Source organism: Equus przewalskii, chromosome 5 (genome assembly GCF_037783145.1).
Source record: "Equus przewalskii isolate Varuska chromosome 5, EquPr2, whole genome shotgun sequence".
Taxonomy (NCBI): domain Eukaryota; kingdom Metazoa; phylum Chordata; class Mammalia; order Perissodactyla; family Equidae; genus Equus; species Equus przewalskii.
Genome location: NC_091835.1, coordinates 71,766,915 through 72,044,582, shown reverse-complemented (window position 1 = coordinate 72,044,582; position 277,668 = coordinate 71,766,915). Strand labels below are relative to the sequence as shown.

At 52.2% G+C, this 277,668-nt stretch overlaps 10 protein-coding genes and 9 long non-coding RNA genes across 32 annotated transcripts; 9 read left to right on the top strand and 10 right to left on the bottom strand.

The window, feature by feature from the left end:
- The first annotated feature begins 6,043 nt into the window (after positions 1 to 6,043).
- On the top strand, positions 6,044 to 14,635 carry SMUG1 (single-strand-selective monofunctional uracil-DNA glycosylase 1). Of its 4 annotated transcripts, none has more exons than XM_070621541.1 (4): positions 6,044 to 6,158; positions 8,760 to 8,915; positions 10,657 to 10,958; positions 11,970 to 14,635. In XM_070621541.1, exons 3-4 carry the CDS (start codon positions 10,668 to 10,670, stop codon positions 12,495 to 12,497), a joined length of 819 nt encoding a protein of 272 aa, XP_070477642.1. In that variant the 5' UTR covers positions 6,044 to 6,158; positions 8,760 to 8,915; positions 10,657 to 10,667; the 3' UTR covers positions 12,498 to 14,635. The 4 variants fall into 4 exon arrangements, with proteins under 4 accessions (XP_070477642.1, XP_070477644.1, XP_008525909.1 ...); XM_070621543.1 differs by having other exon boundaries at positions 8,760 to 8,926; XM_008527687.2 differs by lacking the exon at positions 8,760 to 8,915.
- A 19,019-nt stretch (positions 14,636 to 33,654) lies between these two features.
- On the top strand, positions 33,655 to 35,887 carry LOC103555900 (uncharacterized). Its single transcript, XR_011540469.1, has 4 exons — positions 33,655 to 33,784; positions 33,891 to 34,115; positions 35,016 to 35,219; positions 35,535 to 35,887. It is a non-coding gene; the product is annotated as an uncharacterized lncRNA (long non-coding RNA).
- A 25,322-nt stretch (positions 35,888 to 61,209) lies between these two features.
- On the top strand, positions 61,210 to 65,872 carry LOC139083605 (uncharacterized). The gene is made up of 2 exons (XR_011540468.1): positions 61,210 to 61,423; positions 65,557 to 65,872. It is a non-coding gene; the product is annotated as an uncharacterized lncRNA (long non-coding RNA).
- Positions 65,873 to 87,117: 21,245 nt separating this feature from the next.
- Positions 87,118 to 101,804, bottom strand: LOC103555854 (uncharacterized). 2 transcript variants are annotated; one of them, XR_546063.2, is made up of 5 exons: positions 101,600 to 101,804; positions 89,667 to 89,722; positions 89,110 to 89,164; positions 87,989 to 88,055; positions 87,118 to 87,866 (listed from the first exon to the last, which is right to left on the bottom strand). It is a non-coding gene; the product is annotated as an uncharacterized lncRNA (long non-coding RNA). The 2 variants fall into 2 exon arrangements; XR_011540083.1 differs by lacking the exon at positions 89,110 to 89,164.
- On the top strand, positions 101,549 to 103,844 carry LOC139083398 (uncharacterized). The gene is made up of 2 exons (XR_011540084.1): positions 101,549 to 101,634; positions 103,423 to 103,844. It is a non-coding gene; the product is annotated as an uncharacterized lncRNA (long non-coding RNA).
- A 20,661-nt stretch (positions 103,845 to 124,505) lies between these two features.
- On the bottom strand, positions 124,506 to 184,770 carry HOXC4 (homeobox C4). Of its 6 annotated transcripts, none has more exons than XM_070619605.1 (4): positions 184,591 to 184,770; positions 127,260 to 127,378; positions 126,172 to 126,616; positions 124,506 to 125,678 (listed from the first exon to the last, which is right to left on the bottom strand). In XM_070619605.1, exons 3-4 carry the CDS (start codon positions 126,608 to 126,610, stop codon positions 125,323 to 125,325), a joined length of 795 nt encoding a protein of 264 aa, XP_070475706.1. In that variant the 5' UTR covers positions 126,611 to 126,616; positions 127,260 to 127,378; positions 184,591 to 184,770; the 3' UTR covers positions 124,506 to 125,322. The 6 variants fall into 6 exon arrangements, with proteins under 6 accessions (XP_070475706.1, XP_070475703.1, XP_070475704.1 ...); XM_070619602.1 differs by lacking the exon at positions 184,591 to 184,770 and adding an exon at positions 162,391 to 162,522 and having other exon boundaries at positions 126,172 to 127,115; XM_070619603.1 differs by lacking the exon at positions 184,591 to 184,770 and adding an exon at positions 162,391 to 162,522.
- On the bottom strand, positions 144,545 to 148,859 carry HOXC5 (homeobox C5). The gene is made up of 2 exons (XM_008527633.2): positions 146,349 to 148,859; positions 144,545 to 145,653 (listed from the first exon to the last, which is right to left on the bottom strand). The coding sequence occupies exons 1-2, from the start codon at positions 146,800 to 146,802 to the stop codon at positions 145,439 to 145,441; spliced, it is 669 nt and encodes a 222-aa protein (XP_008525855.1). The 5' UTR covers positions 146,803 to 148,859; the 3' UTR covers positions 144,545 to 145,438.
- On the bottom strand, positions 149,128 to 162,531 carry HOXC6 (homeobox C6). 2 transcript variants are annotated; one of them, XM_070619608.1, is made up of 3 exons: positions 162,391 to 162,531; positions 151,021 to 151,366; positions 149,128 to 150,287 (listed from the first exon to the last, which is right to left on the bottom strand). In XM_070619608.1, exons 2-3 carry the CDS (start codon positions 151,172 to 151,174, stop codon positions 149,980 to 149,982), a joined length of 462 nt encoding a protein of 153 aa, XP_070475709.1. In that variant the 5' UTR covers positions 151,175 to 151,366; positions 162,391 to 162,531; the 3' UTR covers positions 149,128 to 149,979. The 2 variants fall into 2 exon arrangements, with proteins under 2 accessions (XP_070475709.1, XP_008525879.1); XM_008527657.2 differs by lacking the exon at positions 162,391 to 162,531 and having other exon boundaries at positions 151,021 to 154,211.
- HOXC8 (homeobox C8) lies at positions 167,241 to 170,292 on the bottom strand. Its single transcript, XM_008527671.2, has 2 exons — positions 169,814 to 170,292; positions 167,241 to 168,450 (listed from the first exon to the last, which is right to left on the bottom strand). Exons 1-2 carry the CDS (start codon positions 170,247 to 170,249, stop codon positions 168,158 to 168,160), a joined length of 729 nt encoding a protein of 242 aa, XP_008525893.1. The 5' UTR covers positions 170,250 to 170,292; the 3' UTR covers positions 167,241 to 168,157.
- On the bottom strand, positions 176,255 to 180,357 carry HOXC9 (homeobox C9). The gene is made up of 2 exons (XM_070619607.1): positions 178,900 to 180,357; positions 176,255 to 177,165 (listed from the first exon to the last, which is right to left on the bottom strand). Exons 1-2 carry the CDS (start codon positions 179,435 to 179,437, stop codon positions 176,921 to 176,923), a joined length of 783 nt encoding a protein of 260 aa, XP_070475708.1. The 5' UTR covers positions 179,438 to 180,357; the 3' UTR covers positions 176,255 to 176,920.
- LOC139083395 (uncharacterized) lies at positions 179,783 to 180,594 on the top strand. The gene is made up of 2 exons (XR_011540081.1): positions 179,783 to 179,922; positions 180,353 to 180,594. It is a non-coding gene; the product is annotated as an uncharacterized lncRNA (long non-coding RNA).
- Positions 183,326 to 185,820, top strand: LOC139083396 (uncharacterized). The gene is made up of 2 exons (XR_011540082.1): positions 183,326 to 183,793; positions 184,607 to 185,820. It is a non-coding gene; the product is annotated as an uncharacterized lncRNA (long non-coding RNA).
- Positions 185,821 to 189,408: 3,588 nt separating this feature from the next.
- HOXC10 (homeobox C10) lies at positions 189,409 to 194,630 on the bottom strand. Its single transcript, XM_070619596.1, has 2 exons — positions 193,693 to 194,630; positions 189,409 to 190,530 (listed from the first exon to the last, which is right to left on the bottom strand). Exons 1-2 carry the CDS (start codon positions 194,441 to 194,443, stop codon positions 190,253 to 190,255), a joined length of 1,029 nt encoding a protein of 342 aa, XP_070475697.1. The 5' UTR covers positions 194,444 to 194,630; the 3' UTR covers positions 189,409 to 190,252.
- An 8,704-nt stretch (positions 194,631 to 203,334) lies between these two features.
- HOXC11 (homeobox C11) lies at positions 203,335 to 206,644 on the bottom strand. Its single transcript, XM_070619598.1, has 2 exons — positions 205,835 to 206,644; positions 203,335 to 204,583 (listed from the first exon to the last, which is right to left on the bottom strand). Exons 1-2 carry the CDS (start codon positions 206,520 to 206,522, stop codon positions 204,351 to 204,353), a joined length of 921 nt encoding a protein of 306 aa, XP_070475699.1. The 5' UTR covers positions 206,523 to 206,644; the 3' UTR covers positions 203,335 to 204,350.
- Positions 206,486 to 213,303, top strand: LOC139083391 (uncharacterized). 2 transcript variants are annotated; one of them, XR_011540078.1, is made up of 7 exons: positions 206,486 to 206,707; positions 207,077 to 207,226; positions 207,844 to 208,270; positions 210,942 to 211,086; positions 211,185 to 211,311; positions 212,305 to 212,437; positions 212,759 to 213,303. It is a non-coding gene; the product is annotated as an uncharacterized lncRNA (long non-coding RNA). The 2 variants fall into 2 exon arrangements; XR_011540077.1 differs by lacking the exon at positions 212,305 to 212,437.
- A 7,490-nt stretch (positions 213,304 to 220,793) lies between these two features.
- Positions 220,794 to 226,559, bottom strand: HOXC12 (homeobox C12). Of its 3 annotated transcripts, none has more exons than XR_546056.2 (3): positions 224,167 to 226,559; positions 222,496 to 223,393; positions 220,794 to 222,396 (listed from the first exon to the last, which is right to left on the bottom strand). XR_546056.2 is itself a non-coding variant. In XM_008527608.2 (3 exons), exons 1-3 carry the CDS (start codon positions 224,774 to 224,776, stop codon positions 222,322 to 222,324), a joined length of 846 nt encoding a protein of 281 aa, XP_008525830.1. In that variant the 5' UTR covers positions 224,777 to 224,883; the 3' UTR covers positions 220,794 to 222,321. The 3 variants fall into 3 exon arrangements, 2 of the variants coding, with proteins under 2 accessions (XP_008525830.1, XP_008525817.1); XM_008527608.2 differs by having other exon boundaries at positions 223,233 to 223,393; positions 224,167 to 224,883; XM_008527595.2 differs by having other exon boundaries at positions 220,794 to 223,393; positions 224,167 to 224,883.
- A 3,648-nt stretch (positions 226,560 to 230,207) lies between these two features.
- On the top strand, positions 230,208 to 232,431 carry LOC139083393 (uncharacterized). Its single transcript, XR_011540080.1, has 3 exons — positions 230,208 to 230,343; positions 231,376 to 231,481; positions 232,279 to 232,431. It is a non-coding gene; the product is annotated as an uncharacterized lncRNA (long non-coding RNA).
- Positions 232,432 to 232,883: 452 nt separating this feature from the next.
- On the bottom strand, positions 232,884 to 244,798 carry HOXC13 (homeobox C13). The gene is made up of 2 exons (XM_070619597.1): positions 240,294 to 244,798; positions 232,884 to 234,550 (listed from the first exon to the last, which is right to left on the bottom strand). Exons 1-2 carry the CDS (start codon positions 241,024 to 241,026, stop codon positions 234,294 to 234,296), a joined length of 990 nt encoding a protein of 329 aa, XP_070475698.1. The 5' UTR covers positions 241,027 to 244,798; the 3' UTR covers positions 232,884 to 234,293.
- LOC139083392 (uncharacterized) lies at positions 233,824 to 238,298 on the top strand. The gene is made up of 3 exons (XR_011540079.1): positions 233,824 to 234,735; positions 237,102 to 237,306; positions 237,955 to 238,298. It is a non-coding gene; the product is annotated as an uncharacterized lncRNA (long non-coding RNA).
- Positions 244,799 to 277,668: the final 32,870 nt, after the last annotated feature.

The window sequence follows — 277,668 nt, the reverse complement described above, 5'->3', positions numbered from 1 at the left end:
TCTATTCTGGGTGTTGGGCAAGTGGGTCCTTGCCGGTAGGGGAGGAAGTAGGGGGGCGGGCTGGGGACCCTGGCAGGAAGAAGGATGAGGATGAGGAGGGGTGGGGCAGGGGCTAGGGGAAGAGGGGCAGCCACTCCCTCGGGGGACCCTGGGGAGAAAAACTGCGGAGGGAGGACTGGGCATTTGAACATGAAATTGATCACATGTAAATATAATGCAAATGACATGCAAACGAGCAAGGATTCTCTGGGTCCACAGCTCAGGCATCTCTATTTTGGATTGAGAATTGGGGCCAATTTGCATCTGGTTGCATGTCCAATGCGTTGTTTCTTTATTATTAATATTTTTAGAGGAAGAACTCAAGGTCTCACTTGCTAAGGGGGTGAGGGAGCCAAGGTGGGGCTGGTCTTCTGGGCTCCCAGGGAAAGGGCAAGGCCACCCCTCCTCGCGAATGGTAGCTTCTGGAAAAATGACATGCCTGAGTGACAGTGAGGGAGCTGAGTGGCAGGACTCCTGAGCTACGTGCCTGAATTGATGGGGTGGAAGAGGCAGAGGCTTGGCAGTGAGGCAGAAAGATGGAGAGAGACAGACAGATCACCACAGCTTCGGGGGCAGACCCTGAGCAGGTCAGATGGGGATGCGTCTTATATCCTCCAAGGTAGGCATTGTCAGCGTGTCTTCCAGGTGAAGGATGAAATGATCAGGCCAAGGTCCAGAGAGGTCATGATCTTCCTAAGGTCACACCGCTGGTAAGTGCCAGACCCCCAACTCCAAGTTTCCTTGAGAGGCCAGTGTTCCTTTCAACCCACCACGAAAGCTTCTCTGAATGAGGTAAACCAAGATAGAGAGCAGATACTCATGTTTTCGACAAGTATTTGTTGAACACCTAATAGGTATAAGGCAGTGGGCCTGTGCTCAGGAGAGAGAGGACTGAGTGTTGACCTCTCAAAGCGCACAGTCTAGCAGGGGCCATATGGCATCTAGCCATAAGTGAAACCCTGAACAGTTGGTGACAAGGGGCACCAGGGAGGTACAAGCAAAGGGAGGGCCAGGGAGTGCTTCCAAGGGGAGGTGGCATTTGACACAGGCCTAGGGGAGTGGGTAGAATGTGTTCAGTGCTAAAGATGGGAGGGAAGAATGTTCTAGATGAGGGGGACAAGATGGGCTGTTGTGCAAAGGCAGGAGAGGAGGGTAAGTGGAGCTCTCCGATGTGTTGGAGCCAAGAGAGTGTGGGGAGGTGTGAGGGAGGTCACGCTGGGATGCTAAGTGGGGGTCAGGAAATGAGAGGGCTGGGAGGCCACGGCAGGGGTGTGCGTGTTACCTGGAGGCCCGCCGGCAGGAGAAAATAGGGTAAATCATTCATTCGGTCATTGATTCAGTGAACAGACATTTATTGTACACCACCATGCACCAGGGCTGCCGTGTAGCTCAGGATGCAAAGCTCAGAGGTGGTCCCTCCTTCAGGAAGTTCGGTCAGCAGCAGTGTCCTCATCAGTAAATGGGGATACAGTCTGTCACCCACAGTGTCAGTGTGAGGATTACATGGGAGCATCCACATAAAGTACTTGGGGCGGTGGCTGCTGTCGAAGGAGCACTCAGTCAAGGTTAGTTATTGTGGTGTCATCCTTATCACCGTCCTGAGAGGTGTGGGATGGAGGGCAGGGGCAGGGCGACTGGTCAGCAGTCTGCAGAAAAACTTGGGGAGAGACAGCGTGGGTAGGAAGGAGGGGACAGTTTCAAGAGGGCTGCAGGGACAAAAGAAGGCAAGTGACAGAGCCAGAGACAGGGGCAGGGAAAGTGCGGTCTGGGAGCACTGCCGCGGGAGGAGCAGGGCTGGGAAGACTCATCCTCAGCCCGTCAAGTCTCTGCTCTGTTGCTGGTTCACTGGGGGTGTGGGGAGAGGGCAGAGCCGGGCGGGGTGGGGTTGGGTAGGCTGGAAGCTGGGGTTCTTGGGTCCCCTTCCTACCTGGCTACTTGGCCCCTCTTCCAGACTCATCTTGACTCCTCTTCTCAGTTGCTTAATTCAGTTCAACCTGTGGGAGATGTTCCTCCCGCTCTGCCAAAAGTGTAACCTCTGTCCTCCCACTGCAGGACTTGGGGAGCAGTCCAGTCCCCTTGGCTGGCTGGCTGAAGTCTGGGTGGTCCCCTCAGGATAATTGCTCTGGACAACTCTAACACCACTCAGACAGATTGTCCAGCCTCCTGGCCCGACATCTCCCACCACTGCATCAAGCCAAATTACTCAGCCCCCCCCAGCCCCGGGCTCTGCTGAAATCCGATTAGCGAGGAGAGAGCTGCGCTGAGCTGACAGCTCCTCCGATAATTGCTTCCCAAGTAAGCGATGCAAATCAGCCCATGCGGCCTGTCCCTGCTCCTCTCCTGGGGACCCAGGCGTCCAGGCCCCAGGAGAGGGAGAACACCTGAGCTGGAGAGACTTGGAAGCTGTCACCAGCTTCCAGTTAAGTGGCCATCAATCCATAAAGCTGGTCTGTGCTGCCTGGGGACCGAGGTGGGGAGGCTGGACCAGGGACTCCACTGGCTGTGCATTTCTGACTTAACTGATAGGGTGTCATTCTGCCCCCTACTCTCACCCCTTGGAGAAGAATCCTATGTACCCATTTCCCAGGAAGGTAGATGAAGGCAGAGATACTGAAGACACAGAGGCAAAAAGATGGTTGAACCCGTTAGGAAACAAATAGATGAATTCACAGCCTCACTCTGTGGTTGTCCAGTTCTGGAGGGAGGAGGGAGTGGGACCTGAAGGACCTGCAGATGGTTTTCTCCATTGTGTGTCCCCACTCCACCAGGCTGGGGGAAGACATTGCGGGTTAAGTCCCCAAGGAGTGGGGATGGAGCTGCGATTTGATCTCTCTATGGAGGCTTGGGGAGCCTGGTCAAACCTTGAGACTTTTGTGCCTGTACCAAGGAGGGCTTGTCCGTGGGGTGCAGTGGCCCTTGCTCACCCCACACACCAGGGACCCCTCTCCACTTCCTTAAATCCAGTGCCTTCTAAGGGCCTGTTAATGCCTTTTCCTTAATGCCTTTCCTTCCTACATCTACCTCAAGTTCTTTCTTTCTCTGACCCCCTCATCCCCTCTCCTGCTGATCTTGGGGGCCTGAAAAGTACTTTCCTTGCAGGCCTCAACCTAGCCCCAAACCTAGCCCACATGGGTGCCTGCCTTCATGTAAATCTCCATGGATGAGTTGCCCAATCTTGTCCTCTGTGTTATGGGTCTGATATAGCTCTATGGCCTGAATCTTGGGTCCTCGGACTAGCATCTGCCTGACACCCTGGCACATGGTCATAACAATAACTAACCTTACAGAGCACCAATTCTGTGCTGGGCACCGTGCTAAGCACCTTAAGTAATTAAGTCATTTAATTATCACAAAAGAAGACATGGATTACAATGATTATCCCATTTTAAAGCTGAGCTAACTGAGGCACAGAGAAGTTAAGTAACTTGCCCAAAGGTCACCACTGGTAAGTAGTGGAGCTGGGATTCAAATTCAGGCAGCTGAGTCCAGAGCCCACATTCTACAGGCCTCTGCTATGTCGCATCTCCTCTCCAATGCCCTGTTAATGCTTATGATGCTGACTGAGAGAGGGCAACGCCCAGTGGCGTGGAGCTGGGGGACATGGCTACACTGAAGGTCAAACACCAGAAGCCCTTTGGGGTTCCCTAGAGGTGGGAGCTGACAAGGGTGACACCTATTACTTGGGGAGGGGAAACATGGCCCTTGCCTTCTCCAATCCCCAGTATCTATTTTCTGCGCTGGAGCTCTGCAGCTAGACAGTTCCCCTTCCCTAACTCTGGAGGCAGGGGAAGGGCTGAAAGATCCACCTAGAAGCCCAAGCTGAGAGTCAGAGTTAGGACCTCCAGAGGCCGATAGATGTCGCTCGTGGCCCAATACAGCCCCGGCAGCCCCCGGAAACCAAAGGAAAACAAGCCAGCAGGTTAACCCCTTCCCGCCTGGCTCTGGCCCCAGGAGCAGGCTGGTGGGTGGCAGAGGGCCCTGGCCCAGGCCTGCCTGGCCCCTAGAAAGTGACCCATTCCTAGGCTCTGTCCAGGCCACAGCCTGGGTCCACTTCTGCTGCTGCCCCACAAGTTCTCTCCATAAATCACAGCCAGCCAGCCCCTCGGAGCCTTCCCAGAGGGCCAGGAGACTAAGACATGGACGAGGCAGGGAGGGACGGCCCCACCCCAGCCCAAGTTTCATTTCTCGGGCTCTATTTCTTGAAAGTCTATGGGTGTCTGTTTCTAAGCACTCCCACTTCAGGAGAGCTCCTCATCTCCATCTTCCCTGAGGGGGACTCCCCAGGTGGAGAGGGGTAGCATGGACCAGACAGAGAGGAGGCCCCAGGCCCCTGTGGGTCAGCTACAGTGACTTACTGTGGGTTGCCCAAGACTCTGTTTCTTCCTATGTCTGCACTCCCTATCTCTGGGCTCCCTGGGGCGAATGGGCTTACAGTTACAGAAATAGTCATTCAACTCCTCCAGGAAGTTGAAATTGGGGGTAGGGGTCCTGGGGGATCTCTGCTTGCGTGTCAGTCATTTCACTCCTTACTGCCTTGCCAGAAGCCGACTTGGAGTGTGGAGGGGCTGCCATGATGATAAACTGGAAGTGCTTGGCAAGCAAGCGGGGAGGCGTGGGGTGGGCAGGAGGGCTGTCCAAGGGATGGTGAGGCTCCTAGAAGTCTTAACGATGAGATGACACCACAGTGTGGTTTCACCTCCTCTCTAATTTTTGTTCCGAGACACACAAATGAATAGATCCACGGAGAGAGAGGAGCCTGAGGTGGGAGTCGGTTCTAGAAGCTCAGGACACTCTTATTTCAGTCATTCCAGAGGAAGAAGCAGAGACATGGAGATAGATGTACACAGAGGGAGACAGAGACACAGAGAGAAAGTTCCACAAGAGATTAGGGATAGAGATACATTCACACAAGCAGAGAGAGGCAAAGACACAGAGAGGGAGAAAATCTGGCACAAATTAAACCTCAAGAAAGAATGGACATTGTGAGGTGGATGATTAATTCAGTTTCCAAAGTCTTGGAAGGGTGGAGGTAGTTTCTCACCTTTGGTGTCAGAAGGTCACTGTTCATAGTTCCCTGAAGCTCCTGGTGCCCCCATGAAGTTTTTGTCTGTTGGTAGGAGAGCATGGGAGGCTTGGGGACAGGGTAGCATCCTTGTTCTCTCACCTCTCCCTGTTCTGGGGTTCATTGGTCTCCTTCCTTACCACCTGCAGGGAGACCTTGCTTTTCTCTTATCTGAGTCATGGCTGTGCTGAGGTGTGCAGAGGGTGGGAGAAGCCAGAAGATAACTGGCCTTAGGGGGTTTCCAGTCTAACGAATATATTATAGCCAGGACATAGAAACAGACCTAGACAGAGGACAAGAACAAAACTAGGAGTGGACAGCTTTGGACATTGGTACTGGGATGAGGAAGAGGGAGGGAACAGACTGTTAGGTGCAGCCATGGGATTAGGATGGTCAGGAAAGGCTCCTGGGCAGAGTATTTGAGGGGATGGGAGAGTATAGGGCTGGGCAGAAAGCAAGGCAGAGAAGGGAGAGAAGTCAAATGGTAAAGCCATGGAGACAGGGGTTTGGACAGTAATCAGAGATGTATGAGTCTCAAAGCCATTAGTGAAGAGTTGTTAGGAGATGCCAGAAGTGCCTCCGTGGATGTTCTATATACAGCCCTTCCAGGGCTGCAAAGGAGAAGTCTCTTATACCAGGGGCAGCAGGAGGGCCAGAAATAGTCTCCATCCATTGTTAATACCCTCAGGTGGGTGAGAGATTGGGGATGGCTGAAGCTCCCTGATTAGCAATCACTCTGGGAAAAGTGTTGTGAATGAAATTTTGAAAGCGTGATGACCTTTAGAGCTAGAACCCAGCATCTTCGAGGTCCTCACAGAGCCTGGCCTCTCGCGTCCCAAGACTTCTCAATTTACCCCATGTAAACAATAAACTACAACCCCCAGCATCACTTAGTGCTTATTTGGCTCGCCTTCCGGGGATTTGAGCATTTCCGGCGGAAGTGGCCTCGGCTACGCCAATCTCCTTCCCTAAACAAAGTAGACTACGATTCCCACTGTCCTCCGCGCCAGGGGTGGGTGGGATAAGAAACCGGAAACCGCACGCGGACCTGGACCAGGTGAGGCAGTAGGGGGCTGGAGGCCTGGGTCTCCGGGGCAAGCTGAGGGCCCTCGGGGGTCCGGGGCGGCAGCAGGCCGGGAGCTGGAATGTCGGTGTTTTTGGGCCGCTCGCTCGGTCTGGGACTCGCCCTCGCGCAGGAGAGCCGAGCCCACGGAACTGCCCTGGAGTCTTGCGAGGACGCGGCTTTCCCGTCGGGCGGAGCCCGCGGGCGGGCGCGGTTTCTTAGGGAGCCTTAGTCCTCGGCCCCCTCGGAACCAGGAGGAGGGATGTAGTGGTCTCTTTGAGTCCACGCGCTGTTATTGTTATTCGCAGTGTATTATTTAGTCTTCGTTTAAGGATTTGCTGATTGTCCCTGTGGATCCCTGGAGTGCCCCCAAGGGACAGGGGTGTGGAGTGTTCTGGATTCCTTCTTCACTTCTGGGTTTAGTGTCAGAGAACCTAGGTGGCCAGACATAATCGCTGGATCACCCTCTGCTTCCTTTGCAGTTAGTGTAATATGACACTGTGATTTATAAAGTATCTACATTTCTTGAGTTTCTGGCTCTTGGTCACTCTAGGTAGGACTTCCAAGTGCCTCCTTTGGGCTCCCATAGTGTTTTGTTCAGGACATTAAAAGCTCGAATCACAGTATATGTACAGTTGTCCTTCTGTCGTCTCACAGTAGTCTCTGAGCCTGGCCTACCTTTTACTCATTTTGTATTTGTTTCTTACCAAGAGACTGCCACAGTGCCTGTCACGCAAAAGACTCATAAATATTAGAAAAAATAAATGAGTTAACAACTGGTTGTAGGTTGGATGGAATTTGTTATTTTCATTTCATAGAGAGGAGAGGTAAATGATTTGCTAAGAGATTCTTTTTAGAGATGAAAGTAGGATTAGACTTTGAGTCAATTGACACCTAACCTGTGGCTCTTGCAGTCAGGCTTTGAAACTCTGGAACACTGGAAATAAGGCCTTGTCATCTTGTGAACCACCAGCCTTGCTGTCTCCAGCATAGGTCTCTAATGATCAAATGTAGGCCCAACTTAAGACTTGAGAGAGATCCCAGAGCTGGAGCAGCCAATCCACTGATGTTGGCATGGCCTGGGCAAAGCAAAGCAAGGGCTCCTGAAACATCTGAGTTCTGCACATCTCCCTTCTCAGCTTGTTTGAGTCCAGTGGGCCCTGGATAATCACCTGGGCAGATCAGTTAAAGGCTTCACAGATCAGTCTGGGGAAGGAGTTCTTAAGTTTGGTCCCTGATTTTTTCTTTCTCACTTCCCCCAGGCCAGGGTCAGAGAACAGGTTGATAGATCGAGCTGTTGGGTCAGCCAGGAGTTCCTCCTGGGGGAAGAGGTTACTCTTGACCTGGGCAAGGGGTTGAGAGGAAAGAAGAACCATGGTCCTTGCCCTGTGGGGGGGGGGCCTAGACGTGATGGAAACATGCCCAGAGCCTGACAAGCCCTCAGAAGGAAGCAGGCAGAGTGCAAAGTGGGCAGCTGAGCCTTGAGTGAACTCAGGATATAGAAGTGGAGAGGAGGGGGCAGGTCCCGTGCCTGAGTGGTTGGGTTCGCGTGCTCCACTTCGGCGGCCCAGGGTTTCACCAGTTTGGATCCTGGGCACGGACATGGCACCGCTGGTCAGGCCATGCTGAGGCGGCGTCCCACATGCCTCAACTGGAAGGACCCGCAGCTAAAAATATACAACTATGTGCCGGGGGGCTTTGGAGAGAAAAAAGGAAAAATAAAATCTTAGGGGAAAAAAAAAAGAAATGGAGAGGAGTCCATCAGGAAGGGCTCCTTGGTAGAAGGTAGTTTTAAACAGGATTGAAAAAGAAGGGAATGGACAGAGCTGAGCAGGTGTTTGTTGACTAACAAGAGCTGGGACCTTGGAGATATGGAGGGAAATCGAACAGGGCCTGGCCTCTGATCTGCTCAAATCTAGTTGGGGAGGCAAGGTGTGAATTCATGAAGAAGCCACTAACCATGGTGACGCGATGGTTCTCAGCCTTCACCAACCATCAGAATCACATGGGGAAACTTGTTTAAAATCCTGATTCCCAGGCCTCACTAGACCTACTCGTGTGAGATGGGGTTGAGGAGCTGTGGCAAATGTGCAGTGTCCTGAGGAGGGAAGGCGTTACCAAAGGAGTGGTTTGAGCTGCATCTTGAAGGATGGGTACGATTTGGATGTGTGGAGCGGCTGGGGAGTCTGTCCTGGTTGACTTGAGGAGTAACTTTGCTTTGGGTTTGTAGAAATGGCATGTGCCAAGTTTCGGAAGTTGGGGTAGGAAAGGCATTTTGAAAGTGTGAGTGGAATGATCAGGCTGGAACACTGGGTTTGCGTGGGAGTGGTGAGAAGGAAGACTGGAAGGAACGGCCTTTGCAGGTGACAGAGGTCACTGGAGTGCTCCCTCTGCCCCCCGCCTCCTCCCCTTACTTCCCTCTTTGTCTTCCCCTTTTTCCTTCCTTCCTCCCTTCCCCCCTTCCCCTCTTTTGTTCTCCCCCCCTCACTTACACATAACATTTCTTTCCATCCTTTATATCAATCTTACGAAGTGGATATTATTCTTAGTATAGATGGTCCCTGACTTATGATGGTTCGACTTATGATTTTTCAGCTTTACGATGGATGGTGCAAAAGCGATAGGCATTCAGTAGATCCAGTACATCGCATTTTGATCTTTTCCTGGGCTAGCGATGTGAGGTAGGATACGCCTGTGACGCTGGGCAGCAGCAGCGATCTGCAGCTCCCAGCCAGCCACCTGATCATGAAGGTAAACAACCAGTACGCCTACAACCCTTCTGGACCCATCCAACCATTGTTTCACTGTCAGTACAGTAGTCAGTAAATTACATGAGATATTCACCACTTTATGATAAAATAGACTTTACGTTAGATGATTTCGCCCAAGTGTAGGCTGATGTAAGTGTTCTGAGCACGTGTAAAGTAAGCTAGGCTAAGCTATGTTTGGTAGGTTAGGTGTATTAAATGCGTTTTCCACTTACGATATTTTCAACTTAGGATGGGGGCCAGCCCCGTGGCCTAGTGGTTAAGTCAGGCGCACAATGGACTTATCAGGACATAACCCCGTCCTAAGTCGAGGAAGATCTGTATTTGGTTGAGGAAACCTGAGGCTCTGACCATGGTTACACAGCTTGTAAGAGTCTTCTCTTTTCTTTTTTCTTTTTTTTTTTTGAGGAAGATTAGCCCTGAGCTAACTACTGCCAGTCCTCCTCTTTTTGCTGAGGAAGGCTGGCCCTGAGCTAACATCCGTGCCCATCTTCCTCTACTTTCTATGTGGGACACCTACCACAGCATGGTGTGCCAAGTGGTGCCATGTCTGCATCTGGGATCCGAACCAGTGAACCCCGGGCCGCCGAGAAGCGGAACGTGCAAACTTAACCGCTGTGCCACCGGGCCGGCCCTGTAAGAGTCTTTTCTGTGTCTGGTGGTAATCTCACTCACCACTGAGGTGGGTTTTTTTGTTGTTTTTTTCTTTTGGTGAGGAGGATTGGTCCTGAGCTACATCCGTTGCCAATCTTCCTCTTTTTCCTTGAGGAAGATTGTCCCTGGGCTAACATCTTTGCCCATCTTCCTCTATTTTGTGTATGGGATACGGCCACAGCATGGTTTAATGAGTGGTCTGTAGATCCATGCCCAGGATCCGAACCTGCAAACCCCGGGCTGCCACAGCGGAGTGTGTAAACTTAACCACTACACCACCGGGCTGGCCCCCTACTGAGGATTTTTGAATGTGGGCAAGAAGCTGGGCTGGGGTTGTAGAATTAGCAGGGGGCTGATCGAAGTCTCTCAGGCAAGATGGTTTGGGTGGTTAAGAGCACAGCCTTGAGTCACATAGTTTGGGTTCAAATCCCAGCTTCATTACATGCTAACTGCGTGACTCTGGGCCAGTGGCTCGATCTTGCTAGGCCTCAGTCTTCTCACCTGTAACATGGGAGCAATAATCCCCACCTCCTGGGGTTGTTTCGAGGCTCAATGAGGTGTATCTGGCACAGAGCCGTTGCTCGCCACCTGGAAGCTGTTGTAATTAGCCCTCTAATTAGTCTCTGGGCTGTGGCTGTGCACCTGCCTCTCATTCCTCAGCATCCGTTTCCAGGACACGGGCCATCCTGGCTCGGCTCGTTTTATTAGGGATGATGTAAAGGTGCTGAGAGTTTGCCGCCCGTAAATATTTATTGAGAGCCTACCATGTGCTTGGCATGGCCTAGGAACTCGTGACTCAAGACCTGTGCCTGATGGAAAGTGGGGGATGGTTGCTGGTTATGGGCTATTCTCAGCAGGTGATAGAGGAAGAGGAAGGATACTTGAAGCGGGGAGAGGACAGGCCCTTCGTTACCAACAACTGAGATGAGCTCAGTCCTGTGTGGAGGTTGGGGGATGACTGACACAGTCTCTTCTGAGCTCAAGAAATAGTACTAGGGGCCCTGGCCAGCCTGGATCCCTCCCACTCTAGGGCTGAGGACTGATGGGGCTACTGTCCATCTCTTTTCCAGGTGACAGTGACATGGCTGTGCCCCAGGCTTTCCTGCTGGGGCCCCTCCATGAGCCTGCAGGTGGCCTGATGGAGCCCCAGCCCTGCCCTCGAAGCTTGGCTGAGGGCTTCCTGGAGGAGGAGCTTCGGCTTAATGCTGAGCTGAGCCAACTGCAGTTTTCAGAGCCTGTGGGCATCATCTACAATCCCGTGGAGTATGCGTGGGAGCCACATCGCAACTACGTGACCCGCTACTGCCAGGGTCCTAAGGAAGTGCTCTTCCTGGGCATGAACCCCGGACCTTTCGGCATGGCCCAGACTGGGGTAAAGGGCTTGGCTTCTCCTGGCGGGTGGGGTGGGAGGCCCCAAGGTGGATGCTTGCCTGCGTGTGCTGTGGAGGAGGAGCATGTGCATGGCTGCAGCCCCCATCCCCTCCCAACACACACACTGGCTCCTGTGTTCTCAGACAGTCTCCTGGCCTCGCTGCCGTAGTTAACCCAGCACATTAATGGTAGTTCCGTTTCCCCTGTGAGCTGTCCACTAATTGCCTCTGAGAGCCCTGTCTTCCGCCAGCCTCATCCTTACCTTGCCGGATCTCCCCTCTCCCTAGAGTGTGGTTGGGGTCAGGAGAGGGACCAGGGCTACCACGTCCTCAGGGGAGACTGCTTGACAGGGGTGGGTCTGGAAGAGATGCCAGGCGTTCAGGCATCCTGGGTTCTGTTTCTTAGCTGAGGAGAGGTTTGGAGCAGAGCCAGGTTCCAGGACCTACTTGCTTTCCTTTCAGACCTCGCTGTGAGTGACTGCCCCTCAGTTGGGCTGCTCGGCAGGTGGGGGAGGGGAAGAGGCTGCAGGGCAGGAGGCTCAATCGCTTTTATTGACCTCAACTGGGGGATGAAGGGTGATCAATGATGATCGATGGAAATGACAGCCTGAGGCTTGGGGCTGAGAGGGCACCCAGAGAGCAGTGGTCAGCCCTGTCCTTGTGCCTCCTCTGACCCTGGCTCCCTTTCTGTGTCAGACCATCTGTTTGTTCCCGGTACTACCCATCACGCCCTGGGTAGGGCCAGATATCCCTATGTACTTCCTGTACGTGGTCCCAAAGGCTAGTGGGGTAGAGGCAAATAGATTCTTCTGGACCACAGTCCACAATGAAAAATTGGAGAGACGGACAGGATCAAACCACAGGGCCAGGAATCCTTGTCTCAGGCCTTTGGTGGTGGTGGGGGGGTGTGTGTGTGTCTGCAGGCTAGATCCTCCTGGAAGGTGGAAAGGGGTCCAGAGCCCAGGCATCGGGTCTCCAGTGTGAAGTCCTCATGTCTCTCTCCTTCCCCACAGGTGCCCTTTGGGGAAGTGAATGTCGTGCGGGACTGGTTGGGCATTGGGGGCCCTGTGCTAACCCCTCCCCAAGAGCACCCTAAGCGACCAGTGCTGGGACTGGAGTGTCCACAGTCAGAGGTGAGCGGTGCCCGATTCTGGGGCTTTTTCCGGAACCTCTGTGGACAGCCTGAAGCCTTCTTCCGTCACTGCTTTGTCCACAATCTGTGTCCTCTGCTCTTCTTGGCTCCCAGTGGGCGCAACCTCACCCCTGCTGAGCTGCCTGCCAAGCAGCGAGAACAGCTTCTTGGGGTCTGTGACACGGCCCTCTGCCGGCAGGTGCAGCTGCTGGGGGTGCGGCTGGTGGTGGGAGTGGGGCGGGTGGCTGAGCAGCGGGCACGACGGGCTCTGGCAGGCCTGATGCCCGAGGTCCAGGTGGAGGGGCTCCTGCACCCCTCACCTCGTAGCCCACAGGCCAACAGGGGCTGGGAGACGGTGGCCAAGGAGAGACTGAATGAGTTGGGGCTGCTGCCACTGCTAACAAAATGAGTGCCCCTGGGGCACATAGGACACAGTCAAGGCCCCAAGTCATTCTTGGGCACGCAGATCTACACGCCTCCTGGACAAGCAACAAGGTCATCCTCAGCTCCCCGCTTCCTGGGAACCGCGTTCTTTGATCATTGGAGCTGTCTTCCGACCCGCTCGGGCAGTCTTGACACTGCTCCTGCTTGCCCTCTGATCCCTGCTTTCGTCACCTTCCTTTGAGCATTGCCTCTTTGGCTCTGTGGTACCTAGCTCCACAGAGAGTCAGCAGCTGCAAACTGCTCTACCTCACTGTTTCCTTGGGAGTCTCTCTTCAGCTGAGAGTCACCCACACAGTGACTTCTGAGGTCATATTTGCTGTTTTAGAGAAAAGATCCTGCCAGGATCCCCACCTGTCCTCATAGAACAGGTTGCTTCAGCTGACCCCTTTCCTCACAGGACAAAGCATGGGGCAAGGATGGTAAGAGTGAACTTCTTATGAGAGACTGAGGCTGGATCAGAGGGAGAAAGAATTCAGTGTGGCAGAGTGGGAAAGGCCCGAAGACTGGGATTTTCATCCCAGCTTTGAGACTTGTGAACTTTATGACTTGGGACCAGTTGATTAACCTCTCCAAGCCTTAGGACCCTCATCTCTAAAATAGGGATCCCTCCCCATGGGGTTGGTGTGAGGGTTAACTGAGACAACCCTTGAGAGTGCCTTGCATAGTGCCTGGCACAGGGGTACTCGTTACACCTCTTGCCTCCGGGCTGGGGAGTCACTGCACTACAAAGGAAGCCCCTCCACCCTGAAGACCCTGCTGGGGGGTCTGGGCCTCCTCCTTGGCCAGGGCGAGGGGCGGATTCTAGCCCTGCCAGCAGTGGACCAATGACTTTATGAAAAACCCAGCTTATGATTTTTCAGTCTTAAGCATTAAAAGCTCCTAAACCCTTTGTCTTGGTCCTTTTTTTCCCTCCTGCATGTCAGGGATGGAAGGTGGTCGTTTAGATGTTCCTCTCTCTTACCTCTTCACTGTTTGCAAAGGGTTCTCTTGGGTAGCTGAGGGCGTTGATGTAAACAGACCAGTTGCCTTACCAAAGCTGCAGGGTCTCTGTTAGAGGCCTGTCCCGCAGTTTGGGGACACTGCGGGGAGCAGGGGTGGGTGGATGGGAGCCTGGGATCTCCAGCCAGCTCGTCTCTTCTGTCTGCTGCATGACTGGTTGGCGGGCCCCTTTGGTAGGGGCCAGGAGAGTGCTTCGAGTTGGGAGCAGAGCAGGTCCTGAGACCACCTTCCCGAGGAACACACGGTCGAGCTCTATCTCTTGGGACAGGTGGTCTCCAGCTTTCAAAATTAAGATTTTTAGTACAAGTATCCCCCTCCTCCAGCCAAAGTGTATAATAAAGATTTTTTTTTAACAGATTGGCACTTGAGCTAACATCTGTTGCCAATCTTTTTTCTTCTTCTTCTCCCCAAAGCCCCTCAGTACATAGTTGTATATTCTACTTGTAGGCTCTTCTAGTTCTGCTATGTGAGATGCCGCCTCAGCGTGGCTTGATGAGCGGTGCCATGTCTGTGCCCAGGATCCAAACCAGTGAAACCCTGGGCCACCGAAGTGGAGTGCGTGAAGTTAACCACTCGGCCACAGGGCTGGCCCCATAATAAAGAATTTGACAGGCCTTTGTCCTTGGTTCCTGGGAGGGAGACTCTTAAGTCCTTGGAGTTTCCCAAGTGATAGAAGGATCTTTGTTACCACTGGTGGGCCCCTCAGACCATGCCTGAATTTATGCTAATATTTGACTCAGGCCGAGGGCTGACCATGCCAGTGAGACCAACCATGTGGTTAGAAGGTTGGGACTTTGAGCCAGGTGATATCAGCTTTACCTCTAGGGAGGGTAGGGGGGCTGGAGATTGAGTTCCACCACATGGTCAATGATTTCAATCAATTATGCCTACACAATGAAACCCTAATAAAAACTCTGGACACTGAGGCTTTGGTGGACTTCCTGGTTGGTGAACACATGGATGCGTCAGGAGGATGATGTCTCCTGACTGCACGGAGAAAAGACATGGAAGCTGTGTTTGGGGTCCTCCCAGACCTCACCCTGTGTCTCTTCATGTGGCTGCTCCTGATTTGTAAACTTTATAATAAAACTAATTGTAAGTAGAGTGCTTTTCTGAGTGCCGTGAGTCATCCTAGCAAATTATTGAACCTAAGGGGATCATGGGAACCTCCAGATTTGTAACCAGTAGGTCAGAAGTGCAGGGGACCCCTGTACTTGCCACTGGCATCTGAAGTGAGGGCAGTCTTGTTGGCGATTATGCCCTGACACCTGTGGAGTATGTGCTAACTCCAGGTCGTTAGCATCAGAATTGCTGACAGTTTCGCACCCCCACATGCCTCAGACTCCTTTCCTCTCTTTCTGCTGTCGCTGCTAGTCAGTGCCCCACATTGCAGAGCCCTGGATTAGGCCCTGTGGAATAATTGCACAGAGAGAGAAGCCGTTGTTCCCTTATGTATTTAGCTGAAGTAGTCAGGGAAAGCTCTCTGGAGGAGGTGGCGTTTCAGGTGGCCTTAGGGACTGGGAAAGTTTTGGAGAGCCTACAGAAGAGCATTGTTATGTTCAAGGGGTGGTGAGTAGATTAGAGTTGACTTGGCCCAATTGGGAGAAAAAGCTGGAGAGGGAGTGGGCCAGCTTGTGAAGGGTCTGGAATGCTAAACTAATCTTTGAGAATTTAAAGTCCAGTGGGGAAGTGAGATGCATAGAACACACACATTTGAAACGCCCAGATGGGGATGAAGGGGCAGGTGTACAGGAGGCGGAGCAGTGCCATGGGTCAGGAATGGGAAGGGAGGGGACTGGCGTATGGGGCAGATGTCCTGGCAGGTAGCAGAGGTGGGTGAAAGCCTAGAATTGGGTGAGAGTCATGAGAGGGTGGGGCTGGAGCTGGGCAGTGCATAAAGGCGCTTGAACAGTAGTGACCAGGGTGATGACTTGAAGGCAGAGGTGTGGCAGAGTCACTGCTGGGTCTGGCTTCTAGGGGGGCTCTTGTGCTCAATTCTTGGGTGCATCTTGTCAGGGAGAGGCTGATTAGGGTCCTGGGCCTGCATTTTCCCAAGGACACTGCATTAGTCTGCTAGGGCTGCCATAACAAAAATACCACAGAGTGGGTGGCTTAAATGACAAATTTATTGTCACACTTCTGGAGGCCGGAAGTCCCAGATGCAGATGTCAGCAGGGTTCGTTTCCTCTGAGGCCTGTCCTGAGCTTGCAGATGGCTGCCTTCTCGTGGTTGCCCCATGGCCTTTTCTCTGTGGGCACCCCTCCCTGGTATCTCTCTCTTATGAGGACCCTGATCATACTGGATTAGGGGCCCAGCTTTATGACCTCACTTAACCTTAATTACCTCTTTAAAGGCCGTCTCCAAATACAGTCACAATGGGGGTTAAAGCGTCAACATATGAATTTGAGGGGGCACAATTCAGTCCATAACAGGCACCTGAAGTCATGTCACTGCTTTTTCTGTCCCCCACCAATGTCAGCCTCTCACAGAATAGGGTCCTCAGGAGTGCCTTTTCTCCAGTCTAGGGGTCGGGATGGAGGCTGGTGTGGTGGGTTAGCTAGCTGACAGGACGAAATCCCGCCAGACTGCCCCCGCCCCCATTCTAGAGCAGGTTCTTCAGTGCCAGTAAGAGCGTCCTTGGGGAGAAGAGGCTCACCATTTCCCGAGTCAAAGGGAACGGAGACTTCAGTCGCTACAAAACAATATTGTGAGAGGGATTCTAACTGAACTGAAAGGATTTGGGATCTTCTAGAATTTTGCAGTCCAATATAGTAGCCACTTAAATGTAAATTAATTAAACTTAAGTAAAATAAATTTAATTCCTCAGTTACTAGCCATATGTCAAGTGCTCAGTAGCCACCCCTGGCTAGTGGCTACTGACTGGATGGTGCAGATTTGGAGCATTTCCCTCACTGCGGAAAGTTCTGTTGGACAGCACTGATCTAGACATCAGTGGCTTACAACCCTGCTGTGAATCAGAAGTCACCCGTGGAGGTTTTAAAAAAGGCAAGCATCCCAGCTCCACGAGAAGAGATTTTGATTTGGGAGGTTGGAACGGCAGCCTGGTGTCTATTTTTACAGGATCTCTTTGAGCCAGGATGTGCAGCCAGGTCAAGGCAGCACGGCACTGAGTGCCTTGAAGGCAAGGAGGGGTCTCGTCACTTCCTTTCCCCAGTGTGTAGCCCCACACCTGGCACAGAGTGGGGGTTCAGGATGAATGTGCGAGTGATGCATGAGCCAGGTTTTGGAGATCTACCCCAAGGTGCCCATCCAGTAACATGGGTGTCCCTGGCGTGTGCTGCTTTTGCCCAGGGGTGGTGACTCAAGTTCTGGTCCAGAGGAGTGATGAAGGCTTCCCAGTCCCACCCTGATGCCTGGGCATGCACACACACACTCTCACACACTCGGTAAGACACCAAGGCTGTCCTTGGGGTGGGGTGCTTCTGAGACACGGATGGAGTATGTTGGGGAGGAAGGAGACTCTTCCTACTCTTTTATTTTCTCCCTGCTGAAACGGGGTGGCTTAAAGAAAGATTGGGTCTTGAGTTCGACCACTATGTGGTCCTTCACCTACCTTTCTCAAGTCAACAAATGTTTACTGGTGTCAGCTGTGTGCTGTCACTGTGGGGAGTGACAGAGGTGAATTAGATGATTCTTTGCCCTCATTGTTGCTCACTGTCTGGTGCCAGGAGATACACGCATATAATTATAGTACAAATCAAAGGGAAAATGTGTTGTGAACAAGTTCTAAACACAGCGTTCTGGGCACATTGACCGAGGAGGCGATTAGCCCTCAGAGTGTAGGTGGGAAGTGTGGAGAGGACTTGAGCGGAGAGTTCTTCTCTCGACACTTGCTCAATCTTGCTGCCTCCAATGGAGTGGCTTTTCGAAAAGAGACCACAGTGACAGTTATCGCCAAAGATTTCTCAACCCCAACGGCAAGGGGATAGGACACAGGCTGAGGGGAGGGGCTTGGAGCCAGGAATGGCGGGAACCAAGGGTTGGGCGTGGCTCTATGGGGGATGGGAAGTGGGGCTTCCTCTTTGATCTCTTGTTCTGTGAGCCTCTGGGACGGAAAACCACAGCAGGTTGTGTCAGGGGGTGTCCAGGTGCTGGAGCAGAAAAGAGCAGAAACAGCATGGGCAGAGCTGGGCAGAGAAGACAAGTGGAAGGGAGGGAGGGAACAGAGATTGTGGCCCAGACCAGACTAAGTCTTGACTCCTCAGATGGTCTTGTGTAGGAGAATGTAGGCTTATTGTCTATTTTTTCCTAATGCTCCAAAGAAGGAAATAATTTCAACTGGAGCATGCAGCATTGAGGTTAGACACATGGATAAACTTCCCAGCTATGACCATCAAGTGATGCAGAAATAAATTGCTTTGGGGGAAGCTGAATTGCTTTCTTCTTCAGAGGCCTTAATGCCAGCCTGGCCCCAGCCCAAGCTTACCAGTCAAGGTTGAATTATAATGTATTTGGGAAAAATTTCTCTCCCTTTTTCTCTCGCTCCCTGTTTTGTTCCTCATTCTGTCAAAAACAAAACAAACAAAACTGCAGTAGTTTTCCTGCACGCCTCCTTGCCCATTCTTCTGCCCCTACCTTCCGCTCAAGGATGTCAGCCTGATGGCAGCCTCTAGGCCTGGTTCGCAAAGGGGGTGGCTGAGAGCCCAGAAAAGTCCTCCATGGTGGCCTGTGCCAAGCCGGGTTGCCATTTCCATTTTCATTAATTGAAGCAGCTTGACCCTGATCATTTCAGGCCAGCAATTTCCTGTCTGCTGGTTGGGAGTGTGTGGGAGACAGGCCTCAGCAGGTCATTCTGTCCTTCCATCTACCTTGACGGTGATAACTCCCAGTGCAGGCTGCAGAAAGAGGTCTCCCACTGCAGTTGACAGGGGAGAAGGCCAGCTTCCCACAGACACCCAGCCTCACCCCTCGGGATCACGAACTTTCTGTCTTCTTAGGAAGGCCTTCCTGGTGTCTACCCTCTAGCCTACCTGTTGTGATTTGGGTTCCGTTTTGTTTGTTTCTTTGTTCAGTTTTAAGGAACTTGATGACTGTTGCCTCTCAGAACCTCATCTGATGACACTTTCTGCTGTGGATGGGGAGAGGAACAAGGTGTCTTTGAAGGAAGGGTTTGCCCTCAAACTCTGGAAAGGCACACAGCTGCGCCATCGGAGTGTGATGGCTTTGCTCTGAGTGTGAGAGTGAATGTAGTTCTGCTCCTTACCTGGCTTTGAGGAAGGTCTCTGTGTCACCCATGAGGTCACTGAATTAGCATGATCTTGTTCCCATGTGTGGTAGCGTCCCTGTGTAAGAACCATTCAATGGGGAAGGCCATGTTCCCGCTGGAGTGTGGGTCTCCAGTGTATCACATGCATTTGGTTATTTTTGTGATCCATGGGTATCTTTTGTCTCTGCATTTTTTAAATCTTTCAGATGGACACGGGTAATTTAGGGTGACCCATTTTTGCTGCTGTTTTGTGTGTGTGTGTCTGTAGTATTTTCATGTAGCCTCTGCGTTTTCATACATCTTCAGGGGACTTGTGTCTTTCTGAGTGTCCTCTGGCTCCGTATGGGAGCGGGGAACAGAAGAAGGAGCCCCGACACGAAGGGGAGCCGTCGGGGTGGGGGGAGCGTGTTGGGAGGGGGTGCGCTGCATCTGTGACTTGGAAAACAGATTTGCGGAGGCGGCGAGCAGCCCGGGCGTGCGGAGCGTGCGGGGCGGGGGCGGGGGGCCGCTCTGGCCCCCAGCTCCTCCGCAATCCAATTAAATAACATTTAAATGCATAACCAGCCCGCGCGGCGATGAGGCTGGAGATTGGAGCGGGCGCGGCGGCGGCCGCGCGGGCGGCGTTTTGTGGAGCTCAGCGATTCTGGCGGCAATTTCCCCGCTCGGCGCGGCTTTTACGAGCCGGCTCCCGGCGCCCGCGCCCGCTCCGCCGCGCCCGCCCCGCGCCCCGCGCCCCGCGCCGCCTCCGCTCTGCTCTCCCTCGCCTTCTTTGCACTTTCTGGTCTGTCCCTGCGCGTGTCTCTCCCTCTGCGTCTCTGTCTCTGTCTCTCCATCTCTTTGGGTAGCCTCTGCTTCCCTCCCTCTCTGACTGGCTGCTCCTCCGTCTCTCTGTCTTTCTTTGGGCTTTCTCTGTCTCTCTCTCTCTCTAGGTGTCTGACTCTCTTGCACCTCCTGTCTCCGGCTCTTGCCATCTGTCAGCTTTTGCTTCTCTCCCGTTTCTGCCTCTGACTGTGACCCCTTTTGCTGGCTGGTGCCATCATGGCCATCTCATCAGAGCCTCTGTTTCTCTTTGCTTCAGTTTCCTTGTCTTTCTGCCCTTTGCATCCTCCCACCCCAAACTCTTCCCCTCAGATCTCCTGGCCTTTTCCCCAAGGCTCAGAGGCCTGTGGCTGGGCTGTTGGGGCCTCCGGGCTCCAGCATTCCCGCCTCAGCCTGACTGCTAGTGTGTGTAAACGGGGCCTGATGACTGGGAGCAGTCAGGAGGGGCAGAGGAAGGAGAGGAAGCGTGGGTTAAGAGGAGGGAGAGCAGTGGTGGACTTACTATGTACTCACAACTGGACGATGGTGGAAATAAGTGTGTCCTGAGTGAGTGGCTGGCGGAGACCCATCCCTCTCCGCATCCTTCAGGAGCAGAGCAGAGAGGATCGCCACACTCAGTGCCAGGGGAGTGAGCCGTTTCCTTTGCAGGAGGTCCAGGAGAGTCCCAGAGGGATGTGATGCCATCAGAGCTTGAGGCTCTTCTGAGGGTCCGGTGGAGAGTGGGGTCCTTCCTGAGGAACCAGGGTGGGGCAAGTCACCCATAAGGAGGAAGACAGAGAAAGCAAGATGAGCCATTTTGTTTCTTGCGCAGGGCCAAACTCCATTGTCTCCTCTTCCTCTTCCCTCCCTTTCTCATCCCTGCTCAGGCCCCTCAACATATGGAGCCTGCCATTTACCAGATGCTACGTGCCCATGCAGATTTCTGGGGAAGAGCATTCCCGACAAAGAGAACAGCCGGGGCAAAGGCCCTGATGTGGGCATGTCTGCCGTGTTGGAGGAACAGCAATGAGGCTGATGTGGCTGGAGCAGAGAGAATAAGTGGTGAGGTCTAAGAGGTGATGGGAAGCAGACCATGTAGGGACAATAAGTCACAGGGAGGCTTCAGCTTTCACTCCGAGGAAGACGGGAAGTCACTGGAGCAGGGGAGTGACTCGATCTGCCTTGTATTTTTACAGAAAATTCTTACTGCCATGTTGAGAATAGATTGAGAAAACCAGGGCAGAAGTGGGGAGACCAGTTAGGAGCCTATAGCAGTGGCAGGTAAGAGAAGATGGTGGCCCGGGTCAGGGAGGCGGCCGTCGAGGTGGTGACGAGTGGTCCAGTTCTGGACATACTTTGCAGAGAGACCCAAGGGATTTGCTGATGGGCAGATGGAGGGTGAGAATGAGTGGAGTCAGGCTGAGACCACGGTGCTGAGTGACCAGAACCATGGAGTCGTCATGAAGCGATTTGGGGAGTCCTGCAGGAGGAGTGACTTTGGGGAGAGTCAGTTTGGGACGTGTTAGGTTTGAGAAGCCTGATGAGCGTCCAGGTAGGGGTGTCTAGTAGGCAGATGGACACATGGGTCTGGAGTTTAGCAGTGAAGTCCAGGCTGGAGGTGAAAATTTGGGAGTCATCAGTGACACTGGATGAGATCGCCTAAGGAATGAACACAGATAGAAAATAAAGGACATCCAATGTCCGAGTCCAGGCATTTCAATATTTAGAAGTTGTGGAGTTGCAAAAAAAAAAAAAAAAAAAAAAAACCCAAAATGCTGAGACATCACAGTGAGGAAGATTTGGGGATGGGGTATTGGGGGCTCTTGGCTTGATCATTCTTTTTTGTTCTCAGCCACCCAGGTGAGCAGACCCTCATTGGGCAGTATCTAGATGGCCCCAACCCACTCACTAGGCCTCTGCTTCATTCTCCTCCAAACTCTGCATACCAGCCAAGCTGACCACCTTGTGCCATCCTTGCTCAAAGACCTCCAGGGGCTCCTGAAACTCTGCATTCTGGTATTAGAGCTGGGGAAAGAGAATTGTGGCGAGAAAGGGCCTGAAGATCTTGGTTTACCTTTACTGCTTTGCCAGTAGGGAAACTGAGGCCCTGAGACACAGTGACTTGCCCAAGGTCCCTCTACCAGAAGGTGGCCAGGGATCCTAAGACATAGTTGAGTGCTCTTTTTTTTTTTGAGGAACATTAGTACTGAGCTAACATCCACCGCCAACCCTCCTCTTTTTTTGCTGAGGAAGATTGGCCCTGAGCTAACATCTGCGCCCATCTTCCTCAACTTTATATGTGGGACGCCTACCACAGCATGGCTTAGATAAGTGGTGCGTAGGTCTGCACCCGGGATCCAAACCAGCGAACCCTGGGCCGCTGAAGCAGAACGTGTGAACTTAACTGCTGTGCCACCAGGCTGGCCCCAGCTGAGTGCCCTTTAGCCCCCCACCCCCACCCCACCACAGTGCCTTTTGGATCACTTCTCAATAAGAAGCAAATGTTTACTGAGTACCTGACTATATGCTGAACCTGACCACATCTCACAATGCCCCCTTATACAGTCGTAGCCAAGGCACCGTTTCTCCTGCCTGTGCTGCTGACCACAGCAGCCCCCGGACGAGTCTCCCCTGCTTGTCCCCTACCATCCGTTTTTCACACAGCAGTCACTTCCACCTGAAGCCCCTACACCATCTCCTGAATCTGTGCTTCTTGCTATTTGTATGTCCTCCATCCCAGAGCCCCTGCGCTGGCCCCCTTTCCCTCAGTGGTGACCTATTTTCTCCCCTCTCAGCCCCTAGGCTGGAGGGTGCTGGAGGGGCTGTGGCTGTCCTGCCTTCATGGGGGTGTTGTGGGAAGACCCCTGTTGTGGGAAGCCATCTGCCCGGGCGACACTGTGCTGTCCTGGAGGGGAGTGCTCAACAGGGAGGTCAAGAAGTAAGACTGAGTGTCTAGGAAGTGGCGGGGAGCATTCAGGGCGTCTGTCTCGGACCCACTTTTCCTCATTTCCATCTTCTCGTTTCTTCCTGTTCGGCATTCTCCCTTGTTCTCGGTGCTCCTTCCCTTCTGTCTCACTGACTGCCTCTTGTCTTTGAATTGGGGCCTGAGAGGGCTCCCTCGCCAGCCTCAGGGTCTTGAGAGATTCTCCAGTCGAATGTTCCCCCTGTTCCTGACCCAAGCCTTCCTGCCCCTCTGGGGCTGGGCTGAGGCAACCTGCTGGGGAACATTGCTCCCATCCTCTCCAGCCTGGGCATCCCGGCTGAGTCAGCACCGTTCTGTCCCTAGTGCCCAGCACAGCTCTTTGCACCAGTAGGTGCTTATTAAATATTTACTGAAAGTTTAAATGAATGGATGTCTTAGGCGTTCAGCTTCCCTGTGGGGCCCCTGGCCTGGCCTTTCTGGTTCTTTAAGCCAGTACTTTCTGACTTGAATGTGTACACGAGCCACCTGGGGATCCTGTAGACTGGAGCGTTGGATCGACTAGGTCTGGGCTGGGGCCTGAGAGACTGTGCGTTTCAGGGGTGCGGATGCTGCTGGTTCTCAGATGCCATTTTGCGTAGCAAGGCTTTAAGGGGAGGTGTCTTGCAGGCAGAAGGAACCCCAGCCTAAAATTGAAAAAGAGAATGATGAAGACTGGGAGAGACTAAGAGATAGTGAGAGAGAGAGGAGCCTCTCAGAGGAAGAGAGGAAGCCCACCTCCACTGGCTTAGCGTCCCCCAGAGCCCCTCAGAAGTACCGAGCCAGGGTCTCAGGAAGCCTAGAGGACCTGCGGCATCTACTGCAGCGGCCCCTGCTCCTCCAGGCGCCCCCTCTGACTCGGGCGAGTGGGGCTCTGGAGACGTCTGCCACCTCAGTGTTCTTGATTGGCCTCCTTCTGGAAATCCTATAAGTCACACGAGAAAAGCTTGGCAGAGAACAAGTTTGGAATTTTCCTTCAATTCCAGCAACATGACCCAGACCGCCTCTCAGCACCAGGCACGTAGGTGAACAAGGGCCAGGAGGCCCGTCCAGCGGGGAGAGAGATGACTGGCCTGAGTGGAACAGGTGTCGGCATTTGAACTGGGCCTTGGAGGATGGAGAGAGCTTCGGATAGCCTATGGGAGCCCCGAGAGCTCGTGGAGAGGGCGTTCCAGGAAGAGTGGGCTGGAAGCAGGATGGCTCAGGGCACGCTCCTTGAACCATAAGGGGACCAGAGGCCGGGGTGAGGGGGAGTGATGGAGGAAGGAGTGTATTCTCCATGCGTTAAGGAGCCATGGACGGGAGGTCCACGAGGAAATGTGGGTATTTGGAAGAGGTGCTTCCAGGAAACGCTTTGCCATCTAGCGGTTTAGCTGACCTATGGGGAAGGGACCCTTCTGAGTTGTCGCGTCAGTCTGTCTGTACTCACTGGAGGCCTGGTCAGGCTTTGACAGTCAGAGGGTGGTGCCTGGAGCTGGGAGGGGTGCTTTCCCCCAGTGTGGGATAGAGCTGATTTTGTTATGTGGGAAGTTTTATGAACTTCTGCCTTCACTCAGATTCTTTCACCCAGGGGCCCTGATGAAGTAAACCGCTTGAGGAAAGGGAGAGGGAGGGAAGAAATAAGGAGGTCAGTTTTTCCTGGTAGGTGAGCAGGTAGGAGCGTGACCGGTCCATGCTGGTGAACGCTTGGCCCCACCTACCTGCCCAGGATTGTATTTCAGTCCCCAGTCCCACCAACCACTCTAACTCCCCTCAAAGCGTTTCAAGACCTTGGGGTGGGTGCCCCTGGGCCTTTCACCAGTGCCGTGTCCTCGGAGGCTGTCCTGCTGAGATGGCTCCAGTGCTGGCCAGGCCAGGCGTCAGCCTTCCTGAGAACCACTTTTAAGTTTAATACGTACGTATTTCACACACAGGCATACATGGGTGTAGACCCTTTTTTGCTGGCTGCTGAGGAAGGGGCAGCATTTTTGTGATTGTGAGAGGGAGCCCCCCTTCAAATCTGAGATTTTTCCCTGACCAGGATCCACGTCCGTCCTTCCTGTATGTCCCTGTCCTCTGTCGCTCTTCCTTGTTCTCACTCCTCTTGTGGGCTGGAAATCGTGCCAACAGAGAGGGCAGGTTCTTTTTCTGTGGGGAAGTGTGGGATGTTATTTTCATCTGATTTATTTTGGTTCCTGATGATCCCCATGCTGATGTGCTAACGAGCGGAAGCAGCCAGGAGCAGTCGTCACCAGCTTTGCCTGGAAGGTGGATAGATGGATGGGCAAGGAGCAACCATCACCAGCCTTGCCTGGAAGGTGGATAGATGGATGGGCAAGCAGGGACTTTGTCCCAAATAGGCCATTCTGGAGTGGAACCGGGGCTGACAGGGCTTGGGGGCAGGAAACCGGTCTGGTCCGAGGGCTAACCCTGACACGCCGCAGCCTCCCTTTCTCAGCTCTGGGGCAACTTTGTGTGGGCCTTTCCTCTCCCCGGGCCCATGGCCTCCGACTTTTACATCCTCACCGCTCTTAAGCTCTTTCAGCCCAGGGCCCTTCAGTTCTTCTACAGCAAACGTGCCCAGCACATCTCAGGCAGATCTCCTCGAACTCGTGGGGTGAAGAGAAAAGTCTGTGTCCTTGGAGTTGCTTACGTCTTTGATACGTGGCACATGGTAGGTACTCAGTACACGGTTGATAACCAAGGAAGGAACTGGTGTGAGTGGGAAGCTTTTTTAGCTCCTCATGTATTAGCTCTCTTAACACATGAGAGAGTTTCATGTATTAACTCTGGTTAATGCTGAGTGTTAACCAGATCCGGTTTCGTTTATTTTCAGTGTTAGGAAGCTGAGGGTGGGGTTTGGGGTTCTCCCACAGTAACTATGCATTCTTAGGTTTCCTTTCCAGGCACACTTGCTCACCTCCACTTAGCTTTTCTCACTCTGTCTGTGCCTGATGTGGTACATCATCTCAGATCTTTTAGGGAGGAAAGTAGGGGAAAAACAGCATCTCTGGAGATACTGTCATGTTTCACTTCAGCCCCTGGATGATGCCTTTTCGGTTGCCACCGGCCAGTTGGCCCCCACATGAAGGGGCTGCCCATCACTTGTAGTCACACCAGGTGCTGCTGGTCACGTGGGCAGTGCCTGGAGGGCGAACAAAAGCCAGTTGGGAGTTTGGTGGGCGGCATGACTGGAAGAGGAGAATTAAGGGGCCAAGCGACGATGAAGATGAGAGACTAGAAAGCGGGTCAAGCAAAGATGAGAGAGCAGAGAAGAGGCGAAGGGGGAGGGGCATAGGATGTAGGCCTCAGCTTGTCATCTGTAAAATGGGGATAATAGGGTTGCTGTCAGGAGTAAGAGTGTTAACACGTGTGAAGTGCTTAGCAGGTAGTAAGCATTATATATAATTGCTTGATGGTAGTGATAATAATAAATGGGGGTAATATTGCCTACATCACAGGGTTGTCATGAGACTCAGAATGCGAATGTTTTAGCTGCTATTTATTATTCCACTCTTCCAGTTCTTTCAGCCACTGTCCTGTCTTCGTGCTGATGAAGGGGCAGCTGCCAGAACGAGGCGTGGACCCCTGGGTTCTGTTCTGCTTTGGGGACAGTTTCTCACTGCCGGGTGAGCAGAGTCCAAGCCCCTCACGTTCCCGCTGCCTTGTCTGCCCTGGGCCGCAGTGCTGAGAAGGTAGAGGCTGGCAGGAGGGGTGCAGGAGCGGAGCCAGGGGAAGCTGTGCTGAAAATGAAAGCCTGGGAGGGGGCGCCAGCAGTGCCTGTCTGGAATCGTTTGCGTGAGGAGCTGCCCCAGCCCTGGCTGTCTTTCCAGGGAGCCTCTTCCTCCTTTGTCTCTCAGCTGGTGGTTGGTGGTTCTGGTCTAGCCACTTCGCCTAGCCACTTCACCTAGCCACTTCGCCTCGTTTTCATTGCCCCTCACTCCTCCCCACAGCCCCCGGCTCCCCCTCCCCGCTACTTCCCTGACTCCTGCTCTGAGGCTCTGTTCATTTTTCCTCCCCATCTCCTGTTGTGTCCCCCACTCTGCCACCCATTCCTCTGCCTTTGGGGGGATCTCTTCCATCTCCCCGCAGTGCTCCCTTTGCCTCATCCCTGTGCCATTCTCTTTCCTCTCTTTCTGGCTCTCCGTCTCCCATCTTTTCTCTACCTGCCAGCTTCTATCTTCCTCCTCCATTTTCTGGCTCCTTTTCTCCTTGTTGACCCCTGTGCTCCTCTCCCACAACTTCACTCCCCTGCTCCCTCCCTTTCTCTGGCCCTCAGCAAGAGCACTCCCCTGTCAGCTTCTCTGCTTGGATTTAGGGTCCACTGCATAGCCCTTGTTTGCTCGATGAAATACTAGTAATAACGAGACTAAAATTTAATGAGCACTTACTATGGAGAAGGCTCCACTAACACTGCATTGACATATGATCTCCTGTAATCCTCTCAGCAGCCCTGTGAGGTCAGAGTATTATCGTCCCCATTCTGCAGATGAGGACAGTAGGTGTAGAGAAGTTAACCTGAGAAGGTCACAGTGAGTGACTGTTGGGACGTGGATGCAGACACTTAGCCTGTCTGACTAAGGAATCAACACTGGCCCTGGGAGACTGTCCCCACCTCCTCTCCCAGTGAGGTTAAGAGAGCCCTCTTTCTTTATACATGACCTTGGCGCCCCCAGAGCCCTCCCAGGTCACTTGGTGCCTTCTCCTTTCTCTGTACACAGATCTAACACAGCCTCATGAGCTTATTCTGTATGACAGTGCCACTAAGGGCACACTGCCAGGCCCTGACCTAAGCAATTCATGCACACCATCTCCTGTAACCATCACAATAACTGTGCGAACTAGCTAGTGTTCTCATCCCCATTTTACAGATGAAGAAGTAGAGGCACGGGGAGAACTGCCACAGTCGCACAGTTAATAAGTGGCAGAGCCAGGATTTGAGCCCGGGCCTTGTGGGTCTAGAGAACCTGCCCTCCTAACGGTGACGCTGCTTCATCCGGCTCCTGGGACCACAGGTTGGGGTCTCCCAACCATCGTTACTAGCCCACCTGCTTTGAGAAGTCCTCGTGGGCCATCCCATCCCTTTGCTGCAGCTTGTTTCTGTGGGCACTGCCCGCTGTGGTGTCATCTCTGCCACCAGCGCTGACAGCTCTCGAGGTCTGGTCAGGCTGCCAGCCCTAATCTGTGCCTGAGGGGATTTATTGGCTGCCACCCCCAGGGAGCAGGGACAAGTGTTTTCCTCTCCAGCCCTGCTGTGCCACCTCCAGCCCGACAGCTCCCGCGTTCCGGCCCATCGCGGCGGCTGATTTACCTCTGTGGCTGGGGGATTTAGCTGCTGTCCCGGCTCCTACTATAAATCCTGGGGCAAATAACTGAGCTCTGCATCAAAGTGGCCGACAGGGGTGCGAGCGGGAGCAGATGGCCGCTTTGGCCATGGGCTGTGGAGGGTAGGGGCAGCCAGGGAAGGCTCCACGGCTTTCTTGTCCACCCCTGGCCACGGGGCCAGGCTGCGCCTCGTTCAGGCCCACCGGGTCCCCCCTCAACTTTCAGAGGACTTAGCTGCCTGCCCCCTCCTGGCGTCTACGAACCCTCAGCACCAGCAGGTTCTGGGTGATGTTGAGTCCTATCCCGCTGCCCCATCTGAAGTCTATTTGCCTGGCGTCGCTGGAGAAGGAGAGTGCTGACTGCCACCCCTGGGTTTGATTATGCTTCAAAGAGTGGAGCATTGCTTGGTTTTCTGGGGCCCCGTACAGCACATAATGGACATAAGTTCTGCCCTCCGAGAGAGGCTCAAACTGAAGCAAGAGGTGGTAAGAACTTCCCAGCAGGAAGGGGTGAAAGACCCCAGAATGTAGGTAACCCCGAGTAGGGGCTGAGGGAAACCTCCAGAAAGCAGGCCAGAGTTGGCTTGGTTGAACCCCAAAGATTAGAGTTACTTCCTAAAAGTGAAGGAGGGAGGGTGGTTGTAGCCGTGGCCTGGACTCCAAAACCTTCCACGCTGTGGTCCAGACTCAGGAGCACAACATGGTGGCTTGGGGTCTACGCTGGCTCAGGGGACCAGTGTGGGTAGGGTCATCCTCTGTCAGTGCCCCTTGTCTTCCTGGCTCCCTTCTGCCATCCTTCCTCTGATCCCTCCAGCATCTTCTCTCTGCTGCCCTACCTCTTCCCCTCAGCCACTTTCCCCTGTTCACCTTATTCTTTCCCCTGGTCCTGTCTCTCTGTCTCTTTGTCCCCAAAAGGCTCTTCTCTCGCTCTGCTGACCAGTCAGCGCTGGTGGGGTTGGGCTGAAGCTCCGGGCTCTGGTTCCACTCCTCGGAACCTTGCTCAGCCTGGAGCCTGTCCCCGGTGTCCGTACATTTCGTGCACACTCCTCATCCATCTTCCCCGTCCCCCGCCCTACACCCGCCACGGCCGCCTCCGCCTGGGAGATTACAGACACTGAATCAGCAGCCGGCTCCCGCATTCTGCTGACGGGGGACTTTCTGCCTCTGAGGGCTCCTTGGTGGGATCAGGGACCCTCCTGGGGCCTGGGGATTCAGAGTGGGGGGAAGGAAGGGTGGGCGGAGAGCAGGTGGCTGGAGAGGGAGAGGGGAAGGGCAGAAGGTAAAGGAGAGAGGGAGGAGAATGGAGAGATGGAGGGAGGTGGAAAAGAGGAGAAATTTGGAAGAAGAAAATATAGGAAAGATGAAAGAACAGTGAGGGACAGGGAGCAAGCAGCAGAGGGTGGGCAGATGGGAAAGGGTGCGGGGGGGGGGGGGGGAGGGTGTGGAAATCGGGTGAGGGGCTGTTCACCAGCCTGTAAGCCGGGGCCCAGCTCTGCTCTCTCACCTCCCCCGGTGCCCAGGCAGGCCCTGGGGAGGCCCAAGTTCATTGGGACCAGGCTGCGAGGTGCAGGCTGGGCCCCTGGCCCCGGGTCCGGGGCTCTGCCTTGTGCCTCCCTCTCTCCCTCTCACGTGGTGGTTTGTACTTCATCTTGTTTGCGGGGCGGCTGGGCCTGCTCTCGGGGTTTAATGATCTGTGCCATTATTTATAGCTTTGCGCGCCGAGAAACACACTGAATTTATCGCTTGCTTCTATAAATAACCCTGGCAAACGGGTGCCCAGGGAGGAGGGTGGGAGGGGGAGGGAGAAGAGAAGAAAGGGGAGGTGGGGGCTAGGACAGGGGAGGTCTCTGTGGACTCTGTCCCAAAAATGGAGTGACGTGTGTGCTCGAGGACAGCAGAGGATGGCAGGACTGTTTAAGTGTGGATGTGTGTCTCAGGGCAAGTTAATACACACGGGACAGTGTGCCCCTGTGACGAGGGAGTGTTTGCCTGTATCCGAGGGTGTATGTGACTTGACTGTGTGTGTGTGTTTGTGTTTGTCTCTGGTGCCATGTTGGTGGCAGTGAGGTTGAAAAAGCATAAGGCAGCCGGCCCCAAGGAATGGCTGGCCTATAAATGGACGTCCAGTGGGGCTGAGAGGCAGCAGTGACTGGAATCAGGCTCTATTCCTCTATGGATGGGTTGACCGAAAAAGACTGCGAGACTGTTTTTCCTGGGTTCCATGGCAGAGGTGAAGGAGGAAGAAGTGAGGCTTAGGAAGCAGGCTGTGTGTAAGTCTGTCTCTGGGTCAGGCTGGGCCAGTGGGAGTGGGGAGGCTCCTAGCATCCTATGGAGCAGACGCCAGGGTCATCTGCTCCAAGATCCAGAGGGACTCTGACTTTTGGGGTTGGTGGATGGAGAGGTTGGGGAGCAGGGGAGTGTGTGCTTGGCTGCAACCCTCCTCAAAGGACCCTGCTGGCAAGGCCTGACCCAGGTTGGGGTGGGGGGCCGCTCCGGCCTACCTGCCCAGTCAAAGCCAAGAGTCAGAGCTGTGGCCTGCTGATTCTGCTGTGCCTGCCCTTCGCCCTACCATGGGCTCCACACCACCCCCAGGACAGCCCAGGACCAGTCTTGGGGAATAAGAGCCCTGGCAGTGCTCAGCCAGAGGGCAGTGGTCCTGCTTCCTCCCTCTCCCCCAGCCCCGTCTCCTTCTGCTCAGCACTTCCACACACAACCGGCTGCAGCTATTAGCTCTGCATCTCTGATGAGGACATTTGCATATATAACGAAGAACCTTCACAGGTGTTGGAGAAACAGCTCCTCCTCTCATTTCCCTCTCCTCTCCTGCCAGCTGCCACCCTGACCTGTGGCTTTGGGGGTGTGGGATCCCTGCCCACTCAGCTGGGAGATGTGCTGAGGAGTCCTGGGTGCAGGAAGTTGCGGTGGTTCCTGCCCCTGGGTCGGAAACAGGCAAGGTGAAAGCCCATTGTGTCAGTGTGCTGGGACAGACCCAACTATACGTGTACGTGTGTGAACATCAGCCTGTGCACAAGCACAGAAAGAAGGTCAAGGTCAACACGCCGTCCCTGCCCAAGTGCTCTGCAGCTCCTGGTAACGTACGCAGGTCAGTGTGAGTATGCAAAACACGTCCCAGGCTGCACCCACACTCTGTGCCATGCACGCACTGCCAGCACATGCTCCTTCACACTCACGTCCTGGCACCAGCGCAGGCAATTAGAGAAAAATGCACCTGCACCGACACTTCCTCTCTCCAAACAGAGCCCCTCCCTCCCTCCCTCCTCTCCTTTCTCCCATCAACCCTGACCACAGTGTTTCTCATGGAGTCACCAGTCCCTATTCAGGCTGGAAAATGACTCCCTCAGCCCCACACACTTATTCAGACCCATTAAGCACACAAGAGGCCATATTCTTTAAAAAAAAAAAAAAATGAGTAAGAGGAGCCCTTGTACCCTAGATAAGTGGCATTGAAGGGGGAGAGAAAATGCCACAGCCAGGGTGGCTGGTAGGGCTGCGGGCTGGGAACTAGGGGAAGGTGGAGGGTGTCTAGGGAGGAGCAGAGACAGGGCTAAAGTGTCTACAAGGTCCTTCTCAGGTTATCCCCTCCAGCCCTCTCCGACTCTCCCCGGCTGCAGACCAGCCAATGCCCAACCCCACGGCCTCCCCCCGCCCTCCTGTTGGTCCGGCTGAGTCACGTGACCCTCTCCCTCTCTGACAGCTGCCCCTGATGATGGATGCGGCGGCTCAGCTGTACCTGTTGGGGGACAGGGACTGCACAGATCCTAATTACCTCCTTCTCCAGCCGGGGCTGGGGGCTGGGCTGGACGATGGCTCCGGCCTTGCTCCACGGGGGCTGAGGCTGGCATCCTGAGCTGGGGCCAGGCCTAGAGGAAGGCATTCCTTGGACTCCTCTGGGGTGATGGGGATGTGGGGGCACCGGCCTGGGGTGTAGATGGGGGGAGCGCTTCTGGAAGGCTGGTAGAGGGAACGGAAGCACATCACAGCTACTACATCAGGGGCCTGGGGAGCTGGATAGGACCTTGAATAAATGACCTTTCTCCAAGTCCTTCCCACTGGGCGTGAGATTCAGGTTAAATGTGGAGGAGAGCTTCCTGGCAGCAGGGACGAGATACACTTGAGCAAAAGACAGCAGTGCGGAGGCAGAGGTTTGGAAGACTTCTCCGAAGCCGAATCGGATCATCCCTTTCCTGCCCGGTGGGAGGCTCACAGCAGACAGCCGCAGAAGAAGTAGGCTGGAGTTAGGGCAGCAGGACCTGAGGGAGGACTTGCAATGGCTTCTCGGAGGGGTGGCGCTGGGGGACCTGGACTGGATGTTCTAGTAGGTTGTCAGAGCTCAGCATGGGAGGCTCTACATCTGGGCTGGCTTGGGGAGGGACCGGAAGACCTCAGGACCGTTAAGATGTCAGAATCCTCCAGGCTTCTCCACAGGGGCCCCAGAGTCTTAGGGGGCAGACACACGCCTCAATGATTCGCCAGTGCAGTAGATGCCTGGTGGCTGAGTGCCCAGGCTGGAGGGGGGCAAATGGGGGCTATGGAGGGAATGGAACTCTACGAGATTTGTTCTGACTCCGAGGTCCTATAAATCCCCAAGTTAGGATTCTCCATGGGTTTCAAGAAGGGAAACCAGCGCGGAGTGAGCAGAGAGCTGGTGAATTGCCCCAGGACTCCTGGCCACCAGGCCCCTTTCCCTGGGTCGGTGGGTGTGATGGAGTGGCTGTGATAATTGCTAATCACTATTAATTGATACTGGAGGTCACAGTAATGACAGCCCCACCAGGATTCATAGTCACAGTCCCCCCATCTTTGAGGTTTCTCTGCTGAGGGAAGACAGGGAGGGGTGGCCTAAGCCCCTTGGCACCCCGGGTCCCAAAGGAGGACAAAATGAGACAGCGGTCCAGGTAAGGCAGGTCTCCCCTCACCTCGGGCAGTGCTGTGGTGAGCAGGAAGGCGAGGGGCAGGCGGGCTCCTAATGCCCCCAGTGCCCCCTCTTCTGAGTGGCTCCCCTCTCTCTACTTCTCTCTCTCCAGGGCATTTTCCCCTCCTCTCTGAGTTTACATGGGTCCCTGTTGGTTGAACTGTCCTCACCAGCAGCGTCACCCTGTCCTCCCAGCTGCCTCTCACTGCCCTTCTGAGCTCCTGGGCTGCTGGGTGGTCAGCCCTCTCCTTGCCCCGCTCCCCGTTTCATGACGCCTGAGTGTCCGTCACTGCTGGCATGAGATTTGGGGGAAGTGTCAGGTGAGGAGGTGCCCACTCTGCTCCCGGGTGAACATCTCTGCTTCTGGGAGAATGTCTTCATGTGCCTGCTGGGGTGCAGGCCCGCAGACTGTCTGGGGGAGGTGGCCACGCTCCTGCCCATTCTGGTTGGTAATAAGAGGGAGACAGAAGGGGTGGGCAGCTGGCCATCCATCATCCGCCCCTGGAGCAGACCAGGGTGGTTTTGTGAAACCAGGCTTTCCTGATCTTAGCATCACACTTATGTGTGCACACATGCACAAATGCACCCCCCCTAGAGACAGCACACTGAGACTCACACTGACATGCTTGGTACCGCGGGTTTTCTCCCAGACAGTCCGCCCTGGGAGCTGCTTCCAGGGTAAATTTCCTAATAGACCTTTTAGCACAGGTCCCCCTCCTACCCTGGGTGCAAACCTTCCATGAGTCCCCGGTGCCCGTGGGGTGGGGCTCAGACCCCCTAGCCTAGCATCCAAGGCCTTCTCTGACCTGGTCCCAATGTGACTTCCCAGCCTGGTCTCCTGTGATCCTCCCACAGGAGTGTCTTCCTAAAGAAGACAGATTGTGTGCACTGACATTTCCTTCCCAGCAGGGTCACTCGGGGATGTGCCCGCTCCCCCTCACATCTCTACTGAGTTAGGCCCGCCTCCTCCAGGAGGCCCTTTTGACTGCCTCAGCTTACAGCAACTTCCTCCTTAGCTCGGACCTCGACACGTGTAAGTCTTTCTACAGGTTGGGATGGGAAGGCCTATCCCCCCACTTCTGAGTCTCTCAAGGTGGGGCCCCTATTTATTCATCTTTGTTTTCCCTGTGCCAACACAGCATCGGTGTGTGTGAATAGCTGAGAATCTGGCTGTTCTCAGGGGAAGAGCATTCATCTGAATTGGATCAAGTCCCTCCTCTGGCTCTTCCTGGCTGTGTGACTCTGAGCAAGCAGCTCACCTTCTCTGGGCATCAGTTTCCCAATGCTATCGTGAGGAGTTTTGGCTTCACTACTCTAAGATTCTGTGTTTCTGTGGGGATGAGGATGGAGACAGACAGGCTCAGGTAGATCCACAGATAGCCTCTTTCAACATGGAGGGCAGGAAGGCTGGGGGCGGTCACTAGATCAACAGAAATTAAACTCAAGAGTTCTTGACCCAGGAGAAAGCAGACTGATGTCAGGTCGAGACAGATCCATGAGGTCTTGGACTACTTTTTCTTCTTGTGCTCTCGGTTTATTCATATGAAAAATAGGTCCGTGTTCCAGGCTCCTTTGGGGCATTAGAGGAGAGGAAGTAGGTGGAAGCTGAATTCATGCGCACAGTACGTATAGGACTCAGTTATTGGGGAGCTGTGTGTCTGGGTCCCCTTCCCTTCCCATTTCTCCTGGTGCAGGCTCTGTTCTGTTTTTGCTCTCCTTGATTATTGCCCGGGAGAACCCATACTCACCTCTCCTCTAGTCAGCCAGGGGCTTGGCATCAGGCCTTGGTGGGGTCCCTGGTCCGCGGCCTGCTGGGAGGGTCTGGGTTGCAGAACTCCCCAGTGAGCTTCCAGTTAGCGCCTCGGGTGGAGTCTCCTGTGCAAACGCTGCTATGCAGGCGTCCTGAGATTTCCCACCACTCTGGTTCCCATATCCCCAGCTCCCCTGCCTCCAGGACATCCTGCCCCCATCTGACCTCTGGGATCTCTCCCAGCCCGAGACATGTCCCCCTTGCCTCATCACCCTTCCCTGGGAATACTGAGGCTGGAATTGTCCGTAGCAGCCTGGAAGATTCCTCAGAAATGTGAGGGAGGGGAAGGGAGCTTGAGTGAGGGGAGCCCCATCCTATACATTCCGGCCCCTGGCTCCCCTTTGCTTCCCACGTCACCCCTGGGAGAGGGGTGGAAGCAGGCAGCAGAGTGCACCCCCAAATTCCTTTGCCTCAGCCTCCACAAGATCTTAGAGGCAGGGAACTTTCTTTGCAGGGAGCTGAGGGTACCCCAGGGTCCTGCTTCCCACTCTGATCTCCAAGGGCCATGGTGCATCCAGACTCCGGCGGAGTGGCCGCTCTGTTTACAGTGTGGGAGGTTTGTTCCAACTGACGCCTCTTAGCCCAGGGCTCTGGAGGGAAGGGGCGTCGGACCGTGGGAAAGTGGAAGGAGAGGAACCAAGCCCGGCTTTGGAAGGAGGTGGGTTGGTGACTTTCCCCTTGGAGCAGCTGGGAGGACCTGGTGAAGTCTAGCACTTTGCCTAGGGAAGAAGGACCCTAGAAAACAAGTCGAGGGGTCAAGAGGGGGAAACTGAGGACAGAGAAAGGAGCAGTTTGTGGGGGGCTGAAGTTGCTGGGTATGAGAGCTAGAGAGAGCTGAGAGCAGAGAAGGCTAGTTGGGACTCAGTGAGAGGGCTGTGGCTGTGAATACAAGTGTCGGAGTAGCCGGGTCATAGTAAGTGTGAGAGGGCCCTAGAGGCTGGGGCTGAGTCACAATGTTCCCTTTTTATAACAGGACCTGGCCTCTGCTTTCGGGAGGCCCAGAGACGGAGGAGGGCTCGGCGAAGTCACACAGCACTTGCCTCTCACCAGGGGCTGTCCTGGCCTGGCTTTCTCTTGCTCGTAGTTTCCCAGCCACTTTTGATCTGATTTTTAAAAATATACATTCTCTACTCTCCACCATCTCTCCTGCTTTCTCCAACCATTCTCCCCCCTAAATAATTATGTATGAACTTTGACCCCGGGAATCCGCTTGGGGGGAGCATTTTGGGAAAACATGATAGAGCCTCATAAAGAACTCCAACAGCTTGCAAACAGCCTGTGCTAAATTGCCCCTTCAAGTGAAAATTAAAGCAAATGTCTGTTTTATGGCCATGTTTTCTTGGGCTGCAGCTATGGCGGAAGTGCGGGCGGCTCAGAGCACGGACTGCGCAGAGGGTGGAGGCATTCTGGGTGGTGGATACGGGGGCAGGCAGTGGCCGCTAGTGCTGCATGGAGGCCCTCTGGTCCCCTCCCTGCATCCCCCCCCTTCCCCTTTTCTGGGCAGAAATGATGTGGAAACAACCCTGTCCCCAGAAAGCCCATCTGCAGGCCCTTCCTCCACTCCCGGTGGGGCTTTGGAGAGTTCTCGCTCTTTCCGGGGCTCCAGCCTGCGGGAGTGGCAGTGGTGGAAGCGTGGGGATCATCCCGGCCAGGGGCTTGGCCTGGGGTCTGTGACACCCCCGGTTTCTCTGGTCAGCCTCTGGGGTTGCTGCTAGGACAGAGTGAGGGAGCGCTGCTCAGCTCCAGACCAGCCCCCTTGCAGTATTTTCTCCAGAGCTGGTCCACCTGTATGTATTAGGATTCTGAGTGACGATGGTTTGAAAAGAGGTTTTAAGGCGATGACGCTGATGGTAGCAGGGACGATGAAGGAAATCACTGGTCTACTCTAATCCCTTACTGCACAAACGAAGAAACTGAGGAACATCCTTGGATTGGGTGAAAGGAAATCTGGGCTCTGATTCTGACCCAAGTCACTACCCCTCTCTGGGCCTCAGTTTCTTCATCTTTAAAACCAGATGATCAGATTCCACGAACTCCAAGGTCCTTTTCAGGCCTATGAAACTAGGTAACTAAGTACATAATAGTGACAACCACAGCCCATGTTTATGGACCCCTAGAATGTGCCACGTCCTAGGGGCTATGCATTTTCCATAAGTCATCCCTCTTTAAGACTCAATAACTTGATGAGGTATCATTAATTCCATGAGATCACTAAGGCACAGAGAGGTTAAACAACTTGGCCGAGGTCCTTCGATCGCAAAGGCAGAATCTGAACCCCGGCAGTCCCTCTCCAGGGCCTGGGCCCTCAGTCTCTCCCCACGTGAGGACTGGATCCAGATCAGCCAGGGGCGAGTGGGAGCCAGCTGCCTGACCTCCGGGCCAGTGCTCCTTCCACGGGCCCAGGCTGCCTGTTCGGCCAGGGCAGGGCAGGCCTCGGGCTGTCTGGAGGCTGCTGGGGTCCACTGGACTCAGAGCTGTCAGCATAATGATCAGCGCACACCTTGGAGAAGGGGGCTTCCAGGCAGAACAGGGCTTCTTAAAGGAGCCTTTGAAAGAGTGAGAGGAGCCTTTAGGTTTGTTATGAGGGACTCCGGGAAGCTATAGGGTTCTTGATCAGGGCAGCAACTATAGGATATTATGGAAAATCCCCTCCTTGCCCCTCACGCAGTGGCCTGCCCACCCAGGAGTTCCTGCAACAGGCAGCCAGACTGGCCTAGCCTGTAAGCCACTCAGCGCCCGCCCCTCCGTACACAGTGTCCCTTCCACCCATGATTCCAGTCTCTTCTCAGATGCTTCATCACTAGAACTGGATGTTAGATCTGGCTTCTTCTTTAGAAGACAATTTATGGCGACATGTCGGAGACTCTGTTTTAATGAAGTTGCAAAAGTAGGTTAATGGGCTGTGGGTGTTTTTCATTCCCCTCCCCCTGCCCCATCTCCACCCCTGGGCGGATGAATGATGCCTCTCCCAGCGCGAGGCAAAGTCGCACGTAGGCTCGCACATCTCTTCCTCGGCCTCCTGCTCCACGCCGCAGCACTCCTCCTCCCTCACGCTTGGAAGGCGCTCCGAATGTCTAGCCCCAGCCCTTCCTGCTGTAGCTGTGGCCCCAAAGATGCTCCAGTGTCTGCCCAGAGGGAAAGAGCATGGTATATTTGAGTGGTGGCGACAAGGGCTAGGGCTGGAGCAGGGGGGTAGGTCCCTGGGGAAGAAGGAAGCTGGAATTATGGATAATGGCCTTCTTTTGGATTGGAGAGGCATGGGGGTAGAAGCTTAGCTAGTGTGCACCTGAAGGACTTTGCAAGTTTTCGGGGAGGAACTGAGTTTCTGGGAGCCTCCCCAGTTGTCCCTGCCTCTCCGATTCATCTCCGTGTCTCCTGGTGCCAGGCCTGATCCATGGTTGCCCTCACAAACGTTTGCTGAGTGAATGATGGATACAAGAGTGAATGACTCTTCTTTCTCTACCTCAAGTCTCCAGGGCTAGAACTCATCCTCATCCTTGCTTCAGAAACAGTCCTCAGCCTGTTCCTGCTCAGGACCGCTCCCTTTGCCCCCTCTGCACAGTCCTCACCCCACACTCCCAGCTCTCTGGCAGTTTTCCATTGTTAAGCTGCAAGAACAATTCTCCATTTTTTTTCCTGGGTCCAAGATGAGGGTCTGTCATCCCTGGAAGACTGGGGTCTCCAGGGGGAAGCATCTATATCTTTTCCCTCCAGTTGGTCCGCTGCCTCAGCAACACCCAGGCGGGGCTCCAAGATTGACCTTGGATCTCAGAGCTTGGTTGTTGTTGGGGACACACACCTTGGAGGACCATCCTGTTGCCTGGGCCCTCTCTCTGGTCCTTCCTCTCTCCAGAAAGCTGGTGGCATGCGCAGTTTCTGGCCTGCAACCACTGCCAGGATCCTTCTCCACTCCCAGCCCTTTGCCATCAACAAACAAGGCTGTTGGCCAGGGATTGGGACCTGAATACCAAGATGGGGTGGAGCAGGGCCTTTCTGCCCTGCAGCCTCAGATTACCCCCACTTCTGGGCACCTGGGCCACCTCTGTCCTCCCCGCCCCCATGCTTTCTTTCACAGAAAGCTCCCTCCCCTCTCTGGGCACAGGCAGAAGCACAGGCCTGTGGTCTTAGAGTAACCCCATAAAGCCCAGAAAACCCCACCATGGTCTCCAGGGCCATGCCACAGTAATACCCCAAACCCTACATCAACGTCCCGAATCTACAGTAACACCCCAAAACCCTGTAGTGACACCCAGAACCACCCGGCTCAGGCAGTGCTACAGTGCCACCCCAGGCACGGCACAGGGGCCTCCTCAGGCTCCCTGCAGGAGCACCTGTGCCTTCCAAGCTGGCCTTCCTGCTCTGCCAGCAGCTTTCTTTCCTGGCCCGGGAAAAGTTTCTTCAGGACTCCAAGCCCTCCCTGGACCTTGCTCCCAGCTCAGTTTCGCCAAGGCGGAGGGAAGGGCGGTACACAGGGGAGGATGTGGGTTGGGTGGAGCATGGGTCAGTCAGGGTCCAGTAGAGGGACCCAGTTGTCTGCCACCTTGTCAGCATGTCCAAGGAGCTCAAGCAAAAGACCTAGAAGTTAGACCTTGGGAGGCCCTGCCTGAATCGGTTGGTCCAGTTTTATTCCGAGATGGGTAAGCTGAATGAGGATGTAGCTTTTTTCACTCGGTCCCAGCTGAAGTCCCCCCGTCACGTGAGATGCTGGGGAAGGGGTCTGAGAGGACAGCAGACATCATGTCCCCTAGAGAGCCAGGTAAACCCAGAGCCTTGAGAATTTACACCTGATGTGGGAATCCTGGGGCGTCGGTGGAAATTTCCACAGAAATGAAGAGGAGACAGGACTGCTGGGGTCCCAGGACCATGGAAACCGTATGCTGTAGGTACATACACACGTCTATGGTGCACCTCTGTTTTGGGCCTGCATCAGGGGTAGGTCTGGGAGGGGAAGATGATGGAGGGTTGGGAAATGGCCCCCCCAGAGGGAGGACACACAGGCCCGTTCTCTGGTCTCTGAGAGGGAAGAGACTCACACCCAGAAGCCCATTTAGGAATAGCTGGAGGGGGTCCTTCAGTGCAGGGAGAAACAGAGGAAGGAGGAATCAAGGGTTTCAACTCAGGAGGGCTTTGTGGAGGAGGAGAATGGGCAGCAGGATCAGAAAAGAAGGGAGGAACAGAGTTGGGGAGGGTTCTGGGGGGACTCTGGCCCTCGCGAGAGCTACTTCTAAGGCTGCGAGGCAGGTTTCCTTGCTAGACTGAGAGTCCAACCTGCAGCCACCAGAGGTCGGGTGTAAAATTCTGAGGAGAATGAAAGAGTGTAGAGTGTGCCGGTGGAGTCAGGAGACTTGGGGACTCCAGGCTCTGCCCTTAACCCTTGACCTTGAGCAATTCACATACTTGTAGTGTCTTCTTTCTCTAGTCTGTAAAGAGGGGATCAGAACATTGAGCTTTCTTGATTTTTTATAAAGCTTTTCTGGTGGGTGGAAAGACACCTGGGAGGAGGCTAGCTGGGCCCCCCCGGTTTAATAGGTTGAAACAGTGTCAGCCCCTCCCTCCATCTGATATTTGTTCCCTAATTTTCAAGGTCCTTACAAGAATCAAATGAGATCACGAATGCCGAGAAGCTTTGTCAGAATATAAAGCAGCTCATAGTGTGAGGAGTGGAGGGGCTGCCTGGGGAGGCAAAGGTGTGTTGAGCTGGGCCTTGGGCCGCACCTGGGCTGCGAGCCCTGCAGGGGAAATGCAGGGAGCCCGGCTCAGGTTCAGGCCCCCTCCCCACAGCCATGGGGACACCAGCCCTTCCCTCTTCCCAGCCCAGCCCCGGGCTCTGGGGACCAAGCCCTGCTCAGGATGGGGGTGGGGCTCCCAGGGGCCGGACAGAGGGGGCGGGAGCCTCCCTCCGAGTGGCTCCGAGCTGGAGCACAGCAATTACGCAGGAGGATTTATGTCCCTTTGCCTTTAATCGGAAACTCCGTGTCAAGAAGAAAAATCTGCTCTGTCCTCAGGCCCGGCTTCCTGCTTTATCATTATTATTGGAGGAAGGTTGATTTGGAAACTTAAAGAAAAGTGGGGTGGGGGGTGGGAGCCACCAGGGAAGGGGAGATGTGGGGCAGAAGGGTGGCCTTCCTACAATTTGTCCTGTTTTGTCACAAGAAGGAGACAAAGGGCAGGACTGGGGCTGGGGTCCTAGAGAGCAGGTGAGAAGAGACTAGAGGGACACTAGGGGAAGGGGAGGGCTGGGGGTCATGGAAGGAAGGGGCATCTGGGGCTGGGGAGACACCAGGAGGGAGGGAAGGGGTGGGCAACCACAGGAGACAACCAGGGGATGAAAGGTGTTGGGGAGAGAGGCAGAAGGGAATCAGAGCTCCTGGTGGAGGGAAGGGCAGCGAGGGGCTGGAGGGGGAGGGGAGGGAGGAATAGCCAGAAGGGGCGCCAGGGGCTCTCAGAGGGATGCTATGGGGTAACCAGAGGGGTCACAGGGTGGGAAGCAGGGGAAGCCGGGAGTCCTGGAGGCAGCCGGGGCTGGGAGAGGGCGGGGGATAGCCATAAGGGATAGCCAGGGGCTGGGGCTTGCGGCGGTTGGGCCAAGGACTCCAGGACTCTGGCTGTCTCAGTCTGTACCTGCTGACCTGCCCTCAGGAAGGCTTCTCCCTCCCAAGGCGCCTCCCGTCTCCGGGGTGAGGGTGCTGGCCTCTGGCAAAGGCCCAGGCTCTCCCCTTCCACTTCGGGAGCTGTTCCTCTGGGCAATGGGGTGTAGTGACCGCAGGAACCCCTTGACTCTCAGGCCCTTCAGGGACTGGAACAGAAGTGTCGCGGGGGAGAGGTCTGCCCTCTGGGGAAGGGAAGAGACCCAGAGAGAAGCTGCCTGCTCTAGTGCCCCCCCACATCTTTGACGGAAGTCCCTCTATTATCTTTCCTGTCATCCCTCCTGTTGCCAGGATTTCATTCTGTTGTGTGGAAATGGCACCAGGTCTGGAATCACTTCCTGGCACTGACCCCCTCTGTGCACCTCTGTGAACCTCAGGTTTTGCATCTGTAACACGGTGACATAATATCTGCATGGCAGGGGCTTGTCAGGATTAGCGATAATTAGGTAAAGTATCCAGCATGTAGCAGGCCTTCAGAAGACACCATGCCCATCTGAGGGTTTGGCCTGATACATGCAACCTGTTTTGTTTACAAAGCACTGATTGGTTCTCTGTGTGTTTCCTCACTGAGCCTGGGTGCGTGTCATATCCTCACTAGCCATGGGAACCGTGGTACAGAGCCTCTGAGTGACTTGCCGGAGGCCACACAGCACATCACTGGGGCAGGTAGGTGAGACAGCCCCATAATACCACCTGAGGGCTTGAAGAGCCTCCTGTGGGTCCCCTTCCTCCATCCTTCCCCTGAGGGCCCCTCACCCAGGCCCTCATCCCTGGGACCTGGGGACAGGTTTGGGGGCGCTCACTGGAATGGCTCAGCTTCCAATCCTCCTGCAGCCTGGGCCATGCCTACCTTCACGCGCCTCCTCCCCAGCTCAACTACGAGGTTTTATAGCCGTTTACGAGCAATTTCTGTCCATATATCACCGGAGATATATAGCCAGGCAAATATTAGGGACCCAAGCGGAGGTTTTAAGAGGCGAGTTTTACTGCTGCTGAAAGAAGGCGTGATAGACAGCCTGCCGAGACCCACCTCCCTCTTGCTCGGCGGCCGGGCGGTGGCAGCATGGACTGGGGTTCAGCCGGGAAAACCGCGTGTGAAGCCTGAGGATCATGCTGGCTCCCAGAGTGCCTGGTGGAGGGTGGTGATCACAGGATGGGGCTCTGTTCTTCAGAAAGCCGAGCAAGTGGGTGTGTGGGGTGCAAAGGAGACGAGAAGTCACAGGCTGACTTGCACAGAACACCCTCCTCAAACCTGAGCAGGAAGACACTGAGTTCCTGTGGATTTGGTCCAGAAACACGGATTGAAATGAGACACCAGGGAAGCACTGCCCCACACGGGGCCTGGAAGAGACTGCTGCATCACCTGTCACTGGAAGTCTTTAAAAATTGGCTCTGACAAAGGAGACCCCTGACCAGAGGCAGAGGGCTGGACATCATGGCCTCTTAGGCTCTTGGGCCCTGGCCCAGGCGATGCTGGTGGAATGCCTGCAGAGGAGGGCATCTTTGACCTCTCTGCCACTACACCCCAGGTCCCAGCCCACGTGGCCCATGTGGACGCTGGGTTTGGGTGAGCGTACAGGGGTGAGGAGAGCCTTCTCGGCTTGCGGCATATGGTGAGAAGATGTCCCGGGGAATCCTTGCTCCTGATTTAAGCAGCTCCGACAGCTTTATGGCACCTCCTCAAGTGAGCCCCCAACGTTGGCCGTTTAACTTTTTAGCGTCGTTTAACGCTTAGGCTCCAGCGGACAGGCAGGCCCCTCGGCCCCAGAGGCAGCAGCACTAAATCAGGACACTCTGAGGCCCCGATAAATAATTTTTACAGGGCACGCAGCCCATAGATCACCAGTGGGGGTGGGGGGAGAGCGGCTGTGATATTTCAACCCATTGTCATATATGACTACCCCGTGCTCTGATCCAGGGCGTCCACATGGCAGCCAGCTTCATAACCACAGTCAGGTCCAGGGCCTCTACACGGGGCATGGCAGGGGCAATGGGGAGATGGGGCCTCCCGTAACCCCACAGCCAGCAGATGACCCACTGCCTCCCGTGGCCTGGGAATGAACGGTCTGCTCAACCTGCCCAGTCCTCAGAGTGTGGGCATCCCCATCCCAGCTTCCTCTGGCACTGGTCTGAGGCCAGGGTGGGCAGAGAGGAAGAGAAAGAACTTTCTGTAGCCAAACAGTCACTTTTCAAACCACCTTCCTAGTTCCCCGAACAGCTCGAAAAATGAGGGCCTGTGAGAGAATAGACACGGTGCGTGCAGCCACAGGGAGGGCGTTGCTAAGGGCTGTGGGAAACAGGAACTGCGTGTCACTCTGTGCCAGTTACACCTCTAGGGAAAGAGACAGAAACAGGGGTGGGGGCAGTGTGGAAGGAGGGAGACAGGAACAATGCAGAGGGCAGGAGAGGGACAGAAAGGTGAAGATGGAAAGATACATGAAGACTCAGAGAGAAAAAGAGACAGAGGCAAGGGGAGACAGACAGAAACTTACCCAGAAAGGACACTCCAACAGACAGCGTCTTTTCCTCAAGCCTGGTACCAAGCCAGAGGGCCGGTGGTATGGACAGACTAAGAGAGGACGGCGTCTGTGCCCAGCTTGCCGGCCCTGTGCCCTCTGAGGGTGCCTCCAACTGGCTCCAGGCCTGCTTCCTGCACAGCTCCACACTGGTCCCCACCCCACCCCTCAGTGCCCTTGCCCCGTCCCCTCATCTGTAAGATCCTGGGATTTGCAGGGACACTTAATCCATATGGAGCTGATTCATTCCCATCTAAATCATCTCCGTGAGCTTCCCTAAGAGCCCTCTGAGGTGCCGGCCGCCATCCCTCTCTCCCGGCCATGGCGGCCTGGCGGCTGCCAGTAAGCAAACCTCAGCCGCCGTCCATCCATCCTGGCGTCGTCCATCAGTCTGGCTGAGATAATTCATCTCCAACCCTGCTCCCCAGCTCTTCCAGTCCCTCCATCCGTTTTGTCTATCTGTCTGTGTGTCCCCTTCTCACGTCCCTCTAGGAGAACCTCCCTCTCTCTGCCTTGTCCCGGGTAGGATCTTGAGGGATCATCTCAGCCACCCCCCTGCCTGCAGACAGGAGCCTCACCTCATGCCTGGCGCTGCAAGACGGGGCCCCTCCTGGTTCACCGCCTTCCAGGAAGAGAGGCCTTCTGATACTTTTACGGTACTGCATTGACAACCACACCCGGGGAAGTTCTTTCTTCTGTCTAGCTTGTAGGTCTGAGATCCACATATGGTCACATGTCTGAACAGGGTGAGAGTAAGACTATGGGGTTCTGTACAAGCATGAGGGTCTTCATGTTTTAATATGTACCTCTGTGTGTTAGTATGGTCTACGGAGAGCAAGGCTAGTAAAACGGCCCTTCCGGCCCTGTCTCCCCCAGCCGAGTCCAGCCAAGCACATAGTGGGTGTTCTGTGATGGTTGCTCACTGGCCATGATCTTATTTATCAGCTCCAATGAGTGCAGTGGCCTCACATCCATTCGGGGAGGTTTTTAGTGGAGTGACCAGTGGGTCTGCGACACGGCCCAGATCACGGCACCTCTAGCCAGGCAGGGTTTGCAGGAAACACTGAGGACACTAAACTCACTTCTGCCCTCCCACCAAACTTCTCAGCCCAGGCATGGGGAAGAGCTTGCCCACACAACTCTGTCTCAGCAATGATGGGGCTGCTGAGGAGGAGGGTGAGCAGCAGGGGCTGCGGGTCCTTCCATGGCCCCGCAGCAGAACCCGAACGTTTGGGGGAAGGCCTATGTTTATGGGCACTAATAAGGAGAGTGGGGGGTTTTGCTGCCCCTCTCAGGTCTTCCTCTCAGCCTGGGAGTGGCGGTCTGGGAAAGGACTGGGGTCTCCTTCTCTTAGTCCCATCTCAGTTTCTCCATCCACAACGCCAGTGGGAGCGGGGGGACAGGTCTGTCTCCAGAGCAGAGAGTTTCGGTCAGACTCTAGTAAGCCTGCAGGGGGGTGATTTGGGTGAAAAGGTTTAGGGTGGTAGAAGTGGAGTCACAAGGACCAATGAGGGCAGCACTTTTGTGACAGGCGTGTCCCCTCACTTGGACTCTGCAGTAATGGTGAGTGGGAGAGGCAGGGGAGAGGGAGGTAAGGAAGATGGGTCTTCAGATGCCCTGAGCAGCCTGGTGCCCCACCACTGCCAGCCCCTGCCCGAGATGCAGGACACATTGTTGAGCATCTGATCTCCCCCAGACCAGGTAGAGAATCCCACTGCATGAGCCCCAGCCTTCCCCTCATTCTCCCTACTCCCCGCACAATTTCCCAGGGCCTTTTCCCCTTGTCATTGGTCCCCTCCAGAGAGCCACTGTGAGTACATAGAACAGGTGGGGCTCTTCCAGCTGCTATCCAGCTGTGAGGATCCCTGACCATGACTCTCCCACCCCCTGCAGGAGAGAAGGCTCTAATGCTAGTCGGAAAGATGAGAAGGGTGGGTGGGTGAGGGAGAGGGGCCGGAGGGGCCCTGGGGAAGCTAACCACTTGCCCCAGTTGTGTGAACATATGTGTGGGAGGGGAGGGGCCCGCAGGTGGCAAGGCCCAGCTTAAGAATGATGGAGTGCTTCTTAGTTCTCTGAGCTAGAGACATATGGGGTATATAATACCAAGCAAAATGAGAAATTATTGCCTCAAAGAGAGAGGATGTGGGGGAATAAGAAAAAATTCCAAGCCAGGGAGACCCAACGCCACCATCCCATCACCATGGCAACCTGACCCATCTGTGCTTGACTGATTAAAGTCCAAGGGGAGGGGGAAGCCTGAGAACTGACCCTCAGGGCCTCCAGGGGAAAAGCTGATCCCCAAAACGTGCATTTCCCCCAAGTCACACGGAGCAAAGGGAGCTGGGAATGGCGCTCAAATTCTCCAGGTGGTACGGTGCTGTCTCATCTTCCTCCTTCCTTCCCTGACCCTGCCCTCTCTCCAGCCCTCCCCTCTCTCCAGCCCTCCCCTCTCTCCAACCCTCCCCTCTCTCTAGTCCAATGGGGAACCAGCGTGGTCTTCTCCCACTGGCCTGCCTCTCATGGTTCTCCCCAGCACTGGGCCCTCCTTGTCTGCTCAGTGGCTCCCACCCTCTCTTGCCTCCTCTGAAACTCACCTTCCTGCAAGAAGCCTCCAGGCTCTCCCCACGAGCGCCCCTCCCCCTAAAAAAGTCTGCTCACCCAAACTCACGGCTGATGCAAGTCCTTTAGGATCCACTCGTGGGCAGGTGCCTTGGTCCAGCGGGTTTGGAGTTTTTTTTGCTGTCCATCCTCTATCACTCAACATCCACATGTCCAATGTAGGCTGTGAACTCCACAATGCAGGCAAGGATCCAAGCGTTTACACGGTCACCAGCACAGCTCTAGGAGCAATCTGATTTCTGATAGATCTGACAGCCTTTCTTTTGATTCCGTGAGGCAGAAGTGTCTAGAAGGAGGCTGAGGGGACTTAGAGGGCTGCTGAGTGTGACTGATGCACTTCCCCCTGGGGGAGCCACCTCCTGCTACTGCAAGTAGTGACTGAGGCTGGACAACAGGAAGAACGTCTCAAGACTTTTAAGGTTGAAGGAGAGATTTCCAGGGTTTCAGTGAAGCCTTTGGAGAGGGATGACCTTAAACGTTTCAAGCTCTCTGGGAGCAGAGGGGCCTGTGAGTCTGGAAAGATTTACGTCCATCCTTATAGCAATGACCCAAAAGAGGGACTGCTACTTCCTCTTTCAAGAGCTTCCCCATTCTCTCTCAGTGCAACCCCATTCACAATTCCTTTGATAATCGTTTGTTCCTTGGCCAGAAATCTGGTTCTTGAACTCCCTCTCCTAGTCTCCCCCTGATCTGGGAACCATCTTTGGGAACTGACTCCAGCTCCATTTTATGGAGCCAGAAGCACAGAGAGGTAGAGCCATTTCTGGACAGGGACACAGCAAACCTACAAGGAGTTGGGAATGCCCCCTTAATGGGAATGTCTTCTCTTCTTTGGATCTGAAGGAAAAGGATGTGATCCTGGGGGAAAGGGCAGGGTTGGCGAGAGCAGGGTGTGGTATCAGCTAGAAGGGAGCCCCTGCCCAGCCGGCCTCGGTCCAAATGTGCACATGATGGAAATGTCTTCACAGCGAAGAGCCCCTCCCTCCCAGGGAGAAAATCCCACAAGTGGGGAACATCTGGATCAAACCACAGCCATGAAAGCTCAACATCAAACGAGGGCTTCCGAGCCACCCTCCCCACGGGCCCTGCTCCAGGAGAGACTGCAGATCTTCCCGCTCGAAGCTTTTAAGTGTCACAGAACCCCTCCAGCTGGGGATCGCTTCTTACTCACCAGAGACAGACGTCCTGCGTGAGCGCGGCTGGGTCCGCTGGCCCCCAGCGGGAGGGGGTGTGACCTGAGCCTGGCCATGTGCAGGTAGCCTGGCATTTAAAGTGGGACAAGGGGCTCCAGCAGTTCAGGCTGGGAGATGGGGAGCGAGAGGGGACAGGTGGCTCTTTGAAAACGTGCCTACATCAAAGGTTGAGTAGGCTCCCTTCTAGGCTTCTGCGCCTCCAGGGCAGGAAAGGGTGATTTCACCACATAACAGCACATAGGACTAGGACTGGATCCCAGTCTGAGAACTTCTGGGGAATGTGGAGAGGGGAGGGAGGGTGCTCTCCAGAGGAGAGGAAAGGGCAAGGGGGGTTTCTCGTTTCCAAAATAGCCTGCCCAGGCCCAGGAAAATGGGGCCATGTGCTGCCTCCCTCCCACTCGGGTGCCTGTGGAGGGAGAGCTTGAGGGAGCGGTGCATATTCTTCCAAGGTGGGGAGGAGGGAGCAGCTGCTGTGGGGGCAGGATGAGGGGGAAGCAGGGGCATCTTCCCCAAAGGCGGGAATGAGGATGGCTGCAGGGCAGGAAATTCTAGGAGACCGGAGCCCCTCCCTCCCTGCTCCCCAGGCTCCTCCAGTCCCAGGAGTCAGAGCAGTGGCCACGCTGGCATGGGATGGACTGTGGGGCAGATGGGTCAGGGAGGCACCCCCGAGTCAGCTGGAATCCCAGTTCGCACTTGAATCATCTGCCTGAAAGATGGGTGAGAGAGTGTGCTGGGACACCCCACTGTGACCTTGGTTTAAGAAGTCACTGGTTTATTCTTGGGGTGGAAGGTGACCTTCAGTTGGGAGGGATGTGGGGAGAAGGGGTACCACTGGCTTACAGTTTACATTTGCCCCCCTTTCAGGACGTCTTCCCTGTCCTCTCCTCTCCCCTTTCCCCAGAGAGGTTCAGGTGTGTGTGGTGCCCCATGATGCCTGGGTGTACCTCCACTGTTGGGCCTTCCCACGCTGGTTTATAAGGATCTCTGATGACTTTTTACCCATCTAGACTGTTGGAGCCTTGAGGGCCCAGCCTCCCGTCCTCTCTCTGTGTTCCTAGTGCTTGGCACAGTGCCTGGCAGACAGCAGGTGCTCAGTGATGCTCCCTGCTCCCGCTCCCAGCTAGAGCCCATTCCCCCATGGCCAAAGTTCTGGGGAAACAAGTACGACCCATGTGACGATTCTTCAGCCTCCTGGAGGCCTCTGAGGGGCTCCAAGGGCAGCTCCTATCTGACCTCCTCTGGGAGTCTTTTGGGAGGACCCTGGTTGACAGCGCTTTCTCCCACCTCTGAAATTTATTATCCATAAGGTTCACCTCCATGGTCAGGTTTATTATTATTATTTTAAAATTTGGGATGGCTGTGTCTTTTTTTGTCACCTGAGATCCAATTCTCTTTGGGACCAGACTCTCTTTTTTAATTTTATTTTTTTATTGAGGTATAATTGACGTATAATATTGTATTAGTTTCAGGTATACCACATAATGATTCAATATCTGTATATACTGTGAAGTGATAACCATAAGTCCAGTTAACATCCGTCACCACATAGTTGCAGATTTTTTTTTCTTGTGATGAGAACTTTAAAAATCTACCCTCTTAGCAACTTTCCAATATACAATTCAGTATTAACTACAGTCACCATGCTGTACATTACATCCCCATGACATTTATTTTATAACTGGAAGTTTGAACCTCTTGACCCCTCGCCCATTTCACCCACTCCCCCACCCCCCAAGACCAGATTTTGCCCCTGCTGGCAATGTGGCCCACAGCACTGGCGTGAAGGAGCTCAGTCAACGTAGCCACGCCGTTGACTGGCTGACCCTCTCCTCCAGGTGCTGGTGTCTCAGTCTTTGATGTGGTGGCTTGTCTGGGGGCTCTGATGGCTGAGCGTCTGGTGCTGCCGAGTGGGGGATGTCCCGGCGTAATGGGGTGAATAGGACCCATGAAGGAGCCCCTGTCCCCGTGGGGTGAGGACACGGGGCCTGGGTGACTCTGCAGGCTGAGAGAATACTTGAGGGGGATGTTGTGGAAATGACAGACGTCAGAGGGTTTTACCCAGAAAGACTCTTTGGGAGAGGAAAGTATGAAGAGGCTGAAAGGAGAGAAGGGAAGGGCTGGGCAGAGGATCAAAGAGGATACCCGGGTGGGAGAGGCTTACGGAGGATGAAGAGGCTAAAGCAGCTTGGCCTGCTGGTGAGGGCCCCGGGGTGAGCCTGGCAGGCCTTGGGTCTAAGAGGGGTCCGGGCAGTTGTAAACATTCACTCTGCACCCTGAGGATTGTTCCCACCCCTCCATTATCTATTCCCATCCCTCCCCAAACTCTAGGCCAGGTGGGATCTTAAATCTCACTGTGATTTCTAGGCGCGGCCTGACCCGTGCTTGGGCAACATCGCCCAACAGCAAGCTTGGGTCTGATCAGCTTTGTTCCATACCCTAGACGTCTTCCCTGAGGCTGCAGCTGCCTTTGAAGTTGATGGAGAGAAGATTGGTGAGCTGCATGCTGAGCCTGGATCTCCTAGCCGTGATGAGGAGGGGAGGAGCTCCACTTTGAGCCCTTTTTCGAGGGCTGAGGTGTTGACACTCGAGTTGTCAGAGCTTCGGTTTTTCATCCTTGAATGCTGGATGAGGCTGACTGAATTGCCAGGCATCTCTGGGCTACAGGGTCACAGCATTGCTCAGCTCCAGGGACCACTGTGCACTGCACTCCTGGAGCACAACTCTAGGTGGTGCCATTCACATAGAATTCAGTTGTGCATGGTGGGGTGTGTGGGGTGGAGCACTCCCCAAGTTGTGTGACCGTGGGCCACCACCATGCCCTTTTTGGGTCAGGGTTCTGTTTACCAGCCCAGCTGCTCAACCTATGAACCAGCAATATTCAAGTGAGGCTTTGTGTGGAGACAGCGAGACGGACAGAATGATCTCCACGGTTAACTCTTCATGGGCAGTGGGCACCAGGAAACCGGAGCTGTCTCCCGGAATGACAGGACCGTGGAGCAGTATGTGGTCATAGAGTGGGTAGCCAGGAAAAGAAATGATAACTTCCATCCATCAGGGAAGGAAAACTGCCTTAAATCCCCAGATTGAAAAGGACAACCCATGTGTGAGCACCCAGTGGGGCCCGGCTCTTAGTAGGTACGCAGTTAACAGGAAGCGAATCAGAACCAGTGTCTACATTCCAGGCTCTAGGTTTGGGGTTCTTGGAAGCAGAAGGGCCTCACCGCCCTGGTTATGCTTGTGTATGGGGATTTGCTGAAATCTGAAATGAATCCTGACCCAGATGGGGGCCAAGAATTTGTTTCCTTTCTTTTTTCTCCTTCTTAGGGAAAGCTTAGTTCACTGTTTAGGATGAAAAATAACAACCATATGAACGAAAGCAGGATCATCAGAAATGATAAATAATACTCTCCAGATGTGGTGATGGAGAACTCATCTGAGGGAGCGCCGCCTCCAGCTAGCCACCTTGCGGGGAGAGTCCCTTAGTCCAGCAGGGCCACGGTGACACACGCTCTTCCAGCTCCTCTTTTGGAATTGTCTTCAGAGAGTGTGACTCAGTTTTATGAATGTCCTTACTGGTGACAAATCTTTATCTTTTACTTTTTTGGGATTGGTCAAAAAATAACTTATGGTTAATAATGGTTGTATTGAGTATTTTGTAAAATGGCTATAAAGTCCATTTTTAAACAAGACTTTGCAGAAATGTTTTAATCAATAGAGGGACATATGAAATGAGTATATGTCCTCCTAAGGTGACTGTTTTGAAGGACAACCATAGTTTCTTCTCCCATGTTTGTTTAAAGAATCTACTCACAGTTATATCCATATTGTATTCTACATAATAAAATAATGTTACCATGTCACAGGCTGTATGCTGAGCACTTCGTCCTCCCCTGCTGTTATGTGTGAATGTCTCGCATCGTGTACAATGCATGTGCTTTTGCCAAGGAAGGAAGGAAATGGAGGCAGGGGACAGACCCAAGTAAAGAATTGGTACAATCATCCAGGGAGAAGGTTTGAATCCCCATCTACACCCGAGAGTTGCTTGACTCTGAGCTCCTCTTGACTGGCTCTGTGTTCATTCTTCCAGAGGATTTGGTCAACTGGGCCGAGGGTGCACAGCCTGTATTTAGGGGGAAGATTCATTTCTTAGCTTGGCTCCCTGCAAACATCAGCACTAAAGTCTGAGAGAGGGACGCTGTTGGTTTGTGGATTATGTTAAAATGTATTTTTCACAAAAATGGAGGGGGTGAGGTCAAAATGAACCTACACAGCAAAGCCGCTTATAACAATTATTAGTTAAAGTAAATGAAGAACCCTCCAGATGAAGAAGTTCCCAGGAAATTTCCTTTCCTGAGGAAAGACCAGGAAGCAACGGGGGAGCTGAGGGTCAGCCCCAGGAATGCTTGCCTACCTCCAGCAGTGGCTTCTCTGTTCATTTTGGAGAGACTCCTGTGTCTGGGCTGGAGGTGGGTGTGGGGGGGTGGGGGTGGGGGTGACGGCCTGGGCTGGGGGCAGAGCGGGGGATGGAATGACCTCCAGGACGCCTAGCCAGGCGGATAGCTCAGCTCTCCTTTGCTCATAGACCAAGCTGCAAATCAGGAATTTATTAGGAGCCGAGACTCATTTTCCCACCCTTTATAGCCCTGAAGACTCAGAGCCAAACTCTGGCAAGGGGCTTCCTCATGGTTTTAATTAGACAATTAATTTTTTATTGGGTCGTTTGATTTCCGGAGCCGATTCCACACTCCCTCTTGTCCCCACCTGCCTCCCAGCTGTGAACAGCCAAGGGGAGACACAGGGACTCAGCGAGGGTGCAGAAGAAAAAGCCCTGTCCGTCTTTGAGCTGATTTAGGAGTCGGTGAGCGGAGAGGGGGCAGGAATCCCTCGTCCACCCTCAGCTGGCATATCACCAGAGACGCTATCCAGAGCTGGACCTGGGCTCGCAGGGCCGCACAAAGGCATTCTCAGCTGCTCCTCCCAAGCTGTGGGGCTGATGAGTAACGCGGGATGGGAGTGGGGGCAGGGAGCAGCGCCGGAAATACATTAGCGGCATTTCTGTGGTTAATCCTGGCCGTGCTTGGAGGCTGTTTACCCTCTACCCAGAGATTAGGAACCTGTTTGAGTTAGAAGGGCAGAGAGAGGCCAGGGCTTGGCTCCGTCCCCCACCTGCTTTTAGGAGCTGGGGTGGAGGCACTGAGCCAGCAGAAAAAAGTGAGAGAAACCTGTCTCCAATCTATCTCCCTTATTGATCTCCCTGCCATCCAGCTGCGGCCTGCTTTTGAATCTCGATCCTCTCCACTCCTGCTTCACCCCTCACCACGGCCCTTGTGGTCAAATAGCAACCTGGCCCAGAAAGGTGAGGGGGAAGGACAGAGGGAGTGGATGCTCTGTTTCATCAGGGCGCACGGGCCCAGGTGCGGAAGGGTCCCAGATAGGTCATGTATGTTCTCTTGGAGGAGGGAGACGTCCTCTCCCAAGATTCCTGACCATTCCCATACTCCACCCTGGAAGAAAGAGAAGGCTAGACTTAAGGAAGAACTTATTTTCAGAAGGAGAAACAAGTAGCTCCTTCTTTAGAGTCTTATGATACAGTAAGGCCAATATTTTACGGAGAGCAATGCTGCTCAGAGACCTTAAAATGGAATTGTGGGGACAGGACTGTTTCCTCACGTGTCCTGTTGGTGGGGACATTGTCACTTGTTGTTATAGTACAAGGACTCCTGAAAGTATTTGATCACACACACGCAGCCACTCAGAACCAACTAACAAGTATCTGCAGACACAGGAGTGGGCTCTGAGGAGCCTCTGGGGACAGGGCTCTGAGGCCCTCAGAGGTAGAATAAGTCCCCCAAAAGAAGAAGCCAGAGTACCATTCAAAGAGAGGGGCTCTGGTGACCCTCCTTGCTGCCCGCGTTCTCCTCTGGTGGGAACGCAACACCAGCGTCGGTGACTGTGTGGAGCCACCCGGCACCATCCCCACTGGGAGGCCGGGGACAGCATCCACTTCTCTTGGGACCCAGGGCTGGAAGAAGTAGTAGCACATATTTATACTGGGCTGCAAGTGAAACAAAGATAAAAGGGCTCCAGAAGCTCAGTGTGCAGACCTCTGGATAGAGGATTTGTTCTGTAAACAGATTTTCTGCTCCTTCTGGGAGAACTCACAGTGAGTGACCCCTCTGCTAGGGCTTGAGGTGGTTCCATGATGGGAGCGAGGGGACAGCCCTGGGACGGGCCTTCTTGGGACACAGTCCTGCCTCCTGCCGGGGCACATCTCTGACAGCCTGTCTGCTGCCTCCCGAGGTGTGCAGAACGGCGTTCAGAAATCCAGAGAAGAGACAGACAGAGGGTGTTCGTACCGGGGGGCGGCTGAAAGGCAGAGCAAGCCCAAGATCATCCATTGACATTCGGGCTTCCATGTGGCTCCAAGGCGGAGAGAATTCAGACCTTCTAGGGCTCCAGGGGTGGGATGAGGGTGGTGGAGTGTGTGTGGGGGGGATCCTGCGCTGGGCACCTCATGGACAGGGAGAACAAAGGGGCCAGGAGCGCGGGCAAGCCTCCATCAGAGAGGTCGTGGGGGGGGGGGGGCCAGTGTCCAACTGTAGGGAGAGGGGAGAGGAAGGAAGAATAGAAGAAAGAGGAGAAATAAAAATGAAGGCGTTGAAACAGAGAGAACAAGCTGACAGAGACCCACACAAAGAGGCAGAGAAACACCACACGAGCTTGGGAGCGTGGGAGCGTGTGGTGGGCAGCAGGCGGCGGCACAGGGAGGGCCTCAGGAAGGTTGGCAACCGAAACAACCGCCAGGCTTCTGCCCTGGAAGGTGGGCAGGAAGGCAGGGAGGGGAAGGGGCTGCAGAGACAGCCCCCGCTTGCCGGGCAGAGAGAGGGGTAGGGATGGAACCTGCATCTCCTGACTCCCAAGCTCTCAGCCTTCTCCCCCTGCCCTCTCCTGGAGCCCCGACTGAGATTGACAGGCCTGCAGCTTCTCTGGGTCCTGGGTGGATTTGAATAATTAAGTCATCTGGATTCTTATGATTTACCATTTTCAATGATAAATAGACAGCGCCCAAGCCAGCCAGTTGGCAAAACTCTGGCTGCTAGTTATAATTTGTCAAGCTGCCAGCAGATTCATGTTTTATGCTAATGGAGAGAGACTCATTGACTAGGGGGAGGTGGTGACCCGGTCAGCTCTTTCCTCAGGCACCCCAGAGGTCGAGAGGTCGGGGGAGAGAGGCCGAGGCCAGTATGGATTTTCTGTAAGGGTCAGTGTAATTTTATAATAATTCAGCGAGTACACACACTCCTGCATACACAGAGGGTCATGTATGCAGATATGTGTTCAGATCCGCGTGAACAGCACCCCTCCAATACACACACACACACACCTGCTCCTGTGCAGGCGTCTGGGCCCAGTGCACACAAGCCTGGGGCAGGAACACTTGTCCACCCCCTTCAGCTCACTTACACACGCACACCCTTGCTGTCACCTTCAGGCATGCAATTACACCAAGGCAAACCTGCAGCCTGCTCAGAAACCCAGAGAAACATACCACCCCACACACAGACAATGCACACCTCAAAGATGAGGAGGTCCTTCCAAGGGCCCCTCTGCTGACCATCCCAAACCTTTTATCTCAGGGCTTTCACGTCTGCTGGTCCCAGTGCAGTCTCTTGTTCCCATTCTCATATTTTCCCTGGGCGGTGGGGAAACAAATGAGCCCCAGGACGGTCCTGGTTTTCAATTGATTGGGTCTGGGTAGCTGGAGCTTGGAAGACAGGGGCTCTGAGACTGGACACACGGAAGGCTGCAACCAAAATCAGCTGAATCCAAACTTTCTTTTCCATCAATCTGTTTATTTATATATTTGTCCACACGCGCCGAGGCTTCGCAGTGGCAAGAACTGTTTTTGACAGTCGTGACAAACTGAGGTAGAGCCAATGCTTTGCACATAGTAGGTAGTAAATAAATGTTAGCAGAATGAACAGCTGAAGCTACTGACTTCTAGAGGGAGCAAATTGCATGTTTCCCTTCTCTTCCTCCACCTCAACAAACCTTTATATCATCACGGGTTTGAGAGGCCAGAGAACGGGCGTGCGGGTGCACGAAGACCTCCTCTTCCTGGGTGCAAGAAGTCTGGATCTTTGGTGTGATGGGAAATGCTAATTTTATACCAGCTGAAGCAATCTGGTCTCAATTTTGACCCCCAAATGCCCTCAAAATGGATCAATTAGCAAAGGAGGACTGAGGAAGGAGCACCTGCCCTTCCTCCCACCCAGAGGAGAATTTGAATTTGCTTTGAGCAGCTTATGAGCAGGGCTGGAAGCTGCGGTTCATTACCATCAGCAGCTTTAAGGTTTGGCATGGGCAAGGGGGAGGATTAGGGGCTTGGGGAGAAACATTTCATTTCCCTGTGCCCCACCACCCCCAAATGAGGGAGAAAAACACAGCAGCAAACTGAACAGCAGGGGCCCAGGCAACAAGGAGAGTCCAAAGGCAGAAGCTGCTTCCAGCGTCAGGCTCCAGGATGCAGCTGTCGGCTCTGCCAGCTGAGAGTCCGGGTCCTGCGAAGTGGATTGGGTTCCCTCCTTCCCCGAGGGGCCAGGTTGGGGCAAGGAAGGCTGTTCTGGGAAGATAAGTCTGCATCCCTTCCATCAAGGCCTAGAATGAATGGCCTCCCTTCCCTGCTGAATAGAGATGGATGGCGGTGGGCCCAGCTAATCAGGGGTGTTCTTGGAGACAGCCGGGAGCCAGAATGGACAAGCTTCCCTATCCAAGGGAAAGAGGAGCCCTGAATGCACTGGGAATAGGGAAGTAGGCTGGGCTTCTTCAGTGGTCTGAGGCTCTTACCTGGCATCACTGACCTTGCCTCGCCTGCACCAAGGTGAGTTCCTGCAGGCCCCACTAACCCTAGGGAAGCAACGAGCCTCGGGGCTCCAGCAACGCCACCCCCAAGGAGGAGGCAGGGCTGCAGATGGGTGGAGGCGGGAAGGGTTTTCCCGGGTGAGCCACGGGGATGTGATGGCAATAATGACTGACACAGAAAACAAGTTGATTCATTCCACACCTGATTAGCAAAGCTTACTCCCATTTTGCCCCTCATCTTCCAATCTCAATATTTGCATCCACATAATGAACTCCCGAGAGCAGGTGCTTGTTAGCCGGCCTAAAGGTTTCTGAGGACAGCATCCGGGTTACAAAGACAGTACCAAGCCTCGGTGTGGACTGGATGAAAAGGCAAAGAGAGGAAAAACAGAAGGAAGAAGGAAGGCAGGGAGAGAGAAATGAAGGAAAGGAGAAGCTGAGAGAGAGGAGGAGGGCTGAGGTGGGAAGTGCGGGCCGAGGCCTCCCTAGGACACGGCTTTCCAGCTGGTGGTCTGAGGGTCCTCCAGCCCATCCTCAAGGCTTCCACTGCCCTTGGGAGACCTGGCTGACCTCAGTGGCCTGCCCCATCTCATTTTTGGGGAACAAAGGAGTTATCTAATTGGCTTTCACTGGGCAGCTGCCCAGCACGTGGACAGGGCGTGGGAGCGCAGGCCCAACAGGCTATAGACACACGCACCCCCACGCTGATCTCTCCAGGCTTAATCTAAAGCCATTTTGCCAATTAACCTCTTTGTGAGTATGAGTTCAGTGAAACACACTACAAAGCTGAAGTCCACTTGACCGAGGAGGGAACGTCCTCATTCTTGTTCAAGAATGAGATTCTTTCTCTGGCACCTCTGGTACTCGTAAACCTCACTCCAGGCTCTTTATGGATTAATCCTACCCTCTCTGCGTGGGGCAACTCCTGGCCCTGGGAGGTAGTTTACTGGGCAGGGATGGAGATAAGGATGGCAAAGGAGGAAGATTTTTCTTCTCACCAAGGAAGAAAATTAAGTGGCCCTCCCCAGAGGGGACCAGGCCTTATCTTCACTCCCCTCTCTCCTGCGCTTAGAGGCAGGCTCTCCAAAATTACAGAAGAGCCCTCCAGTGGAAAGGGCTCATTTGACCTATGACCAAACTGAGGTCCGAGGTCACAGAGCCAGAGCATTGCAGAACAAAGCGGCCCAGGCTCCAGACAGCCTTTGCCCGCAGGGTCAGAGTAGAGGCGCTGTGGCTGGGGGTGAGGAGCCTGAGCAAGGGCGAGTTCCCCACTGCCGCCTCTCTAAGCCACCTCTTCTGCTTCATGCGCTGGTTTTGGAACCCGATCTTGACCTGCGGAGCCTCGAGGCTGCCGCCCCAGGCAGGTGGGGCCGCGGGAGGAACTCCTTCTCCAGCGCCATCAGCTGCTTCTCGGAGAAGCTGGTTGCAGGAGGCCGGCCTCCGCCTGCACCTCCCTGGTGGCGCCGGCTGCAGACGCCTGGGTGGGCGCTGGGGCTGGGGCAGTGGTGGTGGCGGCGGGTCAGGAAGGCAACAGCCGGGGTACCTGGGAGACCCTGCACTCTCCGGCCTCTCCCTGCTCATCCTCCACCCTACTCGTTCCTCCCACCGCTCCTCCCCAATCCGACCCCGTTCTATTAACCCAAATTTTTTCTCTCTCCTTTTCTTTGTTTCCGCTTTCTCTCTATCTTTATTTCTCATTTTTCCTTCCTTATTTTGTGTTCTTTCTCCTCTCCCTTCACTTTTTTCTCTCTATAGTCTTCCTTCATATTCCCTTCCTTCTTTTTTTCCTATTCTTCCTCTTTCCTACCCAGCTCTCTTTCTCTTTCTCTCTTGCATTTCTTTTTTCTTTTCATTTCTAGCGCCCTCCTTTCATTCATTTGCTTTCTCTGTTTTCCCTATTTCGCTTTTCTCTATTTTTCTTTCTTTCTTTCTCTTTTCTTCCTTTCTGCTTTTTTCTCTCAGAAAACAAACTAATCCTGCTTCTTGGTTCTGTCCTTTATCAGTATTCCTCCACATTCATCTCTCTCCTCCTGCCCTGCTGGAGCTGCTGCCTCTGCCCCAAGCATTGGGGCTTTCTCAAATCTTTTCTTCATCAGTCTTTTCTCTTTGTGGTTCTCAACTTTTCCAGTCCTTTGTGCTGTTTCCTCGACCTTCTTTCTAGCTTCCTTTGTTTCTAAAGCCTCTCTCTGCAAAAGGCATGTGGCATAAGACTGCCCCCTCCCCAAGTGGGGACTTCTTTCCTGTGGCAGCACAGCTGTCCTCTCTCAACTGCCCTCAACTTGGGGGTCAATTTCAAGGACCCAGAAATGGGGCTGTTCCCCCAGCTTGAGAAGTCGGGGCTGGGTCCACAGCTCCCCCTACACGCTTAGGGGAGCCTTGCCAAGCTGCTGACTGTTAACTCCATCAATCCTAATAAAAAAGAGAGAGGAGGAAGAGAAAAAAGGAAAGAGTAAAAGAGAGACAGCCCCACAGATGTGGGGGGAGGAGTTTTGGGGAGCCAGGGGCAGAAAGGGCTGGATTCACCCAACAGGGAGGGGACAGAGCCCAGAACCAAGCACCTTCGCTCAGCGCACACAGAGCCTCGGCAAAGAAGCCCCAGTTGGCTCCCAGGTTAACTCCGGGATTGGGGTGGGGTGAGACCTTCTATCCAACTGCTCTGGGCTGGAGAGGTGGGCAAGGCCAAGGGATGCTAGTAGAGAAAAGGGCTTAAACTTGAGTATCAGTCGCCTTCACGTCCGCCTCTAGGCAGTGCGAGCCGCGGGCCTCCTAAACCTCTGAGCTCGGCGGCCCAATTCCGGCCTCCCGGAGGAGCAGGTGCGGGGGCAGTCGCTGGGTTACCGGCGGAGAACCCTCGGGCGCAGCGAAAACAAAGCCCTGGGCGGTTTTGCCGCTCCTGACCCAGCAGGGCCGAGAGGCCTCTGGAGGTGCGGGCCGGGTAGGGACCAGACACCACGCGCTCGGCGCGGGAATATTCTCTCCTGGGATCCACAGCCACACCGGGCCCTTTCCACAAGGCGGTCCAAACGCGCCGGCCGCGCCCGCCCGGCTCCGCGGGTCCGGACCGCAAACCTCAGGCGCAGCGGAGACCCTCGGCCCAGGCTCGACCTCCCCTTCCGGGGACCCCACGGGGCTCAAGAGTTCCCCCGGGCCCGCCAGTGCACCTGCAACGGCCTCCGCCCTCATCCTCTTCCCCAGGGCCCCCAGCACCCGCCCTGGCCTGCCCACTCTCTCCAGGGGCCTCCAAGTTCAGCCGCGCCCTGCCCTTGACTCCCCTTCAAGGAGGCTCCTCTAGCTGTTCCTCCCGGGACTCCTCTTGGGAGGGGACAATCTCAGCCCTGGGACGGGCTAGGGGGCTCTTTTCCTTGTCCTCCTGTAGGAGCTGGAGAAAGTAGGAAGGTCGTGCTGGGGCGGGGGAGGGCACTCCCCGATTCCATCGTAGAGTAATGGGTCTCTGAGTCAAATTTGATTTAAAAGAAGAAATTTGGGAGTTTTCCCTCTCTCCTGTCACTCCTAACTTAAAGTCAGCCAAAATCAGGCTTTCCCGGGCTGAGAGTCTGAGCCAGTACCCCGCCCCCCGCCCCTGGAGGAGTCGGAAACTGCCATTTTCGGCTAGCACTTCTCTCCCTTTCCGCAGCAACCCCTTTCGGGATCTCCAAGCGTCTCTAAGCGCTCGCTGGAGCGAGCAGGTTGGGGACAGGCGGGGTTTTCTCCTGGGTAATCAGCCCCGGTGGGAAATCAGCCTTCCTTCAGTGTAGCGAGCTGAGCGCCCCTCCCGCCGCTGAAACCTCAAAACCCAACTCTGAGTGCTCCCTTCTCCATCCTCCTTCCAACAACTTTTCTGAAGTTCCCGCAAGTTGCGTTTGGGGAAAGAAGTAATCACCCTTAGCCTCTCAGGGTCTCTAGGCCCCCCATTTCTCCTGTCCTCACAGTTTCAGAAGTAACGCTTCTCCTGACCCTGCCAGCTGCCACCGTAGTCCCCACACTCAGGGCAGGACAGCTGCTCTGGCCCCACGCCTCCGACAGACGGCCACCCCCAGTCAGATTCCCCCGAGGGTGGGCAGACCCGCGTCTGCCTGCGGGGGGAACTGGATGGAGTGAGAAGGAGAGCGAGAGACACAGAGACGGGCAGAGACATTATTTCCAGGCTCAAGCGCGCCCCTCCCGGGCCCCGCTCACCTGCTCTGGACGGGCTCCTCTTGATTTTGATCCACTTAAAAGTTTGTCCTTCTCTCAAGCGGTCCTAGGAGAGGCGCAAACTCCGCAGTCGGGGTGTGGGGGGCGCCCCCTGAGGGCGCAGGCGCCTGATCCAGAGCGAGCGCCCGGGAAGCAGGACTCGGGAGCACCCTCCCCAAAGTGCCGGCCGAAGCAGTGATCCGGAGAGAGGACTTCCAAGTGCCCGGGTCAAAGGGCCAGGCTGCTAGCCCAGGGACGCCCGGGGCAGAGTGGGCGCTATAGAGGGAGTGGCCAGCGGGGCCGCTGGGCCTGGGGAACTGGAAGGAGAGGGCCCTGGGTCCCCGGCGACGTCTGGCGCTTGCTCCAGTTTGTGACCTCCCCAGTGTGTCCCAGCCCACAACATTCCCTCGACCCCTTCTGGGGAGGCACTCAGGGCTCGGACAGTCAGAGAGGGAGGGGATGGGGCGAAGAGACCCCCCTTCTCTTTAGCCCCTCCCCAGCCCCCGCGCCACCGCTCCCCCTGTTCGCTGCCCAGAGCCAAGGGACAGACGGAGAATTGCAACTAGAAATTCGATCGATTGGTACGAGGGACCACGTGGTCTGGGGTTGGCCAATGACCAGGCCGCCCGGGATGAGCTAATAATGGAAGCAATTTGTAACTTTCAGTAGCTCTCTAGGCCTGGGTACAAGAGGGAAGGAGGCGGGCGGAGGTGGGGACATGGGTACCCCCAGTCCTTCCACCCTCCTCATTCGTCTAGGGGCACCCAGAACCCCAATCCTCTTTTCCCCAACACGCAGCCACTCGCAGGGTCTCTGGCCCACTTCTGTCCGGCGGCTGCCGCTCCGAGCAAGGTAAGCGGGTCCTCCACGCCTCAAACACCCTCTTTCAAACACCCGGGTCCTTTCTGGCACCTGCAAACAACATCCCCCTTCCTGCTCCATTAGACAATTTAAATCCGATTTTGTTTTTCACTTAGTTGAAAGGAAATCCTTTTGGATTTTTTTTTTTGTATAATTCATTTTGGATTTGGGGAAGGATTTGAATTCAGGTCAATATACTTTTCTTGGAGGGGGTGAGTGGTACTTTTCGATAAATTTTATATTTCTTTCTTTTGGAGAGGAGCAGTCCACTGACAGAGAGTTTACCTCTCTGTGTTGATGAGTTACACCTTATGGTTTTGCAAGTTTCACTTTTTTAATGATGTCAAGTTCACCTTTCTCCATCTCATCCTCCAATTTAAATATTTACAAATAATCACAACAGATTTCAAGTTTATTCATTTGTTTTTCTCCTCCCTCACTAGTTTTTCAGCTGTTGCTGAATCTCCGCGGATTTTTTTCTCGACGTGTGGACAGAGGGTTAGTTTTGTGTTGATTTCTCTTTTTGTTTTGTAAATGAATTTATTGTTTGGGAAACTCCATGGGGGCGTGAACAAGGTCTCTTTTGATTCGTTCCAACCCCTTTTCTTTGGAAGAACAATTTACTTGGAGTGTTTTTTGCATTGTCCTCATTTTGTTTATTGTGTCTCAATTTTGATGTATTTTACCTCCTTTTAAAACTTGACCTGTTCTTTAATCTTTTTATGTTAAACCATTTTAAAAGCTTTTCTTTTATAAACTTCACCATTTGGTACATTTCCTTAGCCTTCCCCAGCCCCCTTTGCACTCCTGTCTCCTCTATCTCAGAACCCCCACCCCCAACTTCCACAATTCCCAGCTTCAAATTTGCCTTACCCTCCCAGCCAAGGAGGGACACCTGGGAAGAAGAAAATGTTCTATTCAGGTCAGAGCCTGCACTCCAGGATGTAGTTCCGGGCACCTCCAGTCCAACCCCCCAAGTCTGCAAAATCAGGAAGAGCAGAATTTCTGTTCCACCTTTTAGTCTGGACTAAGCTCTTTCTCCTTGGCTCTATTCTGGGCAACTCTTTGGTATACAAAGTTGAATTTTAATTTGCATCTTTTCCCTAAATTCTAAGAAAAGTACAAGCAGATATTTTTTTTCTCCTCTAAATGTAAGCTGTTAGCTCAGGGTGAGCCCACTGGGTCTCTGACCTCCCGGGGGGAGGGTTCCCAGGAGAGACACACAAGGTTTAGTCTTCCCTTTACTTTCAGGTGGAGCTGGCAGAGATGGGGGACCCCATTTTGGTTTCTGGCTTTGGTTTTGCACGGACACAAAGGAAGAGAGAAAGCTGGCTGGGGACTCATCGCTTCTGGTCAGGGAGCTTTGGTTTAGGAGAGTTCGGGGTAAATCCTGGCTCTGAGGACATTCTTTTTAGCTTTATTGTGTGGTAAGCCATCAAAACGGTTTGATATGGTTTCAGCCTATTCAGATTCATTGCAGATAACAAAAATCAAATTAGGGGAGTAATGTGTTTCCTGAGGGTCTGCCTCCGGTGACTTTGTTCCTCTGGGGGAAACAGAACCCAACTCGGCACAAGTAAAACTGCCACTGCTCCTCCCTCCTCCGTTCTCCAGCTCTGTTGTCACATTGACATTCTGGGCGCATTCGGCGCAGCCCCCTGTCCCCGCTTCTCCCAAGTATGAATCTAAATTACTATTAATAAGGGGCCGCTCCAAGTTAATTGGCATTAAAAGAATTCATTTCAATTTGTTAATATTAAATGAACACTCTGCACTTTAACGCCCTTCTTCGCCCTGGAATCCCAGATGAGTGATGAGAAGTGGGGGCGGGGAGTAGCATGATGATCTTCTTTCGGACTCTCAGGCTTAGCTACCGCAGTGCCTCCCCTGGGGGCGTGAGATCGAGGCGCAGTGGGGGCTTGATGGGGGACCATCTGATGGTCTCTTTTGGTGAAATTCATCAGATTCAGCTGGAGCTGGGTGGGGAGGGCAGAGGGAACAGAGGGAGAGGGGCAGAAAGGTTTGAGGGGATGTCCTGCGGGACAGGAGGGACTGGGCAAAAGTGGGAAGGAACGAGACAAAAGTGAATGGGAGTAGCTGGAGAACAGGTTGTGGGAAGATTTGTGAAGGAAGGTGCTAGAAGTTCAAAAACCCACCTAGAGTAGAAGGAGCTGGGGGTGGGAGTGGGGGATGTGAGGCAAAGCTGTGAGGGGTGCTGAAGCTGTCCAGCTGTGTGACTTCAGAAGAGTTGCTTAACTTTTCTCTCTGCCTTAAGTTTCTTGACCCGAAAAACTGGGATAATAATAATAGTGTGTGTCTCAGGGGTTGTTTAGGATTAGGTGAAATATATGTGATGTGTTTTCCCTCGTGCTTGGCACACCAACTAGCAGTACGTGTTAGCTCCTAGGATAGCATAGTGGTTAAGAGCGTGGATTCTGGAGCCAGACTGCCAGGTTTTGGATCTCAGCCCAGCCGTATACTAGCTGAATGACATTGGGCAAGTTACTTAACCTCTCTGTACTTCAGTTTCCTGTCAGTAAAATGGAGTTAATAGAGCTAGCTCCTGGCTGTTGGGAGGATTAAATGAGTTAATGTATGTGAAGTGCCTAGAACAGCCAGAGTTGTGAAGGAAGCACTGTGTTAGCACTGGTTATTGGCAGTGTTGCTTTTCTGGTCCTGGAAGTTGGAGACAGGGGCATGGAGCCTCTCAGAGGTTACGAGTTTAGCAGACTCTCGAAGACTGATCAGATCAACCTCTCACCCTATCCCTGAGTCTGGTCTAACAACTGGGGTGCATGCGGCAAGGGCAGCTGGGACACCTGAGTTCTTCCCCAGCCTCTGTTCTGGCTCTTGGGTTGCTGGTCCCCTCCCAGTGCCCACAGACTTCAAGGGGCAGTCATTTCTTTTTCCCCTGGGAGGGCTGTGTTAGGGGAATTACTTTCCAGTCTGATATCTCCCTTTGGTAGAGTGTTGGTCCCCGGAGTGGGGGTGGGGATAGAGCAGAGGGGACTGCCGTTTATGAAATACCCTCTAACTCTATTCCAGCCCCCACATACCTGACCTCCTTCCAGAGGTGGGAGAAACAGAGATCCAAAGAGATGAAGTGACATGCCAGAATCATAAAGCTAGAAAGTGACGAAGCTGGGATTTGAACTCTGATCTGCCTGATAACAAACCTTAACCCCTTGCCCTACCCACTTTCTGAAAGGGGAGGTGGAACTTTCTGAGGGGAGAGAGGCAGGACACACATGTAAAGTTGGGACAAGGATGAGACCAGGACCATGGGGCAGCTGGAAGATGGGTGGGAGTGGGGGTGGGAAGAGGCCAGTTGGGAATGTTTCAGTCAGGGAAGACTTCCTGGAGGAGGAAAGTATAGATCAGGGTTCAGATGGGAAGGGAATGAGGATAGAAAGTAAAGAGGGCGGGAGTGATGCACTGGCCAGGAAAGAGAGAACAAGAGGTCCACGCAAGGCTGGGTCAGCCCAGGGGACATGAATCAGATTTGTCTTGCTGGCACCAAGTAAAATCAGTTACCATTTCTTGACGGCCTACTGTGTGCCAGGTATATAGGTTATCCCATTTAATGCTCACAACAGCTCTGACGAGTGGGTTTCTTGTTCCTATGTCCAAAAGAGCCAGTTGAGATTCAGAGAGCTTAATCTCCACTTAGGATCACACATTGGGTAGCTGGGTTTGCCTGGTACCAAAACCCATGCCTGTGCTCCCTGAAGAGCGTGGCCTCCGTGCCCTGGTCCCGTCTTCCATTCCTGGTTCAGGTCATCCTGTACCCCCACATTTGTAGTCATGTCTAGTGACTGGGAACAGAGTTTAGAGAGTGAGATGAGACTGAGAAAGGGAGTGGCAGGCAGGCAGTGGGGCCAGAAACTTTTCTCACATCCTCCTAAAAAAGATGAATAGAAGGGTATTCTCTCTGGAGCGAGGCGTCCAAGTCACTTCCTGGGGCTGCTGACCTTGGCATGGATGGTGGGACCTCACTGGGGATCACACTGTTTTCTGGGCTGTGGACTCTTTCTTCTCTGGGAGGGGAAGAGGAAGAGGGTGGCTTTGAGCCCTAGATTAAGACAGCCAACTGGCCACTAAAGTCCCTTCTCTCCTTGTTGCAGAGGGTAGAGAGCCACTCAGCTGGACGCTTCACTTCGCAGCTGCCCTTGCTGCCAGGTGTGGCGAGAAGGGAATATGCGCTGAGTAACGTCCATCATCAGAGCCTTAAGACATTGGGTAAGTTCTCCTCTTCGTGAGCTGGACCAGATGAGCCTGGCACTGAGTTCGACCCTGCAGTTAAGGAGAGATCCCCGAGAAGGCAAAGCAACAACACGCAAAGAGCCCGAGCCCCTGACGGCCCAGGTGAGGCGGAGCCGCCTGCTGTGCGGGACTGCTCCCTCCCAGCCTGTGCCAGGAGAAATAAACTTGTTTTCTGTATGTGACTGTGTTTGGGGTCCTTTTTGTTATAGTGGTTTTGCCATTGCCCTTCATAGTGTACCTCCCCACACCAGATTGTCAGTTCAAACCCACCTGCAGGATTCCATCTGATCATGGAATAATTATAATACTAACATTTATTGAGTACCAGAGACTATGCTCACTGTGTGATATAATCCTCATGACAGTCCTCTGAGATGGGCATTGCTGTTATTCTAGTTTACAGATAAGGAAACTGAGGCCCAAGGCGATAAGTGATGTCCCTACGGATGGATGGTAAGTTGAAGAGCTGGGATTCCTTCCCAGGGTGAGCAGAGCTTAAACTCTTCATATGGGCAAACGCCCTCCTGAGGCCAGAGATGAAGGGGACCATGGAGGTCACTCTGTGCTTGGCCAAGCCCCCTCACAATCCCCACAGGGGCCTGGGCATCTTGCACCCCCACCCTTCCTTCAGCCCGGGAAGCTTGGCCAGACACCCACATTAGAGAGTGGGTTGCTACATAATGTTTTATTTGAAGAAAGGAGCCCACAGCTGAAACCAGTTGGAAAACCCCTGATATGTTCAATCTCCCTCTGCCCGCTTTTTTTTTAGTTACAGATGAGACCCAGAGAGAGGAAGTGACTTGCTTAAGGTCATACACTTAGTTTTTCTGTCAATTTTCTGAATCCAAGACAAGTTCTCTTCCCACCATATCAGCTGCCTCAATAAGACACAAGGACAAAAATAACCCAGACCAGGCAGGGGGCCTGTGTCTCCTCTGATCATGATCTGGGATAGCCAAGCCATGTTTCCCTAAATCCCCCTGCGTGCCTCCTTTTGGACATCTGCCCGGAGACCCGCTTCCCCTGCCTCCCTGGGCCCCCGCCTCTTCTGCCGCCTCCTCACCCAGATGGTCAAACCCACAGAGGGAAGGGAGAGCCGGGGCCAGGGCTGAGATCCCTGACTCCCTCCAGTCTTTGCACATTTATATCCCGCCCCCCACCCCCCCACCCCCCCACCCCCACTGCTGGGCCCCTTCCTGGTAGCCCACCAGGGAGGAGAAGGGGGAAAACTATCATAAATTTCCCCTATTTATACAAGAAGACAGAGTGTTTCTTGTGCCAGAAAAAACACAGAGAGGGAGCTGTCAGGGGAGAAGGGACCCAGCCCTACACCTTCTGGGGCCAGTTTATCTTCCCGAGTCATGGCTCAGGGGCTCCCATAACACGGCCTGGGGGACGTGCAGGCTTTGCTTGGGGGACAGCCAGGACAGACAGCGCCTGCGCTTTGTGATCAGGGCCTTCCTGCACCATCTCAACTGCCTCCTTCCCTTTTCTCTCTCTTTTCTTTTAAACAAGTTTTTAAAGATAAAGTCACATACCATACAATTCACCATTAAAGTGTGTGATTCAGTGGCTTTAGTATATTCACACATGTGTGCAACTATCACCACAGTCAATTTTAGAATTTTCATCACCTCAACAAGAAACCTCGTATCCTTTAGTTATCACCCCCTCCTGCCCCCGTACCCCTTCCAGCCCTAAGCAACCACTGATCTGCTTTCTGTCCCGAGAATTTTCCGGTTCTGGACTTGCATATGAAGGGAATCGTAGAATGTGTGGTCTTTGGTGACAGGCTTCTTTCACTCAGCTTAATGTTTTCAAGGTTCACCCATGTTGAGCCTGTGTCAGTCCCTCATTCCTTTTCATGGCGGAATCATATTCTGCTGTGTGTACGTGCCGCATTTTGTGTGTCCATTCGTCAGTTGATGGATATTTGGGTTGTGTCCACCTTTGGGAGATTATGATTCTCCCTCTCCGCTTGTGTCTCTAGATAGCCTCAGTCACATCGAATGGGGTCTGGGGGCAGGAATGAGTGTGTCTTACATGTGGGGCACCCAGTATCCATGAAAGCACGGTCTTAGGTCAGGTCTTTTCCTGTGTTAGTTACATACCCTAAGCTGGAATTTTCCTCCCTCTGTTAAATTACTGAGGGCAGGCTACTCCTTCCATTCTCTATCGATTCTCTCTTTTTATCATTGTTATTTTGACCACTTGCTGTACTACTCAGACTCGGGGACCAGGCCCTTCTCCGGGGGGTTTCAGAGACACCCAAGTGGATGAATGGATGTCTTCCCACTAGGGAAGAAGTTCCCCAAGTCTGGTGTCCAGTGATCTTCCAGGATCTTACACTGAAGGAGGGTCTGTGGAGGCTCCAGGTCAAAGGAAAGTTTTGTTCTTGGAGGCGCAACCGAGCCCAGAATGCCGGCCCTGTCCCCACCTCCTTGCCTGACTCATTCCAGTCTTGCAGACGTGCTTGAGCTCCATCCATTCCTTCACCTACCAAGCATTTGTTAAGCATCTTGAGAACCCAACAGATACTGCCCCTCCCCTCATGAACCTGGCAGTTCCAGTGGTGAGAGTAAGACAATACAAGTGAGCAAAATAATAGCACATTGTATGTGCCATGTAAACATTGGTTGAATGAATGAATGAATGAACATATGAGTACTTACTATGTGCTCTGGAAAGAAAATGGGAGCAAATCTGAGTTATAAGTCATTTTCTGCTGCCACCACATTTTCTAGTTTGGGTGTCAGCATGCACTTCTCTGTCCCTCGGAGGGGATGGTATGCAGATAATGCAAAATATTAGCTAATAAAACTACCATTTATTGAACTAGTCATATACCAAGGGATTTATATATCTCACTGATTGTCACTCTTTTAATTAAGTATAATTATCCCCATTTTGAAGATGAGAAAAACTGAGACTCAAAGAGGTTGCGTACCTATTTGAAATCACAGAAGTAGCAGGACGTGGCAGCACATTTGTACTGGACTCTGGGATGTGTATTTGTTTTCATGCCCAGCTCTCCATGACAAAGACAAATACATCTCCTTCTGAGGCCCCAGCACAAACTGGCCACCCTCCCCTGTCCTACCCCTGCTCGACCCCTCCCCTCCCACCCAAAGGCAAAGCGGGCTGAGCGGGAGGTGCCAGCCCCTCTCTCGCAGCTTGTGGCCACCGGCTATACCTGCCTGTGGGTAGGAAGAGAAAGACCAGTTTTACTCTCAAAAGCCTTTTCCCTCCAGCCCTTCCTGTGTGGGAGGGACCATGAGAGGCCTGGATGTTGTCAACCAAAGACTTGAACGAGCCAAAGAGCTGATGATGTTGACAAGAAGGGGACCTCAACAAGGCAGATAATCAGAAGCTGACGATTGACAGCCCTTCAGCGTCCCGGCACCCCCCACCCCCGCCCCACCCTGCCTCGCTGATCAGACCTCTTACGTGGTCTTGATGACAAATCAAACTTAACACGTTGTAATTTGCAGATTCATTAGTTCATTTCTCACAGCAAACACAAGAGCTATCAAGGCTGGCCTTAGTACAGAAAAAGAAAGTTTGTGTGGCTAGAACCCAAGTGTTCTGCTCCATTTTACGTAAGGAAATATATGTAGAGCTTACTATGGACCATCTACTCCGTTAAATATTTCACAACTATTAATTCGTCTACTCTTTTCCACCACATGAAGTCATGTCAGTATTATCACATTTTTTTAAGATGAAGAAACCGAGGTATAGTAATGAAGCATCTTGCCCAAGGTCGTGCAGCCCACAAGTGGTGGAGCAGGGATCATGAAGCCCGCTGCCGGCCGCTGAGTCCACACGTGATCTCCACGCCAGGTGGGCTTGGCACCGTGACTACTCCTGGGAACTCTAGTTCGTTTTCCTGGTGAGCCCCCTCCCCTTCCCCCTGCCTCCCTCAGTCTTTATGGCCCATTGGAAAAAGCGAGCCAGAGCTGTGGCTCCCAGGGTGACGATCCTTCAGCTGCCTCCTTGGCACTGTCACTCTCGCCTCCCATCTCTTGCCAAAGGCTCCAGGCGGGAACACCACAGACGGTTTGCCACGGATCAAGATTTCTTCAGAGAAAGAGCTCACAGGAAGGCTGCTGTGAGAAATGAAGTAACTCGCTGTTTCGCCTGTTCCCTCATCCAGAGGAGCCAAATGAAGTCACTGCCCGTTTGAACGGGTGCTATCAAAGCGCAGCCTCTGGCCAGTTTGGAGACATACATGGGCTTGGGTGGCCAGTGACTGCACGGCGGCATGGAAAATCTGAGAAGGTGGGTGACTGAAATAAAACCCCCGTAGGAGCGCTGTGCGTTATTCATTCCCCAGTGCTCCCTGATGTGGGCCTAGAGTTGTGCACATGGGCTGCGAACAGACTTGTTCATTTATTCACTTGTTGTCCACTTATTCATTCAATACATTCTGATTGTGCACCTCAGAGGCGCCGAGCCAGGTGTCGAGGAGGAACAAGACAAAATCCCTGCCCCACAGGGCTCACAGTCTGGAGAGGGGAGGCGGGAGCAAGATCACCATGATTTGTACCAAATGCTGAGCTGGGAGGGTCATGTAGCATCGCCGTTTCCCATCACTACCCCCCAGTGCTGTCCTTCGCTTTCCTCTCCCCGGGCTCAGGTGTCCTTCACGGGTAGCCAGGGCAGCCCCCTTCCCTCCAGCTTCTTTCTGCCTGGGTCCCATGCTCCTTGTAAGCTGGACAGTTTATGTCAAAGAAGGCATCTTGACTCTCCTTCCCTGTCAGTCCCTGTTGGGCTGCAGGCAGCGACAGAGGTGGCCACAAGCAGCGGAGAGCAAGCTTCAGTGTCAGAAGGGGATCCTAGGTGCAATGGGTGGGGTTATTTTCTGTTTGTCTCCTGCATTCTCGGGGCTGCCCTGGGCCCTGGGGGACTGCCCTATGCAGGCTGCATCACCTGGCCCCTTGACCTCTGTTTCTAGTCAGGCTTGGCCAGCAGGGGTCCTGGCAGGGAAGGGGGAGAGGAGCAGGGCGTGGTTTCCCATCCCCTGCCACCTCCCTTGGGCCTGGCTGAAGTCCTGGCAGGGGGTGTGGCTCCCCCATGGCCACACCTTTGCCAGGTAGCTCTTCTCCCCTGACCCCAGCGCTCATCAGGCTTTGGTGGTACCATTTCATTTCTTTGGGGCTTCCTGGTGAGTCATCAGCCCAGAATTGTTCCCTCAATTCTGTCTATGCTTTGAAAACTGTCATGGCACTAAGCTCTCTTATGTGAAGCCCTTTTGAATGTGTCATTTGTCTCCTGTTGGAACCCTGACTGGCTCACTTTGGGGCACAGGAGGGGGGACGGGCAGTTGGGGGCTCCACATCAGCTTTATGACCCCTCTTCTCCAGGGGCTCCCCAGAGGAAGAGAGCAGGTTTGGACCAACGAATGGGGGACAACACTCTACTGAGGGTTTCCACTGAGGGACGAGGAACCACTGCCTCCAGCTCCCTGGAAGACAGAGTCCAGAGGTGGAGCAGGAGGATGCAGCAGGAAGGCTGTGTTTAGGCCACAGGGAGGGGACCGACCGCTGCCCGCAGCCCACCCAGCGCTGGCCACTCTGATGGAGATAGCTTTACCTCCTTCAGCCTTCCTAGCCCCTCGGTCCCTCCAGGTGCCTTATCCTCACTTCACAGGTAAGATGAGACTCAGGGAGGGGCAGAGAGAGCGGGACAGGAGCTCCACTCTGCCTCAGTTGCTCTGCAGTCAAAGAGAAGCCCCACTTTGTGATCAAGGGGTTGAAAAGGTGACAGACAAATTTTGCCTTAAACGGCAGCATAGCTCTGAGAATCTGGAGGCAGATCTGAGGAATTTGAATCCTGGATCCACCTCTTACTAACTGTGTGATCTCGGGCATGTTCCTTGACCTCTCTGTGCCTCAGTTTCTCCATCAATAAAAACGGGGCTGATGATAATAACAACGCCTGCCTCCTAGGGTTGAGGAGACATTTAAGCGAGTTTGCAGGTCCTTAGGAACAGTGCCAGCACACAGTGCCCCTGCCCTTTTCTTACTGTGCACCTCCCCCGCCTTCTTCCTAAGGTCCTAAAAACTGTGGGGAGCCCCTTGACAAGTCTGTTGCTCTCCCAGCCCTTTGTGAGCCTGGTTCGCCCTGCCCTGCCCCCAGGCACCGCCATTTTGGAGAGAGCAGCAAGGATCAGAGGGGCCCAGTGGACCACTGGAGCCACATCCTACGCCTTTGGGATCAGCCTCAATGCAGTGTGGGCAAAATGGCCTCTGCCCCCAGCCCACTCTACTTCTTGGAGCTGCAGGGGGCCCCGGAGCTCTTGGTAACAGCACATTACTGTTTGTGGTAACTTTAATTTAAACACAAATTAGAGACAGCAAATGACTCTGGCAGCCAGATAAGCCATTCCGGGGGAGCAAGGAGTAAGCCAAGAGAATCAGCCGAGGTGAAGCCTGAACTTAAACTACCTGAGGTATCCAGAAGTCTGGAACAGGTGAGGTCTGGAGGGCCTGGATGAAGAACCCCAGAAGCCCCACACCCCAGCTGCCCTGCTCTGGGCTCCGTGCCAGCCCCCTTCTCCATTCTCTATATTCCTTTTTTGCAAAATTCCAATTTATCTCCTGATTCCGTCCCTCCCTGTCCCCACCCCACTCTGTGGGAGAACTCAATTCCTTTACTTTGCCTCTTTTGTAATCTACTCTGAGGAAGTTCTGCTTGCTATCTAACCTCCATCTACTACTCTATCACAGGTGGAGCCTGATAGATCCTGCGTAGTGCTGGCCCAGGGGTTTCTGTCCAGGAGGCGAATGTGGCATAGTGGGAACAATCTGAGTGCTAAGAGACCTGGGTTGACTTCCCTGGGCCTCGGTGTGCTCATCTGCACAATGAGTGTGTAAGAGAACCTCTAAGCCCCTGTGAGCTCTAACTCCACACAGGAGAACTTAAGGACGAGAGTATGCCAGGAAATCTCTAGTGTTCTTGAACCCAGGAATTTTCCACTGTCCTAGAAACATTGTTGGCTATTCTGGGGGAGAGGTGCAGCAGTCAAGCCCACTATTCCTTTGTGGGAGGGGGCTCCAGGCTTTGCTTCCACCCCTCCACAAACACCCCAGGCCCAGGCCCAGGCCCAGGCGAGAGGCTGCCTTTCCAATTCTGTCAAGGCCTGCTGAGCCCAGCTCTGTGGGGCTGTGGCTGCTGAGATGTTGTCACCGTTCTCTGGGGTGGGAGCAACATATGTTCCCTCTGTCACAGCACCTGTGAGGGTGGCTGAGGGATGACAACCCCCAAGAGGGCGGAGTTCCACCCTCTCCAGCTGACCTTGAGAAATCTTAGCCTGCTTTGCCGGGAGGATTCAAGTGAAGGCGGAGGGGACATGTCATCACAGCCCCAAAGCCCCACCAAGGGGAAGCTGTGTCCTTCATAGAGTGTAAAGGAGCACACCTCGGCTACAGCAGGAGCGGAGAGGGTCAAGCCACAGGCAGAACTTTCAGGTTGCAAGCTAGAGCAGACTGCGACCCCAAGAGGTCATCCAAGATGGAAAACCCTTGGCCCTTGGTCTCAGAGGACGTCTGTGAGATCTGGGTCACTGGCAGGGGTGAGGGCAATGACCCCAAAGGCCCGTGCCAGCCTGTGACTCAAGAGTCAGAAGGTCCCTGTGACTGGCATAGAAGGACCTTAGCATATTCTCTGGCCCAAGGCCCTCAGACAGAGGTGGGCAGCTGCCATCAGGGCCCAGGGCCCAGCTGTGTCCCCACCTTGCCCACCTCCCCCATCCCATGTGCCTGGCTGCCCCCGGAGCCCCAGGCCTGCCCGCCATCTGGGCAGCTCAGAGGAGAGCCCACTGCCAAGGGAGTGCCAGCCTTGATTTATAGCCCACAACCTTGGCAGGCTCGGCTGTGCGCCCGGAACCTCCCTGCTCAGGAAAGAGGCGCGCCTCTTAAAGGGGCAGTGCAGAGGAATGCGGCAAAGTCCAGGATGCACAGGAGGTGATCAGGGGGCTGGCGAGGGAGAGCCCCAGCCCTCAGGACTCTGGGTGACAGTCATTCCCTAGGGAAGCTTCTCCACTATCCATCATACCCCTTTGTCTTGCACTTCTCCTTTTTAGACTTAGCCCACCTGTGACTAATTTGTTTGTCAGTCTCTCCTGAGAGACTGTAAACTCCATGAGGGCAGGAGTTAGAGCAGTTGTGTTCATCCCTGCATATGCAGCACTCAGCACAGCACCTGACACGTCTTGGAGCCTCAGTAAGAATTTGTCAAGTGTAGGAAAGAAGAAATAAATGAAGGTCCTTGCCCATGAGGCCGAGGGATGACCATGTGCCTTCCTGTGGCCTGCCACGGTTTTCAGAACCCTGCAGAAGCTGTCCCTCCCCCAGGATCTCTCCCTCCAGGACACTTTCCCATCCTGTCTTGTCTACGGGGACCAATCTGCCACTCAGAGGCATTGTCCCTTCCCTTTCCTGGGGTCATCTCTCCGAAGTCCTCCACTCAATGTCCTTTCCCTCCCCTTTCCCTTCCTCCAAGAAGCTTTCTCCAATTGCCTATGGCCTCAGCCCCTGGTTCAGAGACTGCCCCCCACTGCTCAGCATGGAAGTGCTTCATTCATTCAGCAGTATTTGCTGAGTATCTACTACCTGCTAGGCACTAAGAACTGAGAATTCATGAATGGATGAATTCCAGGGCAGGCGTGATCCCTGAACTCAGGAACCCTACATTTCAGGGGGTGAGACAAACCAAAAAATAAGTAAGCAAATACACAAATGCAAGTTGTGCTATCTCCTATGGAGAGGGCAAAGGTGATCCCAGATGGGGTGGAGTGGGAACACATTAAATTGGGTGGCCAGAGAAGTTTTCTCTGAGGAAGCAGAGAATTTGGGCCGAGATTTGACGGGCGAGAAGGAGCCATGTGATGGGGGCAGGGGGACAGCATTCCAGGCTCAGTCACCTGGGTGTGCACAGCAGAATCTCCAGGGCAGAGGGGCTTTTTCAAACTGCATGTTCCCATCCCTTCCACTCCTACCCCTTTCAGTACCAGGAGGCCATTGTTTAAAATCCTTGGAGAAGCAGTGTCGGCCTTACCTGGGAGCTGGTTAGAAAAACAATTTCGGGCTCCACTCTAAAATGTAGAATCTGCATTTTAACGAGATCCCCCGTCATTTGTATGCACAGTGATGTTTGGGAAGCACTGATCTAGATAAAATCTTGAAGGTGCAACAGTGTGAGGATATCACTGAGGTGGGCGGGCTTGGGGGTGATTGCTGAAGAATTTGGATTTGAATCGGAGATGGAGTGTGAGTGTATATATGTTTGTGTATGTGCCTCTGTGTGTGTGTGTGTGTGTGTTTCTCCAGCCCCAATGACTGTGAGCTATCTGAGGCCTCACGTATCCAGGCCATTTTCCTTCCGTGAGTGTGGATTACCTGCAGAAACATCTTTACCCCACTGTGACAACACCCCCACTTCTACCTGCAGCTGCAAGTCAAATGGAATCTGCCAGCTGCTGGGCGGAGGGGACACCTCCAAAGCAAGACAAGGTGAGGAGATCCCTTGTTCCTGACCTCGGGCAATCCATTTATCTGACCTGAGTCTCATAAACGCGTCCTGATGAGCCCAATCGCTTGCTAATGGTTATGAGCTGAGACCTGGGGATTTATGGCTGAGGCCTTGGTGGCCACAGACAGGAGCAGGGCTGTGTGAGGAGACCCGGCTCTGCACGGCTTCAGTTCATGGAGTCTGGTGCCCAGGATCAGAGTGGAGACACCGCTACCCCCTTTGTTTGGGGCAGAGAGCACCGCCCTGGGCAGGGGGAGGTGGGCTGAGGAGAGCAAAGATCTCAGATTGCAGATGCCTCAGGGATGAAGAGAGAGAGTCTGGGAAACTGGCCCAGCTTGGCTGTGTGTGTGCGTGCTGCATGTGCGTGCGTGTGTATGTGTGCGTGCATGTGTGTGTGTGCGTGTTGGGGGTGGGGGAGTGGACACTGGAGAAGCGAGTGCTGGAATTGCAGCCAGTCCAGCTTGGGTTCAAATCCCGGGTCTGTCGTTTACCAGTGTGTGACTTTGGAGAAATCACCGATCTCCCGGGTCTCATTTTCCTCGTCTGTAGATGGGAATTGTATACAATCTCACAGGTTTGTGAGAATTGAATGTTTGCAAAAGGCACTTCAAATTCTAATCTTGTGTATTTAAGTCGAGAGATTGGGATTCTAATTCCAACTCTGCCACGAACTTGCTGGGATTCCAGGATTGGCTCTGTCACCAAGGGCCTCACATTCATACCTTTGGGGGCCTCAGCTGCCCCACAGACATTAAGAGAAGGCCAGACCCAATGTTCTGTTGGCGCCTTCCAGCTCTGATGTTTTGTGTTTCTACCAAGGAGTCCTGGAGTCGGAAATGGACGGTCAGAAGGGCATGGGCCTCCTCCTGGTCACACAGAGGGTATCCCTGCTACTGTGGCCTCAGGGACCAATGTGGCGGCAGGGGGTGGAGGGGAGCTGAGCCAGAACAGCCCCTCCCTCAAAGGTGCCCTCCTGGCAGTACGAGCCCTGGCAGGCTGCTGGCACCATGCTGGGGAAGTCCAGGGCGAGAGAGGTGAGAGGCTCTGCAGGGCCGGCAGGGGGGTAGGGTCAGCTGGGTGTTGATGGAAAGGCCTGAAGTACTCACGCCCTTTCTACAGGTAGGTCTTCAAGTAACCTCCTCCCTTCCTCCCTTTTCCCCATCCCCCGCCCCCTGCCCCCAGACACACACGGGTGCACACCACACTTCCAGAAGAACCAGGCTGAACTGGCAAGGGGAGTGAGCCAAATGGAGTAGAGAAACCCCCAAAGGACCCAGACAGAGCCTTCAGGATTCCTACATGACAGGGCAGAACAAGGTCCTCAGCCCCTTCCCCACCCCCAACACCATTCTGGGAACATTCTGGAGCCAGTCACTGGGAAACAGACATTAACCCCAACCCAGCCTCACAGATCCTGTCCCTCTTCCACGCTCTGCCCCACCCTCCCACCACGTGCTAGCATCCTAATCTTGAAACCCTGAAGACCCGCAGGAACCCAGATAGCAGCCAATTCAATAATGCTTCCTGAGCACGTGGTATGTGCCCGGCACTGAGCCAGGAGCAAGGGCTCAGGAGGGAAAGTAGACCTGAAACCAGCCCTCAAGATGTCATAGCCTCGTAGGGGGACAAGCTTTAAACAGTAATGATGACACAATGTGCTGAGGGACAGTAATGTCTAAGGCAACAGGTAGCCCATCTTTAAGGAGAGGAAGGCAGAAGGAAGATACTTGAGCTGCTTTCTAAAAATTGTTGTGGAAGATGGAACAAATTCAAGAGTAGAACAGTATGATAAACCCTTGGGTCCTCATTATCAGCTATAGCAATGATCACCTCATGGTCGTCTTGGTGTGACTGTGCTCCCACCCACTCCACACCGCTCCATTATTTTGGATGGAGCTGGGCTGGTTTTGATGGTGGAACAGCAACTCCCTGTGTGGGCAAGCGCTAGAGGGATATTGCAGAGGGAGAGGAACACAACGTCCAAAGGCCCCAGTTGGTGCCTCATGCCGATGCAGCAAATCTGAGCTGGACCACTGGGACAAGATGCTTGTTGGCCCCTGGGCCATCTTTCACACAGTGTGACTTGTCACTCTTTATGGAACTAGGAGTCTCTAGAGGCGAGTCATCCTCAGAGCCAAGGAAAAGGAGAGCAGGCCCTTTGAGAGCTGGGAGGCAGGCGCGTATAGCCAGGAGGCCCCTTGAAGGCCGCGGACCTTGGCGGGCCTCGAGCTGGAGCTCGGGGAGAGGCACGCGGCGTCGCTGATGGGCACCGCAGGCGCAGTCGGGCCCTCCAGGCTGCGTCTGCGCACGGCCTTAAATATTACCCCGGAGTTTTCAATTATCTCTTCTTAATGGATTTGCAGGGGCTCTTTCATCAAGCGCGGGGTAGCCGGGTGTGGGGGTGTGGGGAGCGCGCGGCGAGGGCTGGAGCTGGGAAAATGGCCCATATTTCAATATTAAAGCCCTTTACGATCGTCAGCAGCATGAAAGATGCTGCAAATAAAACGGAGCCGCCCGCGCCAGCCTCTCCATCTCACAAGTTTTAATTAACGCTGAGGGGGAGGCGGCTGCCGGGCGGGGTCGGAGCCTGGCCAGGGGCGGATCGCGAGCCTCGAGCCTCGTGGATCCCCAAGTCCCGAGCCTGAGCCGCAGGGGTGCGCGGAGGGCCGGGTGAGGCTGCGGAAGATCCGGGAGGGATGGCGAAGGCAGAGGCAGGGGAAGAGGTTGGAAGGTTTCTGAGCGTCTGACAATGAAACAAACATCATGTAACCAAACATCGTGTAACCCAACATCGTGTAACTAAAGGCAAATGGGTCTCGTTATCAAAGGGGACGGGGCGTTTGGCCAAACGACTGAGCTCTTCACCCCAACCCTCCTTCAGCCTCTCTTCTCCCGGCCAACAGTTCCCCCCAAGTGCTCCCACTCGCGATTCCAATCGCCTCCCCCTACCCCCATCTTCACCAACTCCCCTCTGCTGGCATCTAGTGGCCCTCGTTTTGGGGAGGCCAACATGCTTCTTGTAACCCAGCAGCTCCAGGTCCCCGCCCCTCACAGCTCATGCCTGGGGATGTCTGCTTTCTCCATCACTCCATCGGCCTCCCCGGCAGGCGCGCAGAGCAGCGCGCACAGAAGCGCCACTGTTCTGTCTTGGCAGCGGGCTGGCCTGACAGCTTGTGCCTGAGCAGCAGACCCATCCGTCAGGCGGGAAGGATGGAGCGACGTCCGGCTGCCCACTCTGAGGACTCCCCTGGGAGCCACCTCTGGCCTTGGCCCAGACTCCTTTCTTCCCCTCTCTCCACTCCTCAACCCTGCCCCAACTGCCAGCTCAGTATTTGTGTCTGTCTCTACTTTTCCCCTCCCACCCCACCCCACTCCACCCCAATTCCCAAGCTCCAACCCCCATACACACACAGCCTGGAGCTTGAGGCTCAGGAGAACCAGCTCCTCTCATGGGGCCCACTTAAAGGTCATTCCCCTACTGCCATCCATGGCATGGCATAACTCTTTGGCTTAAAAGGATCCAGGGATCTCAGTGGATCACGGTCCAAAGCTAAGTCAACCGATTAACACTCAGGGTCTAAACCAAGGACTTTGGACAAACTCTATAGAGTGGAGGGGTTAGAGAAATAATACAAATAAAAGACATAGTCTTTATTCCTGGACATTTACAGGTACTTTCTGTGCCCTGAAATGTTTTGCAAAAATTGAATTCTCTTCTCATTGTGCTAAAGAGCTTATAAGCACCAAGATGACAAATTATACATTAAAGCAAAGAAAGAAAAAACTCTCCTCTGCTTTCTTTTTGGTGTGTATTATTTTCTTCTTGTCAATTTGTGATAATCATCTATCATGCCTGCTTAAAATAGTGCATGCTTATGCAGTATGATTAGGAAGGCAGAACTCACACTTAAATGGCCGAGGGAACAAGTACACACTGTCAGTGCTGTCGGCATATAGAGTGATGAGTGAAAGGGGTGAAAATTAAAATGTGTCTAGCTTAATCAAGGAAGACTTCCTGGAGGAGACTGGATTTGGAAATAGAAAGGTGATAGTGAACTTGAAAAGAAAGTTCCAGTGGGGGAAACACTGGTCTTAAAGTAGGACAGATTCTCTATTTTATTTTGGGTTGAGGAGCAGATACACTTGGCTATAGTACAACTTCTCTGAGAACAGAGCGAGATGAAACAAGACTTGTGTGCTAGCAGGAAGAATTCAGGGCAGACAGCGGGATCTCTGATGATGCTGGAGGTTGAAGTGAGCAGGGAGGGGCCCTGAAGCACCTCATCTCCAAAGGAGTCCTCCCTACTTGGGATAGGCTACGGCAGAGATGCCTGGACCCAGGACTCGGCCACCGCTTTCTATTTACCATTAGAAAGTTTGGACATCTGGTCATCGAAGGCAGGGAGGGTCCCTCAGCTTCAGCCACCAGCCCTGACACGGTTGGGGGAGGAGGGGGAGAGAAGTGAAGATGCTCTCCCTTTACCCAGATTGTCAGGGGAAGAACAGAGGTCGGGTCATGCAAATGGTTAAGTATTTATTGAGCATCTACTGTATGCCGAGCACTAGCAAGGCACTGAGGCTCCAGAGATGATCAAGGAATAGCCCTTGTCAACACAGTGCTCGCAGTCCAGTGGGGGAGACAGTTCACTCATTCAAAAAATGTAACAAGCACTTACTATGAGCCTGGCAGAGTCACAGGTGCTGGAGATACATCTGCAAACCAGGCCGCCTCTGCCCCTGCCCTCCGTAAGGAGAGCGCCGCCCAGGGCAGAAGACAGGTGTGTGACAGGCAGTTCAAGTTCAGGGTGATGTGTTCTGAAGCGGAAATGTGCCACGGGCAGCGGGTGGATGAGGGACATTGACCCTAGTCTGAGAAAGGGGAAGCAAGGATGATGTGGGAGAGGCAGCACCACGTCTACCTCAGAGGATGCACAGGGACCAGGGCCAGAGCGGCGTGGGGAGGGTGTTCGGGGCCCAGAGTTTGCGTGCCTGTTCAGCATGCCACCAGGAGCCGTGGTCAGATCAGGCCCAGGCCATGTTTCCTCCGTCGAGGCACAGGGTGGCCCTGGCCTGCCCAGAAGCAGCTCTTCCAACAGCAGCAGAGAAAGCCAGACGATGGTCCTAACCGAGCCAGAATGAGGTTATCAGTCTTCCTGATTCTGCTGGGAGTCTTCTGCCTCAGGGCCAGGCTGCTGGGGAGGGCGGGGGGTGGGCAGGCTCTGCGGAGGGTCGTACTCTTTCCACCTCCCTGTCACTGATAACAGTTTTGAAACAAACCAGATTTTAAATAAAAAGAAACAGGTGATCCGTCTCTCTAGCTGCAGCTGAATACAAACCAGGACAAGGAAGAATTGTCCTCCCCGGGACGTTTCTACCTCCCCCGTCCTAACCAGTTCCCTGTGCCAGCCATCGGGGAGGAGCGAGGTAGCAAAGCAGGAAAGGGCGTTCAGGCCAAGAGAACAGCCTGAGCAAAGGCCCCGAGGCAGAGTACCGGTGGCATCTTTGGGGAGCTGAAAGTCCTTCAGTGTAGAGAGAGGAGGTACAAGGACGTGAAGGGCCAACGTGCCAGGTAAGGGGGCAGGGAGAGTGGGGGACTCCTGAGTGGGTCATGGTTGACATTTTGACAGGTTTTTCTATAACACAGAAAATAGAATGTCACACTCTGGTAGCCCCTATCCAGGGTTAGGGTTTTATTAAATTACTATTAACATTTTGTCAACTTTGCTCTGGAGTTTTTAAAAATAAAATAAACGGGTCATTACAGATAAAATTGAAGCTCCCTTTCCCCCCTCCCCTGTGCCGGCCTCGTCCCTCCCAGAGGCACCACCATCAGGAATTTGGGGTGGTTCTTCCAGCCCATGTTTTTATATTTTTGCCACAGACTATATCCCTGAATAACATATTATATTGCTTCAGCACTTTTGTAAAGCTGTCCAACTGTTATGATAGAATTTACTGCTTGATTTTTTTTCACTCTGAATTTTTAAAAAGTCTTCGTTTGAGGTTCTTGGCAAAGCATTGATGAGGGCAGGTCTGGGTTTGTAAGATGACTCTAGGTGACCAAGCAGAGGATGCCAGGTGACAGGGAGGAGCGAGGATGGTGACCGCGGGAAAGAGGGTAACAGAAGTTCAGAAGGGAGAATCCACACCCTAGGTCACTGAGGGCAAGCCCCTGAGGCGGGGGTTTGTTTCGTACATGTGGTTCTTCAGCACCGTGAACAGGGCCTGGCTCATTGAAGATGCTCAGTATTTGCTGACTGAGAGAAGTTGACGGGGTGGAGGAATCCAGGATGACTCCCACATTCCAGCCCAATGTGACTGAGTGAATGATGGTGCCAGTCTCCAAGATGAGGGTCCCAGGAGGAGAAGCTGGAGTGCAGGCAAAGATGAATCCAGAAGCCGTTTTTCCAGGCCAGAGGCAATGAGGCTGCGTTGCCCAGAATGGGCTGATGTCAGCGAGCAGCCCAGCTTCCAGTTCTCAGGATTGAAGTCTATGAAGGATTTGAAGGGACTCGTGGATTGGAGGAAGGAAAGGTTTGGTCCTGTTACGGCCAAAAGGATGGTTGAAAAACAAACCAAATTCAAAACCCAGTTTCCTCTGAAGAGTAGATGCACAGGGCCTCACTTCTGCATCACCCACCATGGGTGTCTGGTTGCCCTTTGTGCGGTGGGTACCCATAGCCCATTAACCAGGCAGAGGAGGAGGAAGAAGGTGTCATAAGTGATTGTAGAATCAGAGACCTCGTCAGACGCCCACATTCCCAACTTTGCTCTGACTCTGTATTCATCAACAAGATGGACGGGCGGGGTGCTCACAATTGCTTCCTAGGGACTTATTCTTGACCAAATCCAATCTCTCTGTTCAGGGAAGGAGTGAAATATAACCTGCTTTCCTGCTCTTAAGACCCAGAGTTCTGTCCATCACCTCGAAAGGCTGCCCTCTGCAAAGAGCTCCCTCACAGCCACTGCACCCCTCCCTTCCTCTCCCCACCACTCTTGCCCCAGGGCCCGCCATCACCCACCTCTGCTGCCAATTCCCCTTTAACTGGTCCCCTGCTTTTTGTTTCCACTCAGTCTGTTCTTCTTTGACACTCCCCTCCCCTGGAAACCTTCCTGGCCCCGCCCTTCTCCTCGCCCCCAGCACTGATTCCCTGAGCCAAGTCTGGCAGCTCACAGTTCATTCTCATCTCTCCAGCCCCTCACCTGAGCCTTCGAGAGCTTGGCCTCAGACTTCTTTGGGTCCTGGGTGTTGTTAAGTGGCGTTTCCCACCATCGTCCTTGGGTTCCGGGGCAAGAATGCTTTTACCATCCCCAGGGCCCCTCTTTTGCAGGGACCAGAGGGTCACTTTAGTTTTGTTTGATCTGGCAAAGCAAGGCACTTCCTTCTTTTAGAAATGGATCTGTCATGGATCTAAGTCGCTCAACTACCCTTCTTTGGAGTACTTGCAATTTAGTTTTTTTTTTTTTTTTTTTTGCTGAGGAAGACTCACTGTGAGCTAATATCTGTTGCCAATCTTCCTCTTTTTGCTTGAGGAAAACTCACCCTGAGCTAACATCTGTGCCAATCTTCCTCTATTTTGTATGTGGGTTGCTGCCACAGCATGGCCACTGATGAGTGGTGGAGGTCCGTGCCCAGAAACTGAAACTGAGCCACTGAAACAGAGCGTGCTGAACCTAACCATTAGGCCATGAGGCCGGTCCCTAGACGTTTTTTATTCCAGAAATTTTTCATATCATGAAGTAGTGGTGTACGTGTAGGGGAAAACCGTGGAAGGGCTGGCAGGGGTCTGGTCAGCCCAATTCTCCATGAGCCTGCCATTTGAACAGCTGGTGGATCCATTAGCAGGCCCCCTGTCCTCTGGATCCAACCTCTAGAGTCACCAAAAGACCAACCTAATGATCCTCAAGGCAGGCTGTGCCCAGTTCCCTAGCCTGGAACTAGGACGGGCTTCTGGGATTTCTCAGAGCAACACGCCCTGCGGAACGCCACCTCCCCGACCCCCACCCTCAGCAGCGATCACACTCTGCAGGCTTTGCATTAAACAGGTGGAAGTCAGCACAGCCCCAGTCGTGTGACTCGCCCAGCTAACCAAGGTTCTTCCTGGGTGGGGAAACTACTGGGACTTTTTTCCTTCTCGTTTTCACCTATCTGGACTGTTAAATTTCTCCACAATCAATATATATTACTTGTACTATTAAGAAGAAAATAAAACCCTAGAAAGACCGGGAGTTGGGAGCATAGCTGTAGACGGCCGTGGTGGTGGCTGCTGCTGAGCCCTCCTCAGGAGTATGACCTGCGGGGTCCTAAACCGTCAAGGGCCACTCCAGGGCCCTTTGAGGACACAGAAGCCTTGAGCCCTGGGCAGCCCCAAGGCTGGGCCAACAGAGGGCACTTGGGAGGCCTAGTGTCCGGGCAGAGAGGGACGGGTCAGCCAGACCTTGGGGCGCGAATTCCTTCCTCGCTCGTAAAGGGTGAGCGCACCTAAGTGACGGTCCGCCTTCGGGCTGTTCCTTAAGAATCCAGTCAGCTTTAAGCGTCCTGCTTTCCAGCCTCCTACAAAGTGCCACTACTCAGCCGGTTGATGATGGGTGGTTTGGTTAGCAATGATTAGATAGGAAGGGATCAGAAACAAGTTGTCATAATTTAAACCGAGTACTTCACGTTCTGAAGGCTAAACTTGAAGGTTACACAGTGGGAAGGTGGGGACAGTGGTGTTGTTTGTTTTGCTCATTTAAAGAGTGACAAAGTCAGAGACTGTGCCTCTTGCCCAGGCTCTGTCCCCGACACAAGGATTCTCAAACTTCTGCCAAAGTCCCTTCGACGATAGAGAGAGGAGGGTGACTTGGACCCAGTGGTCTCGGGGCTCAGCGTGAAGGGCCCTCACAGAGGACCAAATTCTTCTGAGGCCTTAAGTTCACCTTTAAAATTATGCAAACCTGGCATTTTATTACATAGTATGTTTTATGTGTCTTAATATAAAAACAATGTTTTAAACTGTTTGTCCTAAAAAAAAAAAAAAACCTCTGTGGTACTGAGAAAGGCTTCTTAAATATCCTGTGACAGTCCCACCACTCGGCCACTGTGGGGTGGCCCTCGGCACTGGCACTCCAGGTGAGATGGGCTTCAGTGTGTGGCCCCCTAAGTAACTCCCTTTTCTGTTTGATTTTTTAGTTTGTCAAACTTCCCTCCACTGTCCCGGTTCTCTCTCTTATGACTACCGTTTAGGAAGCGCCTATGAAGGCCAGGCTCCATGCCAAATGCTTATCATGTACTATGTCGTTTCAGTTCTCACCTGAAACTCAGAGAGGTGAGGTAGGTTGCCTAAGGTCACACAGCTGTCAAGTGGCAGAGTGCACCATTCTGCCTGACTCCAAGCAGACTGTGGCCCCTGTTGCCTGTCAGCGGCCAAAGTTGGAGCACGGTGGCCTCCCAGGGCAGGAGACTGTCACGGCACATCCAGAAAGAGCACAGATGTAATACAGGAAGATTCAGAAAAGCTAGGTTTAGGTCTAGCTCTGACCTGACTAGCTATAGGTTCTCTAGGGAGCCCCTCAGCCTCCAGGTCCTGCTCTGTAAAATGGGGTGAAAAAGGTCTGTGAAAGGGCCAGAGGGAAAAGGACGAGCCTAGAGGAGACATCTTAGATTCCTTTCTTGCTCTGCTGCTCACCGGCTGTGCCATCTCAGGCCAGTCACCAAATCTCAGAGCATCTGTCTCCTCCCTTCTGAGACGTGGAGAAGATCACCTGCCTCTCGGGGCTGCTGGGGGATTAACGGTGAGATGCGTGAAACACCTGGATTGAGCTCAGCTGGAGCAGCTGCTCTGCGAAGGGTTCCCGCTAGCGGGGGTCCCTGTTGCTGGAGTCGGGGCGGTGGCATCCATATGAAGAAATGTGACTATTAAAGTGAGGGCAACACTGCAAAGTAAGGCAATCCCTTAAAAACAAGAAACTAGAGAAGGGTCTACCTTAATGCTCCCCGAAAGAGTTCTGCTGGCTGAAGCGCTGGAGCCCCCTTCCGTGGAGAGACCCGTGACATAAGTCAAGACCAGAGAAGCAGCCCCCATTCACCTTTTGTTTGTTCGTTTTTTAATGTTCTTTTTTTCATCTCTTCTCCATGATCCCGATATGAACACTCCTCCAACCCATCCCCACCTGCATTGGTGCCGGGCACCCAGAAAGCATCTGTGTTAAGTCTTGCCATCATCTCCTGGAGAGGGACACAGGTGTGGCTTGGAGAAAGGATGCCTGGGGCAGGTGCAGGTGGGGTAGGGAGCACCCAGGTCCCTCTGCCAGCCAGTTTGGAGGACAGAGCCGGTCCCTCCAGGAAGAGAGATTCAAGGTCTCTCCCAGTTTTAAGGTTGGTTCAGTCTGATTCGGTGACTCGGCTGGTCAGCCCTAATTCCTCAGCGTGGGCAGGACCCCAAAAGACCCCCCACCAGTGTCTCGGTGAATGTGTGTAGCCTCCGCCTTGGTAGCCACACAGGGGCACTTCCCAAAGTCCCAGTGATGGGGACTCTCTGGAGGGGCTCCGGGCCTCCCCACAGACTGCCTCTCCGTCTCCCCACTGGGGCCTTGCAGGCCAGCCTGGAGGGAATTTTCCAAAGCAGGTGGGGCTTGCTGAGTGGCCAAGATGCTGTGTGAGGGATGGGTCTCCTCTCCCGGGGCCTTTTCCCCTAAGCTAGTGTCCCAGGCACCTCTCCCAGTTTGGAAAGCAGATTATTTATGGTTTATTTTTGACACCAGATCATCGCTGCCCAAGTTTCATCAATTTGTCACTGTTTTTATTGTCAGCAATTGCCCATAACTGGAGCACATTTAAAATGTCATTGATCTTGGTATTACAGTGTCATAATCTGACAGTAATAGGTGTAGCCAGCACAGGAAGCCCAGGCCCTGAGATTGATGGCGTTCAGCACACCAATTATATTCTGTCCATCTAAGTGATAAAAGAGTACGTAGGAGGCATTCAATAGATAAATTAGATATCGCTCCCAATTATGTCCCTTTATTTTATGGAGTCATATGCTCCCCTTAGAACTTTTTTTCTTCATTTGGCTTGTAAAGGGGCATGCTTGACCCCAAAGACCAGGGCTGCCTCTCCTGCCTGTCCCACCTTGGGTTTGACCCTGATCCCTCTCTGTCTTCTAGAAGTCTCTCACCTGGGGTCTCCCTGGAACTCACCTAGGAGCCTCATCGGTGCGGTGGGTGGGCAGAGGTGTGGAGGGAAGGAGGTGGAGGGGCCCCGGTGTCTGGGGAGGGGTTGGATCAGGCCTCTGGGAAGGATGAGGAGGTCTGACGATGCCTTTCCTTAATGTGACTCCGGCCAAATAAATGAGATTGGGAGAGGAGCCATTAACTGGGTTACCATCCTCCAGGCCCCAACACCCCAGAGCCTTCAAATCAGGACAACTAGGGAATTGTGGGGAGGAGGAGGATGGTCAGAAAGCTCTCATTCCTCCGGAAGTGACTTCCTCCATCCCCCTGCCTCACTCCAGCCTGAAGTGAGCCAATCGAAATATTTCTTTGGAAGAACCCCCAGAACCTCCTGCACTCCCATTCCAGTCCAGGTCAGACGCCTTCCTCAGCTTGACTCCCAGGTCTGCCACTGCAGTAGCAGAATGATGCCAGCTTTCCTCGGGGGGCAGCGGGCTCCCTGCTGGAGAATGGACCCCAAGAGCAGCTCATTTCCAAGAGGAGAGCTCGCCTGAGGCAGGGAAGTGCCTGTCCGGAGGTGAGAGGAAATAGAGTGAGGGGGTCTCTTTATTCAGGGCCTGGTCTGTAAGCGCCTTACCCTCTGAGGACAGCCTTGGCCTGGTCCAGACCCCTGTTCCCCCATCCCCCACAGCCCCTTGAAGCCAGCAGGAAACAGAGGAGACCGAGACAGCAGGTGGTAAACAGTGATCCAGGTCCATTTATTGAGCTTTGTAAGAGAAAGTGTGCACGGGCTGGGCTGCTCCCCATAGCCTGTTGCCATCTCAACTGTTATAAATAATCCTGGCACTAAGTGCCCTGTTACACTGAGGGGAAGTAGTTCTCATGGCGTGAAACCGGAGAAGATGGGTCGGGGAGGAGGGGGGACGGTGGGAGAGGAGAGAGAGACGGGGCGCCATCCCACGAGGCTCCTCAAGCACGCCCCTGAGCTGTGACAGATGCATTTCTGGAGCAGCGGATGGCATTTCAAGTGAAATGTTTACAGGAAACGAGTGTGATTTAAACAACGTCTTGGCCGATAAACACCAGCCAGACGGGGGGAGAGGGCCAGGCGAGAGGGAGTGGACTCAAAGGCCCAGAGGCCCCCGTGTTAAGTAGCTGTCGAAGCTCCGCTCAGACACACACACGGCTTTGGTCTTAACATGTTTTTAAGAGCTGGTTACGATTTCCTTGAGGGCGACTCAGATGAAGACCGGAGCGGAGCCCCCAGAGGAGCGCCTTCAATAACTGTCCATCACGTCCTCCGTAGAGACAGCAGCCTTCTCTGCCCACCCGGGCCGCCCTGCCTGTCAGTCGCTCCGTGGCAGCACCGGGACCTGGTGCCCTTGGCTCGGGCCCTGCCCCGGAGGCTGGGGCAGATCCCAGGGACAGGAATTGAGCCCCCCTCACAGAGCTCTCAGTGTTCAAGAAAGAGAAAGCACACAACCTAGAGAAGAGAGTGAAGAGAGCAAAGGGATGGGAGCCAAGGAAGAGAAAACTGTCACCAAATCCAAAATCCGGGCCCTTCGCCCCACGTCCACTGCTGCCACCCTGGTCCAAGCCGCTCACCTCTCACTTGGATTAGTGCAATAACCTTTCAACAAGTCTCCTTGTGTCTTCTCTTGCCCCCTGCAATCTATCGCAACACAAAAGACAGAAGGACCATCTAAAAACTTAAGTCCATTCATGTCTTTCCTCCCTATTTCACTCAGAGTAAAGGTAGAAGTCCTTAAGACAGCCTACATGGCCCTAGATTATCTGGCCCCTCGTTACCTCTCTGATGTCACGCCATCCCATACACATCTCCTTGCTCACTCCACACCAGCCATGCTGGCCTCCAGGTTCCACAAACTTGCCAGGTAAGTGCCTGCCCCAGGGCTTTTGCACCAGCTATTCCCTCTGCTTAGAATACTCTTCCCCAAGAAGTCTGTGGGGCTTACTTGCCCGCTCGTCTCTAAGTCTTGGTTCAAATACTATATTCTCAATGAGACCTCCTTGATACCATATTTAAAATTATAATTAAATATAATATAATAAAATTAAAATTATAGACTTCCCCTCCATCCTGATCCCTTTTCCCCGATCTACGTTTTTTTTGTAACCCTTATCACCTTCTAATATAAAATATAATTTACTTATTTAATAAATGTATTTTTTATTGTCTATCTCTCCCTGCTAAAGCGTAAACCCCACATGGGCAGGGGTCTGTCTCTGTTTCGTTCATTGATGCATCCCAAGAACCTGGAAGAATCAATAATAATTGCTCAGTGAGTAGACGCAAAGGCTGAGGTTAACCAGGACAGGGTTTGGAGGGGCGTGCAGGGGGAGGCCATCCCAGGCTGGAGGTTAACTTGTACCTTCTCTCACTGCAGGCCATGCTTGAGGATCTGGGGGTCAAGGTGATGGGCACAAGTGCAAGAGCTGGGGCATCACCAGAAATGGGGAGATTCAGCTGGCAAGGGGACTAGCGTGGATTTACCCCCTGACTCTGGTGGAACACTTGACTGTAGGTTGGGATTTCATCACCCCCATGACCAAAGTGTTCTTTGGGATAATAATACCAAAGGGATGTACCAGGCAAGGATGGAGTGGTGGGACATGAGGGGCGGACTAGGAATTCAGAGGCCTTCAAGGTGAGGGGAGTGTGGCTGCTGGTGTATGTAAGTGGGGGGAGGGAACCGAGTCATCACCTCAAAGAGGATGCTCTGTCTCCATTGGGGCAGAATAAAAAGCCATGGGCTGCACCTAAAGTAGAGGGAGTCCGAATTAGACATCATGAAAGACTTCCCAACAGTGCAACAGGTAGTAGAGGGAAGGTGTGGAGCCTTGTTCTCTGGAGAACCTGAGTGGACCCAACGGGGTGAGCCCTCTGCCAGGCCAACACTGAGAGCCCCGTGGGGGCAGCGTGGTGGACTGGAGCCCTGGAGAGGGTTCCTGCCTCTGCCTGGCCCCCGACCCCTCCCTCTCACCTGCCAGGCTTCTGTGCTCCTGAGGCGTGCAGCCATCTTAGCAGGGCGGGAGGGGAAACTGAGTATTCGGGGCTCCAAGGCCCCAGCGGTCCGGGTGTGTCCCCCCCACCTCTCCCCAGAACTCAGTGCTCAACTCAGCTTCATTGCGACTTCAAGGCGCAAGCCAGGAGGAAGGGAGAATATGTTCGGAGGGTGATACAAGACGGTGGTTACTGTGGTTACAGTGGGGAGAGGCCCCGGGTGGCCTGGTCGTCCTGAGGGTGGGCAGGGAGACTTACTTGTCACTGTGTAACTTTTGGTGCTTTTTCAGTTTTCAACCATATACATGTATTTCCTATTTGAAAAAAATAAAATAATTAAAATCAGACAAAAATGACAACAACAAAGAATAGATCCAAGGAAGCGGGAAATTGATGCCTACAATTGCTCCCCTGAGGACAGTGACGGGCCCTTCTGGCCCACGTGCACCCTCCTCCTCATCTGGTATCCCCACTCTTCAGCGGCTCAGAGAGGGGTGTGGCTGGTCTAATGTCACACAGCATTTTGGAGCTGTGTGACTCTCAGCAAAGGTCTTGGGGTCAGGTGTTCAGCCTCTCAGCATCGGCTTTCTCTCCTGGTCTTCAATGGCCAGGTCTTCCCCTTGACCTCTCCATGTTATTTGCAGGGCTGTGTATTTGTCACAAAGCAGCTTTCAAAGAGGGATTTTAAAACGTGCATGGTCTTAAATCCCATCTTTCCCAGAGAGTCATCTCTTTACAGAACTCTCTTCTGTCCCCTGGTGTGGTGACTGATAGTTTAGTCCCTTCCTTGCTGCCTCCCTCCCCTCCACCACCCTCAACCACCAAAGTGGCTCTCCACTGCCACTTGGCCCTGGCCCTGATGAGACAGGTGACCTCGAGCAAGATATTTAACCTTTCTGTGCCTCTGTTTCTTCATCTATAATGGAGGACCGTGACCTTCCTCCCGCGGCTCCTCATCCATCCACGTGTACAACAAGCCTGTGCCAGGCACTGAGCCCGGCACTGGGGCTTACACGAGACGATGCATGTGGAGTCAGCACAGAGGTACAGAGAGTTACTGCCAAGGCCTGCTTCCCTGGATGCTTTTCAGGGCTGGTGCTCCAACCCCTCATCTAGCCCGCCCTTGGAGGAATGGCTTCACTGTCTGCTCCCAAGCTCTCAGCTTCTGGCACTGCTCCTGGGGTGAAGCTGACACCCTCCCCTGGATAAAGTGTCAGGGCTGCAGAAATACCCTCTTTCCCAGGCTGTTTCATTGGCTAGATCCTGAGGGTATCACTTTTCCTGCAAGAAGGAATGAAGCGAAATTCGCTGTGGGTCTTTAGTCTGGAACTTCAGGAGCATCCACCTCTCTTGCCCTCTGGGGGCCCCATCCCTGAGACGCTGCTCATGTCCCCGCTCTGCTCATTTCTTTCCTTTCCTGAGCCCCATGACTCTTTGAAGACCGGAGCAGAGACTCAGATTCTGGGATTGGAAACTCTCTCACGTTTGCCTCCCTCTAAATGCACTGTGGAGGAAAGAGGCCCCCTTCTTTAAAGCAACCACCACCTCAGCACCTAGGAGCTTATTTCAGACAAAGAGAAGTTTTCAGAGCTCTTGGAGGGAGGCTGTCCCTACTCCCTGCCTTGGCATTGAGGACTGAGGAAGTATCACTGGCAGGGAGGGGTGTTTGTAGAAATGGCTTCAGCCTGGTCATGACGAAATCCCAAGTCAAGTGATGACAATGGACCGTGGGGAAGGTGGGACCAAGTTTAGACATAAGGAGGCACTTCCTGATTGTCAGGGAACAGGCTTTAAGGAGAGAGGTTGTGGAGGGGTTGATGGAACCACTCCAACACAGTTCTCCCCGAGGCAGGAAGAAGGATGAGATGATCTGGGGGTTGCAAAGGATCCAGGGATTACATGATGTTGCAGGCCTGGCAGTGACTGCAGAGGCAGCCAGGGAGACATTAGCACATCCTTGTCTAGCGCACAAAGCCAGGCACAGGGACCAGCCTCTCCAGAACCCCCCACAGCCCAGCACAAAGCCTCACACTGGGCAGACTGGAGAATCTGAAGAGGGCAAGATGGTGCCAACTCCATCCTCAGGGAAAGACAATTGCTTTAGAGTCCCAGCAAAAAATGGTTCCAGACTGTGGGGCTTGGAAGTACTTCCTCGTGTCCAACCTGAATCCTGCTTACCACAGCTTGCTTTGATCTCACTGCAACCTGTGGGGTTTGCCCGTGCCCCGAGGACCAACTGAGCAGGGAGGAAGGGCCTTGCTTTCAGGCCCAGCCCGTTGGCCATGGGAGGCAGCACAAGTTGGCCAAACTCTCAAGCACCTGTCTCAGCTCCTGGGCAGTCCTGCGGAAAGTGGAGGAGGCGGTTTTTCCATGGAAATGCCACACTCCACGAGGACATAAGCAGAACAGTAGAGGGCACAGGGCTTGGGGGGGGCGGGGGGGGGGGCACGGTTTGAGTGTCCAGAAGAGGTGGGGTTGAGGGAATGCCTCTTGGCTGGGGTGAGAGAGCTCCCCTGGATGCTCAGCCCCTCCGCCCCCTGAGGAAGGCCTGCAGTATCCCAAGGGCAGGAATTGATCCTGCATCATTTTGGCAGCCCCAGTGCCCAGCAGAGCAGATGCTCCAAACACATGGGTTGAATGAATAAATGAGCCTGGGGGCCAAGAGCTAGCCCAGCAGCAGCTGGAGTGGGTCTTTGGATAAGGTATTCCCCTCTCCGGGCCTCAGTTTCTCCATCTGTAAAATGAGGGGCTTGCACTAGATTCTCTCTAAGGATTTTTCCACCCTGTTTCCCGGGTCTCTCATCTGTTCTTGCCCATTCTCTCTCCCTCTGCATCCTCTCTTTCCTCTCCCTTTAAATCCTTCTCTCCCTTTAGCCCACACTCTCTGCCTCCCCTTCTCCGCCTCTCCCTCCCCAGCCACCTTTCTCCTGTTTCCCCTTTACAGGTGTTTCTCACTCTCTTTCTGCTTCCGGTGATTCCTCCCCCAATACCCTGGCTCCTGCCTGGAACCTTCTGTGTTCTGGGTTCCCCCACCCCTTCCCTGGTTCTAGCGCCCCCTCCATCGCCCTTAGACGCCAGAGAGGGAGACTGGAAGAAGGGGAGAGGTCCTAAAGCAGCCTCTGCCTCGCCCCTGCCATGGACCCAGCGCGGCACCCCAGGTCCCCGCCCCCAGCGTGGCTGCCGGAGGCTCCCAGCAGCCGGTGCCGCCGCGCCCTCGCCCCACGCTAATGCGATCTGGAGAGACCCGGGCGGGCGGCGGGTAGTCTGGGCCGAGCGTCCGGGGCGGTGCTGATGGATGGTCCCCTGACAGTAATCGCAGAATGAGGACGCGCTGGCGACGCTCTCGCCCGAGGCCCCGCTGTTTGGCGAGCCGGGGAGTCCCTCCCTCCACAGCACCTGCCTCCCGGGCGCTGTCTCCAAACCACTCGGCTTTGGGGGAGGCCTGAGGCCTCCAGATCAGGGCCAAGGTTGGGGCTTTCCCACTCTGTCTCCCCCAGGATACTGGTTTCTGTTTTGGAATCATCCTTGGATCCTACACTGTGTGTAGGATTCTGAATAAGCTACTCATCTCCTTGAGCCTCCGTTTCCCCTTCCGTATAATGGGAAGTAATGGTCTTTCTAAGCCTGGATGGAGAGTGATAGCAGTAAGAAAATATTGAGGAAAGTTATCACTCTCCCTTAAGCAGAAGTTGATGTTTACTTTTAGTTCACAGTGCTCAGAATAACATGGGCCAAGGTATAACGCTGAAGGAGCGCTGGGTGGATATCCACACACAGAATACACGGTTATACACGTACGCGCGTCATGTTTGGGGCTGTCTAATACACACATGTGAACATAAGAGATGGCAATATCAGTATCACTTAGATGTCTTTAAAGAGGAGCAGGTCAGCACAGGTATTTCTCCAGGGAGGAGACTGCCCCAAGCAGGACCCCTTCCACTCTCCTGAGGTCCAACTACGCGTCTAAGCCCCCGCCCCCATCCAGTCTTGGGATCCCCTTTAATCCAGGGCTGGGCTGAGTAAGGGCTGTGAAGAGAGGCTCCCCCTTGGGGAAATGTTCCTGGACAATTTCCCACCCCTGCACCCACCTCCAGGTGACACAGAGTTCCAGGGCTCCTCCACTCCCCCATCTCAGGGGATCCCCGTGGGCTGGGGGCCAGGATCCAGAACCAATTACAATTCTGAGAGCACACCCAGACGCCTCCTCGCTCCCTTTTAACCTTTCCCTCTCCTCAGAAGCCAAATTGAGTTAGTCTTGAGTTTTGATTTAATTCCCGAAATGGAGTCATAATCTGTTTAGTGTCTTTTTTCCCAAGTCCTGGGTACTGAAATGTGGGGTGGGGGGAGTTAATGAGAGAGCAGCTCTGGGGCTTGTGGAGCACCCTCACACACACTTAACGTCCAAACAACACCAAAGAGCAGGAGACACCATGGCCCTGAGTGCCACTGGTGGTATGATGGTGATGATGGTGATGATGGTGATGATGGTGATGACGATGATGACGATGACTAATATTTATTGGGCTCCTACTATGTGCCGTTACTGAGGTAGGCACTGTATGTGCATTTCTCACCTAAGTCTCACCATTACCTTCTGGGTACCATTAATATTCCCTAGGCCTGGTGGTCTAGCTGTCAAGATTCAGCGCTCTCACTGCCACAGCCTGGGTTAGTTTCCCCATCAGGGAACCTCACCGCCATCTGCGGGTTGTCATACTGTGGTGGCTGCATGGTGCGGTGATGCTGACAGCTATACCACCGGTATTTCAAATACCAGCAGGGTCACCCATGGTGGATAGGTTTCAGCGGAGCTTCCAGACTAAGACAGACTAGGAAAAAGGACCTGGCCACCCACTTCCAAAAAACTGGCCATGAAAACCCCATGAATAGCAGTGGAGCATTGGCTGATACAGTGCTGGAAGGTGAGAGGATGGCACAAAAAGACAGAGCAGGGTTCCGCTCTGCTGTACATGGGGTCACTAGGAGTCGGAAACCACTCGACGCCACTAACAACAAATAGATGAAGACACTGAGACTTAGAGAGGTGAAGTAGCTTATGCTGCATCCTACTGCTATTAATCCAACGGCAGAGCCCAAATTTGAACCTACACAGTCAGACTACCCAGCCTGTGCTCTTAACCACACTTAACTGTGTGACCCTGGGCAAGACACTTAATGCTACATGCCCCAGTTCCCTTATTTGCATAACAGATAATAAATAGGGATAATAATATACTCCCTTTATAGAGTTGTTGTGTTGACTAAATGAGATAAGGCATTCGCCCTGCTGCCAGTAAACGTTCAATTGTTTAAGTGTCCTAAACCTGGGGGGGGTGGGGGACAAAGGAGGGTGGAAGGCAATGCAATGGGGTGACTGTTCATTAGAAATTGTTACTGTTGATAATAATAATCACGCATTGGAGAGCCTAGTGGGCACAGGCAGTCCTACGAAGAAAAGATTGCTATGCCTATTTTACAGATGAAGAAACTGAGCTTCAGATAAATTAAGGAAATTGCCTCAAGCCAACCAGTTAATAAACACCAGAACAGAGCTTATATTCAAACACTGAGCCCTTGGACTCCAAAGCCTGCTGCTCCCAGTGCCCTCAGGGTCACCAGAGACTGGCCTCTCCTGGAAGAGGTCAGGGCTGAGGCCAACAAGCCCAAGTCACACCCTCTACCACCTGGGATCTGATGTTCTCCAGGTGAGCAATGCTTTCTTAAAGGAACAGGAGGAAAGCAAGGACAGAAGCAGCTGAGACAGTTTCTCCCTCCCCTCAAGCCAATGTGGAGCCTCCCTCCCCTCCCTCCCGTTTCCTCTGTGCTCAAGTTTGTGGCCATTAAATAGAAGAGGAGAAAGTTTGAACCAGGCATGAAATATTTATCAGTTAATTACAATATGCAGATTCTGTTCCTGGGGGTGATTTATCTTTTTGGAAATATAGGAAAAGATCCTGGAAACTTGTATCCTAATTGCTTGGCCTATTATTGTAGCAACCAGGTAGAAACTCCATTTACTATGTAACTACAAATTTTCCCACTAGCTACCTCTGCCTCTGTCGCTGGTGGTCTGGGGACCATACATTTTCTATTGAAAGAGGGGCCTCTAGGAAGTCAATATGTCCATTCCCCTGTTTCCTCTTGGGGTGGCCCCTTTCTAAATCCTAATAGTTGTAGGAAATGAAAAGGACGAGAATCTCTGAGATCCAGAGATCTGAAGAGAAGCCAGTGCTAAGTGATACCCTCCTGCACTGAAGCAACGCGGCTGCTGAGGGGGTGCCCCACATTGGCAAGAAGCTCTCTGCTGAGAATCCTTCCTCTCCCTGCTTTTTTCTCATGCACAGGAGGAGGGCAAAGTGGCAGCTCCTCTCACCTCCTGCATCACCTCCTAGGACCCATACCTCAACCCCTGGCTGCATATTAGCATCACCTGAGGAGTTCTTAAAACTCCGGATGCCTGGCCACTACTCTAGACCAACCAAATTAGACACTGGAGGGGAAGCCAGGCATCCGCATTTTTTAAAGCTCCTCAGGGAGTTCCAGTGTGCAGGAAAAAGTGAGACCCTCTGGGGCGAACAGCGGAGTATGGCTGCCTGGTAAAGGGGCCCTGATTTTCTGCAAGACAAGGTCGTTTTTATCCCTCCCTTTCAGGTGCTGGAGGAGGCAACTCCTTCACTTTTATTGGAATCTGAAGAGCATCCTTTTCTCTCCTCACAAGAAGCTTCTAATATTAGCTACCATTTATCAAGCCCCTGCTGAATGCTTGGATCTATGCAAATAAAATTTAATCTGATCTACACAACAACTCTCTAAAGTCAAGGGGTCTGTCCATTTTATGGATGGCTCAGAGAGGTTAAGTAATTTGCCTCAGGTTGTACAACCAGCACGTGACAGATGTGGGATTTGAATCCCAAACCAGTGCTTTTCACCACTGAGCCACGCTGCCTCTCAGTTTCTCAAGGCTGGAAGGAAGTGCTGCAAAGCTAGTACCTGAAGGACCCAGGGCACCTCTGGGGAGGGGAAGGGAAAGAGAAGCAAGGAGAAGGGTAGAAAGGCAGGTAGGGGCTACCGTGGATGGGACATGGAGGAAGCGGGGGAGAGAGTGGGGAGGAGCTGTGGGGATGAGATGGGGCACCTGAAGGAGGGTGTGGTGAGGACTCCACACTGGAGGGGCAGTGGCTGTGGAGAAAGCTGGGGAATGAGGTCCAAGAGTGGGAGCTGGCGGTCAGACAGCAGGAAGGAGGAAGGGTGAGGAGTGCCCATGGGGACAGGGTAGCTGGGGTGGGGGAGGGACCCTGTGTGGGAGGAGGGGTCTTTGTGTGGGCCCGCAGCGGTGAGGAATGCCCGCCATGAATACTAAGGGCAAGAAGAAGAGAAAGGGCCAGAGGGGGCTGGGTGATGTTTAGCTGCTGGGGTGATTAATGGGGGTGAACGGAGGGTGAAACTCAAACCCTCCGAACAGAGATGGTGGGGAATGGTCGTCCAAGAACAACAGTGCACTGTTTCCTGGAGAAAGCCAATGTCCAGAGGAGGGGCCGGTGGGGAGGATGCGGGCGCAGTGGCTCCTTTCCTTTTTTCCCAAGGTCTCTTTATTTGCCATCAAACAGTAAATTAAAATATACTCGCCAGCTCCAAGGGACACTCCGGATGGGCTTCCTACCTGCCTCTGGCTTGGGGGAGACCCAGGGACCTGGGGTAGCTCGGGGGAAGAGCTAGTGAGGTATGGGATCATGGTTGAGGTGACTCCATGGGCCGCTCCACTGGGGCACGAAGTGGTGATGTGCTGGCTCAACCACCAGCTTCCCTCTGGACCAGACAGGCACTGAGCGACACATGGGGTTGGGTGCCCAAATGTCCTATGGAAAGAGGTGGTGTTCTTCGAGCAGCCATGGCCTCAGGGAGGGAGGGTTGGGGGAAGGAGGAGGGAGGCCCCTGGTACCAGGGTGTTGAGTTGGGTCTGAGGAACTGGGGTGAAACTCCTGGGAAGTAGCAGGTTTGAGGCCCCCTCCCTCATTTTCTACTTGTGTCTCCCCCCCAGCCGTGGGAGCTGCCTCGACCTCTCTACCAGCCTTTTCCGAGGGCAGGAAAGGAGGGTGAGGGGATAAAGAGAACTGTCTCAGTACAGGGGAGGTGAGCTGCAGGCGGGGATTTAGATGGAAATGATCTCATGGGATAGAATTTTCTCCCTCTCTAGGCTGTTACAGATGTGAAACAACTGGCAGATCCCACTTCCCCTCCCCCAGCCATCCGGGAGCATGGTGTATCTTCAAGCCTTTGCCTCCTACAGGGGAGCGGGGAGCGGGGAAAGGACAGTCAGGAAAAGGAGCCAAGTGTGTATTCAGGGGTCCCCAGAGGGCCAAGGGAGACTAGCAGCTCCTCAGGGCAGGGGAGGCAGAATGCCCATCCCTGATTGCCCATCACTTGGGTATTGTGACTGCGAGCCCAGACTGGGAGCCCCGCCACCAGGCCTTAATTCCTGTCTCCACACAGAGCTTGGCCAAGCTGCTTCCCTTGTTGGAGTCTCACTCTCAGTCCCAATTAAATCTTTGCAGAGCCAAGCCTATAAAGCACTTTGAAATCTGAAGTTCATGGGAGGTGGGTCATTGAGTGCAAATACTCTGTGAGGCGCAACACGACTTGACTAGTAATGAGGAAACCATTTCACAAAGGGGCCAAGTTCAAGTGCTGCCATCAAAAGGGTCCTGGCCTCAGTTTGTCCTGAGGGCAGGGGGTTACAGAGGCTACCCTCTGCTTCCCGGAGGAGAAGGAAATAAACGAGCCCACCCGAGAGCAATGGTCACAATCAACAGTCTTAATTATGAATTAATAATTCATATTATTTCAGACTTGCAGATAAGCACAAGCCCACTGAAATTATCTCCCAGGGAGGAACACAGTCGGGGGAGGTAGGAAGGGAACTTCAGTGCAGCCGTTACTTCCAGAGGCCTCTGCTTCCCAGCCAGAACCTGGAAGAGATTTCTTGGCTCCCTTGGCTGAGTCCTCCCCATAAGCTTCTAAACACAGTGCCACACTGCGTCTGTCCTTCCTGAGGTCAGAGGGCTACACCTGCCAAAGTGATGTCAGGACCTGGACTCTGGCTTTCTGGGGTCTGTGTGTTCCCTGCTGTCTGTCCTGCTCTTTATATATGGGTACCCAGAGGAGGGGCTGGTGCTCGGTGTCCCAGGGAGGTGTGGCCATCTTTCTGACTCTTCCCTTTCCCTCCTCCCTTGTCACCGGGACTGCCCAGGAGCCCTGTGTTTTGGGGGAAGGCCTCTACAACTCTCTGCGGGAGGAGAAACAGGGAGCACCCCATCTAGTGTGGATGCAGCTGGTTCCAGGATCTGGGTTCGAGGGACGGACTCTGACCTCCTGAGAAGACATCTACATGGCATCAGTAATGGAGGAAGGACCTAAAGAGGGCTAGGGAGGCATGCCCAACGCCAGGCCCAGCTCTCCGCTGCTCCCCTCCCTAAAAGCCAGAATCCTAAATTCCCACTTAGGGGATTTAAAGATATCTTAAAGGAAGCTCAAATTGCTGCTCAGACCCTCACAGCTCCAGGGGATCTCCTCTCTCCCAGGGAATCATAAAAGGAGAGATTCTTGTTCTTCCAAATACTCGATGCCTTAGACCACAAAGAGGTCTTACCTTCTGGCCATTAGGAGATCATTGACCACCATCTCTGCTATGGAACCACCTTCCTCAAAATGCTAGAAGGGGGGCTGGCATGGTGGCGCAGTGGATAAGTGTGCATGTCCGCTTTGGCGGCCCAGGTTTCCCTGGTTTGGATCCTGGGTGCGGACACGGCACCACTTGGCAAGCCATGCTGTGGTAGGTGCCCCACATATAAAGTAGGGGAAGATGGGCACAGATGTTAGCTCAGGGCCAGTCTTCCTCAGCAAAAAGAGGAGGATTGGCAGCAGATGTCAGCTCAGGGCTAATCTTCCTCAAAAAAAAAAAATTTTTTTTTTTTAAATTTAAAAATATGCTAGAAGGTGGAGTGAGCAGATCATGGGCCAAGGGGATCTGGCATTAGAAAGGATTTCTAATTCCAGTTCTACAGCTTTCCCATTAGCCTTGTCATTTGCATCAAATATGCATGTCAGGCTAAATCTACAGGATGAAGGGAGTTGAAACACTGGGACCTAAAAGCCCTTTTCCAAATCTGTGGATACAAGAGCACACTTGAAAAGCCACTACCAGGCAAGGTGGATGATCAGCCAAGAACCCGGGGTGGGCACCTCCTGCCATGGGGACCACATGCCTGCCCCTTCACCCCTAGCTCTCTCCTTCCCTGGCCCTACTTTTGGTCTCCAAAGGAAGATCAGTTGAGTGTGATCCAAGTTATCCAGATAATTAAGCACGAGTTGTGTTTTTAAAAGCGCCACTCCTTCGGCCTCCAAAGATGAAATCTTTAAATCCTTCCCTAGCTCCTCCTATTCTCCACTCGCCTCCCCAACATACACTCCCAAATCCTAGTTACAAAAAATCCTAAATGTAGGGGGGCAAACTTTCCTGATCTACTATTTTCCCCCACCTGCAACCCCTCCCCCCCCCCAATTTTTTTCTCTCTCCTGAGCCTCTGCTCATCGCTTCTTAAAAAAAAAAAAAACGAAGAAGAAGGAATTTTCAATAGTCCCACTTGTCAAGCGAAGACCATCTTTTAACCTTCAACAGCAGCGAAAGCCGTGTGAACTCTCGGTGAACCAAGATTGAAGTCATAAATCACGCGTACAAAGGCGGCTGCGGAGGCTGGCGCGGGCTGCTGCACCTTTAACGCTTTCTGCGGCTGACAGGCGGCGGCCCAGCTAAAGTTCACAGCGCCCGGGGAGGGCCCGCCCCGCCCCGCCCCCGCCCCCGCCCCCCTCCCCGGCCCGGCCCGCCCGCCCCCGGCCCGGCCCCCGCTCCAGCCCGGCCCCGGCCCGCCGCGCGGCCGCCGAGCCTCGCCGAGGGGCCCCGAAGCTGCTCTCGCAAGGGAAGAGGGGCATCTTCTCTCCCAGCGGCCCGCTCCACCGCCCCACCAGGCCCGGTTATTCCCTGTCCGTCCTCTCCCCCCTCGCCCCCACCGCTGTGTTTAAATAGGCAACTAGATCTACACGGACACAATAATTAACTTGTTTTGTCTTTGGCATTTTCTACAGGACCCCAAGCGATGGACCTTCCACCCCCGTTCCTCCTCTAAAACTGGCCCCCTTCATCTCTGTCTGTCCAGGCCCAATTACACAGATCCTTGGGGTTCCAATAGGACCTGAGTCATCGGAACTACGAACACCTGGCTGAAACATGCTATATAATTAGAAAGAATTTTGCTTTTCTTTACCTCTTGTTTCTTTTCCTTTTTTTCTTTCTTTTAAAAAAAAATTTATTTATTTTTAAGGCTAGAAATAGCCTCCTCGCCTGGGGCGGAGAGGAAAACCTTCCCGCCAGGCCGGCCTCCGCGCCCGCGGGCTGATCTCCAGGCTTCCCGCGCCCGCCCGAGCCGGACTCGCTTCCTTTCCTCGGCCTCGCGGCCTCCTCCTCCTCCGATCGTTTATTCCTCCCCCCACCGTCTTCTCTTCGGTTTAATTAAAGTTCAGCGACTCCACTTGCCCTTCCTCTCCTCTCGGTTCTCTCGGAAAGCGGAAACCAGACGGCCCAGCGGCCACGGGCCTAGCGGCTCCAGCACAACGCCGGCCTGCCGCCCGCGGGGCCTCCCCGCGCCGCCTCCCTCCGCCGGAGGGGCCTCCCGGCCCGGAGCCCCTGCCCCTCCAGCATCCTGCAGGTGTGCAGCTGCTGGCCTGGGAGAGCTGAACGCGGGGCTGGGGTACGAGTGTCCTGTCTTCCCCTAGACCCCCAGGCTTGTTCCAGAAAGTTTGGAGGGTGGGTACACCCCGACTCAGGTAACCCGCTCCCCCAAACCCATGGCTGACTAATCTGATATGACAGAAGCGCGTGATGGATTTGGTCTATGTTAATTCACAATGCCCTTTCCTCCAGAATTTAACTATAAGTTAATACACACCGGAAACCACGCGCATACACGCTCGTTAATGGGCTTAGGTATTAGCGAGTCCTAACGATGCATACAAATGTGCTCTGCGCTCTGTAGGCCCCTCAAGATTTATGGGCCTTGAGCTCTCTGAAGCTGTAAACAAGGAGAAAAAAAAGAGAAAGAGAGAGACTCGGGGAAAAAGACACAGGCCTGACTCACCCCTCCAGGTTGTGGGAGAGAAGAAATCTCTGCAAGTGGGTCCTTATGTTTTCCTTTCCTTACACGCTCGTGTGCGTGGGTTTTGGTATCGTGCGGGGGTGGTGTTTGCGCCTGAACGCTGGCGTGCGTTGGCAGTGTGGTGTTTGGTGCTGGGGCAGGAGGCCGCACGCAGGCCTGCCTCCTGTGAGCTGCTGCGCAGGGGCCTGAACATAACAGGCGTTTGTGGGCATATACCTGGGAGTGTGTGCGTGCACGTGTGACAGGCAGGCCTCCCTCTGGGCCTGGCTGCTGTCCCCTGAACCCGGTGAACAAATCTCTGACAACAATCATAATAACAATAAAAAATAAATAACAATAAAAACAGTAGTTAACAGTCCCTCCCTAGCAGGGTAACAATAAAATGCAGGAGGAGGTATTTTGATGCGGGGACACGGAAGGAGTCAGGATCACAGCATCTGAGGGGAAGACAAGAAAGGAAGGAAGGAAGTTAGCTTCTTCATATGCCCTTGGGGGCTGAGTTTGGGAACCCCTCCCCAGATAGGGTCCTCCGGCCAGAGGACGAGAGGGAGAGCCAGCAGGCCGCTCGGTCCTGCTTCTGTTTCTTCTGCTTTTGCTTTGTGCGATCAGGGGAAGGACCCCGCATACGGAGGTAGTTACGAGCTTTGGGGACGCTCTGGAGCCCCTGTTTTAAAGGGGAGGCCAAGCGTGCAGAGTCAGGCCGAGGGGCAGAGATGAATGAGGCGATGACCACAGCCGGGCCCGGCCGGCCTGGCGGCAGAGATGCCCCGGAGGACGAGCTGCGGGGCAGAGACGCGAGCAGAAAAAAACGTTTATGGCCGCCCGAACGAGGGGCGAGTGAGGCCGGGGCTCCGGGAGGCCCAGGGAAAGTTCCCTTCCTGGGGTCTTTTCTAAAAAAAAAAAGACAGAAGGGAGGGGTTGAGTCGAGGCACGTAGAATTTTCCTTCGCGGGCTTGGAGCGGAGCGGATTTCCATAAAGGAAGAGAAGACCACGGTCCCGGATCCTTCCACGTCCGCCTCATTCTCTCCAGGTACAATTTTCTGAGAATCGTCTTAATTTATTTCTTTGGGGGAGGTGGACTCAGAGGTGTAGAGACAAGACGCTCGCTGGAGACGAAGGCGCCCCACAGTTTCGGGTCTAACGAAATCCTTCCCCCCCCCCCCACTTCCAAAACAATTGTATTCTAAAAAAAAGCAAAGAGGAAATATAAAAACATAAATTAGCCAACTTTTTAAAAGAAAATGGCCCTAACAAATGAGCGTGAGAACTTTTAAAAGATTTAAATCACAAACCTTTTCAGAGGTTTGGATTCTTTTTCAACAGCCGGTGACCCATCTGGTCTGAAAAGAGACGGAGAAAGACACTCTCCACTGAGTCACTTCGTCAAGACCAGCGCACACGGCGAAAGAGAACCGCAGGCGCCCTCGCCTTTGAAAACCACACGGGGCGGAGGACGCCACGATAACGAATCGGACAAAATAACAATAAAATAACAATAAAATAACACCGGCGGCAGCGCAGAGGGCAGGACGCGCCGAGAGGGCCCGGGGCCGGCGTTCCAGGCGGCCGCCGGGCGAGGCAGCGGCCCCCGGCGATGGGGCGCCAGGCCGCCGGGCACCGGCTGGCGAGCCGCTCGGTCTCGGCCTCCCCAGCCCGGCCTGTAGACCCCTTCTCCCCGGCCTCCGCGCCCCTCCTGCTTTCGGCTCGGATGCCCAGTCGGTCGGGGTTTCCCTGGTGCGCGAATCTGGGGCCTCCGAGGGGGCAAAGTGACTCAAGCCCGACTCCGCTTCATTTTTCTCCCTAGGCCTCTCCGCTCGCGGGAGCTCTCAGCTACCGGGAGCCCGCCACGCAAGGGGCTGCTGGGCGGCCCGCCACCCGCTCCCACATGGTTCCCCAAAGTCCAGCGACCTCCAGTCCTCCTTAGGGGAAAATATCAGTGCACAGCCACCTCTGCGTCCTCACATATGTGACCGTGCTCGCTTCAAGAATATCTTACGAAGAAGAAGAAAAGCCGGCTTAGAGCCGTTTCCATCCAGTTCTAGTGATCCCTTCGCATCTGGAGAGTTTATTTATAACTCCCACTATAACTCTCTCTGTTTGGAGGCACTGGTGTCTATTGACAGACTGATGTCTAGAAAATATTGCTCTGGCTCTGACCGTACCTAAATGTGCTGTGGTTGTGTTCACAGATTTATGCTTCAGGAAAATATAATTATTTCCATTGTATTTGTGTGTATACAATAGTTATAGGAGCAGATTTATATATGGGAAAATATACGGCTCTCTTATAGCCATCCAGCTTTATGGACATTTGATATCCTGACAGATTTATGTCTCTTAGCAGCTATATAGATAAATGTATATCGTTGGAATTATGTATCAGGAGATATACACTTATTGATTGTGATATAGGGTAGTTAGGGCATTCACTTAGAGCCATATATGGCTTTGGAGATATTTCTATATTATTATCACTATATATAGGCATATCTATTTATAACTACATAGTTATAAAAATAGACGAAAGTAATTATAGTCCTATATGTACATGCTGTGCGCTCTCTCTAGAGTTATGGACACTTGTGAATATAACTCTATAGAGATATCTGTATGTATATAAGGGTGTAATTATCTCGTGATGTGTGTGTATTGGGGCTTAGGCCAGTCTATCTCTTTACAGACATATTTATTTATATGTGGGGGCCGAGAGAGACTTGTTCACGGAAATATGTCGAGGGCCCACTGAAAAGCTGTGTCTGGCTATCTAGGAAACCAGCTAGCAGAGTTCTTTATTTATGGAGGGATGGAGTTACCTAAAGGGTAAACAGAACACAGGAAGCCTTGAGGAGAGGAGGCACACGGAGGTGACTAGGGTTCTCAGGAGCAGATAGGGAGGAAAGGAGGACCCCCAGTGCCCACCCAAAGGCGGGAACTGGTTTTGTGAGGGGCTGCTGCAGACGGGGCGTGGGTCTTTCGGAAGAGGAGTCAGAGAACAGTCCTGCAACCCAGAGGTGCTCTGCACTGCAAGACAGGTCGGCTACTGCCCAGCCCCTTCCGCATTCCTAGCGCATTTCTTAAACCCTACTTTTGGGGTCTCAAAGAGTGGACTTCAGAGGTGAAGAGATTTAGGAGGGACAGAGCGGGGAGTGGGGTACACTTTCACTGGCGCTGCTCTGTTGTAATATGGCCAGGAAAGCGAGGTAATGTGGCCAGATAAAGCTTGCTTTCACCTGTGCCCTTGGGGGGCCATTTGGTTGGGACTGGGAGCCTGGTGGGTTGAGGGGTGAATTTTAGACTGTTGGGCCTATTCTGATGGGGGCTTCAGGAACATTTTCCCGCCATCTTTCTGGGAGGCCTGGGCCTCAGGGACCTAATTCTGCTCCCTTGGGCCACTCCTTGTCTGTTGCTTCCCAAATTGGGGTTCCTTCTTCTCTGGGTACACAGGGGCCCCTCCAGCTCCCGAACAGCCCTGCCCTGGGCCTTTACGGGGAGAATTTAACTTTAACGAGCAGGGAATATGGATCTGATCGTCTAGATCTCACTTCTCCACTCACATCTACACGGCTCTCCCACCAGTCCCTACCCGGAGCCCCTGGGCCCAGGCTCCACAATTCTTCCCCTGCCACCAACCATCCCAGGAGAAAAAGACACCCCCAAGCCAAGTTCCTTTTTTGTTGTTGTTTGTTTTAAATCAGGGAGTCACAGACATCTTTGCTGAATGGTTTGTGTGAGGAAGTTTCCCTGCACTGTCACAGCAGCCAGCCCAGCTTCCACGATCTCTAGGATGCTGGAAAGAAGTGGAGACCCCTGGGCTGGGGTTAAATGCCCAGTGCCACTCACCACCCACCCCTGCCCATGAGATTGGAGCTTCTCCAGGGCAGGAACTCTATCTGCTGCCTGGCACAGAGGGGTGGCCCCAATACCTACTTGTTGAGGTAACTGAATGGCAATCAATCCAAAAGCTTTTGGCAGAGGGAATCTTACCTTCCTCGGGCACCACTGGCTAGCAGGCACCTGGATACCCGGGCTGGAGCCAGGTGAGAGATCACATGGCAGCGGGCTCTGGTAGAGCAGCTCGAGACCAGGATGGGGGCAGGTGAGGGGTGGGATGAGGCATCTGGAGCCAGGAAATGGGGGAGGGGGCAAGGCAGGCTCTGCCTCCCCCTGTGCCTCTTCCCCTCACCTCAGCCCCTTGGCTTGCCAGACCTCTAAGTATACGAAAACTAAACCGGAGCCGAGACCAGGGCTGGGAAGGAGCTGCCTGTCCACCTGAGGGGCCCGAGGAGGAACCACCACTTGGTGGTCCATTGAGAAATACACAAATGGAGCCAGCCAGTGGCGTGATGGTGAAGTTCCATCGCTCTGCCTCGCGCCGGGGTTTGCGGGTCCGGATCCCTGGAGTGGACCTACACACCACTCATCAAGCCATGCTGTGGCAGTGTCCCAGGTACAAAATAGAGGTAGATTGGCATAGATGTTAGCTCAGCGACAATCTTCCTCACCAGAAAAAGGAGAAAGAAATACACAAATAAAACAAAAATAAATCAACGAGAGACAGCCAACCCAGCCAAAGGACAGGCCTCTCTTCAACCTTCAGCCCTGCCCCAGGGATGCTACCAAACGGATCAGAATTAATGTTTAAGAAAATTTTTTTAACTTTAAAAAGCTCCCAAATTTTCTGATCCAGTCACACCCCCTAATCGGGTTATTTCAAATAGTTATTTTTTTTGTTGTCGTTGTTCCCCCAATTCGGTCCCTGTAGAATAGTTCCTTCCGGGAGCTTGGGGACAGGCGGGTCACTGTCAGTGAATAGGGCGAGACAGGCAGGTTCGGAGTTTTCCTGTCCGGTGAGGATCCTGTTCTATAGAGAAGGGACGGCCTTCCCCTCTCCCATCAAGACGGATCCGGGAGAACTCCCCCACATTTGGTTCCTTGTTCTGCTAAGGATCTTTAGAGGCAGTCTGCCCTGTGTCTGGGTGAGGGACTGAGGTCCAGAGAGGGGCTAAGTTAAACCTGGAATCTCATTTCTAGTCGCCCAGCTTTTGAGAATTTCCTCCTCAAACCCCCATCCCTCCCCTCCCCCAACACCTAATGCCTACAGGGCTGGTGGATGCTTTCCCTAAAGAAATGCAGGGAGGGGGCAGGCAGGGGCCTGCATTTACATATGTTTGCCTAAGCGGGACTCAGGGCAGGTGTCTGGGCTCAGGCCGGGACGTAGAGGGGACAGTGGCTGTAAACCTCCGAACCTGTGGGGTTCAGATAACGCCTGTCCGCAGCTATAGGGCAGAAAATGAAGAGACACTGGCCATACACTGTGGAGCCTAGAGTGTCCTGAGCCCTTTTACCTGGGCTGGAATGGCTCTTAGCTGTTTCTGAGTCCCAGACCCCTTTGAGAAGCCGATAAAAACAATCTGCCCTCTCCCCAGCAAAATGCACAGACAGTGTTGTTGACAGTTCCTGGCATTCCACGGGCCCAGAAGCCCAGGCTCTCTGGGTTGAGTATCCCTAATTTGTATATTTTCCCTTTCTTTCTGTGACCCGTCCCCAGTTGTCTGCCTTTGCCTTTGCCCTCCCTGAGTCTCCTTGCTTGGGAGTCAGGAAGTTCCTCCCCAGGGATAAGCCCTGCCAGCCCTGGCAAAGCTCTCTTCTTTCTTTCCCTTGCTAGAGCAGGCACCAGGCAGAGGCCCTGCGTGCTGATGCTCAGCTCCCGATCTGCTCTCCAGCGGAAACCAGGAGACTGGCTGTTAGCTGAAGCCTGGTCCACACTGCACAATTACTCCACTCATTCCTGAGGGTGGGGGAGTCTGGGGGCACATTGGCAGCAGTGGAGGCCTGGCTGAAAGGGGACCAATTCCCATCTCTAGCGGAAACTTGGATGCAAGGAGCAAGTTGCAATTGCTATAATAGTCATAATAATAACAATAATAATTTATTTAGCATATCATTAGATGTGTATTTACTGTCTTCCCTCTGTTTTTCCACAAGTGTCTCTTAAGGAATTCTCACAACACCCAGGGGAAACAATAATAAGCTAATTACCACCCTTCAGCTCCTTCTCCTCCTCCCATCCACGAAGTCGCCTTCTCAGAGATGGAGGCTTACAGAACCCCTCCCTATGTTTACACCTGCTTAGCACAGTCTCCCCACTCCCAATTCTCCTGTCTCATTCCCAGTTTTTTCCATCCCTGTTAAGGAAATTTCCCCACAATTTAGAAGAGGAAAGGTTAGGGAGGAGAGTAGTTGGGGCCCAGAGATCTGTAGCTATTAATATTATTTCCCTGATATCACAGCAATATTTAGGATGTGTGGTAGGAAACAAATGCCTCCTTCTCTGATTGCTCTTTGTGGGGCAGAAACTGCTGCACAGCATTTAGAGGCAGATCAGGTTGGAGAGAGGACTTGTGCCACCACGATGCCAAGACATCTGAGTCAACTGGAGGAGTATGGCCAGTCCTGCAAAGGTAGCATCCACACCAGTGGCCTTCAGATTGTTCAGTCCAGACCTCAGAGATGCCAGGCCCCACATGTCTCATTGGCCTCTTTGGCAAGGGAAAGAGAAGGAGAGGAGGGAGGGAGGGAGGGAAGAAGGAAGGAAGGGAGGGAGGGAGGGAGGGAGGAAAGCAGGAAGGAGGACATATGAGTGTATGCGTGTATATATATAAATTTATATATACATGCATATTCACACCCATATTTTTCTTGAGTGAATAACCATGACAATGGTTATACTTCTTAAAATATTCATTTCTTTGCACTTTTAAATAGAAATTCTATCTTCTCAGAGATTATAATTAAAACACAAGCCAGAGACATGTTTCTGGGTGACAGATTCTGGGTGGACTCTTGGACCACCTAAAAGGCCCCCGGAGTCCCAGTGATCTGCAGAGCACACTCTTAGCTACTCATTTCCTTGCCCCTGCCCCAGGTGGAGAACTGTAGCCGGGGTTGTGATAGTCTTGGTCAGAGACTGAGCTGCCTGGCCTGCCATCGAGATCCTGGGTGTTGCTGCTTCGACTACCCAGACACTGAGGTCAGCTCTTCACCTCTCTGCCCAAGTACACAACTGCTCCTGGGAAGAAGTAAGTCTGGACTGCAGGTGTAAGAGCTAGGTAGAGTCAATATCAAGAAGAACTGGAAAAGAGAATTGAATACCGTTCTAAGCTCTCTAAACCATAGATGGCATAGTTGATATTTTGGTGGGTCCCATGGCCCATTTGGTGTCTTTTCCTCTTTCTGTAGTCCTCATGTCTTTCTGCTGACTAGATTTCCCACTGTCTGCCTCTGGCCCTTTCGTATCCCCAGTCCTATCAAAGCTCACTGTCCTGAGTCCTAGCCCAATCTCTACTAGGTAACAGCCACATCACCATATTAGGAAGCCACCAGTGTCTTGACATGTACATTCTCCCAGGAGACTGTGTGCTTTTTGGTAGGGGTCTTCAGGAGCCATTGCCCAGATGGAAGGAAATAGCTATAATGATGGGAGTTCAGACCCATGGCAGATGGCACTGTATAAATTTGTGTAAGAGTGGCTGTTGATTTTTCTTAAACCATATCATAGAGGCAGACATCCATCCTTTCCGTGGGTAAGGCCATCCTTGCCCCAAACCTAGGGTTTCCAGGCTGCTTAGAGCAGTCCAGAATTCTTTCTGCTTCTTTTATCACCAGATCTTGAGAGGTAAAATTAAGTTAGAAAGAAACTGGATTCATCCAGGTAAGAAGAAGATTATTCATGAATTATTAGGGTCTGGGCTTCTGATTTGTTCTGAACATAGTGGTCATTCATTCCATGACTTAGTTCCAATTCATGGATAGTGTCTTGAAGCCCCGTCAATACCCATAACTATAATAGCTTCCATTTATAGAGGGTTACTATATGCCAGGTGCTTTATACTGAATTTGATGAGGAAGTGTAATCTCAGAAAGGTTAAGTCACCTGCTCAAGGTCACATAGCCAGGTTTGAACCCTGGCTGTGTGTTTCCCCATCTGCTAGGTTTTAACACTTCCAAATCATGCCTCCTGGGTTAAACAGCAGATAATCATGGAAATGAAACTGAGTTTTTTTTTTCTGAAATAGTTTTACATCCTCTGCCCATAGGGAGGGGGCTCCATGAGGCACTTCTACACTGGCTTCTACAGTGGCCCATCCAAATGCATGTACACTATCGGCATTTTCATCTCTCTGAATTCAGTTTTACTGGCAGCCCCTGTGATTTTTTCAGCATGATGACTACCCATACCATTTAGAGTTCACCCCTTTCCCAAGACTAGAAATATACCTCTAGTTAGGGTACCTGGTTTATAGAGGAGTCATTGAGTTCCCACTCCCTCCCCCAGGCAGAGTCTAGCTTTCTCACCAGGGTCAGCCAATGTGAGACTGAGAAGTATCTAGAGATTAATCTTTAGAGCCCCTCATCTCCCTGAGCATCCGCCTTAAGCACTACTTTTCTGTTTCTATCCTTGTTTGATAAAGTATCCCAGTGGTGCTTTTGTATTTTAAAGGATGCGATCTGCAGAGGACTACACTTAACACCTTGTGCTCTAATGGTGGAACTTAAGGCATTTCAGTGGCAGGATAATTGGGGAGGGGGAAACAGAGCCTTCCCAGGGGCTTTAAACTGCATCACTACATAAGGCTGATCCTGCATCTCATTATCCATTAACTTCAGATGAAAACTGTAGCCCTTTATTCTGATATTTGAAACTAAGCAGATAGTGAGCTGATTTCTCTGTTTTTACCTGGCTGCTGGCATCATGCAGACACCCTCCCATCATCCTGCCCCATCTTATCTTTGTCTCCCTCCCCTCAGGGGCAGGGTCCCTAAGGGAAAAAGCTCCCCATGGTGTGTCTGCAGGGACCCTGTGGAAAAGGTTGAGTTGTCAAATGAAGAGACACCACAGCTAACACCCCCTCTCTCCCGCCCCCCACCAACTCTGGAATGAAGATGGAGAGTTTTCTGTGCCTGGTTTGGTTCACAGAGACACATAGTCCATCATTTGATTTGCTACAAAGAGTATTCCTTCCCTGCCCCCCAGCATCCTCTAGTTTTTGCTTAGAGTCTCAGAGCTGGAAGGATCTTAGTGATAACCTAATTGAACCACCTCATTGTGAACAAAGGGAAACTGAGGCTCAGACAGAGACCAGAACCCAGCTGTTGGGATCCCCAAACCAGTACTCTTCCCAACACCATGCTGCATCTGGCTCTCTTTGCATTTCAGCTGGATACTTCTGGAATTGCTCCTCCAAACCCCAGGATCCAAGCTTGCTTTCCATGGCAGAGAATGTAGGCGCCAACCATCATAATAATGTGAGCCTTCCTGCCTGGTTGTGGCCACTTTTTGGCACATGTGTCATCATACCCACGCCATGCTCCATAACCCCACTGGAGCCCATCTGTGATTTCTGTGAAATTAGTCAGCCTCTCCCTGCTCCCTGTATCTGTGCCACCCCCTAGAGCGGGCCAGGGCCTGGAGAGGGGCCGAAGGTCTCAGGGCAGAGAGCAGAGTGGTAAGCATAGCTTTTTTGCCTCTGACTTCCCCACCTCCAGCCTCAGAAGAGGCGAGAAAGAGGCTGTCTGGAATAGAAAATTTTCCTTAATATGTTGTCAAGCCTTCTTCAAGCTTCAAAGGAAAAAACTTGCTATTGTCCAATTCTGAGGACTGAAGGCCAGGGAAGGAGGTTGAGCTTAGTATGAGAAATGCTGATTATACATAAGAAAGAACTTGCCAGCCATGAAAGTCGGACACCTGTGTTCTCTGAAAACACCAGGTAGGTTCTCATCCCCCTGAGGTGATCGAGTTAACCTTTCAGGGTAGCTTCCAAAGGTTCTGGGTAGGAACTTCCTTTACCCTATCTTTGGTGGTCTGTCTAATCCCAGATTCCTTGGGCAGGAGTCACTCAGTTTCCCATTGGACTTTGACTCCAGAAAATATTTTTAAATCTTACGTTGGCACTAAATAACAACTTCTCCATCCCTAAGAAACAAAACAAAATTGAACCTGTTCAAGAACAGAATCCACCAGATCTCTCATCAGGCTGATGTGGGCACAATAGACTGGGGGTCCAGAGCCTTGGTGTCTCTTACAGGCTGAATTATGTATGTTCCTCCTAAAATTCATATGCTAAAGTCATAACCCCCAGTACTGCAGACTGTGACTGTGTTTAGAAATAGGGTCTTTAAAGAGGTAATTAAGGTAAAAAGAGGTCAATGGGCGGCCCTAATCCAATAGGAAGGGTGTCCTTATAAGAAGAGGAGATCAGGACACAGACACACACGGAGGGAAGACCATGTGAAGCCAAGGCCATGTGAAGAGGACCATCTACAGGCCAGAGAGAGAGGCCTCAAAAGAAATCAACCCTGACAACACCTTGACTTGGACCAGTAGCCTCCAGAACTGGGAAAAAATAAATTTCTGTTGTTTAAGCTGCCTAGTCTGTGGTACTTTGTTATGGCAGCCCTAGCAAACTAATATGGTGTCTAAATGTGTATCTGCCATTTCCTTGCTGTGTGACCTTGGACAAGTCATTTAAAACTCTCCAAGCCTCAGTTTCCACAAGTGCTCTACGGTCCCTTCAATATCTAACATTCTCTGATTTCATATTAAAGGAAAAGACCCAGTTATACTACACAACTTTTACTCTCTTGCCAAAGATTTAATTGTAAGTTCCAGATCTAGGTACTCATGTAATCACATACACAGCCATGCCTCACTACTTTATCCCTCCAAATATACAGTCACACAACACTTTCCCTACTCTAAATGCCAGTGTAGACCCAGCTTTCAATGCAAACACACTTGGGTCTCCTGACTCAGATGCTGTTGCTGTTGCTGCATCTCACAAAAATTGGTTGAAATGAGAACATTTTAGTCAGTTGACTAGTTTTGGTGAACATAGTGCCAAATAACCCCACTCGTTTACCTCCAGTTAATTGATGGATCTTGTTTGGAAACTGTCAGATTCTGTCCCTCCCTTTTGACTCAGATTCACTCTGTGGCTGTGCAAAGCCTAGTCCACCCCTCACCCACTCAGTTCCATCGCCTTTATTCTTTGAATTGATTGGTAAGTTTACTCAAGAAATCAAACCCAGACAAATGAGACAGCCTCACTCAGGTCCAGAGAAAGCTCTCTGGTCATGTCTATAAGATGCCAAAACACTCACTTGGGTCAATCGATTCAGTGAAAAGTCAGTCCAACCTACAGCTATAGCACAGCATAGGCAAAGCAATGTTCCCTTGTCAGCTTGAGGGGACTTGAAGTCCATACATGGCCAGTGTCCTTCCCCCTTCTCACCAAGCTGACTTGTTAAGACAAAGAAATATGTGTTCATGTGGACACACGCACACATACGTACCATGCCACACTACTCTCAGTCTTCTCTTTTGGGGAGAGAGGGGACTGGAAGATAGAGAACTTGTGCTGGCAGAGGCAGCAGGAAGACCTTGAGATGACTTATCTCAGGGGTGCATTTGCATGAATGTGACACGGATGGTAGCATTGGCTGGTACTTACTCCATGTGATGGGATAAGAAAGGAGCCAGCTAGAATGGGGCTTGGCCATAGTAACCGGTCATGAGTAAAAATGGTGCAACATGTATTTGCAGGCCTCTGGGCTTTTGTATTTGGCTTTTCATATTTTTGTTCCAGGACTTGCATGTTTGTATCCCTGCATATTAACATATGTCTGAGTGTTTGGATTTGTGTCTCTGTGTTTTCCCACATGCCTGAGTTTGCTAATGTGTACTCGTACATTTGCATCTGCCTCTGAATGTTTGCATGTGTTTGTACCTGACCTGTGTATGAGCAGATGGATTTGCCTGTGCCTCTGTGCACATCACCTTTTGGATGTGTGTATGAAGATGCTATTACATGTATCTGCATGTCTTTGGAGATCTATAACTCCAATGAGACTTCCAATATCTCTCAAGTGCCTGGCAAGCCAAGGATGAAATCTGATGCGGAAGAATGGTTTGACAGACCCTTTGCTCAGATTCCCTCTGGCTCGACAGCTATTTTCTTCCATGATGAGATCTGCAGTATCTTCCAAAGGTCCCTCCTGGCTGCCCCCACCATATTTAGACCTCCAGGGTCCCCTCCCAGCCCATTTTTAATGGACCTAATGAATAAAGGGGAATTTCTGGAGGTGAACTGGGATTTTAAGATGGAAATAAAAAAGGAAACTCCATCCTTTCTTCACCATTCTTATTTTCCCTTACTGATATTCATCAAACTGTGCGTGAGACACACAGGGGTCAGCCATTCTGTGTTTTTTAAGATGTTTTCCACTCCTTAAAAGCTAAAAAATTTTGCTAACTTTTTTTTAAGTAGGTTTGATAATCATATTGTGGTTATGTTGTAAAAAATGTTTATATCTTTTAGAGATATTCATTGAATTGTTCACAGAAGAAATGCTATGATGTCTGGGATTTGCTTCAAAATATATGAGTAGTGTTGGGTTCATCTGGGTGAAACTAGATTGGCCATGGGTTGACCATTGTTAAAGTGAGGTAATGGGTATATGAGCATTTGATATTATTCTCTCTACTATTTTGTTCGCACTGTTTCATAGTAGAAAAAGAATCATGTTCACTTAGGCATCTCCTACTGTTTCCCTCTACACTCTGCATCCAGAGACGTGGCTGACACTGTAATTCTTTCCCCCCGTTATGTGGATGAGGAAGTGGAGGCTTTCACTGGGTAAGTGATTTGCTTAAGGCAACTGGGGGCAGAAAGCTCGGACTAGAATTCAGGCAGCCTGACTTCCTTCTGATGGTTCTTCTCATTGGATGGTGCATAAACATGAGCCTCAGACAGCCGTAAAATATAGAATTTATGAATAAATACCTATCACACTAATGAAAGAACTGAGACCCCAGTTGCTCATACATTTGCATTGGGCTTCTCTAGACAAGTATACAGACGCCGAAGGGTTCCACATTTGCATCTGCAGAGACACATATACACCTCCGTTCACACGGCCATGTGTTTCTTGGTTGTACACTTGTAGATCACTTGTCTTGAAAAGGTATGTTAGATGTGAAGTACAGAAAAAAAAGAAGAAGAGGAGGATCGGATTGTTACCCCCAGGTGTGCCTGATCTGTGTGCTAGAAGTAAAGATCTGGGCAATTTACATACGCTTGGTGAGAATGTACCAATGGGTGACCTGGATGGAAGAAATGTCCCTGACAACGGACAGACCAACCCAAGATCACAGATGCATAGAGAGTTTGGTGAGGAAGGAGAAACACTGGCAGGGTGGTACCTTGTGCCTCTCAACAAAACTGTGACTTTGCATGCAGGTACAAGATAGGCTTTTCCTCTCATACATAGATATGTTCAGATAAATGCAACCATCATATATACTTTCATAAACAGTTTGTGCAAGGCACACACACACCTTCCAGATGCATGTTATGCAGCCACGTCTCTAGAAAGAGAGATTCTGAGTGGGTGAGCACAGGTCTAGGAGTTAGAGGACAGGAATTCTAGTCTACTGTCCACCACTTGCTGAGCATATCATCTTCACCAAGTCTCATTACCCCTCTTTGGCTCAGTTTCCCCTTCTGAAAAACAAGATTGATATTAATGGCTAAGTTGCCCATCTCAAATAATGCTAAACATAGGAAAGCTGTTTGATCTATAAATCTATATTTTACTCTATGTAGTCATACTAAAAATAATGAACATGCACCTATGACATGTACAGCATGTGTTTGTGTATGTATATCTATCTATCTATGGGATTAAAAAACTGAATAACTAGCCTAAGATAACACAATCCAAATACATCATGGAATAGTGAAGTGATGATGGGTTTCGGAGTTAGAAGCACCATGAGAGAGCTAAAATGTTGTCCAACATAATTTTTGCGGAGTGCCTTCTGCTGGTTATCTCAATTGGTTAGATCAGTGGTTCTCAAAGTGTGGTCCAAGGATCCCTGGGGGTCCTTGAAACCCTTTCAGGAGCTCTTCGAGGTCCTTCCTTTCCCAACTACATACCTGCATAAGGCAATGTACTCATATACTTCAACCAAAACAACACATCACAACAAATTGAATGCAGAAACAGATATGAGAATCCATTCATCTTCTATTGAGCTAGACGTTAAAGAGATTTGCCTAAATATAGAACAATGGCATTCTTCTCACTAAATTGTTTTGGAAAATATAGTTATTTTCCATAAAATGTTAGTCATGTTAACATGTAATAGATTTATTATTATTTAAAAAGATTTTAAAAGGTTTCAGTTTTAATATCTAATAAGGTGAATATTGATAAAGCTCTTTGAGATTCTAGTAATTTTTAAGAGTGTAAAGGGGTCCTGAGACCAAAACGTTTGAGCAGCACTGGGTCAGAGCTTGTTGTTGATGAGGACGAGAAGCTGCCAAAACAAGACCAAGCCAAGTACCAAAATGCAGGTTCCTTTAAGTCCTGCTTGCCCTCAGGCTGGCCCTGCCCCACATCCTCATCAGTGCTTCCTGCCAAACTCAGTCGCATCCTAACAGCCGGTGCCCATGTCCATCATGAGCAAAGAACTGGAGTGGTTCAGAACACTCACTCTGGGGTCAGGCAAGTCTGATTGGAGTCCTGACTCTACCAGTGCAGCATGTCATTAAGTCCCCGGGCCTCACTCAGCTTGCCCTTGTCTAAAATGGGGATATGACAACTTCTTTATGGTGTTATTGTAAAGACCAAATGAGATAATGAATTTAGCACAGTACCTGGGACATAGTAAGCACTTAAGAAAATGCTTACTATTGTTAATAATAACAATACATAGCACTTACAAAAGTTTACTGGATGCCAAGCACTCATCTAAGCACTTTCCATACATCAGTCCAGTGAATCCTCCAATCGCACTGTAAGGCAGTCAACAACCCTAGGGGGTCGTTACTCTGCAGGTGCTGCTGCTGTTGTGGTGGTGGTGGTTTCCTAGGAACTGCCTATGGGCACAATGGTGTGGATTGGAGGGTTAGAGAAATATGTGTGGTTTTGATTTACTTTGACATAGAAATGAGAGTATTAAGTGAGGAATCGGATCTTCCAGAGGCCTCTGACTCGCACTTCCTTCTTTAACCACCCCAGGCCTAGGAACCAAGTGCAGGATCAAGGATGAGTCCTCAGGCCACATGGTCTTCAGCAAATGGGCAGGCCTTTTAGAGCAGTGTATGGAGAAGCAGGGACAGCAAAAGCCTCTGTCAGTAGTGACATCAGTGGTAAGTCAAAGAACCGACTTCATAGGCACTCTAGTTGAGATGTTATTCTACGTCACTCATTGCCTCTACACACACACACATACACACACACGGTTTCAGCAAAGTCACCCACCTATGCATACATGAACAAAAGAAATGAATGTGTTGAGGTCCTTGCAAGTATGTATCATGTGTGTTTTGAGGGTGTGCCTCTAGGTAAACATGTGTGCAGAGAGAAAGAACTATGAAATTGTAGATTGGAGGGATGAACTCTTTCCCCAGTCTTCCCTCTTCCATCCTGACTAATTCACAGAGATGCTTTAACAAAATACAGGCTCCTGTCTCCTGTATCTTTCTTAGATCAAGTTCCCCCAGAGAACATCCTGGCTGGTCTAGGTCTGTCCAACCAGTCAGGGGAAGGAGGGTGAAGGAGGGGGTAGTTCAGTTGCCTCTCATCACCATGGAAACTGAGTGGCAGAGCCTTGGGAAATGTGAATCTGGGGCTCTTGGCCAACCACCAGTCCTCAAGGAGAGAAGAGGGGGCAGAATCTCAGGCAGGCCTGAAGCTCAGGATGAAGCTGGAGGGGAGGGAGGCAGGAGGATTTACTCTTTTCTATCAGTTTTCAGCTGTGGGCACTAGGGCAAGGACCTTGGGATTATTCCAGTCTGGGACTCTGGCATGTAAGGTGGGTTCTTGCCAGAGACAGGTCTACCAGGCAGAGTTCAGGAGTCTTGGGCCTGAATTATCTGGACTCAGACCCAACGAGATTGGCCAAGAGAGGAAAAGACAGGCTATTGTCTACCCTGATTGAGTTTACCACCCTCTCCCTCAAACTCTGGAGACCACATATTCCTAGATATGCCTGGAGGAAGGAGGATGTGAGGGAGTCTTTTTTTTGTTTCTTTTTGTTTTTTGGAAGACAAAGAAGAGCAGCCGTCCCACGTGCCCGGTGCAGACATCGCCTTGGTCTCCTCAGTTTAGGGCTGGGAATTTGGGGAGGGATTGAGGGACTTTCTAATTGCTCAGAACATGACTTTGCAAGCAAGAGAAGGGGCAGGAGAGGGTGATAAAGAACCACCAGGTAGAGAGGTTAGAAAAAGCCACCTCCCCTCTATGGTCAGAACAGGAAGATACGTTCCAAATCTGGAGCCTAAAAGAGCCCAGCAGAGAACTGGCGAAATTATGTAAATAATTTAGCACCGACCCTGAACCCGTCCACCTCAGAGTGCTAGCTTTTACCTGAATTTAACAGGTAACTGTCCCAGTGAGAGAAAAGACTGGCCTCTGGGGCCAAGACTCAAATCATGTAATTCGAGGACCCTCTCTAGCTGGGAGAATGAAACAAAAGTGACTGGGGGTTGGGGAGGGGTCTCAAGATTTGGCCTCAAAGACCTCTGGGCCCTGGGATAGCAGACAGGCTAGAGGCCAGAGGCCCTCAATTTGGGGGCTTCTTTGACTGCTAGAGGTAGAGGAAGGGGGGGAAAGGAGGGAAGGAGGGTGTGAGGAGAAGGGGCAGGAAGGAACAGATGCTTCCAGATCTAAAGAAATAATTTGAGGGGGAAAGGAAGGATCAAACAGAGGAAGAGGAGGGGGAGGAGGGGAAAACGGAAAGAGAACAAAGGTGTAGTGGGGACCCTCTTTGGTGGAGGAGAGATAAAGGGGAATCTGGGTGAGACAGCTAAGCCAACATCTGCCCTGGGCTATAAAACCTTGTTCTATTTTCGCCTGGCCCAGGGGCCACTCTGGAGCAGTCAGATGGGCCCCTGAGGTTGTCTGGACTAGAGGCTCAGCCAGGAACCTTTGAACCTCAGCTGTCGCTCCCAGATTGGCGCCCCCACCTTTTGGTTCCTCTTCCTCTGCTTTCTCAGTTGGAGGGAGTTCAAGGAGGAGCACTGGGGCTGGGGATTGTCCCAGAGGATTACTGCAGGATGAGAGGGGCCGAGGAGCAAGGATGTGAGCAAACAGGGAGCACAGAAAGCAGCAGAAATGCTAGGCAGAGACCTTGAAACAGCCGAGCAAAGACAGACAGACAGAGCTGGAGGCAGTCACATTCCAAAATGGTTCAAAATCATCAGAGAGACTGAGTCCAAGAGGAGAGGTTTCCAGCTGGGAGGCCCATATCTCCCCATCATGCCTTTGTGCCTGTCAGGCAGGATAGGGGTGAAGTGGGGGGCTGGAGAAAGGCAGCTAAAGGCAGGAGCAACTGTGCAGGGCGAATATCCCATACCTCCCCCCATTTTCTCCTCTCCCCAGACTGCCTGCCTTTTTTTCCACCAGCTAGAACTCAGCTCCTATTCTGTAACTTTATTTTCCAAAGTCTGTTCCAGCTAAGTGGAAAGACTCCACATGTACGAAGTTACAAACACTGTGCTACCGCCCAAAGGGACAGAGTCACAAACAAGAGCCAGGTCATCATTGGTGTGGGGACAGAGATCCAACAAGAACAAACTGGTTGGGGGACATCTCCCAGGTGACTCACCCCCTACCCCCACGGATAGCCCAGCCCTGTCCCTGCCCATCAGATCTGAGAACGTGTTTCCCCTTTTATAAGAGCCCTAATCCTAACTTGGCATCCAGAGACAAAGGCCAGGGGAAGAGGGAGGCAATTCTTCTTATGACTTGGGGTGGAGGTGGGGGGAGGACCAGTTCTTGGCCCGGATTCCTCGGGTGGAGGAGGCTGCTGGTTTGATGGCCTGGGACTCTTCAGAGCCGCCAAGTCCGGCTTTGGGATGCTGTGCTGCTAACTAGATCTGCCCTCTCCGTCCCCACCAAAGTCTCGAGAGGGTCCCATTTCCTACTCTTGTAACTCGGAGAAAACTGTCCTTTCATTTCTAAAGAAAGTGAAATCTCCTTCTTTGGTGGTGGTACCGGTGGGGTCCTGGTAGGTCGAGAGGCAATTGAGAGTCTGTTCAATTTTCCGCGAAAAAATGGAAGGTGGAATAGGAGCAGGAAAAGGGATCTTGGGCTCTAAAGGGCGAGACCCGGCAGGGAGGTGGAGCGGAGTTCACCGCGCTGTGAACCCGCTCGGCCGGCCACGCAGCCGCGGCCCCCGCCCCGCACCCTATTGTCCGCAGTCCGAGCCGAGCCGGGGTCGTGACCCAGCTGAAGGCGGCATTGCGCCTGGAGCTGACGCGGCGGCGTGGATGGAACCCGGAGGAGGAGCCGGGCAGCTGCTGGCCCCTCGCATCTCGTCTTTCCCCAGTTGGGCCCCATTTCGCGATCCTCAAGACCCTGGCTGCTCCGAGAAGGGCACCTGGGACCGCCCATGAGGCAGCGGCTTTGTGCCCATTCTCTGGCGCCTGGCTTCCCGGGAAACCAGAGTCCAAGAGCGGGAACCTAGGGTTGGGCTATTTCGCAGTGCCTCCTACACGCTCAGTTTTAGGGTTTCTCTGCCTGGAAGTTCAAATATACTTCTCTCTCCCAATCTGTGATGCTGGGAAGAGAGGGTCAGAAAGGAGGAGTGAGGAGAGGTGACACTTCTTTGGGCTTGACCCACACTGCTAAAATGGCTGGCAAAGCAGACCTTGGAGGACCCTACATCTTAGGGAATCTGGCAATTGCTGATGGTGACTGGAAATTTAAAATAGTTCCTTTTCCATTATTAGGCTCTGTAACCCTGTTCATCCTCAAACATTCTGGGAGACCCTCTCCACCCATCCTTGTCTTGCCTGTCTCCTGATTTATCAGCTAGCTGGGCCTGCAGGGACTGGCAAACAGGAAGACGGAGCCACAGAGGCCCTCACCCCTGCTCCATGGATGTGGGCTTGGCTTCTGGATGGACCCTATGTTCAGAGAAGCTCCAGAGCTGATACCAGAGAGAAGAACAGAAAAATCCTGAGTGGAGGGGGAGCCAGGTCTGAGAAGGGGCTCCTGGACCCGGAGGGCAAGGAGCAAACCTTGGTTTCTCTCTGCACCCCAAATCCAAAGGGGACCCAAGCTCCTCCAGCTGCACAGATTTTGCGGTGGCTGAGGGATCCTTGCAGGTTCAAACAGGGCACTCTACCATTTTTAACTGTCAAGAGGCAGCTAAAACTCGGATACCCAAAGCAGCCACACGCTGCAGGAGAAAAATTAAAACGGGGCTAAGTGATACAGGGTGCACTGAAAGCAGGCCAAAGGGGTGGTCAGTTCTATCAGGAAGACTGGTCAGAGGCAAAGACTTTTTTTTCTACCAAATACCCCAAATGTTTATTTTGGGTCCCTGCCCATCCAGATAAATCAAGCTAACAGATTAGGAAGTTCATAAAATTGTATTCTTAGGTAATGATATCCAGAAAGGTAATAAATATTCCCTCTGCTCTGGTGGCCGCTGGAGTTGGAGGAGCCTCCTTCCCCTTTCCCAAGCCTGGGAAGGGTCTCTTGAAAGGGTAATATTTTAATTAGAATTAGCTTTCTAAAGATGAGGTGCCTGATAGCAGCTATGGAAAACCATGAGAAGTGGCTTTGTGAGGGCACTCTCCTTCAGGACTAGGCAAAAAGCAGAGAAAAAAGATGGTGGAATTGCCCAGAATGCTGCTCCTCCCTGTCCTAGCCCCCTCCGTCTCAAAGGCCCCCTGTGGAATCAGTCTCCCCTCATCTTAGGAGAGCAGACAAGCCGTGCCTAGCAGAGGGTACCCTGGCTCCACGCTCCAGAGAACTCTTTGTTTTATCTTCCCTACCACCCCCTGAAAGACACACACACGTACATCTAACAGCAGGAAGATGTCTCTGGATTGCAATCCGCCAAGTCCACACATGAAAAAAACTGATGCACAGATTGCAGAGAAAACTCTGTTAACAAGCTTCCTACAAGCAGCAGCAAGAGGCCCTCAGAGAAACAAAGTTCTCCAGTCCTTCCCCCTCCCCCCCCCCCCCCGCCCCCACCCCGGGCTCACTTTCTTGGCTCTCTCTCTCTCCTTTGGGAGCCAAGTTGCTTCACTCCTCAGGTACTCGAGTCCGCACAGAAACTCCATTTTCCCCAAGCAGAACTCTCCGTTCCTGATCGGATTTCCCGCCTTCTCTCCCCAAGAGCGGGAGGTGAGATAAAAATTGAATGGCAACAGAGATAGAGTTGAGACTGCTGTGCTCCTCGCCCCCGGCAGATCGAGTGCTAACTACTTACATGTCAAGGGGATTTTTGACCTGTGGGGATCTCCTGGTGCTTGGAGAGGAGGACCTTGGAAGATTGGTGTCGCCGTTTTCACCCGTCTTCTTTTTACTTAGCCATTGGAGAGAGACATACAATGCGCTAGCAGGCATTCAAGCGCCTTGTCTCTCCCATTACTCTGGGCAAGAAATCCCCAGCCCTACAAAAGCAGTGTGGCATCCTATCTGGAGACCAGGGGCTGAGCCAGGGCTGGCTTGGGAGGGTCGGAGATGGGGGTGGGGGAGAGGTCAGAGGCGCTGCCCAATATAAAGGCGATGAGAGAGAAAATGCTGTGTCCTCCCCGTGAACCTGGGCTGCGTCCTCCCCGCCCCCCCAGCCTTCCCCACTGCTCAACCCAACTTCAATAAAAGCCCTGGCCTAGGCTTCCCAGGGAGGCTGGAGCAGTAAGGGGTGGAGCAGCGGCAGCGGGGGACCAAGACTGCAGGAGTAGGGGCCCTGGCCGAAGTGGGCCCCCCACGCCCCACTGCCCACACCACAGCCCTTCTCAGCAGTGGATCCCATTCTGGATGGTCAGGTCCAAGGCAAAGAAGAGGTCTGGGGAAAGAGGAGAGAATGGAGCCCACTGGAGGGAAGGCCAGAGGCCAAAATCTTCAAAAACTCAAATATAAGGGGATTTAGTTGTCAAGAATTATGGATTTCTGATGTTTTCCCTTTTCAGACCAAAAGGAACAGAAAGAGACACACAGAGAAGGACTATGTGTGTATGTATGAGAGGAGGATGGAGAAACTCCCCCGAAGCCCCTAAAGATGGGGAAATGAAGGAACTGCCGATCCTTTATGCTGCTTTTCCTGAGCTAAAGAGTGTCCCTTCAGCAAGTTCCAGGAGGAGCTTAAGAAATAAAAGAGAGTGATTTTTCCCCTCTTGCTCTTATCTCTTCTACTTTCTGCAGGAGAGGGGAGGAATGCCCCTAAAACCAAACGCGCAAAGTTAGGAATCTTAATTTCCCTCTCTGTCCCCTCTCTTTCCATCTTAGCTTGCTCACAGGCTTGGAAAGACACCCAAGTCCACCCCTCAGACCTTCCTTCCCTTTTCCCAAGCACAGCTAGACCCCCTTTTCCTGCCCCAAAGTCAATAGCCCCAAAATGATAGGAGCTATCATTTTGTCAGATTTGGCCCCTAATTCACTCGATTACATAAAATAACTCCAGATAATTGTTGGTCCTGCTTCCTCACACTGTAGGCAGCGCGTTTTTCTGTCTCCAGGGTACCATTGAGGGAGGAGAAAGTAGACCTACAGGACAAGTCATTCCCCCAACACACACACACACCCCCCACACACACGCCACTCCAAGTACCAGCCAGCAAGTAGTTCAAGAGGAAATAAATCCGAAGCACAGCCAACAGATTTTCACTACTTGGCCCTGTTGTGGCCTTTCATGCTGGAATCTGGGGAGAGAGAAAAGGGGAATCCCGGGCTGTCCTACACACTCCAGATCCCTTCTCCCTCTCTCTTCTACTTCTGATAGCCCTCCATGCTGAAATTTGGATAAATTGCCCCTGAAGCTCACCAACTGCTCCCAATCCCCGCTTCTCCTGACAAAAAAGCCAAAATTTGAGCAGGACTTGTGTAGGGCCTGGTCTTCAGGACCAGAATTATTTGGGAGCCTTTAGCTTAATTATTAAGCAAATCCAGGCCAGGATTCTTTTTGTTGTTGTTTCTTTTTTTAGTCCCAAGGAAACAATTAAATTTTTTTTTTTTTTTTTTTTTTTTTTTTACAGCCAGAGAGCCTTGTTCTGGCTATCCCCAGGCTATCCCCAAGCCCTGCTGGGACCTGGGAGGTTGTAGGAAGAGGGGTGGTCCCTGCCTCTCCCAGTGTCTTTTCTCAACACCTGGCAGGTCCATGATAAAAGTTACGGAAAAAAATAAAAGTTCTTCCTTATCTCCAGGCATCAGGCTTTGAGGCCTACCCATGCAAGGGGGCCTCCCAGGCCTCTGGCCTCCACTTCACCCTTCTTTCCAAGTCTAAACAAACAGAGAAGCCATCCTGACAGGTCACTTTGCTGCTTCAAAATCACCGGTTCAAACTCTTTCTTCTTTTAAGGAGAACATGCGTGTTGAGGGGGCATCTTCTTTAATCCCTCCTCCCAAGAGAGCCCTGAAAGATGAAAACTCCTTCTCTCCCACTCCCTAAACTTGCCTTCTTGTCTGCAAATTAGACAGGCCTACTCAACAGAGAGAAGAGAGGTGAGGGAAATAGAGAAATAGACAGCACTGTGCCTAACTACAGAAAAGTGAGACCTCCCGCCCCCCCCCCCCCCCCCCCCCCCCCCCGCCACCAGCTCCACTGTAAGCGCCCCCAGGAGAGCCTGGCTCCTCCACAGACTCAAGGAAGGGACAGAAGTCAGCCCTAACCTTCCACTTCCCCTCTTCTGAGGGACCCCTGCCCCAACCCCGTTGCTGATTCTCTAAGGACATTGGAAAACTGGAGTGGAGAGTTAAGGTTTGTGTGTTTGCTTTGAGTAAACTTAGGCAACTATGGAGAAGGCAGGATGTTATCAGGCCAGAAGGAGGAGGGGGATAAAAAGAAACCATCAGACATTGACGTAAAACTAATTCACATCCACTGGTTTATTATTGATCACGGGGCATTTCACATCAACACTAAAATTCTTTATTGCAAGTTTTACAATAATCAAGTAAATTCAGTCCAAAAACACAATAACCACGATGAGGGGGTGGGGAGAGTCTACCTATACACTGCCTCTCTGAACTGAAAGTTTATTTCTATTTTCTTTTGGCTCCTCAAACTGAACAGCTCTGAGAGGCTCTCCAGATGCATCTAGCTTTGTCTGCTGTCTTCCTCCCTCTCCTCCCAGCACCCCCCCCCAACAATAATACAAAAGAACTTCATAGCTTTGTTCTCCTTAAAATGACTTCCCCCTCACTAACCTCCCCTGGTGCATTTTCAATGCAAAAGGCCTAAGGAAAGAGGGGGGAAGGAGGAGGAGGAGAAGAAGGAGGAGAATTGGCTTAAAAATCTCTCTTTCCTTTTTTCTTTTCCTCATTTCCCCTGAAATTCACCCAAACCAGACCGTCGCACCTTGCAATATATAATTTTTGCAGCTTTTTTTCCTTAAAAAATAAATAACCCCCCAAAATGGCTTTGAAAAAAAAAACCCCAGCAGGTACCATGCTAAGACAACATCACATGCTTAAAAGGGTCCTTAACAGTGGAAGGGAGAGAAGGGCAGGGGGCTTGTTTGTTTATCCATTTTGTCTGTTTGGAATTGACAAGGGTAAGGTGGGAGGAAGAGAGAAAAGAACCAAAAAATATATATATATTAAATTCTATAAATAAGAGTCAATTTGTGTGTGAGGGGAGGATGGGGGCATGGGGTGGGGGCAGGGTGTGAGTTATGTTTTATAACCTGGTAATGTCCTCTGCCCGCTGCTGCTCCGGCGGCGTGGCGCTCTGGGAGTGGTCTTCAGAAGTGCCCGGGGTGGCTGCGGAGAGGGTGCTGGGCGCAGCGCCGGCCGGGGGCGCTGACCTGACTTTGGTGTTGGGGAGTCGGTGGTCCTTCTTCCATTTCATGCGACGGTTTTGGAACCAGATTTTGATCTGCCTCTCAGAGAGGCACAGCGAGTGGGCGATCTCGATCCTTCTCCTTCGGGTCAGGTAGCGATTGTAATGAAACTCTTTCTCTAATTCCAGGACTTGCTGACGGGTGTAGGCTGTCCTCGAGCGCTTGGGTTCCCCTCCGTTATAATTGGGGTTCACTGGGGGGAGGGGGAGGGGAAAAGCAAATAGTGGGGTTCAGAGGCAGCAGGCTCCCCGCCCCCAACCCTCACCCCATCCTCAGCTCTGTGGAACTGGAGGAGGGGGTGGTGGAAATAAAGTCATCAAGCTAAATGGGTTATAAAGAAGTTGAAGGAAGCTGGAGACTTTGTAGTGTAATAAGAGGGGAATCCTCATTGTAACGACACTGAATTATTTATGCGCCCTTAGAAAGCGAGCATAGTTTTCACACATACATAACAGATCGTAGCACATGGCTCGGACTGCCCAGAGTAGCTAAGCCATAAAATTTATGGGGGATGTAATTACCCATTCTCGCTCGTAAATCCAGTTCAATTGTGCTAACCCAGAGTCGCTCCTGGAGAGAGAGGGGGAAGGAGAGAAAGGAGGACGGGGGCCGGAGGGGGCCGGGGAGGGTGGGGAGCGCAGGGGAAGAGGGGAGGGAGGGGGAGAGCAAAAAGCAAAGTTGCCTACCCGTGCTAACGTGGATTTTTTTCATCCATGGGTAGACTATGGGTTGCTTGCTGGCGGCGCTGGAGGGATGGTCAGGGGCTGGCTGGCTGCAGGCTGGCGGGGCTGGGGACGGGGAGGCGGAGGCGCCTGAGAGAGGCGCCGGCTCGCAGAGCGGCTGTGATTTCTCGGGGTGGTGGTGGCCCGCCTGGGCCGGCCCGTGGCCTCGCGAATTGCCCGGCCCCTGGAGACTGGTGCAGCTATACTGGCGCTCAGGATAGCTAGGGCGCGGAGGCGGTGGTGGGTACAGCTCCTGGTGGTGATGCTGGAATCCCGATTCCCTGGTCCGGCCGTAATATTCCGGACTGTGTTCAGGGATGTAGCTATTTTGCGAATATTCTTCGCATGGAGGAAATTTCGGATCGATGTAGTTAGAGTCCATCAAATACGAGCTCATGATCATTAATTTCTGGAGTGGAAAATAATTTTTCTCGCTTTGTCGTTTTTCTGCTCCATAAAGCCCTCCTACTAGCTAGCGACCCTGTAAAGTTACTTTCACCATGTGACTCCGCCGGCCAATCACACGGAGCAACCCAGTCCCCGGATAAGGAACCGAATCGCTTTATTCAAAATGTATCCAATTTTTTGTGTGTGTGGTGGTGGTGGTGTTGGTGTTGGGGGTGGTGGTGGTGGTGGTGATGTGGGGTTAGCTGGCAGGGGTTGGGGTGCCCCGAGTGCACACCCCGCTGACTGACAACCCTCCCCTGCAAGAGGAGATGGGAAGCCCCCAGCTCCCCTCCAAAGCCTGGGCATTGGGGGGCCGTCGGGAGGCTGTGATTCAGCTCCCTCCCGAGGTCTCCGCTTGGGCCTCCGGTGGGCCCCTTGGGCCTGGGCTCCTGAGCTTTTCCAGAGGTCTCCATTCATGGCGATCCTGTCTCAGTCTGTGTAGGTCACCGGGCAGCGCCCCTCTTTCGCAGGAAGAGGAAGTTGAATGAGGACTGGAGTGGAGGTTGGATGGGAGGGGCCCAGGCTGAGCCCAGGAGACTGGAGTGCCTGGGGTGCCCCCCATCCAAGGATACCAGAGTCCAGCCCCCTTCCCCCCACACACTCACCCAACCCTCTGGCCAGGGGGCTGGCGAGGCAGGGTCCCAGCTGGACAGGGCAGGTAGAGGCAGCGGGATGCAAATGATTCTGGCGTCATTTCTGGAGGTCTGGGGGTTGAGCCCCCCGGCTGAGGAGAGACAGGAAGTGGTTGGCAAAAGCAGAGTTCAAAAGTCTTGCCCTCCCCTAGTACCCACTGACCCTCCCTGCTCCAGCCCCAGAGGAGAGGATCTCTTCTACCGCTGGCTGCTGTTTCCACTCTCCATTTCATCTGGCCTGCTGCTTTCTGACTGCTACCTCCTGCTACCTCCAAGGCTGGTTCCTAAGTAGCTGGGGCAAGGAGGAGAGCGATCCGCGAGGAGTCAGCGCCCAGTGATGGGGCCCAGCCACGGCCCTGGGAGTTCTTCTTTCTCCATCCCCACAGAGGGCAGACCTAGCTAAGAGGGAGGCCTGTCTGGCTAGAGCCTGCTTCCGGCCTGGGATTGTATCCATGTAACACATGTGTTTACATGTAAACACACATTCCCCAGGGCCAGCTCCAGGCTGCCTTCCAAAGGCTGAGGGGTGAGCTTACCAAACTGGGGAGGCTGGGCGGGCCTTGGGGATCTCCAGTCCATTCCTGCCCCCTCCCCTCTTTCTGCCACCCACCCACAGGAATACCCTGATGGTGGGGTGGCAGGGCCATGGAGGAGGGAGGGGGCGAGGAACGGCTGCTTTCTGACTGCCCCCCCCCCCAAGCTGGTGTGGCCACATCATGCCACCAATTCCAATTAACTGATCCCATTACTCAGAGTTGGGGGGGGGGTGGCAGAAGGGAGAGCCCAGGGAGGGAGCCAGGTCCCCTTGTTGTACTTGATAACAATTATAGTTTAAAATCATAGCTTGCCGGGGCTCAGCTATATTTTACTTGATAACAATAAAAGTGACACATAAAGTTAACTGTTTATGTTTTATTTATTAGACTAAATCTGCCAGCGGTGGTAGGAGCGCTTGCCTCGTCGCTACAGCTTTTATAGGGCTGTAAAACGTCATAAATCAGTCTCGCGGAATCGCCCGCACTCTTTGTGTCGGCGGCGGCAGGGCTGGCGGCCGCTGGCTGCCTGCTCCCTCCTTTCCACGAAAAGTCGTAATGTGATTTTTTTCCCTCTGATTTTATTATTATGATCGCCGCCGTGATTAGTCAATCTACCTTTAATTCGCCGCCCTACGCTGCCTCCTCCCAGCCCAGCCTGGTTGACACTTGAATAAGTACCTTTTAAAACGGCATAACAACTATTTGAGGGTTTAATTAGAACATCTGCAATTAAGGGAATGAGGAGGGGAAAGAAAAAAAATAAAGCCCTTGTGAGAGAGCGACTGAAGGCGGGAGATTCCCAACATATCTCTCACCACCTTTGGGATGCAGGAGAGGGGGCCCCCCTTCCAAATGAGGGCTCACCCTAAGGGCTGGAAGGAGAGAGGCGGTGGGCCATAGCGATGCCCAAAGGGGCTGAAGGTCTGCCTGGGCCCCTGGCCACCTTCCCTCCTCAGATGCTCAGGCTCCCACCCTCTCCCCAGGCTCACCAGGGAGGAGCCAGTGCTTGGGGCTCCCTGGATACCCTGTCTCCATGAGGATAGTGCCTCCTGCCCCCCTTGCCACCAGGTGGGTGAGGGAACAGGAATTCCCTGGAAGTCGACCATCTCCTGGAGGAGATTCCAAAATTTCCAAAGTTGGTTGAAAACCCCTGCCCACCCCTGTCCAGCACCCTCTCCTGTGAGGACTGACTGGTCTGGCCGGAAGAGGAACTTGAGACTGTAAGGTTGATAGTGGTTTGGAGTATGTGAGGGTTTTATTTTTTGTCATTATTGGTAGTAGGGGTGAGTTAATTATAAGCTGCTGGAAGAGAGCAAAGGAAAACCAATGTTGAATGCTGACCTACATAAAAAGTCTGAACCGCAGCCCCACGCTGCCCCATGGGAAGAGCCAAAGCTCCTGAGAGCTCAGGTAGGGTGAGGGGAGGGTTGCTGAGGGGGAGAGCCTTCCAGCCCCACCCCCAGGCCTGCACAGGGATCAGGCTGCCCCACCCCATCCTGGCCCAGAATATTTTCTTCCCCACCTGGTGAGGTGAGGTCTCGGCCTGGCTCCCATCCTCCCAGCCCTCACACTCTCCTTCTACCAGCTCTGCCCCTGCTTCAACTCTCTTCAATCTCTTCACCCTCTTGGGCTTGTTAGGGAGTCCTTCCCAAGGCATTGCCCATCCTAAACCCCTGCTCCTCCGGATTCTGAGCTGCTGCAGGTGGGTCGAGAGAGCAGGAGCAGGAATCCCACTTCGGGCCAGTATGTGTAAGTAGATAGAGAGAGTTGAGATGAATGCCAAGTCTGTCTTCAGTTATTATGGCTAACAAATATATATGCATACATACTATTAATAGTTATTGATATATTAGATGCCTCCTTATGCAGCCATAAATATGTGGGGTTCTCCTTCCAGGTTTGCACAGCTAATTCAACATGCACATCCAGAAAGTGAAATCTGGGAGAGTCTCCCAAATATGCCCACACTCATCTACATCATTTACCCAAAAAACTGTCTTTGGGCTCCTATAGCTTAATAGAAAGAAGTCGCCTATCACATGGGGAAAATAGTAAGCCAGACTCCACCACGCACATACACACAAACATTTTCACTTGGATATTATTGTGAGCACAGAAATAAACTCCCTTCAGAGGGCCACTGCACTGGCTTAATGGGGGGGGGGGGCGGCACTAACGTGGCGCTTGCCTGTGATGAATCCTTGTATCTGGTCCTGTAAAAGGTTCTCCTTTTGTCCTTCGCCCTCCTGCCTTGCCAGCCCAAGGATCTCCATCCCCGCTCTGCCTCTGCCTCTCGCTGCCCCGATTTTATTTTTCCTGACCACCTTTCGCCAGCTTCCAAACGCCCCCTCCCCATCTCCTTTCTAATCTGAATCTGGATCTGGTTTCTCTTTCGGAAACATGTTTCAGTACAAAGCGCTTCCCTTCTGACACTGCTGAAGAAAAATATGTGTCCATTGTGTGCAAGGCCTTATTGTGCCCAGATTACCATACTGACCGGTGGCTAACCCATACCCCCCCTCCCCGGTAACAAGCTGCCGGCTGGGAGACCTCAGCGGCTCCACAGATTCTGTGCTGCATTAGAATCTCGCTTCTCAGACTCCCTGGATTTTCCTAAGGAGAAAAATAAATGGGAGAACCAACTCAGGATCTGAAGGGCAAAGGGAAGGAATATGAGGGTCATGTCTTTCCCTACTCTCAGAAGTGCAGGATTTTTTTTGTATGTGGTTTTGTTGATGTTGTTTTAGAGATTAAAAATGGCAACGTCTCTTTCCTCTTCCTTAAATAAATTGACTTTTAGATGGTATACAATCAAGTAATTCATTTCATTTTTATTTTTTCTCCAAGCAACTTGAAAACCCCAAACTAAAGCAAGACTCTTATCCCTTTTTTTCCCCTGTATGTGTATGTATATATGTGTGTTTTTGTCCCTTTCTAATGCCAGCAGGCAGGGCTAATGTATGCAAAAGAATATGCAAATGCTTAATTGATTTTTTCTTAAATCTCTTGTCAGTAAAAGTAATGAATTGGTCTAAAATGATTTTAATAACCCAGACGTGTCACCAGAAAATACTCAACCTTTTTTTTTCCTCCTGGAATCGCTTATAGTCTCAAAAAAAAAAAAAAAGCAATCATAGAATGTTAATTTGCCCCCCTTTAAAATATTAAAGATGAATTTCTCTTGTTTGTTCCGAGACCATAGGCAAGGTCTTCTTGTGGATTTCCCCCTCCTTGCCTTGCCTTCCTTGGAATTCAATTTTCCTCAAATCTCGTTTAAAGTGGCTTTTTAAAAAGTGGCCGCATTTTAATATTGGTTAGACAGAGTGACCTGCATTTCACCTCGGGTGTTTGACTTGTTCCAATAGGTCACTGCCATGGGGTTATTGATGGGGAAACTCCATTGAAATTTGTCTCTTCGCAAATGGCCTTTAGATCTTCCAGCGAGTTCAATAACTAGTTATAATGTGGAAGGGGAAAAATGAGGGCCCTGGGCTAACGAATTTGATGTTTCATTTTTATGCTGGAGAAATTGTTAGTTAGAGGTTGGGTTCCCCACCCTCTTCCTTGCTCATCCTGGGCTCACTGACCCCCACTCCCATCCAAGGCTGCTGGATTATATCCCCTTTAAAATTTGGACCGGGGCGTCCCTTTCTCTCTGTGATGAAAGCTTTAATTCTTCTTATTATGAATATTGTTGTTGTTGTTGTTGAAAATTCTGACTCCCGGCTGCAGGAAGTTTGCTCTGCTGGAGATTTGTAATCTGAACTTTTCTTGTTTGAAGGGAAAGGACTTTTACTTTTAAAGGAGCCTAAATGCGATTTCGAGAGATTCAGGAATTAGGCTGACTTTAAGGTGGTTTATAGACGGCTCCCTGAACTCATGCTCCCAGAACTAAAGAGACGTAGGAAGCCGAGAACCCTTTGGGGGGTTGATGAGGGCATCTCAAGATGCCCTAATCTGTTTTTGGCCTCTGAGCTGCCAGAGACCCATAGGATCAGACACCCAGGACCAAGGAAAGCAGAGACTAGGAAAGGCTAAGGATAGAGGGAGAATTCCATGCAGCAAGCAAGAAAATCCTGGGTCTCCTCCAAGGTCAGAGACAGAATTCACGGAGACTTGATCAGCGTGCTGAACTTCATCAGGGCACCCCTCAAAAGCCCAGTGCCCAAAGATTTGCATTTTTGTGGACTGGAGAGAGCAGAGGGAAATGATGGGGGTGACGGAGAATTTACAAGGTTCCCTTTTTCTGGAGTTCTCAAGGAGCGGGAGAAAAAAGGGCCGAGGAAAGGAGAGAAGACTTTTATTTCATTCTCCCCAACCACAGACAAAGTTGGGGAGTCCTTTACTTCACCAGAGAAACCTCTGCGATAAAGGACCAGGTAGAGCTCGGTCTCCTGGGGCTGACCCAGCTATACCAGATCATTACCATTATTAACCTCAATAATAACAAGAACATCGTCCCCTCACAAAACAGAGCTCCCTGTGTGCCGTATTTTCTTCTTTGAGGAACTATTCCTTCTCCTTCCTGGCCCAAAGGGGTCCAGTTTGCTCAGCCCCAAGTTTCCCATTTAATAAGCTCACTGGCCTCCTTCTCCTCTTCCAAGCCTCGGCCCATAGGTGGGAGTCATTCCAAAGACATGCCTTGATTCCTGGGTTGGGGAAATCAAGGCCGAGGGCAATATGTAAGTGCCTGAAACTAGGGTGCCACCTCCCTCTGACCCCTCAAACCCAGGGGCAACCTCTTGGTGCCACCTGGGCTCTCAGACAAATTTGTTTAGACATCTGTGGTCTCACTGGGACCTGGGGAGCAGCCCTTAACTGCGTGCCACAACCCCATGGAAATAAGAGAGTCCGAGAAGGGGCCGTTGACGGCTCCAGGATCCGGCCTGGGAGAGGACGCACAGCCTGCCCTTCCCAGACAGCGGGAATCAATAGCGATCCGCAGTAAACTGCCCCGCAGCCCCTCCGCGCTTGGCCGCGGCGGGAGGGCCCCATCCCCGGGCTGCTTGCCGCCTGGGCCCGCACCTTGGCCGCCTCCTCCGAACCCGGGACCCCCAGCCTCGGGCCTCGCCCTCTCCCCGTTTTAATTACGTGATTGATTTTCGCTTTGGCCGCGTCGGGACGCCTCTGCCTCCGACTGTTTAAATCTTTCGGCTCCCTTTTTGTATTTCCGAGTCCTCCTGACGGGCTGTAATTTAGAGATCGCCCCTCGGCGGCCTCGGTCCGGTGCGGGGCTGCTGCCTCGTCCTACACTCCAACGAAATGGTCCTCCTGCGGCTGTCAGCGCTGCCGGGCTGCAGCAGCGCCGGCTCTGACACTGTGGTCCTGCCCATTCGCCTTTCTGAATTATTTTGTGCTCCATTATTCTCTGATAGAGAAATGTTCCAAGTTTGAGTTATCACTCCACGCCTGGGCTCGGAGCTGACCGCTCCGCGTTTCCGTATTTTCTCTTCATTCGAATGAAGTGTGTGTTAGGTCTGGACTGAGACCCGAGGAAGCACGATGCCTGGTCCAAGCTCGGCGGGGAGCTCGAGCCGCTTCCTCCAGGACCCGGGCCCCGCGCCTGCGGCCCACAAGCGCTTGAAGAGGCAAATTCGGCCACAACTTTCCGCCGCCAAGCGCGAGTGGGACGACAGGACCCATGGCCTGGCCGCGGCCCCATCCCGCGGTGGGCAATTGGGGGTGATTTTTACTCCGCGGCCCCGCACCTTGGCAGCCCCGGCAGGCGCGGCAGCAGCCTCCTGGAGGTGCTGCGGCCACCTTCGTCCAGGACCACGCTGGTCAGCGCTGCCCTACTCCGGAGTGACTGAAGGTGAGGCAAGGAAGGGAAAGAAGGGCGGAATTTTAATTTATGAGAAGAGTAGACCTGGGGTGGGGTGAGGAAGGGGAATACATGAAATAAGGAAAAGGAGCCCCTTCTCTCACCGTGGCCTGGGCCCATCTCTTTCCCTTTCTCTCCTCCAGAAGAAAAAACTCATTCCTCCCGAAACCTCTGGTTTTCCGCTTAATCTCTCATCTATTTACAACTAATAAACACTTCTCTGATTATTCTCCCAAGTCCTGTTCATTCTTTGATCCTTTCCAATGAGGCAAGCAATGAGTTACCATTAGCAGGATTTTATTATTCTATTTTTTCCCTCAGGGGTTGGAGGGAGCTGGGAATGTCTTTCTCACCGGGAAAGAAGTTCACTGAAACTTGAGTTGGTCACAACCTTCTCCCTGTACCCCAACCTACGGCACCCCAAACTCTACTTCCCCAACCCCCTTCGCCCGCAGCGATGTTGCCGGGTAAATAAGAGTCCGCCTGCCTGGCTATTAGGATTCTGGAGACGTTGGCATCTGTAGCAATCATTAGTCAAAGCCGCGGAAGCCAAAGGAGCCGAGGAGTTGGACAGAAAAAATCTTGGAAATGATATACAGGAGCCGCGGAGGCATCAATCGCCGCCGATAAGAGCGCGGCTGCCGGGAGCGAGGCTGCCGCTTAATTGGGCCCTGAGCACCGAGAACAGTCGCGGAGGGAGCACCTATGGGGCGGGCAGTGACCCTGGCACCATTTGGGCACCCTACAAAAATAGTCCAGAGACTTGAACACCCTTTTCCCTAAATTTCAAAGGCCCAGCTGGGGTAGAGGACTCTCGTGCCTCTGTCAGCCTCTCCACCCTGGAAGCCCAGAGGAGCTGGTCTGGAGGACTGCTCCCTTTCTTCACTCTCCTTTCTTAGTAGCTGTCTTGGGAGGTTCTGCAGGTTGGGGAGCCTGGGCTGGAACTTCAGGTGACAAGGACAACCTGGAGAGAGGCTGTGGTCCCTGGAGTGGGCTTTGAGGGGGCAGATAACTCGGTTGGACTAGATTTAGAGACAGCCTTGGAGGTAGCAACGGCATCACTGGCTTTAATTAGCAAAACATCCAAAAGGTATTTGTTTCCCATCCTTACTCACCTGATGTCTTTATTGATCACAGAGAGAGAGAGAGAGAGAGAGAGAGAGAGGGATGCAGTAAATTTAAATCTTTCTAGAGGGTGATCTGTGCCCCTACATATAGATACATACATTATGGAACCATCTCTAAACATATTTAAGTTTGCAGCAAAACTGCAAAGACTATAAAGATCTCCAAACGTGTAGCTTCAACATGTAGCTATTTTATGAGTTGGGACCATTGCATAAATCTGGATAAAATTTTCAAAATAGAGACTGAGCAACACATGCAGTTTCTTCCCACCGAGAAAAAAACCTCACCAAATATTCATCTAGATCTTCAGACAGAGCTGTACCAATGCATCGCAATGTATATACCCACCACTATAGAAAGATTGGTAATGTGCACACAGGAATTTGACAGAGGAATGCTATGTTCACTGTGGATCTATAAATCTGAAGATCTATAAATCTGCATTTAAATATGGGGAAGAGAGGGGCATGAAACATACATCCTGTTGTATAGACATAGAGCCATCTGTAAATATATTTTCACGTATACAACTATAGGATTGCTCAGCTCTCTATAAAGATATGCATATTTGCATGGAGTCCTAGGAATGAGGGAGATTCTTGAGTGCTTGTGGGTTCAGGATGCCCCATCCCAGACTTCTCTGAGAAATAAATGAGGGTAAACTAGAGCCTGCGCAAGTGCTAAGAGGGCCCAGGAACTCACATAATCTATGGCCTTACTTCCAGCACATGGGCATTTCTCTAGCAATGGATAGATGGATAGGAGCCGAGATGCCTGGGCCTGAGAGCATCCTTACTTGATGTAGCCTGAACTGAGACGGAGGTAGAGGGCTCTTTAGTTCTTTTCTCTTCAACTCCCTAGCCCAAGGCTCAGGGGAGGGACCCTTGGGATGTTGGGGTGTCTTTAGGAAGGAAAGGCTCATTAACACTACAAAATGGAGCCATTTAGGTAAAATATGATTTTGTTTGGAGACAGCTTGGTTAGAGAGAGATGTGAGAAGCCTGTGGGCTTTCACACACACCCTGTACCCATCTTAATTACATAAAACCCAAGCACAGGTTGCAGAGAGCATGTCTTCCATTCACTCGGTCCTAGATGGGGTCTTCTATATGCCTCTCTCCCATCCCTTTTTCATGAGCTCTCTCTTATACACCTCAAGTCCCACTTTGTCAAGAGGGGCTTGGGGTCAGGAAAGGGGTCACAGGGAGACAGCAGCCCCAGAAGAGAATAGAGCCCCCAGGAGTCATGGTATCCACTGCCAGGCTCAGAAGCTGATTGCCTTCAGTGTTAGTTCTTGTTTAATTGAGGGGTTGGGGGACCAAGGTCTGTGTGGGCAAAAGAAAATGAGAGCTTGCATGATTTTTAAATCTGGGATTTTGAGAGGGGGAAAAATCACCAATGAGCCCTTTTCTTATAGGAGGTAGAAGATTTGGGGAGCCCCGGACTCCCTTTTATTTTTCTCCTTTGGTTTACTGGGGAAAAGGAGGTAAGGAGGGGCCCCAGGTGGGCTCAGGAAAGTGCAATCCAATCTAGCTGGCCAACTTGGGAGAGAGTGATTTACAAAGCAAAACCTTAGATGCTACTTCCTGAGAAGCCTCCAGATCAAAACAGCCTCCTCGAGGCTTTTATGACCTGTCTCTACTCCCAACAGGAAAGGCACCCTCAATAAAATCTCGGCCCACGCCCCCATCCTCCACCCAGAGGAGGGGGAGAGACACCATCTAAAATGAGAGACCTGACCCTTACTCTCTTCATTCACACACACACACACACACACACACACACACAAGAGTTTTCCAGGCAGAAAGTTGACTTTTTAAAGAAGTATTTACTACACAAGATTTTTCACTACTGTCTGGGCAAAGAAGCAGCCCTGAGAGATTTGGAGTTTGAGTCTGGAATAGCGGGTAAAGGGGAATTTGATCAGATAAGGGTCTGGCCCCATAGTCCTGCATGGCTTTCCAACCCCCCACAACCCAACAGGCCAACAGGCCAATAAAAGTCACCAAGAGCCTGACTGCCACCATCTGGGGGGGGGGGGCTGCTCCAGGGTTTTGGTTTTCCAGGGAGGCAGAAGAGAGGAAACTCAACAGTGGCCCAGAGCTTGAGGGCAGGGGTAGGGAGAGGAGGACAAATGGTCTCCAGGCTGGACTGGAAAAATAGGGCAGGATAAGGACTGGGAAGTTGGTTCAAGCCTGGTTTGCTGTGTCCAACCTGGGCTTCTGAGCTCTTTCATACTACACTTGGGCACATATACATACTTCTGCATGTTCAGGGCTAGGATCTAGGAGAAGTAGGGATCCTTCAAGGGCAGAACCCAGCCTGCTAGACCCCTCTGGGAGCTGCAGCCCCTTCTGTACCAAAGGGATACCAGGTAATTGAGCCCACACACTCCACCCAGTCCATGTGGGGCTGCAGATCATGGTGGAACTTTCTCTGTATGTATGTCAGTTGTAGAGAAGTAGCCTCTTCCCAGCACTGGCTGCCCAGCATGCCCAGAGCCTTCTATTCAGCCTCTCATTGTAGCTTCTAAGGCCTGGCCATCAGAGGCTGAATAAGGTCCTGGATAAGGTAGCCCAACTTTCCCAAGTCCCAAGCTGCACCCTACCACCACCACCACACAACACACAGTGAGTCCTCCTGGGCGGCTCTGTTCCCCTTTTGCCCTTCAGTGAGCCTTAGGAATGGGAGAGGGAGAAGGATCCCAGAGTTCTGTAGGACTCAAAGGCAGAGAGATCTCTATCACCCCAATTCCTCAGTCCAGACTCCTTGGGCTCCTGGGGCCCCATCAAAGCGGCCAAAGGAGATGTTATCAGAAAAGACATACCATTCTGAGTTACAAGGATCCAATAAAAGGGGATGTGATTTTCTTGGCCTTCTAGCAGACTGGTCTCTTCCTTAAATTGAATCTCTAATCCCAAAAGACCTAGTTTGGGGTCCTGAATACAGATTATCTCCCTCCCTTCTATACCTCAAAGGGCTCCAGGGTCTCCAGGTCCCACCAAGGAGGAGGCTGACAGTGGTGCTTGTCTCCCGGGCAAAAGAAAACACAGAATTGAAGCCCAGGATGATAGTTCGGCTCAAAATCTTAGCCCAAAGCAATTACACACAAAGAGGGAAAGTCAAAGAGATAGATAAAGTTTATGTGGATTTTAGGAGAGATTTTTGAGGTGATAAGGTCTCTCTTCCCAGTGTCTGCTTAGACAGAGCCAATCTCCCCTGTCTTTCTTTCTCTACCTTTCGTGGGATCTGGAATCTCTGGTGTGAGAATTCTATGCTGGAGGTGGGGGTTGGTCTCAGAGAAGAGTACCACACCATCTACCAGGGAAAAATAAGTGTACGTGCTTTAATCCTAACTCATGAAAGAGGTAAATGGAGCAGTGTGATTGAAGATGACTTGAGAAGTGGGGACTCAACAGTTTCTGAGAAAAGCCGGTCTCCCTCTTGCTTCTCTTCCTAATCCTTCCCACCTGGCCTGTGGAATTGTCCCCAAATCAGTCCCACCCAGAAGACAAACAAGCAGGGAGTGCTGACAAAGCTCAGCTCAAACTGGGCTATCCCTCCCACTCCTGCACCCTAGATGCCCCCAGAGGAGGGCTTAGAGGTCTGGGTGGTACAGCCCATCAGAACTCCTGCCCCTCAGTCAGCACAAGGAGGGCAGGAGATCAGGAGGAGAAGGGAAGGGAAGGAGAACTCAACCAGAAAATTAACCCTGGAACAAAGCCCTGGAGACTGGCGGGTGGGGGGAGAAATGCCTGAGTCTGGACCTACCAGTGGGTCGGCTCAGGGCCCAGCCCAAGTGTTCAAAAAACATAAGCACTTCCACCACACATGCACACTCTGTGACATCAGGTGCTCTCGCTCAGAAACAGTTTCTCACCCATTGCTTGTTCTGACCTGACCCAAGTAAACACAAACACTGAAATCCACACCTTCACCAGCTGTGTCCTTTGACAGCAATTGGCCAGGACAGAGGATCATCACTTATTACTACTATTATCATTATCATATCTTGTTAAAAAATAGAAAGGAAAAGGACTTAAATCCCTCAACTCCTTAATCTGGGGGTGAGGTCCTGCTTTTCTGTGCTCACACCCTTTTCCAGAACTCTTCTTTAAACTGGCCCAAAGTTATTCAACAAACTAAAGTACCAAACACAAATTTCAAAAAGTTTCCACTTTTGTTGCCTTCCCCAACCATGCCTAAGGGAGTCTGATAAAGCTAATGGCTCCTGGAGCATTTCCAGAAAGATAAATCAAAGTCTTTTCTAATCACCCCACCTGCGCCCAGAAGGATCAGAAGAGAATGGAAACCTTTAGGAGGTAAGTGCATAGGGAATCATCACAGGCAGAATTTGAATTCAGGGTTGGAGTTCACGGCCACACCTGCGGGACAGCCTAGTCTACAGTCCGCATCTATAAAGCCCAGAGAATTGGATAGGATCACACAAGCAAAAATTAGAATAATCCAGAGGACGCCCCCACGACTTCAGATCCCTGGACAATTGAGATTGACCTGGAGGTACAACTCTGTTAGAACTAGAAGACACAAGCCAAAGGCTCCCCAGAGCTGGTGCAGGGACAGAAGGAGGGGGCCAGAATATTCTCAGCATCACTCCTCCCCTTCACAACTGAGATAGGGCGGACCCAGTAGCTAAAGGGGGAGGTGGGGAGGGAGGGACGAAGCGGAGTCGAGGGGAAGGACGAGATAGAGACTCAAGAACTTTTTGGCTGATTGGTTGCTCGCGGCCATGTGACCCTGCTTAGCGCGTTCCTGATTGGTTGCTTGACCTCTTCTAGGGTTAAACACCTAGGAACAAAATTAAAAGCTTTCCGGGTTGGCTGGGGCACCTTGGCACCTGATTGACAGCCCATCCCCCGCCCCAGAGAGACCCCCAAATTGGGGTGCGGGGGAGGGGGTGGGAAAACCAACAATCTCGGGCCTCGTTTGTATTTGTTCTACTTCCCTTTGTATTTGTCCCCAAAAAACACCCAATAAAAAACTGGCTGGGGTAAATTACTTGATAGGATGATAACCTATTATTACTGCGGTGGGAAGAGGGGGTGAAAATTAAATGGAACTTTTGAGCGTAAGAAACAGAAGAGGGGACGAGGAAGACATAGAACCCTCAAGAGACACTGTGTCAATCTGTAAAGCAGAAACAGCCTCATAGACCCGGCTTCACGGAGCGGAAGGAAATAGGACTGAGATGTGGCCGGGAGTCCGGGAGGCAGCGAGTCCTGCCTGGGTGCGGAACTTTGGCCGGGCTAAATTCTCGGTTAAAAACTGTTAGACTCGCTCCCTAAGGCCCTGGGGAGGCCAAGAGTCAAGTTAGAGACCAAGGGAGACTCCCATTTCCCTGCTGCTTGGATGGGAAGTTTCCAGAAACCCTCAAAATCGCAGACTGGTGGGGAGGGGAGAGTGGAAGAGGGCCGGTAATGAGGGAGGGAGGTTAACTGAGAGTTAACTTTTCCAAGGGCTGTGGGGAGCATCCTCTGGGATCCTAAGGCTTCCCCGGGAAAGAAAGGAGTGGAGAGGATGGGGGGAGGGGGGGCGCTGGTGCAGAGGAGGAGGAAGGTGGGCGAGGCCGAATCTTGGCGCGGGGCTGAGGGAAATCTGAGGGTTCTCTGCGTCCCGCTCCTCCCTCAGGCGGCAGACCTAGAGCGCGGGGTGCGCTCGGCTCAGACACCCGCCCTGTGTCTTTGGGTCTCTGTCCCCTTTCACCCTCCCAGTCTGCCTAGGCTCTCCATCTCTGCTTGATTCCTGCTTCTTCCTCGTTCCTTGGGCGGCAGGGGCAAGCTAACTGCGTCCCCTCCCCGTCCCCTAACCGCACCTCTCCACAATGCGGATGCCCAGACCCCCTCGCGCCGACACAGTCCCTCCCCCTCCAGGAAGGCACAGACCTGACTCGCCCCTCGGCTCCCTCCCCTTCCCCCGTGGCCTAGAAGAGTCGCCCTTCACGACCACCGCCTTCCACCCTGCTTCGGAATCCCTCAGGAATCCGGTGGCCCCTTCAAAGAGCTTGAGTTCATGTGATGTCGCTTTCCTGGCTTAGCTCTGGGTGACACCGTGGGAAGGGCACACACTGGCAGGTGTAGCGGACACCTGCCTCCTATACCTGCCTGAGGCCTCTGTTGCTCCTTCCTAGAAACCTGAAGGGAGCCCTAGCCTGATATTGGCCCCGGGTACCATGCCCATATTGGGCCCTGATGGCTCCATCCCCCAGAGGCCACTCTCTCCTCAGGGCTGGGGGGCTTTCCTGGCCAGCCTAGTGAAGACGTTGCCTCCACTCTCCCACCCACGTACACGCCACTCACAGCAGGAACCTCTAGGCCTCCTGGGCCTAGTTTTACCTCAGGCAAGGGCTAGAGATGCCAAGAAAGACCCCAACAGCTAGAGGGAGAGGGAGGCATGAAACCATACTGGCCCACAGAGACTAAGACCCCCCAGACTGTGGAGGCCTGATGATGAGGAGAAAGAGAATGCTTTGGGGCCCCCTGGGTTCAACCGTCCACCTTTAAGATGTTTCCGACATTTCAGGTCTCAGCCTGTGGGCTCAGAAGTCCCAAAGCCTTGCTTCCCTCCTCCCTCCCCAGCTGCCTGCCCTGCCTGGACTCTGGCTCACTGGCCAAGGACTGAACTGAGCCCTCCCTGGACCAGGGGGCCCCAGAGGCGCTTTGCGCTTGCGCCTAGAGTTTACACACTACACACTCCTGCAAGCACCAAACACCCGTGTGTCTGCCGCTGTCTTTCTTCCCAACTGAGGAGGGAGAGGGGGCCAGGGAGACCTGGCAAAGAAGAACCCAGGCCTCTCTCTATCCCACTTGACTTGCAGCTGGAGGGAATGAGGGGCAGGGAGGGGAGGGCTGGTCTGGGGAGACAAGCTCCCCCATCCTCCTACCTCCCAGCGGCTCCTTCTCCTCTTCTCCCACTCCAGCCTGGGGTTGCCTGGGAAGGCCTCCCCCACCGCTTTAATGAGTGGGAACTGCCTTCTGTCATGGAGGGGGGGATTAGGTAAACGGGAGAAGGGGTCAGAGAGAGAGAAAATTAACTTACAGTGTCCGCCTGGGATTCATTTGCGAAGATGTAACCTCTCTCACCATCGTCCCCAGCGCCGTAATCCCCTCTAACTGCCAGGCCCTCTGTCCTAGCATTAAACCTCACCAGCAGCTGCGTGGCTGGACAGTTAAGATTATATATGATGTAAATATATTGTGGGTTTGTCAGCTCTCCCTACACCATAAAACTTGGTTTAATGACATCACGTGGTCCCCCAAGAGCCACTCACGGGCTTGCCTTCGGGCCATTCACATAAATAACCTCCAAAAGTTTCAAACTCCTAAATTCACATAGAAGCCGTGCGTATTTCTCTAATGCTCAGTTACACTAAAAAGCCCTTGTGCTGCTCCTTTGCCCCACCCCCACACTCCCCTTGCAGGGTGGGGAGGGGGGAGAGGGTGGATCCTCATTTATTTATTTATTTACTTACTTAGTATTTCCAGAAGGACTTGTCGCCTTCGAGGTCGTGTTGATATTTTTTTCCTCCTATTTTTTTTCCTCCTCTCTCCTCTAATTGCTCAGAGTGGGCCGTGTCCCCCTCTTCCCAATCTCCCGGGAAGGGAAGGTAAGTCACTCTTCTTCCCCTTCTTTCTCGATGCCAGAGGGGGTGGGTCTCAGGGCAAAGTGGAGAGGCAGGCTCCGTGGTCTCTGTTTGTGACCCAGAAGCCCCCCACTAACTCCCCCAGAGCAATACCAAACCCTGCTTCTTGGAGATTGTTGGAGGAGACTGGCCAGTGGGGGAACCACCCCAGACTCCAAAGCATAAGCCTCTGCTCAGGAAGAAAGCAAGGGTCGGGGTGTACCTACTCCTGCAGGGGAGTAGGTCGTAGGCCTCTGGCTAGGTTGTGGCCACCTCCGATGCCACTGAAACAGAGGCTGGGGCCTAGGTGCAGCCTGCAGACTGTGACAAGAGCAGGGAAAACAGGCAGGCATGGCTGTGTCTACCCAGACCTGGCCAACTTGAGTCAGTCTCCAGCTCCTCCAGGGAAAGAGAGGCCCAGACCCTTTAGGGAGGAGGCAGGCAGTGGGTGGGGCTGGTGTGCCCTGCCCCGTGGGTCTGAGCAACACTGCCCCACCCCGGCAAAGCCCTTGGTTCTCCTCCGGGTGTGGTGCATCCCCTGGGGAAGAAGTGCGGGGACTTGGCAGCCAGGGAGGCTGGGGCGGTGATGACGGGCACCACGGCCTCTTTCTTAGTTAACTGTTACCCACTGGAGACGCCAGTGTTTCTCCACGCTTCACCGCTCGCCCAATAGTTTTACTCAGCATGGAGAAAAAATTAAAATAACTCCCTGAAGAATACTACACATTTTATTTGAGGGGGGGAGGTGTGAGAGAGGAGATGAGTCAGTGCAGGGCGGGCTGACTCTGCCTCGAGTCAAGGAGGAGAGGCATTACGCCCTAACCTGGCCAGAGCGAGCGCAGGGTAAAGGGGAAGGATGTATCAATGGGCTGGGGGCAGTTCAATACACATTTCTTGAGACCTCCTACATGCTAGGCATGGGGTGAGGAAAGGCTCTTGGATCTTTTAAAAAATGACAGACGGGTAGCTTAGGCAGTGGGATGCAGAGAAGTCAGTCCTTATAATAAATCCAAGGAGCATCAGCATTAATAATCATAAATATCCCCCTTGCCCCTCCCCAGAGCCTTTCTGTTCCCTTTCCCTCATAGCTGCTGGAGCAGCCTTCTAGCCCAGCTCCTGAACCACCCCGCCCCCCAGTGTGGGGGGCCTAGGCTTGGCTCCAGGAAATCACCCCGTGGTGGGAGGCGGGAGAGGAAATGCAGTAAAGTTTTATGGACCCTTCCCACATTTGTTTCTCCTAGAAAGTACTTCCTCCCCCATCTCATCCCAGGAGCCTGGAGCAGAGCAGAGCGTGGGCCCAAGCCAGCCTCAGGCACCACCTGAATTATCTGCCTTTTCTCCTTCCCTTTAGCCCACCCTCCCCCTCCACACAAAATCCCCAAGACTGAGATAAATGATGGCAAACAGACACACAACTCAGGCACTGGTCTATGCAGCTCCTTTCCCAGCTAATTGTCCTGCATAGCCCTACGCCCTAGGAGCTGGGGGAGACAGTCTGAACCTTTCCTGCCAAGCAGGTACACACTGCAGACTGCCCTCCCTGCTCCCCCTCCCCCAATATCTTAGAAAGCAGACACACACCTCCTCCAACTTTCCCAGCACCCCTTCAATCAAGCAGGACCAACTCTTTCAGAGGAAACTTCCAGGACCAAATGGGTCCCTCGGCTGAGGGCTCAGCCCTCCCTCCATGTCCAGTGAGGCCCCTTAGGGACCACCTAGCCCTGGGAGAGATCTTTAGAGGCCCAGAGGGCCTAAGTCTGAGCACCGTGGAGCCACGGGTCCCTGCAGATTAGCTCTGACACACAGTGGGGGCCGCTGCCAGCCTCAGACCTGCCCAGCCAAGGTGGGAATGGGGTGCAGAGGCCTGAATTCCCTGGGCAGCTACTGCATGGGAAAGCCAGTACAGACTGCCGCGTGCCCTGCCCTTCCCTCAGAGCCCCTTCTTGGAGCCAGGGATCAGGAAAGGAGCTCAGTTTCACCTCCCGCTTCTCAATACTCTTAGAAGCTCCTAAAAATTCTTTTAAAGGAAAGGCTGAAAGACTGCAGGTCTCCCCCTACAACCTGCCCCCCCCAAGCCCACATAGACGCTTTAACCCAATATATGCCCCAAACAGAGAGGAGCTGCTGCATCGTATGTTAGTCTTGTTCTCTGTCTTTATTTGATATGACAAAATATAGTTTCAGGAAAGACCTGGAGGTAATAAATAGTTGGATAACAGCGATGGGGCAGGAGGGCACAGAAAGTCGTGGCAGGAACTATTGGGCAGCTGGGAGCCTCTAGTACTATTTGCTGGGGTCCAGTGGCAGGGAACCCTAATAGATGAGCTAGTTAGTGTTCTGAGGCCGGGGGCCTGAGCAGGCATGCAGAGGGTGCAGGCTGGAGAGGTTCGCGGGCTTTGGGGTGGAGGGGGAAGGCTTGGAAAGCTAGGGCAACCGAGGGGGCCCTAGGCCGACGTTCGGTCATCCCCCCTTTCATATGCAAATCATTAAAAATGAACATCGAGTTTAGTCACTACAACGAAGCACCCCGAGTCTGGCCGGGACTCCGCCAAGCACCCACTTTCTCTCTCTCTGCCAGCCCGCAGCCGCCTGGCCGGCCTCAGCCCGGGAACAAAGGAGAGGGCGAGGCCGGAGGGTCGGGGCGCGGGGCCTGCGGCACCCGCAGGGCCCACCTTCATTCTGGCTGCCACGCTGGGGCTGGGAGCCTGAGAGGCAGCCCACGCCAGGTTCGTTCAGCACCAGCCCGTAGGCCACAGCCCTCTGGGGAGCCCCTGCGGAGCCTGCCCTGGGCCCCGGGTGCTGAGCAGAACTGAGGGGCGTCGGGGCAGCGCGCGCAGCCCTGCGGGAACCTGGGGGTGACGGGGTCGGGGAGATGCGGAATGTCAAGGGAAAGCGCTTTTGTCTGTGCGGCCCGGGAGCCTGTGCTCCAGCCCCGCCCTTGCCCCAAAATACAGAGAGAGGAAAACGGAAAAGGAAAGGCGCAGGACCAGAGCGGGCTCGGGTGCTCTCTGCGGGCCTCTCGCTGCCTCTAAAGAGCCTCTTTGCTTTTCATTTTGGAATCTTTCTTCCACTTCATCCTGCGGTTCTGGAACCAGATCTTGATCTGTCTCTCGTTGAGACACAAGTTGTTGGCAATCTCTATGCGCCTGCGGCGAGTGAGGTAGCGGTTAAAGTGGAATTCTTTTTCCAGTTCCAGAGTCTGGTAGCGCGTGTAACTGGTTCGGGACCGCTTGCCGTCCGTCTCTGGAATATAAGCCCCCCCAAGCCAGGAAGGGGTGAATAGCGTGCAGCGCCCCAGCGTCCACACCCCAGCCCCAGGCCCCCACCCGCAGCCGGACGGAGAGGAGGCGAGCAGGGCAGGACGGGCCCGGCGGGCCGCAGGCGGGCCCGGCCCAGCCCAGCCGCGGGAGAGGCGCCTCCGCCCAGGCAGGAAACTTTCCGGAGCAGCCTTCACTCAGCAGCCGGAGGGGCTGAGGAGGGGGGGAGAGGGAGACCCAGGCTCGGACCGAACAATAAGCACCCTCGAGATCCGAGCACCGGGGACCCCCCTCCCGCCCCTCCCGCGTCGCTGGAATCCTCCGGAGCAGCGAGCGCCGGCCGAGCCGGCTCCACAGGGGAGGGAGGGAGGGAGCCGCGGGGGGATCCCCGCTCTGGAGCCCCGCGCTCCTCACCCTTCAGATCCCTCTATTTTTTTAACTCCCTCCCTCTCCCCCAAAAATTGAATATTGCCTTTTATACACGTTTTGTTCCTATGATCCAATTATGTCGTCGTAAATTTGGGCGCACACAGCCTCTAAGCCTTTTAGTGGACAGTTTTACGAGCCATTGATGCCTGGATCGTAAAATTTATGGCCGCAGGTTTTTTTTCTTTATTTGCCCCGCATGGCCTATAAAACCCAGGCGGACCCGAGCGCGCAAAATGAAGTCCTAAAGTTTACCGTGGCTCATGTGCAGTTTGGTCATCCACGGGTAAATCTGTGGCGGAGCCGGTGGCTGGCTCAGTCCGGCGGGCTGCCCTGTCTGCGCCTGCTCCTCTTTGATCTCCCCACTGCTCTTAGCTCGCTCCTCCAGCGCTGGGCGAGCCGCCTTCTGACTGTACATCCCGGGGTTCAGAGGAGCCGCTTCATCTCTGCCCAGAGCGTGTCCCGGAGCGGCTGCGGCGCTGCAGGCGGGGCGGTCGGGGTGAGCCCGGGGGTTGGCAGCCATGTCTACCCCGTGGAGAGAGTTGGAAGGCGCAGGCGGTGGGAAAGTGATGCTTAAGTCCAATCCACCGTAGCAGTACCTGGATGCCTGCACCTCTGAGGCCGATCCATAGTTCCCACAAGTTTGCATGTTATAGGCAGGGATATTGGGGCTCTGCTTATAGAATGAATTGGCTACGTAGGAGCTCATGGCGGGGAGGGCCCAAAAAAAATTTCTGCACCCTTTTTGATTAAGGGTGATTTGTGACTCTTTGAAGTTGAGGGGTTTTTTGTTCTCCAAAGTGCACAATTTATAGGTGGAGATATCTCTTTCTTTATCCTATGCGCTCTTCCCAAATAAGGGAGCCTTAAATAGAGTCACGTGACTCCAGCGGCCACTCATAAATTTGGCTTGATGACCTCCGGGAGGTTAGTGATGGAAGCCGGCGAAACGCATCTTGATATGTTGGCAAAGCCCAACCAAGGGGGAGAGGGAGCGAGAGAGAGAAAGAGAGAGAAGGGGGAGAAAAAAAAAAAAGGTTCTTGGAATTGGGGGGTAGCCGGGACAACGAGCCCACAGCGACACCTGGTGTCTACTTTTAGGAATTGCAGCCTGGCGCGCCGGTTTGCCTTTAGGCTGCTGGATTTTCCACCGCGTAGAGGAGAAGCTGGTTGTTGCTGCAACAAACTCCCGAAATGGCCTTTGAAATTGTGTTTAACTTTAAGGAAAGAGGAGGCCTCATTTAAGATGCACAGAGTGGGTTTTTTTGTAACGGCTAGTCCTGTCTTCCTCACCCCAAGGGCTTTCCAATCTTCGAAAACGGTGGAAGGCAGGGGGGGCCCCTGCCCAGGTTGGAGATCTCAGGGGGCTTATCTCAGGTTCTCTAAACTAAGGTACGACGTCCCTCTCCTCGGAGGCCCCAAGGGCCTGCTACTGCTGAGGAGGTGCCTGTCAGCATGGCAAAGTGAACCCAACCTCTGGAGAGGTAGACAGGATGCCCAGAAGGATGGGTCCTGGGTGGACAGAACTAGTTGGGGGGGGGGGTGTCATGAGGTTTGGAGTGCTGGGAACTCTGGGATGAGCCTGGAGGGGAGGAGCCAGGTGGAGTTAAGTAGACCACCTCACCATGCCACGGACCCCGGAATGGCCACAAGGCAATTTTGTGTGTGTGCCTGCGAGTGTGTGAGAAGAACCAGACACAATGGGCTGGAGGACTGCTCTGCATCCTGTGCATGGCCCTCATGTGGTACCTATGTCAGATATTTTGGGTAGAAAATACATGTCAATTGACGGCACAGAGAAGCAAGATTCAAGCCTCTACAAATATTATATGAGCAGGGCAGAGAAAAAGGCCTGTTTTGTGCCCTTTGGGGAAAAAGCTTCTCTGGATCGGGCTTTCCAGGGACCTGGATCCAGAAAGTCCACAGGAGAGCAATTTTTGAGCTATGTGGAGGCGCGGAAAGGACCTGGCTGGGAGTTGGGGAATGGAGGAGGTGGGCCGGGCTGGCGCCGGGGCAACCTTCACAGCCTGTGGCCAGGGGCTCCGCAGCCATTAGGCCCTTTCCCACCCCCCTCCCCTAGCCCCAAGTCTTATTCTTTCCTGCCTGCCTCTCCCCAGGAAATCTCCGCCCCTGCCAGGAGAGGCCCCCCTCCTGCACCCCCACCCCCCCGCAGGCGGAGGCGCTGGAGGGGGCGCTGGCGGGGATCTGGAAGGTCTGGAAAACTCTGGCGGATTTTTTCCCTCCGGGAGACCCCCTCACTACCTCACTCCTAGGTCCACTCAGGTTTCCCTGGCTGGGCTTAGGAGAGAAGGCCTGAGCTGGGGAAGGCTTAGGGTCTGGCTGTGCTCCTCACCCGCCGAGTTTGAGGGGAGAAGAAAGAGTCAGGAACCAGACAGGGGCTGGGGCTGAGAGGAAGAAGGAATGTTGTCCCAGCCACGTCAGGAGTCCCAGAGCAGGCGAGAGCTCAGTTTCCAGGCTTGCTTCCCGCGATGTCCTTGAATCGCTCGGGCCCTCCCGAAGGGCTCCGGCCGCCGGGCTGCTCTCCCCTCGGCGCGCCGCCTCCGCCACGTTTCGCAAGAGTCGGCCTGGCGCGGCCTGGGCGGCTCACGCGGGGCCCCCTCCTCACTCCGGGCGGGCGCGGGGGCGACCCTGGGGCCTGGCTGGTGCTGCCGTCCTGGCCTTTGGGGGCTGGGGTTCAGAAGCCGAGGCCCCCAGACTGCCACAGGCAGGAAGAAAGGCCTGTGTGGGGTGGAGACCGACCCGCTCACCCGGGCTCCTCTCCCCACCCCCACCGAAATCCTTGGCGGCCTTTTTTGCGGGGTGAGTGTGTTGCTCCGCGTAGGGAGCCCCGAGAGGCCTCCCAGCCCCCAGCGCGCGCCCCGCAGGATGGGGAGGCCGGCTCGGCCGGCTCCCGGGAAGGGGCAGGCGAGCGGGGGCCGGGGGCTGGCAGGCGGCGGGCGGCGCGGAGCGCGGAGCCGGCTCCAGCTGCCAGCCCAGGCCGGCGGGCGAGCGAATTGACAGAAACCCCAAGATAAACTTTTAAAAATAATATCAGTTTTATTAAATATTCGAGAACGGATCCAGAGGTCGGATTTATACAGGAGGGTAACACGAGGGGATTTTTTTAATTTATTTTTTTTCTCCTACTGGCTAAACAAACGTCATTCACTTTTTTTCTCTCTTTTTGTAATTTTCCCTCTTTTTTTTTTCCTTTTTAAGATGGGATTGGAACACGGACGCTGCTAAACATAAATATAAATACAGAGACCACAAATACAGCTAAAAATATTCACACAGAAACGGTCACAGTTTGTAATATGCCATAATGACCCCCAGGATTCTTTAAATACAATTCGCCTGGGCTGGGCATTTGCTGGGGCAGAGGGGCCGGGCAGGGGCTGCGGGGAGGCCCTGGGGGTTGCTGCGGGGCCACGACGCGCCCTCCTTGGGCCTCCCGCCCTCCCCGCTGCCAGGTCGGGCCCTGAGGCCCCGGAGCCAAGGCCCGGCCCGAGCCGGCTCTCTGCGCGGGGGCGGGGTGGGGGCGCCGAGAGGGTGGGGGGCCAAGTCCTCATTTGGAGGGAGATCCCTGGAGTCTGAAGCGAGGTTCAGGGACGGAGCCCCCAAGGCCTGGGCGGGGGAAGGGGCCTGTAGACGAGCCGAGAAGGAGCTAGCAGGGAGCAGGGAGGAGAAGACGCGTGGTGAGAGAGTTTGTGCGGTCAGGGAGAGGGTCCAGAGTTGACTTGCAGGTCCATATCTGACTCCTAATTTTGTTTTAGGGAGTCAAAACACATCAATTGTGCCAGTGATAAATACAGAGTGTGTGATTAGGAGGGAGTTGCGGGGAGCGAGGGAGAAGGAGAGAGAGGGGTGGCAGGGACAGTCCTGGTCACTCTTTCTGCTTCTCCTCTTCTGTCTCTTCCCGCTTTTCCTCTTTTCCGCCCAGGCTGTCGGCCGCGGCCCCTCCGCCGCCCCCCGAGAGCGTGGACGTGAGATTAGATTCTTTTTTCCACTTCATCCGGCGATTCTGGAACCAGATTTTGATCTGTCGCTCGGTCAGGCAGAGCGCATTGGCGATCTCGATGCGCCGGCGCCGCGTTAGGTAGCGGTTGAAGTGAAATTCCTTCTCCAGTTCCAGGGTCTGGTACCGCGAGTAGATCTGGCGGCCGCGCCTCCGGTCCGCTCCGTAGCCGACCCCTAGAGATCCGGGCACAAAACACACTAAAAACAATCAGCAAGGCATCCTCCACAGACATTTAGCCTAGCAAAGTCCTGACCCTCCCAACTTGGCCAAGCAGCTCACGGCCCCCTCGGGCTCCAGCCTTCTCCCCTTTGCCCTGCCCCACCCCCACTGGGGGTACAGCCAGGATCCCAACTTCCTTCAGTCTCCTCCATAGGTTGGTAGGTATGTGTCACAAAGAAAAGGGGATAGGGGGCGAGAACCAAGCAGAAAGCTGTAAGTCTAAAAGCTGGTTTTTGAAAAATGCCAAACACTGGGGATGAGGGCCCCATTTCTCAACGACTGGGCTCCCCCACCTCCCCAAGCATCCTAGCTCCTTGGAAACTTCTCCCCACTTCTCTGCCCCCTCCTCTCCCCCTCCCTTCTCCTCAGACTGACTCCTCGACTTTGGGGGGCTCCTCCACCCCATACCCCTCCCCTCCTCCCCTGCCCTGTTCCTGCCCCCTCAGCTCGCCTTGGAGCCTAGGAGCCCTCCAATCCGTCAGGGGCCGAGGGGGCCAGGCCCCTGTGAGCAAGCGGGAGGCGAGCAGAGGGGGCAGAAGAGGGGGCCCTGTCTCGGCGTCGGCGAGGAGACGAGCGTGATTGTTTTTATGGGGCCATAAAAAACTCTCTCCGCCCGTTCTTCTAGGGAAGCCGGTCATAAAGCCAGTTCAGTTTATTTAATTTATATCTCGGAGCTGTAAAACTCACCACTGTGCGAATTCATTCGCTGCATCCAGGGGTAAATCTGGATACTGGCTTTCTGGTCCTGGGGCGCAGTCCTGCCCTGCTCAGAACTAAAATCCTGAGCGATTGAGGTCTGTGTGTTATGTCCTAAGGTGTTTTGTCTGCAGTTTGAGAGCATGTCTTTCTCCTGGTAAAAGGAATTAGATCCATAGTCATACGGCCCCCGGCTGGAACTGAACACGACATTCTCCTGTGGCGAATAAAAGGGAGTCGAGTAGATCCGGTTCTGGGCAACGGCCGCTCCATAGGTCGAGAAATGCCTCACTGGATCGTAGGCGGTGGAATTGAGGGCGACGTTGGGGAGGACGTCCTGGCCCCCGGCGAGGTGGCAGGATAAGGAAGGGTTAGTGAAGTAGGAATTCATCCCTTTGCCTTTACCTGGTCGGGCTATGATTTCTTTAATATTTATTTCTGTCTCCAGTTTGTACTCGGAACTAGATGGTTATAGGGACGGCTCCAATCCAGGACAGACAAAATGACAAAGTCAGCTGACCCCCTTCCAGCCAATCGCAAGCCAGATGTCAAGAAGGGGGAAAAAAATCGCTTCTGCTTCTGTTGATTCCCTAGTTGAGACTAAGTGTGTGCTTTGAAAGTAAGACTTGGATTTTTAAAATATATATACATATATATATATACATATATATATGTGTGTATATACATATGAGGAGGGGCCGACTGATTTGGAGGTGGAGAAAGGGTGAATGTCCACAAGCAAGGCCTTGCACTCCAGGCAGAGTTGCACTCCCAGAAAATCTCTCAGCCCCAGCTAACTTTGCTGTGCTGTGGTCAGTGCCAGGGCTGGAGAAATCCGTGTACTTTCAATCTGATTTCGTCTTTTATATCTGCCCCCTTCTAAAATTACGTCCTGATTTCTCCATGGGAGGAGTTCCCTCCCAGCTCAAGGGGAGCCCCAGAAATCCTACAGGAAATCCTGGTTTGACACTCCATGGAGTGAGTTCTCATCACTAAACCAGCATATTTTATCCCCAGTAATTTTAAAAAAATCAAAAGTAGAAATAAATTGCATAAAACACGGTGCTCAGAGGAAGGGGAGTGAGGTTGAGAGTCTGGGGTGTAGGAGGCATGTGGGGAGCCACTACGTCTAAAGGGCTAAGGGTGAGACTTAAGGGTCCAGTGGCAGAGCAGAAGGGGGCAAAGGGCCAGGCGTCTGCTTCCCTCTTCCTCCCAGCCCCCCTCTGCCTCCTCCTCAGGACCCCCTTTTTGGGGAAACTCTTGCAGCATTTTTGCCTAAAAGGGAAAATGTATGAAAATACAATAGAAAAGAGCAAGAAAGAAGTAAAAGGTGGGAGGGGAGGGGAAAGGAAGGAAGAAAGGAAGAAGAAAGAACTCTGAGAGTCTTTCTAGACACATCAACTCCTGTTTATGTTGGTGAGAATTTATGATTTGGAGCCAGCGAGGGCCGGTGGGGCAATTCACATAGGATCCAGCCAGAAAGAGAAGGCTGGTGGGGCTCTGATGGACAGTTAGTGTCCCGCAGGCTCAAGCCCCTGCCCAGGTCACAAGCCCCCTGCCCCCTCCAGACTCTCTGCCCTGCCAAGGGAGGCGCCCCTGGACCTGAGCTCTGGGGCTTGGAGATTCCAGCAAAGGGCTTCTGGAGAGCTCTAGCCCAGGGGCCAGCCACACCTGGTGGGGCCAGGCCTCTCAGCAGCCTCTACCTCCATTTTCTTTCCACCTTGGGGCTAAGGAAAAGGAAGAGAAGGTTAGGAAAAGGCAGCTGAGTCGGAGGCTCCTAAGCGAGCCGCAGTGGGCGAACGGAAACAGCGGAAGGTGTGCAGACGGGGTTTTTCTCCTGATTAATCCAAACTTAATTTGATATCGTGACATAGGGTGAAAACACTTTGAGTTGACAAAGAGGGGGCGGTGGGGCAAGCAGAGGGAGCAGGGGAGGCTCCTATTTTCCCTTCACCATTTTTGGGGGGGGGGGGGACGGCTATAACAAGAACCCGGATGTCGCCGGATTTTATGATCTTTTCCTTCTGTGTAACAAAGCGGAGTAATCAATGGGTAGCAATAAAGCCATAAACGGGACTACGCTGGGAAAAAACTCGTTTATTCATCTTCTGTAGCGTTAAGGTTTCCCTGGAGTGTCGCTAGGGGGGAAAAATAAAGTTTCGAACCCAAAAGCAGACAGTGTGTAGGAGCTGGTAGAGACGTATTAGTTAATACATGAACCTCGTTACGGGATTGAAGAGTCTTCCTGCCAGACAACGTGTGTGTTGGGTTTTAAAAATACAGCCTCAATCCTTCAAAAAGGAGGGAAGTTTGTTGGTATTTAGAAGGGTAGGAGAAAGCCCCCTATAATTATAAAGATTCCTCCTCTTGGACCATACTTTCTTCTCCCCAAGGAGTTGAAGGAGAAGAATAGAGGGTTCTTAAGAAAAAAAAAAATTGAGACGACTTGTCTCATTTTGGGGTAATATGGCAGGTACACAGACACCAGTGTGAATTGCATTCCGCTCTAGAATCCAGCTGTCCTCAAATTCATGGCATGCCTGGACAGAGGTTTCCAACAGCTGGCTGGGGCTCCAGGCCCCCTGGAGGGGGAGAGGGAGAGGGAACTGGGGGTGGGGAGACCCAGGGGAATGAGCAGAGGAACAAGTCAGTGCACCCCTGGACACAAGTAGCTACTCTCAGTGTCCCAGCCTCCCTCCTGCCCTAAGGGTAGTGGTGTAACACGCAGCACAGGCCGGAAGAGAGAGTAAATTCCCTCCCCCCATTTCAGAGAGAGATTGCTAGAGGGATAAATCATGTCAGTGATATTTCCTTCAAGATATTAAATTGTTGCAATGTACAACAAATTGAATGATGGAAGATAGGATGTCTTAATGAGGTTTCGCTTTCAATGAGTGTTGATTTTCTACGTATTTTAAAATTTCTTTTATGGGTGGGTGGGGGAAGGAAGGAACTTGGAAGAAAGAAGGGGCTTCTGGGGCACCATGTGCTGCAGCCCCCTAGCAAGGATGCCTGGGTTTCCCTGAGCCTCTCCTAAACCACGTCTGGAGGGGAGAGGGGCCCCAAAGTTGGGGAGAGACTCCTTGGGGGCCTAAAGGCGGTGGGCACGGGGGTGGGTGACCTGAAGAGCAGAATGTAAGTCTCAGCCCCGGAAAGTTAAGTGTTTTATTACGTCCCTAAACAGAGGGCAGAGACTGAAAGGTCTCGCCGATTTATAATGAACAGAAACCAGCTGCTGGGGGAGAAAGGCAGAAATGCTGGCGGGGGGAGAGAAAGAGAAGCAGAAATACAAATAAATTCCCCCACAGCATAAGGATTTTTGGTAAAATTAATTTCCAACACACTCTCCCCCGTCACCTTCCGTTCCTGAGGAAAGAAGCGCCTTCCTTCAGTTAGATCTTTAATTATGCAGCTGAAATTTGCTGGAAGGATTCGCTCTAAGGGGGGAGAGCTGGTCAGATGAGCCCAATCTTCCCTCCATTGGATTATATTTTCCTTTTCTCATTTCATGTTAATTTTATTTTTTTGGCGAAAGAATGACTGTCTATAGGGGAAAAGCTGGGACTTGGGTTTTTCTAAATATATTTCTATTTTCCTGTTAAATTTGTCTGAAAACAATTATGGGAACTCATCAGCAGAAGCAAGAACAGATGTTTTATGAAAACTGCAGTTGAGCTCTGTAAATATGCACAAGTCCTGGGAAGGGGGGGAGAACTTGTTCTTTGTTTCTATAAAACAAGCCCAGAGAAATCAGAGTACACCCCATCAGGCCCGCAGGTCTCCGAGTGGCTCTGCCCCTTCAGCCTGCCTCCGGCATCGGGCATTCCGAGGGGGTTTGGCTGTGCGAGAGCAGATTTTTGCTTTCAGAGCTGTAATTAGTGGATTCAAAGACAGAATGCAAAAAACACAGAAAAGGAATAAAGGGAGGAAAGTTGCTGCTCCCTGCTCCAGTCCCCCCAACCCAAAACACATGCTTTTCATGAGCGCTAATTATAGGAGAGGAACTTACTGCAGGCACTATGGGCCTGAGTGGGGGCCAGTCACTGGCCTGGAGTCCCCAAGGCTAAGGGTTGCACTGGAGGGTGGGCACTGGGGGGTTTCCCAGGGCGAGTCAAGCGCTCCTACGCCAGCTTTGCCCGCTCCAGGCCAGGGGCTGTGGCCTGGGCAGCTCTGAACTGGGGATAGGGTGGGTGGGACGAGACTCTGGCCCTGAAGGGGTTCCTGGGCAGGCCTCACCTTGCCTGCCTTTACTTTCCACTCTGCTCTGGAAAACATATTAGTTTCTTGGGGAAGGGTATCTGAAGTGAGAGGGATAAGATTTGGAATTTTTATTTGGGGACAGTCTTTTTTAGAGCTTCTGCTTAGTTTGTGCTCTTCCAGTCTTCTCTCCCCAGGTCCCCCAACTCTGTGCAGATGTCTGTGACTTGCCCAGCCTCACACACAGATACACACACTCTATTGCTGGCTGCCGGCGCCACCAACTACAGCTCGGCGCCTCTGGAGGCTGGTCAGGGACCCCGGAACTGGAGCCGCAGGACTCAGCAGCGCTTGGCTTGGGCGCTTGGCTGCCTGGAAGCCACTGCAGCTCCCCGACTCACCCTCCAATTCTCTATTTCCAGAGTGAGAGGGGAGCAGTTGCCCCACCAGCCCCTTTTGTGCCACTGGGTGAGGGCTGAAATCCCTCTTGCAGAGAAAGCCGAGTTTCAATAATTGCTCAGCTCAGCTCACCTCACAATTGCACTGTTTGGTTAAGGCTTTGCTGCTCTAGAGCAACGGCTCAGTTGCCCTGACTGGCTTATGATTAGATTTTTTAATTTAAAAATTACAAAAATGAATCCTGCTTCAAATGCCTAGTGTTTTGTGTCCGAGCTCCTTTGATCTCCAGAGAATGTGGAGTAAAAGGACTGCAGAGAGAGTCTCCCAGACCGCCAGAGAACCTGGCCACGGGGAGCTGGGTCTGCCTGGGGACACCAAAGCACAGCTCCCCCAAGGAGCCCCCAGTTTCTCACAGATATGGTGGGGAAGTTGTCTGAGCACATACCCCCCCCCCCCACACACACACACACATTGCATTCCAAAAAAGAACGCTCCTCTCCTTTCAAAGTTCAGGCATGGAGACACTTGGATAAAAGTGAAATTTGACACACCTAACCCGGAAATGAATCCCATTTGGGGGTGCTGATATTCTGGGGACAGGGCCCAGGCTGGTCAGCTGAATGGAGTTGGGGATCAGCAGGGAGGGGGGAAGGAGGAAGAGGCCAGATGGGGCATGTCAAGCGCCTGAGAACTGCCCCAAACACCTCCAAGGCCTGGGCTGGCGACTCCTCTTTTGAGCTAAGAGGTTGAGATGCTGCCAGAGCTGCTTTTGCTTTATTTGCAATTAAACAGAGAAGAAAAGTAGATGGAGGGGCTCAGCTAACTCTTGTCATATTTTCTCTCCTCCTTCTCTCTCTCCTTCCAGATTTCTGCCTGACCCTTCCTTACCAACACGCCACGTAATGCTGCTACCATCAGCGGACACAGACTCCCACATCTGCGTTTGTTTGGCTTCTCAATTCACTTCTCTGGCTGAAGAGTCAAAGTAAAATAGGTCCCAAGCACCTCTGTCCCAGCCCTGAGCCCCTTGTGGCTCCCTCTGGAAGAAATCATTTCTGGCTTTTTGGGGCCTTGCCCCCAGGCCTCCTACCTCTATCCAAAGCAGCTGAGTATCAACTGAGGAGGGGGCATGCAGAGAACCTTCAGACACAGTATCTCAGCCCATGGGGAATGAGGAGGGAACCCAGATGCTGAGTGACATTTCAGAGAGGCAAACCAAGTGCCCCTCCTTGGCCGAGGAGAAAAAATTAAAATCCAGAATATTCAGAATGTTTTTGGTCTCCAGAATGAGGCCTCAAGAGGGTGTCAGATGAGGAAGGAGGGGCAGTAGTGAGTGTGCTGCCCTGGGCTGGGCCAAAGGATACCCAGCTTCCTGGCTTCTCTTATGCCCCTGCACACAGAGCACTTCTTGGACCCATTTTGGAGGTTTATGAGAATTGTAAAATTCAAGAACATGGCATTTATGACGTCACAGTGAATTGTCATGAGGAAACTGTAAGTGTCACAAAAGTTATATACAGCAGGAGTTTTGTGCGTGGGTGCCCTGCCTCCCCTCACTTTTTTTCCTCTTCCCCTTCTCCTGGTCTAAGTTCTCCCACTTGAAAATAAAATTGTTATTATGTTCTGGAACAGTAAGCCAACAATGAAACATCGTCCTCATTTCCCTATAAATAATTTTATCCTTTATTGTTTGCAGATCTAAAAGAACCATTTCATCTGCGCTGGTGAAAAAAGGGAGAGAGATGGGGAGGGGGGAATTAATTTCAGAAACGAGAATATTACTTATTTCGATGATACTCTTTTAGATTTGATAGCCAGGAGCAAAATTAGAGGCGAACACCAGCCTCTCCGACTCTACACCTGGCGGGACTGCAGATTTATAGGATCTTTAGCGAAGGGGCAATTTAATTTTGTAGGATTTGCTTAAATTCACTGCTATTTTGGGGGGCTGAGGAGAAGGGAGGGTGAGGGGAGAGCGACATGCTTTATCTAGCTTCATGAATCCACCAACATTACCCTGATTTAAACCCAACAACCTGTGTCTCAGGGAAAACTCCTGCAGAAAGGAGTGGGGAGTGGGGTGAGGGGGCTCGACTTTCTCAATGACTGAGGCCCCCTTAACCAAGCAGTTGCCGGGCGGAAGGAAGAAAAGCCGGAGGCAAGGGGAGGGCTGTTCTGTCTCTCCACCACCAGGACACCCGGAGGTTTATGGTGTCCCCATAATTCCCCCAACCCTATAAACAGCTGCCCTATTTTAGGCGATTTCTGCTTCCTCCGCTCGGAAAGGGACAACGAGGGCGGAGGTAATGGCGGGAGCGGGGTGCCGGAAAGGGGAGGGAGTTCGGGATAGCGCTGCACTTTGTTCTCCGGGGTGAGTTTGCTGGTTTGGCGGGTTTCTGACGCAGGGTGGCAGCAGACAAAACAAGTAAACAACTCATAGACACAATAAACAGGGGCGGCTGCGGGGCCGTGGCAGAGGCCGTGGGCTGGGTGAGGGGCGCAATTTGGGGGTAATGTCACGCTAGCACCTCGGGGTGGCTGAGGCCCAAAAGCCGGAGGCTTGATGCTGGCAGGGAAAAGGTGGAAGAAAGCTGTGCGCCTCAGCACCGCAGCATGTCCGGACAGGAGAGTCCTGGGAGGAACCGGATCGCCTAGGGAGTGGAGGAAAACCCGCCAGCTCCTCCTGTCCTTTCTTTCATGGGGTTTTTCACAGACATTTATATCTCCCCCTGCTCTGTCTTTCCCTGGCCCCAGAAGGGAGAAAGGCTAGAAAAGGACGCTGGTTAATTCCCAGCCTCAGCCCACATTCAGTGCTCCAGGCCCACAGGCGGCTAGACCGAGCGTCTTCTCTGGCACTGCCCGTCAGCCTTCTCCCTGGCTTAGGTAGCTGAGAGGATTAAAATGCAGTCCCACCAGTAACCAGATCTGAGTGTTTGGAGAATTTAGCCCCCAAACTGCCTCACAAATGCAGGCAAATCTGGGGTCCAGTGAGCAGCCAGGACGAGCATTGGTGGGGGACAGATGTTCACTGCACCCCTACCCATTCTGGCTGGCCTTCTCCACCAGCCCCTTCAAGCACCCTGTCAGGCAGCAGCCCCAGATCACTGCCCAGAGGCCACCTTATTGACCAATTCCCTCCACGCCCCTGGTGTTACGGCACCAGGGCCCAACCGACCGCTCAGAATTGCTCATAGGCCGACTGCACCCATCAAAGTTTCCCACAGAGATCACTTTCAACACAACTGGATCCCCCTGGTAAAACAGTCTCTGAGTTGGGGAAGTTCGCAGGGAGGTATAGAGAGAACCTAGAGGGGATTCAGTATTTTCCCAGCCCAGCTGCTTGGACTGCAAAGGCAATAAGGTCTGAGAAAGGCTTTGTGGCATCCGTTGGTTACTGGAACCCGCATACTCCGATTCCAGCACGCGCACACATTTCCAGCAGAGCACGCACAGAAGGCCTTCTTGGTGCACCCAGTGCCTCCTTGAGCCCACTCGCATCCAGTGAGGGCTAACAAAATTTTGCATGCACATAAAACGGTGTTCGAGCGAATAAAGGCATGGTAACACACAACTAACTACCGGGGAAATATGAGTCTGTATATATTCATGCATAAGTCCGAGTCTGTACATTTGAGCCTGTATATAATAAATGTATTAAGCTACCAAGCCTGGTTTTGGAACACAACAGGCAACCCAACAAGACCGCCTTCTCCAAACAAGGTCGAATTCTTCCTGGGGATCACAACTGTCAGACAAGAGAGAGAAAGGGCTTGCTTTGCCAATTTCTCCTTAACCAGGAACTGGCACATGAAATACAGCTGATGGCTAGGTTGACAAAGCCCATAAGGGGCAGGCCTGAGGTGCTCAAAGAGTGGACTCAGAGGGGAACTCTGGGGGCCAGAGGCTCCAGGGAGTGTTGCCAGACCCTGACCCACAGATTCAGTGCCTCCTAGCCTCAGCCCTGGGTGTGCAGAGTCCTTGAGCCAGATTCTATTCTCAGCCGCTCTGGCTATTATTAGATAATCACAGCAGTGCCCTCCTGCACGAAGGACCACGTCAGCAGGGAGCTTGGCCTGCAAGGAGGCTGGGGGTTGCCACTGACGGCCCCTCTTGTGCTTCTGTTTGAGCCCAGAGAGGGAGAGAAAGACGGGAAAGAAAATCGAAAGTAAGGAGGGAAGGAGGAGGCTGGCGGCTGGGGCCAGGTTTATTCCCGGCCAGACTAGAAAACTGGAAACCGAGGCCGGTCACTGCTGCTATGCTCTCTGCATCTCTCAGTCTACGAGGAGCAGTGTAGGGGTGAAGGGTGTGGGGGTCTGCAGGACCCTAGCCAGGAAGGGATAGAAAATCAATTGATAAAAATATTATATAAGGACATCTCAGGATGGTTCTGTTAACCCGTCCACCACGAACCCCAGCACCCTGAAATCTCACCAACAGCGCATTCGGTTAGATCCCCGTAGGCCGAGAGAAACACCCCAGCCTAGCCGGGCCCACCTCTCCGAAGGGAGGGGGCCCCTCCGATGTCCCAGGTGAATCCCCACTGGCCTTCTCCGGAGACTGTTTTCCTGGGGGCAAACAAAGGAGACTCTCGTGCCCCCCCCCCCCCAAGTCAGTGCAGCCATCTGCAGGGGCGAGGGCAGCCAGCGGGGGCAAACAAAATACAACAGGCGAAAGACAGAAATAGAGGCCTCACCGGTCGGCGGTTCCCACATTACGCCAGGAGAAAGGCTCCTATTTTCAGGCCTCCGGGGCCCCTCCACCGGCCCACCGGATGCCCCTGGCCCTTCGCAGGCCGGGCTCGGCGGCCGCGGCCGGGATCCCCGGGGCGTCAGCGCCTGGGCCGCGCGGAGCGGCGGGCGAGCGCGAGGCAGCCGGAGCCGCGGCGGGCTGGGCCCATTTGGGGAGAGCCAAGCGCTTTTCTCGATCGTAAACAAGGAAAGCGAAATTAGCCCCTCGGCAGACGCCTCTGCCGACACACCAGTCCTAGTTGGGGGGGGGGGGGAGGGGGAGAGAAAATGCCATTTCTTCCCCCGGGAGAATACCTCAGAGGCCTTTATGTCGGCTGCGAAAGGGGAATTTTGGGGGGGGCAGGAGAGGATGCGACGGGGGTTGTAGGGGGAGGGGAGGGAAGATTCACCGTGTACTCGGGCTCAAGGGGTGTGATTTGAATGCAGTCGAACTATATTTTTAAGAATTTGATAAAAACAGGTCCCCCCCCCACGCCCCCAGGAGACGGGTCAGGGTTTAAACAGGAAATCAAGGAGCGATCCCCTCCCCCACTCGGGCTTGGAGGAGAAGCCCAGTCGCGCTGGTGGGAGAGGATGGGGCGGGGGGGGGGGGGGGGGTGGCTCTGGGCTCGGATTGAAGGTGAGTCTGGCCCCCAGACTCTCAGGCCTTTCCAGGAATATGCGCTCCGCCCCCCACCCCGGCTCTGGGGTGTGTCTACCTGGGTGTGTAAGCGCTTGTGTGTGCGTTGCCCTTTATAAACAGCAGCTCACACGTATGGGGCCGCCTCGGACCCAGGCCAGGGAGCAGGGCGGGGTCATATATCAAACTGCAACACATTCAGGGCCACGTACATTTGGAAGAAATTAAGCCACTGTGTTATGAAACCATATGTGTCGGGTTAAGACTATACAACACGCCATTAGCACCAATTATTAGGAAGATCTCGAGCTCCCAGGACCCTCCGGGCCGCCTAATTCTGATGTCCCTACCCCAGGAGCCAGCCGCGCCTTAAGTCTTCACTGCCTCCACTCACGCAGGAGGCCTCGCCAGCGAGGCCTGGGCCTGTCTCCACCCAGCCTGGGGCCTCCCCAATTCCCACCTCCGCCCCAGACACAGCAGATTCTAGCCCAGAGCAGCCAGGCGAGGCGGGTGAAGCAGCCCAGTGGGTATCCTGGGTGGCGTGGCTGCGGTTGGAGGTGGGGACACCCGGCCAGGGGAGAGACAGCGACTGGCCCCTTTCCTCAAGCACAAGCTGGCTTTTGAGTACCGCGTCCCCCACCCCCACTCTCACCCCCACTCATCCACCGGCAGTGCAGCGCACCTCCCATCTTCCCATCCGCTCGAGTGGGGGCGGGAGCCGGGGGTGGGCAGACGCTCTCCCCTCAGCTGACGGGCACCAGCCACCAGCCTCCCCCCTAATTGCCAATTAACAGGCCCCGCCGCCCGCCTAGCTGCGCTCTCTTCCTGCTCCGCGGCCCGGCCCTGGGCTGGCACTGCGCATGTGTGAGCTCTAGCAGTCGCGCAGTCCGAGAGGGAGTGGGCTGCGGAGCAGGGAGGGGGCGCTGGAAAGTTTGTTTGGGGGTTGGGGGGCTGACTTTGCTCAAGGGGCAATGGTTATAGCCTACAGGTTCTCTCTCTCCTGCCCTGCAGTTTGAGCTTCAGGGCCTCCTCGATCCCAGTCCCATTAGCCAAGAGGCCGCAGATCTATAACAGGTAAGGACACGGTGGGCGTCAGGCAGCGGATCGGCGCACTGGACCCCGGCCTCGAGCCCCACAGGCGCAGTCCTCTTGCCCGCCAACCCCCAACTTCGGCGTACAGTGACATCAGGAAAACACACTTCCCCCACTACCATATTCCAGTTTAACCCAATTTCGCCCCCCCACCCACTTTTCCTCCCCATAATTGCCCACGCGCCCACCCTCTCGCCAGCCCCCTCTCCTCTCTAACCAAGACAAGCCGCTGCTGTTCTTATCTTGAAACCGCCACCCAGCTACGGACCATTAGTTACATATTTGAACCAATAAGGAAACACTTACCGGGCGCTGCTGTCACTCGCCCTCTCCCTCTCTCTCTGCCTCTCTCTCTCCCACTCTCTCTCTTTCTCGTCTTCCCTCATTCTGTGCCGCTGCCGAGCCTGTCTCAGCTCCACACACATACATATACTTTAGATAAATTTAAAAATAAAAAAGAATAGTCCCAATAATCAAAAAGCCAAACAAAATTAAGGGGAGTTGCAAGAAGGGGGCAGGAGGGAAAGCCTGGGAGAGGTGAGGGGCGGAGGCATCTGCGGCTCCCTATCGCAACTCCTGCTCCCTCTGTCCTCCTGCCCCTTGGGGGGCTCAAGGGTTGGGAAGGGAGAGAGAGGTGCCCTCAACTCCTGCCTCTCCCCGCCTCCCCCCTCCCCAGGTGGCCCCCAGCTTCCGGCAACTCCACCTGGGAGGAAAAAAATTAAATAGGGGAAGAAAATAATTATTAATCTGATTAATTAAAAAAAAATACTGGGAATGAAGGGAGCGCCCAGCGCAGGTTTCCCTGGCAATGGTTAGGCTCTTACAGGGAGGACTGTTCTGCGGAGCGCTCCGAACGGACAAACCACAATAAAAAGTTCACGTTCATGGATGGAATCCACATGACTTCTTGTGGCCAATCCAACTTGTGAGTCGATCGTAAACTTTTATTACTCAGCTGTAAATTTTCTGCAAACAACCGGGAATGCGATGCATTTGTGTAGCGTGTGCAAATGGGCGCCGCGGTCGCCATGTTTACCCAATTCTCTCGAAAAGGGAGCATCCCCCGACCCCCACCCCACCCCCACCCACCGCCCACTCCCCACGGGGCCGGACAGCTCCAGGCTAGCGCGGAAAGGGCAAAGGGAGGACGCGAGAAGAGAGAAGGAAGGATTCTGGCGCTGAGTCGGCTGCCTCCCTTTGCCATGCCGAATTTTAAATATTTTCCTTAATAAATGGGGTATTAAGGTTGGATCTGGGGGAACGAAGCATTGCAAAGGTTTGTGACATTGGGGCAGTGACGGCTGGCGGGGTGGAGGGACTGAGAAGGGGTGCGCTTCCTACCCCTACCTATTTTTCTGGGAAGAGAACATCTTTCCCAATGGGGTGCCCCCAGCAGCCCCCCACTCCACCCCAGACAGAACGGGAGGGGCAGGCCGCTGGAAGCCTCAAGCAAGCTGACCTGGCCGTGGTCTGAAGAGCAGAGAGCGCTTGCCCCGGCCCTGGGCAGTGCTGCGGAGGGAGCAGGATGGGTGGGACTAGAGAGCAGGCTCCAGAACCCTCGAAGCGCCCTAGCTCCTTTCTCAGAGAAAATGACACTTTCCCCCAAGACCATCCCTAGTGTCAGCTCTCCTCAACTGCTAGGTTCAAACGGCAGCTGGCTCCCAATCTTTTTAGAATTGAAAATAAACTTAAAGGTCAGGATCTTGGTTCCCATTTCTTTTTCTTTTAGGTGCAAGGCGCCTTGAAGCCTTTTCTGTCTTGTCAGGTGGCCCACACCCGCCTGCCTTTTTCAGAAAAATTCCAGTGTCCTGGCAGCTGGGACACACCCTGGAGGCCCTGAAAAAAGAACATTATCCCTCCCTAAAGCCCTCCTTCCGTGCTGAGTTCCGAGTCCCTGAGGCGCCCCCCTCCTTTCTCCAGACCCCTAATTTTAGTGATGAGTCCAGTGTGGGGAAAACCAGAATAGGTTCCCTCATAGAGACTCTTTGCCAACCAGTCGAAGCTCAGGTACTCTCCCCGCCAACTGGAGATGTGAAGGGCCAAAACTCTCCCCTAAGTCCCACACAGAGCTGGCATGGGGTCTTCCATGCTTGGGTACCCCACCCCAACCAACAGGGGGTCCCTCATCCCCTCCCCAGACTTCCTCCACAGTAAGCAAAGCAGCTCTCTCAGCCGGATGCAGGGACCTCGTTTCTTTTACAAACCCACCCATAAATTTTATAACAGGTAGTTAAAAATTACGACAAGGAAACGCTGGCCCAGCTTTTCACAATGGGCCTCGGGGAGAATGGGACAGCGCTGCAGGCAGCTCACCGGAAATTTTACTTCTAGTCTGTGGCACAACCTGTCCGGAGTTCGCTCTAATTGGGGTGGGGTAACTTTCTCCAGCATCATGAAGCCCTGGGGCATCTCATTTGGGGAAGGTGAGGCTGGGGACGCCAATCCACTCTCCCATCCTAGGGTCCCCCCAAGGAGCCCTTTAGGGCTCTCACTACCTCCTCCACCCCCGGAGCCCCCGCAGGCCCGCTCCTCCCTTGGCCTCTGCAATGACGTGGGGAGGGAGAGAAGACGCCGAGGATTAAAAAAAAAAATCCAGGAAACGAATTTGCCCCCCAACTTAATAGCTGCATTATCCCGTCTCTACGGTTGAGATTAGAATAATAAATTCAAGGCGAAATGAGCGAGATGCTTCAACTCAGCATTTTGAAAGATACTATTTTTCACAAATCACAAATAGCTTTCGGAAGCCCCTTTGATTGGCTAATAAAAAAGTAAAGAATGAGAGAAAGTCCTATCTGCCGCAGCCGAATGGTCCCCATTCCGCTAATGGGACGGCAGGAGCATTTGGGAGGACGCGTTTCTGAAGGCAGCGCATCCCGCTCGCAATTAAGTTCCCCCATAAAACGAGTTTTACCTCCTTTTCTCTCCAAACGAGAAAACAGAGGCGGTGGGCAGAAGGGGTGGGGGAGCGGGTGCTGCAAGAAGGGGCGGCTGGAGCTCCCTTGCTCTGGCCCACCCGATGCTGCCTCGCATCTCAAGCCATGCAGGGCGCCAGACGCACCCCGCCCTCCGACGCCGGGCTTGGGGCCACGGGCATTGCTGAGCAGGGCCAGGGATGAAGGGCACATTTGATGTGGGGAAAATTTAGCGAGGTCCTACGGAGCCACTTAATGTAGGGTTCAACCCACTCGACTGTTGGGCCAGCGATTCTTATTAATAGCAATCATAATTCTCCGTTTAAAAATGAAACGGCCCTTAGCCGGCCCTCGGAGTCTGGAGGGCACGCCCGTGGGAAGGCCTGAGGTCGGAGCGAAATTCTCTCTTTTCGGGCCTCCCCGGTGGCTAGCCAGTGTCTCCAGCAGCAGATGGAGTTACCTGGCTGGCGCCTCGGCTCGCAGCAGGGACCCCAGGTTCGGAGAGATTTCCCCCAAAGCTGCTCAAAGCTGTTCCCGGCTGCCCGCAGCCTGTGCTTCCAATCGGCAGCCTCCCGCGGGCTGCAGGAGTCCCCGATCAATGATACCTGACCCGGTCCTGTGTTCAGGACCACTTTACGTCGGAGCCAGGGACCCAGGCCCCGAGGAAATTACACAAGAGTCGGCCTGGGCCTAAGTCTGGAAAAATCAGTGACCAGGAGAGAGAGAAAGATCTGGCCTCAAAAACATTTCAGTCTTTGGGGGTCTGGTCTGGTTTCTAAGACCAGAGGATCTCCTCCCCTCCCCTTTCCCCTTCTCCTGACTGAGTCAGATGACTTGTATCTCTGGAATTTGGTATTATTTGACCAGAATCTTACTGGCATAAACAATGTAGGACCCTCTACGGGGGGAATAAGAGACCCCTTTGCCCCCGAGTCCCTTAGCCTTCCACCCTTTATTTTGGGGAATGAGGAGTCCTGTGAAGACTCTCCTTACCCTACTGTGGCTGGGGTGGGGACAAGTCCACTCAGCAGGTCAATGGCCAGCACTATGAGGCCAGGGCAGGCTGCCAAATTGCCAAGGTGAAGCCAGGAGTGAGCTTGAAACAGCCAGAAGAGAGGTTGGAGCAGATGCAAGTGGGCTGGGTGACAGTGATGGCTCTGTGCTGGCCGAATTAGAATTTCAGAATGTGGACCCAGGCCTCTTGGTGGACCACCTCACTCACCTTCCTCTTTGCTCCTTTCTCCCAGGCTTAAGCTTCCTCAGGCCCCACCCTTAGGCATCTTCCAGCCAAGTCCTCCAGGCTGCTTGTTCTAGTGTTGGGCACTGGGGGCCAAGAGTTGGCCACGAGGGGCATGTGGAGAGCAGAAAGAACCCCACTGCCTCATCTGCAGCCCCAGGCCCTGGAAGGAAAAGGCCTAGCTGCGGGAGGGGCATGGGGGCAGAGTCTCTCTCTGGGCCCAGCCCAGGGCTGAGGAGGAGGAAGGTGGATAAGTGGGAGATTCCTGGCATCCAGAAACCCACTTTGTTTGGAGCCAAGATTCTCCCAAGAGTATCCTGCTCTTCCTCCTCCTTCTCTTCACCTCTCTCCCTTTCACCTGCCCTCCCAGCCCAGCCTGCCCTCTCAAGCCTAGCTCCTCTCTACACAAGTTCCCCCCACTCCAAAGTGGTATCAGAGGAGAAGACCTTTTCCAGAGTGTTGGGAGGGAAGGATAAGGAGTATGGGGGGAGGGCATTGGAGAAAGAGCAAGTCATTCCAGCTTCAAATATTTTTTCTCCTTTCTTTTTTATTATGACTCACGTATACAATACAAAGTACTTGGACCAGGAACAGGGCTGCCGGGACACAAAATCTACATTCATAGCTGGACATAAAGACAAATGACCAAAAATTATTATTATAGATATATTTTAACGTTTTTTTCTTTCGAGCACATTGCATAAACAGAGAATTCAAGACAGAGTTAACTATACATTCAGTGCAATTTAGTTCTACTCTACTGGGGTTAGAAGCACAATAAAAGCGCACAGGACCGGCGGGCTAGGCAGTCTCAGTTGTTGGGTTTTTCTTAGTGAAATAAGCAGCAACAAACGACAACAAAACCGCATTACGAATACTCTCAAAGCAGGATTTCTTTCTATAGGTAGTGATAAAATACGTTGGAGGTTTCTTTCTTTTTTTTTTATTTTAAGCTTTTTCTCTTTTTTTCTCCCATATTAGGATTTTTAAAAATTTCTCTCTTCTTTATTTTTTTTCAAGATTATTGCAGGTTCCCTTTAGGTAGTATGTTAAAGATTTATTATTATTATTATTATTATTATTATTATTTTCATGATTATGGTGAGTTCTGAGCGACAGCACTGATGCAGCTCAGAGGAAGCTGGGCCCAACGACAGAAATCAGACAGCAAAGGGGAGGAAGGCATGGGCCCCAGTGACCAGGGGATGGCTAGGTAGCATTTTCTCGGCAACTGCAGGCTCCCATCTACCTCATGGAACACAGGGAGGGGAGAGACCCACAACCCCTTCAGGTTTCCATCAGGTTTCTAGAGGAAGTCAAGGGAGTCTGTCTAAGGGGGGAGCCCCAGGCAGGGAGATGGAATATTCCTTGCTACCATTTTTTAATTTCTTTAAACATTTTCCCTTTCATTTCCTTCCTTTCTTCACTTTTTCTTCCCTTTCTTTTGAAAAATAGTCAATCTCATACACTAACCCTAGCATAAAAACAAAGCCATGAGTCTTCTTCCGCATGTTGAGGGGGCTCCCCTCTAAAATAAATACCAGACAGGCAGGGAGGTGGGAGTGTGGCAAGAAGGGGCAGAGAGAGGGGCAAACAGGCCAGGTTTCGGCCCTTAAAATCCAGGCAGGACTTTGAGGGTGGGGGTAGGGACAAGTGTGTGTGGTGGGGCAACGACTGAGACAGAGACTCCGAACTTTCCGCTGCGTCTCGGTCTCCCCCCTCCAGCCCCCAAACAAATAAAGATGGGGGAAGTCCAAAGGTAATAAAACCAGAGCTGCAGTATCTGACAGGTAGGTAGAGTTGTGAGCGTCATTCTATTCTCTATAAAAGCAAATGACAGTCGTAAACTTCTCAATTTATCCGCTACCATAAAACGAAACTTCAAGGGAGTTGCTAAAGGGGGGGGGGCTCTCTTTTTTGCTTAGTCCTTGTTTTCTTCCTTTTCCTCCTCTTCTTTCTCCTCTTCCTCATTTCCTTCTTCCTCCACCTTCTCCTCATCTCGGGCTCCGGGCAGTTTATCCTTGTTGTTTTCCTTTTTCCACTTCATCCTTCGGTTCTGGAACCAGATCTTCACTTGTCTCTCAGTCAGTCCCAGGGCGTGAGAGACTTCAATCCGGCGCTTTCGTGTCAAATAAGGATTAAAGAGAAACTCCTTTTCTAGTTCCAAGGTCTGATACCGGCTGTAAGTCTGCCTTCCGCTGCGCCGCCCCGGAGCTGGACAGAACAGAACCCCAGGCTCGTTATGTGTGGGTGGGGGCTCGGCTTTCCCCTGCCACTCTTCCTACCCCCAAGTCCCCGCTCTGGTCTCCCCAGCTCCCCTCCCTCCTGAGGAAAAGGCCAGAGCGGAAGCAGGCAAGGGCAGGAAAGTTTGGGGGCCTGCTTGGGTTTGGCTTCACCTTGGGAGGTGGAGTGGGGGTGGGGGCAGGGACTGGGGTCTGTCTGAGAACTAGGGGGTGGCAGGGGCCAGGGGAGCACTGCAGAGTCCCCCCAGGCCTGCAGCCCCAGGAAACTGGCCCTTACAGCTTTGTTTACAAGTGCAGAGTGGCATTTGGTGAGCAGGGCTTGGGACAGAGGCTGTTTCCAAAAGAGAGAAAAATGGTCTGGGGGCAAAGAAGAGGGGCATTGCTCACTGCCCACTCCTCGAATCTCTCTGCCTAGTGCTTTGCCAGGAAGAAAAATAATTGATCTGGAATGTATCACGGCTTGGCCTGATTGCTAACTGGAGACCAGCAAATAAATCACGGGCCATCTCCGCTGGAACTTGTCGCTTTCTCGCTTCCCCTTTTACTTCGAAATTGGGCCATGAGGGGCCACCCTTGGAGGGGCTCATGACCTGAGCCACTCTGAGGGTCTCAGGGAAACCCCACAAGCCTTTGATTGGGGGCAGCTTGGCTAGGGTCCCCAGGACCTCAGAGCCCCCCAATCTGCACGGCCTCTCTCCTTTCAAGCACTCTTTTTTCTCCTCTCTGGCTCCCTCTCTTCTCTCCAATTGAGGGAAGTAAAGCAAAGTTGGGGTTGTGGCCCTAAGGCTAGTTTTCTGGGAGGAGGCAGTGGGTACCCCAGAGAGTCAGAGCACCTGTCCTTGGGGTCTTGCCACTCTCTGACCCAGCTAGGGGAGGGAAACAGGGGTCTCCCTTCGCCCCAAGACAGCCTGGACACTGTCCTGGACTGAAGCTCTCTGCCTTATAGAGAAACCGTTTTGCTCCAAAGGCTGGAAACCTCAGGGTCCTCGGGCCCCTTCCCAGCCACCTCCCCAACTTTGACTTTAGAGATAGCGAGGGGGAGAGACAGAGAGACAGACAGACAGACAGAGGTGGAGAAAAGGATTTTTAACCCTTTGCACCCAGCCACCACCTTTCCCCCCACCTTCACCCTAATCCCCCAAATAACCCAGGCAAGCCCCGCGCCCCACCCCCAGCTGAACCTCCCAACCTCGAGAAACCCACTCAGGCACGGGGGTGGGGCTGGAGAGACCCCAAAGCCAGGAGGGAAAGCCAGGGCAGACAAAAAGGAGGCAAGGGAGGGGGGAGACCCCGGAGCGCGGGAGACCGAGGGGGAAAGAGAAAAGGCTTCTCACCGTGGGGTCTCATCCATGGAAACATGAGGCTGGGAGACGAGTTTTGATTTAAGTGGCCTTGTCCTTCGCTACTGTTAGTGTTGGCGGAGGATTTACAGTCGGGATATTGCACCACGCTCGCTTCTTGCTGAGCCCCATAAAGGGACTGTCTGGGGAGCGCCTCGTAGCCATAGAATTTGGAGGCGTCTCCGTGGCAGCTCAGCGAGCACGGGTTCTGCTGGTAGCCCGAGTTGGAGATGCCCGAGGTGCCGTGGTGGAAGAAGTCTTGGACGTGGTGCGAGGCGTGCTGGAAGCCGGGCGCCGAGCCGCCGGGCCCGTACACCAGCGCATGGCTCCTGCCCACGCTCTGGGGGAACCGGCAGTCGTAATAGGCCGGCTCCAGGGACTCGCCGCCTTTGTATTTGGAGAACAGGGGGTTGACGAAGTAGGAGCTCATGCTGGGCACATGAAAACCCGCGGCCCCCTCCCCGCTGGCTCACGGCTCCCCCGCCCAGGACCCCGAAACTCCCCTCCCCCCGGAGCGAACCCCGGGCCGGCCGGCTCCCCGGGGCTGGGCTGGGGCTGGGTGGGCGGGTGGGGGGCGCCTGGGTGCCGAGCCGCCGGCTCAGCGCAGCTCCGGGCTGGGCGCGGGCGGCGGGCGGGCGGCGGCGGCGGCGGCGGCGGCGCGCTCTTCACTGTCGGTAGGTAGAGCTCGCGCTCCCGCACTTAGCTCTTTCCTTTAACAGCCCAGGCGAATTCCTCAGACTCCCGGCGGTGGCGGCGCTTACACGCGATTCGCGTTCATCAATCCACGACATGAAGACAGGCGAGAGAGAGAGAGAGAGAGAGAGAGAGAGAGAGAGAGAGAGAGAGAGGAGAGAGAGGGAGAGAGAGAAGGAAGAGATGGCGGGGGGTTGAGGGGTTCAGGGCTAGGGGGACCTGGAGGAAGGGGAGGGGAGGCAGGGGGAGGGATGGGGGTGTGGTGTGTATATGTGTGTGGGGGGGTGGTGAGCCAGCCCCAGCTAATGGCTAGGGCCAGTTTTTCCAAGGTGCGCATTCAGATTTGAAGGTGCCTCTCCCCCCCTTCTCTTTTCCTTCCTCTCAGAGAGAGGTACCTGAGCCAGCAGGTCAACTCAGGTTACCTCAACAGGTATAAGACCCTCCAGGGGGTTGAATGGCAGCAAGAGAACAGGTCCTCTAACCCAAAAGATGGGCTCCCCAGGGGCGTCTTTAAGTCTGGGGGCTCCGAGGAGGAGTAAGCACCCTGGCACCCCCCAATATTTCAGGCATCAGAACCCTCCATGTCTCTTGCCCCTCCCAGGTGGGAAGCAGGCCTGTCTTCCCTAGATCCTTAAGATTCTCTTGCTTGCCTTCTGTGGGGACAAGAGGGCCAGAGGTGGGGGGCACTCCATATACCCAGTCAGGGCTGCATTGCCTCTTCAGACACCAGCTCCTGCCTGAGGCAGGAAGCCCAGGCAATGGCCACGAGCTTGGCTGGGAGCACTGAGAGCAAAGCTGTTTGTGGGGACAGAGAAGGAGAGAGCAGCTGGTGGGTCCCCGGCTTCTGGCTGGGCTGATCCAGGATGTTTCTTCTTGAGAAACTACTTGTGTCTTGGTTGGAGGAGATTGGAGCAGGCCCCTCACTTGTCCCCACATACCCTAACCCCATAGGAAATGCCAGCTCAGCCTGGAGGAGCCCTCTGGCTTCACCGCAACCCCCCTTTCCCAGGCAGGCTGCCCAGGCCTGGATGTGGATGGGAACTGTCAACAGACACTCTTTAAATATTTACTCACGTTTTCTCTGGGGGGTTCCCCCCATTCCCAAGACTGGGTAAATTCAAGTTAATTCTAATAGATGAAAGAACCTTAGTCCATCAGCACGCTTCTTTGGCCATGAGTGTGTACAGTTATGTGGGCTTAACACAGACAGAGAGAAAAGGGAGAAAGTGAGAGAGCTGTGGATGTGTGTGCTGTGTGCATAGGAATGAACAGGAATAAGAATGATTTTTCCCTGTCCTCCCTCTCCATGGTTTGTGAGGTTGTGACACACAGGGCAACACTGGGGCACACTCAGGATACACACATACTGTATGTGCTACCTTCGCTCCTGAAACATCAAATGCTGCTCACTAAACTGTCATGCATGCCTGGAAGTACCCTGTCACCTTACAGACCCTGCACACACATGCACACCCGGGGACATATGAAAATAACATCTGACAAGCACACAGGCATCTTTAGCTCTTTGCATCATGAAAAAATTTGCTATTTTCCTTCCACATCCTGGGGTTTCAGGGTTGGATGAGGAAGGAAGCAGTTAGAAAACCAGATCTTTTTCTTCCCCATCCGGAGCCCAGCTCTGGTGATGGAGGAAGGAATGGCAGTGCAGGGGAGGATGGGATAGAGAGAATGAGCACCCCCCCCCCCAGTCTCTCTATTATTGCTGGGGAAACAGGACTCTCAGCCAAATTCCCAAAGGAGATTCATGGGTGCCCTAGCAAGAGAGCTTCCATGATCCCCCGAATTTGGAGGAACCTGCCCCCATCTGAGTTAGGGACTGCTGAAACTCTGCAATACCCCAACTCTGGCCCTAGAGTGGCAAGAGGGAGGGTCAGAGAAGGACTATGCCAGGGCTGCAGGCCTCCCTAGGGTCCAGGAAAGTGGGGGGCACCACAGGTCTCCTCCACTACCAGAGCATGCTCCAGCCTTGGTTCAGTCCTGCCTTCTCGGAGCCCGCTCTGCGGGTACCGAGCTGAACGAACGAGATGGACTCCAGGCTCCCAGCATCTGGGTCACTGGGGACCGTCATAAATACTTTCCTTTCCCGACCTGGAAAGAGGAGGCTCGGCAGGCCGGATCCGCTCTGGGGCCTGCGCCTTATCTTTTAGGAGGTGGGGGGAATATCTCGACATTTTATGGTCCAGCGAAAACCCTGCCACAGAGCTATTCTTCCCGGTCTTTGTGTCTTGGAATGCGACTGTCCCGAGTGTGCCGCCATCACCGCCTGCTCGGAGGGCCCACCAGTCCCCAAATCCCTCGCTGGACTTGGTTTCCCCTTTTGGGGGTCCCTCACCTTTTCTTTTTTTTCTTTCATTTGATTTTTTTTTTTCTTTTACACGTATCTGCTTGATCTCGCTCCCGGAGCCTGGAAATAAAGGAACCGCAAGCAGCCGTCCTCGCTGAGGCGTCTCTGTCCCTCGCCCCGAGGCCTGCACCGCCCTCCTAGGTACCACGGATTTATGTTCGTTTGTCCGGGTCATGCTGCCTTTTTGTGTTAATTACGCGCTGCCCGTTTCGTGCTTATCTCCTCCGCAAAGCGATTATTTTCGACGCCCGCCCTCCTGAGCCTCCCGAGTCTGCTACCAGAGCGAGGGCCCATCTCCCTCCGCCACTCGCGATTTATTTACACCTCGCAGGTGAGAGGATTGATTCGCTCACAGCCAGTGGGGCCGGGCTGGGCCGGGTGCGAGGCCTGCTCGCCGCTGCTCCTCGGGGGCCGGGCCTCAAATGTCAGTGCGGCCAGGCCGGCCGGGGCACAGCCGCCGCCTCTAACATTGAGCAACAGCGCCACCTCGCGTCCACTTGCTCCAATGCAGTCCGGCCGGGAAAAAGCCAACAGAGAGAACAAGCTGGTCCCAGGCTTGGCCCAAAGGTTTGAAGTGGGAGGAAGGAGTTTCCAAATGGGTGCGAGAGAGAGACAGAGAGAGAGAGAGGTCCCCGGAAGGGAGTGCCCCAGGGGCCGCTGTCCTTTTGTTTTCTAAGTTCTCGAAATAAACCTTGTCAAAGCTTTCACACTATTTTCTCTTTTTGTCACCCTCCATTCCCGCACTGAGACCCTGTGCAAAGGAACTGCAGCGATCTCTCCCCATTCACGCGCATTTCTGGACTCGGAACACCTCCGCGCACGCAGATGCACGCTCAGCAGCTCCCGCTACCGCCTGCCCACGGCGCGCACCCGCAGCTCCTCGCTCCTCTTACCCTGCTGCTGGCTCCGCACCGCCTATGCCGCCGCCGCCTGCAGGACTTTGCGGTGGGACTCTGACTTCTCCGGCTGTTTGCCCCCCGGTTTGTGGCTCATCCCTCTCTCTCTCACGCGCGCTCTCTCTCCACCTCTCCCTCCCAGCCAGTGAGGTCCTGTTCTCCGTGGGCCATAGACAAAACATTCCTATAATCCGATTTCAAAGGAAAGAGTGTCCACCTTATTTAAACCATAAAACAATTAAGCCCAGACGTCTAGCCAGCTCCGCGCTGCTGTTTTGTTCGACCCCATTCAGAATCCAGCGCGGGGAGACAAACAGCGCCATAAAAGTGGCATTTCGGGGCTGCGGAAATGTACCTATCCGCTGCCTTCCCAAGTGGAACAACCTTTAGGGTTTTGTGAATCTGACAAAGGAGCAGAGGAGAGGTGGGAGGGGAAGATTAGGGCAGGAGGGCGGTTGCTAGCCCCTCTTTCCCCCCAGCTTTCGTTTCTTTCCCCAGATGTGTGTTGTGTTGCTGTTTAAATTCACAAACTGTCATAAATAAAAATCGAATCCAATCCTGACCTGCAGGCTGGAGGCTGAGCTGGTTCCGAACAGTGGGCTGGGCCGGGTGGGTCTGCTCTGGATCCCACGCTCTCGCCAGGGCCCTCCGAGCCCTGTGGCCCTCCTTCCTGCCGGAGTAAGGCCGGCCTGGGCGGGCTGCAGGAAGCAGGCCGTGCTGACGGATGAGGGGAGGCGACAGGGCCTTGGAGCAGGGGCGGGGTGGGAGCACGGAAGGCCGCCGAGCCCGGGCTGGGAGAGAAGCCTGAGTCCCGTGGTCAGGACCAAGGGAGATGGATGCCTGGGCCTCTGCCGGTGCAGACTTGAGGCCAGGGTCCCAGACGACAAAATGGCCAAGGGGAGGAGTGAGGCCGAGAGCAGAGAGAAAAATACGGGCAAAGCACCTTTCAAAATGACCGAGAAAACAATCGCTTCTGCAATTGGGGAGGAGGTCTCTTACGGGGAAAGAGGAGAGGGTGCTTCAGTGACTAGGAAAACCAAACGGTTCCTGCGACTTTTGATGGACCCCCTCGAAATATGATCGAAACAAAATGTTCACCCCTTCCCACCTTCCTCCAGCCCCCGAAATTGGAGTGTTCAATGGGAGGAGCGGGTAGGAGATTCAAATGATGGGGAAGGGGCTGGTCCCTGTAAGTGCCTCACCAATCCTGTAAGGTGACAGATGGGGGGAGCTGCACACGGACTGGGGTCCCCAATTATTTTCTTTTATGGTGGTATTCCCCAAGTATTCGGAGCAACGCCCTGTACCCTTGCCAGAATGGGCAGCCTGAGATATTAAAGGGCTATATTTCAAGCAGTCTGAGTTTAATAGTTTCCAGATTGGGGGATTTCCGAGAAAGGGGGCGCCGGGCCGAAGCAGACCCAGCAGCTTGTGTCTGCTTCTGATTAGCAGATGAAAACTGCCGGTTCTGGGGAGGCACTATGGGGTGCGGTGCAGCTGACTAGCCCCATCGGGCTGCTACACACACATCCCCACACTCTTGCACCTGGGGTCCCACAGCCACCAGGGCACACTCCACTCCTGGCTAATCCTTGGGCCCTGGCCACACCATCCTCCAGAAATGCTGCAGCCGCTCAGCAAAACCAGGTCACCCCCAAACCAACATTCAAACTAAACACCAGAGAGAGATAGACAAGAAAAGAGAGAACTAGGAGATGGGGAGAGAGAGAAGCTGAGAATGCACTGAGAAGTAGAAACTAAATCTAGTTCTGATTGTATTGACTTTGCCGTCTCCCTCCCTCCCTTCCTTCCTTTCCTCCTATCTTCCTTCCTTCCTTCTTCCTCCCTCCTGCCCTTCCTCCCCCTCTCTCTCCCTTCCTTCCTTCCTTTTCCATCTTTCTTTCTTCCTTCCCTACTTCCTCTCGCTCTCTGCATCTTCCTTCTTTTACTCTCAGCACAATCCTCAGCGTCTATTCTGCTCCCTGAGGCCTGCTCAGCCTTTTTCCTCACCGATCACCGCACACCCTCCCTCCCCCCTGCAGCCATTGCTCGAAGCACCAAAACAGGCAGGCAAGAATCCAACCTGGGCCCTCACCCAGCACCCAACTTTCATCTTCACCTATCTCTTCCCTCCGATCTCATGTACTCATAAATTATTACAATTAATTACAGCTAGGGAAAACCATTCAAGCCGTGCCCCCATCCACCCACCCATGACTCCATTGAGCTACCAGGAAACTCGAAGGCAGCCAGCCGGGGCAGACACAAGCTGGGCTGTGGCCTCAGCAGCCTCCACACCACCTCTGGAGCCCCCACCCCCACCCCACCCTGCCTGGAGAGAAGCGGCAGGCACTTGTCCTTCCAAGGTAGAGGGAGCTCCTTTGCTGCCTCCCATCTCCCCCAAAGGATCTGAGCACTTGCCTCCTCCAGGACAGCAGCCTGGGAGCCACAGGGAGGAGAAATAACGAGAACTGGATGCAGTTGGATTTCTGGGTTTTTAAGTGACTTCGATATATTAACACAGAGCTGTTCTACCATAACAAACAGAAGCACATTACAGGACGGACGCTGGGAATGAGAGGAGACACTGCTATGCACATGCCCGAGGCGCCGGCCTGAGCCGCCGGACCCAGCCTGCGGCACGGTCCCCGGCCCTCAACCCTCAGCGCCTGGGCTGGGAATCGTTATTGTATATGTATGTGTGTCTTTTTTGTACAAAATCTGCACGCAGAGCACCCCAGGCCTGGGGAGGGATGACCCGGACCAAATACAATACAGGAAAAAAAATAGAAATATAGCGATTCAAGTACTGGCTTCTCTGAAGAAAGGAGAAAAAAATCACATTTGAGTGTGTCATTTATTTCAGTTGCGCTGGGAGAAGAGAACGCGGTTTCTCTCCCCGCCTCCTCCTCCTCGCTGGGTAGAACTAACTCTAAAACACCAATTTCTCAACATTGAACCCTCCCAAATCGCAAGAGTTTTCCTTTTCCCTTTCCTTTTTTTTTTCCTTTTTAAGCTGATTGGCTTTTCTCTATCTTGCTCTTTCCTTTTCTTTTTCGTCCTCTCTCCCGCCTGGTTTGGGGTATTTTTGTGGGGTTTTTTTTGTTTTTCCCTTGGCTGTGCCGAGGCAGCAGGCCGGGGCAGGGTTTAGGATTGCTCCTTGTCGGTTTTCTCTTTATTCATCTTTTTCATCTTCATCCTCCGGTTCTGAAACCAGATTTTGACCTGCCGCTCGGTGAGGTTGAGAACCCGGGCCACCTCATACCGACGGTCCCTGGTTAAATACATATTGAAGAGAAACTCTTTCTCCAGTTCCAGCGTCTGGTACTTGGTATAGGGGCAGCGCTTCTTCCTCGTGGAGCGGGCGTGGATCCAGTTGGCCACAGGGTTGCCTGGAGGGGCAAACACAGGCAGGGGTCAGTGGAGCCCCTTTCCAGCCCAGGACCCCTGCCACCCCCACCCCCAGGCTTCACCAGGCTCCCCAAACCCATCAATTGAACCTGAATTTGGACACGTTTTGTTTTTAGGAATTTCCCCCCTTACTCCTTTTGCCTTCTGCCCCCTCCTCATCTCCCCGCTCCTCAGTTTCCAGCACCTAAAACTATAGGAAATCGAAGCTATCAAAGCCCCTACAGTCTGCTCCTCAGCTTCAAGAGTAGTAATTCGAGAATATCCTCATAAAAAGTCCAAATTCCCAACCGTTTCATAGGCCCATAAACGCTTCTCTCTCTTGTTTTTTATTTTTATAGCGAGGTCTCTCTCCTCCCCACTTCCCTCCTCCTCTGCCCCCTCCCATCCTCCCAGCCCACGACCAAGTCCTGAAATTTCAGCAGTTCTGCTTCCTGACCCTGAGAGTCCCTAAGCCCCTCATGACTCTCTCCAGCGCCCGTCTCCGCTGTCTTCGCTCTCGGAGTTCAACCCTGCTGAGGCGAATTCTCAGGGTGATGCTGGGATGGGAAAAGCCTTTCTCCTCTCCCTGGAGAGCTGCTGGCCTTGGAGGACAGGCTCCCCTATATCTCAGCTTCCCTCTTTGGCTTCCAGTGCCCCCCTCCTGCCAGCCTCAGGACAGGCTCTGCAGGAGCCAAGCCTCCAATTTCAGGTTTATGGGAGTAGCTGAGGGCAAGGAGGAAAGCCTTCAGAGGGGTATAATTAGGCCCTGGCCCCTTATGGGGCTGGAGGAAAGGATTTCCTGTAGCCCCCTCCTGGGACTCCCCCAGACACTTCCTCACACCCAGGGGGCTGCACCCCCTCCCCTGCTGTTTCCCCTTCTTTCCCCTTTCTCTGGCCCTGCAGCTCCCACCTGCCCCCCCCCCCCCCAACACACACACTTCTTTGCAATACTCAGAAGGCTCCTGTCTCCCTGACTGGAGTGTGTGTGTGTGTGTGTGTGTGTGTGTGTATGTGTATAATTCTCTAATCTGGGGAGCTGCCTCTCCCCACTCCTCGTCCCTGACCCTCATTCTCAGCCCTCTCTCCTACAGACCTTCAGAAGAGGGCTCTCAAGTTTAAGGAGACTGGGACCCCACTTCTCTCCCCCAACTCTGGAAGTCCTGATCTCTCCAAGTTCCCAGGCTGTGAAATCCCCCAGATCCTTCACCCAATGCTCCTGGGGGAGAAGTGCATGGACCTTCTGTCTTACAAATCTCTAGTGGGGTGAGGACCCCCCACACAGGCTGGCTGGGAGGTAGGGGTGATTTCTCTCCCTGGGGTACTTCCTCTTTGCCCCCAGTGTCCTGTTCATCTCTCTCCCATCCCACTTCCAACCATAAAATGAACCTCGCCCCCACCCCATCCCCTGGCCCTGTGTGCATTTCTTCGAAAGTAGCGACTGAGCCAAAAAGCCTGGGCTGGGGGTGTTGGGGGCGGGGGTCTCTCATCAAAGCCAGCTCCTGGGAGAGGAGCCCCCCTCAGCCCTCTCCCAACCTGGCTCCCTGGGCCCCCTTCTCAGACCTTCCTGCCCCTGAAAGCTCCGCAAGGTAATTCGCTTTTATTGAGTCCTCGCCCCCTCGCCCTCGCCCCTCTCCCGCGCTCCCTGCGCCGCTCCGAGGGGCTGTAATCCGGCTCCCCCCGCCCGGCCTCCCCTCCCCTCCTGCGCTGGTTGTAAAGGAAAATTGCTCCCAACTTACTGGGGTCCAGGTCGGCCTTCTCCTCTTTGTGCTTGCTGCCGGCGAGGGCGTCCGCCTCGGGCGAGGGCAGTGTCTGCGGGGCGCGGTCGCGCAGCTCCCCGGGCGAGCCGTACATGTAGTCCGGGTAGCTGCGGCCGTCGCCCGGGCCGCAGTCGGCGCGGCGCCCGGGGTAGGCGTCCGGCTTGAGGGCGTAGTGACGGCCCCCGGCCGGGAAGCTGGGGAAGGAGACGGCGCCGGACAGCGGCTCGAGCCAAGTCCGCATGTAGCGCGTGTCGGCGCCGAGGTGGGGCTGGGGGCCGTACGGGTGGTACACCACGGACGACTGCGAGGGCACGGGCGCCCACGACGTGCTGAACACGGCCGGCTTGGGCGCGAAGCTACAGGACGGAAAATCGCTACAGTCCGGCACCAGCCCGCTGGGTCTGGCGGCGGCGGGGTGAGCCCCCGTGGCCGGAAACCTGGACGCTAGGAGGTCTTCATTGTCGTGGGAGATGAGCGAGTCCACGTAATAGTTACTGATGGGCCCCGTCGCCGACATCGTAACGGGGTTTTACATACATAAGATTATTGTATGAACTGTATATGTACTTTTTATCTGCTCACAGAACAATCAAGGCAGGTAATTATTTTTCCAGCCTTTTCCCCGCAGCTCATTGGTTCCCCGGCCCCCACGTGATCGTATTTACCCAAAAATACGGCGCGGATCAATGCGCAGGGGCTTTTTTTTTCCTTGCTTTTTTTTTTTTTTCTTCTCCCACCCCCTTCTCTCTGCTGATCCCCGCGACCTGCGTTTTCCTGGGGGTCCGGGACTCTGGACCCGAGGCGTCGGCCACCCCCTCAGAACAAGTCGTATCTCATCAGGGAGCCCCCTGGCCCATGTCCACCCATAAGCAGATGGCCTCCCGCCCCTCCCCCAGGCGGATTTCTTAATGGGGTGAAAATGCCAGTCCCCGAAGCCAGGGTCCCCGGACCCCCGGGCCGAGCTGGGCGCGGGAGCCCCGCAGGGGCGGAGAGGCCGCCGAGGTAGGTGGAGGAACTATTTCTTGACGTAATCCGTCTCTGTCGGCCCCGACGCTCCCGCAGTCTCTGCGCGAGCCGAGATCAGCGATTGTCAGTTCGGAACGTGGCTTTTAAAAATGCGTTTTTAAATGGTGTGTATGTATGTATTTCTTTCAGGAGCAGCAGCAGCGAGGGAGGGAGGGTGGGAGGGGACTGGGGAAGCTGGGGTGGAGGGAGGGAAGGAAGGAAAGGGGAACGTCCTTCTGCCACTGGCCAACTCAGCCCCCCAAATCTTGGGTAGAGGAAGCTTGGGGAAGGTGGTCCGCGGGTGGGAGGGGTAGGACCTCGGGACCTCATACACCTTTATCATCAGAAGTCCTCTGTTTGCTTTGACACAGATGTGCAAGCGCCTTTATTTTAAATTTGTCTATGTCTATTTATCTTTCTTTGCCAGCTTGAAGAAGTGGAGGAGAGATCTACACAACTTAAGTGAGGCGTCCCCATCCCGTCTTCCTGCTCGCCCTACTTTGTCCCCAGCTCCGTCTCTGCGACACCCTGCCCCCCTCCCCCAAAGAAGTCAGTCCCAGGCTCTGTCTGCAGAGAGCCAGGGTGAGAGCGGGCAAGGCAAGAGAGCGACCTCGGTCGTGGGCAAGTAGCTTGTTTTTACGTCCTTCAATAAAATTTTTATGAGGATCATTTGATTGTTCATAAATGTGTCTTTCATTAAATAAAATTGTAGGCTGTTTTGGAACGGGAAAAAAGCAACGGAGGGATGGGAGAGAGCGGTTTCTTTGGGGTCTGATGCAGAAATTCTGGAGGGGGCAGTGTGATAGTAGGAAAGATCAGACAACTTCGATTCCTCCCCCCAGTAAGTTGGCTGCTACCCTCCTCCTTGAATTTGGGGTTCGTTGCCCAGCCCTCTGCTTTCCATCAGACTGTCCCATGATGGTTTCGTAAAGGTGGGCTTTAGGCAAGCAGGAATTCTCAGAATGGGTGCAAGAGAGGGGCAGGGAGGTTGGCTGGGGGGCAGAAGGGCAGGTGGGGTCCCCAGAGACAGATGCATCCTAGGCATGGCACAGTGAGTTTGGAGGAGGGGTGCAATTTCAGAGTCAGAAGGGAAGAGCCCCAGTTTGCGCTAACGGAAATAGGCAGGAGCTGAGGCTGAGCTGCAGGCTCTGAGGCAGCAGGGAAGGACAAGGATTCCCAGACCCAAGATGCCTGCCCTTCTTTCCCACTCCTGTCCCCAGGAGGGCACCAAATGCCAGGGGTGGGGGCGGAGGCTAGTTTTCTCCTGCATCTCTGTTGACCTGTCTCCTCTGGGGTGGAGAAGGCCAGAAAGAGGTGTCCCAGAGAGTGTAGTGTGTGTGTTGGGGGGGAGGGAAGTTGAGGGGGGAAGGGTAGATCTGCAGCCTGCAGCACTGACCCCAGCTTGCCAGGCCCCCTCCCCAGTCCCTGCTCCTCCCCCTCTCTGGTTCTTTCCTTTTCGGTCAAGCGGGGCTGGGATTTCGACGCACGGGGGGGGATGTGAGAAGTGCCTGGCTGGGGAGAGGCGACCCCGGGGCCTCAGCCTCCTCACCCTCGGCTCCGGTTGTCTTCCCCTCCCCCGGACTGGACTGGCCTGGGAAATCTAAATTACAGCAAGAAACACAATATCTCTTTGGCCTTGAAGGAGTCGGGTTAGCTGTCAATCAAAAATTCTCCCTCACTAGTTCAAGGAAAAGACAGGAGGTTCCTCTCCCCCTGCCGAGGTTTTCTCCAAATCCCCAGCACCGGCAGCACCTCCTCCAGCCAGGGTGGCTGGGGGACACTGCCCAGCTCTTGGGAGGCTGCTGGCAGCGATGAGCAGAGACATGTAGCCTTCAGCAGGCCCGGGGCCAGACTGCGACCAAGAGGACATCAGGGGACAGAGCCTGTGAGAGACTGAGCCTGAGACAGCCTGAGAAAGAACATCTGAAACACGGCGCCAGGCCCATGGAGAGGAAGGAAGGAAGGGAGGAGGGAAGGAAAGAAGAAAACGGAGAATTTGGATAAAAAGAAGGAGAGAGGGGAGAATTAAAGAAAAGAGGGGAGGCAAGATGAAAGGAGACAGGAGAGTAGGGAAAGGAAGGCATGCAGAAAGTGAGCCGGAGGAAGGGCGGCGACAGGCAGGCAGGACGGGGCAGGGCGCGGGCTGGCGGAGCAGCCGTGGCATTGTGCAGTCCGCTAGCTTGCCGGGCCTTTGCCGCGGGACCAGCTCCGGGGCGCAGCGGCCACTTCTGTCCGGACACAAAGGAGGAAGAGGCCTCCTCTCCTGCCCCTCCCAGGCGACCTGCTGGGGTGGGTACACTAGGCCTCTGGGATGGAGAACCCCATCTCGGCCCAGGCATCCACCCAGGAGCGAAGAAGACAGGACGAAGGAGCTTTCACGCTGGCTCCTCCTTTGCATCTTTGCCAGGCGACAGGCCCATCCGCCCCAACCTCGGTTTTCCTAGAAGAAAGATGCCCCTAAAGATCCTCTCTTATGGGCCTCTTTTATTTGGGAGAGCCCCTCAGACACAGTGGCTGTAAACAGATGCCCCTTTCTCTCTTACCCCACTTTGGCCACTGCCTTCTTTTCAACTCTGGAGCTGCCTGCCCACCCTGCCTGCCCACCCAGCAGAGGCAGCAGCAGCAGGGCAGCGGGATCACCCACGATCACTCGGCCCACGCTCCCTGCTGCCATCAAATTCCCCGAGAAACTGAGGGGAGATTGTCACCTTCGTTTTAGACCGTGAACTCAGACCTTCCCCACTCAGGCACAGACACAGCTGTGGATCAGGAAGCAGGCCTCGCCCACAGCCCCCTCCCCACCAATGCCCCATTTTGCCTAGGCCTTGCTGAGAGAGGCAGGCTTGAGGAGGGGGCTGGAAGAGGCTGGGAGTCCCTGAGTTCACCAGGCCAGGCCGAGGGCCCTCAGGTTCCACAACTGCACAACTGCACGTGGGTTGTAGCCCCATTCTCTGCATTTGGAGGTGGGGTGGTAGCTCAGGGCTCTGAAGCAGACATTCAGGCTCCCCCTAATCCAGGCCTGTAGGTGTGGAGGCACAAAGAGTGTAGGGGCACCAAGAAGGAGGGGCTTGTCTTCCCAGGTTCAGTGACTCCAGCTGAATCTCCTGCCAGACTCCCAGACTCCCTCTCACCCCCACCTCTCCCTTCAATTTTCCTCAGCACTGCTGGGGCAAAACCAAGGGACTGGAGGCCACTGGGAGTCTCTGTTGGGGAGGGGGTTGGGGAACCCCAGGTTTAGCTGGCAGCTCTGCATCCACTCTGGTTCTTAGAGTGCCTCCTCGACCCCAAAAGGTTTCACAGGGCACAGGAGAGCCCCCTAAGGGGGAGGGGCACCCTACTCCATCACCTCAGACCTGGACAGCTGCCACCACAACCAAGCTAGCACCACCGTGGGAAGGACAAACAGACAGAAAGACAGGTTAGAGTCATCCCCTCCCCCTGCCCTGCACCTCCCTTTTAGTGATTTAAATTCCCTCCGGTTCAATCCACACCGTCAAGTTCGGATTAAATTTAAAACAGGCTTTTCCCCGTCCCCCAGCGGGCCATCCCGGCCTCTGCAGGCAGGGAGCCCGCTCCCGGCTCGTCAGCACCCGCCCGTCTGCCTGCGCGCGCGGAGGAGGCCCTGCTCCATTTGCTTTCATTTTCCTTCTCCCCCTGAAATGGGCTCATTTCACCTCTCCGCTGCCCTCTCCCCCTCCCCGCCCCCTCCCTGGTTCCCCTCTACTTTCCCCCCTTCTCTCTCCTGATCCCTCTTTGTTGGGAAAAACACACCCACACACAACTCCTCCTAGCTAAGGCCTGCGCTGGAAGCAGAGACTGAATTCTTCTGGCCTGCCGCGAGGAGACCCGCGTCCTGCCCCCACCCCAGGTGGGTATCCGGGATCCCTACACACCAGGAGTCAGGTCCCCAAGCCCAGCAGGAGTGAAACCCCTAGGGCCTGTGAACGTGGCCCTCTCAACGCCACGGCCTGCCTTCCCGCCGGCCCCCTGCCCTGCCGCCCCGCAGCAAACGGGGCTATTTCCGGCGCCCCCAACCCGGTCTAGTTTCCCAGCCTGGGAAGTGGCTGGAGGGGGAGCAGCCTCAGAGCTAGGGGTGCTCTCTGCCTGGAGCCCCCATGGCCCTGGGCGCCTTGTTACCTGATCTTGGTGTGGTGCGTGTGTGTCGCAAGAAAATTTGCAGTGACTTTGGAGCCCAGACTGAGGAAGCCGAGGTGGCGAAAGGAGAGACAATACGGGTCCGAAGTACAATTAAGGGGCCAGAGCTGCTAGTCTCTCCCCCGCCCTCCCTGCCAGACTAGGAGCTGTCTGGCCTCAAACCTCAGGGCAACCCGCGAACCTGGAGCCGGAAACTCAGCCCGTGGCGGAGGGAACCAGGGGATCCGGCATCCCGCAAGCTCCCTTCCAACTTGGGGGCGCAGCAACCAGCCCGGCTGAGTTACAGAGAATCCAATGAATGAAAGTGCACACTCCGACGAATTTTCCCGATTTTTTCAGCCTTTGGAAGGAGAGCCTAGGTTTTGGGACCTCTCAGACAGACAGACAGACAGGCAAACCGCATCTCCGGAGGCAGACAGACTCACAACATGAGTGTGAGCCTGAAATCAAATACAGGTTCAACATTGCCCAGGGCCTCTCTGCCAGGCCGGCGGGCGCCGATCTCCCTACCTTCTCTCCCCTCCAGGGCGTTGGGCAGAGACCCGGAAGACTCCGTCCCTCGGTCCCTCTGGCTTGGTCCAATCCCGCCTCGGGAAGCGCCTTCGTTACCTGCTCCTCGGCTCCCCACGGCCACAGATGCAGGGCAGCCGCCTCCCGCCGGGGGAGGGAAGCCCCGGCCACCGCAGCCGCCGCTGCCCGCCCTCCTTCCCTCCCTCCCTCTGTCTCGCCCTCCCTCCCTCTCTCCCTCCCTTGCGCGCTGCCGCTCGCGGGGCCCTCCCGCGGGCAACCTGTTCTGGACCAAATCCAGGTATCTCCGAAAGAGAAAAAAGAAAGGACCGCTCACGTGGAAAAGAAAGAAAGAAAGACCCCTCACTGCATTTATTTGTCATGCCCTGACCAGTGGTCGGCCTCAGTTCAGCCGCCCTGGACCCGGCCCTGCAGCTGCAGAGGTGTGCCGGGCCTGCTGCCTCGCCCACGCTGACCGCCGCGCCCCGCGCACTGCGCGCTCCGCACTCCCGGCCGCCGCCCCCCGGCAGCCCAAACACCAAACAGACCTCAAGGTCCTTCCTACAGACTCAACATCCGGTTGCCTGCCTTGCCGCTGGCCTCTGCCTGGGAGCCCGCTCCGCTCCGTCTGCGGCCAAAGTCCACACACAATCCACCTTGTCCGTGCTTTCGCGCCCGGCCCGGACACCCCTCCTAGCCAAGGCACCCGCCTGGCCACTCGGGCTGCGGCCCTTCCCCGGACTGCAAACATCCTCCCCTCCATGGGACCCACACAAAGCCCGTGCCCTGACGCTCCCACCCTCAGCCCCCGTCCCCGGCCGCCGCTGCCCTTCACCTGTTCTCGGGAAGGGCTGCATCTCCGAGCCGAGGCAAGGCCGTGGGCCCGGGCAGAGTGTGCTGGGGAGCCGAGGTCCCAGGGAGGCCACAGGGGATCGGCCAGGCTGAGCCGAGCGGCAGCCGGCGAGGTGTCTCAGAGACCAAAGCTCTCCTTGGCAAGCTCTTGCCTTTTCCTCCTTCTCCCGCAAGTCTTAAACACTCACACGCCGCCGAGAGTTCAGCTCTATAAATCCTGCTCCTCTTTCCCATATCATAATTAAAAAAAACCAGTAGGGGAGGTTTTAACTTTTATTGCGATTTCTGGAGTTGGGCTGCGGAGCATATATTAAGTTTACGCTTATGCGCTCTCGGCGGGGAGGGTCCTTTAAGAAATAAAAATCCATCTTAATATCCGCAGACGAGAGAGATAATTTTTTCCCTCCTCTTCACGCTGTTTCTTCTGAAGACTCCCTTCCAGCGAAGCGAATAAATAATCACCACTGCCTTAGCCATGATCCACGGCCCCAGGGCCCTGGGGTGGACTCTGGCCACCAGACTGGCCCTCACCTTGGCCCTATGAAAACTTGTCCCATTCCTCAGGATTTGAGGGGGGGGACACACCCAGACCCATGGCTCTGTGGCCACCCCCCCTCCATAAGCCCAGCGGCTCTGAAACGGAAACGGGGGTGGGGGTGGGGGGGTAGAAAGACCCAAAGCGCAGAAGTCGTTCATTGGTGAATTTCGGCCCATCAGGGATGCTGTCTCCAAGCCAGGCACTCGGGAGCCCCCGCCCCTGCCTGGGACTCCCCTCACTCCAACTGGCCCTGTGCCTCTGACAGCCTGAAAACTCAGAGACTGCTGGGGGCTCCCAAACTAGGGGAGCCCCTGCCTGCCTCGACCCAGCTGGTCTTCCTCTCTGAAAACCTATGTTCCCGGGAGCCATAGAGAGATTTGAGCACTTGCCTCCAAAGGAAGAGATTTTTTTCCCCTACAAAGGGCTGAGGGACAGACAGAAAGACAGACTGACAAATTCAGCTGGGGAGAAGAAAGACTCTGTTACCATTTTTTCCTCCAGCCTCCTTGGGGTCAAAAGAAATCTCTTTGTACAGAGAGAGAGAAAGATACATGGGTATGCTGGTAACTACGTACTGGGGATCTGAGAGACCTGGAGGAGAAAGAGATACAGAAGCAGAGACCCACACTTATACAATGTTACAAATATCCCCCCACACACAGACAATTGCCAGAATATGGAACTCCATGTATATATTTTGACATCGGGACATGATTTTGTTCCCCTGTCTGAAAGTTTATAATGTTTTAATAATCATAATAATTCCAAAGTAAGAACACCAAGAACCTGTCCTTCTCCTTTTGGCTTTCTCTTTTCTAGTCTCTCTGAGAACAGGGGTAAATCTCCCCATTTTCCTGACCCCCCCCCCATTTTTCTCTGCAGGCAGAGAAACCTTTTTTGAGAGCCTTTTCTCTAGCAACCAGGACCAGAATTGAGGGACCAGGAGGGAAAAGGAGGAGAAGAAGCTTTGCAAAGTTTCACATTTCTCAGATTCTCCCTGACCCCATTATCCACCCCTCCTCCCCCTGGCATCAGCCAACAACCTTCCCAACAATATGGTAATGGTGGGCGCTGGCAGCCTCCGCTCACCCAGACATTTCCACACAGCGCAAGGACAAGCAGCTGCCTGACAGCCACAGACACAACAGACCAAGGCCTATGGGCCACAGACAGCTAGACAGAGACCAGAGCCAGGTTCCTGCCCTGACGTTCCCCACTAGGGTGTGTGTGAGGGGTTTCTACTTGGACTTGATGGCTTTCCTCTCACTAACTAACACCCCAAATATTCTCTTCTCCTGGGAACAGAGCTGTAGAAGGGGAAGGGGAGGTGGCTGAGCTGGTGCTCAGAGTTCTCCAACTCTTGGGATCCACCACCCCCCCCCCCCGTAGGCACCCCACTTTTCTAAGGGGAAGTTCCAGCTCCAGCTGACTGGAGGCGTATTTTTTCCTTGGAGGTGGCTGGTGAGAGAAGCTAACCCTTCCAGAGACTGCTTTGCCTTTCTGTGTTCCTCAGTCTCCTAGCACTCCTGCCTCACCCTGCTGCCCAACTGAGCTGGCCCATCAGGCCACCTCTTACTCAAATTCCTGAATTTCCTTGGAATTGGCTAGACCTTCTTTGTCTGTCTCCATCAGCTTGGCCCAGGAAACAATAGCTGCAGGAGAAACTCCTCTCCCTCAGTCACAGGCATTGGGACAGGCTGAGGGGGGACAGTACAAAGCAGGCTTCTCCAGACCTGTCCTGTGGCCCCAATCACAACTTGCCCTCCTCAGTCTGTACCCACTGTACCCTATCTGGGAGGGGGCTGTGGGGCAGTCCCACCGGGGAAGGGAGAAGTGGGATAGGTGGGTTGGGGCCCTCGACGAAAACCGACTGATGTAACTCAGGCAGTTTCTTGTTGCCGAGTTCAAAACTCAATCCCAACAACATGAAACTACCTAAGCCACAGATCAGCTGAGCGAGCAGGGCGGGAGATTCGGCTTTGCATCTACCGGGAGGAGAAGGGAAGGGGGTTGGGGAAGGAAGAAATTCAGCCCCGTCCCCCTTTCCGCCCCCACAACCTCCCTAAGGACTAGAGAGTAGACTTTGGGTGGCTGAGTGGGTAGGGGATCTGACTGCCTCATCAGCTTCTGGTCTAAGCAAATTGCTCAGGGAAACTCTGGTGAAATGGGACCTCCAGCCGCCAAAACCCCGCCCCGCCCCCAGCACCGCAGTGGAGCTATTCCCCTGGCTCTGGCCCTGGCCCTGGGGGAAGCTGGAGTGCCCTTCCACTCTTGAGCTGGGTCCCCTGTCTTGTCCATCTGCCTCTCCTGAGCTCTCCTTCTAGATTTCCTCTGATCCTCTCCCTCTCTCTGCTAGACTCCAGCTTCCTTGCGTCTATGGGTGGCCAAACCACGGTGCCTGTGCTCCAGAGCCTCTTCCAATCAGGCCATTTGCCTCGTAAAGCCCCACAGCCAGGGAGAGTGGGGACCAAGAGCCTGGACAAGGCTCACATCCAAGCCAGCAGAAAGCAGGAAAACCTAAGCTTCAAGCTCCAACCCTCTCTAGCCCACCCTCTCTGCTACCCCCAGCAGACAACCAGACTGAGCGACATCAAGACCCATGTGTCGACCTCAAGGCGACCCTAAGTGCCCGTGTAGAGAAAAAAGCCAAAAACCACCAATCTACCCCTTTAACCGCCGAACCCCACAGCAATGGGCCGGGGAGGGGAGGAAAGGGAGCTCACGGCCACTGCCCTCCGCTGCGAGCAGCCACAAGGCAAGCCTGGGCTCTCAGCAAGCACGGATGCCCGAAACACCTTCCTCCCAGCTCTGCCCGCTGCGCGCCGGGCACCTGGGGACGCCGCTAGTCCCCATTCCGCCGCCAAGAGAAGAACAAGAAACCGCTTCTCTTACCTTGTCGCTGCTGCCTCCTCCTCCTGCCGCTGCCCGCGCTTCTACTGCTGCTGTCGAGGGGGGGTGGCTGAGCTCCTCGTCCCCCTCCGGCGGTTAAGTTTATTCCTCTCCTTGGATAGGTGGGGGGCTCTTGGGGTTCCCCCCAGCAGCGGTGGGGTTCGCCTGGCCCAGCACCCCAGGCAATCAGATCCGTCTGCTCCTCAAGATTGCAGTTTGCTCTCTGCCTCTTTCCCTCCTCCAGTCACCTTTAAATGCATCTTTTACTGCAGCACCACATTATATTTGCAGATCATAAAATCCACCTCTCGCGCGCACCAAGACCGTCCTGACATTACTGTTTTATGACCTTGACTTATTGTGGTCACCTGGATAATATTTAAATCAACGTTATGGTCTCTCACTTACATTAAACCCACCAAGAGACATTCTAGAAAGGCTCTAGGAGATGAGTCAAACACAAAACACACACATCCACACACTCAGCCTCTTTTGGGAGGGGGGGGTGTCACTGAAAAACACTAAAAACAAAAAACCACCCATTTGAGGATTACGATTCTGGAAATTTATTAGGATTTTTTTCTCCATTAAGGAAGCTACATGCAAAAGATACAACATACAGAATATCTTTAAATAACACAACTCCCAGACAGGGACAGGAGGATATTGGAGGGGGGGACATTCTGTCTTTGCTTCACTATGTTCTATTTTTAATTTTTAATTTTTTTTGTTCCTCTGGATGGAATTTCTGAGATGTCAGTGGATGGGGAATGTGGGGGTGCTGGGAGGATGGGAGAAAAGCAGAAAGCAGTACAAATACGAGACTTCAAGCAGATTTCCAGAGCGACTGGGAGGTAAAGACACGGAGAGGGGTTTGGCGGAGGCGCTGGGCGCTACAACAAACACACAAACACTAGCCGAACTTTCCAAAACGTCTATTATTCTAAGAAGGAAATGCAGCAAGGAAGGAGCAATTCTGACTGTGCTCTGCGAGATTACAGACCTTCTCTGGTTGATTTTTGTCCTCTTTTTTTCCCCTATAATCGGGTGGATTCAACCTTAACTTTGCAGGGAGAACAGGATGCTGTGCGTGAGTGCGTGGGTGAGTGAGGGGTTGACACACACACCAGCCACACTCCCACCCTCGGCTATGCGGGCACCCCACAGCCCACACCCGGCACGCCATTTCTCATGCTTTAGGACGGTGCATCTTCGCAGCACGAACCATAGGTCCCTTGGAAGGAGAGTCTGAGGTCTTTGCCTTTTTTGCAGGCGCGTTGCATTTATACTCAGGGAGAAAAAAAAAATATACCACCAGGCACAAAGGGAGGAGGGGCGGGGAAAGGAAGGGGGGGGGAGAGGGGAGGGGGAGGGGAGGCCGCGCGCTCAGGTGAAATTAAAATTGGAGGTCAGTTCCCGGATCCGATTCTCTCGGTTCATTTTCTTGAGTTTCATTCTGCGATTTTGAAACCAGATTTTGACTTGTCTGTCTGTAAGGTTAATGGTCTTGCTAATCTCCAGGCGGCGCTCTCGCGTCAAATACATATTGAACAGAAATTCTTTCTCCAATTCCAGCGTCTGGTGTTTAGTATAGGGGCACCTCTTCTTCCTTCCGCTCTTTGCTGTCAGCCAATTTCCTGTGGTGTTTTCTGCCTTTATCTCCTCTGTTAAAAATAACATTATTTACATAAGTAACCCTCGAAGAGGCAAGCCCTCGCAGCATGCTGCAGCCTTTGCCAGCCTGCTGTGGGGGCGGCTGAGGGAGCACTGGGGAGCTGCTCTGCCCCACAGGCCCGGCTGGTGCAGTCCTCTGGGGCTCAGGGCTCTCAGAATGTCTTTGGGGTCTAGACTTACAGGGGAGAAAGACAGAAGGTTCTTGCCTCCAAAGTGCTTATTAAATGTAAATTACCCAAATCCACCTTGACCTAGCAGATTCTGAGTACTCCCACTCTCCCTCAGCTTGCTGACCCTCGTGGGTGCTCTGAAGCTCACCAGGCCTTCCCTCCTCTCTGTTCCCTTCCAGCTCTGGAAAGCTGCAACCAGAAGGATAAGCATTTTCCAGGCCCCACACCAGGTTGCAGAGTCCACCATGCTGCCTAGAGCAATTCCCAGAGAGCTTTGACCCCTTCCAACTAAGCGGAGGAACATCGCCCCAGTCTCTGCGGCCAGAGGCCATTGCAGCTGTCCCTGCACCAGACCCCCAGCCCTTGCTCCCACCTGAAGTGCCACAGAGCAACTCTGCTCCATTCGATCTCCCATGGCCAGCTCTTCCTCTCCTGGCCATTTCCCCCAGGTGTGAGTAGCTGAGGCAGGGGGCTTGTGCAGGCAGCAGAGGTCAGGGGCAACAGCTCTGGGCATGCTGAGGGTCCTCAGACAACTGCCCTGGCCGTAGGACCTAAGGTCAAGGGAGAGAGATATCCTGAGGAAATGCAGCCTCCTGGAAATCTCCTGCCTAGACTATGCAGGTATGTATGCCTGCACATACATGTGTATTCCTGCACATACACACTCCTACACAGATATACAGACACATAGGCATGTACACATGTGTCTCTTTATATAAGGAGATACTATAAGAATAGTTTGTATTTCCCTTTATCTTATTGATAGCTTCTCTCCCTGGCACACATTCTTGCTGAAATAGACCAGCCTTGCTCCTTAAGCAGCAGAAGAGACCTTGGCCATCTTTTCTAGGGAAAGACTCAGAGTCCAGAGACCCGAGAGGGGCACCCAGCACAGGACTCTACACTCTATCTCCCCTGTATGCCAAGTGAAACTGCCAGGTTCCTGGATCTCACCTTGATGGGGAGTGGGGTGGGGGCCCTAGCAGAACCAGGAAGGACCAGAAAAATGCAAACTTGAGGCAGTAGTTTAAAACATCCAAATGTCATTAATTCTGCTCCCACCTCTGCACCTGCAACCTCCTGCCAAATTGTTTAAAGGCTCTCCATGTCCAACTATGTCCTGTTTATTTTCTTATTGGGGTTGTTGGGTTGGGGGAGGGTAGGGGGGAAATTATAAATGATGAAGTCTGGCTGAAAGCCCTCTTGCCTCTAGCCTGATGGAGACACCAAAATGGGAGCGGGGGAGGCAAGAAGGGCACAGGCACAGGGCAGACTGAGAGGGCTTAGCTGGGGTGGGAGGGCTTAGGTTGTTGTGGGGAGGGCAGGAGAGAAGGGGAGCCTGCTGGAATGGGGGCAGTTCCAGGTTGGAGGTGGACTTGCTAACCTTGACTTTGCTTTTGATGGGGCTAGAATGCAGCTTTTCCTACCCTAAAGCTACACCCCAACCAAGCCCAGGGTCTGGGGAGAGGGTATAAAATTAAACTTTCATGCTACTCATGTGCCCCAACGAAGGCTTCCTGGGTACATGTGCTTCACCCTCCCCTCACCCCCATGAACACACCCATGCTCATCTTCTGGCCAGGGTCTCCATGGACTGATCTGCCAAGGCCACCTTTGCAGAGGAGACCCCAGAGGGCAAGGCTCTGCCCTTGCCCGCCCCAAGAGTGCATGCATATGTGTGTGTGTGGGAGCAGGCATCCATGAGTGTGCGCAGAGCACGCGAGAGGGGTGTGTATAAGTGTGACACGGGTTGCAGCCAGGCATGCGTGTGCACCGCATCCATATACAAAGCGCCACAAGATCCAGGCTGCCCCCAACCTGCTCAGCTCTCACTATTTCATCTGCCTCTGTGCTCAGCGAGCCGCCCTTCTTATATACAGCTTCCAGTAGCCAGTGCCATGGGGAGCAGGTTTATTTCTCCGCTCCCAGTTGGGCCTTTTCTGATGCTCTTTGCTCCAACTTTTTAGGGAAAGTCGGTCCTCTCAGCCCCCCTTCACTGCTCCCGTTTCCTCCACATTCTTCCTCCAGATGTCAGAGAAAGGTCCTGGAGGCCCCCAGTTCCTGCAGCAGAAATGAATCTTGAACCCTGAGCTTGAACTCTGGCTAGGCTTTCTCTCTCCAACCAAAATCACAATGAAATTCAACTAGAGGCACACTCCCTTCCAGAAGATCGCATGCCACGCACACAGAAATTTTCCAACCATTCATTTGTAAGCTGCTTTTGGAAAGCAACGAAAAGATTTTTTTCTTAATTTAACTAGAAAAAAGGAAAAGAAAAAATTTAGAAGGGGAGACAAAAAACTTACATCATTCCAAATGCCCTGTTCCAACGCCATCCCCAAGCTAGGCATCTGGGGCGGGAGGAACGTGGCGGACAGCCCTTCACCTCCACCTCTTCCGGCCCCAGCCCCGCTGCCCGAGGCCCCCGGCCGAGCCAAAAACCGCAGGAGCGCAAACCACAGGCACACCACCAGACCCACAAACAACAAATCGCGCTTCGCAGGAAACAATTTTCAACTGGGAAAACGCAGTAAAGCGAAATCCCCCTTCTCCCACGTTTTCCCTAGTCCCTGGCCCAAGATCGCCATTTTAAGCTTTTTGCAAGCTTCTGACCTGAGCAGGGGGGGCGCGGGGGGCGACATGAGCCCCCCCAGGACACCAGCGTAGAGCAAGCAAACCAAAGCCAGCACGCGCTCGGGAGCAGTCACTCGCCCGCGCCCCCCCCGCGGTGCGCGCCACCCCCGGTCTCGGCGCCCACAGCCGCTGCCGGCCCGGCACCTCCACTTCGCCGCTTACCTTCCCTTGCCAAATGACGCGCCACCAGTCTGGCGCTCAGGAGGCACGAGTCGCAAGCCGGAGTCGCATTCCCGGGACCTTCCAGGGCCTCCTCGGCCCAACCCTCCCCCTGCCCCCGCCCCAGACCCGGCCCCGAAGACCAAGTGCCCGAGCTTCCCAGCTGGGCCGCGGACCGGACGGCCTTACCTTTCGCTTCGTTATCCGAGGTGTCTGGGCTGGAGTCGGCGGTTTTGGCCCGCTCCTTTTCGCTCTCCAAGGGGCTGCCTTTTGGGCCCGCCAGGCTCTGCTCGGTCTTGATCTCACTGGGGCTGGGGGCCTGGCTGTCGGACTTGGGAGTCTCAGGGAAACTCACTTTGCCCCCGAGCTGGGGTGACTCCAGATGTTCGGCGCGCGGGTTGAGAGTGGCCCGCTGCTCGAAAGGGGCTTCGAAGTCGTTGGCCCCGGCGCAGTGGGGCGGCTTGTCCAGCGCGGAGTAGCTCGGGCTGGCGCGGTAGTAGCTGGGCACGGGCACCTCGTGCTCCCCGAGGCAGGACTCCTGCAGGGGGTGGGAGTAGAGAGCTGCCTCGGGGCCACTTTTCGCCCGCTTCTCTGCGCTGTACATGCAGCAGACATTCTCCTCCTTGACACTAGGTGGGTAGGAGCAGGAGGACAGCGGCCTGCCAACAGGTTGTTCCAGACGGTAGGAGGCTTTGGGGTCGCCCCAGGAGTCCAGCTGCGAGAGGTAGGACGGGTAGGTGTTGAGGGCGAGGTTGGGGCTGCTGCCCTCGTCCCTCTTGGAGAGCGAGGGCGCGAGCCCGCAGCCCCTCATCACCCCGCAGTTGAAGTCACTCCCAGCTTGCATATACATGCCTGCGCTCCGGCTATAGCGCTCTCCTCCGCCGGGCGCAGCCAAGGGCTCCGCGTACGAGTTCGGAGTTACATTGCGAGGGCATGTCATTTTCAGAGAGAGGGGTTTTTAAGGAGCAATACTACAGCGGAGGAGCTGACATCTTTTTTTTTCCCCATCCGGGAGGGGGGGCGCTTGGAGGGGCGGGAGGGAAAAGAAGGGGAGGGGGGGAAATATCAGCTCCATAATTATCCGCGCATTCGGTCCTCACCATGTGACGGCTAGACCAATGGGATTTGAAAATGGCCTTGATGATTCAGACGGCCGTGACGTCAGCGGGGTCAAGTTGTCGGCAGGCGGAGCGCTCAGCGTGGAGTAACAGCGCCACCTAGCAGCCGCCTCGGGGTAGGGGCGCCGGAGCCCTTCCCCGCGAACAAAGGAAGCGCCCCCGGGGCGGCAGGGGCAGGAGGGGGTGGAGGGGAATGGGGGGGGGTTCTCCCATTCCAAGGGAAGATGCGGTTTGTTTATTCGGGAGCCAGCCTGTACCTCCTGGGGAGAGGGGGGCGGAGGCGGGGGGTAAACACGGGAGAGAGGGAGAGAGAGAGGCAACTCGGGGCTCAAAACAGTCAAATTCAAATTAAAAGGTCAAGACAGGATTCAGGTACTTCTTCCCCTCTCCTCACCTCCCCCTTTCCTCTCCTCGGCTCCCGCCCGCGCTTCTCCCCATGGAATGGGAGTAGGGTTGAGGCTTGGGGTGGAAGGCTCCAGTGGGCAGAGAAAGGGAGAAAAAGTTAGGGAATCCCAAACAGGACTAAAGTTTCTGCTGTCCTGCGTCCTCGTTCGTCGTTGGTCGGGCTTGGCCCTTGGGGCTGGGAGTTCAGTTCGGGGACCGCCCCGTCACGGAAGTTGGTTGACTTGCAAGTTTTCTGGGGGGGGTTGACGGGGAATCGCAGTGTCCGAAGTGGGTCAGGGAGGGGGTCGCGATCACTTCAGGGCTGCTCCGGGAAAGAAGGTTCCGAGGGGACCTAGGGGTCAGGGGAGGAGGAAGCCGGCCACCAGAGGCACCGGGGAGCGCGGCCTGGGCCTGGCTGGGTGGGCGGCTCCTGGTACAGCGTCTCAGCGGCTGGAAGCCTTTGGCCTTGGAGGCGGTGGGTTCGGCCGCTTTGCTCCAGGCCCTCGCGGCCCTTGCTTTCCAGTTGACCTTGCCCCCACTAAACCAGGGGATACTCCCAGAGAGAAAGAGGGAACCCGCGGGACCTCGGCCGGTTTGGGGGAGTCGCGTACCACGCGGGAAACCAGGACACTAACAGCGACAAAATCCGACCCAGAGAAGTGACATTTACAGAGCGAATGAGCGGGGGACATTTTTGAGAGGAGAAGAGGGACCGGTCTATTTTTGTTGTCGTTATTTTTTAATAAAGGGAAACAAGAAATAAAGGACAGGTATGTTTCAAATAATTCCTTCCGTTTCTCCATCGTCTTTCTCCCAAAGCGAACTAAACTCCCCACCCCTTCCTCAGGAAACGGAATCTGGAGAATAACTTGTCTTTCCGGTCGCCCCGCATTTTTCCCTGGAGGAAGCCTCGGGTTTCGACTTTCCGAAGGGCCGGAGCCTAGCTCGGAAGGGGCCGGAGCTCCGGGCGCCCTGGCTGGTGGGGTGAGGAGGCTGGATCGCTTCTAGGGAGGCCTAAGCCTGCGGCTGCTGGAGGGGGACTTCGGAAAGAAATCCGCCTAATTCTCTCATCCAGGGGGCGAGAGAGCAGGCGCAGGGGTCCCCGAACCCCGGGAAAACTGGAAGGAAACGTGTAACGTGTGACTTGCTCGCAGGGCCAGCCAGGGGAGGTTTGAGATGGTTTGTGTTTTCTTTGCAGGGGTGGCCGGGGGCTCGGCACAGGGGTTGGCCCGGGCAAGGTTAGGCTGTTTAGGCCCCAGACGAGACTTGGGACAGCCCGGGCGGCAGTCAATCCAGGGAGCCATTTGTCCCACCGCCCACCCCGCGGGAAACGGCGAGACTTTATGGCCACTCTGTTTGTATTATCTGCATAAGTCTTTCCCCACCAGTTTGATCGAAACTGTTCGCTTTTACGAGGACCCAACGAAAATTCCCCGTCATATTTATCAGCCGGGGATAAAAATTTAGTATGGGAACTGATATTTCCTCATTTATGGGGCGATGAAATTAAAGACCAAAGCAATTGAGAATTATATGGCTTTGGGGGTTCCCTCCCCCCTCTTTCACATCTCCTTTATTTTCCTGCCTGGTGTGCCTGTCCCTGGAGTTTGGCATCACAGGCCCCTGCCCTTGCCCCCGCTCCCGTTTAGGGGTCTGCTGGGCCCTCTCCCCCACGCCCAGGTGCGGCCTGGCCACCTCAGCCTTTCCTAGTGTTTCTCTCGGTGTTAGTGGCTCGGGGCCGGGACTCCGCCACCGGAGCCTCTGCCCAGGCCCGGCGGGGATCCAGCTGGGGCGGCGGAAGGTTGCGAGGAGCCTCGCAGAGGAAGGGTCTCAGCCCCGCCTGGGAGGGGGCGAGGGAGGCAGCGGCGGAGGGTGAAGGAGACAAATTCCAGATTACCTCTTAAAACCAGCAAGCCCCATGGCTTAACCTGGGGAGCCAGCGGGAGAGGAGCAGAGTCGCTCGGCTTCACGACCTGTCTCCCCCTACCAGCCCGACTCCCATCCCAAACTCACTCCTTACCTCGGCCAAGGGAGGGGATGGAGTCGCTTCAGAATCCTTGCCATTATTAAGGAAAGTAATCCCCCCCGGGAGCAGGAGCCTCCCGCCTCGACTCCCACCTCCTCACAAGAACGAATAGTGTTTAAAGTTGAAATAATTAGAAGTATGATAAACACGGCCCATTAATGAAAAAAGAAATCAAATTCATCAGCTTAAGTGGGACCCCCGGTGGGACAAATGTTTGCTTCTAATTACGCAGGATAAACGCAAACCCGGGGCTGTTAAACCAGAGCCCGCGCCGACGCAGACAGGAATAACTAGTTGGGTTTTTGCAGACTTTGGGATTCTGCCCCAGGGGAGGCGAAAGGAAGGAAGACGTGAGAGTGAGGACAGGGTGAGGGGAGCATTTGTGCGGGTCCCGGAAAGTTCAGTCGGATGTGGGTCCCAGCCCTGCCCCCTTGGGCTCGGTCTTTCCCGAGGCCACGAGCAAAGGCCGCTTCCGTCCTATTGTCCGGGCCTGGCGTTCAAAGGCACTCGGGCTGCCACGGCCATCCCGCCTGCCGCCGCTGCCAGGCGCCCACCAGCCCGGCCCCACAGGGCCAAGACCCTCAAGCCTGCGCCCCTGGGGAACTGCATTGGGGTCCAGGAAAAGTCTGCGTTGGTAGAATCACCCTGTTAAGCCATTTCCCCAACTTTCCTGGAGTGCCGAGAGACCTGTGCCTCTGCCTGAGTCGGAGGCTCCCTCTTGCCTCAACTTGGGGATGTGAAAATCCAGGGGTTGCAGGCCAGAGCCCGGCTCAGGCTGCGCCTACATCTTGACAAATCCCACCCAGCCCAAGAGCCCTGGCACCTCATGCCCTTCCTCCCCGGCCCGAACCCTGGAAGGGCCGCACTGATGGGGGGCTGGGCTTCCTGCCGCCTGTGGGACTGTGAGGGAAGGAGAGGAGGCGGGTGCTCTGTGCGAACGCTGGGACTATCGGCGGGTTCCAGAGGGCAGGCGGAGGGCTGGGGCACCAGGAGTCCCCGTGTGAAAACAGAAGGAAAGTGTGGTGCTCAATGAACAGGAAGGGCCCTCGGATGTTTCCTGGGCTTTAGCCCTCAAAGCACCTCAGAAGCACCCTGATTTCTTCAAGGAAAATTATTGGGCTTTCCTCAAAAGGTTAAGAAAGTCATCTGAGAATTTCCAAAGGTGAAGAGAAAAAGGAGGATTGTCTCTCCCTTTGGGGTAAAATAAAATGTAATAATAATAAAGTGTGTGTATTGAAGTGTCTTCAATGGAAATGGAAAACAAAATCACACCAGTAGTGAAAATTGCAGGGGTTTTTCCTCTCATTTTGGAGGCCCAGATAAATCACTCTCTTCCCAAAATTTGAAGGAAACATTTGCTTTTCTTCTTCGCCAACACCGGGCTCTGTTCCCGCTGAACTGGGAGCAGGCAAAGCCCAGGAAAAATGCAGAATGCTCAGAAGCCCAAAAAAGATATTTTCAGACAGGTACAAGAGGGAGATGGGAGGCCAAGGATGCTTGGAGGGGCCTTTGGTCTACGCCAGATCTCACAGCCACCCCGGCAGCCCAGCCATCAGAGTCTCACATCTGGACATTGTACACATTTGCACTCAGATGCTATGAAGCTTGCTGTCTATACCTGTGTCTAAATTGAGCTTGGTTGTGTGTACACAGCCCCAAATATTTATTTTACCCCGAAACATCCTCTGTGCCTCCCCAAGTCTGCTAACCTGAGCCAGCCCAACTGCTTTCTTGCCCTGCCTAAGCTGGCCAGTTATTTAGCTTTGCCTCCTGAATCGAAACCAGACAGCAAACATGTCCGAGAGAAGCTTTGGGAGGAAGAGAAGGATGGGAGGATGTCTTGGGGGGAAAGCCTTGCTCCCCACTTTAATGATTTGTTTCCAAGTTGCTCCAGTAGGTCGGGTTTCCGGCCGGAACCAGGGCTGTGGTTGGGCCGGCTTACTGCGGAGAAACCCCCCCCCCCCCCCGCCCCCCCCCGCCCCGCTTCTCCCTTACCAGCTAAATTTCTTCTCGAAGATCTGTTTTCCATCTTTTTTCCTCTTTCTTTGTCCTCCTCATTTCTCTTTATTTGCTTCTTTCTCTTTGTATTTTTCTTTCTTTCTCTTTTTTTCTTCAATTCATTTTTTCCTTCTCTTTTTCAGATCTTTTCTTTCTTCCTTAATTCGTTGTCTTCCTCGTTTCCCCTTTTCCTTCTTTCTCTCTTTATTATGCAATTTACTCTTTGCTCTTTTCTTTCCTCCTCAATGCTTTCCTTCCCGTTGACTTTTCCCCAAGCCTTTTTTGTTTTTCTCTCTTGCGCTGGGCTCAGTGGGGAGAGAGCCCCAGGCTCGGCCGCACCCCTCCCCAGCCCCGCAGCTCAGGCTTGGAGTTGATCTTCTCCTGCCTTCAGTCTTAACTCGGTTCCTCACAAGGCGAAGTATAGGGCTGCCAGCAGCCGGCGGCCAGGCCTCGGCAGTCGCCATTAGAGGGAAGGAGAAGCGGGCGCTGGGACGTTCCTACGGACTCAGATAGCTCCCTGAAGTGCCGGTTCCAGGGCTCAGGTATCTTAAGTTCCACCGCCCCACAGGAGCCTTGTCCACCAGGCCTGTCTTTGGAGGAGTCGCACCATCGCTGTCCTGAGCTCCAGAGATGGACGTTAAAATAGCCCCAATTTGAGCTCAATTGGTGTCCCCAAGGCTGGAGTCAGGGGAAATGAAAGAGTGGGGATCTGTCAGTCCCAGGAGGGGGGCAGATCCAAGGGGTCACCGTGGGCTTAGCAGCTCAAGGCCATGTCCCGTGCACGCACGGGCACCTTTGTTCTCTGAGCTCTCAGACTGCAGCCCAGCCGGCCCTCCTTCAGTCCTGCAACCGCTGCAACCTCTGGGCAGGAATTCCTTGGTGTTTTGAATCTGTCTTTCTTCAAACCCATTGTGGACTTTGCAGGAGTCAGGGATGCAGGGCTGTGTGCGCAGAGATCCTCCCAAATCCCAAATCGGTGGTCTGAGTCAAGGTTATGGGTCTCCACTTTGTGCAGTGGGTTGAGGGTGTGTGAGGGGCTATGTGTGTGTGTGTGTGTGTGTGTGTGTGTGTGTTTGAGAGAGAGAGAGAGAGAGAGAATGATGCTTGCAGGAGAACAAGAGGGTGTGATGGGGAGGGTCTGGTCCCACTGACTTTCGGGGTCTGTAAGGGTGAGTCTCCAGAGCAGAGTGGACAGGACCCTCCTGGAGGCCTGGAAGGACTCCCCAAAGCTGAGTCCAAAGTGGGCCTCAGGAAGGATTGACCCCAACCTTTGAGCCTTATTTTGCCTTAGGCGGAAAGAAGCAGCCCCAGACATTCCTGTCACACATACCGGGCCCCAGAGCCTCTCTCTCCCCAAGCTCCCAAAGATCCTGAGATTTCATTCTATGGAAAGAACAAAACTTTAAGTTTTTTCAAAAAGGGAGGAGAAATCTTGTAAAACTTTTATGCCAAACAAAGTTATAAAAACTTCCCAGGCGTTGCCTTTTCCAAAGGTTTATATGAATAATAAAGAGTGTAGTCGCGTGCACACAGTTCTGGCAGAGATCTGAGCAGGAAGGGTTCAGTAAACAGCATTATCCAGCCCTGGGGCACCAGGAAACCCCAGGGGCTTCCCCCTTGAGGGAATATTGGCCCAGAAAGAATTGCCCTACAGATTCCTGAGAGGGGCGGGGAGAGGGAAGGGGGGGTGCCCTTGACTCCCTTGAAGTTCAAAGTTCTTCTTTGCCCTGGTGAGAAAAGCCCTCTTGCCTTCAGCCCACTCGAGAAATTAGCCCCAGCTAGTTTCCCTCTGGTTGAGAACTGGCTCCAGGTACCCCCAACTCTGTTCACCTTTCAGATGCCAGGTCTACAACTTCTTGCTCCCCCAGAGCGGAGCTCCCCATCCTCTCCATCCGGGACACCTAGGACCCTTGGGCTCTCTCTCAGCCCCGCTTGGTGGGGATTGTGTGAGCCCTCTTCCAAGAGGCCCTAGCATCGACCTTCCCCAACAACCTAGGGGTCTGAGGGACAAAGAAACCCCAACCCAAGGCTGGCCCCAATCCATTTCTCCTTTCAAGTCCCCCAGCACCCCCAAAGCCCATGGTGGGATGGGGAAGGGCCCAGAGTGCTCTCTCTCTCAGCCCACACCACTTAATACCCTTGTAAACTCCCACGTGCGCTATAAACTTGGATTTTTACAACCAACATTCCTCCTTAGCTCCAGGAAACTTTGAACTCGGCCTCGGGTTTATTTACTGGGGGAGGGGGGCAAGGGGGCTGGGGAGCCGGGAGCTGAGAAAGGTTGGAGGAGAAGAGGGGGAAAACATGGGGCAAGGGGGTAATGGAGCGGGGCCTGGGGTGTGTTGGGGGTGCCAAGACCTTCCACTGCGGATTTGTTTACTATTTAGGGCGGAAGCGTTTTCTAACACAGGCCAGACTGGGTCGTTAAGGCCGAAATGAAACTGGGTTTGGAGGCGCGGGGGGGTCGCTTTATGGCGGCGTCTAGACGAGGATCTTTTGTTCCCGAGCAGCGCGGTGGCTGGAGGGGATTACCCCGAGAGGTTAAGCCTAGAGTGCCCCCGACCGGCTAGGGGGGCTGGACATCCAGGGCCGAAGGTGGGTCTGTTTGGGGGACAGAGACCCCTTTTTCCTCACTTTCAGAGAGTCACCAAGGACTGGCAGTTTCCTGGGCCTGGGTCACAGAAGCCTTTGTTTTTCTTTCACTATGACCCCCGCCCCCCTTCAGAAAACCCTTCTGCAACTGGGGACCTTTTCTGGGCTGCACATTTCAGAGAAAGTGGTAGCTGCGGGATTTAAATATTTTTCTCCAAAATCAGGAGCGATTTTGGAGATTCATATTTTGCTTTATAAACAGGTCTTTTCTATAGAGTTATCTCCATCTTATTTTATTGGAAATATGTCTGGCGGCCCAATATTCCTTGATGTGAGTGGATAAACACCATACCTACAGAAGTTTCTCATAGGCACACATGCACACACACACAGAGGATGCTCAGTTGCATCCCTGCCGACACTCACTAACACTGCCTGTGGTTCCACACCACAGAGGACACAAGCCCTAGATGTCCATGTCCTTAGGTTTACTCCATACTACAGGCAAAAGCGTACAGATAATATTCTTTCTCGTGCACCCATAGGCACACCGACAAATAAAATATTCGTGTGCAGGCACATGAGGAAATTGTGGGGCCGCATATATACACCAGTTTGCAAGTTTTGTCTCAAGACTCACATTTATACATTAGAGATCCAGACACCTAAGCTGCAAGGATCCCTGTCATGGAAAACAGTGACAGAATCTAGACGCACAGTCAGTAGTCATGCTGCCTTTTTCTTTCATTCAACAGAATTGTATTGACACAAACATTTTCTTTGAATTACACAAGAACAGTTCCAAAGAGAGGGGAAAGATGAGAGAATTGGTTCCAAATCTCTGCCCCTCAATAACGAATTTGGATCAGAGACTGCCAGATTTGTCCTCACTGAAAGCACTGGAGGGACCACGGTTATCTTTATACAGCAGAAATACGCATCAAACATAGATGGGTGTGGCGACTGTCCCCACGGTCATCTCCTTCTCTAGTGCCCCACCCATGCCAACCTCTTACGAAACAAATCTCTAGGGCTTTCTACTCTGGGAGACCCAATGTATAGACATCAGGGTGGCCCCAGCCTGTCATCTTGTTGTGTCTGGAGGAGCCTGGCCATTTGTGCTTGAGAGGAAGGGGCCCAGTCCCACCTTCCCACCCTCAGGGGCACCCGCAGTGAGGAAAGGGAGGGGGCTTGTTTCTCCTCCCCTCCCCTCCTTCCTTCAAAACTGTATATAAAAATTCCAATACAGTCTTCTCATGGAGAAAAAAAAAAAAAAAAGGAAAGCCCTACCACCAACCCTACATATTTAACTGTGACAGACGGAGACATCTGGCGGGAGGGCTCTTGGTGGAGCCAAGAAAATTCCTATAAATTTAAATTCGATGATGGTTACAATTAACTCAACAACAAATGTGTACTTAAACGGAAAGCGTTTCTGGGCGTTTGGACGCAGCTCCAGCTGCACGTGAGAAAGAAAGGCTATAAGAGTAGCCAGGGAATGTCCTCAGCTTGAGGGCGGGAGGAAGCTACCGCCATGCTCTGCCCCTGCCAGTGGAGAAGAGGGTGCAGGCTCGCCAGCTCGGCCTACCTCGCCTTCACGTGCCTGTCCTCATGGCCGGGCTCTGCCCGCCTGCCTCCTCCCCCGCCTTGGGAGCATTGAGCGTTTTAAGAGGAGAGAGGCTAATAAAAGGGTCAAATAAAATCATAATATTGAACAGAATGAAGTATCTTTATTTGCCACACAAAAAAATTCACAGCAATCCCTCTGGGATGGGAGCAGGGTGGGGATTGCACATGTACAGACGCACACACGCACATGGAGAGAGATGGGTGATTCGAATCTCATTCCAGGCGGGTCCTCCCCCCACCCCCTCTGGGTAGAAAGAAACGCTTGTGAAATGTATTTACAAAAATTCAGGCTCCAGCATGGAGGAGGCGCCCAATACAATCTCCCTCCTGCCTGTCTACCTCCACCTTTTTTTTTTTGTCTCATAAGAAAAAAAGGAGGTAACAACTGCATCGACTATAGCTATAAATCCATGGAGTGGGGCACAGCTTGGAAAAAGGTTAGGAAACCTCAATGCACCAGTTAAGAAATTTCAAAGGAAGGTCTCTACACGTTCACAGGGAGAACAGCTAGGCTCGGGCGGGGCCTGGGCGCAGACGGAGGTAGGACACGGACTTTGCACACCTAACACCAGGTCGAAGGTACAGAAATTTCACAGCAAGGCGGGACCACATTTAGCTGCCCCCTAGCAGTGGGGCCAGGTGGGGTAGGGGCGGGAAGCCCGCGAGGCCTCCCCTCGCGGACACGGCGTCTTAGCAGATCTTTACACTTGGGCAAAGAAGGCTTTCAGTTCGAGGATTGTTCGCTCAAGCGCCCACTCCTCTCGCCCCTCCCCCACCCAATCCGAGCGGCAAGACAGCGTCGCGAGGTGTGTTTTCTTTTAAATAAAGCGTTTTGGCTTCGGCGCCAACGGAGTCCACTCGCCAGGGGTCAGACACTTCCCTTCACCCCCTTTCAGGCCCGTCCTGTCCCCTAGCGAGAGTCAGCCCGAAGGTGAAGGAGGTTCCGGAAAGAAGTGCGGGCAACGGCAGTGGGGGCCAGCCCTGGCCACAGTCCAGTTTTCCACCCGCAGAAAGAAGGCGATTTAGAAAATAAAAAATAAAAATAAAATAAAATAATTTCCCCCTTTCCCCTCCCTCCCCCAAAAGGGCCCGGTCTGCGGTTACAGCAGAGGATTTCCCGAGAAATACTGCAGCCGGTCTCTGCTTAGTTTTTTTTCTTTCATCCTTCTGTTCTGAAACCAAATTTTCACTTGTCGGTCCGTCAGGTTCAGCATCCGCGACAGCTGCAGCCGCTTCTCTTTGTTGATATACACGTTGAAGAAAAACTCTCGCTCCAGTTCCCGGATCTGGAATTTCGAATAAGGGCAGCGCTTCTTGCGGGTGCGGGGGGCGTCTGGAGGGGAGGGGAGGGGGCAAGTGCGAGGAGGGGGGAGAGAGACACGTGAGACCCAGGCGACCCCAGCCCGCTGAGCTCTCGGCGGCCCTTCTCCCAGCCCCACCGCCAGCCGCCCTCCCGCCAGGCCGCCGGCTCTCCGCGGGGCAGCACTGGGGGAGCCGCGACCCCCCTGCCAGGTCCAGCTCGACCCGATCGCGGGCCACCGCGGGGCCCGCGCCCCCTCCCTTCGGGCGAGCGCCGGGGCGGACGGAGTCTGGGGGAGAAGGGAGGCGGTCGGGCCCAAGTGCGTCCTGGTGGCCCCCGCCTGCTCAGCCGCGGTCCTCTGCCCCTTCCTGCGCTGCCTCCCGGTGGCTCTGCGAGCCCACCACCCCTCCCTCAGAAATCTAGGGCAACCGCGGAGAACAGGCGCCAAGAAGTGAGATCAGGCGGGAGCAGTGGGGAGGCGGGGAGGAAGCGAGCGAGCAGGCACCAGGGACACCGGAGAGCCCAGACCGCTTCCGGGGGCCCTGGCGCCCCGGGACGCGCGGCGGGCCGCGCCATCCCCGCTAGGCCGGCGCTGAGGCCGCGGACCGCACAGAAACGCTGAGACCCCGGCCTGGAGCGGAGGGGAGCCCCGAGCTGCCTCTCCTCAACCCCCTGTCGCCGCTGACCCCGGGCTGCTCGCGGTTCTGCTCGAGGACCCGCCAACACATAGTTTGAACATTTCAAAAATAGTTTTTAAAAGAAGCAGAGCAGCCCTGGCTGGCCTCTCCGGACTGAGGTTCTGCTCCGTCGCCTCTCTCCCCCACCTCTCCCCCTCTCTGAGTTTCTCCCTGTCTTTCCCTCGCCCTCCCCTTTCTCCCCCTCCACCCCTCCCCTCCCTCCCACCCCCTGGCGGCCCGGCTCCCCATCCTTCCTTAAATGCTCCTCTAAGTTCACGATCAAAGTTAATATCGCCCGCGATGGTGGCGCTTTTAAAAATTTCACAGACCGAGGGAGATAACCGGGAGAGGGGTTCACCCGGCTTTTCCAAAGAGCCCTTTTCCCTCCCTCCCCACCCCTTCTCCATCGTAAAAAGTCGAGTCGTTGGGAGAGAGGGCTTTGTAGGTTATAATAAAATCCTTTGAATGCTTATAAAACTCCACATAAAATCGGACTGACCCAAAACACGAGGCCGTCCCCGCTCCCCTCGCCTCCCCCCTACCCTCGCCCTCCCTCTCGCGCTCCCTCCCTCGCTGCCCGCCTGTCCGCCCGGCCGCTGCTACCTACTGGGGGCGGCTCCCTTGGCCGGCTCCTTGGCCGCCGAGTGGGCTGAACCAGACGAGCTGGGATTCGTGTTTTCCTCCTCGGCCTCGGCCTCTGCACCGGCCTCAGCCCGGGACGCCAGTCCCGAGGCCGGGGGCGCCTCGGGCTCCCCCTTGGCCTCGCCCTTGCCCGGGCAGGGGGGCTCGGCAGGCGCGTCGCCGCCGCCGCCGCCGCAGTAGGCGTTGTCGAAGAAGCGGTCGAAGGCTTGAGGCAGGACGCTGTTCTTGTTGACTGAGGAGTAGAAGCCGGCGGGGGCTGCGTGCGGGGCGCTGGGGTGGTGGTGGCCGCCGTAGGAGCCTTCGTTTTTCATGAGGATCTCGGTGACGGTGGAAGGAGGCAGGCACTCCCGGTGCATAAGCTCGTCGGCCGCCGCATAGCAGGAGGAGTAGCTGTTCCGGTGATGCCACTTGCCGGATGGCTCCAGGCCGTAGGAGACCTCCCGGACCGGGGGCACTTGGGCCGAGTAGGGATAGGAGATCTGACGAGAGGGGGCCTGGGGCAGGAAGGAGGAGACCGTGGAGAACTCGGGCACGTAGTAAGTGCAACTGGGGAGATAGAGGTTGGAGGCGCAGCTGCCTCGCTCGCCGAAATCAGCGCCCCTCTCCTTGCGCGACGGCGAGCAGAAGTTGCCCAGGTTGACCGAGTTAAACATCGTTCTCTTCTCCTGCCGGCTCCAGATGGAGGTTTTGGACCCAGTCTAGCGAGGGGGGAAAATTTGGGAAGGCGAGATGACGCGTTATCCGTCTTAGTCTCTCTCCTGGAGCACGTGATCCAAAGTAGATATTGTCATATATCAGTTCCGAGCACTTCGCAGACGTAGGAGGGGTTCTCTCTTAGGTAAGATGGGGACCTTCAGGCGATTGGTTTGCAAACACCGCAGAAACATTATGAAAATCAATTGCAGATTTGTATTCGTTTTTCTCTCCTCACTCCCCTCCTCTCCATTCCACAGAGCGAGCAAAGGAGGAGAGAGAGTTGGGGTGGGGTGGGCGGTGGGATGGGCGGGGGCGGTGGCTGGGAGGGGGTAATTGTATTTTTTTCTAGCTGCTGCTCTCTTTTCCCCAGGATTGGGGGAAGGAGGAGGGCTCTCACGTATGGGGGGTCTTGCCTCCTCCCCGTGATCAGCCTGAGACTAGGGTGGGGATGAGGACTCTTCCCCCACTGCCTGATTCCGACAGAGATGTGAATCCTACCCCCACCTCTCAGGAACTCTTACCCGCCAACCCGCAGAGGGCCAGCGCCAGTATAGAAGAGTTTGAAGAAGTGGCTTCTCTTCCTGACCAAGGCTGGGTGTCATCGAGACTCCCTTTTCCCTTTGGAGAGACTCCCCAGAAGAGCAACTGAAGTTTCCCAAAGGTGAGGCAGCCCAGCAGCAAGCTAGTGTCCCAACTTTGTCTGGCTCGCTGTGCTGCCGGCGGCTAGGGACTCAGATTAGTCATAAACCAGTGGTAAGCAGTGAGCCAGCCGCCCAGCCGGTGCCTGGTGAAGTCTGGGAAAAACCTTCTCTAATGTTGTGTTAAATATTTAGTATGAGAGAGTGGCCCTGGGTGAATATTTCATGCCTGCCTTTATTGTCAATCAATGCACAGAAAGCTACATTCACTGTGGATTTTTAAGTCTCAAACTCCAAAGAAAAAGGTTGGAATGAGAGCCATGTATCTGCTCTATTGGGGCCCTTTGGGTTGGGGGGTCAGCCTCAGCTTGGGGGCTAAAAAGAAGCCCGGTGTCAGGGTCACGGAAGGATACAGTGAGGGGTCTGAGTTTGAGGCTCCTATCCTTGAATGATTTGGGGGCTGTGAGGAGGGTGGTGGGGCCAGGTATGACTCTTCAGGACAGACCAGGAGGGCAATGGAAGGGAGCTGAGGAACCTTCCCCACTCCCTAGGGGAAGTCCCCACTGGCCCTGCTTCCAGGGGCTGCAGCCAGGCCTGGTGCCTCTTTCCTGTTTCTCAGCCCTCCCCTGCCCTCCCTCAGGTCTGCCAGCCTCCTGGATGGCTGCAGCCCAAGGAGTGGACTCAGTGGTTCTGCCCTCGCTTGCCTCACATCCCTCCAGATGCCGCAGGACACATCTGGCCAGCTGAAAATCACTCTATTGAAAGGTTCTGGACTCGGTGCCAGAGCAACCGCCAGGAGCAGAAAGCAACCTTGGATCCAAGGAGGAGCCGCCAGGGCACCATTTGTTTGATTTGTTTGGGTAGGAGGGGAGGAACTGAAGCCCTCAAGGATTCAGTCCATTGTGCTCTCAGGGAAAGCCAGAAATGGCCCAAAACCTCTTTACATCCATAACTCTTGGTTAAAGTTGGTTTCCACTTTAAAAATATTATTTGAATTTGATTTTCCTTGCTGAACTTGATGAGGTACTGAGACCCCAAAAAACCAGATGGGGAAGCCACAAAAAATGGTAACTTGTCCCTAAATACAGCCCCCCAAATCCATTTCTTCACAACCCTCTGGGTTCCCCCCAAATTACCTCAGGCTTTAGAGCAACACCTGAGGTGAAGCCACCTCGGCCATGCATCCCAGTCTTCGGGTGGCTCTGGAATACCCAGGGACAGGCCGCTGGCACCCCCTACCCATTCTTTGCTGGGCACTGCTTCCTGAGCCCTTCCTTAGTCCTAGTCAGATCTTAACTGAGGGCAGAGAAGAACTAGATTGGGGCTTCGCTAAAGTGTGAGACTTCTCTGTCGGTAAGGGGTTGCAAGAAGAAAAATCTGTTGCTTTTCCTCCTTCCTTTACCCCTTTTTATAGAGTGAGCTGGGGCCAGAATTTTTAATTATAATGATGGGGAACTATGGACTATGGCTTTTATGGGGTTCGTGCTGACATCATTAAGCTTGAGTTTATTGGAGGCAAAATGCTCCCCAAACAGTGATAGGAACCAGCAAGAGGCACCCACATCCCTTGCAGATGTGTGGAGGGGCTGAATCTCAGCTGTGGCTTTCCCCACTTCCCTTCAGGGCCCAGCCTCCTTCCCGATCCTGGCCTCTAGGGCGATGTGGGGCCCAAGCCCCCAAGGCGAATTCTGTACCGCCAGGGCTGCCAGTGGGGAGGGGGTGCGCTTCCTGTGAGGAGACAGCTGTGGGCCTAAGCACTTGAATTTGACCACCAAAGTTTATTCCAGGGCCACCATAAAAGTGAGCCAGGCGGCTGCAAGAAGCTGCTGGCGGCTCTATTTCCTTGAAACAAAAAAGAAAGGTAAGAAAGAATGTCAAAGGAGTTGATGTCCAGGCAACACTAGGGTCACCCAACAGAGGCTTCTGAGAATTAATATTCTTCCCCCTGAAAGCAAGGCACAAAGTTCAATTTTTTTTTTCTAGTTTTGGTCTGACTTTGAACTTTTCAACAACTTTTAAAAATCCCAGCAACTGGAGATTGCTACTGGGGTCAGGGAGAGAAGGCCCCAGCCGTTGAGGTCAGCGAAGCATTGATTGGCAAAAAAAAATGTGCATGGGATGGGCTAGTGGCCCCTGCCTGACTCTAGATTCAAGGGGCTCTGCAGTATAGACTGAGCTGCCTGCTCCAGGCTGCCCCCCAGGGCATCAGTGCCTCCCTAGACATAAAATTCATCATGGCCCCAGATTGGTTCCCAAGAACCCTGGCATGCTGCACTCCCTGGGGTGGAGGCGGCTTTTTTCTCTTGTCTCCTGGGTGCCTGTGGCCCCTCTGCTGTCCTGGAGTCTCAGCTTTCACCCGGAATTCTCTGCCCCGCGCGGCTATCCTGCCTGTCCCACTGGCTCTTGGTGACTTCAGTCAGCATCGCCTGCCTGCCTAGCTGCTAGCAGGCAGCTGGGGTCTGAGCAGCTGCCACGTACTCTGGCCAGGGCCACGACAGACTACAGCACCCTTCCCGTCCCCACTGGGACACCACAGGCAGCTCCAGAAGGGGTCAGTAACTCCTGAATGTGGCTCAGGAGACTCCAGTGCAGCACCCCAACACAGCCCTGGGCCACCTTGCCGCGGGTCCACCTTCTGCAGCTGCTCTGGACTCTAGAGAGCAGATTGTGTGTGGTGGGGAAAGGAGCCCACCCTACAGACCTTGAACTGGGAGGCAAAGCCAGGGAGGAGGAAGGGGGCCTTTAGAATTCTGGTGGACTTGGACTGGAAGTTCAGTTGCGAGTGGAGTCCCTAAAACGATAAGCAACAAGCGCGTGGACACCCTCATCGGTTCCGAGGCTGAGCAGGCAACGGTGAGCCCTCCTGAGAAGTCGGCTTGCACATTTTGCACATTTCTCTCCCTTAGAGTAATACCGCTGCGTTTAATAATCCCTCTAGTGTGCTTGGGGATTTTCAGGCCAGCGGTTTATACTGCACCAGGTACACCTCCCACCCCCAGCCAGGGAACTAAGAGGCGGTAGGACTGCCAGTTCTCGGCCCCCATTTCTCCTTAGCCCCGGCCATCACCTCAAGCCCAAGGCCCCAAGTCAGGCCACGCAAGCTGGTGGACGCTGCTCCGTGGTTCCCCAGGCCCCCGGACTGGATGGGGGGAGGGAGAAGGGCAGCTCTTCCGCCCCCGCAGCCCCACCCACTTTCCTCTGTAGAGGGATTGTCCCAGGAGGCTAGCGAGTCGACCCCATTTCTCCCCATAAAAGTCCCATTTTACGAGCCAGTTTCACTGGCCCCCTCACAAATGCTCTAAAATGAAGGAAATGTCTTAAAAGCAGTCTGGAAATGGAGCCGCTACCATTGGACCTTGTTTTCCAAACTCAGTTGCAGCAGCATAGAAAATGCCTTTTCTGGGCAAGATGGCCCTCCTGGGCCACCCGGATCTCTGGCCTGGCCGCCGGGAGGATGCTGGGTTGGCTGAAGCCGCCATTCCCTGGCTTTAGCGCCTACTTAGGCTCGGACCCAGTCCGTGCAGATCAAAGTGAGCTCGTGGCATTTTTATGAGATCAACTTCAGTGCCTCTTTACTTGTAATCAGACGCCTGGGTCGAAAATGCAAAAGGGAACAGCCCATCAATCCAAGAAGGAAAAGGAGAGAGAGAGAGAGAAAGAGAGAGATGTGGAGTGAAAAAATTCAGGTGACACATAGCAAGATTCTGGTCACTAACAAAAAAGATCCTTTGCCTGCAGCAAGAATGGTTTGTAGGTCTGTCCCAGCCTCCAGGCCCTGCCGTCTGCCTGCACATTTCCCACAATTTCCCGGAGCCAGGAACCTGACTCGCCTGTGTTCTGAAGCTTGATCCAAAACCTTCCACAGTGTGACACTGTACATGGGGTGAGTGTGGCCGCCTGCATTCCCTTGCCCCATCGGGGAAGTCGCCTTCTGCTCAGGATTTAAAAGTCTCTCCCATTTTGCTGCTTTCCTGTCTGCAGGCTCTCTGGTCACTACAGCCAGAAGTTGAGTTATAGGAAGATTCACCAGAGATTTATCGCCTGGCCCCAAACTTGGAGAGCCTCGTTGTCATCAACAGCCGTCTATTGTCTAGACTTTTATCTCCGGGTATGGATCGTGCATTACTGAGGCTCAGGAGACACGGGCCTGGCTCTGTGGGGTGTGTGCACAGCCAAGTGCTTGGTCCCCCTCCCCCGAGGGTTTCTGAGGGTAGGTCTAGGAGGGCACAGCAATGTGTGCGTGCTCCTGGTGCTGGGCAGGTACACCTGAGTGTCCACGGGTGGAGGCTCGGGATACGAAGGTCCCTCTGTGCCTGGGAACATTCTGGTGCATGTACTTGTGCATTGGGTGAGAATTTGTCACGGTATGCTTTGTTTCTGGGGCATTTTAAGTGTTCCTGTCTGGGCTTTTGCGGGTTTTATTAACCTGCATCCGCCTGGCCTGTTTATGTCCCTCCGAAGCAGATCATCTGGTGTTTTTCAATATTGGGGCCCATTGTGTGTGTGTTTGGCTTCTCTGAAGACGTGGGTTTGGGCCATACCTTTCCAGTCCTGCTCCCTCAGATTCCTGCACCCACCTGCAGTCAACCTCAACCTCTGCCCTCTCCAGAGCATCTGGCCCTGCTCCACTCCCTGCAAGTCTCCAAATCTCCCAAGTGGCTCCCAATTTTCTGTCGCAGACACAAAACACATTTTTGCAGGATGAGGTCTGGCTATCTCTGTCCTTCCCACACTAGGGGGAAATGTCCCAGCTCGCAAACGTCCTCACATCCCGGGGCTCCCCCTTCCAAGAGCTGAAGGGGACATCAGAAAGGGCCTCCCCAGTCCATCTGACCTTTAGAAATGCTCTCCACAGAACTCTAGAAAACGCCAAAGAGGGCCTGCTGCTCTCTCTCTGGGGCTTCCTGGCAGGACATGTCCTCACCCTGACCACCCTCTCAGCCCTTGAGCCCAGGCAGTAGGTCATTTGCCCAGATTAAATGTCTGTGGGAGAGACGCTTATCACCTTAGATCTCGGGGGGCACATGCTGGTTTTGAAAGCCAGGGTCCTTAGACACCAGCAGGAAGAATCAAATCCTCCCCCTTTGTTTTTCATTATCAGAACACAGGCTGGGAGGGCTCCCGGCAAAGAGGCCTGGGAGCTCCACTGACCACCCCTACTGCTCCTGACTGATCCCCTCTGGGCCCCAGGCGCCACTTCAGGTCCCCGAGAGCCCTTAGGCACCCTCAGCCAGGTAGGAAAAGGGGGAGGGGACTGACCCCAGAGGCTGGTTTTCCAGTCGAGAAAGGTGGAGGTGAAAACAAACTAGGCAGAATCAGCTTTAACCAGAAGCCCCCATCGTTGCTTTCTGAGCATCAGTCCTTTTCCTTGCCATAGACTTCCCATTTTAAAAGCGATGATTAGGACTAAAAAAGGCTCCATGGCGCAGAGCAGGCAAAAACAAGCTGTGAGGTCCAGGGGAAAAAAGAGGTGAGCCCTTTGCAGACACCCCGACACAATATTCACTCTCTCTCTCTCTCTCTCTCTCTCTCTCTCTCTCTCTCCCCATCCCTAGTGCTACCCTGGAGGAAAAGGATCAAGGATTCCACTTCAGGCTCCTCTCTCCTGGCGTCTTTGGTTTGGCGAGCCTGCCGGCTGCCCAGAGCCCAGGCCGCCGCCGCCGCTGCTCCGGAACTCCCTTTCCCTCCAGCGCGCCGCCTCACTCTCGCCGTCTCCCTGCCTCCCTCCATCCTACCGCTGCCCCAGCTCTCAGACCAACAAATATCTAGTATACTTGTTTCTCCGCACCCAAGGCCTCGGCTGAGCCGGCTCAGCGCTCTGGGATCGCTGCCGGATCCCCGGGTCCTTGCGCGGGCGCCCTTCGCTCCCACTCCTGCCGGCGGCAGGCTCTTCCTTTACTCGTTGCCGGGTTAAAATGCTTCTCTCTCGCTTTCCTGCCTCTCCCCCTTTCTTTCCGCCTCTGGATGTGAGAAATAAATTAATCCAAGCCTCCTACCCCATCAACCCTCCCCACTCGTGCTGCCTCACTTGTCCTCCTTACCGAATGTACCGCCTTGTTTTCAGAAGGAAATCTTAATAGACATTTAAGCTGTAAATGAACTTTTTCTTTGTGACGGCTAATTTTCTCTCAAATTTACACCCTGCTCCGTTTCGTGGTGAAATAGCAGGGAGTTAGAAGTCTGCTGTAGAGGAGGAGGGGAGTGGGGAGCTCAGGGTTACAGGCAGTGGCGAGAGAGACGCAAGATCGAGAGATAGAGAGAGAAAAGAGGCGTCGGCAAGGGGAGAGGAGAGAGAGGAGGGAGAGAGAGGGAGGGAGGGAGAGAGAAGGAAGGTGGGAGGGAGGGAGGGGGCCCCAGCTGGCGGGAGCGGAGCCAGAGAGAGAGAAAAGGAGAGAAAAGTTTCCGGGAGTCTTCATTAGTTGACTTCTCTGTCCGATGCTCCTTCCCCCAGTCAGTCGAGCTCACTCCTAATAAAGGAAGAGAGGGGTCTTTTATTTTTAAGGCCCCGAAGAGTCCAGTGTTTACAAGACCAGAAATGCCACGGCCGCGTCCTGGCAGAAAGAAAGGCTGAAATGGAGGACCCGACGTCTTCCTTATAAGGTACGTTGCTAACTTGACCTTCACTTTGTCATGGCGCCCCCCGCCCACCCAGACTGCTAGAGGCCGCTAGGCAGAGCGACCCGGCTTCTGCCTCCCTTCTTCCTCTCTTTCTCTGTCAAATCTCTTTCTTCTTTCCTTTTTTCCATTTCTCTCCTTTTTCCTTCTTTTTCTTCCTTTTTCCTACCTTCTCCTGTTTATTTCCGTCTTTTTTCCCTGCTGTTCCTCTTTCTGCCCCTTTTCTTTCACTCATTCCTTTTATTCTGGCCTGCCGGTTTCATGGTTTCCCTGGGTCTGTCTCACTGGGGTGACTCTATCGCAATCTCTTTCTCTCTCTCTCCTGCAGCCTTCTGGTTTTTTGAATCCCAGGAACAAGAAAAAGTATTTTTAATATTCTCCCCATTACTACCCCAGCTGACTTCCACAGCCCTAGCCTGGCTTCTGACCCATCCAGGTGTCCCTGAGGAAGAGGGTCCAGGAAAGAAGGCCAATTTGGGATCAAGGGGGCTTCACTCTGGGCCCAGTGCCCACTTGGGGATGGCAATGAACTTGGTTTTGGTAAGACCCTCACCTTGGTTTTCCTCTCACTGGCCTCACCTGCTAAGTCTCTGTGACCCTAGTAGTCTTGAACTGAGATGAAGCCCTTGTTTGTGGGGGGCATGAGGAGAGCAGAGACCACTGCTCCTGAGATGAAGGGAGAGATTTAACTACCAAATTGTTGTTTCCCCTTTTGTAAGCTCTCAGCCCCTAAAATCCTAGAGATTTCCCTTAAGACATTTGGGGAGGGAATTTATAGAATTAGGGATTTCTGGAGATTCACATACAAAAATAGGAAAGAAAAAGACTTTCGGGACCTCTCTACCTTGCCTCTTGCTGCCTCCCAGGCTCCAACAGAGCCTCCAACATTAACTCTAATCATATCTTGTGCAGCTATAAAATAAATGATATTATTGACACCCCTATAATTATCTATTATTCACTTACTTGTGATAATTACAATACTAGATGAGGCAGGTCTATGCAGACAAAGCAAAGCCTAGCAAATATCCTGGAAAATGAAAGTGAATCACTGAGGCCTTCAAAATCTCTTGTCCTTTCTTGAGTATGTTCCAGAATCTGTCCGCTCCTGCCTAGGGCCTCCTTGGTTTAGGAGTAGCCATCCTGTAGGGGCTAGGCTGCTATTGGGAGACCCAACCACCTTTTTTTCCTCTGTATCCCATACTCGACCCCCTCCTCCTCCACACAGACACCAGAGAGGATCAGATAATAAAAGGGAAATGCTTTCTCTCTCTCCCCCAACAATTATTCGGATAATTGCATGGATTCTTCCTGGAATACTGCTGTGTAGTCAGGGTTGGGATTTCAGCAGGAAGTGCAGGGGACCGGATTGCAAATGGGGGCAGCTGAGAGAGTCCTGCCTTGGTACATTCCCAGACTTTATAGTTCTGTCTAGTGTTACATTGTTTCTTCAGGCAAAGATCTTTGTTCACCCTCAGTCATATTTCTCCCTTCCCCCTCCCTTTCTCTCTCTCCCTCCCCCCTTTTTTGGTCCCTTTAAAGCAGACTCAGATCATCTTCTGCTCTTAATAGATAACTATAAAAGTAAAATTAATTCCCCTCTGCCTTTTAATATCAATATCTCTCTGTTAAGTGTGCACATTGGTGAGAATAAACAGAATTAAGTGCTGCAGCCCAAACCAGCAATTACATCCAAGGTTTTAGTTGTTCTTTTTTTCCATTGAGTCTGGCTTATCTGGGGGTGTTCACTCTGCTGCGAGATAACCAGGGGGTATTTATATTATTATTTTTTACAAGCTCATTGGGGCCTGAGCCAGCACCAACCTGGTAGAAAAAGCAACAGTGAAGCCAGAGGGAGAGCGAAAGGAGGGAAGAGAGCACCAGACAGAGATGAAACGGAACCATGCAGAGACAGGAGGCAGCAGCAGGTCCCCAACAAATGTGGCAGAGGGAGAGACAGGCACTCACGGACCAAGGTTTATGTATTTTTATTTTTTAAAAAAATGTTCTTCAAAATTTAGGACTCAACGAAGAAAAGGGAAAATTCAGAGAAGGGGAGAGGAGAGGGAATTATCCAGCACGAACGCCCCAGAAGGGGAGAACGCTGGATGAACCCGAGCGGGCACCGGGGCGCACCCACTTCCTCGGCTCAGTCAGCCGCTGCCCCACAGACTGCTGGGCTGGGCCCTCGAGGCCCCCCCTCGCGGCCGCCAGGGCTTCCCCTCTCTCCTTATCATCTCCATCTTTATGACGAGGCTTGTTAACAAGACCAGCGAGCTGGCCACGCACATCTATCTCAGCCGCTCACACTTAGCCAAGCAGCGGCAGGCTGGGGGGACTGGCGAGGCAGTAATTAATTGATTCCTTTGAACAGTAAAATATGGCCGCGTCTACACGGAACCCAACTACTCATAAACATTATCTCTGCTCGGTGTAAGTGCACTGTCTCTCAAAAGATTTTTCCATAGGCTTGTGTCAGGTAGTCCCGCATTTTCAGCTGCTGAAGAAAGAGCTAAGTGGGACTAATTTTTAGGGGGCCAAGACAGAGTTCGCTCGGTGCCAGAAAATGCTTTACTGCCTCTCGAAAGGCATTGGGAACGGGTTTTGTTGAGAATAGCGTGGATTATGGGATAACCTTTCCCTGCTGCTTGTGTAGACCTGGCTGAGTTTAAGGATGGGCCTTAGAGCAGGGGGCTGGGTGGGGCAGAATCTTCTCCCTGGCTGGCTGGGACGGAGTGGGGCTGCTCTGGGATTTGAGAGGGGCACTAGAGAGGAGGTCCAGCCTTTGCGTCACGCTGCTCCCTAGACTCGAGATTTAAAAATAAATTTTAAAAAATTTAGACAAACCTTAGCTTCCAGGAGCCCTTGAGTGCTCAGCACAAACCCAGAACCTGCCTGTTACCTCAACCTGCAGGGTTCACACCTCACTGGGCCGCAGCACTCCCCCCTTGTCTCCTTTCCTAACTGGCAGCCCAGAGCAACTCTATAATATATTTATATTAGGTCTAGAAGAACATGTCCTGAGACACAGGGTTGGGGGGGGGGTAACCTAATTATATAATGCTAATTCTATGTAGGCGTGATTATGCAGTCAGACCCTGCTGCAAATGGGACTTAGCGCTCTAAATGTAGACTCTGACTTCAGACAAGAGATACAATAGGGAAATAGAGATGGGGGACCACTTATGAAAACAATCCATGTAGACACAGAAGGAGTTTTTAAAAGACAGAAACACAGAAGAACAGAAAAGAGGCTCAGCCGATGGAGATTGTCATGCCAGTGCCTGAGCTTCCTCCTGCTACTGTTTTTAAGATCTCCAGAGAAATGTGTATTACAAGTGCCATAATATGTGAACCCAAAGAATGTACTTCAGTGTGTTTGGGACATGCACACCACATATGCAAACGTAATTTAAGGAAGATATTTTTCATACACTGGGTAGATATGCATTTTGTATATATGTAATAATATGATGTATTTTCCATGTAATGTTTAATGTGGATATATTGATATCTGGATGCATTTTCCATGCACTGATTTTATATGTCCTATGGAATGTATACACCCATGTAGCTAAATAGACGCAGGACTGTACATTCACTGTGTAGACATGTGCCAGTGTACTGTTTATATATGTAAATAAATTTTTACTTTTACGTGTGGTGGATATTCATGCTGTATGTAATCTTTTCTCAGGAGGTTGCTTCCCATACAATAGATAAAAGTGCCTCTGTGTGCATATTTTCTAGAGAAGTGTATTTTCCATGTCCAGAATGTATGTGTAATATAGATATCTGTGCATTTTAGACTGTTTCCCTATATTGGTTATGTCAGCAGTATGGCCGAGTGTGCATTTTATGGACCATCTTTGCCATGCTCTGCATGTGGACCAGCGTCTTTCACGGGGAGCTTTCTTGGCGAGAACTGCAGGTGAGTTCCATCCGCGCAGACCTAGCCTTGAAGGAAGTTCTTCACTCCGGGTCCGGGAAACTGACAACTGCAAGGCTGGTTTCTGAGTCCCCAGGAAGTGGCTCCGGCTAGGCCAGGAGAAATCACCCACGGGCAACCGGCTGGGTCACGCTGACTAAAGGTCCGGCTGTGTCTGGTCTCGTTCAGCCCAGCTTCTCGGCTCCTGTGCCACGCTCCTTCGGGCAGCGCAGGCTTTAGGAGCCTCCGGGGCAGAGCCGCTTGCGGTGGGCAGCCCGGCGGGAGGGCGGCCGCCGCTGCGGGGATGCCGCGTACCCGGCACAGGGAGGGCACTGAGGAGAAAGGCCCGTTCCTGCAGCCCGGCAGCGCCTCGGACTCAGGCTGTTCTTCGAGGGCTCCCAAGAACTCATGGGGCGTCCCCCAGGCCCGGGGTGCTCAGGGCCGAGCGCCCAGGCGGGTCTGGGTCTCGGCCGCCTCCACGGCTCCGGCCAGCAGGGGTCATCCCCTCCTTCGCGGGGCCCCGGCGGCCCTCGGGCGGCGACCGGCGCTGCCGGTGCTCTCGGGCCGGGAGCTACGCGGATCAGCCGAGGCTGTGGGGTGTGCCGGGCTCCTTTCCCCTGGAGCGTCCCGGGGCCGGGGCCGGGTGGGCGGGGAGTTGGACCGAGGCCGCAGAGCCCTCTCTCCCGGGCCAGGGCACCGAGAGCTACAGGCGTGGGTCGGGGAGCGCGCGGCCCAGGCGTCCGCGTCATCCCTCAGCGGCCGAGGCGCCTTTGTCTCGGGGCCTCCCCTTGAGCGGCGACCGAGAGCCGGCGCCGGCTGCAGCGGTGGGCGCCGGCCACTCGCTTCTCCACGGAAAACCGGCAGCTCGGCCTGCACCGAGCCAGACGCGGGAAGGCGGCCTCTGGGGCCTAAGGCTCGGCATACGCGCGGCCGCAGCAGCCGGGGCCTGCAGCCCACCTTGCGCAGAGTTGCACCGGAACCTGCGGCGCCTCCATGCGCCCGCAGCGCAGAGGGCTGGGGGCTCCTGGGTGCGTTTTCCGCGCGGGCCCGGGGCCTAAAAACCGCTCGTATTTTCCTGGTAATGGCGGGGAGGATGGGCGGGGGCTCCGGCCTGTCTGGAACCCAAGGTCCCCGGGGTTTGCTTTGTTCTCAGATCCGGGCGGCGGTCCCTGCTTTGCTCTGGGTCTGAACCATCGATCGCGCCAAGTTTCCGGCTGCATTAGCATCCACAGAACCTGGGCTGCCGGGCCATCTCCCGCCCGCTCGACAGATGGTGGCTTTAGATACCCTAGCTGCATCTATAAGGGTCAGAATGGAGTAGAACTGGGTGAGGATAGGGCCAAATACACAACTCATTTGGATGGTATAAGCTTACAAACACACAACAGCTGAAATATTTTCTACCTGAATTATCCAGATAATTCTGCCCTTTTCTTGCTCCTCAAGACCCACTTAGAGACAGAGTGCTCTCTCTTAAAGTCACTGGAGTAAACTGTAATTTGAGGGCTTAAACCACACAAATAGCTGCAAAATAGATGCAACCTTTGTCCCATCTAGAGTTCGGCTGTGCCCTGAGCATTTGGATGGCTGCTCCAACCATGACCTTCTCTTTGGGGAGGAGACCCAAGGACTTGATTTTCAGCCAATGGGAGGAGGTTATAGTGTAGTTTCTTCTCTGACAACTTCCCCAGTTATTGAGTTTTGGGTCCTGCATAGACAGGACCCAACAAAGTACCTTCTCTCTCAGATCTGCAGTGTCTCTGGGAATAAATCAAAGGAATAAATTAAGGGCCAGTTATTCCTGATCTCCTGAAATTCTCTCTTGCCTTTTTAACCAGAAATGCCTTCACTGTTAACTGTCCCTGTATAGATGTATTTTAAGAAGAGGGTAGTCTCTGACCTGGATTCACTGGGATTCAATCCCCCACCCCCTTATTCAGACCCAGGTGCAGCCACCCAGTCCCTCCCCCAGCTTATGGCTGCCAGAAGCTGTCTGGTCCCCAGCCTCGCCTGCACTCTGTGGGGCCTTTGTATGAGTACCCACAAAGCTTGAGATCTCCTTCCTGCCTGAACCCGTCAGCTGTACAAGACAGCTGGGGATTAGGGGCAAAGGAAGGATGGGATTTGGTCTAAATTTGCTAGTTTTTCTAGCCGCAGGAGTAAGGAAAGGAAGGGAGGGAGAGAAAGAAAGATTTCAGGGCAGGAGGCTTGGCTAGGATGCTGGGCTCAGTGGGGGTCCCTGCTATTCCAGAGCAGCCTCGGAAGGGTGGAGGTGGAATTTGGAGAAGACTCCACAGTTGGGGCCAGGATGTGAGAAAGGGACACTCAGGGACCCCAGGCTCAAGGGGGGAGGCAGAGGGAGGGTGTCCCACTCAGAAGGAAGCGGTGAAGTGGAGGTGCAGAGGGCTCATGGATGCAGCTGAGACCTAGACTCTGGCCTGGACCTGGCCTCTTTCTGGCATGGTCTGGAGGGGTTCGCTGGCTGAGAGTAATGGAGACTGTTTCCCCAGCTTCAAGGGGTCTGGCAGTGCACAAAATGTGCTCTCAGAGAGAAGCCATGGGGTTAGGACCATGGAGTTGAAGTGTGGACCCACCAACTCTTGCCCTAAATGCCAGGGCACTCTCGCCACCCAGGCTCCAACCTGCTTGTGCCCTGGAGTTCCTGCAGCTCAGACTTCCTTTTTCTGGCCCTGAAGGTGGTTTCAGCCCCCTCAGGGCTGTCCACATTATTTTTATGGCCCCATGACTCCTCAGATCTCCCTCTCTTTCCCCCCAATCTACCGTCCCCTAGTTTTCTCTTTGCTAGTAATTTCTTGGGACTGGAGAAGGCAGCTTGTCAGCAGGTCTTGGTTGCTCATATATTTTTGTCATCCCTGAAACTGCTCTTCCTTTATTATTATATGCGTATTATTTTTATTATTCACTTGAGCTGGAGAAAATAAAGTGGGGAGCAGCTAGGAGGCTGGGGATCCCATTCTTTCTGGGCAGAGGACACAATGTGTGGGGAACCAGTTTTAAATTTTTTCTCAAAAAACATCACATCATCATACAGTCATGTTTTAATTATTATTATTAATATTAATATGATGAAGCAACTCTGTACAAGGACTATATAAAGGGAAAACGTGCCAAAGACAGACAGTTGACTAGGAGGGCACATTCAGAGCTGGGGAGGGAGGAGGGGGAGGGTATCTACCTACAGGGGCTACACTAGGTACTAGCTATAGACACAGAGGACAGGACATAAGTTGACAGAGAAGCTCACAGAAGTCAAGTTTAAAGCAACGGGAATAGAATATTGCATATCTTTGTCTCTCCACCCCTTTTGGAATATTCTGGTCTCTCTTCTTTATTATGCTGTGGGAGTTAAGCTGGAGTGATAGAGCTTGAATCCAGCACCCTCCAGCCCATGAGGTCACAGGAGGGGCTGCATGAAGGGGTACATGGGTGACCAGGCAAAAGGGGGAGTGCCTCATACTTAGGGCTGCCCACAGGGGAATATGCAGACAGCCAGAATGGCGGTGATCTCCGGGAACTTTCACCTAGGTGAAGCAAATTTATACGGGGGAGGAAGTGTGTCACGAGTCAGGTGCCCAGTGGGGGATGGGGTGTGTGGAGAACAGCCGTTCTCCAAGGTTGCTTTTGGAGATATGAGGCTGGCAGCTTGCAAGTACAGTCCAGAGAGTGGGGTGGGCCCAGTGGTGTGCTGGGCTCAGCTGTGCCTGTGTTTGCCCATGCCTCTGCACAAGCCTGTACAGAGGCTTGAAGCCTTGTGCTGGTGGGAGAGTGGGGGGGCTCTGTGGATTGCCTTTTGAGGATGTTTTAGGGGGAGACTCCCCAGGCAGGAAGAACTTCAAACTGGCAGGCCAGTTTCCCACTGTCCAGGCTGGGCTCAACTCCCATCAGTCCCCTGCTTCTCATCCTCTTGTTCCTGGCAAGGGTGGGTCAGCAGATGGGAGGTTGGGGAGCTCTCACAGAGAAGGATAAAAACAGAGCACAGGAAGGGAGGCAGGCTCCTTCACTTCTTCTCTCTCCTAAGCCAGCCTAGGATCTCTGGGGCTGGGACTGGGGCCTGAAGAGGTCTATGAATGAAGCCACTATCTGGCCTCCAACCGGTTCTGGGGATGTGCCCCTCCCTCCCTCTGCTCTGGTCCTTGTACTCAGGGGCTCTCCGCCTGATGAGGCGGAGGCAGAGGATCCTGAGACAAAGGGCAACGTTGGGGGGCGGGTGGAGTGGGAGTGGGTAAAGGAGAGAAAGGAGTTGGGTAGGGGGCTGCAGCGACCCCCTCCTTCATTGTCACCAGCCTGGGAAACCCAGGCTGAGCGAGGCCTCCGCGCCGGTAGCCCCTTTAGGGGCGGATTCTCCTCCCGCCTCGTAAATTACGCCGGTCCAGCCTCCGGCCGGCCGTGACCGTGAACGCCAGCGGGGAAGGGAGGATCGGGCCGTCGCAGCTGACAGAAACTCTCCTGGTCAATAGACGCCGCGCTCTGCAGCCCCTTTCACAGCCTCTTGGGCTTCCCGGAGGGCAAGATGGTCGTCCCTAGGGTGGCTACTGAACCTGAGGCTGCGTCTGCTCAGCTCTCAATTACCCGCTTGCAGCTTCCGGTCCACAGCCGCCTAGGTGGCTGGAAGAGTGGATGGCAGCACACCTGTGAGCGAATGGGAGGGGAGGGGGCTCAGGAGAGGGCTGGGGACCAGGAGATCATTCGGGTTGCTTGCCCTAGAGGGGACATGAAACTGATGATCACCTTGTCTGCAGCCGGGTCTGCCAAACGTCTATGCCTCAGCCTGCTCTGCGTGCAGGCCTAGAGGACCCAGACACCAGCGGACTTGGGCACTGCTGATCATTCTGTTCTCTGGAACCACGCTTCCTCCCGCCCTCCCGGAGCTACCCTGACCCCCTCTACTCTCTCTTTGGATCCTCCACTCTTGCTCCCCCATCTCAGCCTCTCCTAACACTAACAACTTCGAGTTTTGGGAGCTTGGCTCCATTGTCCCCACCCGCACCTACTCCTGCAGGCAGACAAACTTAGGACTACAGAAGGAAAGTGGTGGGAGGTGGTGCCTGGGTCACCTCTCCACCAGATCCTCAGCTGGAGGCCCAATGCCTTAGTCCTGTCTCAAACCAGCCCCTCCCAGCGCTGCAGCCTTCCATGCCCCTACTCCCTGCCTGCAGCTGTTGGCTTCCTCTCTCACTGGCTGGGTTCTTCCCTTCTCTCTGGGACCTGGCAGGGCCTGCTGGGGGTGTGTGGGAGGGAACCACAGACAAAACAGACAAGAAGATGCCCAGGGAGGGCCTGCCAGAGATGCCTGGCGTTCTAAGCGGGGACTGTGTCCTAGGCAGTGCATCCTCTCCCTCTCTGCCAGAGACAGGCTCAGTCTGGGGCTGGCGCCCATGTCTTGCCCCCTAAAAGAAGGAGAGAGCTTGCTCCCTCAACAGAAGTCTTTTCTTTTTCATTCTCCGGTTCTGAAACCAGATCTTGACCTGCTGGTCACTAAGATTCAAGCGGTCTGAGAGTTCCCTCCGGCGCTGCCTTGTGATGAACTCGTTCACCAGAAACTCGCCCTCCAGCTCCGCCAGCTGCAACTTCGAATAGGGCTTGCGCTTCTTCCGTGAACGGCTGTGGATCGGGTACCAGGGCGCGCCTGGGTGGAGATGAACCAGTAGGGTTGGCCAGAGGACCAAGAGGTGACAAGCCCATTGCCCTCAGCCAGGTCCTTCCCCAGCCCTTCACCTTGGCCTAAAGGCAGACCCCAGCTCTTCCTCTCCCACCTCCTCTCTCCTACCCAGAGCCCCATCCCCACCCCTCCACCTGCATCATTCTCTTTTTCCCCTTCACTCCTTCCCCTTACCTCCCCAACCCTACCTCCCACTATGTATGCAGTATCCCTGACCCTTCTATGTTTCTACTCCTCACTTCTCCCCAAACCTCTCCTTCTCCTGGGTATCCTGGCCCCTTCCACTCACATCCTCCAGGATTGGTCCCTGATCAGTTAGAACAGACATGAGCAAGTGGTGAGAGTAAGCCTTAACCACTGGCAATTCTTAAAAGAAAAAAATGTAGGTAATGGGGCTTGCGGCAAGGCGGAGGGAGAGGCCCTGGGAAAGCAGGGACCAGGATCTCCGTCCTCATCCCCCACGCCCCAGGCCAGGGGAAGCCTCTGTCAGAATCCCCCCTCTCTGGTGCTCCCCACCCCTCCAGCCTCAGGCAGTGGAAAATGAGAATCTCTCCAGTTCTTTCATGGCATTATTTACATGTTTATAGTGCTCCCCTACCCCCACCCCGCACTTCTTTTTAAAAGAAGCGCTTCCTCAACGTACATTGTCACCCCAGGCGGCCCTAGCTCGGTCCTACACTCCCCGCGCTGGTAAGATGTCCCGTCCTGAGTCCGCCTCACGAGCGGACTGGGGTCCTTACCGCTGGCGGAGAGCCCGCCGCCGGGGTTCAAAGGCGATACCAAGCTGCCAGGGTCGCCCCCGCCGGCGCCCTTGTTGCCTTCGTTGAGAAGGGACGAACTGGAGTCGGATTCCAGCGACTGGCACGAGGGCGGGTCATGCGGGGGTCCCGCGCCACCGTCGCTACCGCCGCCGCCTGCCGCGTAGTCGTACTTGAAACCGAGCGCGGGCGGCCCCGACGGCTCCAGCGGCAGCAACGCTGCCCCTGGTCCGACTCCCGCGCCAGGGTCTCGCCCCCGCTCCTCACGCTTCAGACCCCCGCCGCCGCTCTCGGCGCAGGGCTCACGGTAGTAACCCTTGCTGTCCTCCACACGCGCCAGCTCGCACGTGCGCCCAAAGGGTGGGTTGAGCGACACTGGGCTGCCGAGATAGGGCTGCGGGTAGCCATTGCACGGCTCCGCCGACGGCCAGGGCAGCGAGCACACGTTGTCGCGACGCGGGTAGGACAGCGAAGGCAGCCCGGGCAGCTGCGCCCCGGACGCACGGAAGTTGGGGAAGTAGAAGGTGTCTCCCGTGTGGATGTTCACCAGCGGCCCCACAAACCCGGGATTCAGGAGATTATGCTCGCCCATTTCCGCGGGGCCCGACCGGCAGCTTCTACTTTATTGCTATCTGACATTAAACATAGTTAAACCTGCACCGGCCACCCATTGGCCGTCCAGCTCACGTGGGCGCTGCCGCCAAGGGGATGGGTGGGGACAGCGAATCCCCCCACCATGCACTAACTCCAACTTCCCCCTTCCCCAATCTTGGGGGGGGGGCGAAACGCGGGGGCAGATTTATTCACTGCATTCTGATTTTTTTAAAAATCATATAAAACCTGCGCAGAGAACGAGGCAATCGCCCGACACGGGGCAAAAGGAAAAAAGCCACACCAAAAATACCCACACACACACACTTCTGCACCCTGCACCCCCCACCCAGATGTATTATCGTCTCACCAACAGCTGGCCAAGCATAGCTCGTCCCTCTTTAATTAGCTCCTTTATTAACTAAAACCGTTGGAATTTACAATATCTCCCCAATAAATTACTATTAGATATTGTGTCATATAAAGTTTACTGGCTGTTTAAGGAGACGGATGAGCCCTTTGGCTCGGGGTTTATTTACAGTAGAGGCGAAGAGGGGGTAAGGACAAGTTTCCTTGCTCTACCCCTTCCAGCCCTGCGGCCATTGCCTCCTCTTCCTCAGCTCTTTCTCCTCAGAAATTTGGGGGAGATATTTGGGGTCCTCTCCACCAGGAAGGACACAGGGAGAATTGTTAATGCAGGGTCTCCCCCTGCCCCGTTGGTAGCCACCCCGACCTCACACCTCCACTCACCTTTTGAGATGGGATGCAGGGGGCAGGCAGAAAAAGCAGAAAAAGGAGGCTTCCAGCTGGATGTGGAGTTGCCTTCCGGCTCTTGAAAAGCTGGGGGCTCGCCCTACTCTTCCCTCTGACTCCCGTGGATCAGAGGGGCTTCTGAGGGTCTCCCAAAGTTTTTGCAGCAGGAGGCTCTGGGCCCATCGCAGAGAGGCCCAGATTCGCCTGGCTGTCGGGAGAGGCTCCTGGTTCACACTGCAGCGGAGCAGACACCGAGCTCGCTCCAGAACCGGCCCAGCCTGCTGCTGGGACCAGCAGATAGCAGCGCCGAGGCCAGTAGGTGTGCTGGGAGTGAGGGAAAGAACTCCGGAGAATTCTCTTGTTGGGGGTTTAAAATTATATTTATGGTGCTAACCTCAACAGCTCCTTCCACAGAAGGGTAAGAACCCAACGCTGCCCACTGGCGAGATTAATCGACATCTGGAAACCACAATCCTCTCTCAACCAAGTCCACAGAACACAGTCAAGCGGATTAAAATGAAAAACAAAACAAAAACCTTCAAAACTAGATGTATTCTATTGGGGCCTAGTAGACAAAATACTCAGATTTCTATGTGATTATTTCGGCCTCCTATCCAAAGCACGGCTTTAAGTAATACAAGGTGAGATAAATAGGTTAGCAAACATCTAAACACAAGAAAACACCAGAAGATTTAGAGAAAATTAGAGAGACCGAGAGAGTCCGAGAGAATACGGGAAAAAGAAACCCATGTAGGTGAAAGTTAAATATCTGAGAATGAGCTGAGGCTACAAAAGCAGACCGAAGCAGAAGGTTCTCCTCTCTCTCTTTTTCTCTCTCTTCTGCGGGACGCAAGAGAGAAAAACGTAGATTCTTCTAATTCCACAGCTTGCGGGGCGATTTCATATCCCAAACCACAGCTGCTCGCTCGGACAGAAATGTGTCCGCGTGGGGCCACAGCTCACAGATCGGCGGCGCCCGCCCCTTGCTCTGCTTCCCCTTCTCCGCCCTGGCCTGCCAGGCTGCCTGGCCTGTCCCTCCAGCCCCAGGAGCCCGCCCCGCGCCCACTGGGCTCACTTGCTGGAACTGGAACCGAGGCCAAGCGGTAGGATGCCAGGCCCACGCAATCACCTCCAGTTGGAACCGCGAGAGCCCAGGCGCCAAGGAGCAGGCAGGAGACCTTCTGGATTGGACTTTTTGTGCCTAATTGATTAAAGGGCTGCGCGGCTGCAGAAGGGAGCATCCCTCAGCTGCAAATTCCGTGTCGCAGCACCTCCAACATCTTATTTTTGCCCCCTTTTCAAGATGTATTAATGAGCGTCACTGAAAACTTAATTTTTAAAAAATTTATTCGGGATTATTTTTGTCATGTGGATAAACAAGGTGTGACGTTAATATGGTTGCTGTTTTCAATCGGAACACTGAGCCGGCGGCCAGGTCTCCAGGCCTCCAGGCCTCAGCGCTATTGTTGGTGTGAGAGATGGCCAGCTGAGCTTTGTCGAGTAATCACTGGTTCTTGTGGGGTTTAGGCTTCTCCCCATTCTTTTTCCCTCCCAGATGACTCCAATTTCCTAGAAGGTGGACCCCAGGAGGACGGTCTCAGTCTCTACCCATCATTTTCTAGCTCGAAAATCTCAGGCCCAGAGCTCTGCTTGCTGCCCTCGCAGCCAGGCCGCTGAGCACGCAGAGCAGCGGCCACAGGGCGGCGGATGCAACGCCGGGCAAATGAGGATGGAGGAGGGCTTCCTTCTTTCATTCGTGCAGTTTCTCCCAGTCGCTTTGGCCCCATCAAAAAAAGACCGTTTGCCCCAGGTTTCGTACCCTGCAGCAGGCACTGGCACACGCACAAGCACAAACCCCTCTTCCTTCCGTGCAGCCGACTCTGATTCCTCTCAGGGAGAGCTGCCTAGAACCATCAGCAAAATTCGCATCCCCAGCGTCCTGTTCCTCGAGGTCCACTGTGAACCTTGGGGTTTTCAGGTCCCCCGCGAGGATCCAGACAATCTAAGTGCCCAGCCTCCCCGCGCACCACCGCCGTTCTGTCTGCCTTTAAGGCACCCCGCCGCACACGCAGCTCAGGAACTCCTTCGTTACCCGGGTCAGGACAAACAGCCACCCTCTCCCCGAGCGCCGCTACCAGCCTGGGTCCCCGGGGCCGGCGGGAGGCTCGGGTGTAAAGCTTCAAATCTAAATCCAGCCTGGACCAGAGCTGCTCAGCTCGCCAGTAGTCTACTGGGGCTGGGTGAGGAGACCGGGATTGACTCGCAGCCCAAGGTGCTGGGCAGCCGCGTCTAGGGGGTTTAACCCGCCGGCGCTTCACAGCCCGCATGCAAAACTGTACCGGCCAGACCCAGGCCCTGGAACGGCGGAGCCATCTGTTACTCCCCTCTGCAGCACCTTCGTCAAATCACAAGATTAGAAAAGGTGGCCTCCTGCTGCAGCTGGCCTGGCTCAACCATGTCCCGCTCATTAACTTGGGGGCTAATTAAAATTGAAGGCAAGGATGTGGTTAAGGCTTTCCTTGAAGACCGGGCAGCTCTCGTGCTTCCGCGCATCCGCCAGCTGGATACCCGGCCGCCTCTCCCGCTCCTTGTCTGACTGAACCTCCATCCCTTCCTCATCACCGCGGCCCCTCCGCTTGGCCTTGAGGCCCCGCCACCGCCGAGCCAGGAGAAAAGAGTTAATTATCAAATCCACGCGGCTCCGGTGGCAGGGGCAAAGCCGCTGCGGGAGGCTTAGGTCACCGCGGCGCGGCTGTGTGCGGCGGGTTCGGTTTACCCGGCTAACCCGAGGTCAGGATTATTCGGCACGATTCTGCCCTCGCCCTGGTCAGTGGAGAGGCCGCGGTGGCTTGGTTCAAGGTCACTGTCTAGCTTGTAGAAAGAGGTTCTGCCGTGTATGCAAATAAGGCAGGGCCGGGACCCCTGAAGGGAGGTGAGTGGGAGCTGGGCTGGCGGTGGAGGGGAGATGAAAAGTGGCAAATGGGGAAAGCCTGCCCCCCCACCCCTCATTTCGCTTTAGTCTTGGGACAGGTTTTTGTCGGGTTCAGACAAGGCTGAGAGGTGGAGGCAGGGGGCTCAGTCTCCTCTTTCTTCTCTTCACTAGCTTCTCCAGGAGTCAGTGCCCTCCTGGCTCCCAGGTCTCTCTAGGGTGCCCAGGACTTAAGGAGAAGATTGGGAGACCACTTCCCCAGGTGTTGCCTTCCAGGGATCTGCAGCCTGGAGGCGAGGGGTTAGAGGAACGTTGGGTGAGCGGGCCCAATCAAGCTTTCAGGCTCACACAAGCGGCCTGGGGTCAGCAGTGTCCTTACCTCCTCCAATCTTTCTGGGGCTCCAATGGGCCCCCTCCCACCACAAGACCCCCGCCTGTTTGCCATTCGGGAAATGGGGAAGGGGTTGGAAATTCCAAGTGGGAATATCTGATACGCCACCTCTCCACTTCTCACCAGAGCATCCCTAAATGGGCCATCTTCCTCCTTTTTCTCTGTGCTTTCGGCGCGCTAATAGTTAAATAGTTTCGCAGTTCTGACATTTTCCCCTTCTGCCAGCAGAGGATCTCCTCCGCCTAGTGAATTACTTAGTGTCAGGAAAGGTGTGGGGGCCAAGTCAAAAAAAAACACAAACCACTTTCACCAAAGGCCACACCCACAGCCGCCTGCAAAGTATCCGGGAGCCGGGGCGTTTGGTCTCCGAGGACCTCAATGCTCGGTATGGGGTGAGGACTACTCCGGTGGCTTCCGCCCCACAGCCAGAGGCTGGCTGTGACCATGGCCTCTGGCCAGGCCTAGCTTTGGGGAGGGGCTGAGATCTGCTTTGGGTCTGCTTTGTCCAGATACACAACTGCTTCCCAAATCCAAGCCCCTAGTCCGGGGGAGTTGGGGGGTGGGGGAGGTGCGGCGGCGATTGGAATGGAGGCTACCCGCCCAGGAGGCTGGTTAGGGTGGGAGGATATGCTGCTAACCCCGGGGCTTGCTGGGCTGGGAGAACGGGGGTCCACTTACCTTTGGAGGCAGAAGAGGTTCAGAAGGATGCGGGGCAGGGGTTCTCAGCCTCTAGAAACCCTCTGGGTCCCGCCTCCCACGGCCGCCCGCAGGCCAAGCGAAGGTATCTGAGGAGGGCGGGGCGGAGGAGGCGGAGGGAGTAGCCAGCGGTAGGCGCGCGGGAGCCGAGTTGGAGAGCATCTCTGGAGAGGCCGCCTTTTATGGGCGTTATTAGCGCCCCTGTCTAGACTGGAGACGACACCTCCTCTGTGTGTAAACAGAAGCGGCGGGCTCTGGCGGGAAGGGGGATGGCGCGTCAAGTGGGCCAGCAGCCCTCCCCTACTCTGGCCACCGGAAGATCAAGGCCTTTTCCACCCTCCCCGATTCCCTGTGCTCCCTGTGATGTCAAGGTCAGAAAGACCTAGTCACGGTCAAGGCTAAAAGAGGAAGAGCCTGGTTGGTTGCGAAAAGGCTCTGGCCCCCTCCTCCTCCCAGAAGCCTCTCGCTCCCCAGGGCCCCTCAATCCTCCACCAGCGCAGGTCTGGATAGACATGTGCCTGAACCAGCACTTGGAGTTTTTTGAGGGCTGGGCTCCCGACACCATCCAAGTTGGACTCAGGTGGATCCTAGGGTGGGGAGTTCTGTTTTGAACAGAGGGGGCTGCAGCAGGGTCCCCAGCTCCAATTCTCAGAGAGACAGAGAATGTCCCAGGGGCTGCCCCTGTCTTACACCCACAGTGGCCCGCTGACCCAGCCGCCTGTGAATCAGCCTCAGGAACAGATGGTGTGCAGACAGTCGTGGAGGGATCTACTGAGAACTGCTGGCCTTGCTCCCTCAGGTGGGTTCCTGGCCATGAGACTAAAGGCGGAAAGGTCTTTTGGCCCCAGGTCTGGGGACGAAGATATGGGTGGGGAAGGGTTTTTCCCCCAAGCTCAGGAAAGGATCTAACTGAGCCCACCCTGGCAGCCTGGTAGAGTGACCTCTAGATGGAGAGTGTAATGGGGCTCCATCCCAGACAGGTCCCCCAGTCCTGGCCTGGGGGGGAGTGTGGCGAGTGGAGAGTGCCACTGCATTATGAGAGATAACAGGAGTGGCAGTCCCAGAGGAGAAGGGCGGTGTTTCCAGGGGAAGCCTCTGTGGGCACAGCCCTTCAGACCTCTTCTATCCCCTGCAGCCCCCTATCCACCACAGCCTCACTCTCACACAAACACTGGGAGGCAGGCCTTGGAAAGACAGGCTTTTTACAGATATAAATAAAGAAGAAAAAGCACACTCTACCCCCTGAGATGAGTGACGGCTGACAACACTCTTACTTAAACACTTTCACACACACAGACTGGAAATTCTCCACTGGTCAAAGACTCTACACATGCACACACGCATGTGCATACCCACACACACACCCTCACAGGAATATCTCACAGAATCCTCAGTGAGAAGGCCAGCTCCTAGAGGAAGACAAGATAAGGACCAACACAATCAGGGAAAGAATCATAGGTTTTCCCAACTTTGTCTCCCCAGAGCACACACTCACACAACCCCTGTCCCACACGGGGGTTTCCATTCTCATGCTTGCTGACTCTCATGGGAGAGGCATCTCCAAAGTCGGTCCAGGCATGATACCTCTCTGAAAGCCCTCCAGGCATATTTAATCCAGTTCATTAGAGGGTCCTAAACACCCTGGTACACCAGGGCTCACAGGGACTCAGAGGGACTACAGTCCTTGCCTGGGTTACTCGTGCCCCAGTGCAGCCCCAACAAGCCTGCACAAGCTTTCTTCTCTTTTCCATCGCCCCCTTCTGGAGCCGTAGGATGGGTCCCTCCGTGTGGGAAGACTCACTCATTTGGTTATGTGTGGGTTTGCCTGCAGAAGTGGACGGATCCCTTGGAGAACTTGAGACTTCTCTTTCCCCACTGAGTCTCCAACTTCTACTGTGTCTACAGCCATGTCATGGGACTACCCAATGCACCCTCAGGTCAGGAGGGGTGGGGGTCCATATCCAGGGATCCCCAGGCCTCTTTTCTACCCAGTTCCTTTTTCTGGCCAAATACGCGTTTCATCTTCAACTCTTTCCATCTCAGGAAAGACTCGAGTTGTGGAGAGAGGTTAGGGTGGTGGGTGGGGAGAGAAAGGGGAGATGGGGATTAAGAATGAGCCTTATTCCTGAGAGATTCACCTATTCCCTCCTAAATCCCACTGCCCACCGTGTGACTCTTTGGTAGTTAACCCAGAACTGAAATGGAGCAGAACAGGACGGCAGCCACCTCAGCAGAGCCTCCACAGAGGGTGAACTCTGCGGGCTCTTTGTCTCTCAGACTCTGTGTGTGTGTGTGTGTGTGTTCTGTGTGTGTGTGTTTCACTCCCAGAAACATTTATTTAAATAAAACTTTCAGAACTTCAGCCATCGGGCAAAGAGAGATTGGAGAGCTCTGATTTCCAACCTAGTGCCTCCAGTCTTTCTGTGTCTCAGGAGAGGAAAAATATTATATATAAATAAAAATTGCTGCAGTAAAGATTTTATCGGAGATAACATTGTTTTAGACTATATTGCTTTTTAAAAGTCTCTTAACCTGACAACTTAACGATCTCATTAACTCCGCCAGATAGGGAGATAGGCACAGACAGAAGCGATGAGAAAACAAATCAGGAGCAGAGTCTACATGGCTCTTGCTTGCCTGGAAGATGGGTTCCTGGGAATGCTGGAGAATGAAAGTGGGATTGGCTTCATGAACTGGGGCCAACGGTCCCCAGCAGCCCAATTTCTCTGTGTAGGTTGATGGAGAAGAAAAGAGTACAGCCTGGGATGCTAAGCTTGCAGCTGCTCCCCAGCATGGGAGCCTGTGCGGACCCCTCCCTGGGCCCAGCCCTGAACTGGCTGGAGGGACTTGGGACCCTCTGGGGGCAGTAGGGCCCCAGGAGCCTAAGGTTAGTTCCCCACTGCTGCTGCCGCCACCACCACTGCCACCACCACACCACCATATCACCACCACATCCAGCTCCCAGGCGGGATGCTGCCTTCTGAGCACTCAGATCCAGATCTGAGCCCCAAATATTAACTGAAGGGAACAGCAATGTATTTTTCTCACTCACCTACTCCTAGGCCTTTCCAGTCACTGATTACATCCTTCTCTCCCCAACATACACTCATCTATTTTGGGCATCAGGATGGGAAGGAGTTTTCTCTTGTCTAGATAGTATCAACAACCCAAACAACACTTTAAAAAACTTAAGTGGAGCAAAATATTAGTTTGGGGTCTACCCAGCTGGGGGCGTTATTTATACTTTTCAACCAGGCTATTCTGGCTGAATCAGGGCGTCAGACTGCCCTGAAGAGCCAGAGGGCAGAAGGGATTTCAGAAGGAAACTGAACAAGAAAATCAAGGCAAAAAAAAAAAAAAGACTTTATTTTAAAAACAGATTTATGAGATTTTTTTCTTTTTGCATTCAGTACATTGTCATTCAGACATCACAATACTATATACAGATACACAACATTTTTAAAAAGCCTATTTCTGATGAACATTTCAAAAGAACACTGTTTTGTAATGCGCCTGTGAGAGGGGAGAAGGTGAGCCCACCTGCCCCAGCACCAAGTGGGCCTCGGAGGAAGTGGTAGGCAGCACCTACATGAGCTGGCTAATTGGGGGCGGTTCTGTTGGCCTCCTGGAGGAAAACTGCTTTCCTCTGGACATTCAGTAAAAGCTAAAAGCGAGAGCTTGAGGTCTCTCTCCTTCACTATTGCCGCCACGGAGAAGCGCCTGGAGAGGGACTCTGGGGGTGTCCCACTCTCCATCCCGTTGAAGAGAAGTTTGTCTTCTTAGAAAAAAGTTCTGCTTCTGTACCTGGCCTGATCTCCAACCTTACCGCAGACAGAGAGAGAGAGACAGAAACAGAGACAGACAGACAGACAGACAGACTGGGGGGGGGGACGGGCAGAGGGATTGAGAGAGAGAGAGAGAGAGGACATATTTAGGAGAGGCGTTGGGTTGGAGTTTGCATCCTCCTTGGATTTCCACATGTTGACTTAGAGAGCAGGACAGAGGAGGCAGTGGGGGCAAAGACGGCTCCCAAGAAATTTAGTTTCTTCGTTAAGTGGTGGGGGGTAGATGGCTCCTGGGCCAATTCCAGCTTTTGTTGAAACAGATAGGAAAAAAAGAAGACCTTTGCGCTGTCTGTACTCCAGTCAAGATGCCAGATCCCTAATAATTATCATTAATATTAATGCGACTTTTAAAATATGCACAGAAAATCTTAACTGGGAAATTTTGCCTAACAAAGGAGTGCGGGAGGGAAAGGGAACAGGAGGAGGAACTGGAAGGAAAGTCTGAGCTAGCCAGGTCCTGCGCTGAGGCCGCACCCTCAGGAGGGTCGTCAACCTGCCTGGGCAAAGGAAGAGGCAAGTATGGGGTCATCTGGGGTTCCCCAACCCTGCTTCTGTCGGAATGACTGGGCTCTTCGTTGCCACTCGGCTTCCTGGCAAGGTGAGGGGTGACGGCGAGGGGGAGTGGAGGCCGGCAGCCTTCCTCCCGCGCAGCCCACCCGGACGCATTTCCAAAGTCCTTGAGGCCGGGTAGGTCCCATCTGCATGGGAGCGGGAGTGAAGATGCGGTGGGGAGTAGGGGAGGCAGAGCGCGCTCTCGGATCCTCTCTGCCTCCCGGCGGCTGCGCGGTTCCTTTCTCTTGTTAACTTTAAATATTCGTCTGCACCGGCGAAGCGTCCTTCAGTGGGTTCGGTTATGGTACAAAGCGGCAACATAAATAGACGGGGCGGGTGGCCGAGTAAGCGGTCAGGTGGAGTGGAGATGGGGAGCTTTCGATTTGCTGACCACCTTCTTCTCTTTGACCCGCCGGTTCTGGAACCAGATGGTGACCTGGCGCTCCGAGAGGTTCGTGGTGGCCGAGATGCGCCGGCGCTTCTCTTTGGTGATGAACTTGCTGGCCGCGTACTCCTTCTCTAGCTCCTTCAGCTGCACCTTGGTGTAGGGCACGCGTTTCTTGCGCCCGCGCCGGTAGCTGCTCACCTCGGGCTGGAGGGGAACCACGTCTAGGGGAAGAGAAAAGGCAAGACGGGAGCAAGTGAGTCGAGTGGCTGGACCCTGGACTGGGCTGGCGGGCCCGAGGCTACGCGGCTGCTGCGGAGGCGCCAGGTTCCGGCAGAGTCTCAAAGGCGGCGGGGCGGATAGGCCCCAAGTCCCTTGCACCTCTGTTATTAACGAGGCCACGGCTAAGGTGAGGCCATGGTGTATTGCCTCTGGCGCAGACTTTGAAGGAGGGGGCGCCAAAACTCAGGAATTAAGATAAATAATATTTTAATGCAACTTAAAAAAAATCAAAATGAGTGCAAAAAAGCCACGATGAACAAAATATCAAAAACATAAATAAAGATGAACGATGGGACCAGTATTACTGATTTTTCCTTTTGCACAGGCTCCCATACGGCTCTGCCCAGCACTCCTTATTAGAATTCTTGTACCCTTAGAAGGGTCCCTCCAAATTTCACTCTGGTCTGTGGGCCTGCAGGATTGCAGGCATTCGGGAAAATCCCTCCTTCCTGCCGCTGGATCATTTGAGCAACCATCAGCTTTACTTTGTCCCCATTATCAGAGGAAGCTGTTCTTTTGTACGTTTGAGGGAGGGGATGGCAGGCAAGGAGACAGCTTTGGTGGGTGCAGACCACCAAGTGCCTTTGGTGACCTGCTCTGCACTAGGAATCTGAGGCATGCACCAACAGAAAGAAGAAAAGGGTCCAGGTGAAGCCAGCCTGCTTGGGAGCCAATCACTCTAGGAGTCCGATGTTGTGAGCCGCTTAACTACATCCAAGATGGGAGGTCCTGGCCCTGAGATACAGACAATTGGTCCCTGGAAGTAGAGGGTCCGTGCCCCAGGGTCTGCCGAGAGAAGTCACCAGAAGAGCCCTTCCTGGGTTAAAACCAGCTGTACACATAAGTCTTCTATAAAAAGAACTCGATACCCACCCCTGGCTCCCACAAATGTTCACTCACCAAAACAGAGCAAATTCTGCTCCAGGATCCTCTCCTCTCCATTCCTCCAAGGCTGAAGGAAACTGTCCCCATTCCATGCAGGAACCCTAATCCTAAACCCTTAAAATACCTTGTCATCCCCACCACCACTAGTTCCATTTCTTTACACTCTGAGAATGTCACAGGAACTAAAAACAATATATTTCACTTATGTCCCCCTTTCTACTCCATCCTCACCTCTGTCAATAAAAAGCTCATTGCAACGCTTTCAAGTGGGAGTGGGGGACAGGGAAGATCATCTGAATAATAATTCACCTCTCAATTTTTTAAATGTAACTGCTCGACTTTTTCAGGCAGAAGCCAAGGAGGAGGACTGAATATTTGGGGTTTCCTGTTCGCGCTTACTGTCCTTTGGAAGTGTAGACACAGTGAGGAATGAAGACACAAAGCTTGTCCTGAAATGCTTGTTCTCATGCCACCATCATAAAACCTTCCATACACCCATCCCCATGAGTCTGCTCTCTCCCAGGGTCCCTTGCCCACACAGGGTGGGGAGACATGGGCACAACCAAGTGCGGAGGGAAATAATGTGTTCGGGAGCAACATGGGAGAGACAGGATTCCAAAAGCCTGGTTTGGCTGTCTTCATGAGGACAATTTCTCGGCAAAATTGTTGCATTTGTCACTTTTCTCTGCCTATGTAGGAGTAGGCCAAGGTTTTTAAAAATCTGAAAAACAAAACAACTTCACTTTAACACAGCAGATCCTTTAGGTTAAAAAGGATTTGTTTGTACAAGATAATTTTTTAAAAATCTTTCAGTTCTCGAATTTGTTTTATTCTTAAAGATGTAACTAGGGGGGCCGGCCCCATGGCTGAATAGTTAAGTTCGTGTGCTCCGCTTCGGTAGCCCAGGGTTTCACCAGTTCGAATCCTGGACGCGGACATGACACCGCTCATCAGGCCACGCTGGGGCGGCGTCCCACATGCCACAGCTGGAGGGACTCACAACTAAAAATACACAGCTATGTACGGGGGGGGGGGGGGGGGGGCCTTGGGAGAAAAAGGGAAAATAAAATCTTGTTTAAAAAAATAAAAAAGATGTAACTAGGATTTGGGAAATTGATGATTCTGGCACAAGAGTGAAACAGAGAGGGGTTTTTTTGGATACTGTGAGACTTTTTTTTTTTTTAATGCTCAGAACATTTTTTCAGGCTTATTTTAGTAAACTGACTTCACAAGACGAGGAATCGGAGGCTCAGAATGGGTAAAATAACTTAAGCAACACAGCCACATTTTAAACCTAGATTTTCTGACTCAACATAATGACACAGTAAGTTCTAAAATGGAAATAGGCCACCTGGTACAATCCAGCTTTAAAATCTCTCCTTTCTCCTGGAGAGTGGGATGCGATAAAATTAGGTTTTGGTTCCTGAATCAACCAGATAATTGTCCCTGATTTTTTACCTCATTTTCTGGAAATGCTCACAATCATCTACCCAAGTTTGTGTCCCCTAGACCCCAAGTCTAAATTTCCAATGAGGTTTAATCAACACAACCCTAAAAAATTGGTTAAAAAAAAGATAACTGGTCTAAACTGGTAATTTTTCTCTATAGGATGCCACGGATTGATTTGGCCAAGTTTTTCATGGATCAGACCAAACTGTTCGTTGCTTCGGCCTCCTGAGGAAATGCCTTTAGTCTCGCCTTTTTAAAGAAGATCCCTTTCATTGTCTGCTGTCTCGTCTGGAAAGGAAGTGGGATCTACTGATGTGGAAACATCTGGAAGCATAGACCATGAGTTGTGTCTATACCCCTTAAAGTAAGTAAGGGACTTGGCTATTAATTTTACAGTCAGCCCTTCCCTAATTTCCCTCCCACGCATGCACACACACACCGGTGTGCACACACACACACAAACCACTTCATACCTGGGAACCTAGTAGACACCTTTGAGGAGCAGATACACGTCAGATGAATGCTCCGCCATAGCTTTCTCCTGGGGTTCTGTGTACAGGTTCCTACTACCCACTTGCTCTTGACCACCTACTGCCACAACAAAGCGCTGGGCCCTGAAGAGGACCTCAGCCAGCTAGAAATTCTAGTTGCTCTTCTCGAAAACAATCCAAAGGCTTGTTACTAGGGACTTCCAGTTTGGCCCAAAGAATCTACTATTTCTTTCTCTCTATTGCTCTTTCCTCCAATCCTATCTGTCTCTGTCTGTCTATCTCTGTTTCTCTCTGTCTCTCTCTGTCTCCACACCCCTCTACGGTCTCTCTGATTCTCTCTTGGAATTTCTGCCTCTCTCTGTCAAAAAAAATGTGTCTACATTCACCATAGGAAGAAAAAAAAAACAAAACAGAGCAACGAACCAAGGGTCTGTATAATTAGGGGAAGGAAGAAGCCACAGCACACCTTGGTCCTAATTATCTGGATCTTTCTGAACAATTGCCTCCATCTCTCACACCAGCCCAGACTACCACAGATGAGGTTTCTCAGAGCCAGAGGCACTGAAGAGAGACAGTGGTGTTTATGCCTAGATGCTGCTGAACAAACCACAATTGCATAGACAGAGTTATCTGGAAATCTCACTGCTTCTAAAAGATCTCAGTGTGGGTAGAAAGATGAAGGCTGTCTGAAGATAATTTCTTTTTCTTCTGCCTTTTGCCTGGACTTCTGCACTCACTGAGATACACCAGCCCGATTCTATTTCCATGCCAGGAGTGTGTGAGCACATAGCTGCTGAGACACACTGGATTTATATCCATTTCCATGCTGTAATTTGCAAATGTATTAAATCTCTGTTGGACTGTACTTTTTTTTATTTCAAAGGTATTTTTCTCTAGGAGGCTATGATCAAAAAGTGTTTATTTTTAGCTAGTTTTTTTCTGGAAATCTTTAAGATGTTTATTTTGCTCAAAGATCTTGCTGAGCTTCTCGCTAGCCAATCTCTCCCCCCCACCTACTCCACATGCATACACACCGATGCCAGAGTAGCTCCCTGTCTTCCTTTTTTCACACTAAACCCGTTGCCCATTGCTCTAGACCTGTGCCCTTGCCCACAGTGGGCCTGGTGAGCATCTGCCCCCCTGCTCTTCGGCCCCTTGGCATGGCCTATCAGGCTCCCTCTGCTCCCGGAATTCCTGCTGGTCCCGCATCTCCTAAGGAGCTTTCCATTTGGCTGAGATCGACAATCAAAGGGCCATCTCTCTACAGTACATTATTGTATACCTACATGTGAATTGCCTGTCTTCTAGAAATGCAGTATTATATGTTTCATATTAGTTAGTTAATAAGAGAAATAATATTATATAAAAATATGAAAGCCAGCAGAATAGGTAATGCATGATGCCAAGCACTAAAATTCTATCATCCTTAAGTCTTCCGTCAGTCAGAAATGGGGTGCCTAGTGTGGATCCCACCCTGGTATTCAGTTGTGTTATAGGAAGTAATCTCAGAATAATCACAAGAATGGTATTTGCTACACCTTCTAACATCATTCAGTGATTTTTCTCCATCCTCCCTTGTCCCAATCCCGGATGCAGAGGAATTTCAGGCCCATCCTTGGGAGGTCTTCAGGCCTGTACTTCCCAATGAACACGTCCTTGGGCCCTCATGTAGAGCTTGGGGAACCTCTGGGCAGTATAGGGAGACATCTATGGCTGCTCTGGGCCCCCCAGGATCCCTGTAGGCAACAGAAGGGAGCCAGTCAGCCCTCTCCCACTGAGCTGTGCTTTCAGTCAGAGCAGACTCAAGCTCCACATTCGCTAGACCCAGAATCCTGATTTCTCAGCACAGTGATGAATCCAAAGCTTCTGGTGGGGTTTTGAGAAACCAGAGGCTGGTCTTCCCCCACCCTGGAGAGTGGCAGGTTGCAGGGTCCCCTCCTGTTCAAAGATAGCCTCAACTGGAGAGGGAGCAGGAATCAGTGAATTCCGCCCCCATACACAGCCGGATCACACCAAGGGGTCCCCAGCCTGGGCCTGGACCCCAGATCCCTCCAGAACAGGTCTTCCTCCCCTTGCCTCTCACCCTCACCCCCCTTTTTCTGTGTCAGGCACAGATAATTGCCCCCCCCACACACACACACACATTTGGGGAATTTGGCAGTGGAAACATCCTTAGTCTTTGAGCTCAGTATACCAGAGGCAAAGATAATTTTATATCCCAGGAGAGGGGTGCAAACTCCCTTCCTTCCACACCCTCTGGAGAGACTTTAGTTCTAATAATCAGGAAATTTGTCGCCGAATTTTTAAAATAAACCAAGGAAAGAAACATCCTACATTTCTGTAGACGCCGCCAAATTAGATCTCTATTTTTTTTAAAAAACTGTTTAGTGACTCAACAACTTTGGAAATCCAGGCAAAGAAAATGTTTAGGGGTTCTTATTTTTCCCTCTAGTTATTCTGTGGGTTGAGGGTTTCGTCCTGGTGGTTGTGGATTCCAAGGCACCCGAGGCCCACCCCACCCCCACTCCTGGCCGGAAGCGGGCTTCGGGGGGCCAAGCGCCGCGCGGGACATTGGAGCCGCTGGGGAAGGAGGAGGCGAGCTCCAAGCCAGCGGCCCCCGGCGTTCGGGCGCCTGTGATTGCTTCATTTTCGGCCGGCAGCTCCGGGGAACGTGTCGGAGCAGATTTCTTCCCCGGCGCATTCCTCAGCGCAGCTCGCCCGGCCGGCTCCATCGGCAGCCCAGCAGAGCCGGCGCGCCGGGGCCAGACGGCGGGGGTGGCTGGGGCGCGGAGCCCCGGGGCAGGCAGGGCGGGGAGGGGTCCCCGGCGGCGGCGGCGGCGGCGCTCGGTCTCTTCCTTACCTGGAAAGGGAGACTTCCAGAGGTGGGCGGACTGCGACTGCTCCTTGGAGCAGTACACCTGACTGTCCCAGCCGTTGGAGAGAGCCCAGTGCTGGTAGCCTTCGACGGGGATGAGCGCGTCGTGACGCGGCTCTGGGTGCCCGCTGATCCCAGGCACCACCGACACGTCCAGGTAGCCGGGCATCGCCTGGTAGGAGCTGGCGAAGCTGGGATAGAAGGCGAACTCCTTGGCCCTGGAAGACAGGTCGTCACCTGGCAGGGCGCCAGACGGCTCCGGGTACTTATCGCCGGGGTGGTAGGCGCAAGGCTTTTGCTGCAGGTTCACGTTGTGCGACAGGCGGCAGCCGTAATAGCTGCCACCGAACGGATAGCCATAGCCCAGGGTGGCGCTGGACGAGGTGGGGGGAGCCGGCGGCGGGGCGCACTGGCGTGCTGCCTCCGGGGTTGGGATGTCCGTGTAGACGGAGCCTTGAGGGGCGCCCAGGGGAGCCGGCGGGCGGCCCAGCACGGGGTGCGGAAGCAGGTCGCGGCAGTGGCTGGCCGGGCAGCTGCTGCCCAGCCCGTCCATGCTCGGGGCTTTGCCGGGGCTCGCTCCGCTGCAGCCGCCCCCAGCTCCGCCCGCGCCGCCGCCTCCCCCGCCGACGCCGCCGCTGCCGCTCTCCGCCGCGCTGTCCTCATAGACGTACATAAGGCTCTCCGGCCAGCGCGGATGCAGGAGCAGCGAAGTCGTCATGACATGATCTGCTGGAGCTTTTTAAAAACTCCACTTGCCACAGGCAGCGAGCTAAGGAGACACCTCGCTCCCTTCTCCCCTCCCCATCCCTCCTCCCTCCCCATCCCTCCTCCCTCTCCATCCCTCCTCCCTCTCCATCCCTCCTCCCTCCCCTCCTCACTCCTCCCCTCCTCACTCCTCCCCTCCTCATCGCTCCCCTCCCCTTCTCCTCCTGATGCCTCCACCTCCCTCCCCATCTCCCCTCTACGCATGCGGGACACTTTATTAAGAAATCCGCCAGCTCCCGCCCTCCTCCCCACGGCACCCCTCTGGCGCCCACGTGACACCGCCCGCCCGCACGTGATGCCCAGGCCGGGTCTCCGGGGGTTGCCACCCCTCAAGGTGGGGCGGGGCGAAAGGGAAGAGGTCTCTGCTGATTGGCTCTCAGGAGGGGCAATGAGGAGGGAGCTGGGAGATTTAAAGGGACAGGGCAACGCCCCCTGGCGGGCCCGGGGAGGGGCAGGGGGAGACTGGGGAGGGGGTGGCTGAATTTCGCCGACGCAAAGGGGTCTGGAGAGACCAAGACAGTTCCTGGGCGCCTACCCCTAGGCTTAGGATGTGTATGGGGGAGACAGATCAGTACCCCAAAACAATCGCTGTGACTGGATTGGGGCTTGCAGCAAAGGGTGGGGGAGAAAACGTTTTCGTCTTGATAAATAAACTGGATAGCAGGCGGAAGCGCGCGGCAGAGCGTGGGGAGCGTGGCTCTGGCCCTGGCAGACTCTCCTGGAGCTCACCGCTGAAAACCCGACACCCCGCAGCGAGAGAGACTTTGATGCCTGGGATTGTGTTTCCATTTCAGACTTTTCACTCTCCCCAAAGCCCCAGTTGTCTAAGAGGGACCCTCTGGGCTCCTCGCCCCCGCAGGTCTTCCTCCAGCGAAACAGAGAGAGCTGGGAGGATGTGATAGCCCCAACAAACACACCATCACACAGAAGGGGATGTGCTCAGTGAAAAATGGAGAAGAATACAAGCAGGGAGATACGGGCAATAGAGTAGGCTGGTACTTCAATATACAATAGAAATAAGCCTTGCAGCGAGATTTTTCAAAGAAAAGGGGGAGAGGATTCGGTCCAGGAAAGATAAAAAGCCCTAGACGCGAACAAGAGTACGCGGTCTCAGATCCGTGTACAAAAGGAAACGTGGAAAGAGGGAGAGCCGGTGGCGTTGCCCCTTTGGAAAGCCCTGTCCCAGGCACGGCTCTAGGAGATCCCAGCAGGCGCGACCTCACCCCGGCGGCGAGGCCCGCCTCCGCCCTTGGCTGCCTGGGCTGAGCCTGATGAGGTCCGAGGGGCCGGCAGAGCCGGGGCAGGATCTAGCAGTATCTATCAGGACAACCCCAGTTTTCATTTGCGCGGCTTTCTTGGAGTCAGTCCCTTTTAGTGTGGAGTATTTTCATGCTTCAAAATTGCCCCATATTTCCAAGAAAAAATTAACATCAACTTTTTCAAAAAGTCCCGCTCTTCTTCCCTCCCAATCTCCCTACTTGTGGGGCTTCCTATGTCGGATTTGGCACCTCAGTAGAATCATCCCTTTCCAGGGCGCATCTCCGCGGAATTGAACCAAATTCCCTTTCAGCACAGGGCCTCCCTGAGGAGAAGAGGCAATAAAGAGAGAGAAAGAAGAGGGGCGAGGGGCTGCAGCGTGTCCCTCTTCCCTGCCTCTGTCACGGATTTTAAATGCTGGGTGCTTCTGTCCAGGCAGCGCACAGGCCATGGCCACGCAGTAGCCTCGGACTAAGCCGGACCCACTGGACCCCTCGAACCCGAGAGCAAACGGCCAGGTCTGTACTGGGCTCTGGTCCACCAGCCGGTACTTTTTCCCTGTAGTGGGGAGGTGGCGTTTGACGATGGAGAGTGCCCTGGCGTCGGTAAATTAGGATAAGAAACATAATCTTTATCCGTGTGGTCTGTCTGCATCCGGAAGAGTCACCTCAGAGTTGGGGTAAAGCAAACTTCAGGTTGGCCTGGCAGTAGGACGCAAAATACAACAGAAATGTTTGAAACGTAAGCAGGCTAGCTGGAGTGTGTGTTGAGGGGAACGGTGGAGGGTGGAGAGATGAGCGGAGGGGAAGGTGGGGTCTTGCTGGCAGCCAGCTCTTGGCTGGGAAACTGGCTTCCCTGCTTCCGGAGTCCAAGGTCAAGGTAAAAAGAGGAGAGTAAACACGGCCTGGCCAGTCTAGACTGGGGTCGTGTGACCTTGGCCCCCACGTCTGCCTGTAGCCTGGCTGGTGAGGGAAGGTGGGTGGAGAGGCCTGCCGTTTTCCAGTCACAGGTGTAGACACGGCGCGAAGGCCCCAGCTTGCCCTCCTGTGACGTGGGGTCCGCGTGGCGAACCCCGGGCGGAGTGCATCCGGTTCCGTGGGGCCGGCAGGAAAAACAAAGGACCTGAAACGCCCGCGCCGTTCCTGGGGCTCCTTTCCGGGTCCGGGAACACTCTAGCCCGACGCCGGACGCGTTTTCCGCGGGCCAGAACCCAAAGACACGTCCTCCAGCTTTTGGGAGGAGGGGGCAGAACGTCGGGAAGGATCTGGGTGCAAGGCAGCCCAGCAATAAATAAAATTAATAGTATGTTCTTTTCCAGGTTTATATAAGGACAATAACTTTTCCTATTGCAATGAGATATAGATTTAATTAACCAGGCAATTTTACAATTCTGTTTACTGGGGGCATTCTGCAGCCAAAATTTAGCGACGAGAGGAAACCAAAGTCCCCTTCGTCAAGACCAGCCGAAGAAGATGTAGGCCCCCCTAAGAGACTCCAGAAGTGAGAAGGCTGGAGGGGAAAGTTCAGGGCTAAGGGCGTTAAAAGCGGCTGGACATCCTCTGACGATTCCCCACTCTTTCGCTGGCTTCCCCAAGACCTGCCTCGCCTGAAACTGCTGGCTTTCCGACTGGGGCGCGCCCGGAGCAGGGAGGGAGGCGGCCAAGCAAGAGCCTGCGGGCAGGAGGCGGAAAGTAAAGCCTTGTCGGTTAATTAACTTTAAGCCTGGGGTCGCTTCTCCCTCCTCCCCCGAAAAAAATGTGGTTCTCACTGAGACACAAATAAAACCAAATTAAACACTCCAGGAGAATACGCGCCACCAGAAACGTGGTAATTACATCTCCGAGGTGATGCCGCCCCAGAAAACCAGGCGCTGAAACCCTCGGCTTCGCGCTCCCTCCCCGCCACACGGCCACACCTCGCCCCACCGGGCTTCGCTGATGCGGCGATGGGGCTTGACTACGGATGAAGTTTAGAGAAAATCAAGAGAAATGAAAAGGACTATGGCTCCTCGGTCTCTAGCTGTGCCGCTGATGTGGGGAAAAAGACGGAGCACTTCATTATACCAAAGGAAAATGGAAAATGGCCCCTCAGCCCGGTCGGAAGCCAGGGCTCCGCTTGGGACTCTGTTTTCAAAGGGACGGTTGTAATGGCGAGACTCCCAGAGCCACTCTGCCTTCAGCTTCCTCTACGGACTGAGTTCCAGGCTAAGTTCAACTGTGAAATCCTGCTTTTCAAAGGCTCCAACATATAAAGGAGATTTTCAGTGTGCCTTCTCACTGAAAGTGTGAGTGTATGTGTGTGTGTGTGTGTGGTGTACGTATGCATGCCTAACCTGTGGATTTGGGACTGTGTGCAGGTTCCATGCACTGTTCCAGCAGATGCCTTGGTGGACTCAACACAAACGTGTTCATGAAGATACCCAGCCCTCCGCGTAAATCCTTTATATGCAAATAAAGATGTCTACTGGCCTATTTCTCTCCGTGTGTATACATTTACTTTACATGCTCATTCTGCTCTCTCCTTAGACATCCCCCAGGAAAACGAAGAGGCAGATGTCTGTGTCCATCTGAAGCTGAGGGATGGAATTCCCGGCCCACTGTGTTAAAGACCGAGTCAGAGGTGTAAGGTAGCACCTTTGGCAGCAGGAGGGTGAGAGCCTGATGCACACACTTGAGGGCTGGGGGTAGCTTCAATGCCAGACTAGGGACAAGGATGACAGAAATGTGATTGCCCTTATTTGATGCCCAGATTGCCTTTTCTGGAAATTAAGCATTCGTGGATCCCCACCCCCCCCCCTTTACCCCTTGTTGTCCAGAAAAAAAAGAGCTTGAAGCTCTGAAGCTCCAGCCTCCTTTTTTTATGGGGGAAATTCCAGTTTAAAAAAGGGAGGGGGGTGTGTTGAGGCTGCAGGAGAACAAAGAGCCTCACCACCATGGGGGCTGGATTCTGGCCCTGACTTGGGGCCTTGGTGGGCAGGCATAAAGTTTGGGGGGCCCTCTCCTGTCCAGGATCTGGGATACAGGGTGGAAGAGGAGATTTGCGGGGCCAGAGGACATAGGACTTGAACTACCCAGGAAAGAAAGGGATGTTTGAGATGCAGACGCCACTTACAGGAAGGGGTTGGGGTTCAGGGAGAGCCTATGGGAGGGCTCCCCTGAGAGTGTGCCTGCATGGGGTGAGCCTCCCACACTCTCCGAAGAAATTCCTGGTGGGTTGCAAAGGGTGATATAGTGGGGAGGGAAAGAACAGTGGCTGATCCTGGGGTTCCCTGGCCCTGCTCAGTCCCCTCCTCGCCTCTTTCCCTCTTCCTCTCTGGGCTCTGGAAGCTCAGGAGGGCAGCCCAAGGAGCATGCAGATTCAAGTACCACCTCCCAGGCTCCTGGATCCGTCTGGAACATGCTCTACCTTAATCTCTCCACCCCCACAGCCTGACCTCAGAGGAGAGCCTCTCCTCTCAGCCTGAGAACTCACCTCCTGGACAGCAGCTGCCAACCTGGCATCTTCAACCTTTATTGTTCTCCTTCCCTGGGCCCCCAACTTGAGGAAAGATGGGACCAAGATGGCTGAGGCATCACTTTGCTCCTAGTTTCAGAGTTTTCCACTCTCAAACCGAAACTTGCCATCGGCCAGGCCCAATTCACTTCCCTCTTTTAGACATCAGAGATATCCACTCCCTTCTGCTGCCAATTTGCAGTGCTGGCTGAGGGTTTGGGGAGCCGCCCCAGGCTTTCCTCTCTGGTTCTGAAGGGCTCCATGCATGGGGCTCTGGGTTTAGGGTGTTATCACCGGTCTTTTCCTGGATCCTCCTCCAGCCTGCCCCCAATTGCAGACCCTGCCTGGTGGTGCCCTTGGTTTAGGCAGGGAGACTAGGTGGCCTCTTCTGTGGGGAACTCTCAGGAAGTCTCCTCCAGCGGCCTCCAGGGTCCCTACTCCAGCCCTCTTTCTTCCAAGGCTTCCCACTCTGCCCTCCCAGCCCCACCAAGCTCAACACAAGCCCCGTCCCAACCCTCCTCATCCTCTCCTCCCACAGCCCCATACCTTTCCTAATCCTCATCTCTTATACTCCCTTTTCTTTTGGAGGAGCAGCTCAGCCTGTCACTTGCCTTCCTCTCACTCCCATTGACAAAAGAAGTTCAGGGAATAAACACAGAGCTAAGAAATTAGCAAAGTATCTCCTCCCCCTTCTTGCCTCTCAGAGCCCCTAGCCCCACCCCATCCTCTGCTATGGGAGAGGGTCCTCTGGCCCCCTCCTCTCCTCCCAAAATACCTCCCCCTTTTAGGAAGCCCTTCAGAAACAGACAAATAAAATCTCTCCTGGTTTTAGGGCCTGTCTGAGAGGGAAGTCCAAGTTCATTTTCAAGTTAGACAAGGGAGCTGAGGGGGGTTGGGGAAGAGGTGGAGGAGGGTTCGCTGGGGTCTGGATTTGGCTTCTTCGCAGAGATCTAACAAAGGCCCCTTTTGGTCAGAAAGCCAGCAAACTGAATGCTTGGAAAAGGTATTTATCGCTTTTGATCATTTCCTCCATCTTTTAAAGTTTAGATCTAAGCTTTTCCTAGAAAGGAGGGAGACCAGCCCCCACCCCCCTTTAAGATTTGCAGTTGCTTTTCAAAAAGATGTAGAAAATAACATTTTCCTCAGGGCAAGGCGGGGTGTGGACTCTAACATTGCATTTTTCTGGGTCAAAGTGGACTGTTCATAGCTGAAGGGCTGGACGTTTCATCTCTAACTAGGTGAAAGACCCCTTAATGCCACCATGATGCTGGGAACCGGAGTTTGGTGGGGTCCTAAGAGGCTGATGGTGGAGGAAGTATGCATATTTCCTCATGGGGAAGAGGGAAACTTACACTCTAAATGGATCAAAGCCTAGTTCTCCCCATCAGCAGACACTCTCAGAAGTCACAGCAGAAAATATACTCTAATCATTCTAATTTGAAAATCATTGAGCAGAACACAAGAAATTAAAGGGCCTTCAGAAGATGCCTTATCAAAAGAAAGAAAATTTAATTTCTTCATCTCCAAAAAGAGGGAAATGAAAACAGAAGACCCAAATAAAGAAGGAAAAAGAAATCTCTCTTTGCTTAAATGGCCAACCTTGCTTGAGATCTAAGGAGCAAAAAGGCAGGAGGGAGCTTGTGTGTCTGGGGACTTGGGACAGGATTCCAGCTGGTGGTGATTAATTCAATATCTCTTAAAAGGTTTAATTTGGTGCAGTTGTAGTGACTGGAAGGAAACTATTCCTATGATATTCTTGGGGAAGGGACTGTTAGACTTTCCTTTCTTCACTGCCTCCTCCCTCTCACCAAATTTCACCTTCTCTCGGGAGTATTTAGACATAATTTTTTCTCTTAGCTGTGACATTGCTTTGTGTATGCAGCAAAGTTGATGAAATCTAAAGTACTAGAAAGTCATTTTCTCTCTCCCCAAAGATTACCGCACTCACTTGCATAGTCACAGAAAATTTAACTGAGATAGCTTTCAAGGCATAGATATCACCCCAGGATCCTCACTCTCCATGGCCTTCAGCATTTCTGGGTGGCATGATTGTTGAGTCTTGGTTTTTGGACACAACTGGATAGTGCATATGCTGGAGAACGTGTGTTGTGATGGGTGTGCATTGTGCTTGTATAGCATGGAGATATTTTCAAGTCGGCTGTGACAGCAGTGCTGATTGGGGCAAGCTGATGGGGTAGGGGTGAAAGGAAACATTGTTGAAATGTAAGCTTGAAGAAGACCTGGTGAATCCACCAACTCCAGCACTCTCTAGAGGCAGCCTTCTCTCCTTTGGCAAGTGGATGGGAGAAAAGACCATCCTCAAGTACTACAGAGATGTTATTCTTAAGGCATTGTTGGGGGGGGGCACTTTGTGCAATTCCTCTTTTCCTCTGAGGCCTTAGGAAAATCCTTTTCTGCTAGAATCTGCATTTGTGATTTAAAGCGCTTATAATTCTCTTTCCAGTGCTTGGCTTATTAATGAACTTCCTTCCAAAGAAGTAATACAGATTTATTTCTCTCTCATCTATTATAGACCTATCATCTTTAGACAAATAAGTATATAATATATGTTTTGTTAGGTGTTAAGGGAACTTTAGATAAATTTTAACATAAGATATGTGCCCTCAGATACCCATATCCATATAATTAGGTAATCTTTGTAAAAATTAAAAAAAAATATTTCCCTTGAATATGACAACACACTCATGTTTAATTTAAAATTTTAAAGCCTTTAATCGTCTTTCTGCTCATGCTGAGATGTGGGTGTGTATGGGGGGAGGGTTAGCGGACTTATAGTTTCATGGGTAAAGATACATGTTTATGTATATGTTTGTACAGATATGTTTATTAATTATGTTTGTTAATCCACCTCCACTACTGTTTTCTCTGATGCAGTTAGATTTTAAGTGGAAATGGCATTCAGGCATATTGAAGGCAGAAATGCTTTTTATAGTTTTATTTTTAAGAGAGGACAAAGACACCAGGTCTTCGGACATCCCAGAGCAACATTGCAGAATGTAATTCTCAGATCCATTTGGCCCCGGCCATCACTTAGCGGAATTATGCGCCTCCCGGAAACCAAGTTACCCTCTCACCAAACTTGGCAGAATCCTGGCTTTGGCACTGCTTTTCAGCACAGTTTTTTTTCTCTGCACGGATTTTAGGAGATTCGGGTCACTTCTGGAGCCTGGATGGCGAGTCCCCTCAGCCAGGGCAGTCACCGCCACCTGGCTCCGCTAGGAACGGGGCGCCAGCATCTAATTCCTTTCTCTTTTCTCTTTGGGTTTCTCCCAAGACTTTGAGAATTCGTTTATTTTAATAGGCTATTTTTTTTGGTTTTTACGTGTACTAATTACTTAGTGTTTGATTTCACTAGCTCCGATCAAGCTTAAGCTGGACGAAAGCCGCTTCCACCCAGGACAGTAAATGACCGACAGGGGAGGACCGGACCGCGGGATGAACGCCCATATTGGGAAGCGCCCGCTCCACTCCCCACGGCGCCAGAGCTGATCGAGTGAGCCAGGCAGCCAGGCACAGTCACACCCGTGGTCCTGACTGACGCACTTGCATGCATTCTATGGCCACCTATAGCTGAACACACTGGTGGACACATTTATTTGTGGGGTCGAGCAGACTCTAACAAGATTCCTGAGAGCTCTGGGTGTGCGGGCGAGGCGCCGGCTTACCCGAGTGCCTGCGCATTCCTGGCACCGTGTGTGAACAGCAGTGGGGTTTGGAGAGTTAGGTCCCTGTGCTTATCTACAGGGACACACCCTGACTGCAGATTCTGCTGGCAACCACCGAATCAGCCTGCTTCCCCTTCCTTTTCTCTGTCTGTCTGCCTGTTCCTGTGGAAAGGGCATCTCCCAAATTGGGAAAGAAAAAAAAAATCCCTATTTTCTATTCCTTATGCCCAGTCTTGGGAAAGAAAATCATACACCTACAAAGATTTCTCAAAAAAGGCTGAGAGAATCCTTGGCTGAAAAAAAAAAAAAAAAAAAGAAAGAAAAGAAAAGAAAAGAGAAGCTGAGGGGGTGGGTGGGCAGGAAGGGCTGGAGGCCAAATGCGGAGAAGCCTTGAGAACAGACTTCTGCAAAACCCGGTAAATTTTAGCTGGCATCAGGGTAAGGGAGGAAGGCAAATTATTCAGATGTTAGGACTCTCAGTATTAATTTCTGTGCGTCTATATATTTGCTGCCATTTGCTGCATATAATACATATGAAGCAGCCGCATCATGTTTTGTGTAGAAATCCCTGATGACAGGATTCCTCATACAGTTGAACACGTTTCCAATGTACTTCTGAACCTGGTGCACTGTGGGTCTACAAACTTCCTATACTACATCTTTTCTTTAGAATACTTCATACTTTAAATAGTAGGGACAGGATCAAAAACGGTGGTGAATTTCTCTTTCCAAACATTGCCAGTAAGAACAGGGGGCTGGCTGCCTTTCACAGCTTAGCCCCAACCCTGAAAAAAAGTTTCCCAAGTGTAATTTATCCCGGAAAGAAGCAAGCCCATTCCCAACACTTCTCCCCCCAGGATGGCTGCTCACTTGGCCTTGGGGTTCTGGCCCTCTGGGTGCAGCCCTTAGAGAGGTGCTCCTTGCTAGGTCCAGAGATACCCCTTGGTGTTCAGGCTGGTCTCTTGGCTCACCCTTTAGGTTCTGAACTGGCAGGGATTTCTGGGATGCTCTATCCAGCTTGGAATATACATCTGAATCGCTGGTCAAGTCGAGTGGGGTGACACCTCAAATTCACTCTGCAAGTGCATACTCAGCCTGAGGATTATGTGGAGGAGACTGGTCCCATCCGGCTTCAATCACCTGGAGCAAAATTGTATCCCAGGTATTATGCCCACCAGGAAATATGTTTTCCATCGACTTAAGTAGAAAATCCATGTTTCCCTCTCTCTCTCTGTCTCTGTCTTTCTTTCTCTCTCTGTCTACATGCATTTTGATAACTTTATCCAGCTCTATGCCTTTTATCACAGCAGAAGCAGTATCCTTCCATGACTAATGCCACAGAAAGGCAGAATCTGTCCTTTTACACCAGGAAAAACGCTCAGAGGACCCGTACCACCACCGCAGATCACATTGCACGCGTCTCTATTAGAGTTTCTTCTTCTTTTTTTTCTTTTTTTTCTTCCGGCGATGATGAGTCTCCACAAGCAATCAGAATTCTCCTTTTCCTGAATTACTCAAATAATCAAAACGTGAGTGAGAGGAAGAGTCCGAATTTTCCGACGATTTCGCTGTGATGTTTGTTAGAACGTTGGAATATTGCGCCCCGACTCCCGCGGAGAACCTCGCGCTGTGACCCGCCCCACATAGCGGACCTGGAGAATGAAGTCCCCGCTATTCGAGCAGGGAGCATACCTGTAATAACTTCAAAATCTGCCTTGGTTACAAACACCCGGGACAGTGAAGAAACGCCCCGGGCACTGCCATTTCGTCCACCTTTATTTGGCAGCTTCAGTTGTAAGTATCTAAAGCAGGGGGTCGGGGTGGGGGAAGTCCCCCCTCTTAGGGTCCAAAAGGCGCCTTTTAGCGCGCTCCGGGACAGAGCCAGCTCGGACGGACGGTGCATGCTCATCGCGGAGGAGCCTCAGCGGAAAAGCCAGTGGGGCCATAATCTCGCTCCAGATCTTTATTTTAGAGATCTGTCCACTATTAACTTTTCTTCTCTCCCAAGGGCCGTCCAGAGAGCTCGGGAGTATTGCCTTCCTATCTAATTACGCAGCAGCTTCGGATTCTGCCCTCGAAAACTGATGACCTCCTCCGGCCGAAATTAGGCGGAGGGCGTGGAGCAGCTGAGCGGCAGCTCCTTGTCGCCTGGCGGCCGCGTGCTTTCGATCCGCACTTTCGGGCGGCGGGGCCGCGACTTCGAGAGGCGCGGACTGCGGCCTCAGTGCTTTTTTTCTGTCCCGCCCCACTGTGATCTGGGATACAGCGGGCCAGACACGGCCTCCACGGAACCTTCTGAGGCTTCGGGCAGCTGGGAGAGCGCGCCCATCCCCTAGGCAACCAGACGGTGTGCACGGTTTGAGGACAGAGGGTCCCAGCTCCCAGCCGGGGACCCAGCGACTCTTATTTTCTCTACCTGAACCGAACGAAATTGCACCAGTCAGAACCTCAGTTCCCTGACCGGGTGGCGCTTGCTCGTCCACGTCTTTGTTTTCTTGAAGGGAATAGATTTTTTTTTCTTTTAAAGCCGATTAAGGAGAAACTTGCATTTTCAACCATTCCTAGCGGAACTTGTGTGGTTGGCGCCGCATTAGGGCCGGGCGTTCTCCCAGCGCCTCCCCGCCTTTCCCAGGAGCTGGGGCCCGCTGCAAAGTCTCTGCTTTAGGGGACCCACTCATTTTCCCGCATTTGCCCTCCCGGGACCAATCGCTCCCCAAAGCAGCTTTCCCAGAGGGGCGGCTCCCTCTCCAGGCAGCGCGGGAGATGCGGCCGCCGCGGGTGGCAGGAGGGGATGCGGCCCCGCAGCCGAGCCCGCTCATTTCCCGCCGCCCGCCGCCGGGGCGCCGCACGGGTCCCCCAGATCTTCGAAGCTTTCGGACCCAGCTGTCGCGTGGATGGGCGAGGAGCGGCGGGAGTGAATGGAGGGATTGCTCAATCCAGAAGCCTCCAAAAGCCGCACTTTGCAGCTTTGTAACCCTCAGAGCTGCTCAAGCCAAAAGGCGCCTGCTGGTCCTTCTTGATTATGGCATTGGAGGGAGAGGGAGTAATTTCAACCTCTGTCTATACTAATTTCTTCCACTTTCTTTCTGGGATTATTTCTTCCCAGAGTCCTCTTCATTTGCTTAGGAAGACTTGGCTGCTCTCTGCTTTGGGATTTGACAGACCTTCCCCCTTCCCGTTTCATTTCTCTAGCGTTTGTTCCAGCTCTCGTCAAGAAATCAGCAGGGGAGGGAGCTTAATGCAAAAGTCGAGTGAAACTAGGAGAACAAGAAAATGCCCACTTCACAAGTAAATGAATAAGATCGCGAGTGTCGCTGCGGAACCGCACATCTGGGGCGGAATGGAGACATTCTTATTTTTAATATCGAGCCAGAGACCCCGAATGTAGCTAACAGTGGGGACTGAGTTACCGGACACTTGGCCTTTGGTCACTGGTCCTTAAAAGCTGTTTGTTACCACCAGGAGTGAAATTCCAAGAGAGACGGGTGTTTTTAATTGTAAATATTCAAACTCTTCTTGTGATAACCTCATCCCTGCCAGATGTGTCTTCTGATCCTAGAAGAACGAGGCACTTAAAAAAAATTAAATCCAGTTTTGGAGCTGATCTAATGTAAAATATGATTTGTTGAGGGTTGAAAGGCCAGGCAATTCTCCTCCTTGACTGGATTTTACTGGCTTCTGTGTCCAATGGCAAATTTTGCTAGATTCTTTTCAGTAGTGAAAAGGTTTTTTAGGATCATGTCCATTTCTGGGCTCCCCAAGACCTAGGGGTTTCAGGTATATCTTCATTACACAAGTGGCTAGGAGTTCCGTGGGGGAAGGAACCAATCTCTTGCAGGTGGAAGATCTCAGTACTCAAGCTACAGGAGCCTTGTCCATCTTCATGGCCACTTGATTGTGGTCACCTCTGTTCTTTTACAAGAATCCTCTCTTTTCTCCCCCATTCGATATTTACTGTCCCCATTCTTTAACACACACATTCTGGAGAAGTCTCTTTGGAGAGTGATGATCTTCCTTTTGAAGAAAGAAGTACTCTCACAAGTATGCTGTCTATAGTGGTTGAACCATCGGTTCTGGGTGAGGATCTTCCAGGTTGGTCTCCATAGCAAATGCTCCTCAAATCTGCTTGCTCTTCTCCTGGGCCCAAAGCCGGACTACCTTCCCCAGCTTCCTTTGCAGTATGATGCAGCCAGTGAATGTGTTTTAGTGGATGGAATGTATATGCCATTTCCTGGCCAAAGCTTTTAACAAGTAGCTGTGTCCCCATTCCCCTTTCCCATGCTTTATGTTCCCTTCCTGTTTGGATGCTGACCTTGAGGCCTTATGGAATAGTGGAGAATCAAATGGAAGAGCCTGGATCCCTAAATCACGCATAGAGGAGAGCTACTCACTGATAATAATCCTTTGCCTAGGACCTTATCTGAGGGAGAAATAACCTTCTATTGTGTTTGGGCCACTCTATCGTTTGGATTTTATTATTGCTGTCCAGTCCATTCTTAACACATTCTTTAACAGACAAAATGCAACTTGATTTTTGTCTTCCATCGCCCCTTATAAATGTCAATAGATGTCAGGTAATCCTTCTTGGGCTTGGATTAAAACTCTAGGAGGCCCCAAGACTCTTCTGCCTGCTCTTAGATAACAGTCCCGTAACAACTTCAAGTCATATACACAAATTCCTATCTGTAGTTACAGTGTCCAGTCCAACATATCTTCAAGATTCTGAGTTTGATTTAATGTGAAATCTTCTCCCCTCCCCAGCTCAGGATTGCTTCAGCTAGATGCCTGTAGAGGGAAAGAGGGTGTGCTTTTGGCTTCTTTATTTCTTACCCTGGTGTTGCTCTTCCTCTCTCTCTCCTCAGCTACAGTTTCAGTCCCACTAGTGGCTCAAGAGATGTAGAGAGTGGAGGATTAGGTCAAACAACGTTTTAGTAATTTTGAGTTGTGAAGATAAGCCAAATAGATCAGAGCTACTGTAGCGGAAAATACATATCACCAAGTGAAGCAGAACTTTGGTGATTGGTTACTTAATTTGACAGACAAGAGAGTGTAAATCCAGACAATTTTTTATTTTAAGTAGATTTTCCAAATTATATATTTTCAGATATAAGAGTCACCATTCATTTCACTCAAGTGTGTATGAACAGCTCCAATTGGTCCCTTGCAAAGGTGGCTGGTATGAAAGCATTTTCTCCAAAGATAATGAGGATACATTGCTTTGAATTGGGTTCACCCAAATTTTCCCCATTGTCTTCCCTGGATATATAAACTAGACTCACTCTCAGGAAAGAAGTTCCTATTTTTTGGCCCCTTCCAACACTGGGAACTGAGCAGTCTCCTTCCTGGAGTTCTGTTTTGCATTCTGCTTCTTCTTACGGAAATCAAAGCAGCTGTCTGATAGTCAGGATGCCTACCAGACTCTTTGGCACTTTTGAGACACTGGCATCTCTCTTTATAACCAGTGTCAAGCCACTCATGCTGGACTTGTGGTTATCAGGTGGGGAGAAAGCATGGCCAGACACAGCAAGCAAAGTGGAGAAAAGAAGAGTGAATGATGCTGTTAAATTTGTCCATGGCCACTGCTTGACCACAAGATTTTTAGGGCTGTCTATGTGCTGACAAAGAAAACTTTAATCTTTCATTGGGTTATTTCCAATTTCCTGCTATATCTAGAAATATACTAGTGAGTGGATGGATTAATTGGGTGACATTATCCTCCTGCTTACAACCAGTTGCTTGGCTTTGCATAGATCCTTATTAAGTGTGCATGCTATTGAGTGGCACCAGCATTCTCTGAGCCTGAGCTGGGAGATGAGCTGTAGAGTGGGAGTGTGGATAGACAAAAAGAATTGAAATCTGTAGGTGAGACCAATCTAAACTTGCAAACCTGCTTACCATTGTGAGCCAGGAGGAATTTTCATTGTCCACAGTTAACAGCTAATAAATTTGGAAATTACTCTAGTCTTTGGAAAGAATGCAGATTGGGTCACAGATTGAATTATCCATCACAGATGACCACTTAGCCCACTTTCTCTGGGTTATGTCCAATCTTCCAATTCACTTTTTCAAGAGTATAATAGGTTATATGCACCATCATCCACTTTCTGAGAACCATAAAAGTAGAAAGGGCCTGAGATTGAAAAGAAAAGGTTGTGGGTCCATATAATGAAACATTGCTCTGGCAGTGGAGGCCGTTAGATAAAGGAATGGGAATTGAAGAGTATGACATCCGTCCCCCTTGTGTAGTACTTTGAATACTAGATCTTTTCTAATTCACCTGAGCAGAAATGGATGGGTATGAGACTGGAGACAGGGGCATGTCCAAGATGACCTCTCAAAGCCTCTTTTTCTTTGCCTTTGGCTTCTATAATTTTCTGACAACAGCTGTACCTGTAAAATGCGTCAGATTCAGTAGCAGGGTCAGGGGCTGCTGTCACTTGGCGGACTTCAACAACATGACCCCGGCAAAGACTTTGGAATAAAAACATCAGGGAAATAAACACTCAATGCTCCATAGTCAGAGGACCGGCTGGGAGCTGTCAGGTTGAAATACTAGTCTATTTGGGAAGGGAAAGAAAAGGAGCAAGGCCTCCGACACTCCTCTGCCTTCTAGAAAATACCCCTTTAGCAGCAGAGCTGATGCCAAACACATCAAATTAATTACGAGATAGGAGAAGTATTAAGGCTGAGCTTCTACTCCAGAGAGTCTGTCAATCAACACTTTATCAGGAACAAGGCACTGCTTGCACTGGGGGAGGGGACTGCCACAAAACAAGAGATGAAGCCAATCCCTGTACATGGGGAGCTTCATCTCAACTGTGCAGGGTGATGGAGCACAGACCCAGGACTCAGAAAGAAAGATGAGAAGGCTGAGGCACAAGAGAGGTGAGGGACATCAGTGCTGGGGGAGGAGGAGGATCGGGAGCTGCAGAGAGACTGGAGGAATTAGACAAGGGAGAGATCCCCAAGGAGGGGAGATGGCTCAGAGTTGGGGAGAAGAGCTGAAACGGGGTTGAGGACAGAAGAGGGAAAAGACACGAGCCCCAGGTTGGACAATGGCTTGTGCAGTTTATAGACTGGACAGGACAAGGTAAGTGTTGGTGGAGAGAGCGCAGGAATCTGGTTGAGCAGAAATTCTGCATCAGGGATCATGGCAGAAGAGGCTGGGAAGCTGATGAATTATAAAGCTGTCAGGATAAGATGAACCAAACATGAACTTCTGGGTAAAGGAATTTGTGACTTACATACGACAAATGGAAAACACAGGCTGCTTCATCAGTTCCAGCCTGAAGTGGCAATAACATCAGCCAGCTATAGTAGGGGTAGCCAGGGCAGAACCACAGTGCTAGCATGTGCCTGTCTATGCCTCTGTGTGTTGGTGTATGTGTGTGTGTGTGTTTAAGGCTGCAAACACATGTCTTCTTATGTTCTTGTTGTGTTCCTTCTTGAACATTTTAGGAAAGTATGCAAAAGATGCACCAACAATAGACTAGTACATTTAATTAGTAGGTAGGTTGATGACAGGGTTTGAATAGTATACACTCCATGGAGGAAAGTATAATACTAACCCCTCTACACCACACACACACACACATGCGCAGATGTTCAATAACATTTGTGTGTATGTTAGAAGTGCACATATACAAAGATACACCATTTCAGATATGATAAAGACACGAGTGCTAGCGAGTAACTGTTATACATTTCACAGGTTTACATACTATAGAAAAGACTAAGAGAATAGTAGAAAAAATGATGTTTACACTATCTAAACTATTCTTTTGTCTATAAGAAAGAATACCAGCTAACTAACTACTTCAAACAACATAATGTCATTTTTCTGAAAGAACTACAGGAAATTAGTCCAATCTCTAACCCCCACTAACATGTGTGCTGTCGAGGAAAGTGCACTGAATCCTACAGTAGTCAAGTTATGGGTTATTAGTCCACCTCTGTCACCTAATAGCAGAGTAAACCTTGATAAGTCATTTTCTCTCTGACTCTGTTTCTTCATCTATTATACGTGAAACTTGTTTACAAAAATCTGTTTCCTTCTGGCTATAGGCTTAGAATTTATATATATATATAATTACATACACACACAATGTTATCCAAGTGCCCAGGGGTGTTTGATAGGAAAGAAAATTAGAAGATGAACATAGTCATCTACAAAATGCCCAAACAACTTTCCAGTTCCATTTTCTAATGACAAAATTCCAGAGTTTCATCTTTCAAGACCTGAGTTGGTGGCACACAATGAACCTGAACATTAACACGTCTATAGTCACCTGTTCTACACAAACGTAGGAAATGAGTCCTTTGATTATGACGGTAGTTACACAATGTCAAAACAATGGGATGATTTAGATAAGTCAGTGAAAAAAATCAGTTACGTTCGGCATTTGGCATTGGATAATCAAAATAATTTTTTTGACATTTTAAGCAGATCCATTCTTTGTTTGTGTTATGGGTCTGTGCCCATCTACAGCAAAATTAGTGCTTGGGGCCTCTTCTCTGGATCTCTCCCTACTCTCACCCCCAATGCCTCCCACAGAGGATTTGCTCCAGTCTCCTGGAGCCGCCACATTCCGAAAGCCTATCAGTATACGAATACACCTTAAAGCTCCACATATGTGTGCATATTGAAGAACAGACAGACCGTCAAAAAATAGCATGCTCTCTTTTGAAGGTTCCTAGTAAAACACTGGTACTTGCCACAGTATTCCACTGCAAGAAAAAAAAAGTCTGCAGCTCATAAACTTCATCCTGAAAGTCAACAGGGGCTGATCCCATAACACAACAGCCTGAGATAACCTGCATCACAAAGCCAAGCCTGGCTGTGATTACTTAGCATTTATATAGCACTTTATCTGGGTCCTGTGTGTCAGCATCATTAATGGGAGATAACTCACCAGGAGTTACAGCCAAGAAAAAAATTCATGACCAAAAAGGAAGAAAGAAAGGAAAGCTTGAAGGATCTGAGTGATTCCATAGGGGCTTGTGGTTACTCAGTAATGGGGAGAAGGCAAAGTTGCTATTTAAAGAGCACAAGGAAAGCTCTTTTGTCTCTCTCCTGTGAACAGAAGTGACTGAAGGTGCAGAAGGAGAGAATGAGTTCAGACAGGGAAGAAAAACCCTGCCAGTGAGACTCACTAAGTGTAAGAGTTTGGCTAAAAGAACTTATAGTTTGTCTTCTATAGCACCTTACATCCCAGGGAAATTATCTAGCAAAGATTGTGAGTATTGGTTAGAGGGTGGTTCTGTATGGAGGCAAAGGGATGGACAAGATGCCCTTTTAAAGTGGATTCCAAGCCCAGAAGTCTATTTCGAAAAATAGAATATCCCAAAATTCATCAAAATTTCATTGTGGCACTTTTATAAAGTAAAAATTAACTCAAATCCTCTGTCATAATAGATATGCAATCATTCCATTAGCTGGAAATATGCAAATGATGACTGTAGTATCAGGAAATTAAAAACAGCAAGGCTGGGGCCTGCCCTGTGGCCAAGTGGTTAAGTTTGTGCGCTCCGCTTCGCCGGCCCAGTGTTTCACTCGTTTGGGTCCTGGATGTGGACACGGCGCCGTCCCATATAGCACAACCAGAGGCACTCACAACTAGAATATACAACTATGTGCTGGGGGGGGGGGGGTTGGGGGCGAGGAGAAGAAGGAGAAGGAGAAGCAGAAGCAGAAGACGAAGACGAAGACGAAGACGAAGAAGACGAAGAAGAAGAAGAAGAAGAAAAGAAGACTGGCAATAGTTGATAGCTTAGGTGCCAATCTTTAAAAAAACAAACAAAAACCAGCAAGGCTGCCTAGCTGTGGACCAAGGCTAACAACAGGGTTTAGAGACAAGAGACCTCAGTTTGAAACTTGTTTCCACCCACCACTTGATACCTGTGTGACCTTGGGAAAATGGTTTAACCCCTCTGAGCCTTAATTTTCTCATTCGTTAAACAGAAATTTTGTAGTACATATTAATGAGATAGACTTCTGTTTCCAGCATTATAGCAAATAAGAATGTTTTACTATAAAGCACCTAGAAATACTGGATAAAATATAAAATATTCCTTTAAATGCATAGCTGAGTTTGCTAGAAAGAAAGAAAAATCTCTGAAGGGACCAAGAATAAGAAAAGAACTGAAAACCTGAGTAGCAAATGGGAGAGCTTGTCCTAGATCTTCCCTGCAGTGTGTTTGGGGGTAGTTGCTTCGTAACCAAAGGGATTGAGTTTTTTGTTTTGTTTCAAGGTTAAACACTAATCAGAATATTTATTTTTAAATATTACGATTTCATGAATAAAAATTTTAGATTGGTTTATTTATTCCTTCCAATTTGATGTATTTAAACCAGAGTAGGTAATTTGTATTCCATTCTGTCTCCAGTCAATATGTCCTTTAATTTTGTAGAGATTGAGTTTTAGTGGTCATGTAGAAATAGGAATAAAAATTCAGCCTAACTATACAGGAAGTGTAGGAAAAATATTTGCCCACTAGTAAACAGAGAGGATAAAAAAGTTTATCTTGATCTGGGTTCTGGAAAAGAATTCCAACATATCAAAATGCATTCTTCTATGAGATTTTTTTTGTCTCCCTTCATGCCAGTTTGGGGTTCAAATTTATAGCATCTGCATGGTACAGGAATTCTTTAACTGAGAAATTAATATTAAAAGTAATCCCAATTGGCTGGCAGAAGCAAACATATAAAACCTCTCTGAAGGAAGACGTCTTCAACCAGGCTACAGTGTATCTCCACTGATAAAGTCTTCCTCAAGATAAGCTAATAAATCAAAATTACAAAGGTATAAAGAAGCCGTCCAAAAGAACAAATGTCAGTGGACACATCAAATAGGAGATTAGACTTCCAAGAACTTAAGATAATACATTAGCAAATCCAGATAATAAAATAAGTATGCCTATATGATTAAAGGTACAAAGGAAGAAGATTTCTAAAGTAAAATACTATTAAAAAAATCAGACAAATTTGAGGAAGAACCAGTAGAATTTTTAGATATGAAAAATATACTATATTTCATCCATTTTAAGATGTGCTTTGTTCACATTTTAGCATCTCTGAAATCAGGATATTTCCTACAATAATTGTTGGCCAGGCAGATTTGATGTAGTCACCACTGCCTGCTCAAATGCATCAGAATTTGCAGAATAGATGACAGTGACTTTGAACAAATCCTGGAGACAATATGGAACACTGCTGTGAAATGCTACATCAGTAATGCTCTTGATGTCACAGAGGATGCCATTGTGTAGAAAAGCGAAAAATTTGCAAGACATTCAAAAGAGATGGATTCTGAATGTGAATGTGAAGAAGTTTTAGGAGTACCCTAACTCACTTATTTCCCTTATGTTTTCTTTTCTTATAGATACACAAGAGTAATAAATTATAAAACCTATGTCCAAAGTCTAAAGTGGCTCTTTAAATAAAGTAGGGAAAAATTCTAAGTGTCAACAACGCACTTGCTTTAGTTTAATTACAGCAATGTTTTCTTAGTGTCAGTAAAATAATGGTGCTTGTTATCTTTGATAGATTATGTGAAGTACAAAGCCATTGTTTTCAGTTAGCATTCAGGATTGAAAATGAATCTCTCTAGGTATTTTTAAAAGGAAGAAATCAGGAACTAGGTGTTTACTAATCAATGAATGGGCTGGAGGATTGGAAGTCAGAGTCAATGCATCATCTTTATCACACTTGCCTTTCAGACTGACAAAGATAGATGCAGCAGTTAAAGTATCAGAAAGGTGGCTCCACCTTGCTTCTGCCTTTTAAATCTTTCACACGTACATCTTTTTGGTGGAAACTAATTTGTATCCAGAAGCTGGGAAATGTAGGTAGGTGTTCATTTGTTTTGCTTTCTGGATTCTCTTATAAGAAAAGGTAAATAGAAAGGAAGAGGAACGGATGTTCAGTGCCAAGAGACCGTATCTGGGAGGGTCACTAAATATAAAAACCAAATGAATAGAAGTATGTCAGTTAATTAGTAACTAGTGACATTACTAGTTAGACACTAAGGCCACAATGAGATACTATTATATACCCATCAGATTGGCTCAAATAAAAAAAATTATTCTTATAATCCCAAGGATTGATGAGGTTGTTGACCAATGAGGATGCTTGTACACCACTGATAGGAGTGTAATTTCATACATTTTGAAGAATAATTTGGCATTATCTGATAAGATTGTATGTAGGCACACCTTATGACCCAACAATTCTATAAATATATATCCTACAAAAATGCATATCTGTATGTGCTATTATACGTGTACCACAATATTCATAGCAACACTAAATTGGAAAGAACAACATGTTCATAGCAGTAGAACGGCTAAATATTTGGCATGTTAGACAGTGGACTATGTAAACACACACACAAAAATGAATGAGCTATAGATAAACACAATAATACAGGCAAATATTTATAATATTGGTCTAAAGATCAGGACACAAAAAATTACCTACAGTATTTATTTTATAAAGTTCAAAAACAGATGAAACTAACCTGTATGGTTTAAGACTGCATACTTAGGTGGTAGAACTATTTTTTCAAAAAGCAGGGAAGTGATTACCATAAAAGTCAGGATTGTAGTTACCTCCAGGGGAGAGGAAGACAGTTGTGATCAGGAAGGAGCACATGGAAGGCATCTGGACTCTGGTTACATTCTATTTCTTGATCTGTAACTGTAGTCAAAGTAATTAATTCAAGAATATATTTCTTTTTTGTGTACTTCAATATATGAGTGTTATACTTCAAATTTTTAAAAGTTTAAAAAGAAACTAAAAGGACGAATAAAAAGAAATCAAAGTAAAGACAGAATTACAGAGCTAGAGGAGAGATGTGAGGAAATTGTTCAGAAGCTAAAGAGAAAATGTTAGAGACTAAAAGATGTGTTGGAGAATGAGAAGGTCCAACATACATATACTGCTTGTTCTGCAGGGAGAGAATAAAGAGAATTGGAGGGGGCAACATTTGAAGAGATCATCGCTGAGAATTTACTAGAATTAATAGAAGACATGAATCCTCAGATTTAGATTGCACAAGTCCTCAGCAGGATCAATTAAACTAAATCCATACCCATATACATTGCTGTGAACTGAACAATTTCAAGTTCAATGCAGAAAGCTTAAAAGCAAATAGAAAGAAAAGCACATTACCTTCAAAGGAACAATAATTATATTCATAGCAGACTTTCTGAAAGCAACAACAGAGAATAGATGACAATGAATAATGTATTCAAAGTGCTGAGTTTTAAAAGATTTCATCAAGATTTCTTTACTCAGCTATACTATCATTTCAGAATAAGGGTGAAATAGATTTCCAGACCAATAAAAACAGGTTTCTTACCACAAATAGGCCTCCCACCAAAGACATTTCCTTCAGGGAACTTCCCAAAAATTTCAACCCAGAAGGAGGAAGATTAAAATAAGAATTGTGAGGGGGCTGGCCCATGGCACAGTGGTTAAGCTTGGCATGTTCCACTTCTGCAGCCCAGGTTCACTGGTTCAGATCCTGGGTGTGGACCTACACCACCCATCAGCCATGCTGTGGTGGTGACCCACATATAAAGTAGACAGATGTTAGCTCAGGGCTAATCTTCATCAGCCAAAAATAAATAAAAATAAAAAAATAAGAATTGTGAGAATAGTTAAGGTGAATAAAGATACTGGAAGTATGTGGGTATTTCTAGACAAGCACTGACTATGCAAGCAATAACAACTGACTAATTTGGGGATATAAAAATAAGGTGGTGTTATAGTACTGGACAACAGTAAGATATAAACTGAGAGAGCTATGGTCAGAGTTAAAGTATTCTATGGCTCTTGCATTATTTGGGAGGATAGTAGGGATATTGATTAGCCAGTAAGGTTATTTTTTTTTAAATTAGAGTAATCATGAAAAGAATAGAAATAGAATATAGACCTTCCAAATCAGTAAAGCAGAAAAGGAATTTAAAAACAATTTTCTTCAATGTAATAGAAAGCAGGAAGAGAGATGCATGGAAAAAAACATAAGCACAAAATAAGATGGTACATATAAAACAAAAATTGTCAGTAAACAAGAAATGTAAGTGGACTAAACTCATCACTAAAAAGATTGAGATTGTTAAACTGGATTTAAAATTTTAATTATGTATTGTTATATGTCATAATGACATAGAATGCTTGAGAGTAAAAGAGTAGAAAAATTAATCAAATAAGCTGGTGTTGCTATATTCATATGAGACAAAACAGACTTTCAGATACATAAGATAGGGGTTATAAGGGCTGGGGGAGAAGATAATGGGGAGGTATTGGTTAATAGGTACAGAGTTTCAGTTTAGGGTGATGAAAAAGTTTTGGAGATGGATAGTGATGATGATTGTACAACAGTGTGAATGTGCGAAATGCCACTGAACTATACACTTAAAAATGGTTAAAACGTTAAATTTTATGTTATGTATATTGTACCACAATACAAGAATAATTTAAGATTAAAAGATGTAGTCACTACATAATCATAAAAGTGACAGTTCACCAGGAAGATATAGCAATTCTTTACTTTCATTTAATCACTTCAAATACATAAAACAAAGCAAGAAAAGGAAATTGATAAATTCACCACAATAGTAGGAGATTTAAAAAGTCATAACTCTCTAGCAATTGATAAATTGGCAGGCAAAAATTAGTAAAGACATTGAGATTTGATTTGATTTAAAGAAAGGAGATTTGAATAACACAATTAACAAGCACACCCTAATGGATATAAGTAGAACTCTTTATGCAACAATTATGGAATATACATTTGTTTTAAGAGCATACAGAACATTTCAAAAATTGACTATATACACTGGGTCGTAAAATAAATCTCAACAAATAGAAAGAATTAGTATTATACAGACCACTTTTCTCTGAACCCAAGCAATTAATTTACACAGCCATAACAAAAAGATAAAATTCCCATATAGTTGGAAATTTAAGAACAAATTTCAAAGCATAACTAATAATGGAAATAGGATAATATTTAGACTGAACAATAAAGAATATAAACAATCAAAATACGTGAGATACAGCTAAAGTAGCATTAAGGAGAGATTTATAGCCTTAATACATTAGAAAAGAAAAACAAAGAGCTAAGTTCCCAACTCAAGAAGTTACAAAAAGAGAGTCAAAACAATGTCCCCCCCAACAAAAGCAGATGGAAAGAAATAATAAATGTACAAGTAAAAATTGGAAAACAAAGGTACAATAGGAATCATCACAAAACTACAAACTGGCAAGTGCTTACTCAGCAAAGGGCACTGACAGGTCTCAATAATCAGGTGGACAGATGACCTGGATCTCTAAATGTCAGTCAGCCTCTTTACTGAGCTACCGAGGGCTCGCTGAAAGTGCTCACTAATACAGTACCTATAAGGACAAGGTTGGAAATTATGCAACAAAACAGATTTTCTCTCACCAAGGTAGAGCTGGCTACTATACATCTCCTAAGGATAATCTACCAATGGCACAGACCAATAATGGGCCACATGGTTCTGTACCTAAGGGAATCAGCTAAAGCAGGTTGATTGTAGTGGATCCCTTCCATCACGGAAGAGGCAGTGTTTTGTTCTCAGTGGAATAGATACTTTTTCTGGATATGGAATTTCCTTCTCTGCCCACAGTGTTTCTGTCAGCACCATCTTTCATAAACTTACTAACGCCTTATTCATCATCATGATATCCCATGCTATGTCTTCTCAATCCGAGGTTCACAGAGAAAGGAGCAAGGCAGTGGGCGCATGCTCCCAGGATTCAGTAGTCTTATCACGCACTCCCATCTTCCACAGGTGGATGACTTTACGGAATGGTGGAATGGCGTAATGAAGACTCTATTTCAGAGCCAGCCAGGAGACAACACCTTGTGAGGTTGGGGTGCTATCTTACAAGACTGATTGGGTGAGCCATATTTGAAGATATTTCTCCCATAGCCAGAAAATATGCATCTAGGTACCAAGGAGTGTACGTAGGGCGGATTTCTCTCACTGTTACACATGATGACCTACTTGAACATTTTTCTTTCCTCCCATACCTTTAACTTTGGATTCTGCTGGTTTAGAGTTATTAATTCCCAGGAGACATTTACAGCCTTCTGGCCATTTCGTATTCTTCATGCCAGTGAACCAACAGGCAAAGGTGTTTCTGCACCAGCTGTGGTGAAACAGAGTAGTTGCCGCACAATGAGAGCAGGGAGGAATATGCTTAAAACTCAGAGGACCGTCTAGGGTGCTTCACAGTAACTCTATGACCAGGGTATCATTAATGGAAGATTAGAGCCCCCCAGTGTGGGCAGGACCACTAAGTCTAGCTCCTTCAGGAGTAAAGGTTTGGGTCTCTCCACTAGGACCCTGAACCAGCTAGGCGCTGACTGGGGACGAAAGGAACATGGAATGGATAGTTGACTAAGGAAGTTATAAATAGCAACTCCAGCCTTGTTCTCAGAAGCTTTGGGGCATGTATGGGCGGTGCTGGCCCCTGTGAGGGTGAGAGCACCAGCTTCCTGGCCTCTTGATCACAACCATAGTGGTATGTTCTTCAGCTAACGAGTTTAGTGGCGCCTCCTGACTCCTGTTCTTTCAGCAACTTCCAACAATGTTGTAAGCATCGAATGCCTCTAATTCAATGTAGTAAATTCCTTTCTGTTTGGCATATCTAGAGTTGTTTCTATTCTTGCACTAAGCCCTGATTAAATCACATAACAATTAAGGTAGCGTGGTATTTGCATAGGGATAGTCAAACTGACCAATTTAAAAGAACAGAGAACCCAGAAACAGACCTGTGCTATTTAAATCTGATATCTGACATTTCAAACCAGTGGAAAAAAGGCTGGACTATGTGATAAATGCTGCTGGAGACAATGGGCCACCAGCCTTGGGGAGGGAAATTAAATCCTTTGCTCCCACTGCACAAAACAATTAATTTCAACTGGTTAAAGATTTAAATGTGAAAAGCAAAAGTACAACACCTTTAGAGGAAAATATAAGAGAATTCAGGGCAAGAAGCATTATTATGCTAATAACTTTTAAATTGACATATCTGGTTTTTATCTGTCCCCCAAACACCACATTCATATATCCAACTTCCAATTCAAAATTCCCACTTGCATGTCTAATAGGCATCTCAAAATTAGCATGTTCAGAAAACAAAGTTTTGAGCCAGCCCTGATGGCCTAGTGGTTAAAGTTCGGCACTCTCACGGCTTTGGTGGCCCAGGTTCCTCTCCCAGTCTCGGAACCACACCGTTTGTCTGTCAGTTGCCATGCTGTGGTGGTGGCTCACATAGAAGGACTAGAAGGACTTACAACTGGGATATACAACCGTGCACTGGGGCTTTGGGGAGGAAAAAAAAAAAAGAGGGAGATTGGCAACAGATGCTACCTCAGGATGAAACTTTCCCTGAAAACAAAAACAAAAACAAAATAAAAAACCAAAGTTTTCATTTCCCCCCAAACCTCTTCCTCCTGCAAGGTTTGCCATTTAAGAAAATAGCACCGTCATTCATCCATTTTCTCAGGCAAAAAACTTGGAGTTCTCCTTGACTTCTCTTTCATATGATCCTCATCAAACCCAGTGAAAAGTCTTATTAGGTCTAACTTCAAAATGCGTTCTGATTCTGACCACTTCTCATGATTGTTTCAGCTACTACCCTGGTTTAAGTGACCACCACCTCTCATTTAGACGACACAACCAGTCTTCTTGCTTCCGTTTTTACCTCCTAGATATTATGATAGTAACCATGACGATCTTTTAAAAAATAAATCATGGAGCTGGCTGGGTGGCGCATTGGTTAAGTTCTCACATTCCACTTTGGCAGCCCGGGGTTCGCCCGTTCGGATCCTGGGTGCAGACATATGCACCCCTTACCAAGCCATGCTGTGGCAGGTGTCCCACATATAAAATAGAGGAAGATGGGCACAGATGTTAGCTCATGGCCAGTCTTCCTCAGCAAAAAGAGGAGGATTGGCAGCAGATGTTAGCTCAGGGCTAATCTTACTCAAAAAAAAAAATAATAAAATAAAAATAAATCACTTCCCAGTGCTCAACATCCCCCGGTGGCTTGCCATGATAGAATAAAATCCTTGGCTACTTCACTGAAGTAACCACTTACCACTCTTCCTCTCATTCATTCTACTTAGCCACTCTGGCCATTTTCTCAGCCATTCTGTAACCCATCAAGCAGGTTGGGTATCTCAGGGCCTTTGCACTTGCTATTTCCCCTACCTGGAATGCACTTCTCCTTGGATATTATCATTTCTTTCTTCCTCCCATCTTCAGTTCTCTGCTGAATGTCACTTTCTCAGGGAGGCGTTGACTGACCACTTGATCTAAAATAGCAGCCTGTTGATTTCTCTTTATCTCCTCATCATGGTTAATTTCTCCTCATGGTTTATTTTATCTATTATTTACTATCTCTCTCTCACACTAGAACCTAAGCCCATAAAGTTATCTGTCTTATCCACAATTGTGTTCCCCAAGTCAAGAACAGTTCCTAGCACATAGTAAACATTTAATATATTTGTCAAATAAATATGTGAGTGAATGAATGAAAATTCTTTATGACCTTAGAATAGGAAAGAATTTCTAAAACGAGATACAAAAAGCACAAAACCATAAGGAAATATTTGATGAAATTAAGATTAAGTATTGTGTAAATGCATTTTAAAACATCATAAAAATATCATGATATTTACAATATTTAAAACATCATAAATATCATGGATATATAAGCTGCAGGCTAGGAGAAGATATTTACAATGCAGACAGTGAACAGAGGATTAATATTCAGGTATATAAAGGACTCTTTAAAACCAATAATAAAGAGACCACTCAATAGAAAAATTAGCAAAGGATATGAACAGGAAAGTCACAGAAGAGGAAACCTGAATGGTCAATAAAAATATGAAAAGATGTTCAACTCTCTAGTGATCAGGAAAAGTACACATTAAAACAACAATGAGAAATCATTTCATACCATCACAGTGGCAAAATGAAAAAGTTTGACAATACCAGGTGTTGGCAAGCATCGGAAACAATTGGAACTTTCATACTTGTGGTGCTGGCACAAATTAGTGTAACCTCTTTGGAGAGCAATTTGGCAATATCAAGTATTGTTGAAAATATCTATACTCTACAACCCAGCAATTCCACTCCCAAATGTATAGCCTGGGGAAGTGCTTGCTCATGGTCACAGGATAAATGTACTAGAATATTCACTGTAGCATTTCTCCAACCCTGGACCTTTCACTAACCATTCCTTCTGCCTGAAACTCCTCCCAGATACCTGCATGGCTCACTCTCTGACCGCCTTCAGGTCTTTGCTAAAATGTCACCTTGCCAGGAAGGCCCTCCTTGACCACTCTGTTAAAATTGCAAACCACCTAAGCACTCCCCATCTCTTTTATCTTGCTTCTGTCTCATAGCACTTCCAACATACTATATAGTTTTTAATATGTTCATTATGTTTATTAACCATTTTCCCTCCACTACTCTGAAAGTTCCCTGAGGACATAGATTTTTGTCTTTTGTTCACTGAATTCCCAGTGCCTAAAAGAGTACCTGGAAGTAGTAGGCACTCGATAAAAATTGATTGACTAAATTCAATAATGAGTTTGTAATAGCAAAGATCTGGAAGCGACCTTTATATTCTCCCAAAGGAGCATGGCTATATAAAGTGTGACACATTCTCTACAATGGAATACTATATAGCAGTTAAAATGAATAAATGAGAGCTTCATGTATCCATATAGATAAATATCAAAAACATGATACTGAACAACAAAGGCAAATTGAAGGATAAGTGTGGTATGATACCACTTATAAAAACGGAGAAACGTATAAAACGTTACTGTATATAGCTTATTTCACACACATACATAGTAAAAGCATAAAAATTTGGTGGTAATGATAAGCATCAAATTCAGAACAAAGGCTACCTCTCAGAACAGAGGGACAGCAAAATGATAGGGGAGGGGTACCCGTGGGGTTTCCATTATATCTGTGATGTGTTATTTCTAAGCTGAAAGGTGGGCACATGCATGCTAATTTTCTTATGATCTATACCTTTTTGTATGCTTGAAATATTTAATAATGAAATTAAATGAGATAGTGGTTAGTATGTAATAATGGTCAATATTTATATAGAGCTTGGTTTGGGTTAGGCACTGTCCTAAGTTCTAAGTTCTAAGTTCTAAGCTCATTTAAATGCTCACAACAACCCTGTGAGATAAGTACTATTATCATCTCCATTCTAAGGATGAGGAAACAGAGACGTAGAAAAGTTACTCAAGACTACTCAACTCAACTCAAACTTGCTCAGGACTAGATGATGGAGGTGATCTTGGGGGAGAAAAAGCAGTTTGGCTCTGATTTTTAACCATTACCCAAAATTTCCTCATAATCTTATTAAGCCTACAGTAGCTTCATATTATTATTTTGAAACTTACAAGATTTTCATTTTAGGAGGCCAAATGATCAAATATGTCAGGAATTACATACGGCTCAACCTAACAAATGGCCAATAAAAGGAAATAACATTGAAATGATAATATCACAGGGCTCTGCGATGACTCTGGGATTACTTTTAAACACATTAAAGTCTTCTGCACACGTCTCAGATGTTGTTACCACTGACACCGGAGGGAGTAAAGCTAAATGCCAAAAGTAACTTCCCAGCCGTTAATATTGACATCAAGTGAAGAAAGAGAGGCTTTTTAGGAAAGAGTGATCATGATCAGTGTATGCTGGTGTAAGAGGCAGCCTCGGCGGGGGCGGCTGAGCGGCCCCTTAGTAGCCCGTATCCCTTCCCCTTTGCCTCTCTCAGCGTGTCTGAGAGGCTGCTTCAAACCAGCCAGGATTTAGCCATGGATTTGGCTCAGAAGTCCTTGTTTGCAAGCCTTTGAGTGAGCTCCTGAGAAACTCAGACAGAGAGGCAGTCTTCCTCGTGAGAGCACCCAAGAGCGTGAGATCGAAGGTCCCTCTCCCACAGCTCCTGTCTGTACCCCGACTCCCAGGAAACTGGAAACAGAAAGGAGATGGGAGACAGATACACATTACCCCAGGTTCAATCTGCCTAGTCTTTTCAGTTCCACTTGTAATTTTTCAGCTGAAGCTTCCAAGAGTCATCTTTTGCATCTGTTCAATGGCATAGTCTCCTTCTGAGTCTGTCTCCGTGATCAAAACTTAAGTCCTTATATATGGTTAACAGAATAACCTGCCTGAAACATTGCTTTCCTCACATCCTTCCTCAAGAACAATCATTTACCATATTCACTTCAAAATCCTTAGCCTGGACTTCTGCAACTCCTCGTTACTTTTACAGGTGCCCCTCTGATACCACGTCAACCTGAACAAAACCCACACCGGTGACTGGATCTAGCCCGGAGCCTGTGTGGAAACAGAAGAATGGACGGGGTTATTTCTGAAAAGCGTAGTGAAACTACATTGCACACTATTGCACGCATGCTCTTTCTATGGGTGTGAATGTAGGTGCATGCACATAGGGTGGAGCGGAGCCCATGCACGAGTACACAAATGTAGTTAAGTGTACCTGAGGTGGTGTGAGCATTTTCTAGGACTCTATGCTTGAAGTTTCACTTCGTAAATCTCTTTTACTGGCTGTACTCTGAAAGCCAAGGGCTGTGTAATAATTTACACTGCATTGTCCTTCCTCTCTTGCTCCCTTTCACTTGCCTAGGATGAAAAACTAAAGATTGATAGTGATGTCCCTTTGGAGGAGCCACGAGTGTCGTTCATCCCCACTCTGTCAGTCTATCCCTCTACAGCATTTCTTCTCACTCCACTCCTTCTGCTCTGCTCCACAGTTTTCTCCTCTTCTTCCCCAAATCTTTTCCACTGACTCCTTCTGAAATGTCCTCCTCATTGGTGCAGCCACCCTGGATTAAGTAGAATGAGAAGGACTTTTCAGCTGACCCAATCATGAGGCTCATAAAAGTCCTCTGCAGAGATCCAAGCAACCCCAGAGGTCTCTTTCCTCCACTCAAAGCCATTTCAGCCTGACTTTCAAAGGCTCCAGGGAAGGTGAGTCCACACTACTGTGGGTCCTCGAGTACAGTATTTCTAACTCTTAATACTTTACCTTTTATCCTTTCCACTGTGGTTTTGGCGTATTCTCTTGAGATTGTTTTATTTCTGCTAGATAGAAAGTTCCAGGTGCAGGATAGTAGGTAAATATGGAAGTAGAGACAGAGAAAGCTGTACACATTTATTTTTAGTTTGTGCCTTGCAGCCTGTTAGTGATATATTTAGGTTCACAGAGAACTGGAGAATCACTTTGTCTGTCTTTTTCTTGTCTAATTGCTCTGGCTAGGACTTCCAGGACTGTGTTGAAGAGAAGTTGTAAGATGGGCATCCTTGTCTTCTTCCTGACCTTGGAGAGAAAGCTTTCAGTTTTTTACCACTGAGTATGATATTATCTGTTACCAGCAGTTCTATTCTTAAATATATATCCTGGAGAAAATTCTCCACATGCATTCCTGGAGACGTATACCACAATGTTTATAACAGTATTGTTTGTAAAAAACAAAGACCTGAAAACAACTCAGCTATCTATTGACAGGAGAACGGCTAAATAAACTATGGTATATTCATTTATTTAACTGTAATACAGCAGTTAAAATGAACCAAAGTTATATGCTGCAATGGCAATGAATCTCAAACTCATGTCGAAAGAAAAAAAGCAAGTCACCGAAGAATTCATACATCATGACAGAATTTTTACAAAAGTTCAAACACATTAAAATCTAAATAATATATTGTCAAAAGATTTACGTGTAGTAAAACATAATGAAATGCAAGGAATGATAAGCACAAAATTTGGAATAGAGGTTTCCTCCAGAGGGAGAGAAAAAGGATGTAATTAGATAGAGACACGAATGAGGCTTCACTACTCTTAATAAGAATCTATTTCTTAGCTAGATGGGAGGCACAAGGGTATCTGTTTTACTTATTTAATGTTATATTTAAGTTAAATATATTCTTTTATGTGTATGAAACGTCTGAGAATAATAAAAATACATTCACTCATTCAACAAATATTTATCAAACATCTGCTATGTGCCAGCCACTGTTCCAAGTTCTTGAGATATAGGAGTGAACAAAACAGAAAAGAAAAAAAAGGATTTTGAAGTTAGAAGGTGAAAACAGCAAACATTTAAAATAAGTCTTTCAGCCAGGGAAAACTTCAGAAAATCCATGCCAAATTCGGTTAATTATGACTGACAATGGGCCAGGAGAGAGTTTCTGTGTCTGCTCTCCCAGAGTGAGGCAGTGCAAAGGGTTCCTGGCCCCAATTCCAAGGTGTGTGTGTGGAGGCCTCCCCACACCACAAGCAGTTCTCCGATACCAGCAGGGCGTCTGAGCATTCAGCTCAGTTCTGCCACTATCTACCCGGAGAAAGAATCAGATTCCACAGGTAAAGGGCTGGGTCCCACGAGACCACCTCCAGTTCAGAGGCCAGTCACAAGCCCAGGTTGTTACCTGTGCTTCTGACCGACTGGCTATAAATCAAAGGTTCCCACTACCCACTTCTCGAATTCGATTAATTTACTAGAACAGCTCACAGAACTCAAGAAAACCTGTTCACTCACTAGATTACCAATTAACGACAAAGGGCATGAATCAACAGCCAGATGAGGAAACATGTAGGGCACGGTCTTGAACAAAGGAACTTCCGTCCTCGTGAAGCTTGGGGCCCAGCACAGTGACACGTGGAAGCCTCTGGTTCCCCAACATGGACGCTCTTAGGGAAAAAGAAGATCACCGAGCTGTCTTTTTTGGGTTTTTATGGACGCTTCATTGCATAGTCATAGTTGGGACTGAAGTTCCAATCCTCTCATCTCATGGCTGGTTCTCCTGGCAAGGGGTCCAAAAGTCACCTTCACTAACGTAAACAAGACGCCTATTTTACCTTCATGGCCCTGAAGTGCTTTCAGGAACTAAGGACAAGAGACAAATATTACAAAAAAAAAAAAAAAAAAAAAAAAGAGACAAATATTACAACAAAAGATGCTCCCATCGCTCTTATTGCTCAAGAAATTCCAAAAGTTTTGAGAGCTGTGAGTCAGGAACATGGACAAAGACCAAATACGTCTGAGAAATATATTTCATCCATCTGAATGACCACACATATGTATTTCTTATAGGTCACAATACCGCAGGCAGCGTTTATGACTAACTCCCAATTATTTAAACTGGGCAGGGGGTACAATGATGTGGATAATCTAAGAGAAGGATTTATATACTCAGCTAGATCAATATTACAGGGAGGAGGTAGAAGAGGAGTTCATCTGAAATAGTAGCTAATCTAAAACATCAGTTAATCCAAATAATCAAACGAGAGCAGATATCATTTACACTTGTCTTTGGGGTGTAGTACCCACAACTGTAGCATATGCACTTCATGCTTTTCTCTCGCATATTTTAAAAAGTAGTGTTGTTAACTTCACCTCAACTGTCCAGGACTGCCCAGTAGAAAACTGCTGCGGGTTCAGTCACTCACCCAACAAATGTTTACTGGCCTCTACTAACTAGTTGTCAATTATTACTGTGGGTTCAGAAGATACAAAGACAAGTAAAATTTGATTCCTGTCCTGAATGAGCTTTGCTTATAGAGAGGTGGTATAGAAAGAGATATTTTTCAAAAGAAACTTGAAAACAACACTATAAATGTTAAAATGGAAATATAAACAAAATGCTATGGATGTACAGAGAGAGCATCTAACTCTTGGGAGGGGAATGTATCCATGTAGTCTTCTCAGAAGTGGTAATATTTAGGCAGCTTGAAAGACAAGTAGGAATTTTCCATATGAAAGAAGCACGTGGCCTCAAGAGCAGTGGGCATAGAAAGCTCAATGTGGCAGCAGCCTAGGGTGAACGATGGGGGGTTTGATTGATGGGCAATTAGTGCTACACCTAAACGTTTGGCCTTTGTCTCACAGGCAATGCAAGGCCAAGGTTTGAAGAGAAGAGTGACCCAGTCAGATTCATATTTTAGAAAGACAGTTCCGATGGTGGTAGGCTGGAGAAATGAAGATACGTGGTAGAAAGAAGTGCATGGTGGCTGCTGCAATAGTTCAGGGTAGTGGTGATGAGAGTCAGAGCCAAAACAGGGCAAAGAAGAGAAATGTATTCGAGAGATGACTCTGGAAAGCAATTCAGTTGGGTCACAAGCCTAGGGGATCAATGTGATACGGAAGAAAGAGTTGAGGATAATTGCAAAGTTTTTAGCTTGAGATCCCGTGTGAATGGTGACTCCATAAACTGAGGTAGGGAATACTGGAGAAGGAAGCTTTGGAAAGATGATGGGTTGAGGAGTGAAATGGAATTGAAGAAATTTTAGGGGAAAGAGATTCAAGGAAAAGTTTAATTTGGGTGAGAAAGATGAGGACACAGGTCAAGGACAGGTGAAAGAGGAAGGAGATAGAGGGAAAACAGAAGTGGAGAGGTTGATCTAAAAGTCGTAAGGCCATATATTCCTCTAATTAATATAAGAGACTTGGCGGAAAGGCTGTGTGGTTATGATAAAGTTTAGAGGCGGAGGGGAGAGAAGTTATGAGAGTTAGCATTAGATGGTTTTAATTGTGGGGAGGAGTGCAGCTGGAGGGGAAGCTCATCTGCTGAGGATGAATAGGAGATGTGAGATGTGAGATGTGAGAAAACACATGTATTACATGTACTTTCCCATCTGTGTATATTAACGAGATTGCAATTTTAAGCCCTCAGATAATCAGAAACGTAAACGCCTGCTGTTCTCACAAATGTTCTTCTTCTCAGTACTCAGTTCTCTTAGAAGCTCTTTCTTCCGAGTAGACATGGACACACAAAGTTGACTGATGCCAGAACAACTTCAGTTGGCAGATCAGTGTCACTTCTTATGTTTATGGTCAAGTGCAAAACTGGGACCACTGAGAACTGAAATATCTTGTAAAAGCTTCTTGACATGGCTTTTTCAGTTCAGGCAATCTGATGATTATTTAGCAAGGTGCTAAAGCATTTGAATTCTACGGAATTAGTGTAAATTCCTAAAGCAATACCAAGCTCCATTCACCATTTTTTGAGAACTTATGTCCAGGCACTGCACTAGACACTAGGGATTAGGGACCAATAAGACATGGCTTTCACCCTGGGACAGCTCACAGACTCGTGGACCACTTTTCTCTGGTGTGTAGAAGACAATATGTTTTTATATATAATGAGATTTAGGGAAATTAGTACTCTGTTTTTACTTTTAATGCAGCATTACTTCTTCTGTGTATAGATTATTAATATACAGCCAGCATTTTAAAAATTTCATAAATTTTGACATCAGTATACATTTGTAAGACCGTCATTACATTCAAGATAATAAACATATTCATCACCTACAGAAGATTCTTCTTGCCTCTTTGCCATCTCTCTCTCTAGCCCTCACCCCTGCCCAGGCAACCATTGATCTGACTTCTCTCACTATAGAATAGCTTGCATTTTCTAGAGTTTTATATAAACAGTATCATGCAATATGTTCTCTTTATTATCTGGCAACAGTCATCTTTTGACAGACCATCTAATGGAAGGAAATGTGGATAATTTCTTAAAGTGGACTTAAAAAAAGAAAATTCATGAGAGGAAATTTTAAAAAAATAAATTATTACTCAAGGTTATGTGAATTGATTGACCAAGTTCTTCTGGAATTTGTGTGGAAAATTTGGATGCACATAGATGGACCATTGACAAAAGCAGAATACTCTCTTGAGTGTGATGTAGTAGGAAATGGACAGGTTTGGGAGCAGAAACTACATTCACATTTAGGCTCCACCATCCATAGAGGAGTGACTTTGAGTGAATTATTTAACCTCTCTGAGTTTCAGTTGTTTAATCCATAAAATGGGAATAGTAAAGACTTCTTTATTGGGTTACTGGGAGGATTCAATTAGACTTGAATATGGAAAGTGTCTCACATTCAAATATTAGTTCCTCTTCCCTTAACAGTGGTTCTGTTTCTATGAGATTATTACTTCAGAATCGTAAAGAAAGTCATCCAAAAATTACTCAACAGAAAAATAGCCACTTAACAGCCTTTATGAGAACATACCTAGTGTGTAGAGTTGTGTTAATCTATGTAATATTTTTTTACAGCAGCAGGTTGACCTTCCTAATTCTGCTTTGTCCTAACTGACATGAAAAAGAATTTGCTATTAGTGTTCCTTGACATCTCATTGATTAAGGGTGGGAGAAGACAGCCAAGAAAGAGGCCAGGGAGAAGATCAGGAATGGACCAAAGAGATGACCATGGACAAACTCTAAAGTGGATAAGCCAAACAGAGAAAAGAATGAGGTAATGATGGCGCTAAAATGAATCCCATGCTCACTACGTGCCAGGCTCTGTGCTAAGGCTCTGCCTGAATTGTTACATTTACCCCTCACAACAAATCTTGGAGTTAAGCACTATTGTTGGCTCCATTTTATAGAAGAGGAAATCAAGGCTTATGGAGATGAAGTAACTTAAGTTCAGGCAGATGGAAGTAGCAAAGAAGGATTCAAACCTGGGTTTCTGACTTCAGAATTCAAACTCTTTACTTCTTTTGGAGAAGCACAGAGAAATCCCAGGTTCAAACCGTGTCTCTAATTTGCAAACACCCAATTCCCTCATGAGAGACCTTGGAGAGGTTTCCTGCTCTTAGAAAGGAAGGAAAGGAAACTTCTACCAAAATTGTGTCCTGAATCTTAGGAAAGCAACCATCCACAATGATTTTAGTGGGATTCAATAACTTCTTGATGATCTTTTCTGGACACTCATCGTGCACAACGCACGCCCTTGATTCCCCTCACTGCTGGAAAATTCCTCGTGTTGTTGAGTCTCAGTCCATCCCACTGAAGTGGAGGCCCTCCAGCTGTGGCGAACGCCCACTTCCCTCCAGGGCTATTTGTCGAGGAGGGGGTGAGTAGGGACTTAATAACATGCTTTCCTTAACAATCTCCCAAACCTATCATCTAGGATGGGGTTTATAAGCATTCATCAACAACACTCTAGCAAAGTAGGTTAGTAGGATGGGCCCACTACCTGTTCTAGAATCTGGGAGTCTGAGAAATTTTTGAAGGCTCAGGACTCAAGGGCTTTAACCCCAACTTCACCT

Coding starts and splice junctions, on each gene's coding strand:
- SMUG1 (XM_008527687.2), top strand. CDS start 10,668: ATGGCTGTGCCCCAGGCTTTCCTGCTGGGGCCCCTCCATGAGCCTGCA. Junction 10,959..11,969: donor TCGGCATGGCCCAGACTGGG/GTAAAGGGCTTG, acceptor CCTTCCCCACAG/GTGCCCTTTGGGGAAGTGAA.
- HOXC4 (XM_070619600.1), bottom strand. CDS start 127,519: ATGAAATGGAGAGTGGAAACAGCAGCCAGCG. Junction 126,617..127,259: donor CCCCCTGGCCAGAGGGTTGG/GTGAGTGTGTGG, acceptor TTTCCACTCCAG/AAATTAATGATCATGAGCTC. Junction 125,679..126,171: donor AAAAATCCACGTTAGCACGG/GTAGGCAACTTT, acceptor CCCTCCCCCCAG/TGAACCCCAATTATAACGGA.
- HOXC5 (XM_008527633.2), bottom strand. CDS start 146,802: ATGAGCTCCTACGTAGCCAATTCATTCTATAAGCAGAGCCCCAATATC. Junction 145,654..146,348: donor CAAACTGCACATGAGCCACG/GTAAACTTTAGG, acceptor CTTATATTCCAG/AGACGGACGGCAAGCGGTCC.
- HOXC6 (XM_008527657.2), bottom strand. CDS start 151,420: ATGAATTCCTACTTCACTAACCCTTCCTTATCCTGCCACCTCGCCGGG. Junction 150,288..151,020: donor GCGAATGAATTCGCACAGTG/GTGAGTTTTACA, acceptor CCGGATCTCTAG/GGGTCGGCTACGGAGCGGAC.
- HOXC8 (XM_008527671.2), bottom strand. CDS start 170,249: ATGAGCTCCTACTTCGTCAACCCCCTGTTCTCCAAATACAAAGGCGGC. Junction 168,451..169,813: donor TCCATGGATGAGACCCCACG/GTGAGAAGCCTT, acceptor TGTTCTGTCCAG/CTCCGGGGCGGCGCAGCGGA.
- HOXC9 (XM_070619607.1), bottom strand. CDS start 179,437: ATGTCGGCGACGGGGCCCATCAGTAACTATTACGTGGACTCGCTCATC. Junction 177,166..178,899: donor GAAGGCCGACCTGGACCCCA/GTAAGTTGGGAG, acceptor TTGCCCCTCCAG/GCAACCCTGTGGCCAACTGG.
- HOXC10 (XM_070619596.1), bottom strand. CDS start 194,443: ATGACATGCCCTCGCAATGTAACTCCGAACTCGTACGCGGAGCCCTTG. Junction 190,531..193,692: donor CTCGGATAACGAAGCGAAAG/GTAAGGCCGTCC, acceptor TATTTTTAACAG/AGGAGATAAAGGCAGAAAAC.
- HOXC11 (XM_070619598.1), bottom strand. CDS start 206,522: ATGTTTAACTCGGTCAACCTGGGCAACTTCTGCTCGCCGTCGCGCAAG. Junction 204,584..205,834: donor GGCCAAGGGAGCCGCCCCCA/GTAGGTAGCAGC, acceptor CCTCCCCTCCAG/ACGCCCCCCGCACCCGCAAG.
- HOXC12 (XM_008527595.2), bottom strand. CDS start 224,776: ATGGGCGAGCATAATCTCCTGAATCCCGGGTTTGTGGGGCCGCTGGTG. Junction 223,394..224,166: donor CGGCGGGCTCTCCGCCAGCG/GTAAGGACCCCA, acceptor ATCTCCACCCAG/GCGCGCCCTGGTACCCGATC.
- HOXC13 (XM_070619597.1), bottom strand. CDS start 241,026: ATGACGACTTCGCTGCTCCTGCATCCGCGCTGGCCGGAGAGCCTTATG. Junction 234,551..240,293: donor CTGGAAGTCTCCCTTTCCAG/GTAAGGAAGAGA, acceptor CTCTTCCCCTAG/ACGTGGTTCCCCTCCAGCCC.